Genomic DNA, 265,631 nt, shown 5'->3' with positions numbered 1-265,631 from the left:
AGTTTAGAATATGTATTCACCTGTGAAACTATCAGAACAATCAAGATACCGAACACATTAATCACCTCCAAAATGTCCTCATGCCTTCCAGCAATCCCTTCTTCCCAGGGAATCACGGACTTGGTTTCTGTCACTATAGATTAGTTGGCATTTTCTAGAATTTTATAAAAATTGGATCATAGTCTGGTTTCTTTCTTTCTTTTCTTTTGTTTTCTTTTTTTTTTTTTTTAAAGAGTCTTGTTCCATTGCCCAGGCTGGTATGCAGTGGCACAATGTTGGCTCACTGCAACCTCTGCCTCCCGGGTTCAAGCAATTCTCCTGCCTCAGCCTCCCGAGTAGCTAGGATTACAGGCACGTGCCACCACGCCTGGCTAATTTTTGTGTTTTTCGTAGAGACAGGGTTTTGCCATGTTGGCTAGGCTGGTCTCAAACCCTGACCTCAGGTGATTAGCCTGCCTCGGCTTCCCAAAGTGCTGGGATTACAGGCATGAGCCACCGCGCCTGGCCAGTCTGCCTTCATTGACTTGGAATAATTATTTTAAGACGTATCCATGTTGTTGCATGAATCAAAACTTTATTCCTTATTTGGTTTATTATATTTTTAGCATATAGTAAAAATAACATCCTTTGGTGAACAGTTCTACAAACGTTAACTCGTGTATAGATTTGTGTAACCACCACAATCGGGATACAGGGCCGTTGCATTAACCCAAAAAACTCTCTCATGCTATCCCTTTGTAGTCCTAGTTCCCTCTACCCAGTACCCCCACAACCACTGAACTGTTTTTCACGAATATAGTTTTGTTCTCTCAGGAATATCATATTAATGAGACTGGCTTTTTTACTCATCATAATGACTTCGGAAGTCTCCCAAATTGTGTGTTTGTTCCTTTTTTGCTGAGTAGTATTCCAATGCATGGATGTATTACAATTTGTTTATCCATTGGTTGAATGATGTTTGGGTTGCTTCCAGTATTTGACAATTAGGAATAGAGCTGCTATACACATTCGTGTACAGGTATTTGTGTTATCATGTATTTTTATTTCTGTAAAATAAATACCTGGAGTAGGATTGCTGGATCACATAGTAAGTGTATGTTTATAAGAAGCTGCCAAATTGTTGTCTAACGTGACTGCCAGCCTGGTGCGGTGGCTCACACCTGTAATCCCAGCATTTTGGGAGGCTGAGGCAGGTGGATCACCACTTTGAGCTCAAGAGTTCGAGACCAGCCTCGGCAACATGGCAAAACCCCGTCTCTACAAAAAAATACAAAAATTAGCCAGGCATGATGGTTCATGCCTGTGGTCCCAGCTACTCACGACACTAAGGCTGGAGGATCCTTTGAGCCTGGGAAGTGGCAGTTGCAGTGAGCCAAGATCAGCCTGGGTAAGTGACACTCTGTCTCAAAAAAAAAAAAAGTGACTGCCATTTTGCATTTCCATCTGTAACCCATGAGAGCTCCAGTTGCTCCATAGCCTTGGCCTTGCCAATATTTTTTATTTTAACCATTCTAATAGATGTGTAGTGGTATCTCATCATAGTTTTAGTTTGCATTTGCCTAACAGCTAGTAATGTTGAAACATTTGCATTTAATGTAATGGTTGATATATTATGGCTTCAGTCTGCCAGTTTATTTTTTGTTTTCTTTTGTTTTCTCATTTCTCATTGCTTTTTCCTGCCTTCCCACGAGTTACTTAAACATTGGTCATTCATATATCTTCTTTGGTAAAATGATGATTCAAATATTTTGTCCATTTAAAATGGGTTTATTTTTCTTATTATTGAATTGTAAGTGGGCTGGGTGCAGTGGCTTATGCCTGTAATCCTGGCACTTTGGGAGGCTGAGGAGGGCAGATCACCTGAGGTCAGGAGTTGGAGACCAGCCTAGCCAACACGGTGAAACCCCGTCTCTACTAAAAATACAAAAATTAGCCTGGAGCGATAACGTGTGACTGTAATCCCAGCTACTCCGGAGGCTGAGGCAGGAGAATTGCTTGAATCTAGGAGATGGCGGTTGCAGTGAGCCAAGATTGTGTCACTGCACTCCAGCCTGGGTGACAGAGTGAGACTCCATCTGAAAGAAGGAAGGAAGAAGGAAGGAAAGAAGGAAGGAAGGAAGGAAGGAAGGAAGAGAGAGAGAGAGAGAAAGGAAGGAAGGAAGGAAGGAAAAGAAAGAAAGAAAGAAAGAAGGAAGGAAGGAAAGAAGGAAGGAAGGAAGGAAGGAAGGAAAGAAAGAAAGAAAGAAAGAAAGAAAGAAAGGAAAGAAAGAAAGAAAGAAAGGCATTTTTTATATGAGTCCTTTATCCATTATAGGATTTGCAAATATTTTCTCCCAATCTCTGGCTTGACTTCTCATTTTCTTGATGTTGTGTTTTGATAAGAAAACATTTTAAATCTTGAAATCCAATTTGTCAGTTGTTCACATATGAATTATGATTTTGGTGCTGCAGCTAAAAAATCTGTGCTTAACCCAAGGTCACAAAAACATTCTTCTATGTTTTCTTCTAAATGTCTTATAATCTTATAGCATTTGCTCTTGCATTTTTGATTTATTTGGAATTAATTTTTGTGTATGATGTGAGGTAAGTGTATAAATTCTTTTCATATGCAGATATTCGATTGTCCCAGCACAATTTGTTGAAAATACAATTGAATTGCCTCAGCATCGTTATTGAAAATGAACTGACTATAAATGTGAAGGTTTATTTTGGTACTGTCAGTTCTGTTCCATATAAATATATCTTTATGTTACTGCCACACTGTTTTGATTATTATGGCTTTATAGTAGGCTTTTAAATAGGTTAGTGTGAGTCCTCCAGCTTTGCTCTTTTTAAATATTGTTTTCGCTATTTTGGATCTCTTTTACAGGAATTTTATGATCAGCTTGTCGACTTCCATAAAAAGCCTACTGGGATTTTCACAGGGATTGTGTTGAATATAGATTAATTTAGGAAGAATTGCCAGCTTAATAATATAGAGACTTTCAATTTTTAAACATGAAATGTCTCTCCACTTATTTATGTCTTCTTTAATTTCTCTCATCAACATTTTGTAGTTGAGTGTATAAATCTGGTATCTTTTTGTATTATTCCTAAGTAGTCTCTTTGATACTATTACGAATGGAATCACTGTCTTATTTTCATTTTTGACTTGCTAGCATATATATAAATATAATTGATTTTATATATTGATTCACTATTCTGAAAACTTGATAAACTTGTTTATGGTTGTAGTAAATTTTTATCATGTGTGAATGCCTTAGGATTTTCTATATACAGGATCCTGTTGTCTGCAACAGTTTTACCTCTTCCTTTCCAATCCATGAGGCTTTTATTTCTTTTTCTTGTCTTGATGCACTGGCTAGAACCCCCTGTACAATGCTGAATAAAAGTAGTGAGACATGACTTCCTTGCATTGTTCTGAAACATCCGGCAAATATGATGTTAACTATAGGCTTTTCATAAATGCCTTTTATCAGGTTGAGGAAATTCCCTTCTATTTCTGGCTTGTTGAAAGATTTCTTTTGTTTCATTTTTGTTTTTGCTAAATCATGAATGGGTATTATATTTGGTCAGATGCTTTTTCTGTACCTAGTAAGATGATTTTTTTTTTTTTTAAGACGGAGTTTCACTCTTGTTGCCTAGGCTGGAGTGCAATGGCGTGATCTCGGCTCACTGCAACCTCTGCCTCCTGGCTTCAAGAGATTCTCCTCCCTCAGCCTCCTGAGTAGCTGGGATTACAGGCATGTGCCACCATGCCCAGCTAATTTTGTATTTTTAGTAGAAATGGGGTTTCACCATGTTGGTCAGGCTGGTCTTGAACTCCTGACCTCAGGTGATCTGCCCGCCTCAGCCTCCCAAAGTGCTGAGATTACAAGTTTGAACCACTGCGCCCAGCCCAATCATATGGTTTTTGTCCTTTATTCTGTTCTATTAGTGTGGGGTATTAAATTTCCTTAAATTCCTGGGATAATCCCATTTGGTTATGGTGTATGCTCCTTTATATATGTTCCTGGATTTAATTTACTAATGTCTTATTGAGGATTTTGCATTTCTGTTCGATAAGGAATATATCTTAGTCTGTTTTGTGCTGCTATAACAGCATACCTGAGACTGAGTAATTTATAGTAAATGGAAATTTATTTTCCCATAGTTCTGGAGGCTGGGAAGTCCAAGATCAAGGTGCCAGTAAGGCACCTGCTACATCCTCATGTCGAAGAAGGTGGAAGGGAAAAGAGGCAAAAGGAGCCCAAACTTGCTCTTTTATAATGATGTAAATCTTATCTTTGATCAGGTTGTAGAGTTCCCTTCTATTTGTAGTTTATCGAGCATGTAAAAAGATTATACCCAATAACTGGATTTCTGCATTGATATCTGCATCAGTCAAAGGTAAAGAGATTTTTCCTCGTCATACATTTAGCATGGTGGATTACACAGATTAATTTTTGTATGTTTAATAACTCTTACGCTCCTGGGAGAAATCCCACTTTGTCATGGAATACAATCCTTTTAATATGCTGCTGTATTTGGTTTGCTAGTATTTTATTAAGGACTTTTTCATCTATGATCATAAAGTATATTGGTCTGTAGTTTTCTATTTTCTCTTGAGTCAGTTTTGGTAGTTTACGTGTTTCTAGGAATTTGTCAATGTTATCTAAGTTATCTAATTTTTTGGCATACATTGCTCATAGTATTCTCTTATAATCTTTTGTTGGTAAGGCCTGTAGTAGTGTCCCCACTTTCATTTTTTATTTTAGTAATTTGAGTCTTCTCTCTCTCTCTCTCCCTCTTTTGATCAGTCAAACTACAGGCTTGTCAGTTTTTAACTTTTCTATTGTTGTTCTATTCTCTATTTTGTTTATCTCTGCTCTAATTTTTATTATTTCCTCTCTTCTTCTTGCTTTAGGTTTAGTTTGCTCTTCTTTTTCTAGCACCTTAAAATGGAAGGTTAGGTTATTAATTTGAGATCTTTCTTTTTTTAAAATGTAGCTGTAAAAGTATAAATTTTCCTCTGAACACTGCTTTTGCTGTATTCTATCAATTTGGGTACATTGTATTTTCATTTTCATTCATCTTAAAATATTTTGTAATTTCCCTTTTGATTTCTTCTTTGCCCTATGGGTTCTTGAAAAGTACATTGCTTAATTTCCACATATTTGTGTATTTGCCAGATTTCTTTTTGTTGTTGCTTTCTAATTTCATTCCTTTTTGGTAGGAGAAGATATTTTATTTGATTTTTTTTTTTTTTTTTTTTTTTTTTGATGGAGTTTCGCTCTTGTTGCCCAGGCTGGAGTGCAATGGCGTGATCTCGGCTCAATGCAACCTCCACCTCCTGGGTTCAAGCAATTCTCCTGCCTCAGCCTCTCGAGTAGCTGGGGTTACAGGTATGCACCACTACGTCTGGCTAATTTTGTACTTTTAGTAGAGATGGGGTTTCACCATGTTGGTCAGGCTGGTCTCAAACTCCTGACCTCAGGTGATCTGCCTGTCTCCGCCTCCCAAAGTACTGGGATTCCAGGTGTGAGGCACCACACCTGGCCCTGTTTGTTTCAATCTTGTCTAATTTATTGAGACTTATTTTGTGGCCTAACACAATGTGTCTTCTATAGAATATTTCCATGTGCAGAGAAGAATATGTATTCTGCTGTCATTGAGTGAAATGTTCTGTAGATGTCTGTTAGGTTTGGTGGTTTTTATTGTAGTTCAAGTCTTCTATTTCTTTGTTTATCTTTTGTCTAGTTGTTCTAGCCATGATTGAACATGAGTATTAAGTCTCCAACTTTTTTTTTTTTTTTTTGAGATAGAATCTCATTCCATCATGTAGGCTGGAGTGCAGTGACATGACCTTGGCTCACTGCAACCTCTGCCTCCTGGGTTCAAGTGATTCTCGTGCCTCAGCTTCCTGAGTAGCTGGAATTACAGGTGTGCTTCACCATGCCTGGCTAATTTTTGTATTTTTAGTAGAGATGGTGTTTTGCCATTTTGGGCAGGCAGGTCTCAAACCCCTGACTTCAAGTGATCCGCCTGCCTTGGCCTCCGAGTATGCTGGGATTATAGGCGTGAGCCACTGCACCTTGCCTCTGACTATTTTTTAACTTTTCATTCAATTCTGTCAGTCTTTTGTCATAGGTTTTTGGTCTCTGTTGTCAAGTGCATATTTGTTTATAATTGCAGTATCTTCCTAATGCATTGAGCATTTTATCATATTAATGTCCTTCTTTGTTTTTTGTAACATTTTTGTGTCAATGTCCATTTTGTCTGATATAAGCATAGCCACTTCAGCTCATTTTTGGTTACTGTTTGCATGGTATGCTTTCCAGCTTTACACTTGGAACTTATTTGTGTCTTTGAATCTAAAATAAGTCTCTTATAGACAGCATATAGTTGGATCATGGTTCTTTTTAAAATCCATTCTGCCAATCTCTGCCTTTTCATTGAAGAGCTTAATTCATTTACATTTAATATAATTACTGATAACAGAGGACTTAATTCTGTCATTTTGCTGTTTGTCTTCTATTATGTCTTTTATCTTTTATGTTCCTCAGTTCCTCCATTACTGTCTTCTTTTGTGTAAGATAGATTTTTCTAGTACACTCTTTTCTCCTTTCTCATTTATTTTACTACATATTATATTCTTAGCATTTGTCCCGGGGATTACAATTAACATCTTAATTTATAACACTCTAATTTAAATTAATAACAACTTAGTTTCAATGATATACAAAAAACTTCACTGCTGTATAATTCCATCCCTAACTTTCGTTGTTAAGGTCACAGATTACATCTTTATGTAACGTGGCTGGGGTGGTAGCTCATGCCTTTAATCCCAGCACTTTAGGAGGCTGAGGCAGGCAGATCACTTAAGGCCAGGAGTTCAAGACCAGCCTGGCCAACATGATGAAACCCCATGTCTACTAAAAATACAAAAAATTAGCTGGGCGTGGTGGTAGGCGCCTGTAATTCCAGCTACTCAGGAGGCTGAGGCACAAGAATTGCTTCAACCTGGGAGGTGGAGGTTGCAGTGAGCCAAGATCGTGCCACTACACTCCAGCCTGGGTGACAGAGTGAGTCTCTGTCTCCAAAAAAAAAAAAAAAAAAAAAAACCCCAAGAAACAAAAAACAGAAACAAAAACACCAAACCATCTTTATGCAACCTATGCCCATCAACATAGTTTTAGGATCATTGTTTTATGAATGTATTTTAAATCATATAGAAAATAAAGAGTTTAAAACAAAAAATATATCATTAATACTAATGTTTATATTTACCTACATAGTTATCATAACTGGTGTTCTTTATTTTTCATGTGGATTTAAGTTACTGCATAATGTTGTATTAGTCAGGGTTCTCCAAAGAAACAGAACCAGCAAGCTATATATATATATTATATATATATATAATATATGTATATACACATACACACATATGTATGTGTGTGGAGAGAGAGAGAGGAGATTATAAAGAATTAATTCTCATGATTACAGAGACTGACAAGTACCAAAATTTCCAGGGTGACTTGGCAAGCTGGAGACCCAGGAGAGTTAATGACTTAGTTCTAGTCTGAAGGCCAGCAGGCTCCAGGCAAAGAAAGAACCAATGTTTCAGTTTGAGTGAAGGCAGGAAAAAGCCAGTGTCCCAGTTCAAAGATAGGCAGGCAGGAGAAACTCTCTTTTACTTGGGGAAGGGTCAGTCGTTTTGTTCTATTCAGGCCTTTAACTGATTGAATGAGGCCCACCCATATTAGGGAGGGTAATCTCCTTTACTCAGTATTCCAATTTAAATGTTAATTTCACCTGTAAACATCCTCACAGAAACATCTGGAATAATGTTTGACCAAACATCCAGGCACCCTGTGGCTCAGTCAAGTTGACACATAAAATTAATCATCACAAATGTTCTTTCATTTCAGCCTGAAGGACTCCCTTTAGCAACTTTTGTACAACAGGCATACTAGCAAAGAACTCTGTTAGTTTTTGTTTATCTGGGAATGTCTTAACTTCTCCTTCATGTTTGAAGAATAGTTTTGCCACATATGGAATTCTTGGTTGACAGTTTTTCTTTCAGCTCTTCGAATATGTCATCATATTGCCTTCTGGCCTCTGTGGTTTCTGATGGGAAATTAGCCATTAATCACATTAAGTATCCTTGTATATGACTCATCACTTCTCTCCAACTGCTTTCAGGATTCTCTCTTTGTATTTATCTTGACCATTTGATTATAATGTATCACAATATGAATATCTGAGTTTATCCTACTTGGGGTTTGTTGAGCTTCTTGCATGTGTAAATTCATGTCCTTTACTTTTACCAAATTTGAGAAGTTTTGAGCCATTATTTTTTCAAATATTCTTTCATCCCCTTTCTTTCTTTCCCCTCCCCCTGGGTCTCCTGGTATGCATATGTTGGTACCGTCAGTGGTATTCCACAGGCCACTTATGCTCTACTTGTTTTTCTTCATTCTTTTTTCTGTCCCTAAGACTGGGTAATCTCAATTGCCTTGTCTTCAAATTCACTGATTCATTCTTTGCCTACTCACATAGCTGTTGACCCCTTCTAGTGCATTGTTCATTTCACTTATTTTACTTCTTAACTCAAAATTTCTAAGTCCTTTTTTATAATTTCTATTCTTTTATTGATATCTGCTATTAGGAGAGACACTGTTTTCGTGCTTTCCTTTAGTTCTTTGCATATGGTTTCTTTTAGCTCTTTCAGTACATTTAAAAACACTTGATTTAAAATCTTTGTCTATTAAATTCAATTCCTGGGCTTCCTCAAGGACAGTTTCTATTAATTATTTTTGCTGTGTATGAACCATACTTTTTTCTGTCTTTTCATGGCACGTAATTTTTTTTGTTGAAAACTGGACATTTTTACTGTTATAATGTGACAACTCTGGAAATCACATTCTGCTCCCCTTTCAGGTTTGTTGTCATTGTTTGCTGGTTGTTTTTGTTTTTTGTTGTTGTTGTTTACTTAGTGACCTTTCTGAATTTTTTAAAGTCTGTATTCTTTGTCACGTATGGCCACTGAAGTGACTCTTCCATTAAACTTTTCCACTAGTGGTTGCCTAGTGATGACCGAAATTTCCTTTTTACCTAGAACAACATAAAAAAAAAATTCCCAATATCTTCAGATGAGCTCTGTATGTGTTTTGAGGTGTGGCTTTCACACTTAGCCAGGCTGTTTACAACTCTGCCTTAACCTTCCTTTTCTGCTTGCAGAGTCTGGAGGTCAGTCAGAGGTGAGAGTGTAGAGTCTTCTAGGATATTTTCTGAGCATATGTGTGACCTTCTTAGATATCCAGAAAGCTTTTTAAAGCCCTTATTTCTTAAAGTGTTTCCTTTTCCAGCCTTTTTTCTTAAGCTTTTTGTTTGTCTATTATTTCCCTGTTACCATTAATGAATGCATTTGTTTTTAACTCTGTGCATGTGCGTGTGGTTTGTTGGTTTTTCCAAATGCCCCAGGTAGCTGCTTCAGCCCTGGGAGAGTTCTAAATTAGGTGAAATTAAAGTAAATCTTTTGTGCTCATCCTTCAGGGCGCCAACAGACAGGTCAAAACAGGCAACCACAATCCTTTGAGAGTAAGTTCCATTCTGCTCCCTCTAACACTAAGAACCTATATCAAGAATGCAGGCTGTTGTCTCCAAGGCTGCCACCAAGCTAGGAAAGAGAAGAATGGAGCCCAGGTATGTTAAAACACCACAGTGTTTTCCCACTGAGATTTAGCCGTTTTTCTTCTTGATTAAAATTTATTGGCTGGACATTGTGGCTCATGCCTGTAATCCCAACACTTTGGTAGGCTGAGGTGGGTGGATCATTTGAAGTCAAGAGTTCAAGACCAGCCTGGCCAACATGGTGAAACCCTGCCTCTACTGAAAATACAAAAATTAGCCGGGCATGGTGGAGGGCACCTGTAGTCCCAGCTACTCAGGAGGCTGAGCAGGAGAATCGCTTGAACCCAGGAGGTGGAGGTTGCAGTGAGCTGAGATCACACCACTGCACTCCAGCCGGGGCAACAGGATGAGACTCTCTCTCAAAAAAAAGAAAAAAAAAAGAATTTATTTTATTTATTAAACCTTTTATTAGTCTCCAGAGTTCTAATAAAGTTGATTTTGCCAGTTTTTTTCACTATTTTTATGGAAAAAGGAGTTTTGGAGTTCTCTATTCCATTTTTGCTGATACCATTCCTAGATCATTTACATTTAATGGAATTACTGATATGGTTGGATTTGTGTCTACCATTTTAAGGAAATTTATTGTGTTCTTAACTTTAGCTGCTTGTATAGTTCTGTTTGTTTTTGTTTTTAGTGGTTGCTCCAGGGATATCAATATACATATTTACCTTTTCATGGTCTACTTAGAATCAATATTTTACCATTTTAAGCGTAATGTAAAACTTTAGTTTCTTTTATTCTACTCTCTTTATGTTGTAGTTGTCTTAACCATAAAACGTATTTTAAAAAACTCAAGAGCAGCACAGAATGTTGCATTACCTCAGATCTTTACCATTTCTGTTGGTCTTTTTTTCATTCCTGATATTCCATGTTAACTTCTGGTACCATTTCTCATCTGTCTGAAAAACTTCTTGTAGCAATTATTTTATGACAGGTCTGTTATCAAAGAACTCTCTTAGTTTTCCTTCATCTGAAAACGTCTTTATTTCACTCTCCCTCCTGAAGCATATTTTCATTAGGTATTCTTGAAATTGTGGAGAGAATGGTGGGTTGATGGTTCTTTTTCTTCATTTTAAAGATGTGATTCCACTTCCTGCTGGTCTCTACAATGAGATTTCCTTATCTCTGCATGAGAAAGCTGAAGTCATTTGAATTGTTCTCCTATGTGTGATGTGTCATTTTTCTCTAGCAGTGGTACATGTATGCTTATATGTATGTATGTATGTATGTGTATATATATATATATGTACATATATTCTTCAGTTTTATGTCCTTTTCCAAATTCAAGATGTTTTTAGTCAATATTTCTTCAAACATTTTTGTCTTCACTGCATTCTTTCTTCTTTCCTTCTGGGACTCTAATGACACAAATATTCGATCTTTGGTATTGTCTCACTAGTCTCTGAGGTTCTATTCATTTTTTAAAAATCTTTTTCTCACTGTTTTCCTGGTTGGATAATTTCTGTTGGTCTGTCTTCCACTTACTGGATTCCTCTTTCCTCTCATTTATATTCCGCTCTTGAGTTACCTAGTGAGCACTAAAATTTTGGCTCTTATATTTTATTTTATTTTATTTTATTTTATTTATTTATTTATTTATTTATTTATTTATTTATTTATTGAGACAGGGTCTTGCTTTGTCACTCAGGCTGTAGTGCAGTGGTGTGATCACGACTCACTGCAGCCTCAAACTCCCAGGTTTGAGCGATTCTCCCATCCCAGCCTCCCAAGTAGCTAGGACCACAGGTTCATGCCAACACACCTAACTTTTTTTTTTTTTTTTTTTTTTTTTAGAGATGGGGTCTCACTTTGTGGCCCAGGCTAGCTTCGCACTCTTGGGCTCAAGTTATCCTCCTGCCTTGGCCTCTCAAAGTGTTAGGATTATAGCATGAACTACTATGCCCGGCCCTTATATTTTTAAGTTCCAAAACTTTTACTTCCTTATTCTTTATATCTCCTGTTTCTTTGCTGAGACTGTCCATCTTCCATTCATTCCAAGAGGGTTTACTTGGAGCATTTTCATAGTACTACTTTAAAGTCTTTGTTACTTAATTCCAACATCTCATCATTGGTCTCTTTTGACTGTCTTTTCCCATGCAAAATGAGATTTTTCCTGTCATAGGCCAAGAAGATCATACTTTGGTTTTGTATCCTGGACATTTTAAATTTTATGAGACTCTGGGTATTATTTGAACATTGTGGAGAGTGTTGATGTTTATATTTTAGCAGGCAATCAATGCAGCTGGGTTTGGGCCACAAGTTCCAACCAGCCTTCTGTGGATTGTAGTTTCAATGTTTGTTCCATTTTCAAAGCCTTTATAATGCTGTTTAGATCTGTCCTGTATGTGCACCCTCCAGTGGTCAGTTTGAGAAAAGGGTGGTAGTTTATCCTTAGGCTCAGTTCTCAAGTCTTTGGTATGCTAGATCCATGCAAGCTCAGTTTGGAGTTGAGCCCAGGAATTCATAAACAACTTTGTGGGTTCAGTTTCCAGCATTCCTCCCTTTCTGTGATCTCCCTGGTACTTTCTGATTCCCTAGGTCTCCTCCTTTTGGTCCTCTGGCCAGAAATCTGGAGTTTTAGCTACCCTGCTCTGCTTTGTACTTCCTGTGACTATGCCCTCAGCTAGGGTCAACTGGCAAAAGGAGAGAGATATTGAGAGAGAGAGAGAGAGAAGGGGGGAAGGAGGGAGACCCTCTTGGGACTTGTCCAACAGACAGTTTTCTCTGCCTTAGAGTTTTAGGTGCCTTCAGTCCTCTCATGCCATTGCAACAAGAATGCCAGGGGTCTGAGGCATGAGAGAATGGAGAAAAGAAAAAAAGGTGGTGTAGGGGGTGGCTATTTTCTCACTCTTTCTGAGCATTAGGAGTTCCCTCCCCACTCCTCAAAGCAAAACTAGAGGGCTCTGGGATTCCCACTGTCTGTGCCTGCTGCTCACTTCCAGGTTTCAGGCTGTTTCGACTCTAGCCCAGGGAGTACTAGAGGGAAAAATGGGAAACTCCTCCAATTCTGTGGTACTCCAAATTCTGATTTTTCTTTCCTAATTCATCTGCTACTATTTACTCTTCAGAGTCCTTCATGCATTCTGTACAGGTTCTATTGCTTCACTTAGTGGAAGAGACAGGGTGGAGTGTGTTTATTCTATCTTACCTAAACCTGGAACCTGATGGTAATCCACTGCATAGATACCATAAGCTATTTATCCACTGTCTTGTGGATGGTCATTTTTGTTGTTTCCAGGTTTTGGCTATTATAAATTAAGCTGCTGTAAGCATTCATATCCAAATCTTTGTGTGAGCACACACTTTCCTTTATTGTGGATAAATAATTGGAATTGAATGGCTAGATTGTATGATAGGCATATATTTAGCTATTTAAAAAACTGCCAAATTGCTTTCCAATGTAATCATGTATTGCTTAGTAACAAGGATACAGTCTGAGAAGTGCTTCATTAGGTAATTTTGTCCTTGTGTGAATATCATAGAGTGTACTTGCACAAACCTAGATGGTATAACCTACCACACACCTAGGCTATATGGTACAGCCTATTGCTCCTAGGGTAGAAGCCTGTACAGCAAGTAACTCTGCTGAGCACTGTAGGCGACTGCCACACAAGGGTAAATATTTGTGTATCTAAGCATATCTAAACACAGAAAAGGCACAGTAAAGATATATAGTATTGTAATCTCATGAGATCATTGTCGTATATGCAGTCTGTCCTTGACCAAAAATCATTATGCAGCACGTGATTGTAATTGTATTATTTTACCTTCCCAGCTGGGCATGGTGGCTCACGCCCGTTATCCCAGCATTTTTGGAGGCCAAAGTGGGAGGATTACTTGAGCTCAGGCGTTCAAGACCAGCCTGGGGAACATAGTGAGACCTTGTCTCTATTAAAAAAGAATTAAAAAGTCAAGAAAAAAATAAATATTTTACATTCCCATCAGCAGCTTAGGAGCATCCCAGTCGTTCCACGTCATTGCCAACACTTGGCACAGTTGGTCTTTTTCATTTTAGCCATCCAGGTAGAAGTGTAGTAGCATTTCATCGTGGTCTTAACTTGCATGTCCCTAATGACTAACGATGTTGAGTATCTTTACATGTGTGTATTTACTATTTACATATCCTTTTTTGGCGAAAAATTCATTCAAATTTTCTGTCCATTAAAAAAGTTGGTTGTCAAGATGGGTGCAGTGGCTCACGCCTGTAATCCCAGCACTTTGGGAGGCTGAGGTGGGTGGATCACCTGAGCTCAGGAGTTTGAGACCACCATCCTGGGCAACACAGTGAAAACCCATCTCTGCTTAAAAGCCAAAAAATTAGCTGGGTGTGGTGACGCGCCTGTAGTCTCAGCTACTCAGGAGGCTGAGGCACAAGAATTGCTTGAGGCCCTGAGGCGAAGGTTGCAGTGAGCTGAGATCGTGCCACTGCACTCCAGCTTGGGCTACAGAGTGAGACTCTGTCTCAAAAAACAAAAACAAAAACAAACAAAAAAAAACTTGCATTGCCTCATTGAGTTGTAAGCATTCTTTACATATGCTAGATACACATCCTTTACTAGATATATGTTTTGCAAATATTTTCTCCTATTCGGAGCCACCACATTTTATTCATCTCTGTGTGTCCTCCCCTCCATACTCTGCCTGGGTTCATTCCCCATTCTCATCATTGCCACCACCACCACTCTAGTTCATCCCTGCTACTCCAATCTCCCCAGTGGTCTCCTTATTTCCACACTTGTCCCACTGCAGCCCAGTCTGCAAACAGCAGCCAGTGAGCTTTCTAAAATGCACACTGAGCCAGGCACGGTGATGAGCGCCTATAATCCCAACTACTCAGGAGGCTGAGGCAGGATAAATGCTTGAGCTCAGCAGTTCGAGACCAGCCTAGGCAACATTTTTCCATCTAAAAAAATGAAAAACAGAAAACTTAAAAGTTTAAAAATAAGTAAAATGCACACTGGCCCATTTCACCCAGTGCATAAGGCCCAAGCCCCTGACCAGAGGCCCCAAATGCCCACCTTATCTGACCCCTTCCTACCTTATGAGCTGCATGTTCTATCATTCATCTTCTATCATTCACCTCCTTGCCCACCATGCTGCAGCCACACCAATCTTTTCCTGCAAACAGACTGAGCTTGTTCTTTTCCCAAGGCCTTGGCACTAGCTATTCCCTCTGCCTGGAATGCGCTTCCCCTTGTTCTGCACATTTTCGCCCCTCCTGTCACTTAGAGAACTAAAATGTCACCTCCTCAGATAGACAGTCCTAGAGTGCCAAATCTAATGTGACCACCTCTGTACTCTGTATGATATCATGCTATTTTATTTCTCAGAACAGTTACCACGATGTGACACTTTCCTTGTTTATTTGTGTGTTGTCTGCCTCCAGCAGTATGTGAGTTTCATAGGAACAGGGGTGTTGCCTTATTCATTTCTGTAACTCTAGGGTCTGGAGCCACGTCTGGCACATAGTGTGGGCTCAATAAATTCTCATCAAATGCCTTTGCCCACAGCACCTACTTCTGTGCCTAGCATCTGGGCACAGAGTAAACGTGAATGTGTCAAGTAATCCACTCCCAATGGGCCACCAGTGGTCAATAAGCATTTCTGGGCTAGAAGAGGGAGGGAAAAGACATACATACAGGAAAATGACAAGAAAAAATGAGCAGAGAAGACTAAAAGAGAAGATCGATTCCTCCAGAAGTGTCTTGGGAGCTTTATGACACAACTACCACTTCTCTGGTCCTAGTGTTGGCTGCCACCCAAGGGAGGGTCAGGCTTCCCTTGGCTGCTGGGACTGTTAGGTCCGCACAGAACACACACAAGAATACAATACAGTTGGCAGTGCAGCTCAGAGGCCTTCCTGAGGCCTGCTTGTCCAAGGAAATTGGACCCTTTTGACCTCAACTGTTGTTTACTCTGCTCCTGTACTTCCTGGTGGCTGCAAGTTGATTTTCCCACCCCACCAGCCTCAGCATGGCAGCCCAGCCCTCCCATGCCTGATGACAGCTTGTTGCATCTATGGCTCCCACCTGCTCTCAGGCTGTGTGGCACTAGGGCTGCTAGCTGAGCATGGCATCTGGGGTGCGTGGGCAGTTTTGGCAGCCAAGCTGGTTTTTTCCCTTTGTGGACTCTCCGGGAGGCCTCATCTCTCCCTGAGAGCCCGGTAGGTGAGGGTCTGAGGGTGGCGTGTGGAGCTCACGTTGTCCTGGTGAATCAAGATGGCTGCTGAGCTCACATTCAGGGCATGGGAAGGAGCAGCTCTCATGAGCACCAGGCCCACATGAGTCATAGGGAGAACAGCAGCCATCTACACCATTGGCCTGGGAAAGAAGTTTCCCTGGGGTAGGGCAAGGCCCCAGTCTTCACTGTAATCAAGAGCCATGATGTAAGTAAACTCCTAGAAGCACTGGCTTCTTATCTGAGGTGAGGACTCCAGGTACCAGGGTCATGCAGGGCAGGGCTTGGCGGGGAAGGCCACTCTCTCTGTTTTGCAGCAGAAACTTTTCTGGGAAGTGGCTGCCCAGGGCATGGCCCTGCTTGTGGCTGTGTCTGCCTGGACTTCCTGGCTCACAGCTGAAGGGTCAAGGTGGCATACACTGGGTCCTCTCACTCCTCTGTCCACTGGGCACCTCATCCAGCACTCCGAGGTGGTTCTTGTGCCTGAGCCATGGGCCTAGAGCTCAGGAAAAGAGCGTGTCTAACCAGGTTTGCATCTGAAGAGCCAGGCAGCTGCTCAGGGACGCTCTGAGATTTTGTTCTGCAGATGTGTCCCTGCCTCTATTCCTAGCCTTGGATAGTTGCGGGAGGAATTTTAGGGACAACTCCTCTTTTTAGGGTGCCTGGGGCGCTACCCTGTCTCAGGCCTAGCTGTCAGCCCTCACTCCTAGGCCAAATCCTCTGTGGGGCCAGGGGACTTGCTCAGGGGGAATCTGATGGAGTTCCTGAGCCCACCTGAGAAGAACAGTGCTCAGCAGAGGATGCAGGCCTTCGTGGGCCATGATACTGTAGGAGAAGGCAGGGACTCCCATGAGAGCCAGCCTCGCTCAGCAGTTACCTTAGAAACCCCCATTTCTGCCTTTGCTTGTGTCCTGGCCTCTCTGGCATCTGTTCAAAGGCTACTGATCAGGAAATAGGTGCTCTGTTTACCAGGTGGCACCTGCTTATCTGCCGTAGCCAAAGTCCATCCTGAATTCCTGCCCCCACCCTTTCCCGCAGCATTGTGCCTGCACCCTTCTCTTTCTCCAAGACCCCTAAACTTCCACCTGCTAGAGGAGGGAAAGGGGCTGGTTTTCCATATTAGCCAGCAGGGGGTGCTGTTGCCATAGGGTCAGAGTTCTAGGGGTGTGGGCTGGGGAACCAAGCTGCTAATCCCCTGGGGAGCACCTACGGGTGGCCCCTGGTCTTGCTGGGCAGACAGCAGGGGGATGATGGACTGACAGACATGCCCCGTCCAGCAGTGGGGGCACGCTTATCACCTCCTTCCTGCTGTGCCCAAGCATCCAAAGGGCAAGTGTCCAAAGGGCAAGGCTGAGCAGTCTCAGGACATGGTTGTGAGTTCTAGCTGTGGTCTCCAGTGGCCTGGGCCTTCCTGGGGCAGCCTGTGGCTTTTTCACCTGCTGCCCTACTCTCTTTAGCTCGGTGTCCTTGGTTCCCTAGACTCATAACCTAGGACAGAAGCCAAGGCCTAAGATCTTGTTTTGGCCCTGGCTGTGGACATACAGACTTCTAGGCAGAATGGGGGATCTCCTACACTTCTCCCAGAATGGGGCACCCAGGGAGGGCCTGGGATGAGTCCTGCTCCAGCCAGTCTCATGTCCTGGCAAATCCTGTCATCTGATTCTGCTCTCAACTAGGCCTATCTCTCTCTATCCCCTATGGCCACAGCCCTAATATGCCTGGATCACTTGAGCTGCCTCTAGTCTACCTCCCAGCCTCCAGTGTGCAGAAGGGACCAGATAGGGTGGAGCAAGCAGGCAGGGCAGGTGCTTAGGGTGAAACCTTTAAGGAGACACTCATTGTCGGACTCACACAAGTATAGGGTTGGCCCCTGAGAGCGAGGACCTCCTTAAATGTTGTGCCCTTAGGATACTACCTCACCCTAGTCTTGCCCTGGTGTGCCACAGGCGTAATCCTCTGTAGCAGCCACAGAAAGTTTTCTAAAGCATAGGTCAGGCCACCAGTGGCCCTCACAAGACCTGCCCTAGCATTTAATTCAACAGACATCTGATGACAGATCCTGGTCTGGGCCTTGGCTCCGGAAAGGGAGGCAACATCAGTCCAGCCCTGAGCAGCCTCTGTCTACCAGGATAGAGTCCACTCTTGAGCACAGCATCCAGGCTCTTCAGAGTGGCCCCTACTGGCTGGTCCAGCCTCAGCTTCTGGGGCAGCTACTACAGGCCACACCAAAAGCGAGATCCGTTCTGCACTTCTGGGCTGCCAAGCCTTTCCTTGGGCTGTTTTCACATTCTGGAATGCCCTCCCCTACTAGTAGCCTATTAACCTTTGACTCATCCTTTGAGGCCTTGCTGAACTCTCCCCTCCTCAGAGTAGTCATCTGTGAACATGACTGAGATAACCTGCTCAGTCTCCATACTCCCAGCATCTCTGCCTCTTTGCCTCTTACTCGAGGTTTGACACACGTCTCGCACTGCAATCAGAGCACACTTACTAAGTGCCTACTGCCTGAGAGCAATGTGCTGGGTGCTAGAGTGGGGGTGTGGGGGTGGCTCCGAGCATCCTCTTCTCTTAGAGAGCTCACATGCAGGTGAGTAGTGGAGACCATAGTGCTTAGTTCTAAGTCCCCTCACAGGGCCAGCATAGGCCCAAGGCTGAGCAGCATTCTAGGACCATCAGCTGTCCCTAAATCTTTAGCCTTCTGGAGTCACCTCCTCCACTAAAAGCAAAGCATAACACACTCATGCCCAGCCCATAGGGCTGTGGGAAGCCCTCTCCAATATTCACGGGGATTCTCAAGGAAGAAATAACGGCTTTTGCTTCCTGGAGGTGACTAGTCACCAGAGGCCTCCTGGCTTAGAGCTCCCAGCATACCCTTGTCCATTTTGCTCCCAATTATGCACCCAGACCTTTAAACACTCCCAGTGCAGCAATTCATGCTGGCTATCTGATGTGATGACACATTCACTGTGGTTTGTCACCTGTCAAGGTGGAGGGCAGTCATGCTTTCTCCCACACCATCCAGGCAGGTGGGTCTCTGCTGACCCTTTGCTCCTCTTGCCAGTCTATCAGTCAGTTGGTCAACAGATGCTTTCCCAAGAACTTACTCATGCAGAGAAAAAAACTGGAATCTTTCACACCTGGCTGAGGTCCTGTCTAAATTTCTTTGTGGACCTACTTTCCAGGAGAGGAATGGAACAGCCAGCTAATGTTAACAGCTCTTTTCCCCCGTTCTGTGTCTGGGTGGCCCTTGCCACTAGGCTCCCAGTCTCTGCAGGACTTTGAGGGGCCACACATGTGAACAGGGCTATGGGAAAGGGAGCAGAGGTCCCCTTGGAGAGATGGAACCTGGCAGAATCAACCACAGCGCTGCTTGGAGAAGCCACATCCTTCCTTCCCTCCTTCTGGGGCACCCACCAGTTTCTGTGGAAATTGTCTTATTGCAAAGAGCATCTTGGGGAAAATGTGCATGCTGCTGAGGCCATCTGAATCCACCATCCATATTCCTATCTATCCATCTGTCTGTTCGTCCGTCCATCCAGCCATCCATCCAACCATGTCACACTGGTTCATGGGGCACTTGCTCTCTGCTCAGCTGAGGCTGGCTCCTAAGGCTACAGCAGTGAACAGGGCTGAGCACCTGCAGGGACACCTGTTCTCCTGCCTCTGCCCTGCTTTCCTTCCATAAATGTAACAATAACTCAGCATTTGCTGAGTCCAGACCACAAAGACACATTCCTGTGGGTATTTATTAGCTTGAGCTACATCTACCGTTTCTAAGATGTAACATCAAATGGAGCCCAACACAGACATTCCGAGGACCAGGTCCTCTCCCAGGTCAAATTTATGGGCTAGGATTAGAGTTGGGTTCCCTGGATCAAAAATACTATTTGGACTGGGCAGAGGACCAGCATCACTGTTTCTAAACCTGGGCCACAGGAGAAAGAAGGGACAACAACCTATTTTATCTGGGGCCTCACTAAAAGCTGCCATGGTTGCTGGGCCCCTCCATGGTACTCCTTCACTCTCCTGAGCCTCATTTCCAGGGCTGCCCCTGGAGCTGGGATTCCCAGGTTGAGTCACCAGGGTTGCCAGGAGCTCATGGCACAAGCTCCACTCTTGGAGTATTTGGACTTTCCCTGGCCCTCTCCCAGGCCAGCCACCCTGATCCTAAGCCTGGGCTGGTGAAAGTCAATGTTGGCCCATACAGGGATGCTAGGGAGGTCTTTCTGCCTCTCCTTCCACTGGCTAGCTGGCTGCTTCCAGAATAGCCACCACTGCTACCTGCCCCAGCCTCAGCTCTTCTGGGCTGAGGGAGCTCCACTTAGTCTGATTTATGTCTTTCCAAGAGCCATGGTCTCAGGGCCATAAGGAAAGAGACCCTTACCATAGACTTGTGGTCTCAAAGGCATGCATTTAGGAAACACGGGCTTGCCGGTGACACTGTCCACCTTGACCCCAGGTACTGCTGTGGGCTGCAGAGATCAGGGAGGGTACTGGACTCTCCCTCTGCAGCCCAAACTCCCAGCCTTCTTGTCTCAGATCCAGGGCTAACCCACCATAATCCCTGGCCTGAGCTCCAAGCCCTGGGGAGGGAAGGAAGTGGCTGACCCCACAGCCAGCATTCCTCTGTGATGACTACAGTCTGCCTTCTGCCCAGCCACCCCAGCTGGAAGGCAGTTCTCAGGGAACTACAAGGGAAGCCCCTCCCACAAAAGCCAAGGCCTCTCCTGCAGAGTGGGGCTTCCTTCAACTGGGGACATGGCAGGACCTGAGTGGGCTAGGGGTCCTGTGGGGGAGCAGGTCAGAAGACCCCAGAGATGCCTCGAACTCACCCTACTCCTTTTCTCACTTAGTAAACAGTCACAAGCCCCCCGTGGAGGCTGGCGTGTTCTACATCCAGGAGACTAGACCAGACAGTCAGGGCTCACTCTCAAGGGCTCCAAGTCATGTTCGGGGAAATCCTCCAACAAATAAGCAAAAGAGGACACTACGGAGGTGATCTCAGTAAGGAGACCTCATCATATAAGGACAATAAGATGGGATGTGACAGTGAGGGGACAGCTGGGGACCTCAGCCATTTGAGGGGATATCCCAATTCCTCAGATCCCACCTGCCTGCTCACAGTCCCCTCTTTCCCCGCGTGCACACCCTCAAACCCCTCAGCTTGTAGAACTCCTCCCTCATTCCCTAAAGGCCACCCTGCAGGCAGGTCCATCCTTCACACCCCCACCCTCAGCATGAACACTACCCGGAGAGGGCTGGGGGCAGGTGCATTCAGGTGGGGCTTTTCCGGGGCCGGTTTTCCCCGGCTCCCGCTGGAACTTCCAGCTGGCCACTGGCCGGTAACACTGGACGCCCGCCCGTCCCCCGGCCCCCGCCGCTGCGCAGACCTCAGCGCTCCCGGTGTGGTTCGGTTCCCGGAAACTCCTCGATTTCCCTCTTGCCGCCGCGTTTGCAAGAAACCGAAACCCAGGCTCCGCCCCTCCGGCGCGGCCCCGCGGAACCCGGAGATGGGGCTGACCCCTACTGGATGGCCGGACCCAAGCCCTCCCATACCCGGCCCCTGCGCCCCGCCCCACCGCCAGCTGCAAGGCTCAGGCGGAGGTGGGAGTCATCTGAGTGCCTGCGCGCCGACCCCCGGCGGGCAGCATCCGTCCAGCCGCTCAGCACCACTCACGCCTCCAATGGGAGAGCCGCAGGTCTAACCCAAGTCTCAGACTGCAACGGATGGCAGTGCCCCGGCAAGGGACGCAACGCGGCCTTCCCCTGCGGCAATTTACAAGCGGGCGCCTTTTCTGTGCATCGCCTATGTCCCTGCCAAACCGAGCAGAAGGGGAAGGTGGGGGGGAGCAGGGAAGAGGGAAGTGCAGAGGTGTTCGCGGAAAGCTCTGCACCCCGATTGTTGCTAGCTCCATCTCGCAGGGGGAGATAATGGGCACAGAGAAGTTTAGCAACTTGCCTGAGGTCACACAGCCTGTAGCTGCTGACCCGGCTGCAAACCCATGGCCTATAGCAAGAGGCTGGGCGGGGAAGGAGGAGGAAGTGCCTTGGTCGCGGGCAGGTGAGCCGCCTGGCGGGGGGGGGGGGGGGGAAGGTTGCCAGCTTGCTGGGGGTAAGGGTGGAAGTGGGGTGGGGAGGAATAGGTAGGGAGGAGGCGGGCAGCCACCAGGGCTGGGAGGATTTGCAGTTCTCCCGCTGGCCCTCCCTTTCCAGGAAGCCGGCCAGCTTGGAGCCGGCTGCTCACCCCGACTCACCCCCCGCCTGGGCGGAGCAGGAATGTGGAAGTTGGCCCGAAAGGACTGTGCCCCCTCCCCGTCAAACACCCCCCCGCGTCCCCCACCAAGTTCTGGCCGCGGCTGTGGAGCGTGGGTCACCTGGGGGCGAAGGACTCCACATCACGGTGAAGTGGAGGTGCTGCAGCCCCCACAAAGACCAAGAAGCCTGCCAGGGGCGCCCCGGGCGAACGGCAGTGGGCGTGGGCCGTTCTGCAGCACCCATTGGCGCGGGGGAGGAGAGTGCTGATCCCATCAAGCCCCGCTCCAGGTCGCGACCGCTGGGCCTGGCCCGGGAGCCTCCCCCGGCCTCGGGGCCCCATGGGACTGACAGGGGGCTGAGTTCTCTTTCCTCCCAACGGCGGTGTTTATAAGAAATGAAGCTCCGCAGCGGCCATCAGCGGCAGCCCACACTGTCACCCCGCCCCGCTCTCAGGGGGTTCCGGAACAGCCTTGAGCACTGGAGCAATTCCTTGGCTCAGTATTCTATCATGACCCCCTAGTGATTTCCCAGCCAGCTTCAGCCCCACATTCTGCATTTAGGAATTTTATAACAGTGCAACGTTTATTCTGCTGTGTCATACAGCATATTTTGCCAAATCTTTGAGAGGGGAGGGGCTGGTCTGGTGCCCCAGTGTATCTCCAGGACCAAACCTGGGGTTGACCAAAAAGCAGGCCTGCATGTGATTCATACGTGTTGAATGAATTAAGGGACTTTCTTTCTCTCCAATTAGGCTCCTTGCAGGCAGGGTGATGACCCTTGGATTCTGCCTTCAAGCTTTTGGATGCTTTTATTTCTGGCTTGTGTTCTGCAATTCACAGTTTAGGACTGCCTGCCTCCAGGTTTCTGTGAAAATAGAGATGAAGGCTTTCAGCATTTCAGAGAGCCCTACTACTTCTGGACCTGGAACCTGGAAGGCATGCTGGGGGGTTTATCTGCTTTGGGGACCGTGGCCCCCTCTCTGGGTAGCAGGCTCCACAGGTAGCAGGTCTCCCAGTCAAAAACCTAGTTCAGGTCGGGCACCGTGCCTCATGCCTGTAATCCCAGCACTTTGGGAGGCCAAGGTGGTGGATCACCTGAGGTCAGGAGTTCGAGAACAACCTGGCCAACATGGTGAAACCCCATCTCTACCAAAAATACAAAAATTAGTTGGGCGTGGTGGGGGGTGCCTGTAATCCCAGCTACTTGGGAGGCTGAGGTAGGAGAATTGCTGAACTCCTCGAGGTAGAGGTTGCAGTGAGCTGAGATCACATCACTCCATCCAGCCTGGGTGACAGAGTGAGACTCCGTCTCAAAAAAAACAAAACAAAAAAACACCTAGTTTAAACCTCACTGGCACCTGCACCTCAGCTCTCACAAACTCTCATTTCTGAGCACACACTCATCTCTATCAGCAGAGGATTTAACCACAGGTTGCCAAGAAATGTCTGTATCTGACAGAATTCATAATCTGAGATAGAAAGAACATTAAACTCCAGAGGAAGAGGGGTCATGCATCAACTTAACTAGGATTTACTGAGTGCCTACCATGGTAGCCACTCTTCCGGGGAGTGCAAGGATGGCAGTATCAGCTTAGTGTGGTCCGTGTGGCCCTGTGCATTGATGTGTGTGTGCATGGTGACATGTTGGGAGCCATGCTTCTGGGCTTCAGGACTAACTGCAGCCCACTCAGGGGGTGAACAGTGTTTTGAGAGCCTGAGGGAGGGGACTGGGGACAAGAATGGTCTCTCAGGGTAGAGGCTCCCACAGGGTGTGTGAATGTGTGTGTGAGATGATCTTGCCTTCAGCATCCTGATTGCAGAAGTCACTTCAAAGGAGGCCCTGCCAGCCAGTTAGCCTCCTCTTGCCAGCACAGAAAAATCCAGGCCCCAATACAGAGAGGCCACACAATGAATTCACACTCACAGAGTGAGGCTATGGATGAGAGGCATCTGTAAGGAAGACCTTGCACAGTGCAGGGTGCTGGCTACCCTCAGCTGACCCCTAGCTCGCTTCAGCTGCTGGGCATGAGTAGCCTGCTTAGATTTCTCACAGAAAACATGCAGAGTTCTTTTTCTCACAGAAAAAACGTAGAGTTTGTTCCCCAGAGTTTGTTCCCACCACGTAGAAAATGACCAGTGGTGAAAAGGCAACACACGAAAGTTAAGGACCAAAGGGTCCAAGGAGAGAAAAGAAAGGACTTCTGGTTGGTTGCTTTGTGGGCATTTTGAAGAGATCAGGCATATGCTCTGGGCCTTAAAAAAAGACACAGAGATTGAAGTGGTGGGGTGGGCAAGGGAGAGAGAGATTGAGAGAGGGCAAGTGTTGCCAAGTATCCTGAGGAGACAGGGATGAGGGGACAAACACAGTGTGTTCAGATAATGGAAATACAGTGAAAGGTTCATGCGTTCCTGTTCATACATTTCATTTGACTTATGTCTTACAGTTTGGAAATACTTTTGATAGTCTAATTTTACAATTAGAAGAGATGGAGAGAGATTATCTCTATTTTACAGATGAGAAAACTGAGCCCCAGAGAGGGACAGTAACTTGCTAAGATCACATAGCAAGTGGAAAAAGCACAATAAGAACCCAGGCTTTCAGACTCAAATCCTGTGTTCTCTTTTCATCCCCCTTTAGTTTCATCTTCCCTACTGCCAAGGGTAGGGAAGCTGTCAGGGACAGAAGGTTGGAATGGGACCCCAGGACCAGACTGAGCAGAGATTTGAATGTGGGGCTGAATGTAGGGGAGCTCAGAAGGCTCCTGGGTGGCCCCGAGTGTTAGGGAGATCATCCGAGTTAGTGGGATCATTCCAGTGCAGAGGAACCATCTTTCCCATCTACCTGGGCAGGACTAATAGGCAGGGAGGCCCAAGAGGAGGTTGGGGCAACAATAGTCTGGTCCTGGACTATGAAATCACAACCTGATACAGGGAAGGAAGACCCAGAAGACCAGGTGGGAAAGAAAAGGGCTGGCTCCGAATTACTAAGAGCCTACAGGAGCCTATGTGTTCTGCTGGGGATCACAGAATGTTCTACATCTTAGAGTGTGATTCATCAAAAGCCATTACAATAAAAATGTTGGGTACTTAAACATGGCTTAGCTTTATTTCACTGATTCGGACTATAGCACCCCTAGTCATAATAAGCATATTCTTACAGGCTTCAAAATAAAATAAGAATCCCTAGGTTAAAAAAAAAAAAAAGGTCAAAGATGTAAATGTAAATGACAGTTTCACTGGTAAATCCTAACTGGGGAATTTCTCCTAAGCAAAAAATTATTGATGTGCACAAAGATTTAGCTAATAGTGTTGTTTGTATTATGAAAAAATGGAAATAACCTAACTGTCCTACAATAGGGGATTAATTGGGTAAATTTTTATTTATCCTTATGAAAGAATAATATATGCCTATTACAAATGATATTGCATAAGTACATTTCATCACACGGAAAGATGCTCATTATGGCTAAATATACATATGCATATACAGGTATATTTATACCTGTATCTGTGAATTAAAATTAAGTTTTTGTTTTAAAGCACTTTTTATAGTGTCCTGTTGCCTTCACAGGGTCACTGTGGTCAACTTATCAGACCACAAGGATGCAAACTTCCTTTCCCTAATCTCATCCTGAATTTTCCAGTGGGTGTGTCAGGTTCTCAGGGGAAGGACAAGCATCTATTTGCTGTACCAAGAAAGGATCCCACAACTCAGGAATCACTTGTTTTCTCTTATTCTTGCTCAGAAGGTCTTCGTCCCTGTAGCAAGTCCCTACTTCCATTTGTCACTTAAAGTACCCCAAACCCCATCTTTCCATTCCAGAGTGTCATTGCCCTCCACTTTGCTTAACACTCAGTTAGGTTCCTTCCTTAGTTTCTCCTACCTCCTTTCCTCTCCTAGCTCCTGACCCACCTCTATCTGGTAGATAGTTTTGCCTATTCCTGCTGGTATCCTGGGAACCAGGTTTGGCATTGGTCACAGCACTCAATTTGCAATGTGCCAGAATGGGATTAACCCATGCATTTCCTCTATGGGAGGGAGGTAGTAGAGTGACTGGCAAGTCGAATGTTGCATGGGTGTGTCTATTTATAGCCTGCAAAATGGGGTGCTGCCCTGGAGGGAGAGCTGGGGTGAAGGAAATGACACCCCTGGGAGAGTAACTTACTTCTGAGTCAGGAGCTTTAGGGAGTTGAAGGAAGAAGCCTCCTGGGCCAGAGTTTTGGATGGAAAATGAACACCCAGTCAAGTCTCTAGGACTATAAGTGGGGCGGGGACTAGTTGTGAGGAGAGTTAAGTAGGGGCCCTTACCAAGGAGCATGGGACCTGGGCTCCCCAACCATTTGGCTAGGCCCATGGCGTTGATCAGCCCTGAGCTAATTCCTCCATGCTGCCCAGAACCTCTCTGGGCCAAGCCCTGGGGACTCAGAGATGACAGCAATGCTTCCATTGAGGAACTCCCATACGCGGGCCACAGAGAGGCTCTGGAGGCGGCCTGAGGCAAGAGTGCCAGGAGGGATCAGAGCTACCCCACCCCCACCCTCACTCAGCCGTCTGGGCTTCTCTGAACCCCTTCTCCTCCTCTGTTCCCTAAAGCCAGCCAGGGGGAGTCCCAGGGAGGCAGACCGAAAAGGGGTGGGGTGTCATCCTGGTCACTGTTAGATCCTGCAACGGCGACCTTGAAAACTACTCAGCGTCTGTTGCCCGAGTGGAGAGCATAGTGCTTTACAATCTCTTCCCATCACAGCAAACCATCAAGGTAGGGCTACTGTTATTTTATGGTTGAAAAACTGAGGTCCTGAGTCCCTTGGGGGCTGTGCCAGCAGCGGCCAAGTTGGGATTTCCCCTGGTCCAGCAGCCCCAGACAGCACACGGGGCAGGGTAGGCTTTCTGCCTCCTTCACTTCCCCAGGGCAGCTGAGTGACCTGGAGGGAGAGGGTCACCCCTAAAAACAGGGGTAGTTCTAGGACTGAAACCCTCCCTTCTTGATAGCCCACTGGCAAGCTTGAGGAGCCAGGCTGCCAGTCGGGAGATTCGGCCCGGTGTTCCCACTAGAGAGGGCGGCAAGTGCTCGGGCGATCCCCTCACCTGCGTTCGGGAGATATACCCCCGCCCCCGCCCCCGCCCCGCCAGGAGGGTGAAACGATGGCCCCAAGAGCCAGCCGGCGGGGAGAAGGCGGAGTGAGAAGAGAGGCTGGGGCCGGGGGCGCTGGGCTGTCCCGGGCAGCCCTCCTCCGGGCGAGCCGGAGCAGGGGTGGATTGGGAGCGCGCGGGGCGGGCCCGCGGTGGCCCCGGGGCGGTGGCGCCCGGCCGGAGAGGGTGGGGCGGAGCAGCCGCCCTGTACTTCCCCTTCGCCGCTAGCTCTACAACAGCCTGATTTCCCCGAAATGACGGCGCGCAGCCGGCCAATGGGCGCCCGCGCGGCTGTCCAGGGGCGGGGCCGGCCAGGGCTGGGGAATCCCGCTAAGTGTTTGGATTGCTCGGTGGCGCCGCTGCCCTGGCAGAGCTCGCCACTCCTTCGTCGAGGCAGGACGTGCGCCCGAGCCCTGCCGAACCGAGGCCACCCGGAGCCGTGCCCCGTACACGCCGGCCGTGCCCGGCGGCCTCAAGAACCCGGCAACCTCTGCCTTCTTCCCTCTTCCACGCGGAGTCGCGCTCCGTGCGCCCTCACGGCAGCCCCTGCGTCGCCGGGACCCTCGCGCGCAGCCACCGGACCGCTCCTGCAGCAGAGGTGAGTCCGCCTTTGAGGCGCGGGGGACCGGCGGTGTCGAATAAAAGGCGCGCGGGGCACCAGGAAGTGGGGGGTCGAAAGCTCCAGGCTGGAGACTCGCGGGCGCGCGGCGTTGCCCGGGCTTCCGCGCGGACTCCGGGGGGCGCCGGAGGAGCTACGAGCCGAGGCGCGGGGAGGGCGGGCCGCGGCGTGGACCGCCCACCCGGACGAGGCTGCCGGCGCCCGGCAGCTTTCGCAGATCTGCGTGCGCGCAGCCGCCAGGGGCCTGTAGGTGGCCCGCTACGTTCGTCTCGCGCATCCACACGCCGTGCCGGGGACCGAGTGTCAGCCCACGCGTGGTCGCCCAGTGCTCCCGGCTTTCGGCGGTCCCAGCTCCGCGCCCAGGCGCCAGGTTTTGGGCTCCCTGTGCTGGTGGCAAGGGCTGGCTTACTGCCCAGGTGGCTGGAGGGAATCGTGACCTACAGAGACTGCGGGAAAAGGCGCCACAGGTGTTCCGTGGGCCACTTCTCCAGAGGAGGGGAAACCGGGCCGGAAGGGTTAGCGTCCTTGTCTTAGCGTTGTGGGCGCTGTGGCTGTCAGGAAGGCGTAGAATGGATTCAGGGGGGCGGGAGGGGGCTGTTCAGGGTGACGGCTAGCCCTTTGCTAACTAGTGGTGACAACTCAAAGTCAAGGGAATTTATTCTTGGCATCAACCAAAAGAAGTCCCTCCCTTCCCAAAGGATTTGAATTTTGAGCGAAAAGTTCTGAAATTAGGATATCTGTGCATTTTGTCTCTTTTCCTGCACATGAATCCTGAAGCCATCACTTGCATGCCTGTCTCCTCCAGAGACTGGCTGGGAGGGGCTGAAGGAAGGGGCAAAAGCATTTTTGCCTAAGATGCTGAAAAAATTTGGAGAGCAGTTTTATTCCAGCGCAGCTCCCCTCTGCACTGAGTGTAGTACCTAGTAGCTGGCTGAGGGGAGGGGAGGGTAACTAAGTGACCTCGGGTGGGGCAGTTCAGTGCCCAGGTACTGTTCAACAGATTCCAGACTGGAGCCTCTGTCTTCTCTTTACAGCCAACATGCCCATCACTCGGATGCGCATGAGACCCTGGCTAGAGATGCAGATTAATTCCAACCAAATCCCGGGGCTCATCTGGATTAATAAAGTGAGTGTAACTCTTTGGGTTTTCCTGCCACTGTTTTAACCCATGTACTTCTGGAGGGACCAAAGCTTCAGATGCAGCTCAAAAAGGGAAGTGATAACGGGACAGGCAGATGTTTCTCCCAGTGGGTCCTGCATGCAGGGAGTGTGCACGGCCCAGCCTGGGCCTCACTTGCATGACTCCTGCCTTCTTCCCTTCTTGAGGTAGGGCACCCACCTGAAGGCACTTCCGGTTTCTAGCAGCAAGACTTTCCCAGTATCTGCAGAGCTGGAGTTCTGGTCTCCTCTAAGGGAGACCCTTACAAACATACACAGCACCCTGCAGGGCTCCAATCGAACAAATAGAAGACTGAGAAGTGGATGCTGCTGGGCGGAAAGGTGGCTGGCTTAGCAGAGGACAAACGAATTAATCTTGCACCAGTCACTCTGGCCCAAGAAGCCTATAGCTGGTGCACCTGGGGCAACATAGACCCTATAGACTTAGTAGCAGTGATAGTATTCATAATAATTGCTGATGTTTACTGAACACTCCCTGTGTGCCTGGCACCTGCTAAGTATGTTATTTACATCGTGTCATTTAATCCTCGCAGTAGTCCTGTGGGGTCGATCTTATTAATGTCATCGTTTTCAGATAAGTAAACAGAGGCACTGAGAGATAGATCATAAGATCACACAAAAAGTGATGAAGCCAAGATTTGAACTTGAACTGTCTGACTCAGAAATCTTTACTGTTAACCATCAGTGATATAATAACAGTAAGACCTTAGGCTTCATATTTGTCACTGTGTCCCTACACATCCTTTGGTTTTTAATCCTCAAAATTTTGTTGGATATGTTTTCTCATTTCTGAGAAGAGAAAACTGAGGGGCAAAGAGATACAGTGACAATGCCAGGGTTACACAGTGTTCACCATCCAAGTCTAGCCCAGAGCTCCCTCAGTGGTATGACCAGGACACCCTGTGTAAGAGCTCGTGCTCCCAGGTGTCTTGAGGAGTCCTTTCTAATGGAAGAAGTTCTTACTTCCATGTTGGTGCTTACAAGCCAGAGAGAAACATCCCAGAGCTTCAAAACCAGGGCTTCGGGGGAGGGTGCCCTGTGTGGGTCCTAGCACATGTGTAACAGGCAGAGGGAGGTCTTTGTAAGCTATTAATGCTGCAGCTCATCCAAACTAGGTGTCCCTCCTGAGAGATCCAGAGTGGTCTGTTTAAGCCAGCCTCAAGATGGGTCAGTCCAAGCCAGATGTCAGGGGGAAAAGGGGAAGTCAGCCTTTTTTCAGACCTGTCTGGGCAGGCCTGGGTCTCAGACTCAGCCCCAAAGTCTGTGGTCTCTGAGCTGACACAGCCTCATGTGTATGTGTGTGTTGTTCAGGAGGAGATGATCTTCCAGATCCCATGGAAGCATGCTGCCAAGCATGGCTGGGACATCAACAAGGATGCCTGTTTGTTCCGGAGCTGGGCCATTCACACAGGTGTGTGCCTGGGACTCAGGCCTAGGAAGCCCAGGGTAGAGACAAGAGGAGGCACTAACGTTAACACAGAGGCTCTTCACTGGGGTCCCTGAGCTCCCCGAGACAATATGCAGAATTACTGGGAAGAGGGGCTGGTGGCAGACTTGTGTTTCTGGAGAAGAGAGTCGATCATTTCAGCAAATTCTCAAAGGGATTTATAAAGCCAAGATCTTAGAAAGTGTGTGGCTTCAGGGAGTTTGTGGCTAGATGAACGTTCTCCCTGGCAAAAGCATCTGTGAAAAGCAGCTGTAAGCCAGGGCACTGAAAGAGACCCAGGTCTGCCTTTTTCTTTGTGTTGACCAAGGCCCTTGGTCCAAGGCTCATGTGGTTGGTGGCCTCCTTTATCCTTGAGAGATGGAGCTCTAGGCCCATCTCAGAACAGTCAGCCCACCCGTTCAGTAACTGTTCTCTGCTGCCCAGTCTGTGCCCACTCTACCCTCTGGCTGCTGATAGCCCAAGGAGGAAGACTGGGCATGGTCTGGGACACAGATAGTACACTTTGGGGATATGGGGACTCTAGTGCTTCTGGCTGGGCCCTTCACTGAGGCCTGCTAGATGTGTTTAAGCCAAGCCTGGGCATTTGAGAAGGTCCAGGGCCTAGGACCTGCAGAGTGTCACCGGGAGTACCTGCTGGTTTGACCACTGTGGCTCTCTGGTAGCATGAGAGTTCAGGGGTACCCTTGCCTTCCTCCTCTAGGCCAGGGGCAGCTGAGGATCCCTACCCATGGCCCTGACGATCCTCTTTTTTCTCCTGCCCTCTAGGCCGATACAAAGCAGGGGAAAAGGAGCCAGATCCCAAGACGTGGAAGGCCAACTTTCGCTGTGCCATGAACTCCCTGCCAGATATCGAGGAGGTGAAGGACCAGAGCAGGAACAAGGGCAGCTCAGCTGTGCGAGTGTACCGGATGCTTCCACCTCTCACCAAGAACCAGAGAAAAGGTATCCAAGGACTCTGGGTCCTTGGGAAGCCCTCAGGGAGGGAGGGTAGAAGAAGCTCAGCTGGGGCTGGAGAGCCTGCACCAAGGCTGACAGCCTGTCTGCCCCACAGAAAGAAAGTCGAAGTCCAGCCGAGATGCTAAGAGCAAGGCCAAGAGGAAGGTGAGTGTGGTCCTAAGCAGCCAGGCCTTTGGTCACCTGTGGGCCAGGGTGAGCAGTAGAAGAAGGGCTAAGGTGGTCCTGGGCCTAAGCTGCTTTCTTCCTCGACAGTCATGTGGGGATTCCAGCCCTGATACCTTCTCTGATGGACTCAGCAGCTCCACTCTGCCTGATGACCACAGCGGCTACACAGTTCCAGGCTACATGCAGGACTTGGAGGTGGAGCGGGCCCTGACTCCAGGTGAGCTGGTCCAGGTCTGGCAGGGGACCCTACAGATCAGTGGGATGACTCTTTCTCTTGGAGGCATGGTGCTGGCACATGGTGGCCCATTAGTGCAGGCTGCAGGGTTGGTGGGGGGCGCTTGATGTTTTGCAAACTAAGAAAGCACACAGCCTTGACCCGTGGCTTCTGCTGTCCCCCAGCACTGTCGCCGTGTGCTGTCAGCAGCACTCTCCCTGACTGGCACATCCCAGTGGAAGTTGTGCCGGACAGCACCAGTGATCTGTACAACTTCCAGGTGTCACCCATGCCCTCCACCTCTGAAGGTTGGTGCTCCTGGGGCCTGGCCTGCCTGCTTGACTGTCTGGGTCCTGTGAAGGGATTCCTGAGAGAGAAAAGATGCTCAGAACTCCACCTGGCACTGAGCTGATGGAGTTGGGCATTGCCCAGTCTTAGCCCCCATAGGGGGAGGCGAGCGACGGGGACACTAGGAAGGCAGTTCAGAGTGGGCTGCAGCACAGTGGGGGCTGGTGAGAGGAGGGAAGGGGGCCGGGGCTTTATTTTGGGGTGCTGGTTCTCCTTCCTCCTCTGCAGCCCAGCATCAGGGTGAGGAAGGAAGTGGGGTGGGGTTGGGAAGAGGTGTGGCTTCAGGGTTTGAGAGGCTGAGTCACCAGGCCAGTGTCCTGTTCTGGAATCTCCATGGCAGACAGGTCCACCGGGAGGGGTGTGTGTGTGTGTTTCTGTGTGTGTGTGTGTGTGTGTGTGTGTGTCAGAGAGAGAGAGAGAGACAGAAAGGGCAGGGGGATCTGGTGGGCTGGAACTGGAACTGCAGGGTGAGTGTGGCTGACTGCCAGCCAACCTCTCTGCTTTCCCCATCCACAGCTACAACAGATGAGGATGAGGAAGGGAAATTACCTGAGGACATCATGAAGGTAAAGCCCCTTCCTACCTGGGCACTCTTGAAGTGACTGTTTCTCAGTGAGGAGAGAGAACCAGTGAAGCTTCAAAATCAGAGGATGGGTAGCTGCTGTTGTCACCTGGCTGCTTGCATCATCCCACAAGTGCCACATTCATGTGGCTTGACTGGTGGGAAAGCCACCATGGGTAGGGAAGGCAGGTGGGAGGCCTGGCCTCCGACAGGCCATCCTGAAGCAAGCCTTGGGGCATCAGACAGCTCTGTGAGTCAGGCATTATGAGCGATGGGTCCCTGGCCTGCATCCTCCGCCCCAACATGCCCCAGCCCTGCTAGTTCGGAAAATGCACATCAGGTTTCAATAATCAGCCTTTAGGATCTGTTAATATGATGATGGCTTTATAGAAAAAGTTAGCAAATTACCCTCCAGGTTTTTTTTTCTGCTTCAGTTTTGAAAGTGAATATAAAGAAGTTTTTGCAGCCAGGGGCAGTGGCTCATGCCTGTAATCCCAGCACTTTGGAAGGCCAAGGTGGGTGGATCACCTGAGGTCAGGAGTTCGAGACCAGCCTGGCTAACATGGTGAAACCCATCTCTACCAAAAATACAAAAATTAGCTGGGCCTGGTGGCGCATGCCTGTAATCCCAGCTACTCTGAAGGCTGAGGCAGGAGAATCACTTGAACCTGAGAGGTGGAGGTTGCAGTGAGCCGAGATCGTGTCATTGCGCTCCAGCCTGGGCAACAAGAGCAAAACTCCATTTCAAAAAAAAGTTTTTGCAGTGGTTGTACCTCAGCTGTTCCATCAGCCCAAAAAATTGAGACATGGACGTAGTTCCTTATCTCTAGCTTTTCTAGTTATCTTTTCTTGATTTGTTATGCTAACCTTTGTTTTAAGCCACATTCCCTCTTACTGTGTCCTTACACAGTTGAGAGGGAAGTCGTGGAGATACTATACCAGAGTGGGTGTGAGAGGGGTGGGAAAATGAATTGAGGACCAGTGCCAACATGCATTTCTGCCTCCTCCCTCCCGGACCCTTGTCCTCACTGCAGTGCACTTCTGCATCCTATCTGAGATGAAAATGGCCAAGGGTGTGATCCTGGCTAAGAGGAGCTGGCGCATTGAGGGCAGGGCCACAGGGTGAGTCTGCACTGGAAGGGGGTTGATAGCCTCTTGCTCTTCTGTCCCCAGCTCTTGGAGCAGTCGGAGTGGCAGCCAACAAACGTGGATGGGAAGGGGTACCTACTCAATGAACCTGGAGTCCAGCCCACCTCTGTCTATGGAGACTTTAGCTGTAAGGAGGAGCCAGAAATTGACAGCCCAGGGGGTAAGAAGGCCCTGGATCCTTATGGCTTCTTAGAGGAGGGAGAACCACGTAGGGATGGAGAAAGCTTGGGGGGCCAGGGAGCAGGGCGGTAAAGCACCTGGGGTTCTGACACATTGTGAATTAGCTACTGCTGCCATGCCTTAAGGTTTGCCTGAAGCTGAGTGGATGTTTACTGCTGTGCTGGGAAGAGCAGAGGCCATGTCTATGGCCTTCAGGGGTAGGGGGAAGCACACCTTATGCCACTGTCCCCTACCCTCATACAACCTTCTTCACATCTTCTAGGGGATATTGGGCTGAGTCTACAGCGTGTCTTCACAGATCTGAAGAACATGGATGCCACCTGGCTGGACAGCCTGCTGACCCCAGTCCGGTTGCCCTCCATCCAGGCCATTCCCTGTGCACCGTAGCAGGGCCCCTGGGCCCCTCTTACTCCTCTAGGCAAGCAGGACCTGGCATCATGGTGGATATGGTGCAGAGAAGCTGGACTTCTGTGGGCCCCTCAAAAGCCAAGTGTGACCCCACTGCCAAGTGGGGCTGGGGCCTCCCTCCTTGGGTCATTGGCCTCTCAGGGCCTGGCAGGCCAGTGTCTGGGTTTTTCTTGTGGGGTAAAGCTGGGCCTGCCTCCTGGGAAGATGAGGTTCTGAGACCAGTGTGTGAGGTCAGGGACTTGGACAGGAGTCAGTGTCTGGCTTTTTCCTCTGAGCCCAGCTGCTTGGAGAGGGTCTTGCTGTCACTGGCTGGCCCCTAGGGGAACAGACCAGTGACCCCAGAAAAGCATAACACCAATCCCAGGGCTGGCTCTGCACTAAGAGAAAATTGCACTAAATGAATCTTGTTCCCAAAGAACTACCCCCTTTTCAGCTGAGCCCTGGGGACTGTTCCAAAGCCAGTGAAATGTGAAGGAAAGTGGGGTCCTTTGGGGCGATGCTCCCTCAGCCTCAGAGGAGCTCTGCCCTGCTCCCTGCTTTGGCTGAGGGGCTTGGGAAAAACACTTGGCACTTTTTCGTGTGGCTCTTGCCACATTTCTGATCAGAGGTGTACACTAACATTTCCCCCGAGCTCTTGGCCTTTGCATTTATTTATACAGTGCCTTGCTCGGCGCCCACCACCCCCTCAAGCCCCAGCAGCCCTCAGCAGGCCCAGGGAGGGAAGTGTGAGCGCCTTGGTATGACTTAAAATTGGAAATGTCATCTAACCATTAAGTCACGTGTGAACACATAAGGACGTGTGTAAATATGTACATTTGTCTTTTTATAAAAAGTAAATTGTTTATAAGGGGTGTGGCCTTTTTAGAGAGAAATTTAACTTGTAGATGATTTTACTTTTTATGGAAACACTGTGGACTCATTATTGGCATCCCGCCTGAACTTGACTTTGGGGTGAACAGGGACATGCATCTATTATAAAATCCTTTCGGCCAGGTGCGGTGGCTCACACCTGTAATCCCAGCACTGTGGGAGGCCTAGATGGGTGGATCACCCGAGGTCAGGAGTTCGAGACCAGTCTGGTGAAACTCCAGTTCTACCAAAAATGCAAAAATTAGCTGGGCGTGGTTGCGGGCGCCTGTAATTCCAGCTAGTCAGGAGGCTGAGGCAAGAGAATCGCTTGAACCTGGGAGGTGGAGGTTGCATTGAGCCAAGAACATGCCATTGCACTCCAGCCCGGGCACCAAAAAAAAAAAAAAAATCCTTTCATTTGGCCAGGCATGGTGGCTCATGCCTGTAATCCTAGCACTTTGGGAGGCCGAGGTGGGCAGATCAGGAGTTTGAGACCAGCCTGGCCAACATGGTGAAACCCCATCTCTACTAAAAATACAAAAATTAGGCCGGGCACGGTGGCTCACGCCTGTAACCCCAGCACTTTGGGAGGCCGAGGCGGGCAGATCACGAGGTCAGGAGATCGAGACCATCCTGGCTAACACGATGAAACCCCGTCTCTACTAAAAATACAAAAAATTAGCCAGGCTTAGTGGCAGGCACCTCTAGTCCCAGCTACTCGGGAGGCTGAGGCAGGAGAATGGCGTGAACCTAGGAGGCAGAGCTTGCAGTGAGCTGAGATTGCGCCACTGCATTCCAGCCTGGGCAACAGAGTGTGACTCCGTCTCAGAAAAAAAAAAAAAAAAATTAGCCGGGCCTGGTGGTGGGCACCTGTAATCCCAGCTACTCTGGAGGCTGAAGCACAAGAATCACTTGAACCCGGGAGACAGAGGTTGCAGTGAGCTGAGACTGTGCCACTGCACTCCAGCCTGGGTGACGAGCAAGACTTTGTCTCAAAAAAAAAAAAAAATCCTTTTGTTTATGTTCACATAGATGATGGCAGAAGGAGGGGACATTCCTGTCACAGGAACATGCTCATATAAACATAGTCACCTGTCCTTGACTATCACCATGGCTGTCAGTTGATTCTGGGCTCCTGGGGCCCAAGGAGTGTTAGGTTTTGAGGCATGTGCCATAGGTGATGTGTCCTGCTAACACGCAGATACTGCTCCAAAAAGTTAGTTGATGTGACACAGTCACAGACAGAACAGTCAGCAGCTCAAGAAAGGTCCTCACATCTGCTGTGCTAGGTAGCACTTGCCATCCAGTTTCTAGAGTGATAAAATGCTCTGTCTGTACCGTTCAATACAGTAGGCACTGGCACTAGCCACATGTGCCAACTAAGCACTTGAAATGTGGCCAGTGCAATGAGGAATTGAACTTTTAATTGCATTTAATAAACTGTATGTAAATAGTCACATGTGGTCAGTGGTTACCATATTGAGCAGCGCAGGTAGATACTGGACTGGGGGCAGATCTGAGGGAGAGGGGTTTGAGTAGCAGGAGGACACTGGGGATAGGGGCTTGGAGCTATTTATCTGCCATTTCGAGTAGTTTGCTATTTTAGCAGCCAACAATAACTATTGGTGGTGAATACCAGCCCTGCAGTGTAGCATGAGACAGGTCCATGCACACATGCGTTAGGAAAACTGACCTTACATGAAGCAGGATTCTGCCTGGGCTGATGCACACAACCTCTATGGAGGGTAAACAGTGTTTCTGAAGACGATAGTTTGGGAACCCCTGACATATGACAATGCCCCCTTCAGATAAGCCCAAGTTACAGGAATGTCTGAGGGCGGAAGGTCTGGATATGTGCTTTTCCTATCCCCCTCTTCAGTGTCTGGCCATGGGGCATAAACACTACCCAGCAGTAGGTAGGCTGGCCAAGAGAAGCCAGCTTGCATCACCAGCATCGTCTAGGGAATGGAATCATGGCAGTAATATGTTGCTTAGGAATCAAAGGCTCTATGGACACATCTTCCACATTCTCAGTCCCAGAAACCATATGGACTGTGACCCCGCTCACTAAGCCCAGCCCTCTGGAAGTGTGGGCCCTTGAAAAGGGAAGACTGAGTGAGAAAATGATGAGAAAACTACAAAATGGGCAGAGGTCAGTCTGACACATTGATTCTCTGTCAAGCTCGGGAAGTATTGGTCCCTGGTCTTGGAGATGCTGTGTGAGTGGCAGGTGGACTCCTGCTGGGTACATATTCTATATGTGGATGCCTGGACAGGCCCTGCTTGTCAGAAGCTCCCCTTGGGCCGAGCACGGTGGCTCACACTTGTAATCTTGGCACTTTGGGAGGCCGAGGCGGGTGGATTGCCTGAGTTCAGGAGTTTGAAACCAGGCTGGGCAACATGGTGAAACCCTATCTCTACTAAAAACCAAACAACTAACCAGGCATGGTGGTGCATGCCTATAATTCTAGCTACTAGGGAGGCTGAGGCAGGATAACCACTTGAACCCGGGAAGTGGAGGTTGCAGTGAGCTGAGATCATGCCACTGCACTCTAGCCTGGGCAACAGGGCGAGACTCTCAAAAAAAAAAGAAGTTCCACTTGGAAGCTCCACTTGGATTTCTCAGGAATAGCTTCACCTGGGAACAGAGGGATAGACAGGATGGAATTTTCCAGCTCCTTCAGGGACCAGCCCTTTTTAAGATTTGGACTGAGGTGGCTAGCCACCTGTGCTTCCATCTGGGGTCTCCTAGTGGGTGATGGCAGGTGGTGCGGAGCAAGGTAGAGTGGACTGATGGGAGGAAAGTGACACCACCCAGAACAAGCAGCAGCTCTGACTTCTCTTTCTCCTGCCCTTCAATCTAATCCCTGATGGAGGGTAGGCAGTGGGTATGTGAAGTCTTAGGCAGCTGTGGAAATCTCTCAAGTTCTAAAAGCAAAGTTAATTGCTTGTAAATTACCAAAAAGAGAGAGGAATTATGTCCATCAGCTTCCAATCTCCACAACCAAGATGGAGTCCTCAACTTCCCCATCCCCTCTGATCCTAGGAGTCCTGATTGGTAGCAACTGCTTGGAATCTCCAGGGAGGGACCTCAAAACTCTCCCCAGGCCCCCATCACAATGGAGCTGGGTCCTAGGGACCAAGCCTGGAGTAGTGTGGGATAGAGCCAGACCTTTCAGGATGGAGAGCTGTCCCATCACATCCTACCAAGACTTGAGCCTTTTCCTAGGAAAAGAAACTAAGGTCTGACAGCTCACCTAAAGGTGATGGCAGCTGACACTACCGAGTCATTAGCCAAACAATGCCTGAAACGGAGCAGTATTAGTAAGATCTGAACCAACTTTGTGCTTAATAATTAGATCATTCTAAGGACCTGACAGTGCGTCTGTGGGTCATTCTCAAGAGTTTCAGTATAAGCACTAATGGTGGAAGTTCTAGGTTGAGGGAGCTAGGAGGTTGTTGAAAGATCTGTTTTGTTGGGGTTGTGATGAGATCATTGTCATCAAGGACCACTTACCACTGGGGTAAACTGACAAAAGTGGTGCTCAGCCACACCAGCTAGATTTCTCATGTTGGGCCAAGTTTACAGACATTTGAGGGCATTTGTTGTTAGTCATGGGTTTCCTTGCCTTAACTCCAAAGGTGTCACTTTCATTGGGCTGGTTTATTCATTCAGCTCACTTGGCAATAGGAAGAAAGCTAGAAGCAAAGCACCCCTTCTTGGTGTGTCAGCTTTCAACATCTCTCAGTGCACTGTGTGCAGGGTGTTGTGACCATTACAACTCCAAAGGAAAGAGCTTTCTCTGATTTTTCTGGAAGTCTCCAGTGGGGCCTGCCAAAGTGGGAACTCAAATCCTGGGGTAGCCGTGGGAAGTGGAGTTTTTTTCTCTAGGATTGATGCCTCCTGATTGGTGGGGCTGGGAAACAGCCAGGTTATCGTTCTCTAGGACCACTTGGTCTTTCACACTGTGTACAGATCCAAAAATCTGCCCTTATACTTGGAGGGGAAAGGGGGTACAGATGTCCTCCAGGCAGTCCTGTTGGTGCACCCAGGGCTAATACAGTGACCCTATAGAAAGCTTTTGTCTCTGTCGGATGTAATGCTGTTCCTTAACTTGGGCACAACTAATCCTCCAATTCATCAGAACTCAGCACTAACCTTTCCCCAGTTCTGCTGGCTGTCACAGAGGAAGGAGGCCTGGGGTGGGAGAAGGGGAAGCTGGTGCCCTCCTTTTCCAGGGGTGAAAGTACTTGGCAGGGTGGAGCTTGGCTTTATCATCCCGAGCTCCCTTGTGGGGCCAAGTCTAAGGCCTCAGAAGGGTATAGCTGGCTGGCCACATAGTTTTCCTAGCTCAAGGCAGCTCTCAAGAGACCGATTTATGCTGGTTTTCTCAGGGTGAGGAGTTGCAGAAGTCCACCTCTGCTGGCTCAGTGGTAAGACACAGGCCTGCAGAGTCTGTGCTGAGTGAAACTTCAGCTGGGGAGATACTGGAGGCTATGGAGCAAGGACATGGGGACTCAATGAAAGAGGGGAGGCAGACGTCCAGCCCACCATTCCTCACCCAAGGAGATGATCCCACAAGCTCACAAATGAGCAGAACTGGAAAAGACCTCAAAGTCTGGCTGCATAATGGCAACACAGGCCTTGAGTGCTCACTTTGTGCTGGGTGCTGTGCCAAGCACCACGTATGCACCACGGCACTGGCACCCCACCATGGCCCTTGTTCACAGACCAGGAACCCAACTCTCACCACCTAATCAGTATGGAGCCTTGGTTCCAACCCACATCTATCTGTGCCCAGAATCCGGGTTGGTTCCGTATCAGGCTGCCTGAGAGAAGAACACGGAGGCCTGCACAAGAAGCTGGGGAGAGCTAGCAAGGGGCAGGGCCCGAGCGCCTTATGCCAAGCAAGCACTTGTGGATGCTGAGGGAAGGCGGCAAAAGCTGCAGCTGCTGTGCTGCCCTGCCTTCAGCTCTCCTCCCTTCCCCCAGCACACACACCTTCCAACACCCCTCGCAACATGGCTCTGCCGCTACAGGCTCCAGGGCCCCAACAGGGTAGGGTTGGCCCCACCTATGCCCTGGAGGCCACCTGCAGTTTCGAAGGGTGGGGCCCCAGGGGGCCGGGACACAGACAGGCTTGTAAATTGGCCTCAGTGCAGGGGGCAGCTTGGCCACACCAGGCCTGTTTGGAGCAAACAGGGGACTCTGGCCTGCTAGGCCTTAGCTCAGCTCCCAGGATCAAAGAGGACTTTTTAGTCATGTTTCTATCTCAGCAAGACAACCTAGTCTCCCGTTCTGCTTTAAACCAGACCCTCTGTTGGGTCCTGGAGTTCCTCAGAGATCTGCACCCTGGGTGGCTGATTGTGAGACTCAGGACCATGCGCAGATGCAACCTCATTCCCAGCCACCAGGCTCAGGTCAGACCCCATGGCTCTGGTGGGCCTAATTCCTGGTTTCTTGATCCCTGAGAACACCTGACACCTCTGGCAGCTGGCCAGTTGCTGCCCTACATCAGGCGGGCGCCGGGATTCACCTGCAGGCTTCCTTTAGGGAAGGCCCTCCCCTGCCCTCCTGTACCAGCCCAGAGGGGCAGCCCGGGTGAGGCCTTTGCATCCATTTTGGGCCAAATGCCTTGGATTGGCTGGGTCCCCGCCTGTTTCTGCCCTCCTTCTTTCCTTCAAAGCAACAAGGTTGTAGGGGTGTCCAGTTCTGCTACCACCTCTCCCTCACACTGTCAATCTAGAATTTGTCCAGAATTGGGGCCCAAGTAGTGAGTTCTTACACAGTGGTTAAAAAAAAAACAAAACAAAAAAACCCCACACAACTCAGCTACACCTTGGCTCAGAGAGGCCATGGGATATACCCAGGATCTCAGATCAGGAGGGAAGCCCCGGGAGAGGTGTGGCAGGGATCATGTGCTTCTCTGGTTTCACGGAGAAAGCTGACTTTGTGTAACAAGGGAGGCATATGAACATGGAGTTGGTTTTTGTGGATGTGGGAACCATTAGGCCAGAGTTACAAGAAGTCCTGTCATGTTGGCCACACCAGGGCAACAGTGGACTCGGGCGGGGGCTGATGACCTGATTGTGGAGGCAGTGGAGGGCTGTTTCTGCTGGGGACCCAGGGCTCCCCTCCAAGTGCTCCTGCTTGGCTTGTAGGGATGGGGAGAGGAGCTGGAGTTCGGATGGGTCACAGGAAAGGCTACAGCCTGGCATTCCCATATGGGGTAGGGGTGGGGTGGGGTGGGACAGGGAGGAGGACCTGAAGGGGTGTCCAACTTTCCGAGACTTGGAACAGCCTGGTGAGTGTTCGTCACCATTCTTCTGTCATAGGTGGCGAGCAGCCAGAGTTCTGGGTGCAGGAGACTATCTACCCCCAGGCTCATGGGGCCTGCCTCAGGTCACTGAAGAGGACCCCATTTTTGGTCTTTGGCCATCCTAAGACGTGTACAATGGAGCCCTGGGGCCCTCCCTTCTCTGACCGGTGACAGCCCTTACAGGCAAAGCCTCACTCTCTAGGGCCTGTCCCTTCCTGTCTGCCAGTCCCCACAGGGTCTGCAGGGTACCCAATCTCGCCAACCAGACTGGAAGCTCCCCAGGGGCAAGCAGCTCATCTCTTCCATATTCTCACCGTGTTTAGCAAGGATTGGCACTTTAGAGCATCTCCTGCTGCTCAGCAGAGATGTAGTTAGCATCTCTCTATAGTAGCACTTTCTGAGTCCCTTCCTGGGGGAACGAGTCTAGACTCTGGGGTCCAGAGGAGCAAGCAGGCTGAGAGGCAAAAAGGGCACAGAGGAATAACCAACCCTGCCCCTGCAGTAGAGCCCTGGGCAGAACAGGCCATGACCAACCAGGAGCCAAGGTCAAAGGCCCCAGAACAAGGGCCAGTGCGCACGACATGCAGCCTGACCACTTGTCTCTTTCGGCAGGACTGGAGATAGAAGGCTGAATCATTAACAACTTTCTTTTATTAAAAATGTACATAAGTAAAAGGAACATGGTGTAATTGTACAAAGAGTAAGAAATACAGATGAGCAAATAACACGTATTAAAGCCACCTGCAGTATACCACCCAGAAGTAACCAGGCTATTGAATTTTTAGAGTCTGGGGTGCAAACACATTTTTTCACTCCCTTGTGCATATATCTGGGAGCTCTGCCATATACAGACACAGACGCGGTATCCACAGGCGATGCCTCTGCTGGGAATGCTGCAAGCAGGAGTCTATCCTTTCCTGGTACTGGCTCGGGGCCCCTCAGCACCTGGGTCTCTCTAGCATCCAGGAGTCCAAAGGCCCAGCTGTGCAGGCTGCAGAGGTGATCTAGAGTAGATTAGGAGGTGCAAAAGGCTTGGAGATAGGCTGACCAACTGTTCCAGTTTGCTTAGGACTGAGAAGTTTCCCAGGATCTGGGACTTTCAGTGCTAAAACTGGGAAAGTCCCAGGCAAACCAGGGCCAGTTGGTCACCCTTCCTGAGGGCCAAATCTTTGTCCAGCCCCTCCTGCCCTGTGCTCTCCATCTGCCCTCCTGCTGGGGTTCTGGATCCCCCATGCCCACACCAAGCAGCCCAGGGACAGAGGCCTGGCTGGGGCCTTGCCTCCCGTGGAAGCTCCAGCAAGTTTTAGCCTGAGGCCTAGGGAGGGACAGGGGAAGGGGAATAAATGAAGGCAGACAGTCTGTCATCACCCAAGAAAAGGGCCAGGTGAACTATGGCTGTTAAGGGCAGCTAGGGATGTACAAGTAGAAGGGTTCCAATACTTGGCTGGCCACCCCTCCAGCCCTGGAGCTGAGTGTGTGGTCCCCAGAGGCCTCAGAGCTGGAGAAGTGCAGGGTGTCTGGATTGAAAAGCCTCAGCTCCCTGGGCTCCCAGAGCCCTGGTGCCTCAGGCCTTATCTTCCCCCTCCTCCATCTCCACACTCCCTGGCACTTCCTGCTCAGCTCTTCTCTACCTAAGACTGGGAGCAGAGGATGAAGGAAGAGGAATCCAGGACAGACCGAGCTGAAAGAGGAGCAGGCAGGTGGGAGGGGACTTGGGCAGAAAGGACCTCTCTGATAGTGGCGGGAACATCCTGACTGTGGTCTGGCCCAGCCCGCTGTCTATGCCTGAGGATGCCTGAGGATGGGGGGCCCTTGGAAAACTCAGAAGAGAGGCTAGGTGTGGAAGGCAGAGTATTGGTCCACAGTGGAATAAAGAGGTCCATGTCCTAATGCATGAGCCTATGAATATGTTGCTACATGGCAAAGAGGAATTAAAACTGCAGATGGAATTAAGGTTGCTAACCAGCTCATTTGCAAATAGAGAGATTACCCTGGATTATTGGTGTAGGCCCAGTGTAATCACAAGGGTTCTTAAATGAAGAAGAGAGAGGCAGAAGGGTCAGAACTAGAGAGATCGCATTGTGAAAGACCTGACCAGCCAGTTCTGGCTTTGAAAGTGGAGGAAGGGGCTGTAGGCCAAGGAATGCAGGCAGCCTCTAAAAGCTGGAAAGGGAAAGGAACGAAAGGGATTCTCCACTGGAGCCCCCAGGAAGAAATGCAGCTCTGTTGACACCTTGAGTTTAGCCCAGTGAGACCTGTTTTGGACTTCTAACTACAGAACTATAAGAAAAGAAACTGGGGCCAGGTGCAGTGGCTCACACCTGTAATCCTAGCACTTTGGGAGGCTGAGGCAGGCAGATTGCTTGTGCCCAGGAGTTTGAGACCAGCCAGGGCAACATAGTGAGACCGTGTCTCTATAAAGTATACAAAAAATTATCTGGGTGTGGTAGCACGTGCCTTTAGTCCTGGCTACTTGGGAGGCTGAGGTAGGAGGATGGCCTGAGCCCAGGAGGGAGAGGTTGCAGTGAGTCAACATTGAGCCACTGCACTCCAGCCTGAGTGACAGAGCAAGATCAAAAAAAAAAAAATTGTGTTGTTTTAAGCCCCTGTTTATGATAATTTGTTAGAGCAGCAATAGGAAACTGATCCACTGGGAAACCATTTGGGGGATGCAGCTGCCCAAAATCCCAGCGCGTGGGTTGGACTCAGCCTCACAATGCTCTACAGCCTGTCTGCGAAAGACTCCATTCCCTCTGGGAGAAGCTCAGACTCTAAAGCCCTGGGCAGGGAATGGGCCTCCATGGCATGGAGGGGGTCAAGAAGGATGCCCCCCAGGATGGTGCCTCTGCTGGACCTCTCTATAGGAAGCAGCTGCCTCTTTGAGCCCCCTCCCCAAACCTCAGTGAGCTGAGGTGCTGGCTCTGAGTGTTCCTGGAGGTCCTAGGTTCTTCCCTGAGGTCAGGCCACCTAGGAAAGTTAGTCAGAGGCCACAGGGCTTGGCTTAAGACTCCCAGGAAGGAGTTGCATGGCCCCTCCACACATCCATAATACTCATAACACTCTCAGTCCTTGGCCTTACTAAGGGGATACTAAGGGGACTCAGTTTAGCTCTGGAAAAGCTAGGACTACTGGAAAAAAAGTTTAGAGGAAAAAAATAGTTACTGGATGTCAGCCAGATCTGCATAAAGTCCCTGCTGTGCCACTTACTAGCTATGTGGCCTCAAATAAGCCACTAGACCTTTTGTAGCCTCAGTTTCTTCATCTGTAAAATGGGTATAACATCATTTGTCTTATCTGTCTCACAGGGTGTGTGAGTCTCAGGTGAGATAACACACGGGAAAACATCGTGCTGCACAACTTGATATGCAAACAGTAACAATCACAACCCCACATGCCTTTTGATAGGGTGAATGATCACAGCATCCTGTGTCAGGGAGGAAGGGGTGAGCGCAGACGCTTCAAAACTCTGTCTCACCCATAGGCAGGAGGGTGTAGCCTGGCCAGGGGAGAAAAGGACCCAGCCACTGCCACCGCCCTGCAGCTCACACCGGATGTGCGACAGAGCCACCATGTAGCCCCACAGGATATCCTCCAGCCACTGCAGACTGTAGGGCTTTTTTTTTTTTTTTTTTTTTTTTTTTTAAGAAAAAGGTTTTCTAGTTTCTTCTGCATTAAAAACAATCCCTCCTTCTCATAAAGCACAATTTTACAGAGGAAAAGGGGGACGTGAAACTATACACAATTCAAATCTAATTAATGTATAATTTTTTTGTGGAATACAGATGGAGGGAATACGTCACAATACTAAAGGTGATTATCTTTGGATGGTGGGATTACAGGTGATTATATATTTTTTATATTTCTATAGTTTAAAAATGTTCCATGATGACCTATAATTACTTTTACTTATTTATTTTTTGAGACAAAATCTCACTCTGTTGACCAGGCTGGAGCGCAGTGGTGCAATCTCAGCTTACTGTAGTCTCGACCTCACAAGCTCAAGTGATCCTCCCACCTCAGCCTCCGGAGAAGCTGGGACTACAGGTGCGTACCACCACGCCCAGCTAATTTTTTGTAGAGACAGGATTTCGCCATGTTGTCCATGCTGGTCTCAAACACCTGAGCTCATGTAATCCTCCTGCCTTGGCCTCCCAAAGTACTGGGATTATAGGTGTGAGCCACCTTGACTGGCCTATAATTACTTTTATAATCAGAAAAAAAATTATAAATAAATATGAAAAGTGCCAGGAACTTTCTTTTGTGGAACCACAAACTGGGCTCAAGGAATCATTTGAGCTCAGTTCTGCAGGGGTGGGAGTCTTGGCCCGGGCCCTGGTCCTTGTTGTGTGACCCTGGAGACTCACTACCTTCCCTCCCTGGCCTTTGTTTGCCTGGTAAGACAAGATGCTGCACAAGATGCTCCCTAGGGTCCTTTGCAGCTTAATAAGTAAAGTATTCGCCTTGGTCTCATTCATCCCAGCTCTTTGCCCAGCTTCCAGTGACTCCTCTGTGCCTGGAGAGAAGGGCAAGCGCCTTACTCATGCCTTGAGGTTGCTGACCACTTCCCTCACCAGCCTCGCTCCTTCCAGACCTGCCCTGGGAGTCCCTGCCTCCTGGCCTTCACCTGCATCACAGTCTGCACTTCTCAGAGCCCTGCCCTTCCTTGAAGAACAAAGCCTGGCCAAATTGTGTCAGCCTGCTGGCCTGCAGTGACCCCTGCTTACGTCGTACATAACAATAGCTATAACTTATTGACATTAACTTCAGGTCACATAGCAAAAGTGCTCTCATTTAAATCTTAGGCCACCAGAGGATCCATAGACTAAAATGTTAACAGCATCTCCTGGAGTTGTGGAGTATGGTGACCCTATGTGATCCTCCTGTGCCACTGAGAGATATATTATTAACCCAATTTCACTGATAAGATAACTGAGGCTCAGAGAGGTCAAGTAACTCACCCATGGTCACACAGTGGATCCATGGCAGAGCTGGGAGGTGATCCCTAGTCAGTTCCCTCCAAGTCCAGGATTTTCTCACTCCCACAACGGTGTCTCCCTTAATGACTCTCACATTCCAGCCTCTGAGGGCAGGAAGGGTATGTTCTGAGTTGAACACACAGAGAGCACTCAATGACATCTGGTGTTGAAGATGTTAATCATGAGTTCAATCAAGGTTTATTATTCAATCAACAAGTCTTCCTAGTGTGTCTGGGAGCTCTGGGGGCCAGGGACAGGTCTATTGTAGTTCAGCATTGTATTCTGGCCCCTGGTGGTTTCTGGCACATAGCCCATGCTCATTAAATGACATAAATGATTGTCCATTCAAATAATAAAACAATAAATAAATAATACTAGCTAACAGGTATGGAGTGCCTACAAGCCAGCCACCTCAGGGAGTTTCCAGGACAGTTGAGGAGAAACATAACACTGTTGACAAGAGCTACAACATAAGGTTTTACACCAAAACAGTGTCTATGTAAATAGTGTCTATCAAAGAGAGAAAAATGATGGGCAGACACCCTGATCCTTCCCACAGTGCTGGAGGCCATGCCAGCCACTGTCCCCATTACAACTTGCAGATACTGACTGCCGAAGCACACAAACTGAATTTTCCATCTGCATCCATGGTTCTTCTGTTCAGATCGCATCTGGATACTACTGTTGCCTCTCCCGACTGGATAACCAGTCTGCTGAGGGCCAGAAGATGGTGAGATGGAAACTAGTCATGTTTAGCTTGGAGAAGAGAAAGGAAGACCGTCTTTAACATCTGACAGGTTGCTCTTCCCAAGAGGGGCCAGTGGGCAACAGCCATGGTCAACAGCTCCAGGCACCCCTGAGGAAGCCTGCTCCAGCTGGCAGGGCTGTCTGGCAAGGGACCAGTCCCTCCTCTGGAGAAGGGGTGAGCCCAGTGGGCGGCCTCTCCAGCAAGATCCTATAGAGACCTTACTCTCTACAGTGCACACTCCACATGCTTGCTCACTTGACAAACACTTATAACTGTCACCCTGGGCCCATTCCAGGTTAGGGACATAAGGATGAATAAAACAAGGTCTGTACCAGTAGAGAATGTCAGTCCCCTAGGGGAGAAAGTCAGGAAAGCCTCATCCTGAGCCTTGGACTCCTTACTGTGCATCCTGTAGGCTCCTGTCTCAGCCTCTGCTGAAGGCTATTTTCTTCCTTATATTCTGCAGGGACCAGGCATATGGCAGCTAATCAACAAATACAGGCATCCCTGAAGAGGGTATCCTGGGATAAAAGCCCCAGTTGAATCAGTGCTATACAGGGGCCAAATGGGGCTGGGTCCCAGGCAGGGTCATTTGCAGGGGTCTCTCTGCCCCTTCAAGTCCTGCCAGACAGGCCTTGGTCATGGTTTCTTCCTGCCCCTGTTCCCCTGACCACAGTTGATCTTCCCTGGCTGTTATGAAATGTCAAAGAATGTCCTGCAATCGTCAATTCCATAATCATCTTTATCTTCTGTTCCCTCTGAGGCTCCTCAATCTGCAGTAACAGCTGTGGTTCAGCAAGCAGTGCAGCACTCTGGAGTGCTGTTCTGAAACAGGGCCGGTGTGGGGCAGAGCTCACCTGCTGCCCTGTCCATTCACTGTGCTATTCAGGGCTAGAGAAGATTCATGTGCATATATGCTTTTTAAAAATTGTGAAACAATAATTATGCAGACAAATACACAGAATATATGTTCAGTTTAACAAATAATCATAAAGCAAATCTCTACGAAACCACTGCTGCTCTGCAGTGACCCCTGCTTCCCCCTAAGTCGTGCATAACAATAGCTACAACTTACTGACCATGGACTTCAGGTCACACAGCAAAAGTGTTCTCATTTAATCTTTGGCCACCAGAGGCTGCATAGTCTACAATGTGAACAGCGTCCCCTGCAGTTGTGGAGTGTGGTGACCCTATTGGATCTTCTCACACTACTGAGGGATATACTGTTTTCTGTAGAGATGTCCAGCAGAGGCACTGTCCTGGGGGGCATCCTTCTTGATCACCCCCATGCCATGGAGGCCCATTCCCTGCCCAGGGCTCTAGAGTCTGAGCTTCTCCAAGAGGGAATGGAGTCTTTCGCAGAGGGGCTGTGGAGCCTTGTAAGGCTGAATCTAACCACGAGTAGGGATTCTGGGCAGCTGCATATCCCAGATGGTTTCCCAGTGGATCAGCTTCCTGGTGCTGCTCTAATAAATTAACATAAACGTAGGGGCTTGAAACAACACAAATTTCTTTTCTTATAGTTCCGTAGGTCAGAAGTCCAAAACAGGTCTCACTGGGCTAAACTGAAGGTGTCAGCAGGACTGCATTCCTTCCTTGGGGCTCTAGTAGAGAATCTCTTTCCTTTCTTCCACTTTCCAGCTTTTAGAGGCTGCCTGCATTCCTTGGCCTGTGGCCCCTTCCTCCACTTTCAAAGCCAGCACTGGCTGGCCAGGTCTTTCACATATTGAAATCTCTCTGCTTCTGCTTCTGACCCTTGTGCCTCTCTCTTCTCCATTTAAGAATGCTTGTGATTACATTGGGCCCACCTACCCCAGTTTCTACCCAATAATCCAGGGTAATCTCCCAAAGTTAAAGAGAGAAAACAATACTAGCACCCCCAAAGCACCTCCATGTTCCCTTACTAATCACAACTCCAACCCTCCCTTGTGCATGAGTAAATAGACATTTGTAATAATTCCGTGCTTTTTGTAGTTTGACCTCCTCTGCATGTATCCTTAACAATACAGTTCAGTTTTGCCAGCTGTTAGATTTTTGCTACAAAGAATTATACTGTATGCATTCTTTTGTAGGTTTTATTCATTGATGAGTCATTCGTTATTACAGTATTATTATCCAATATAACAATATTACAGTTATTGCAAGTCGCTGTAGTTCATTTCACTCCAGGAACACTGCACAATTTATTTGTACTCTCCACTGTTGATGGACATTTGGACATTTTCTGGTGCTGTGTGGATATTCTGGTGCACATGGGTAAGAGTGTGGTTAGAGAAGATTCTGAGGAGTGGGACTTTTGGTTTACAGGGTATATATATGTTTTCATCTTTTAAAAAATTTTATATTATTCATTTTTTTAAAGACTAGTCACTGGGCACGGTGGCTCACACCTGTAATCCCAGCACTTTGGGAGGCCAAGGCGGGCGGATCACGAGGTCGGGAGATTGAGACCATCCTGGCTAACACGATGAAACCCCGTCTCTACTAAAAATACAAAAAAAAATTAGCCGGGCTTGGTGACAGATGCCTGTAGTCCCAGCTACTCAGGAGGCTGAGGCAGGAGAATGGCGTTAACCCAGGAGGCGGAGCTTGCAGTGAGCCGAGATCGCGCCACTGCACTCCAGCCTGGGTGACAGAGCGAGACTCCATCTCAAAAAAACAAAAAACAAACAAACAACAACCAAAAAGACTAGTCAAGTGCAGTAGCGAGAAGGGGGAAAAGAGTAAAACAAAGAGTTCGATCTGTAACTGACTGTGAAGTCAATTGAGATAATTCACTACCTTCAGATCAGCCATGTTTTCATCTTTACCAGATCACTTATATGCTTTTTTTTCTTTACTTATATACTTTTTAATCCTGAAAGTGTTTCTCAGGGAAACAGTGGTATCACACCCAGTTGTTTAGGTAGAAGAAATGGGGTATGTCTGCCCTTACAGTGTGACCTTCCCACCTTCTGTCTTCAGAATCCTGTCCCCTCCATCCCAGATAGCCCTGTGCTCTCTGGAACCCACAGGCTGGCCCCTCAGTAGCCTCCCTACCTTGCAGTTGGGTGGGGGATGGGAGGAGGTCAAGAAAGAGGAAGTGAAAACCAAATACAAGGGCTACAGAGAAGTCCGGTCCACAAACCTCAATGTTTCAGCAGCACACGCTGTGAGAAAGGAACGTGCAAGCTGTTTGTGGAGCATGCCTTGGGGGTGCCAAGGCCACTGGTGCAAAGGTGTACTTCTGGACATAAGTCACTCCACACAATGCTCACCCCAACCCTGTGAGGTACCGTACTGTCATCCCCATGTCACAGAATGAAGACACTGAGCTGTGCGGACATTGAGTGTCTGTCAATACAGTGCAACGGTTAATAGCATGGGATCTAGGCCTGTTTAAATTGGGTTTAAATTCTGACTTCCCCACTTACTAGTGGTGCAGTCACCTGGGCCATTACTGACTTCCTTTGGCGCCAGTTTCTGCACCTGTAAAATGGGGCTAATTGGCTCACAGGGTTGTTGAAAGAGGTAAAAGATGTAATGTGTAGAAGGAGCTTAGTCAAGTGCCAAGCACAAGGGAGAACCCAGTGGAACTAAAATGAGCAGAGCTGTGAAATGATGACCATTATAGAGTCCAAGGTTGACAGGGTGGAATGGGGGGTTGTCCTAGCAAGCTGGGACCAGGCCACCAAGGTCCTGGTTTGGTGCTGTGTGAGAATGGAACGCTGGCCAGGTGGACTCTGAAACGTGGGCACCTGGGCAGTCCTCCCATCGACGTTGTCTACCTTTGTCCAGAGCTCTCTACCTATCTGTGGTTGCTTCCAAGGGCGGTGATTTCTGACAGAGGCAGCTGGACCTCGGCACATGCAGAAGTTTCAGCTCAGCATCAGTGCTGGCCTTCAGGAGGCCGCATTGGCAGGCGGCAGCAGTGGCAGCCAATGGGCAGCAAAGCTTGTTGCTAAGGTCACTGTGAGCCTTATTTGGCGACATGGGGCTGACCCTGCATTCACCTCGGAGAACCCTGGGAAACGCCAACCACAGATGTGAAATATGAACCTCTCAAAACCACAACTGCATTTCCTTTGAGAAAAGATTCGGCTGTCCTCCTCTCCAGCCTGCCTCCCTCCGCTGGATGCCTTTTGTACAGTGGCTCACTACTGCAAGAGGCAAGAGCCTAGGCTACAAGAAGAGTCTGCCACAAGCTAGTCCTGCACAGGCCTGGACAGGGAGAGGGCAGGGGCTGCCGTGCAGGCGGCCCCAGGACCTAGCAAGGACCTCTAAGGCTTCCGTTCACACCCAGCAGCTGCCAACTCCTGCCCAGGCCTCCCCCAACACAGCCGGAGGGCCTGTTCCTGGCCCCACTTCCTGCAGCCTTGGGAAGCCAGCTAGCTTGAGGAAGGCGCGTGGCACTCACGGAGGAAGTGGGCCTGCACTGGGGCTCTCACCATCTGCACCAGCCACACCACTTCGGTGCAGCCTGGAGCTCAAACGGTTGGCGGTTTCAGTTTTTCACCTCCCTTTGGTGCATCTTCCAGCTTAACATTAAATAAGTAAAACTGTTGCTCCACCCCAGACAAATGTGGGAGGGAAGTTGCGTCTTCAGTATTTCCCAAATAATACTTACTGCTCCCTCCCATTCATACAGCACCTTCGGGTCTGGGAGCTGTGCTCACATCTGCCATCTCATTAGATCCTCACAACCCTGGCAAAGGTAATGACTGAGCTCACGCCATGTGTCAGGGACATGAATGAATTCACAGAATTCACTGTAATTGTCCCCATTTTACAGAAGAGAAAATGAGACAAAGAGAAATTCAGTCATTGGCTCAAGGTCATCACATAACTGGGATTTTCTCCCAGATGGCTGAGTTCCAAAGTCTGCCTTATTCTCTTCTGCTACATTGCCTCCGTGGTACATACACAAGAACGAGTTCCATTTACTGATGAGAAAGTGAGGCTGAGGTGAAAGGGTGGTGTGGGGCCTGAGGTCAGCGTTGCTTCATAAGTGCACATCTCCTCCCAGAGGATGGTCCACCAACGTCCTTCATCTGCCCTCCCCCTTTAAAAACCACTGTCGGCCCGGCACGGTGGCTCGTGCCTGTAATCCCAGCACTTTGGGAGGCCGAGGCGGGCGGATCACCTGAGGCTGGGAGTTTGAGACTAGCCTGACCAACATGGAGAAACCCGGTCTCTACTAAAAACACAAAAATTGGCTGGGTGTGGTGGTGCACGCCTGCAATCCCAGCTACTCGGGAGGCTGAGGCAGGAGAATTACTTGAACCCAGGAGGCGGAGGTTGCGATGAGCTGAGATCGCGCCATTGCACTCCAGCCTGGGCACCAAGAGTGAAATTCCATCTCAAAAAACAAACAAACAAACAAAAACACTGTCATGCCCCCAGCGCCAGCTTATCTCCCTTTCTTTTTAGGTGTGGCCCATGGAGCTCAGTGCCCTGCCTATCTGGAAGAGGCTGTGAAGCCCATCTATATAGGTAAGGGGGGTAAAGCAAGGGCTAGGGAGAGTGTGCCATGTGGGACACCTCCCCCTATCACCTCCCCACTGCCTGCACACACTGGGGACAGTCAAAGCATTCCTCAGGCTGGGGGTAGGAGCTGTGGGCGGAAGTGCTGGGGCATCTGTCCACAGAATCCCCCCCTGAAGTTGCTCGGAGGGGCTGGGATGCAGTCCAGACACTGGGGAGCCTGATGCAGACCCCTCGCTGGAGCACTGTCCTCTTGGGCTCTTCAGGCCTGCCCTCACTCATGAACACATATTTTTTGTGTGTACTTCCTGCATGCCAGGCACTACCCAGGCACCGTGGATGCACAGTGAACAACACAGACCAGGTCCACGCGTCACAGACTTCACTTCCCTGAGGGAGGGGCAGACATTAGGCAAATAATCACACGGATCTCTGAAAAGCATAGCTCCTATGAGAGGGTGCAACTTCAGGGGTCTTAACCTACAAAGGAGTGTGTGGGATTAGGGGGTTAGGGCAGCTGTTCCCAAGGATGAGACATTTCAGGTGAGGAGAGGAATTGGGTGGAGTTGGCAGGGGGGCTGTTCTCGGTTCTCCCCGACTGCCCTCCTTCCCTGCGTTCCAGTCACTTCAGGAAATCTGCCGCTTCCATGAGAGCTTCTTTGGTGGTGTCTTCCAAGCTGCTACAAAGCGATGCCTTTGCCAGCTGTTGCTTTCAGCGTTTGTGCCTGAGTGAGCACAGCCGGTATGAAATGGCCCAGACTAACCGAGAGCCAGGGCCCCTCCTAAAGTACCTCTGAAAAGAGTTTTTCAGCATAAGCATGACATTAGCTTTTCCTAGAGAGGAAACCACCCCGGGGCTGACAGCAAGCGGGCCAGGCTTAGAGGAAGCAAGTGCAGCGCTGGGGCCCCTCCATGCCCCGCTGCAGAACGGACACCCTCATTGCCTTCCCCCAACATGCTCCCCCGCTCCCACTCCTGCTTCTTTCTCCCTGGGGGACTCTCCTTGTGGAAAAGAAACCCCAACACTAGGGGGTGCGAGTGAAACTGGAAAATGAAACTGTGATTTCCAGTTTCATTTTCCAGTTTCAATTTAGAAGCAGCTCTGCCAGCTTTCCACTGCCTGTGCCTCAGGGCATCACAGAGGAGCTGAGGGGCAAGAAAAAGTGTTCCAGCCAGCAAGCACCCTGCTCCCTGGGCGCCCTCAGAGGGCGGGTACTGGACTGGTAGAACCCACTGAGCGGGGAGTTGTTGCAATGCAGATTCCTGGCTCTCTAGGCTCTGAGGCCGTAGGTTTGGGCCCTTTGGTGATTCTGATGCAGCCTATGGACCTCACTATGGCAGTCGTGGCCTCAGAGACCATCAGAACAGCCAGAGCACACCTGAGGCATGGCTTCATCCTCTCCAAGTCACTTCCTGCCACGAACGCTCGGGAAGTGCTGTTTCTCTGTGCAGCATCTCCTGCCCTCCTCCATCTGGTATTGGAGGCATCTTAGATGTTCTCTGGGACCTGAGGTCTGTAGAAACCCAGGCTGTGGTCTTCACACAAGGGTCTCTCTTTCCCATACTCCAGATTTCCCTTTAAGCTGCTAATTTGTAACAGGCATTCATAGAAACAGAACAAGATAGAGAAATTCTATTAAAGATCCTTATGTGCTTTTGCTCTGTCTGTTGCTCCATTTATTTGCAATTTATGGCCTAATCCAAGAGGATTTAAGGACAATTAAATCTTTCTTTCCCCTCAGTGTGTGTGTGTGAGTGCACGTGTAAGAGTGTGTAGGGGTTGGGTCTTCCAATGTACCTTTGCCCTGGTTTGACCGTGGGTGGAGAGGGTGGGCAGGTCTCCAGGCCTGCCAGATGTAGACCTTTCCTAATGTCTACAGCAAATTTGTTCTTCAGTGTTTCTAGTATCAGTTTCTGATCAATCATTAATCAAAGTTGCAATAAAAAGACAATCTTCTCAGGACTGGGTTATAAAGGTCCTGGCTGCAACCTTAAAAAACCCTTCTGTGGAGGCCTCAGAGCCAAGAGAAAAGGGCCATGTGTCTGTGGCTGGATTTGGAGGTAAATGAACGCACTGTCCCTCTCTAATTGGTGTGCATGAAAATGAACTTCAGTCACTCGAGTGGCCATGGCCTCTTTCTTCACCTCTCCCTGCCAACGAAGCTGGTGGTGCCCTGGCTCCCAAGCCAGGTGGCAAAGCTGGGGAAGGAGGCTGTAGTTGGGCCCAAATATGGGGGTCTGGGGGCACCTCCACAGGTTGTGACTGCTGCAGCATGCTCTGGGGCCAGGCCTATGGCAGTGGAGGCAGGACAGCCCCCAGGACCACAGAGCCCCCATAGTGGAGGAAGCCGCTACTTGGGTGGCTCAGCTAATTCCTGCTGACTTGCTGCTGTACAGGGCAGAGGGGTGCCTGAGACAAAGAGGAGACACACTTCTCCCATGAGAAATAAAGCAAGCAGCTGTTCCTCTCTTGGGCCCAGCAGGGGTCAGTGGCTGTGGGACCTTCACTCCTTCCCTCTCAGTGTAGAGGGTAGATCTGCTCTTTGGGGCGTGAGGGCACAGCCTCCTGACAAGCTGGAGAAGCAGGATTTAAGAGCTAGAATCAACAGGGAGAATGTGAGGCCCAGCATCAGGTTCAAGAAGCAAGGGGATCAAGGTTGCAGGGAAGGCAGGGAGCCTGAGCCTAGCACAGCCCAGACCAACAGACTGAGGAGTCCAGAGAGCCAACATGCTCACTTGGCCATCGCTAAGATGTGTAGTGTGTGAGAAGGTGTGAGAGGCACTCGCTATTCTCTCCAACCCCTTCCAACGTATTATTGGATTGTGGGTGCCATGTTTTTAGACACATAAAAGAAATGAGTATTTTCAGAGAAGTGCAACCCTGGAGGTGCAGGGGAGTGAACTCAGTCATAAGAAATCATTCAAAGGATTGACCTGTGGAACAGGGATAGACTTGCTCTCCATGGCTCCAGCAGGGAAGCAGCAGAGAGGGGAACCTTTCCTGAAAGTCCAGTGTGACCTCTGAAGACACACACACACACACACACACACACGCACGTGCACTTTTTTGAGACAGAGAATGAGAATGAAAAGATACACACTGATCTTTCAACAGTCGCTGTCTCTACCTGGTGATTGCGAATGATTTTAATTTTTTTCCTCTTGTGCTTACAGTATTTTCTAAAATCTCTAAAATACACCCAAATTACTTTCTCGTTATGGCAAAATAGACATAAAATGTCTATGTCCATTTTAACCATTTTTAAGTGCAGAGTTCCACAGTATGAAGTACATTCTCACTGTTGTGCAGCCATCACCACCATCCATCTCCAGAACTTTTTCATCACCCTCAACATAAACTCTGCATCCACTAAGCAATATCTCCCTGTTCTTCCTCCTTCCAGCCCCTGGCAACCATCCTTCTACTTTCTGTCTCTATGAATTTCACTATTCTAGGTACCTAATATAAATGGGATCATCTGGTATTTTTCCTTCTGTGTCTGGCTTATTTCACTTAGCATAACATTTTTAAGGTTCATCTATGTTATAACATGTACCAGAATTTCATTCCTTTTTAAAACTGAATTATATTCCACTGTATGTATTCACCATATTTTGTTTATCCACTCATCTTGTCATGGACATCTGGGTTGTTTCCACCTTTTGGCTATTGTGAATAATACTGCTACAAACATTGGTGTACAAATATCACTTCGAGTCCCTGCTTTCAATTCTTTTGGGTATATTCCTAGAAGTGGAACTGCTGGATCATATGATAACTAAGTTTTTGAGGAACCACCACATTGTTTTCGACAAAGGCTGCATGATTTTATGTTCCCAATAGCAATGCACAAGGGTATCTATTTCTTCACATCCTTGCCAACACTTATTTTCAGGTTGTTTTTGTTGTTTTAAAATAGCCATCCTAAAAGATGTGAAGTGGTATCTTACTTATTATGGTTCTCATTTGCATTTCCCTAATCTAAATTACGTTTTAAAATCCAATCCTCTCTGAATCGAACCCTTTGTTCTTTATTTCTCAATAAAATGGACCTTGCCCCCTTTTTTCCCTTCTTTGTACCTATGCTCTGCATTTTAAAAAATTGTGGCAAAATACACATAACTTAAAACTTTACCATGTTAACCATTTTCAAATGTAGAGTTCAGTATTAAGTATATTCACATTGTTGTGCCCTAACCCAAATATAGTGTATAATGGCAAAAAGAAACAAAAGGCTGTCTAAATAAAAAGAAAGCTGTGAATTCTTGGACCCCAGAGATGTTCACAAACCGACTGGATCAATCTCAGCAGGAACTTTCATTCATCTTCCGAGCACCTCTGCTGGGCTGGGCTCTGTGCCAGGCAGGGGGCTCTGAGGCGAGTGTGGCCTGGACTCTGCCCTCGGGGTTCAGCGTCTGTGGGGAACAGTTATACCCAAGGGCTGCTGTGGGCACAGAGGGGCACCCTGTTGTGTGGGTGGGGCATTGGGAAGGGGCATAAGTGAGGTGGCACATGAGTTCAGGTGGGAAGGACGAGCAGACATGTACATGAGCAGAGAAGGGAACTGGCACGTGTGGCTGGGCTGTGGCAGCACACCTCACAACCGCCATTATAGGAGCGTCTATTAATCATTTATGTCTGTCTCCCTACTTGATTATAAGCTGCATGAAAGCAGGGCTGGTGGTTTTGTTCACTGCTGCATTGCCGCCATGCCCAGCACAGGCAAGTGTAAAAGAAACACTTGCTGAATAAATGAGTCGTTGATGATGAGGAAAAAGGAGACATTTCTTTCCAGAATCTTGGCTGTGAGAAGCAGACAGCATGGCTGTACTCCACGGGGAAGTCAGGATGACAGGAAGCATTATACAGGTGATGGAGACAGGAGCACAGCAGGAGCCAGTGGAGAAGAGTTTGAAGAGTCCCTGGTTGAGAGAATAGAAGGGCGTAATTGCTGGTGAGAGGCCCCTGAAGAAAGCAGAAAGGCTGGGATGCAGGCTCAGTGGAAGGAGAGGAGTCTCTTTATGAGACTCAGATGGCCAATGTGAAAAAGACAGAAGATACCAACTGCTGGTAAGAATGGGAAGCACACTGCATGGGGAACTCTCCTACACTGCCGGAGGCGCGTTCTTCGTGTTATTCTAGATTCAGACAGCACTCTGGTCGCTGGTTGGTGCAGGCCACCATTTGGGCCAATTAGGGGAACCCCAATATCTGCACTTGGACTATCAGAAATGAGTGCTCTATGCCCAGAGCAATTTCCAAGATGGGCCTGAATCCATGAGTCATGGCACTACACGGAGCCCAGGGTTGGCTCTGAGCCTAACAGCCTCCAAAATGTCAACTTTGCTCACGTGCCACCTTGTCCCTCATCTCATGCCATGCAGCTGGCAGGACTTCAGTTGACAGAAGGTAGACCCTGCTCTTTTCAAAAAGCACACAGGACAGGTGCTGATAGGCCAGCCTCTCCCACTGAGCTCTGGTTACTGCGGTGAACTTCACCAGGAGGTTCAGCGCCCACTGTGGCTCTGCCTGAGGGGCCTCTGTGCACACTCAGTCCAGGCACTAGCATCCCAGCCCTCAGCCAGTGGTCCAACTCCAGACTCACTGCACAGAGCCCCTTGCAACCGACGTGTGCCAACATGGAGCAGGGCAGCTCAGCATGACACCTGCACAGCTCAAGACTGAGGGAAGGAAATGCGTCTTCCTTCTCAAGTTGGAAGAGGCTGTACCGAATTACCAAATGGCATTATACTTGCCGGGGGGAGCACAGAGGAATGTCTGGCAGTCCCTGGGATGATGTCACAGTCCAGAGGTGGGGATGAGATGAGCCCAGATGATGCAATGGGGATGCAAGCAAGACACGATGTCATTAGAAGCCACAGTGTGTTCTCTCATGCCACATGTTTCCCAGCTTAGAGGAGTAAGGGGTCATGGAGGGGTGGGGTGGCCCCCTGGGACCCTGCTCTAGGACGCATGCATAGTGACCCACATGCAAACGCACAGAATTCAAGAGCTAGCCAGGCCTGGACCCATGTAGGAGAGCCCCACTGGCTGATTTCCAATCTGGGACAAAGGCCACAGACAGCAGGCCTCCCTTGGCCACACCCAGGTCCCCAGAACACATGCTCCACTGTCCCCAGTCTAACCACAACCCCATATGAGCTGTGTCCCATTCATGTTGGCCTAGAAACTGGGAAGTACCTGGCATGGGGCCCTCCGCTTCCTCCCCATGACTGCCTGGAGCTCTGGGGAGACCACCAAGGGGCCATTTTTGTGGTTAGGAAATGTCTGTGGCAGCTGTGGACACCACAGGCCCTCCCTGGACCCTTTTGAAGTGGAGGTCACATTCCTAAAGATTCTTAACTGCCAGCTCCAATCTCTTGCTTCTTCCTGACAGGCTCATCTTAGTAGGGAGTGAAGATAATCTTTTTCCAGTTCCACAAGGTCCTCTCAGATCCAAAATGCTCTAAGTTCAAGGGCAAAGCTTGAAGAAAGGGAGCCGCAGATACTAATTTGTGGTTTTAGTTCAGTGGTTTTCCACCTTGGCTACACAGTAGAGTTACCTAAGGAGCTTTTTAAAAATACTCATGTTCAAATATTCCAACAGGCACTTTGCAAAGAGAAGATCTAAATGGCTAACAAATATATGAAAGGTTGCTCAGCTGTATTAGTCATCAGGGAAATGCAAATTCAAACCACACTGTGATACCACTACATACCTGCCAGAATGGCTAACATGAAAAAGATAGAAAATAGCTATGGTTGGCAAAAATGTGAAGCAACCAGAACTCTCATACATTGCTGGAGGGAGTGTAAATGGGTACAGCCACCTGGGAACATTATTTGGCATAAGGTACTAAAGCTGAACATACTCATATCAATGCTTCCCCAGCAATGGATATAAATGTGCTCCAAAAATACACACTAGCATTTCATTGCAATAGTCATAATAGTTCCGAATTATAAATAACAATTCGAATATCCAAAAATGCATCACGGTAGAATGGATAAATCAAGGAATATCCATACAGTGGAATACTCTATAGCAAGAAGAGTGAATAAACTGCAGCTCTAAGTAACAATTTGGATGAATCATCTCACAAACATAATAAGAGGATATATACTGCATGATTCCATTTACATCATATAAAGTTTGAAAACAGGAGAAATGATGGCACACCATTAGAAGCCAGAATGGATATTAGCCTTTGGAGCCAGGTAGTAAGTGGAAGGGGTGCCAGGGGTTGCTGGTGATGTTCTGTTTCATGATTTGGATGCTGGCTACTCAGGGTAAGTTCATTTTGTGAAAATTCACTGAGCTTTACACTTATGGTTTGTGCTTTTTTTTTTTTTGCATATATGTCATCCTTTAACAAACACTTAAAAAATTTTTGAAACCCACATCAATTCAGTCAGACTCTTTTGGATGGGGGCAAGATCCAGGCATCAGTATTTTTTAATATCCCAGATGACGGTAACGTGCAGCCAGGATTGAAAGTCACTGGCTTAATATCTTGGGAAAAGCAGATCCACTCAAGACCTCAAAGGGTCCTGATAAAGGCCACTTCCAGCTCAGTGGAGTGAGACACTGGGGTGGAAAGATTTTTTGGATGTGGGTTGGTCTCTTGCACAGGCAGAGGTATTGCAGCATGCTGTTGTAATGTGTATCTTCCTTGGCAGTGTCTGTTGAAAGCTGGTTGCGTCAGTTTGTAATGGGGTGTAATGGCAACAAGGTGGGCCCAGCCCCACCCCAGGAAGTGGATCACTGAGCACAGCTTCTACAAGGCCATTTGTAGAGAGGTGGCAGCTGGGCTTCCCAGGGGCTGCCATCCAGGGCAGAGCCAGTGCTGAGGCTCTGACAACTTCGGCAGGGTGGGGAAAAGGCCTGACTCAGGGTGTTTATGTTTGTGGGTAATGACAGTCAGCTCTGGGCTCCAGATGATGCTTACTCCTTGGCCTCTGTGTTCAGATTAGGAACTTGCAACATCTTGCTGAGGACCATGTCAGGCTCAGCTCTAAGTACTGTGGCTGAGAATTTTCCTTCCTCTCTGTGTGGTTAGTGGCAGCCTCCCTAAGCAACGGCTGACCTTTAGCATACTCGGTCAAACTACAGGCAGCTGGGACAAGACAGGACATGGGGCTCACAGACAGGTATTCCACCCACCTGGGCCCTGTCAACCCTCCCAGAAATGCATGGGCCATGAACCTCCTGCTGTGGGAGGGGCAGTGCAGAGAGGTCTCAACAAGCTTCCCTTGGCCCTCTGGGATCTCCACCATCCACAGTGTGTGGGGCTGAGCTGCAGGCTGGGTGTTCAGGTGGTGTCCCTGCACATCTGCTTTGCAGCGTGGCGTCTATACAGCAAGAGTGAACAGGAAGGGGCCTCGGGCCTCCTGTAGCTCTGTTGGACAGGGACGCTGCGGGGCCTCAGCTGGGCTTGCTTGGCTAAAGGGCACAGAGTGGCGTAGGCTGCAAGAGGACAAGCTAAGCTGATGAAGGCTCTATCACTCAAGGGTAGCCATGTAAAAAAAATCCCTACAGGTAAAAGAAGCATGAATAAGACAGGCGGGGCATAACAGTGTCTCCCCACTGAAGCTGCAACTCTCTGCTTCACTGGCTTCAGCCTCCTCTCTGTGAAATGTGGGCAATGTTCCCTAGGCCTTTTCCTCTTGTCCAGTAGGCTGAGGGTCTACAGGCCAGAGCGAGGCCTGGGCCCTGAGGCCTGGGCCTGTGCAGCCCCTGGCTGGGACCTCAGCCCCCATGTGCCACGTCACCTCCCTTGTCTGTGAAATACCACAACAGCAGCTCTTGCCAGCCAGTGACACTACCCCTTCCTGTTGTCTTCTTTACAAAGCATTTATGAAATGTTTCCTTTTCATGCTTCAGGAAACGGGTGGCCAGGAGGAGTTCTTGATTTCATTTTTTTCCCTAGAGATATGTGTGCTTCAAAATACACAAATTAAACAAAAACGAGGGCTGACTGGGACCAGGAGAGTGAGTGATCCTGGCTTCCCTTCATTTACATGCTTATTTTCCTTCTCAAATCACTCCAGTAAGTACAGTGTCACTAATCTATTGCCCTCTATTATCTGCATTATAGTTAAAAACATTGACATGAACAAACAAAAGCCCTTGAGTAGCCTAGAGAAGTCACAAAACTCATACCCAGACTCTCGCCTAACAGAGTCTCTCAGGGCTCACTCAGGGACTATTTATTCTTTTTTTTTTAAATGTTGATACCCTCTCTGCTTGAGTATCCTTGTTTTAGATGCAAATCAGAAAAGGTTGCTGTACGGCCGGGCGCGGTGGCTCACGCTTGTAATCCCAGCACTTTGGGAGGCCGAGGCGGGCGGATCACGAGGTCAGGAGATCGAGACCACGGTGAAATCCCATCTCTACTAAAGATACAAAAAATTAGCTGGGCGTGGTGGCGTACGCCTGTAGTCCCAGCTACTTGGAGAGGCTGAGGCAGGAGAATGGCGTGAACTCGGGAGGCGGAGCTTGCAGTGAGCCGAGATTGTGCCACTGCACTCCAGCCTGGGCGACACAGCGAGACTCCGTCTCAAAAAAAAAAAAAAGAAAAGGTTGCTGTATTGATCACAGTCTCAGCAGGAAACAGATGCACACTCCACTGGTAACAGGACAGACTGAGGAAGGGACTGTTTCCAAGGGTGAGCAAGATGAAGAGAAACCCTCAAGGAAAGGTGAAGCATCCTGCAGCCAGCAACAGTGGGAGCTGTGACCACCAATCCCCAGGGAGGAGGTAGGAGGGCTCCTGGAACCCAGAGAGACTTGTAGGAGGGGACTGCCAGCAGGATCTGTGGTTTTAGGGTGAAAAACACAGGCACTATTGACCTGAGACCTGGCAAGGGAGGGAGCTGGGGGGATAAAGCACCTCCCATTTCCCCTCCCAGCCTCCAACCTCTGGTCAGGGGAGGGGTCTTCAATTGGCCAAACCCAACTGGAAGCATGGGGACCTGGAGCCTGGCTGATGGAATCCACAAAGGTCAGATCCTGGGAGGTGTGGGAAAGAGCAGAAAATCAACAGGAGCAGGGATGTGTTGAGGAGGTGGCAAACAAACAATGCCCGGCAGAGTCACCGGGGCTGGCCATTTGAAAAGAGTACATTAGAAGCTAACGTGCTGTAATGTGGCACTCTCACCACAAATACATAGGATGAGAGGCAGCCAGGGACAGAGGTGGCCACGAAGAAAGGTTTAAAGAATCCCAGCAAAATGACTGGGGTCCTCATTATGGAGGAACAAATAGCTCTACTTAATAATTCCAAGGTAATAGCTTAATAGCTTAATAATTCCAAGGTAAACAAGTATTTTCATAAAGAGGACTCTGAATGATCAACAGAAGGTTAAATGTCACTGCACTGCTTCACAGAGCTGCTACAGGGCAGGGAAGACTGTAACACAATGTAGAGATAGATCCATACAAGAGAGGTACAACAGGGTTTCCAGTTCAACACATCAGTTATTTACACTCCCAGTTTCCTTTCTCTCCTGAAGCACCACTAAAATGCTAGTCTAGAAATCAAATGCGGCTAGGTGCAGTGGCTCACGCCTATAATTCCAGCACTTTGGCAGGCCAAGGCAGGAGGATCATTTGAGTCCAGAAGTTCAAGACCAGCCTGGGCAACATAGCAAGACCCTGTCTTAAAAAAAAATTGGCTGGGTGTGGTGGTGTGTACCTGGAGTCTCAGCTACTCAGGAGGCTGAGGTGGGAGGATCACTTGACCCCAGGCGTTCAAGGCTGCAGTGAGCTATGGTCACACCACTGTAGTCCAGTCTGGGCGATGAAGTAATACCCTGTCTCTTAAAAAAATCAAATGGGGCCAGGCGCGGTGGCTCACGCCTGTAATCCCAGCACTTTAGGAGGACGAGGAGGGTGGATTACTTGAGATCGGAAGTTCGAGACCAGCTTGGCCAATATGGTGAAACCCCTACTCTACTAAAAATATGAAAAGTAGTCAGGCATGGTGGCACATGCCTGTAGTCCCAGGTACTCCGGAGGCTGAGATATGAGAATTGCTTGAACCCAGGAGGCAGAGGTTGCAATGAGCCAAGATCGTGCCACTGCACTCCAGCTTGGGTGACAAGGTGAGACTCTGTCTCAAGCAAGCAAACAAACAAACAAACAAATAGTATTAACTCTCAAAGGCAAAGAGAATGGTAAAGGAGACATGAGTGGCTGAAAGAGTTCCCCAAACTCCAGGAAGCTGGGAGGCAGGTGGAGGAATAATGACCGACGTGGAGGAAGCTAGGCTCTGAAGGGCTTGCAGAGGGGCACACTGACAGGAGGTAAGCCACTTCACCCCTGGAACCCTGCAGGAGGAGCTCAGACTTGGGGAGACCAGGTGTTGTGGATGGTGGGGCTGAGGTACAGCAGCCATTGGGGGTAATGAATGGAGGAAACTGGTTGAAATCCTCCCCAGGTCTCACCTCCACACTCTGCCCCACACAGCTGGAGACAAAGACACTGAACAGGAGAGAGACAGGCAGGAGGGAGGGCAGGTGAATACAAGGATGAAAATAGGGAGGTGAGGGAAAAGTCTAAAGAATGAAGTGTGGGACTCAACGTCCCACCCACTTAACTTGCCCCGCCTCACCCCAGGTATATATCACTCTGGATGAGGGTATGGTGAATTTAAAAGATGGTTGCAAATTCTTTGACATTTCTCCAATGGAGAGGTGGGTCTGTGTCTCCTTCCCTGAACCTGTATGGATTTCTGACTACAGTGGAAATGAGCTATGTGACTTCCAAGGCTGGGACACACACAGCCATGCAGCTTCTGTCTTGCTGGCCAGAACACTCACACCATAGATTGAGGCTTCAGGGTGGTGGTTCTCAACAGGGTGATTTTGTCCCCCAGGGGACATTTGGCAATGCTGACAGACATTTTGGTTATCACAACTCTGGGAAGGGGGTTACTACTGGCATTTAGTAGGCAGGAGTCACTGGTGCTGCTAAACATTCTACAGTGCATGAGACAGCCTCTGACAACAAGAAATTATTTGGCCCAACATGTCACTAGTACCAAGGTTGAGAAACCTAGCTCTAGAGAAAAGGTGCTCATTGGAGGCTTGTTAACTAAAAGACTGGCTTGCTTCGTGTAGTGAAACCTCAGTTGATAAATTCTCCCCAAGCAGAGTTTAGTTCAGCCTATTATTGCTCCATTAAAAAATACCAACAGATAGCTGAGATATTTGGCATTTAAGGAAAGCCTCCAACAAGGAGAGATGGAGAGACAGAGAGAGGGAGAAGAGGAAAGAAGAAGAAAGAAAAAGGAAGGAGGAAGAGGGAAGAAGAAGAACAACAAGAGGAATAGGAAGAAGAAGAAGAAGGATGACGACGACAAAAACAACAACAACAACAAGAAGCAGCCACCACCGCCGCTGCCACCTCCAGGTAGAAACAAAAACAAAATAGTGACTAGAAGACTATTGAGACAAATGGACAAATGAAAAATAAATAGTGCCTCAAGAAGGGTAAGATGAAGATAGTAGATGCATAAAAAAGAATGTGGTATTTTTGAAAAAGAACAGGAAGAACAAGAATGAGTACTAGGATATTAGAAAAAGAAAGCCAAAATTTAAAAAAAAAAAAATCAACAGAAGGGTTGGAGTATGAAGTCAATGAAGGTTTCCCAAGAAAGTAGACCAAAAAGGCAGAGATGAAAAGTAGGAGAGAAAATAGAAGGAAACTAAAACATTAATCCAGATGATCCAACAGATAAAATAGAGAGAAGAAAATTATTAAAGAAATAATATAAGAAAATCTTCCAGAACTCAAAGATGCTACATAACTCAGCAGTGACCAATATGTCCACGTTCACTATTGAGTTAACCACAGATTGTGTTATGTTCTTATTGGAAGGATGGAGGGAGGAAAAGTGGGGATGGTTCTGTAGGGAAGTTCAATCCTCATCTATCACAAAAAGTCAACAAATGCCTAAAATCGGTAGATCAAAAAATAGTATAAACAGAAATGGAAACTAGTAAATGGTTGAAAGAGGTAGCCTATAGAGAGAGGGACTGAGAAAGATGGGGAAGGGATTTTTATTATGGGCTTCTCAGTACAACTGATATTTAAACCATATGTATGCACTTTTTATTTTGTTTTTAATGGATACATAATAATTGTAGATATTTATGCAGTGCAGTGTGATGTTTCCAGACACACATATAGCGTGACATGATCAAATCAGGGTAATTAGCATGTCTATCACCTTAAACACTTGTCATTTCTTTGTGGTGACAACATTCAAAATCATCTCTTCCAGCTATTTTGAATTTGCACATTACTTTGATAAATTTCATAGACTAGAAATTAATTTAAAATGGGCACAATTTTAAAACTGCAATGTGATGGGATCAAATTTAATAATTTGGAAAATTCGCTTATGTAGAAGAGTCATGCCTGTCTAAGAATGCTCAATAAACCGGCATAGGTGGGCACAAGCACCATCAGCATGGAAGCATTCCTCCTGATGTCACTGGCCACTAAGGCAGTTGGTGGGGTGAGGGTGGGGATGAGAGCCAGGCATGGCAGCCCTTAGGTGGTCACCGTTTCCCTTTCCTGGCAGCCTGTATTTGCTTGGGAGACCTGTCTCTTGGGTATAGATCCTACTGGACTGCTAAAGAAGAGAGGTGCTAATCCTTTTAGGATGACTTCTGGGAATTCACTAGGATGCCCTTCCTCTCCTACTCAGGACATGGAAAAAAACACTGGTTTACCAAAGGTGGATGAGCCAGGCCCCGGACTAGAGCCACAGGGCCTCTCCCTGGATGTGCCATAGTCAGGCTGTCTCAGCAGCTAAAAGAGGCTACACACATTTATTGTCATCAGAAGCTGGGACAGATGAGCCTTGGGTTACAAGATCTCCTACCTGGAGCTCTCCCAGGAGGTGCCAATCATAGGGGATGGGAGGACACACACATGCTTGCTGGGGCTCCAGCGTTACCACCGAGGTGCATCTCCTTGGCCACTAGCCCTGGGGTCTGACCTCCCCTTCTCTTTTCCTTCACTGGTTGTTCTTCCTATTCCCTTTCTTTCCCACCTCTCTCTCAGTTCTCCAGAGTTCTGTGCAGGGACTGCTTTGCAAACTTACCTGCTGAAATGCATGGTTTTTTTTTTTAACCTTTTAAATTGTCACTTTTTTTTTTAACTATACCATCCTTAGATAAGCAGGAGATATTCCTTGTAGAAAAATAAGAAAATATTAACAATCACCCATGATTCTATCAGTCAGAAAACTCCACTGTTGGTGTATGAATTTCCAGAATGTTTCCAGGCTTATAAACAGGTAAAAATACTATCACAGTCCATGTCTCATCTAAGCAGCCAGCTACTGAGCAATCATCACCTACTGGGCTGTGCTGAGGCCTTAGATGTGTTAATCTCTTAATCCTTCCAACTTCACAAGCTAGGTGTTATTGTGCCCCATTTACAGGCAGGAAACAAGTTCAGGGAGATCACATTACTTGCCTGAGTTCCCAAGTTGGTTAAGAGACTGAGCTCGACTTCAACCCTTCAGGCTGAACCCAAAGCTACTTTCCTTGAATGGTTTGTAAGATTTTTCCACTTCTTTTTTTAAAAAATAGTATGTTCAAATATCTTTCTCATCAATAAATATATATCTTCATCATTCTGCCTAATGACATTCCCTTGTATGAATGTGCCAACGTGGAATAACCATTTCCTTCTTGTTGGGCTTTCAGATGTTTTCTTTTTGTAAATGATAAACAATGCAGTTATAACTATCTTTATATACAAACTTTGCACAAGTATGAGTATTTTCCTGGAATAAATACTGGAAAGTGAAATGGCGTGGTCAAAGGCCAGATACATTTTTAAAAGCTGCCTCTTTCCCAATCACACATTTCCCACATCCATTTATTTGCTGAGGATCTTCACAAAATTTGGACTCAGATTAAACACAGAATTAGAGAAGCCCTATGCTGGAAAGATCTTAGTATATACCTCTTGAACTAAACCAGTCTTGCTTTAGAAAAAAAAAAAAAAAAGGCCAGGCGCGGTGGCTCATACCTGTAATCCCAGCACTTTGGGAGGCCGAGGTGGGCAGATCATGATGTCAAGAGATTGAGACCATCCTGGCCAACATGGTGAAACCCCATCTGTATTACAAATACAAAAATTGGCTGGGCGTGGTGGCGTGTGCCTATAGTCCCAGCTACTTGGGAGGCTGAGGCAGGAGAATCGCTTGAACCCAGGAGGCAGAGGTTGCAGTGAGCCGAGATTGTGCCACTGCGCTTCAGTCTGGTGACAGAGTGAGACTCCATCTCAGAAAGAAAAAAAAAGCCCTAGACCCTCTGCAGCAGCCTGCTATGCCTTCAGTGGGGCAGGCAGCACTTCTGGGCAAGTGAGGAAGGGGAGACCTGGAGGGAGGTAGGGCAGGAGGGCCATGCTGTAGGCCCACAACCAACTGGCTTGGGGGAGGCTGCCACATTTTCCCAAGTGAAACACTGTCTTCCTGGGTCTAAAGACCTCACAGCCATCACTGACTATACTAAGCTGCCTCACTGTCCCCAGGACTCTCACTCTATCCAGGAAGTCAACATAAAGTCTCTTGGGTCTTCCCTTTATGCAGCTGCCAACACTTAGCACCCTGGCCTTCCTTGGACAGTTTCCAAGGCTAGGTTGGGAAGTCCCAAACAAGATGTGGTCTTATTGTTTTCTTACCTTGGTGTGTTTTCCTCCAATAGGCTACAAGCTCTGGCACCTGCAAAAAACAAGGAAAGTAAATGATTGAAGCAGGGCACTGAAGGTGGGCCTTTGAACAAAGCAAGCCTGGATGGAAGTTGAAAGATGAGAGCCCATCTGTGGTGAGTTCTTTGAAAGCCGCTGAGGTGTGAGTTGGCGGGATGCTGGCCCAGGGCAGACATGGGTACAAGCTTCCACCCAGCGGCATTCTCCACTCAGAGGGTTTCTTTCTCATTCGGCCTGTTAATGCTCCTATACTGGCAGAAACCTCAGTGCCCTTTCCACTTTGTCTCAAGGCCTTGTATAAAAAATAAGTTGTCCCTTCATTCATTTCCATGGATATATCCATTCATCAGCTATTTACTGAGCACCTACTATATGCCAGGCACTGTCCTAGGGCTCTGGGAATAGAGCATTGGACTAAAAAGGCTAACACCCTGCCCTCATGGAGCTTGCAGTCTACTGGGTGGGGGTGGTGGGGCGGTGGTGGTAGTGAAGAGACCAAAAACTAACAAAATACCTAAATTAAAAATATAGGAATCAGAAGTGGTAAATCCTAGGGAGGAAAAAATACGGCAGGAGAGAGGGGTAGGGAATATTGAGGCAGAAGGTGAGAAGGGGTGTCAAAATTCTAAAATGTGTGTCCAGAGAAGGCTAGACACCTGAGAAGGTAAATTATGAACAAAGTTACCTGAAAAAAGTGAGGACATGAGCCCTGAGAATTAACGGGGAAGAAGCTTCCCAGGTGGAGGGAATGGCAAGTACAATAGCCTGGCAGTGAGGGCCTGTCTGACATGTTAACAGATCAGTGAGGAGGGCTGTGCAGCCAGAGTAGAGAGAATAAGGGAGAAGCAGGAGAGGGATCAGAGAGGTAGCGAGAGGCTCCACAGTGTTCACAGCATTCAGGGGAGGTCCTTCTGTGAACTTGGGCTCTGATTCTGAGACAGGAGCCACTAGAGGGTTTTTTACAGAGAAGTGACATGATGTGACCCACATTTTAACAGGATCACTCTGGATGCTGTGTTGAGAACAAACTGAGAGAAAGAGTAGAACCAGTTAGGAGGCTATGGCAGAAATCTCGGCAAGAGACAATGGTGGCTTGGACCAGAGCAGTAGCATGGAGGATTTGCTGATGGATTGGAAGTGAGAGATTAAAAAGAATGGGATTAGAACCTGACTGGGGCAGGTTAAAAAGAAAGGAGCTGAAGCTGTGAACTAGGAGACAGAGTTGGCTGGGAGCAGCAGGAATATTCCCAGTTTTGGCCTGAGCAACTGGGAGGATGGAATTGCCATTTTCTGAATGGAAGCCTACAGATGGAGCATGTTTTGTGGGGAGATAAGGAATGCGGTTTTGGACGTAAGTGTGAGATGCCTTTTAGGCACTTAAGTGGAGAAGACTGTAGGCAGGTGGAACTGTGAATCTGGGGAGAGGTCCAGGCTGGAAATGAGTATTTGTGAGTGCTCAGCACATAGTTCTTTAAAGCTGTGACACAGGATGAGATCATCAAGAGGGTGGATGTCAATAGGGAAGCTGTTGGCTGGGTGTGGTGGTTCACGCCTGTAATCCCAGCACTTTGGGAGGCCAAGGTGGGTGGATCACCTGAGGTCAGGAGTTCAAGACCAGCCTGGCCAACCTGGTGAAACCCCGTCTCTACTAAAAATACAAAAATTAGCTGGGTGTGGTGGCGGGTTCCTGTAATCCCAGCTACTCGGGAGGATGAGGCAGGAGAATCACTTGAACCCAGGAAGCAGAGGTTGCAGTGAGTGGAGATTGTGCCATTGTACTCCAGCCTGGGTGACAGAGCAAGACTCTGTCTCAAAAAAAAAAAAAAAAAAAAAAAAAAAAAAAAAGAAAGAAAGAAAGAAAGAAAGAAAAAACGGGGAAGCTGTGCAAGGGCTGAGCCCCATTCAGCAGCTCAGCAAAAGAAACTGAAAAGGACTAGCAAGTACAGTAGGAGGGAAACCTGGAGAAAGACTTCTGAGGAGGATGGCGTAGTCCACTGTGATAGGTCAACTATTTAATAATATGAAGACAGAGATTTAGCATCTTGGAGTCACAGGTGTTCCTGGTCAGGGATGAGTCAGTGGAACAGTTGGAGTGAGAATCTGACTATAGCAGGTTCTAAAGAGAGGAGCTGAAGTTGGGAGCTGAGGGATGGAGTTGGCTGGTGGCAGCAGGAGGGCTGGAAGCAGAGGGAGAGGGATCTAACCTACATTGGTTCTACCTTAAGAGAAAACATAAAGCTGGTACTTCCTCAACACCTGTACATGGCCACTGTTGTTACTAACACTGAGCCAGGTCCTCCAGGTTGCTGAGCACCACCCAGGTCTGGTCCTATAAGCCAGCTCTCCACCAGTTTCTAGATTCCTATGAAGTTATTTCCTTTTTCTCACTGCCGTGTGTAGCCTTAGGATAAATGCCTATAGCTTGGGGCTGCTGAGCAAGTCCTCAGTTGCTTGTTGACCAAGATCTGGCTTGGGTCCTTTCTCCTGATGGGAAGTCAGAGTGAGCAAGACAGACAGGGATTCTGCTCTTGGAGAGCTTGCCTTCTGTGCAGGAGATAAATAATCACCAAGGAAATGGATATGCAGGCAGGTAACTCCAAATGCGGATGGGTGCTATGAAGACAGTAAGCTGGGGTGAAACGTAGAGAGTAAGTGTGGGAGCGACCTCCTTTGGCCAGGCTGTGTGGTCAAGTGCCTCTCCGGGAGGTGACATTTAGGATGACACCTGGACAGCGATGCCCAGCTTATTCTCCTCAAGCTGGCCTCTCCTCTGCTGCTCCCAGCCCTCCCCGTGGCTTCTACAATATCTGCACTCCCGGAACAAGGCCAAGGCCTTGGGCCATCTAAGTGCAAAGCCAAAAGGAAACAATCCTTCTCTTCTCTCGCCAGTACACACTGTGGGAACTTTTTCTCCATGATTACAAAATACATGCATTTTCACTGAAGGAAACTTGGAAATATTGAAAACAGGAGAAAACGTATCATTCTACTACCCAGAAATAACTACAATTAACTTTGGATGCATCCTTCTAGACATTCTTCTATGCATATATATAGGTATTTTTTTTCTTATTTCCTTGGGTTAAAAATGAGATCATGTACATTGTGTTTTATGATCTGAATTTTGACTAAATCTGTTATAAAGCACTCTTCTCATGAAATTAATTTTCTTCTACATAATGAGTTTTAATGGCTGCATTAAAAGTATTTCATTATATGTAGATTTTTACCATATTTTATTTAATTCCTAAACATTGGCCATTTACATTGTTTCCTATGATTGTTACTATGAGCAAATGCTGTAATGAACAATCCTGTATTTTTTTCCTTGGAGAAGGGGGTTTGCCAATGTCTTATTTCCTTGGGTTAAAACAAAATGTCACTGCCCAGTGGCAATGCCATGGGTCTCATGGCAGCCTGAGGCTGAGGGCATGAGAGGGCAGGAATGAGCCCCAAGCCTAAGAAGCCACTCAGATGCCAGAGGCTGATTTAGTCCTGTGACGTGCCAGGTCTTGAGTTTTCCTCCCCTGAGGGCCTGATCAGTAGGAAAACAATAGGCTTCTCCCATAAACCCAGAGAAACCCAAGGGGATTCCCCACCTCAGCAGGAAGAGCGTGTCACTCTCTGACCCCAGAACAGAGACCACCTCCATCCTCCCTTGAAATCCCCTGGGGAAGCTTCTCCTGCCCTCCCTCCCCGGGGAAAACATTGGCACGGTCAGGCCTTCAATCTCTCTTTGGGGAGGGGCTGCCAGGGAATGTTCAGGAAACAGAAGGTTCCACAGGAATAGTAGGACCTCTCCTATCCCTGACCCAGCCTTGCCCCTAAATCCTCAAATTCCCCACAGGGGCTGGCAGGGACAGTCTATGCTCCCCGTAAGAGGATGTCCTGAGGGCTGGTGAGTTCTAGGGTAAGGTGGGAGGCCACCAGATGAGGGTTTGAATCCTGGCTCTGACATTCCAGCCTCATCTTGGGCAAGTGACTTCACCTGTGGAATGTGAGCTACGAGGAAGGAACTTAGATTTGCTCCCCTTAGCATTCAACAGGGGCTCTATAAATACCTGGCCAAGCCAATGCATGATCCTTTCTGAGCCTCAGCTGCTGATATGTGAAATGGATGACACCTATCCCACAGGTTTTTTGTGGGGACTAAATACAACTTAATACAGTTAACACTCTACTGTTTTAGTAACATTAGAGTCCAAAGCCCTGGAGGGCTACTTCCACCACGCCCCATGCTTTGCAGTCTCCTCTTTTTGGGCAGAACTAGTTTACCTCCACACTGCTACTACCACACCCCAGACATACCTCTGGTGTAGTATGCAACACATTGTGTGTGTACTTGTCCAACTCCTCCATAAAGCTTCAGGGCAGTTAAAGACAAGAATTTCGCCTCTCTATCATCTGTGCCTCTGAATTACACTATGAAGTAAGCAAGGACATTATTTCCATTCTACAAATGAGAAAACTGAGGCTTAGAAAGATTGGATGCCTTGCCCAAGTCACACAGTGGAGAGTAGGAGAGCAAGACCTAAACCACGTTCTCATTTCTGGGCCTGTGCTCCGTAAACCAAAAAGAAAATTCCAAGGCATCCCCAACCGTCTGAATAGACCCCTCCTCTTGGCCAAGGGCATTCCAAAGTTAACCTGAAAAACTAGTTCAGGCCATGATGGGAAGGGGGAGCCAGACATGCCTCATTATACTCTCTTCCTTTTTGGAATTACTGACTCTTTAAGACTGATAAGAGATATTTACAATCCATTCTCTCTGAAGCCTGCTACCTGGAGGCCTCATCTGCATAATAAAACCTTGGTCCCCATAGCCCCTTATCGTAACCCAGACATTCCTTTCTGTTGCTTTCTATTGATAATAACTCTTTCAACCAACTGTCAATCAGAAAAATCTTTGAATCCATCTATGACTTGAAACCACCCCCACCCCCCAACCTAGTTGTCCTGCCTTTTTGGACAGAACCAATGTACATCTTATATGCACTGATTGATGGCTATGTCTCCCTAAAATGTATAAAACCAAATTGTGGCCTGACCACTTTGGGCACATGTTCTCAGGATCTCCTGAGGGCTGTCTCACAGGCCATTGGTTACTTATATTTGGCTCAGAATAAATGTCTTCAAAAATTTTACAGTTTGACCGACAAAGTCTATTCTAGATGATTCTCTTGCAAAAGGGAGTTGGAGGTGAGAAGGAAGTGAGCCAATTCCCATGTCCCTGAGAAAAAGGCAGGCAGAGCTTCGAGAGGAATGAGGTGCTTGGGGAAGCAGCAGTGCACTGCACTTGCCTCAGCCCCATCCTGTCTCCCCGTGGATCATCGTGCATGCAGCATCTGTGACCCCCAGAGACCTCTAGTTTGGCATAGGCTGAGGCAAAGGGGGCCCCCAGGTTCCCTCTACTGGTGTGGAGCCCAGCCAGCAAGGGGACTGGGGATCTGCAGCCCAGAGTTTATTGTTGTGGCCCCAGCAGCAAGATGATGGCTGTAGAGCACCTGCTTAGGAGCTGGCCTATCTCCAGCTATGGGGCAGGAAGGCTCCCCACCAGACCACATACATCTTGATGTACTCACCCCTGTGAGCCCAGGACCCCTGCGATACCTGCTGAGGTTTAGGCTGAATGAGTGAGAGGTCCCAGCCTCCAGCATCAGGGCATTAGGGAGAAGCAGCAGCTAGACTCAAGCCAGGGATGCAGAGGGAGGGAGCAGGCACCAGGTAGGAGGGTTTTAATGTCATCCACCTGTTATTATGTTGTATGTTTCTGGAGGGTGGGTCCATGGCTGATCCCTTCTTGTGTCTCTACTACAACCAGTAGATTACTTTACAGAGAGTTGTTACTCAGTAAGTACAGCTTATTGAAGGTGTAACCAAAAGCCAGTAGGCAGGATGACAAGATGGCATCCGCCTTGCATGTCTGGGTCATCAGGGAAAGGGCCAATGTCCAGTGTGTCCTGACCAGGATGGTTCTAACAAGGACATCCATAGCATCCACAGAGGGTGCTCCCTCCCCAGGCAACGAACTCTCCCTCCCTCCCTCCTTTCTTTCTTCCTTCCTTTTTTTTTTTTTTTTTTGAGATGGAGTCTCACTTATTGCCCAGGCTGGAGTGCAGTGGCACGATCTCGGCTCATTGTAACCTTCGCCTCCTGGGTTCACTTGATTCTCTGGCCTCAGCCTCCCGAGTAACTGGGATTACAGGCATGTACCACCATACCTGGCTAATTTTTGTATTTTTAGTAGAGATAGGGTTTTACCATGTTGGCCAGGCTGGTCTCAAACTCGTGACCTCAGTTGATCCGCCTGCCTGGGCCTCCCAGATTGCTGGGATTACAGGCGCGAGCCACTGCTCCCAGCACACTCTCCCTTTCTCAGCCAAAGAGACACCACTTGGAGGAAACTACGTGGATCTAGGTGCTTCCCTAGTGACAAAAATGGACTGGGGATGTGGTATAAATCTTTGCCCCTGGGAATCTGGGAGGGACCTAGAATATGAGAAACAACAAACAAACAAACAGAACAATTATCTCTTTATTGAGACCAAAACTGCTGCTTTTGCCTGAATGGTCAGATTGACTGATTCCTCTTCCACTTGCCATCTCCACTGCATGCACGGCTACAAATAATCCTGATGTTGCACATTTAAAATAGTGCCTTGCTTCAACTGCTTCAGTCTATCGGTGTAGACTGTGTCTCCCCTGGCAGGTATGTTGTGGAGGACAGTGCAGGGCTCGTCTCTGTAGGACCGAACTCAGTATGAACTTATCACCTGCTTGTGTGTACAGCTTTAAGCTTCAGGTAGAGGATATTATAAACCCTGGAGTGGGACATCCCTAGAGAACAGGTCATTACACCATGTCCATCTATTGAGGCCCTAAATTAAGTCTACAGAATTAGGCCTAAACTCCCCAGACAGTAGCCAAAGGTCTCAGGCTCTGGCCCACTCCACCTGTCCATACCTCCCTCTCATCTTGTCCTTCACTCACTTAACACAGTGCCCAAAGGGAGATGCAGTTGCCTGGATAGGCTGGCTTTGGCTTAAGCTAGGGGTTCTTAAGTCCCCAGACCAGCAGCATCAGCATCACCTGGGACTTGTTAGACCTCCTGAATTGGAACCTGTGGGATGAGACCCAGCAAACTGTTTTAATGAGTCTTCTAGGTGATTTTGGTTGCACTAAATTTTGAGAACCACTGGGTGAGCCATTCCCTGAGCCCAGGTTGCCTTTCTCAGCCATTTTCTGCCTATTGTAATCTCAACCACCTTTCAAAGTTCAGCTCAATACCATCTCTTTCGGGAAGCCCCCGTAGTCCCCCAAGTACTTGTGAAGACCTCTTCCTCGAACCGACAGCTCCTTTGTCAACCCATCCCCCATTCTAGTGAAAGGCCTTCATTTCTGCTTCTCTTTGCAGCATGTATTTTCTGCTTTGTTTTATAGTAAACTTTGAGCAGTTGTTAACTGCCTTCCCACACTGATTCCCCTCTAACACACAAATGTTACTCTGTAAAGGCCATGTCTTACTTCACTCATTTTTTTATTTTTTATTTTTGAAACAAGGTCTGGCTCTGTCACCTAGGCTGAAGTGAGGTGGCATGATGTTGGTTCACTGCAACCTTTGACTTCTGGGCTCATGTCATCCTCCCACCTCAGCCTCCCAAGTAGCTGGGATTACAGGCCTGTGCCACTGTGCCCGGCTAATTTTTGTATTTTTAGTAGAGACAGGGTTTCCCCATGTTGGCCAGGCTGGTCTCGGTCTGGCCTCAAGTGATCCGCCCACCTTAACCTCCCAAAGTACTGGGATTACAGGAGTGAGCCACTGCACCTGGTGCAATTTGTTCATTCTTTGAATAAATGTCCACTGAGGATCTGCTCTACATGGCAGGGGCTGTGCTGGGCACTGGGGTTCAGACAAAGGTGCACTCTTAATCCTTATCATCCAGGAGCCAGTGGGGTGAATGGCAAGGTGGCTGGCAATTGCAATACTTTGAGTAGCACTGAGACAGAATGCTTCTGACCACAGGTGGCCCCTTCATGCCCCTCCCTGTTGGGACCCACCCAAAAAGTAACTTCTGTTCTAACTTCCATCACCAGAGATTAATTTTACCTGTTTTTGCCTTTTGTTTGAGACAGGGTCTTGCTGTGTCGCCCAGGATGGAGTGCAGTGGTGTGATCATAGCCCAGTGCAGCCTCAAACGCCTAGACTCAAGCAATCCTCCCGCCCCAGCCTCTTGAGCAGCTAAGACTACAGGCATGTGCCACCATGCCCAGCTATTTTTTTTTTTTTAAAGAGACAGAGTCTTGCTATGTTGCCCAGGCTGGTCTCAAACTCCTGGTCTCAAGCATTCCTCCTGTCTTGACCTCCCAAAGTGCTGGGATTACAGGTATAAGCCACTGCACCTGGCCAATTTTATTTGTTTTTAAACTTCATATAAATAGAATCATACAATGTACCTTTCGGGTGTCTGGCTTCTTCCCGCTCAACATTATCTATGTGATCCATGTATGCTGTTATGTATAGACACAGTTTGTTCTTTTTTAAGATTGCTGTTTTGTATCCCATTGTGTAGACATGACACAATGTAACCATTCTACTGTTGATGGCCATTTGTGTTGTTTCTAGTTTGGGGCTCTTATGAAGAAAGATACTATTAGACATAAGACAAAAACATTTTGGTTTATGTCCGCTGGTAGACATTCTGGAAATTTACACTCATTCCTCTTGAGTATGTACCTAGAGGTGGAACTGATGGTTTACGGAATGGGTATAGTCTTAGCTTTAGTAGATACTATCAAATAGTTTTCCAAAGTGATTGTACCAATGTACACTCCTACCACCATATAAAAGAGTTTGCCAACATTTGGTGTTATAAGTCTTCAATTTTAGTCCTTTCTGTGGGTATAGAGTGGTATCTTATACGTTTTAATTTGCTTATTGGCTATTTATATATCCACTTTTAAGGTGCTCCTGTTTAAGACTTTTGCCTATTTGCTTTTTTCTTATTGACTTGCAGTTCTTCGGACCTTCTAGATACAAGCCCCAGTCGTCTGTCGGATATGTTACAGAGAATATCCTCTCCTCTCCCAGTCTCTGCCTCGCCTTTCCACTCGGTGTTTTTTGTTTTTTTTTTTTTCTGAGATGGAGTTTCGCTCTGTCACTCAGGCTGGAGTGCATGGCATGATCTCGGCTCACTACAACCTCCACCTCCTGAGTTCAAGCGATTCTCCTGCCTCACCCTCCCGGGTAGCTGAGACTACCAGTGCCCACCACCATGCCCGGCTAATCTTTGTATTTTTAGTAGAGATGGGATTTCACCATATTGGCCAGGCTGGTCTCGAACTCCTGACCCTGCGATCCGCCCGCCTCAGCCTCGCAAAGTGCTGGGATTACAGGTGTGAGCCACCGCACCCGGACGCCTTTCCACTCTTTGATGGTATTTTTGATGAACAAAAGTTCATAAATGTTCAATTTACCTATCTTTTCATCTATGGCTAGTGTATCCTGCTTAAGTAATCTTAATTCCAAGAAGTCCAGTTAACAGAAATAACAAAAATTACTAATATTAAAAAAGACAAAGAAGTGAAGGAAAAAATTGGATGGTGGGTGTAGGAGAAGAACTGCATCAGATCGTGAGTGTGCTCACTTGACTGTGCTGTGCAAAGCCCGGGCCTTGTCCGGTGTTGTGGTATGGATGGGAGCTGAACCCCCAGGCAGTGCAACAAACATGCGCCCTGTTTGGATCAGATGCTGTGCCAGGTGGTGGAAAGGGCTCTGTGGGGTGTAGGGGGACCCTGGCTCACTGGCTTAAGAGAAAGATCACTCCTTTTCATGTGTGTTAAGCTGGGTCTGACCCACAAACCCTGGAGATTCCCTTTAGTCCAGGCCCTGCTCCTCTGTGCCAGAGCCTGCAAAGACAGCAGTGCTGACACTTGTCCAGCTGGCTCACAAAGGGGAAATTCTCCCCTCCTTGAGTCACCACATAGACAGGAGGAGCTTCAAATAACAAGCGCTGGACTCCAAACGATCCCTATGCTCATTTCACGATGGTGCATCACTTTCAAAATCCCCTGTGATGCTCGTGGATGAAGTCTAGATCCAGAAACTTTCCCCATGTTTTCCCCAGTTTGAGTAGAACAATACCCTGGGAGTCACAAGCTACATCATACAATTGACTTCCCTAAAAAAAAAAAAAAAAGAGAGATATTGGACTCAAGGTTATGAGTTTGCAGTGTCCTTTGCAGGGTCTTTTAAATCCCCTAGTGGCATATGAAACTCTGGATGTTTGTGAATTTTCCTGGGGAAAGGGTCTATGTGTGCCATGAGATTCTGGAAGGAGTGTGTGACCTCAAAAAAAGGTAAGACCCACTGGACTGAGTCCTCTTTACGGACAGTTTGCAGTCCTCTTCTGCTAGGAGGTGATGGTCGTAGGCTTGCCAAGAGGACCTCAGTCTACCAGATGGATGCAAGCTGCCATCCACCTCCCCAGCATAAAGCCAGCTCCAGTATCGCTGGGGCAGTTTTCTTCCCATCCAGGGTCAAGCTCTTGGCAGCTTAGAGATGGAATGTGCCAGTCCCAACACCATGGCTGTGTGTCACTGCAGATGAAGGCATACTTTTTTTCCAGGACGTGCAGTGACCCCACTTGGCAGCAGACACTCATTTCTGATATTTTTGTATGCCAAGTCTTGGGTAAAACGACTAAGTGATCTCTTAAGGACCCAGGTTCCTTTTTGGTCCCTGTTCCTTGCCCCCCTCACCACCACTTTTTCCATGTGCCACCCTCTCATAAGAACTCAGAAGCCCAGGGTGGAGTCAAAGTGGTCTTTTAAATCCCCTAGTGGCATATGAAATTCTGGATGTTTGTGAATTTTCCTGGGGAAAGGGTCTATGTGTGCCATTAGATTCTGGAAGGGGTGTGTGACCTCAAAAAAAGGTTAAGATCCACTGGACCGAGTCCTCTTTAAATGGAAGTGCATGGATCAGTTTGATAAAATTAATTTACAGTAATGAGCCATGTATCTTTAGCTAACTGCACTTCTAAAAAGACATCTGGGAAGGGAGAATGCTTAACTAAAATTATTATTATTATTATAATTATTATTTTTTTGAGATGGAGTATTGCTCTTGTTGCTCCCAGGCTGGAGTGCAGTGGTACGATTTCAGCTCACTGCAACCTCTGCCTCCCGGGTTCATGGGATTCTTGTGCCTCAGCCTCCTGAGTAGCTGGAACTAGAGGTGCCCACCACCATGCCCAGCTAATTTTTTTTTATTTTTTTTTTGAGATGGAGTCTCATTCTGTCGCCCAGACTGGAGTGCAGTAGCGCGATCTCCGCTCACTGCAAGCTCTGCCTCCTGGGTTCACGCCATTCTCCTGCCTCAGCCTCCTGAGTAGCTGGGACTACAGGCGCCCGCTACCGCACCTGGCTAATTTTTTGTATTTTTAGTAGAGACAGGGTTTCACCGTGTTAGCCAGGATGGTCTCGATCTCCTGACCTCGTGATCCGCCCGCCTCGGCCTCCCAAAGTGCTGGGATTACAGGCGTGAGCCACCGTGCCCGGCCATGCCCAGCTAATTTTTGTATTTTTAGTGGAGACAGGGTTTCACCATGTTGCCCAGGCTGGTCCTTAACTCCCGACCTCAAGTAATCTGCCCACCTCAGCCTCCCAAAGTGCTGGGATTATAGGCATGAGCCATTGCACCTGACCTAAAATTATATTTCTAATGACAACACTGAGGTACAGCTCATACCTAAATAGGGGAGAATGACATTAAGCCACTCCCACCACTACACAAGACCAACTTTTCTGGTCTAGATGGCTTTTTGGAGGCTCCTGGAGCGGGAACAAGGGGTTAGTGACTACGATGTGTCAAAAGAGACATAGGCATTTCTCAGATAAACCTCAGCTCTTCCGGCTTGAGAGAAGGAAACACTCCCGACATGACTTAGGGGCCCAGGGACCCTGTTTCCACCATCATATCAGATTGTCAAATGGGAAGGGTGTGCCTAGAGCACACACTCCTTCCTGAAAGGGCTGAGTCCCCAGAAGACCTATGTCTGCTCCATCCTAGGTCTCTGCTCTCTCCTGGTGACAAGATACAGCTGCCTGTATGAGTAGTAGTCTGGGGCCTCCTCCTCCCTCCCTCTGCACCACCCCACTCCCCGCTGCCCGCCCCCATACACACCGGGTTCTTCCTCCCCTGCTCTCTCTCAAGAAGCCAGGCCCCTGCCCCCACTCACAGTCAGAAGGAAGTGATTCTGCAAGGCCTCCCAGGGACTCCCAGGATTGGCTCAAGGCACCAGACTGTTAAATAAGTGGGATTTTTTCAGTGTTTGTAGAAACTGTTGTTTAAAAAGATATAACCATCCAAACTGTTTATGTAACCCTTGGGAAGTCTCAACAAACATGGTTCCCTATTTATAACTGTGGCCGGTACTTAAAAAATACAAGTGGAGGGGGACTGTCAAAATCGGAGAGGTTGTCACGTTACAGTTGTATGCTTGCATAACTGAGTTCAGTACTTTGCTCTAATTTGAGAAGTTTCTCCTTGTCTGGTTTTCTCTTCCTTTGTTGTCCACTGCTGTGCACCATACACTCCTGACATTTTCTGAGAACGTCAGAACTATTTCTTTGAAGTGGAGGTTCAAAATAGGGGTTTTTAGAATGACCAAATAATAATGAACACTAAAATTCATTTCAAAGCCTAGGACTATTCTATTCATACTGATATTCCTAGTCTACGAGGGTAAACATAGCTGTCTTCTCCCCGCCAGCCCCTACACCTGCAGGGGCCTGCTCTGTCTCTGGGTTGTCCGCTCTGGAGGTAGGTGTCAGACCACCCGGTCTCACTTTCCTAGGTCCAATCTCTGGATCCATGGCAACAGAATCCACAGGTCCCTATTCCCATACAGGGGGAATGCAAAGTTGCTGGGGGACAATCACAGTGCAAAGCTGAGATCTGGGCTTCTTTCTAGAGCCATTCTGAGGTCTTCATCACTCACACTAACAATCCAACTAAAACCTGGCTCTTGTAGGAACACATCCTCTTCTTTATTAGGGAGGCTGTTCTCTGAGTTAACATAGTAGCAGTTTCGTTCACAGATCTTTCTGGCAAAAAAGAATCTGATGAGAGCTATGCCTCCATCAAAGGCACATTTTGATAACACTTTGGGGAAGGATGGTTCCTAACTCCTGAAGAAGAGTCTGTGATAAGAACCTCTGGCCCACAGGCTTCTGCACACTACACAACCTCCAAAAATCCCTAACCACTGCTAATAGCTAGAAGGAGGATAGTGACTGTTCCCAACACAAAGAGATGACAAACATTTGAGATGGTGGATATGCCAATTACCCTGTGATCACTATACATAATATGTATTGAAACATCACTATGTACCTTGTAAGTATGTATAATCATTATAACACACAATAATTACGAGGTCCCAGACAATGATAATACATAATAATTACATATATTTAAGGGATACATAGTGATGTTTCAATATGTATAAATTGAAGTGGTTTCAATTATGTATAAATTTTAACTACATTAAAAATTAAAGAAAAATAAATTTTAAAAAACAAACAAACAAAAATTCTTAACTGCTGTCAAGCTAGCACTGACAACGAAAGCCTCAGCCCAGAACCTCCCTGCTTCCACTTGTGCCGACCACCCTAAGAGAGAAGGCAGAGGCACACAGCCCTTACACCTTGGTGGGGAAACCCTAGGGTTTCCTCTGAGGGCCTGACAGATTGAAGGGGTTGAGAATGAGTGGAGGCTGTGGCCACCTCAGCTCTAGCCTCCTTCTGCTGAGAGACAGTGGCCAAGGAACATCCTCGTAGATCCAAAGGAAGGTGGAGAGTCCCTCTCTGTCCTCTCCAGCCACCTCATCCCCACCAAGCCCTGATGTCACTCCCCGCTGTGCCCACCCCGGAAACCCTTGGCCACTTCCCACAGGTCCACTCCCAGGGAAGTTCTTTAATTGGTGGGTGTGGGAAAGAGGAAGAGGAAAAATATCATTTCTACCCTCCCAACTCCCTGTATCCCATCAGCCTCCAGTCTGAAAATGATTACCCATCTGACCTGAAGCTCTCATCCTAGGTATCATAATGGCTCTTCTTATACCCATAAGGAGAATGGGTAATGAAGAAATGCAAAATCCCAACTCATGAAAATGTGGTTGAAAAAGGGAAGACCCATAAAAGTTCTCATTTGTTAACCAGAGACAATAAAATTATTACTTAAAAAAAAACCTACCTCTGGGGTCTTTCCAAATCATGGAGGAAAATAAAAACAGGGGAAGACATGCTCTAGTCTTAAAACTCCAATGTGGCCCCAGACTGGTGAGCCCCAACGACAGTAAATACCCACCCTCAGCAGCCTTCTGCCCATCTCACCCCACCAATACGAGGTCCCAAAGAAGTCAACAAACACTTATTGACCATGTACTATGTGCTTCCAACCATTCCAGGAGTTGGAATTCTGCAACCTCAAGGTGCTTTGTGAGGAGCAGGGAAACAACTCAGTCAACATTTACTGTGTGCTGACGTTTTGCTAGGTTTAGAGGAGACAAAAATCTGAAAACAAACAAACAAACAAACAAAAAACAACAACAACAACAACAACAAAACAGCTAAGAATACTCCAATCTGGGAAGTACTAATCTACACATAGCACCATAGGAGCAAGGAACAATTAATTCTACATGGTGAGGTCAACCAGAGAAGATGATTTTTAAGTTGGGCCTTGAAAGCACATTAGGATTTTGCTGGGTATAACGGGGAAGGAGTGGCATTCCAGGCAGAAAGAAATGAGTGAGCAAAGGTCAGGGTTGGGGGTGGTATGGGCAGTTGGTGGTGTGTGATACGGTGTGTAGCAAGGCCAGTGTTGCCAGAACATGGGGTCAGAGAGCAAGAACAAAGGAGGTCAGGCTAAAAGGCAGGCTGCAGTTTATGGCAGCCATGAACACATGCCATTCAAAGGACCTGTTGCATGGAGTGCAGACAGCACACAGGCTGCAGCCTCGGATCCACCACACCATTCAAGTCAGACCATGTTGCCTCCTGGGTGGCCCCCAGCCAATGGCAGAACATGGCAGGGTTGCTCGGGCCTGTCCATTTCTGCCCAAAGTGGGACTCTTCCCCTGGGCAATCTTTGGCTGGAACTCCCCGCTGGGCTGGTTGAGACACTCTTACAGCCGCATCACAGTCTGATGCACTTTCAACAGAATTATCCTTCCCTCTCTTGCGTCCCAGGAGTTAGATCTGGACTGCAGTCTGAAAGCTGTCTTCTCTCTCCGTACTTCTGCTCCTTTCTCCTTTATCTTTCATAGGCATTAGCTCTTCTTACCCCCAATAAATCTTCTGCACTTTTCATTCTGTTTTGGTGTCTGCTTCCCAGAGGACTCTAACTGGGAAGGAGCTTAGATGAATGTTTGGGTTTTGCTGGCAATGAGGAGCCATTGAGGTATTTTAAACAGGGCAAGCCATGGTCAGATCTGAGTTTCATAAAAGCAATTCTAGCACTAGGGTGAAGAGCCGGGGGGTGGGGAGACAGGGAAGCAACGGGCAATGAAAAGACCATTTAAAAGGACACTGCACTGATTGGTACAAGGTTTCAACAAGGGGCAACTGGAAGTATATACAACTTACTATGTATATACCCTTTAACTTAACAGTCTCAATTTTAGAAATCTATTTTATAGAAACACTAGCACAAATGCATAAAAGTATAAAAATGAGGATGTAGTGGCCTATAAATATTATCAGGACATTGGAAAACTTCATGGTCATCTGTAGGGGAGGAGATGAACTAGCAGTACATCTACGTGGTGGAATACATACCAAGCAGCCTTTAAAAAGAAGACAGCAGGTCTCTATGTACTGTCATACAGAAATATACACAATAGACTGCTATTTGTAAAAAGCCAGTTGCTAGCTGGGAGCGGTGGCTCACGCCTGTAATCCCAGCACTTTGGGAGACTGAGGCGGGTGGATCACCTGAGGTCAGGAGTTCAAGACCAGCCTGGCCAACATGATGCAACCTCATCTCTACTAAAAATACAAAAATTCGTTGGGCATGGTGGCGGGTGCCTGTAATTCCAGCTACTTGGGAAGCTGTGGCCAGAGAATCCCTTGAACCCGGGAGGTGGAGGTTGCAGTGAGCCAAGATTGTGTCACTGCACTCCAGCCTGGGCAACAGAGTGAGACTCTGTCTCAAAAAAAAAAAAGCCAGTTGCTGTACAAAGTATATAGATAGCATGCTCCCATTTTCATGAACAAAGCTGTGCATATGTATATTTATAAAGATCCACATTTATTTGTATAAATAAGTCTGGAAAGCGATATATCAACTGTTGACAGAGGTCACCTCTTGAAGGTGTTGGGCTTTCACTTTTTACTTTCTATGTTGTTTTTATTTTGTTCGGTGCTTTTCTATAATATATTTTCTACTTCTTAAAATGATGAAGATGGTTCATTTCTCTTATCAGAACACAAAATTTTAATTTAAAAAGCTTCATATCTACTTGGAAAACCATATAAAAATTCTTTATATTGTATTTCCAGAGAAGAAACAACAAAAAGCTCCTAGAATCGTTGAGAGGGCTGTCAGCGGCCTGGTCTAGGTAAACAGAAATTAGAGATGAGTTGGAATAGAGCCGAACACAGGGTGGTGAAGACAGAAGTTCCAGAAGAAGCCAAGAGTGCTATCTTGAGTAGTGGGCAGGTGACCCACAGAAGGGCGGTAGGTGGGAAGTAGGAGTGAGAGGGGTCTGTGCTGAATGTGCCAGCCTTCAGGAGGCTCAGGCCAGGACAGGGTGTATAAACAAGAGGTGATGCTGGCTCCTGCTTTAGAACTCAGGAGAGTATTTAGGCCTAAACACTCATGACCTACAAAAGATTAAAAACTTACCAACAGTACTCACCAATGGACTAAAATGCTAATTGTAAACAGTGAAGTCATTGAAAAACTAGTAAAATATTGGTGAATACTTATTTAAGGGAAGAAGAATTTTGGATAAAAGAGCAAACAGCATTTTAAAGGACTAGAAGTTTTAGCCATATTAAAAACAAACACCAAGACTTTAAAAACAGAACTCATAAACAAAATCAAAAGGCAAGCAAAAACAAGAGATTATATTTACAGCAACACTGACAGAAAGGACATGTCCTTCATACATAAAAAACATATGGTTGGGTGTGGCTCATGCCTGTGATCTCAGCACTTTGAGAGGCCAACATGGGCAGATCACTTGAGGTCAGGAGTTTGAGACCAGCTTGGGCAACATGATGAAACCCTGTCTCTACTAAAATACAAAAATTCAGCTGGGCATGGAGGCTTGCGCCTGTAATGCCAGCTACTCAGGAGGTTGAGGAAGGAGAATCGCTGGAATTGAGGAGGCAGAGAGTGCAATGAGCTGAGATTGCACCACTGCACTCCAGCCAAGGAGACAGAGTGAGACTTCATATTAAAAACAAAAAAAAAGCAAAAAACAAAACAACAACAACAACAAAACCCAGAAAACACAGATGAGTTTGTAATCAGTAATAAAAATACACGCTCCAAAGAAAAACAGCACTGGAGCTGGGCATGGTGGTATGTGCCTGTAATCCCAGCTACTCAGGGGGCCAAAGCGGGAGGATTGCTTGAGCCCAGGAGTTCAAGACCAGCTTGAGTAACACAGCAAGATCCCATCTCTATAAACAATAAGTTAGCCAGGTATGGTGGTGCACACTTGTAGTTCCAGCTACCCTGGAGGCTGAGGTAAAAGGATTGCTTGAGCCCAGGAGTTCAAGGCTGCAGTGAGCTATGACTGTGCCACTGCACTCCAGTCTGGTTGACAAAGCAAGGCCCTGTCTCTTAAAAAAAGAAAGAAAAAGAAAACCAGCATTGATTACGGTATTTTGTATTATAAACATTATTTTGTATTGGTTAGAATTTTGTTCAGTTACATAAAACAGAAAACAATAGTGGTTTAAGCAAGATGGGAGTTTATTTCTTTCTCTCACTGAAAAAAAAAAAAGGTCTAGAAATGGTCAGTTCAGGGCTGGTTTGGTGGCTCCAGGTGTCACCAGGGACCTACGCTGCTTCTGGCTCATCCTGCCCCTATTCCTAAAGTGCAGCTCTCATTCTCACGTCTCGTGGTGGTTGCTAGAGTGATAGTCACCACATCCTCATTTAAGAAAGTAGGATGGAGAAAGGAGGGTGAATAAAGGGCACACCCCCTCCTGTTAAGGAGCTGGCTTCGAAGTCCCATATGACACCCACTTGCATCCATTGTCCAGAACCCAGCCACATGATCACACATAGCTGCAAAATTGCCAAGGGAACATAGTTTTTAGCTGGGTGGAAAGGGATCAGCAAAAAATTGGTTTTGTTACTAAGAAAGAGGGAAGGGATACTGTAGAGCAATGAGCAGTTTCTAACATACATGTGAACAAAATTATCAAAAGAAATACAAATGTAAAAGATTTCAGGGTCACCCTTACCAACAGTCAAATATAAGTAAAGCAGGCGGCCTTTTATGTTCTTGCCTGGTTAAGGTATTGAAGAGCTGGCCAGATAAGTCATGAAAACAGTCAAGAGCTGACTGTCTTCATAAGAACCTTGGGACGTGCACATGAACAGAACAGAGTTTCAGGGTAAAAATCGCCCTTTCTCCCCAACTAGGTGGCTCAAGGACCCAAGGGCCACTTCCTGGCTGTTCCCCCAAAGTCTCCCTCCAACTCCCAAGTGACATCAGATTCTGTAAATGCTGGGAAGTAGAGAAAATTCTGTACCCAGGGATTCTCTAACTAAACTATGGCTAAAATTAAATTTTAGGTGTTTTTGAAAGTTCCTTAAAAAAAGTAGTATCCTCATGCAAACTGAATCAGCAGTTTCAGAACTCAAAAAAAAAGAACCTCTGTCGTATTCTTGGGATGTCACAAATTAAACATGGAAACCAACCTCTCAAATAAGGACCAGTGTTTGGATACTACATGGGGGTGATGTTAGGCAACCTCAAGTTATGTCTTTTGGCAAATTCAGGACTTTACGTGAGCTCCCACAGATGGTGATGTCAATGCCACCACCCTTCAGAGGGCACAGAGAAGGAAGGTGCAGAGGACACGGCAAGTGTGGACTCCACAGGCTTCTGAAGTTCATAGGCCTATTTTGAATAGTTATTGTGCCTTTCTCCATCCAGACCACCACCAGTTACCTCTCACGATTTACTTGAAGGCATTTACTTCTAGTGTTTGCTCTTTTTAAATGGTTGTTGATTGGGAAAAATACCAGAGTAAACTGATGTTTCATGAAATCTGGGGGAGACGATCTTTAGGGCATGGGAAGCAATATGATATAATGATGAAAAACGCCCAGGCTTTGGAATCAGAAACACCTGGATTTGAGACCCAGCTCTGTGGTTTACCAGCTGTGTGTTCTGGGACAAGTTATTAAACTTCTCTGGGGCTCAGGTTCCTTGTCTTAAGATGGGCTAATGCAGTGATTACCTCATTGTATCATCAAGTTGGGTAGGAAACAGATGGTGAACTTGAACTGGGACTGTTTACAAAGGTGTGGGGAGGGCTTAGGGAAATCAAGATGAGACAGTGAAGCATATGGGGGCTAGCAACAATGGGGAGCTGTTACCACTCGTAACCTGAAGGTATGAAGGAAGGGAATAAATGGGTAAGGGGACCCAAAGGAGGCAGCTATTGGAACGGTGTCTGGCAGGAGCTGTGGGCTCCAGTGGAGGATGCAGTTGGCCTAAAGTGACTTGATGGGGACCCGGGGTAATAACTTAACCACTTGCCCTCCTCGGGGAACTCCTGACCTCATCTTCCTGTGTCTTTCCATCTCTTGCTAATGCTCCCCATGGACCAAATCTAACCAGAATCCAGAGGCAAGATAGATGAGTGATGTGGCCCATTCAGGTCAGCCTCCCAGCCCAGAGCAGGTAGAGAGGACGGAGAGTGGATCTGCAGGAGCAAATAGAAGATTAATCAAAATAGAGACTGTGATAAGGTTAGCATAATGCCTGGAACACGGTAAGTCCACAAGTCCTCAACAAATGTTAATTTATTTTGGACTTTGGACTCTGTCTGCCTGTTTTGCTTATTGCTTACTTCCTGGTTTCCATCAGCTCATGTATAGTTGAGATAACTTCCAAATAATCAAGTATTGTTATCTATATTGGAGTGTTTTGAAGGAGTAATGAGTGTATAAAAAAGATAACCGGATACTCTGCGTCGTTAGAGATGACAGAGGGAAACAGAAGAAGTGGAGTAAGTAAGAGAAAAGGATGGAGAAATCTGTATGTTCCCTATGAGGCTGGAATGAACGCAAGATTATCTTACTTTAAAATCAAATCATGCACTTACTGGGATGTGATAACAGTGCGTTTGCAATTTTACAGCCCAGTGAGACTTGCCAGAAAGGGATTTTGCAAGGAAAGTCTTCCTGCCCTAAAAGCAAAACCTAGTGTTTACTTCTAGATTAATAGGTCTTAACCCATCATGCCTGCTCCCCCAAAACTAAGTAGTCAAATGTGTTAACCTGGATGTTTAAATACCTGCATGTTCCTGCCTGGGTGCCTGGGTCAGGTGAATGTTCTGATTTGGGAAATGGCTAGAGTGTGTTGGTCCTCACGTGGGATAGCTCCCAGGTAGGAAGGGAGCCCCAGAGAGTGGTCTGAACAGTGGCTCATAAACTCAGTGTCCTTTCCTCCAGCCTTTACCAGCTGCTGACTTGGCCCCTTAGGAATCTGTCTTCATTCCACAAGCTATTCTCCAGTGTCTGGTTCAGGCTCCAGAGCAGAGCATTCCAGGCTTTCTGTGATTGGTCCTGGCCACCTGTTCCATCTCCAAGACCCTCCAGCATCCTTCTCTCATTTGCTTACCCTACCGTCCAGGCCTTTGCACAGGCCACTCTCTGTGCCTGGGAAATATACTCTCCTCCTGGCTAACCTTCCTCAGCCTCCGGGACCTCTCAGGTGTCCTCTCCTCTGAGAGCCTTGCTGGACTGCCCACGGGGAGTTGGGAAGCCCTTCTGCATGCTCCTGTTAGCCCTCTTTGATTCTCTCACTTACAGCACTTCCACACTGTCTTGCTTTCCTGGCTCATCTCTCCCAACACACTGGACACCCCTTGAGAAGAGACTTGACATATTCATCTTGATTTTAGTGCCATCCGGCAAAATTCCTGGCACTCAGAGGGCATGCAATAAAACTTTACTGAATGAACGTTTAGCGCATAATTCAGAAAATAAGCAAAAAGTGTCACAAACACCAAAGCAAGTTAACCAAGCTATATGTTCTAGAACGTTCTTCCTCTCCTCCTGTCACTCTGGCTCTCCTGCGCCTACAGCAGACAGGACAGAGTCTGCTCTTTCACCTGCTCTTTTCTAGTCTTTTCTTTCAGGTATCCCCTGAAATGCCACTTCCTCAGAGGCTATCCTTGACTACCCAATCCAAAGCAGTCACTCAGTCACTTGATTACACTTCAGTCTATTTTAATTTGTTAGAGAGCACCTACTGCTAGCACCAATGTTTTATTTCTGTGTTTTCTTTCTATCTCCACCATTACGCTGTAGCTCCATTTGAGCAGGGACCTTGTCTGTTCACTATTGTATGCCCAGCGTCTAGCACAGTGTGTGGCAGAGTCAAGTGTTCATTAAATACTTGTTAAATGAATGCATGCCACTGTTACTGCATGCTGAGTTAATTTGATGTATGGCTTCTATCACCGCTATCAGATTAGGTGCTCTAGAGAAACTCAGAAAGGGCTGAGTCTCCTTATGACATTGCAGGGTGGGAGAGGGACCTCAGTTCCCTTCCTAGGCCAAAGTGGGATATGCTGCCTGCTTGCAGCTTCCTTGTGGCCTGGACTTCCCCACGGAGGCCAGATGCTGAGCAACCCCAGCCCATGTGTCTGCAGGCTCTGACTACTGAAATGTTCCTCTAGCTTTCTGTGAGAGCAGCTGGAGCTGCCCATTGCCTACACTGATAGAGGAATGTGCCCAGGGCTCCTGGCTGGCCTGGCACCCAGCAGGAGGCAGGCACAGTGGCCAGCACAGTGAGGACACATCACACTTCTTCCTTTTCCCATATCCCTATGCGGAGAGTGCATGCAGCTGCCTGGCTGGGAGCAGAAACTGGCCTCACTTCCTGGGGCCTGCTGGGCAGACAATGCGGCTCTCTAGCTGTGCCACAGAACAGGGAAAATCTTTACTAGCTGTGGCCTCACTCCCTGCTCCTCCCATTCCTGCAGAAATTGCTCTACCAGCTCAGCAGAGGGCTAGGTCTGGAATCTCTCACCTGTCCCTGGCCGTTCCTTTAAGCCCTCTGGTTTACTGGAAATCATAAACTGTGAGACACAGCCTTTATCACACCCTGAACAGTTCACTCTTAATGTTTAATGCTGAAGTCTAAAGCAACCAGAGACACTGGAGGCCTCCTGCTTACTCTCAGGGACTGATGTTTGCACCTGGTAATTGAGGTCAGGTTGCTTCTCTTAAGTCACATGATTTGCGTCAAAGCAGGAAGGTGTCGGGGCCACTTGTTGCAAAGAGACCAGGAGGCGATCACAGAAATGCTGCAAACCAGCTTTGGCAGCAAAGGCTGTGCTTTCATGGGAGCCAGCCCTAGGAGTGTGGAGCTGGGCTGGCAGCTGGTAAATGACCCTCTCGGGGCCTAAATAAACCCTAGCTTTTCACTCACAGCAAGCTCAGGATGCCTTCCTCCCTCTAAAACACCTGCTGAATTGAGTCACTTTCAATCCTTTCTGGAGTAGGATGGGGCATTAGTTAATTAACAAATTAAGCAAGCTAAATAGTCACCCAGAAGATACTGGTCACTTAAGGGTCTCCAAATCACAGTATAGGTCCCACCCTACCCAGACACTTAATCTTGTTCCAGGGTTTGCTTGACCTCTGGCATTTATCTCCTGGTTGTCATGGAATCTGCTCAGAGAAACAGTAGCACACCAACCGGGCCCCTCCGCCAGCCTCAGATCCTTCTAAGAGCAGTGGAGCTCCCTGGTGGCCACCAGCCACCCGGGCTCCAGGCAGCCCAACACACACTCCCATGCTGAGGTCTCTCACATGACCGCTCTAGGCACATAGTAGGTGCTCAGTAAATGCTTGTGGCATGAAGGAACCTCCTGGAGTGTGTGAGTTCTCAGGTTTCAAGGCCCCTAGATAAGCAGATTTCTCTCCCTATCACCATAGTCACCCCAGGGACTGCAGGGCAGGCCGAAATCAGCCAGTGACTCAGCTCCTTGGGCGATTCAGCTGGCCCACAGACCATTTCCTCTGCTCCCCAGCGCCGGATGGATGCAGATCTGTGAGGAAGGAGCCAGCCGCAGGCAAGCAGCTCGAGGGCAGGCGGGCATGCTGTCTGGCTACCACTTGCACTGGATGCCACACACACAGCCAGGGTGGCAGAAGGCCCCACCTGCCATGTGCCAGTGGGACACCACCCTCACGGTCTGCGTTTCCAGGTTTCCAACTGAGGACTGAGCACACTCTTAACGTGGACCTCCTAACTGCTCTCGAGGATGGACAGCTGGCCTCAAGGGGACACTGCAAAGTGGCTCTAGGAAGAAGCCACTGTCCCTCCAGACCATAAAAATGGCTACCAAGGTCAGAGCCAGCAGCTTTCGCTGTAAAGTTTCTCAAGAAAATCACAGATATTCCCCTCTGTGATGTTCAGCTCAGCCTGGAAAGGAGGTAAGAAAGACCAGACTACCTGATTTCTCAAGGTCACCAAATTCAACCACTGTCCTGTTTAAAGGCGGGTAGTACAGAGGCCAGCGTGGGCTCTGGAATGGGACATGTGAAGCCCGGGTCCGCTGCACCGTAGCACTGTAGTCTTAGGCATTATTGAAACTCTGTTTCTAAATCTGCTTATGTGAATGAAAGGGGCTAATTTAGGTAACACTTTTAGTATACTAAGCCCTCAATATAGTTTAGCTACTTAACTGTTGTCTTCTTTGAAGGACGCTGAACTAAACAGAAGAGAAACAGGGAAATAAACAGCGTGGCAACCTACATCAACAGAAACTTAATTATTCACCCTGAATAACTGAGTGTGTGAGTGTGACTGCAAATAACAATATAGCAAAGAGAAGTTTGAGATCTTTGGCTCAGTCATTCCAGAATCCTGAGTCACAGCAAATGCACAGTCTCCAGGAGGCTGAGCCACACATGAAAGCTGCTTCCACCCACAGACTGGTAGAGGCCACTGACATGCTTAACAATGATGATGACGATGATAAAAATAGCCACCACAGGCTACCACGTGCACACACATGTTAAGCAGTTCAAACAGGTTATTTTGTTTAATTCATACCACAAATCTTTGAGGTAAGTATTCTTGTTCCCATTTTATAGAGGTAGAAACTGAGAGTTGAAGAGGCTGAATAATTTCTCAAGCACATTCCCAACTCGCCCACCCACAAGCAAAAAGGCAGAGCCGGGATTCAAACACAGGTGTGACTGTGTGTGGACATCTCCCCTGTGCTATGCTGCCTGAAGCAAAATTCTAAGCGGTGTTGTTTCTGGGAGAAATCCACCTGTGTGGTCTTTAAACCTACTCTGACAGGAGTAAGGGCCACCACTCTGTATCTAAGACCAGTGGGAACAGTCTTCAGGCAACAAGGTGACCAGGGCAGCTGCAGAGGGTATCTATGCCCCTACCCCCTAGCGCAAAAGTCTGTTTCTCTTTCCAAATGGCCTTCAGGGAGCAACTATTTGGAGAGACCATACCTCCTCCCACACTCAGTTCCTAGGCCTGAGCCACAGAGTCCCGCCACAGGAGGGAGGACCTACCTGTCCTGCTCGCTCCCCACTCCAGGTTCCTGGAGGCCTCTGTGATGATTCCCCAGGAAGGACTGCAGGATCTGGCAGGCAGCAGGTGGCGGTGGGGGGAGGAGAGTCCTGGGAGCACAGCACTCCTAACCCCTTCTGCCTCTCACAGAACAAAGAGGGAGTCATGCCATGTCCCCTGCTCCCACGGATGCCCCTCCCAGAGGGGCTAATGCCTAGGATTGAGGGTCTTGTGTGCTAAGGAAGTCCTGTCCCCCAATCCCCTACAAAAGCCAGAACCAGCTACTAAGGGGTTAGACACAAACAGATCTGTCTATATTAACATTTCCTCCTAAAAAACAACAGGAATCCTGGGGAGAGACCACTGGCCTGGGACTCCGTGAGTCCTGGCTTCTATCTCTGGCTTTATCAGGTGACCACAGGCAAGTCACCTAACCTCCATGGTCTAGGCTTTCCTGCCTGTTGGGTGGGAATCATTACATATCACAATCATTACAGCTGACCTTCAGGGAGGCTGTACTCTGGGCCAGGCATTGTGATGGGTGCATTATCATATTTATTCTCACGGCACCCTTTGCAGTAGCTACTATTTTCATACCCATTCTCAGATGAGGAAACTGTGGAACAGGCTGGTTAGGGGACATGCCCAAAGTGACAAACTTAGCAAAGGTGGACCTGGCACTCAGTACCACATCTGTTTTTCCATGCTCTTAACCACTATAACATACAGAGCCCTTTTACAGAGATCAAGGACAGAGGTAAAAGTGTTTTGAAAGCAAAAAAAAAAAAAGCAGGGAGGGTGCATAAAATAAATATAAATCACCCCCCGCCCCACCCAGACATAACTCAGGGAACAGTCCTAACCCCCAAGAACCTTCTGTGGAACTTAATGGCAACATCAGAGACCTCCAACATAGAAATGACCCTCAATAAGTCATTTCTTTCTTCCTCTTTCCCTTCAGGCAGGAATAATATAACTAACTGAATTATACAGGTGAGACCAGGAAGGTCAAGGAAGGGTGACCAGCTTAGGCCCCTGGCTGGCAGGTAAGGAGGAGACCGACCCCAGCCTCCTGGCTCCTAGGGGAGGAAACAGTGATGACAAAGGCCCCTTTCCATGGCCAAGGTGGAGCCCTTTCTACCAAAGTTGAAACGTTTTAGTGTAATATCCAAGTGCATCTTTTCCAACCTTAAAAACATATTTAATTTCCCTATAAAGCTGGTTGGCACTCTCCTCCTCCTCCAAAGCTCTGTATTAGGCAGGGTTCATAGTTGTAGACAACAGAATGAACAGTGGTTAGTTCAGCCAGAAAAGGGATGATACAGGAGGATACTGGGTTGATCAAAGGCTCTCTGGGAGGGCTGCAGATTTAGAGCCAGCCAGCCAGGAACGATGCCTGAAACATCCTTAGAGCTGGGGAAAGGACAAAACCCTACCTTTCTTCAACAGCTGGCAAGGTGGCAAGGTCTGGCCCCATGCAGCCTGGGCTCTTCCCACTCTCCTCTCTCCCTAATGCGTTGCCCTACTCGCTGCTTCCCAAGCAATCCCACCTCAGGTCTATGAACTTGCCATTCCCTCTGCCTGCAACCTAGACATTCACACTGCTAGCTCCCTGGCTAGCTCAAATGCCAGGTTTCTGCACAAATGCTCCTCCTTAGAGAGGCCTTCCTGGACCAATAGGTCTCTGGCCCTAGTACTCTATCCCCTCTCCCTGCTTTCCTCTTCTACTTCACTGCTCCTTAACATTGTGTTATACATTGTCTGTCTCCCCGACTGGAATGTAAGCGGCACCAGGGCAGGGACTTGGGTTGTTTTGTTCCTTGCTGTAAGCCCAGGGCCCAGGGCCAGACCTGGAACAACTAGGTGCTTAGTTATTTGCTGAATATTCTATGAAGGAATGACAAAGGAATGCATGGAGAACTTCAAAGTTCAACTCCTCGAACTTCAAACTTCAAAGCCCCAACTCCTCCTGCCTATGCTGGAGGATTAGGGCACTAACCGGAGTCGACTTGTGCTGTGCTGTCACCTTGCCTGGATCCACATCAGCCCTGCAGCTCCCACTTTGGAGGAGACTTGCCCAGGGACCTACAGCTCTGAAGCTTCTCTGACAGCCTCTGCAGCTCTTGGAACTTATCTGGGCTGCTGCTGTGCAGACCATGGAGGCCTAGCTGAGTTCCTGGCCCTGCTTTCCTAGAGCCTCAGAAAGACAGGGAAGTGACTTAGCCAAAGTCCCCTTTCACCCTATAAACAGTTCAGCCCAGGGAGTGAGGCTGACACGCAAATGCAGCTATGTATAGACTCAGAGTCATCCAAGGTCAGGGCTGGGTGGAGCCTTGGTCACATGCAGGCCAACCTGTGTCTGGAGATAATGCAAGCCAGTGCAGGGGTTAGCGTGTACATGGACTCTGGAGTCTGGCAGATCCAAGCCCCACCCACCAACTGTGTGACCTTGGAGAATTATTTGAAAATACATTATTTGAAAAGCAGATGTAAAATGGAAATAAAAGTTCCTATTTAAAACAGTCAGTTGTGCCCCATTCAGAAGCCTATTACAGTTGTCCTTCAGCATCTTCAAGGGATTGGTTCCAGGACAGTTCCTCAGATACCAAAAGACACGATGCTCAAATTCCTTATAAAAATGGTGTAGGGCCGGGTACAATGGCTCATGCCTGTAATCCCAGTACTTTGGGAGACTGAGGTGGGCGGATCACTTGAGGTCAGGAGTTCGAGACCAGCCTTGCCAACATGGCAAAACCCCGTCTCCTCTAAAAATACAAAAAATAGTCGGGCTTGGTGGCATGCACTTGTAGTCCCAGCTACTCGGGAGGCTGAGGCATGAGAATTGCATGGACCCAGGAGGCGGAGGTTGCAACGAGCCAAGATCGCACCACTGTACTCCAGCCTGGGTGACAGAGTGAGACTTCATCTCAAAAACAAAAAACAAACAAAAAATGTGTAGCACAGTCAGCCCTCTGTATCCACAGGTCCACACACAGAACCTGCTGGTATGGAGGGCCAACTGTGCTTCCTATTCTTTTTTTTTTTTTTTTAATTTGAGATGGAGTCTCACTCTGTCACCCAGGCTGGAGTGCAGTGGCGCGATCTCGGCTCACTGCAAGCTCTGCCTCCCGGGTTCACGCCATTCTCCTGCCTCAGCCTCCTGAGTAGCTGGGACTACAGGCGCCCGCCACCATGCCTGGCTAATTTTTTGTATTTTTAGTAGAGAAGGGGTTTCACCATGTTAGCCAGGATGGTCTCCATCTCCTGACCTCATGATCTGCCCGCCTCGGCCTCCCAAAGTGCTGGGATTACAGGCGTGAGCCACCACGCCCAGCCACTTCCTATTCTTTATGGTATCAAATTCAAACTCCTTGGCTTGCTAGTCAAACTCCCACCACCACTGAAATCTGGTTAACCAACCTGTCCAATATAATCTCTCTGCACTCCTCCAAATAATGTTCAAGTTGCACCTACGTGCTCCCTGGTCCTTCTCACACCTGTGTGCCTGGAAACACCACCCACCTTCTTTTCTCTCATCTGAATCTACTAGAGCCCCAGGGGCAGGTCTCATAGTCTTCCCTGACTTGGGTTTTTTTGGCACTGACTACTGGGCATTCATGATGGGACCTGCCCCTGGGGCTCTAGTATTTGGTGTTACAGGGAGGAACACAGTTTTGATTCCCCAAACAGAACAAAGGATCCTTGAGGGCAACTGTCTGTTGTCTTTTCATGTCTCCCCCAACCAGGCATTAAAACATGCATAAAAATTCCTGCTGACGGGCTCATGTGAAGTTACAAGCTACAATTTGGTGAAAATGCCCCCAAATATTTCCTCTATTTCCCAAGGAAAGGAAAAGAAAGATATAGAAATTAAATTAAAGACAAACTTAAATCATTTCCATTTCTGCATGCTTGGTCTGTGTGGGAAAAAAAAAATCATTTCATCTCTGTCTCCAATGCAGACTTGACAAGTTGAGAAACTCCCTAAAAACAATGCATACAAAAAAAAAAAATCATACCAATTAGTCTCACTTAAAGGTTTCAGGAAGGAAAACACAGTTAAACTGAAAACGGTTAACTGGTGTTTAAAAAAAAGAAACCAGCCCGGAAATGTTTTTAGGACTGCGTCTATCGAAGTCCCTTAGGGACTGATTTGTCCTTCAATACATTCTTCATAGCACCTGCTTTCACCAAAACCCAGCAGCCCAACGCTAGAGCTTTGTGAGTGAGATGCAGAGTGGAACTGGACATGGAGCTACACAGCTCTGAATCATGTTCCCCAACAGCAAACAACAGCCACATGAAGGATTCCTGGCAGTGCCCTGTGGCCACTACGGTGGGCCATGGAAAGCCATACAAACAGCAGATGGCATCTTGCAGCCCCAGCTTCTCCTTCTGCCTCGTTCCTCTCTCTGTCCATGCCTCTGCTTCCCCACTGGCCCACTGGCCAAATACACTCAGAAAAAAGTCCTTGCACAAGCCTCCACCCAAATTAATTCCACATTCTTTCAAGAGAGGCCTTGAAAGGTACTGAAATTCAGGGAAGCTCTTCACTAGACCCCTCACTGGAATGCCAAGAAGTGATGTAGTGGCCCTTGACATAAGGGCTTATTCCCATTAATGAAACTGAGATTATTTTATTCTAAGCACAAAGCTAACAAATGTGATCAAAATAGAAAATAAACAATCCTTATTCAAGTGCTCAGAATGCAGCACAAATAGGATCTTGGGATAAATAAGATAGAGCTGTAAAATTAATAGGGGTGAGAAGAGGGGAGGGTCAGCGGGAGAAGTCCACCAACGGGCTGCAAGGCCTGCGCAGGTGGACAGAAGCCCTGGGTTCTGAGGGGCCAGACATGGCAGTGCAGAATAGTCCACCCTAGGAGGGACTGGAAGAAGGACTGCGGGGTCCCCGCAAAGAACCTCACACTCCCAGCTTGCCACGCACTTGTTGAACTATTCTGGGTGGACACTTCCTACCTCGATGGCAAAGGGGACAGGCCCAAGATGCAGAAGGGAAGGGAAGTCACACTTACAATGCAGAGGATGCGCCCTTGTCCCTCATACTCTCTGAAACATTCCAGGAATAATTCTGGTTTCACTGCAATTGTTTGTTGTTTTTGTAAATAAACCGCAAAAATCAGCAAATGGCCTCAAAATCGAACACATGTGATTTACACCAATTCATATACCAAAACACAAATAATGCAGAAAAAATAAGAGAAAAACTCCGGTCAGGCTCTCCACTCACCCATGGCTGGTGGCTGGCATTCAACTCTCCAGCAGCCAGGGAGTCCATTTTCTTGTTTCGCTGCTGGCCATCCTCAGGACTGCCGTGGGGGTTGGGGGCGGCCAGGGTGTGCTGCCACCTGCAGGCCAAACAAGGAAAAAACATAAGCAACGGCCCCAATCATCCGCCTGAAGCCCCTCCTGTATCCTCAGGCAGCTGGAAGACCTGGATCCCCGTCGTGGGACAAGAGCCAGGAGCACTCACCCAGTGCCAACACCTGCTGTGCCACAAACAGTTTCTGCTTGGGATCCCAACACAGGCAGCAGAGTCAGCAAAAACTCTAAGATATCAAGAAGTCAAGCATTTCTTAACTCAGCAGCAAACTCTTACACAGGGCTGTGGTTACCAGACACTGCTCTAAATAGCTTACACGTGTTTACTTATTTCATCCTCACAACAACGGGTGAATATTTTAGGTCTCTGCCAATTTGCCTGATTACCGAATTAGGTTGAATCATTAAAATGAATAACTTGATAATACCCAATTTCAAAGAGGGGTCACATATGAAAACTCTGTGAGAGATTCTCAGCATCTTGCAGACATTCATTCCCTAAATATTCATTGAGTGTTTGTTATGGACAAGACACTGCTCTAGGACCTGGGAAGAGAGGAGCGAACACACAAGACAAAGTCCCTGCTCTCACGAAGCTTCTGTTCCAGTGCAGGGAGGCAGCAATAGAAAAGGGGACAAATGCCATGCAGAAGAAAAAGCAGGGAAAAAGAGATAGAGCATGATGACAATGCTGTTAATACCCATTCATTTATTCACTTATTTCCAAGGACTTACTAACCATGTCATTTCTTGCCCACAGCTGCATGCCAGGCCCTATGCCAAGGATGAAATTGTGGGTAAGAAATAGACATGGTCTCTGCCTGTATGGAGTACTTACATAAGAGGAACATTTATTATTAGTCAAATAATCACCTAAATAAATGCAAAGATGTTAATCTGTGATAGATGTGATAGCAGAATTGCATGTAGTCCTTCTGAGAGCATCTCAAGGAGGCCTGACCTTGTCTAAGGGGAGGCCTGAGATGGAGTGTGGGGAGGAGCAATGTGTTAGTCCTTTTTGCATTGCTGTAAAGGAATATCTGAGGCTGGGTAATTTATAAAGAAAAGAGGTTTAAGGTGGGGTGCAGTGGCTCACACCTGTAATCCCAGCACTTTGGGAGGCTGAGGCTTGTGGATCACCTGAGGTCAGGAGTTCGGGACCAACTTGGGCAACATGGTGAAACCTTGTCTCTACTAAAAACACAAAAGTTAGCTGGGTGTGGTGGTGCATGCCTGTAATCCCACCTAGTTGGGAGGCTGAGGCAGGAGAATTGCTTGAACTGGGGAGACAGAGGTTGCAGTGAGCCAAGATCGCACTCCAGCCTGGGTGACAGAGCGAGACTCCGTCTCAAAAAAAGAAAAAGAAAAGAAAAGAGGTTTGGCTCACAGTTCTGCAGACTGTACAAGCATGGCACCAGCATCTGCTTGGCTTCTGGTCAGGCCTCAGGATGCTTACAATCATGGTGAAAGGTAAAGGGGGAGCTGGCATGTCACATGGCACAAGAAGGAGCAAGAAAGGGGAGGAGGTGCCAAGCCTCCTTTAAACAACCAGCTCTTGCCTGAACACAGAAAGAACTCACTCATTACCTGGGGGAGGGCACCAAACCATTCATAGTGATCCAGCCCCATGACGCAAACACCTCCCATCAGGCCCCACCTCCAATGCTGGTGATCACATTTCAACATGAGATTTGGAAGAGACATCCATCCAAACCATATCAAGCAGTGTCCCTGTCAAAAGCACACCCTGTGCATAGGCTGGATCGTGGGTAGTTGGCAGGGACAGGAGGCAGGGTGAAGCTGGAGACGCAGTATAGGCAACCCTTGCATGACACTCCCAGCCACAAGAGGAGTTCAAGCCTTAACCCTGGAGAACCGGAGCACCACACAAGGGTCTTAGGCAGAGGAGTAATGCATTTAGATGTGTGCTTTTACAAGATTATCTATGTAGGCTGAGTAATGGCCCTGCCAAAGATGTCTATGTGTGAATCCCTGGAGGCTGTGCATATGTTCCCCTATATGGCAAAAGGGACATTGTAGATGTGATTGAGTTAAGGGTCCTGAGAACTGGAGATTATCCAGGTGAGCCCAACGTAATCACAAGTGTCCTTATAAGAGGGAGGCAGGGGGAGATCTGACTTCAGATGAGGAACCTCAGAATGATGTGGCACGAGAAAGACTTGGCTTCGAAGAGGAGGAAGAGGCCCTGAGCCAGGGAATGCAGTGGCCTCTAGAAGCTAGAAAAAGCAACAAAATGATTCTCCTCTAGAGCCTCCAGAAGGAACGCAGCCCTGCTAAAGCCTTAATTTCTGGACTTCTAAAATAGTGAATTTGTGTTGTTTTAAGGCACTGATTTTCTGGTAATTTGTTACAGCAGCAATAGGAGAATAGGACATATCAGCTGCTGTGAAAAACCAGACTGGACGTAAGGGCAAGGGGAGGCAGGGACCAGCTAGAGGCCACTGCTGTGGTCCAGGCTAGAGGTGTGAGAGCTTGCACGACAGTGGTGGCAGTGGGGATGGAGAGGAGTGGTGGAGTTGAAGGACCCCAGCAGGGGAAGAGCTGGCCAGTCAAAAGTCTTGCTGCAATCTGGCAGATGTTACTGGAATGCCACAGCAGGCCTCTTTCAGGCTCAGGCCCTGGCTGGCTCGCCCTGGCTAGAGCCCAGCACCTTTACAGAAAGAGGAAGCTCACACCAGGGCTGTAGACCACTCCCAGGCAGACGCACCATTTACTCACTTAACCTGCCAACCCCATTCCCACAAAAAAGTTCAAGAGTCTCCAGGAACAAGCCCTAAGAAAGAACATGTGGGGAATTTTTACTAGGCAAAAGGTAGCAATTATTTCTGCCAAGCATTAAGCCTTGCAGCGAACCTTTTTTTTTTTTTTTCCGTGAACAGAGATTTTGTAATTCTGGAAGAGAGGTGTCCAGATTTAAATATACACACGTCCAACACAGGTGATGCAGAACCATGATTAAATCCAACATCTAAAAACTTTATGGTCAGTAGAAAATGCAGAAATTAAAGAAAGACTAAACAAGAAACTAGGAGACTCAGCGTCTACTCTATTCTTGCTTAATAATCCAAACCTACTTAAAAAATGGGATCTTAATTTGGTCCTGTTTAATGGAGCTGTCAAGAAGAAAAAGCAATAAAAATTATTTGAGAGAATTTTAGAAACATTCTCCTATTCTACTCCAAAAATATAAATATGCACACTCCAAAACCAAGTACCTTGGATTGTACTGAGAGACGACAATGACGTCTTAACGGTACTATTTCCCCATGATGTTGCAGCAGGCCACAGGGACCTAACTGAATTGTAAGAATGTGAAAGGACCCAAGAATGCCTGCAGATGACAAAATACCAGGTAGTCCTGGCAGTGTAGGAGCATGTTAATTTAAAAATATATATATATTTTTTTCTGGTGACAAAAGTGACATATGTCTATTATTGGAAAACACAAACAACTCCTGTAGTCCAGTGATCCAGAGATAACCCATTTGGAAATATTTTCTTCCAGTCTTTTTTCCCCATTGATTTCAGCACAGGCGCACACACACATACATACACACATACACACACACACACTCCCATACTTCATTTTTAACAAAATTACAATACTGTATATACTTTTATAATCAGTTTTATGTAACAGTATATAATCCTCCGTGTATTAAATATAGTTTTTCATAATGCCAGTATTCCATCATATGAAAGTACAAAAATCACTTAATCAATCCCTAATTGCTGAACAACTGAGTAGTTTCTAACTTTATGGTAACATAAGTCATTGGGAGGAACCTCCTCATCTATGGGAATATCCCTAGATATAAATCTGTGTCTATATCTCTGATTATTTCCTTAGAGTCCTATTTCCTACATCCATGCATTGCCATTACTATTTTGCTATAATTAATTACCATCTGTAATATACTTAACATTTTTCTTTAAATCAACTCATTTCTGTCCTTAAACAAATGTATTTTAAAAGCAAACCTGACTGGGTGTGGTGGCTCACACCTGTAATCCTAGCACTTTGGGAGACCAAGGCAGGCGGATTGCCTGAGCTCAGGAGTTCAAGACCAGCCTGGGCAACATGGCGAAACCCCGTCTGTACTAAAAATACAAAAAATCAGCCAGGTATGGTGGTGCGTGCCTGTAGTCCCAGCTACTCAGGAGGCTGAGGCACGAGAATCGCTTGAACCTATGAAGCAGAAGTTGCAGTGAGCCAAGATCGTGCCACTGCACTCTAGCCTGGACAACAGGACAAGACTCTGTCTCCAAAAAAAAAAAAAAAAAAAAAAAAAAAAGCAAACCTTATTTAAGTGGAAAACCAACATCATATGCCCTAAATGAAGGCAATCATAATGTTTTATTGGAATAAAAAAACACGGTGGTTAAAATATAGTCAAAATACTGCTACCCCTTTGCTCATTCTTTTATATAAAATGAGAGATTAGAGAGGCTTACTTAGAGAGGTGTTAAAGGTATGCTAGCACCAAGCTAAAGTTTTTTTCCTTCCCTTGATCAGAAGACTGAAAAGGAATTGAGCATGGGAATAACTTTCTCACTGTGAGTCAGTGTTAGACAATGTGGCAAATGTGTCCCAACTAGAATTACCCTGCGCCACCTGAAATAACCTCATATGAAAACACGCCTTAGGACATATTCTTGGAAGTAGAACTGGGATAAAAGGTATGGACACTTTAAGCAGCTTCTGATAACCAGAGCCCAAACACCATCCAAGTTAGTTTTACCACAGTTTCACTATGAGAGTGTCCATTTTACTTCATGTTCACAAATACTAAGTACTATAAACAAAATATTAAAATAGTTTAAAAGTTTCAGCTTTTTGGTGTAAAATATCCAGCAGCTGAATCTTCAAAGGCTATTTTCATGCTCCTCTAGCTAGTCCCCGACCCTAGGGCAGGGCTATTTTATGAACCTTTAGTTAGTGGTAAGCTTACAACAAACTGATACTGCACTTGGTTTCACCAAGCTGAAGTAAACTCTGTAAAAGATGCGGAAGTGACTTTAGCATTTGCAAATATTTCAGAATGCCTTTGTGCCAGCAAAGGTCAAACAAGGATCAGAATTGCCTGGATTCCAAAGTATACTTTTGGGAAATAAGAGACCCAGAGAAGCATTACTCAAGATACAATTCACTACGAATTTTCAGCAATTCAATGAAAAGTCTAAAAGAAATACATGTTTAAACTTTCTTATCCTGGTATAATATGCAATTGCACAAATAGGTTAGATTGTCGATTAATGCAATTGTTAATATTTCTAACGTAGAAAAAGGAAATTGTATTTTGAAGCGAGAAGAATTAACAATTGAAATTGTTCAGGTTATTTTAATAATTCCCGGGCAGATACCTATGTGTATATGTGCCTGTGAGGAAAAGGTGAGGAAAAAGAGACGTGAAAAAACATCCTTATGTAATCCCAGCACTTTGGGAGGCTGAGGCGGGTGGATCACTAGGTCAAGAGATTGAGACCATCCTGACCAACACGGTGAAACCCCATCTCTGCTAAAAATACAAAAATTAGCTGGGCGTGGTGGTGCACATCTGTAGTCCCAGCTACTCGGGAGGCTGAGACAGGTGAAGTGCTTGAACCCGGGAGGTGGAGGTTGCAAAGAGCCGAGATTGTACCACTGCACTCCAGCCTGGGTGACAGAGTGAGACTCTGTCTCAAAAACAAAAACAAAAACAAAAACAAAAAAAAAGATTTATTATGTTTGGAAGGAGGTTATAGGTTCTGATTAATTTTTGCCAGAGACGAAAATACAAGTTTATCTAAGCTTAAGAACTAAATGATGGCCTATTGTAAGATATAGAACTTCCAACTCACTGAATAAAAAGAAGGAAAGAAGAAACACGGGACAAATACACTTTGATGAATCCATAGGGTCACAAGGAAAAAAAAAAACACATGATAAATACATAGCAAAACAAGATGGCAAAAATAAGACCATATTTATCAGTGATCAAAATAAATATGAATGAATTAAATTCCATTATTAAAAGACCAAGACTTTCACCCTAAATGCCCATGAATGGAAAATGGATAAATTATGGTACGTATTCCATTTTAATGGATGTGTATGTGTGTGTGTGTGTATGTGTATGTGTGTGTATACACCACAGAAAGAGGCCCATGAGTTTCAGTTTAGAAAGTTGTAGAAAAATATTTGTATAAGCATAGGAAAGGGTCCAGAAAAACACACCAATATGATATCTGTGGTTGCCTAGAGAGGCTGAAGTGGACCTTCCTGTCTCACTTTACAAATGTCTGTACTGTTTGAATCTATTACAAAAGCATATGACCAAAGAAACATGAAAAAATGGAATAATAAACATAAGGGCAGAATCAGTGAAACAGAGGACATAGAGGACCAAAAAAAGGTGGTTAACAAAACCTGAAGTATTTATTTGAAAGTAGACAAACCTCTAGTGAGACTGATCAAGAATAACTGACAGATTTTTAAAAAATGAGATTACAGAAAAAGGAAGAAATGACAAATAAAACAGACATTTCAAAACGTATAAAGGAATAAACACATGATAATACATTTGAAAATACAGACGAATACATTTCTAGAAAATAAAGATTGCCAAATTTGGCACAAAAATGTGAATAACCACTTAAGAGACTCAGATAATTTTGAAACCTCTTCCCCATAGAGTTTCAGACCCAGAAGATTTTGCAAGTGCCTTCTACTAACTTCCATGGAGCAGAAAATCTCTATCTTAATGGAGTTACTTAGAAAATAGAAAAGAAGAGAAAACATTGCCCAACTTAAGGTTACTTAATTTTGAAATGTTAAATATGGACTGTACAAATAAAAATACAGGATAGTTTCCCTTATAAACATGGATGTTAAACTCCTAAATGAAATATTATCTAATCAAATGCAAAAGTGTATTACAAATACATCATGATAAACTAATTCACTACATTAGTCGATTGTGGAAGAGGTTACTAGTGCTCACCAGTCTCTCGTTCTCTTCCTCCTGGGAACACCACCAGGCTACATTTCCCAGCCACCTTACAATTAGGTGAGACCCATGAGACTAGTCCATGCCAATGGAATGTGAACGGAAGTGCATCTAATTTTCTGGCTCATGAAAACAGCAGCATTTTCTTTCTTTTCTTTCTTTTTTTTTAGATGAAGTTTAGCTCTTGTCGCCCAGGCTGGAGTGCAGTGGCGCGATCTTGGCTCACTGCAACCTCCACCTCCCAGGTTCAAGCAATTTTCCTGCCTCAGCCTCCCAAGTAGCTGGGATTACAGGCATGTGCCACAATGCCCGGCTAATTTTGTATTTTTAGTAGAGATGGGGTTTCTCCATGTTGGTCAGGCAGATCTCAAACTCCCGACTTCAGGTAATCAGCCCGCCTCGGCCTCCTGAAGTGCTGGGATTACAGGCGTGAGCCACCGTGCCCGGCAACAGCAGCATTTTCTAAAAGCAATCAGTACTCAACACCATCCTGCTGGGGTAGGGCAGCGGGGGACCCCATGTTTTAAAACTTAGGAACTTAGACCATCTTTTGTCAAATTCAGATGGTTTTTTCAAAGTTAAGATCATTCAAGTTTTGTTTCAGTAATGGGCCTTATGATCAGATCTGTGTGATTAGGCTGAATTCATTATTATTGAGACAAAAATTGAGTTAAAGGGGATTCTTGGTATTGGCCTGTAAAACCTGTCAAAACTTAAATGTAAGTTAAGTGCCTGATGATTTAGTCACTTTACTCTCAGCTCTTAGCTCTTTCACTCATCTGTCCTTGTTCTACACAACCTGCCTTATGGGTAACTTGAATACATATTTTCTCTCCTCAGGGGATGGGAACGCTCTAAGGGCAGGGGCTGTTTCCACAGCCCTGGGGTGGAACCCCCTTCCTGCATACCAAGAATGAGTTGGCTATACTTGACGAAGGGCAAAGACAAGGTGGCACGCATCTTTCATGCTTCTGCTGGCAGATGCAGTGGACTGGTAATTTCCTGGTCTGGGAAGGACTCCGTCTGTGAGTGCACCTATCCCTGACCATCTATGCTAGCCCCGGGATGGGGGCCTCAGCAGAGTGAGGCCCTGACTTCACATGGACAGGGCCAGGGCAAGGAGGCCACATCCTGACCTAGTTGCTCTCCATGCCCTTGATCAAGGGAGATGAGCTGCCAGCTTGCTCGGTCAGGGAACACTTGGAAGGCACTCCAAGTGCCCCCAGGTGCATCAGATCTAGGAAACTTACGCAAACTACATGAGGTATGGGGTGGGGCCCAGTGGGAAAAATGAGTCTGACAGGTCAGAGGGAGTAGATTGTGAGCTCAGGTTAGGCATTCTGCTCGGCATTTTACGTACACCCTCCCACTTTTGATTTTTACCAACACCCAGGGAGGTCGGTGCTCTACAAAAGGGAAAGGCGTGCTCAGGAGGCCCGACTTGCCACGGTCCCAGCTCGACCCCGGGCTGCTAGCCCCTTGGCACGCTTGTCTGAGGCCTCCCAGGTCTTCCAGCCCGGCCTGGAGGCCCAAAGCCACGAAACCCAAGGGTGCCACGTCTCAGGCCCTCCCCGCCCCCACGGCAGAACCCCCGACCCTGCCCGGGTCAAACGCCTGGCGTCGGGCCCGCCGGGTCCGCAAGGAGGAGCCCGCGAGGCGGCTGCGAAGGGGCTGCGCTTACCTCGCCCGGCGCGGGCCGCGGCCCCAGGGCCCGCGCTCCAGGCTGGCCGCCGCTGCATTCTGCGCCCCTCGCCTGAAACGGCAGCTGCGCCAGTCCTGGCCACGACCGCTTTCATTTTCCTCAACGACATCGGCAGGAAAGCGAAAGCGAAAACCTCCGGGAGGCGGGACCGGGGCCGAGCGCGCAACGAACGCGGGGCGCGCGGCGGGCGCGGGCCGGCAGCCAGAGGCGGGGGCCCCGGGCTCGGGTCTGCGCGTGGCCTGGCCCGGTGGTGCTCTGGGTGGAGCTGCGCCCGCGGAGTGCCCGAGAGCGAGTCCGCCACGCACACCTGCCTCGGCGGGACCCGGGTCCCGGCTGGGCGGGAGGCTGGGCAGGCCCGCCGCAAGTGTCCGCGGCGCCTCTGCCGACCGGGACAGGTTCCTCCATCTGCCCTTCATTCAGCGTTTACTTGGGCCTGTGGCTGGCAGCCGGCCCGGGACCTGATCGCTGGCGGCGCCTCGGGCTCTGGCCTGAGGAGACAGATGCCAGCCTGAGCAGCTGGGACCAAGCCTCTGAGGAGTCCCCATTGGAGAGGACTTGACCATGAGGTACCAGGCATCTCATCTGGGGTCAGCGGAGAACCCAAATGTCAATGACGTCGGTGATATGGGGGTCCCTTCATCCGATAGGAGAAACTGAACAGCAAGCCTATGGTTTGGACTCCCTGGTCTAAGCGGTGCCCATCAATATCTAAACATTTAGAGATTCCAGGGTTCACTGTCTGGCTGTCTCTTATTGTCAGTGATTTGGGGCAAAATATTCAAGTAGTTAGACTTAGTTACTTCCCCTGTGGGATGGGAATAATAATCATACCTACTGCCGGAATTTTAGGAATGAACAATAGAAGGAAGAAAATACTTAAAATTTTCTGTCAGCCTCTAAGTGGGTTCCTTGAGGGCAGCAACCAAGTCATTATTTACCTGGATGCTTGATAGACATTCTCTAATGGCCAGTCCATCAACTTGGAGCTATCTCCATGATAACAGGTTAGTTGTCAAAGTTTGGACAATATTATCTGGAGTTTAAAGACTGAGGAAGCCCTGCAATTTTTTTTTTGGAAGGTGTCTCAAACTTAGCCTGACAATTAGCCCCTACAATTATGCCACGGAACCAGGTTTTTGTTAGAGCGGAGCATGGCCACAACCTTTGATGGACATTCCTACAGCGGTATTCAGCGCTGGCCACTGAGGTCTGAAAATACTTTTGCAAGCATTTCTATTCACTTGCTTTTAGAAAACATTGGCAAGACACCATACTCCAAACACAATTTGCCCTGTCTGTACGTTTGTTGCATAGCAAACATAAAAGTTTTTGCCATAGAGCAGTCTGTTATAACTGGAACAAGAAACCAAAATGAGCTGTTAAATCTGCCCAGAGTCTCTTTGGTTTACCTGTTTGTAATTTGGGCACATTCCCTGCAAGATGGAGGCCCTGGTCCGTGACTGATGTAAGGGCTTGTATGTGTCATTGCAATAGTTCCCTCAAGAGCAGGTGGGAAAGTGGGGCAGCCCAAATGATGACCTTAGAAAAGCAACAGCCTGTTTCTCTGTCAAGAAGATGCTACTTTTAGTCTGTAGTATGAAGGAAAAAGAAAAACAAAACAAAAAAGGCAAGCCTTGGAGCCTCTTCCTCCTTATAGGACAATTCTTGACTCCAAGATAGCAAAGTAAAGTTAAATCTGCTTCTGCATAAAAACTATGTTTGGGAAGATGAAGATCAGGAAAAGACAGGAAGAGATGTAAGCAGATAAGCCAAATCCTGGTTACCTTTTATAGACATCACACAGGTGAACAGAGCATCAGGGGATGAAGGCCGTCCTGAAGTCTTTCATCTTGGCGACTTCCCAAGGTCCAGGTTTGGTCCTTAACTTTGTGGGACCAAAAATCTCATCTGACTTCCAGTGTTCCAGAGTCGATTGGCACTGTTGCATAAAGTCAGAATGCCAACTTGCTGATTTCATTCACTATTTGCTAGAGAAGTGCTATGCTAAATGCATTACATGCATTACCTCATTTACTTCTCCCTACTATCATGTGGTATATTATAATCTACTTATTTTTCATTTGGGAGAAAAAAAGATGAAGGAAATCCCAAGGTCACGTAGTTACTATGTATGTTAGTGGCAGGGTTTGAATCAAGGCCATCTGACCCCAAAACCTGCAGCTTATCCATTCCTGTTAGAAGCAAGACTGTCAGGAACACTGGACTCGAGGCCACCTGATGAGTACATTCTCTTCTTTGGAGCCCAGTAGTCAGAAGGTGGCTTAGTGAGCCTAAAATCAGAATCAGAAGAGTGAATTGTCTGACTTAAATGTTTAATGATATCAGGCTTGGGCAATGTGGGATGTCTTTTTCCACAACACAGGTGAAAACCTGCAGGGAGGACTGTTCACTCATCCGTGCTGGCCTGGCCAGCACTTCTCCCTAGATGGGGCCTGGTGGACACCATCTGTTTGTGTCGATGAGGCCTCTCTTTATTATGGTACCCAGGCCACCTCTCCTCAGATGGATACGTTTTTAAATAGAGCAAGGCATTACTGAGTAACATTACTCAGTAAGGTCTTGCAGCCCTTGTTTTTCTTTATAGAGACATTTTGTATCTTTGCTCTGATAGGCTTGATTTATAATTTAACTTCTAGAGGACAGCTTTCTATCCCACCTTTTGGAGACAGCTCTGTTTTCCTTACTACCTTCCTGATCTAACCCTGGAACAAAAGTTTGTGCAGTAGCAAGTTCTGCAACAAGCACTTTATCCAGGCCTGCACTGATAGTCAATGAAGACACAAAAGAAGCAAAAGTCCAAGTCCAAGGCCAGTCCCAAAAGACTTTACTACAGAAGCGGGTGATGGAGGGTTGGAGGGCGGGGCACAGCTGACGATCACGCAACACAGCTGAAGAATGATATAAATGGAACGAAAGCATGGTGCAAGGAGCATCTAACTTAGGAGTCACTGATTAGGAAAAAAAATACCTGATGTGTGATTCAGATAAAAATGAAAAAATAACCCTTTTAGATATTTCATTCAACAAATATTCTGTGGCAACTACAAAATGCAGCCACCCTGCTAATGCTGGGGATTCAGTGATGACCAAAAATAAATGTGGTCTCTGCCCTCGGGAAACACGCTTGAGTGAGGTAATAAAACAATCAAATAATTGGTCAAATATAGAATTCCATCCTAAATGCTACAAGATGCATTTGACGCTATAAGAGGGAATGCCAGAGGCGAAACTCCTCTAATAGGCCACCTGTACTCTGGGGCTTCCTGTCAGCCTGGCCAGCACTTTCTCAGAATGGCTCTGCAGTCTGAGGCTCTTCCTATCTACTCCTCCCTCCTTCCCTCTTCTCTTTCACAGGGGTCAGACCTGCATTACAGTGTGGGGCTCTCTCTGCTTACTCTTGCTTCTGCTCCTCTTTGTTCTTCATAGGCATTTTCCCCAATAAACTCTTCCAGGTTTAATTCCATCTTGGTGTCTGCTCTAGGAGGACCCAAGCTGACACAATGATGCCCTTCATTGACTTGGAGAACCTTGGAAGAGGCCCAAGTTTTGGAGGGCTCCAATTCTGCACATGTTGGCTTAGGTGTCAGGTGGGCAAGGAAGCTCCATATCTGCTTTCCCACTCAGAAGATAATGCTTGTGCTTTGGTACTAAGCTATCAATCATGTCCTCTGTGGGAGCTAGGGTCTGGTCTTGTTTTTAAAATGCTTGTTCCATGGATAATCAGCAATACTCAGTTTAGATCTCAATACTAGAACTATTTCCCTCTAGAAAAGCACAACCTACCAATAGCAAAAACCATCCCTTAACTTCCTTGAGGAGGAGTTAAAAGTCAAAAAATCAAAAGGAGATGAGCAATTGTTCCTGAACAGCCAAAGGGAAATAATTTTGCTGTAGGGGGCCCTTAGTTTTCTGGGAAAAGGAAGTCTTTTTTTTTTTTTTTTTTTTTTTTTTTGAGATGGAGTTTCGCTCTTGTTCCCCAGGCTGGAGTGTGATGGTGTGGTCTTGGCTCACTGCAATCTCTGCCTCCCAGGTTCAAGTGATTCTCCTACGTCAGCCTCCCAAGTAGCTGGGATTACAGGCACCCGCCACCACACCTGGCTAATTTTTGTATTTTTAGTAGAGACGGGGTTTCATGTTGGCCACACTGGTTGAGAACTCCAGACCTCAGGTGATCCACCTACCTCGGCCTCCCAAAGTGCTGGGATTACAAGTGTAAGTCACTGCGTCCGACCTGGAAGTCATCTTTTATAAGTGTTCCTTAAGGAAAGAACTTACCTGTTTGGCAGCACAGATGGAAATCTGTCATTGTTCGTAGAAAGAAGCTAGCACTCCAAAAGGCACTTTCGCTCTGAACTTAGCCTCCCTGAGCAAGGTGCCCTTGGAGAGCTGGGTGGCAAAGAATGACCCTGTCACTGAAGTTCAGTCACTAGCAACCTGTTCTAAGTGAATCATCTGTTTGAAGGCAGAGTTCTTCAGGTCCACTGCTGGTTCTTCCCATGGAAGGAGGCTTGAACACAAATCATGAGTACTACATGAATATTTGAACATGGCACTCAATCATAGTCAAGTATAGCATTTCCTTCACCAACTGCACACCCCAAGCAGCCCATCTCCATCTCATGGTGGTGTGGAGGCTGACAGTAGATGAGTTTACATCCTTTGTTCCCAAGCTGTCAGGAAGCCCAGATACTATTAGTCTGCTTGGTCTAAAAAGAGAAAGAAGTAGGTGTGGGCTTCATGAAGGATGTTTTCCTGAGGGCTCTGTCTCTCATTCAAGGATGAATAAGTAAAAGTATTTGTTAAATTTTTTTTTTATTATTATTATACTTTAGGTTTTAGGGTACATGTGCACAATGTGCAGGTTTGTTACATATGTATCCATGTGCCATGTTGATTTCCTGCACCCATTAACTCATCATTTAGCATTAGGTATATCTCCTAATGCTGTCCCTCCCCTCTCCCCCAACCCCACAACAGTCCCCGGAGTGTGATGTTCCCCTTCCTGTGTCCATGAGTTCTCATTGTTCAATTCCCACCTATGAGTGAGAACATGCGGTGTTTGGTTTTTTGTCCTTGCGATAGTTTACTGAGAATGTTGTTTTCCAGTTTCATCCATGTCCCTACAAAGGACATGAACTCATCATTTTTTATGGCTGCATAGTATTCCATGGTGTATATGTGCCACATTTTCTTAATCCAGTCTATCGTTGTTGGACATTGGGGTTGGTTCCAACTCTTTGCTATTGTGAATAGTGCCGCGATAAACATACGTGTGCATGTGTCTTTATAGCAGCATGATTTATAGTCCTTTGGGTATATACCCAGTAATGGGATGGCTGGGTCAAATGGTATTTCTAGTTCTACATCCCTGAGGAATCGCCACACTGACTTCCACAATGGTTGAACTAGTTTACAGTCCCACCAACAATGTAAAAGTGTTCCTATTTCTCCACATCCTCTCCAGCACCTGTTGTTTCCTGATTTTTTAATGATGGCCATTCTAACTGGTGTGAGATGGTATCTCACTGCGGTTTTGATTTGCATTTCTCTGATGGCCAGTGATGATGAGCATTTCTTCATGTGTTTTTTGGCTGCATAAATGTCTTCTTTTGAGAAGTGTCTGTTCATGTCCTTTGCCCACTTTTTGATGGGGTTGTTTGTTTTTTTCTTGTAAATTTGTTTGAGTTCATTGTAGATTCTGGATATTAGCCCTTTGTCAGATGAGTAGGTTGCAAAAATTTTCTCCCATTCTGTAGGTTGCCTGTTCACTCTGATGGTAGTTTCTTTTGCTGTGCAGAAGCTCTTTAGTTTAATTAGATCCCATTTGTCAATGTTGGCTTTTGTTGCCATTGCTTTTGGTGTTTTAGACATGAAGTCCTTGCCCACGCCTATGTCCTGAATGGTATTGCCTAGGTTTTCTTGTAGGATTTTAATGGTTTTAGGTCTAACATTTAAGTCTTTAATCCATCTTGAATTAATTTTTGTATAAGGTGTAAGGAAGGGATCCAGTTTCAGCTTTCTACATATGGCTAGCCAGTTTTCCCAGCACCATTTATTAAATAGGGATTCCTTTCCCCATTTCTTGTTTTTGTCAGGTCTGTCAAAGATCAAATGGTTGCAGATGTGTGGTGTTATTTCTGAGGGCTCTGTTCTGTTCCATTGGTCTATATATCTGTTTTGGTACCAGTACCATGCTGTTTTGGTTACTGTAGCCTTGTAGTATAGCTTGAAGTCAGACAGCGTGATGCCTCCAGCTTTGTTCTTTTTGCTTAGGATTGTGTTGGCTATGTGGGCACTTTTTTGGTTCCATATAAACTTTAAATTAGTTTTTTCCAGTTCTGTGAAGAAAGTCATTGGTAGCTTGATGGGGGTGGCATTGAATTTGTACATTACTTTGGGCAGTATGGCCATTTTCATGATATTGAGTCTTCCTATCCATGAGCATGGAATGTTCTTTCAATTGTTTGTGTCCTCTTTTATTTCACTGAGCAGTGGTTTGTAGTTCTCCTTGAAGAGGTCCTTCACATCCCTTGTAAGTTGGATTCCTAGGTATTTTGTTCTCTTTGTAGCAATTGTGAATGGGAGTTCACTCATGATTTGGCTCTCTGTTTATCTGTTATTGGTGTACAGGAATGCTTGTGATTTTCGCACATTGATTTTCTATCCTGAGACTTTGCTGGAGTTGTTTATCAACTTAAGGAGGTTTTGGGCTGAGATGATGGGGTTTTCTAAATATACAATCATGTCATCTGCAGACAGGGACAATTTGACTTCCTCTTTTCCTAATTGAATACCTTTATTTCTTTCCCTTGCCTGATTGCCCTGCCCAGAACTTCCAACACTATGTTGAATGGCAGTGGTGAGAGAGGGCATCCTTGTCTTGTGCTGGTTTTCAAAGGGAATGCTTCCAGTTTTTGCCCATTCATTATGATACTGGCTGTGGGTTTGTCATAAATAGCTCTTATTATTTTGAGATACATTCCATCAATACCTAGTTTATTGAGAGTTTTTAGCATGAAGGGCTGTCGAATTTTGTCAAAGGCCTTTTCTGTATCTATTGAGATAATCGTGTTTTTTGTCATTGGTTCTGTTTATATGATGGATTACATTTATCGATTTGTGTATGTTGAACCAGCCTTGCATCCCAGGGATAAAGCCAACTCGATCATGGTGGATAAGCTTTTTGATGTGCTGCTGGATTTGGTTTGCCAGTATTTTACTGAGGATTTTCACATCGATGTTCATCAGGGATATTGGTGTAAAATTCTCGTTTTTTGTTGTGTCTCTGCCAGGCTTTGGTATCAGGATGATGCTGGCCTCATAAAATGAGTTAGGGAAGATTCCCTCTTTTTCTATTGATTGGAATAGTTTCAGAAGAAGTGGTACCACCTCTTCTTTGTACCTCTGGTACAATTTGGCTATGAATCTGTCTGGTCCTGGCCTTTTTTTGGTTGATAGGCTATTAATTATTGCCTCAATTTCAGAGCCTGTTATTATTCTATGCAGAGATTCAACTTTTTCCTTGTTTAGTCTAGGGAAGGTGTGTGTGTCCAGGAATTTATCCATTTCTTCTAAATTTTCTAGTTTATTTGCGTAGAGGTGTTTGAAGTATTCTCTGATGGTAGTTTTTGTTTCTGTGGGATTGGTGGTGATATCCCCTTTATCATTTTTTATTGTGTCTATTTGATTCTTCCCTCCTTTCTTCTTTATTAGTCTTGCTGGCAGTCTATCAATTTTGTTGATCTTTTCAAAAAACCAGCTCCTGGATTCATTGATTTTTTTGAAGGGTTTTTTATGTCTCTGTCTCCTTCAGTTCTGCTCTGATCTTAGTTATTTCTTGCCTTCTGCTAGCTTTTGAATTTGTTTGCTCTTGCTTCTCTAGTTCTTTTAATTGTGATGTTAGGGTGTCAATTTTAGATCTTTCCTGCTTTCTCTTGTGGGCATTTAGTGCTATAAATTTCCCTCTACACACTGTTTTAAATGTGTCCCAGAGATTCTGGTGCATTGTATCTTTGTTCTCATTGTTTTCAAAGAACATCTTTATTTCTCCCTTCATTTCTTTATTTACCTGGTAGTCATTCAGGAGCAGGTTGTTCAGTTTCCATGTAGTTGTGCGGTTTTGAGTGAGTTCCTTAATCCTGAGTTCTAGTTTGATTGCACTGTGGTCTGAGAGACAGTTTGTTGTGATTTCTGTTCTTTTACATTTGCTGAGGAGTGTTTTACTTCCAATTATGTGTTCAATTTTAGAATAAGTGTGATGTGCTGCTGAGCAGAATGTATATTCTGTTGATTTGGGGTGGAGAGTTCTGTAGATGTCTATTAGGTCCACTTGGTGCAGAGCTGAGTTCTAGTCCTGGGTATCCTTATTAACTTTCTGTCTCATTGATCTGTCTAATATTGACAGTGGGGTATTAAAGTCTCCCATTATTATTGTGTGGGAGTCTAAGTCCCTTTGTAGGTCTCTAAGGACTTGTTTTATGAATCTGGATGCTCCTGTATTGGGTGCATATATATTTAGGATAGATCTTCTTGTTGAATTGATCCCTTTACCATTATGTAATGCCCGTCTTTGTTTCTTTTGATCTTTGTTGGTTTAAAGTCTGTTTTTATCAGAAACTAGGATTGCAACCCCTGCTTTTTTTTGCTTTCCATTTGCTTGGTAGATCTTCCTCCATCCCTTCATTTTGAGCCTATGTGTGTCTTTGCTCATGAGATAGGTCTTCTGAATATAGCACACTGATGGGTCTTGACTCTTTATCCAATTTGCCAGTCTGTGTTTTTTAATTGGGGCATTTAGCCCATTTACATTTAAGGTTAATATTGTTATGTGTGAATTTGATCCTGTCATTATGATGTTAGCTGGTTATTTTGCTCGTTAGTTGATGCAATTTCTTCCTAGCATTGATGGTCTTTACAATTTGGCATGTTTTTGCAGTGGCTGGTACCGGTTCTTCCTTTCCATGTTTAGTGCTTCCTTCAGGAGCTCTTGTAAGGCAGGCCTGGTGGTGACAAAATCTCTCAGCACTTGCTTGTCTGGAAAGGATTTTATTTCTCCTTCACTTATGAAGCTTAGTTTGGCTTGATATGGAATTCTGGGTTGAAAATTCTTTTCTTTAAGAATGTTGAAGGCCAGGTACGGTGGCTCACGCTTGTAATCCCAGCACTTTGGGAGGCCGATGTGGGCGGATCACGAGGTCAGGAGATCGAGACCACGGTGAAACCCTGTCTCTACTAAAAATACAAAAAATTAGCTGGGTGTGGTGGCGGGCGCCTGTAGTCCCAGCTACTCGGAGAGACTGAGGCAGGAGAATGGCATGAACCCGGGAGGCAGAGCTTGCGGTGAGCCAAGATTGCGCCACTGCACTCCAGCCTGGGCGACAGAGCGAGACTCCTTCTCAAGAAAAAAAAAAAAAAAAGAATGTTGAATATTGGCCCCCACTCTCTTCTGGCTTGCAGAGTTTCTGCCGAGAGATCTTCTGTTAGTCTGATGGGCTTCCCTTTGTGGGTAACCCGACCTTTCACTCTGGCTGCCCTTAACATTTTTTCCTTCATTTCAACCTTGGTGAATCTGCCAATTATGTGTCTTGGGGTTGCTCTTCTCGAAGAGTATCTTTGTGGTGTTCTCTGTATTTCCTGAATTTGAATGTTGGCCTGCCTTGCTAGGTTGGGGAAGTCCTCTTGGATAATATCTTGAAGAGTGTTTTCCAACTTGGTTCCATTCTCCCCGTCACTTTCAGGTACACCAATCAAATGTAGGTCTGGTCTTTTCACATGGTCCCATGTTTCTTGGAGGCTTTATTCGTTCCTTTTCATTCTTTTTTCTCTAATCTTGTCTTCACGCTTTATTTCATTAAGTTGATCATCAATCTCTGATATCCTTTCTCCCGCTAGATTGATTCGGCTATTGATAGTTGTGTATGCTTCACAAAGTTCTTGTGTGTGTTTTTCAGCTCCATCAGGTCATTTATGTTCTTCTCTAACCTGGTTATTCTAGTTAGTAATTCTTCTAACCTTTTTTCAAGGGTCTTAGCTTCCTTGCACTGGGATAGAACATGCTCCTTTAGCTCAGAGGAGTTTGTTATTACCCACCTTCTGAAGCCTACTTCTGTCATTTCGTCAAACTCATTCTCCATCTAGTTTTGTTCCCTTGCTGCCGAGGAGTTGTGGTCCTTTGGAGGAGAAGAGGCGTTCTGGTTTTTGGAATTGTCAGCCTTTTTGCGCTGGTTTTTCCTCATCTTAGTGCATTCATCTGTCTTTGGTCTTTGATGTTGGTGACCTTTGGATGGGGTTTTTGTGTGGACATCCTTTTTCTTGATGTTGATGTTGATGCTGCTCCTTTCTGTTTGCTAGTTTTCCTTCTAATGGTTGGGCCCCTCTGCTGCGGGACTGCTAGAGTTTGCTGGAGGTCCACTTCAGACCCTGTTTGCCTGAGTATCACCAGCAGAGGCTGCAGAACAGCAAAAATTGCTGCCTGTTCCTGCTTCGTCCCAGAGGGGCACCTGCCAGATGCCAGCCAGAGCTCTCCTGAATGAGGTGTCTGTCGACCCCTGTTGGGAGGTGTCTCCCAGTTAGGAGGCTCAGGGGTCAGGGACCCACTTGAGGAAGCAGTCTGTCCCTTAGCAGAGCTCAAGCGCTGTGCTGGGAGATCCGCTGCTCTCTTCAGCACTGGCAGGCACAACATTTAAGTCTGCTGAAGCTGCACCCACTGCTGCCCCTTCTGCCAGGTGCTCTGTCCCAAGGAGATGGGAATTTTATCTATAAGCCCCTGACAGGGGCTGCTGCCTTTCTTTCAGAGATGCCGTGCTCAGAGAGGAGGAATCTGGAGAGGCAGTCTGGCTACAGCGGCTTTGCCAGACTGCAGTCCCTGGGGGCTTTGTTTACACTGTGAGGGGAAAACCGCCTACTCAAGCCTCAGTAATGGCGGACGCCCCTCCCCCCACCAAGCTCGAGAGTCCCAGGTCGACTTCAGACAGCTGTGCTGGCAGCAAGAATTTCAAGCCAGTGGATCTTAGCTTGCTGGGCTCTGTGGGGTGGGATCTGCTGAGCAAGACCACCTGGCTCCCTGGCTTCAGCCCCCTTTCCGGGGGTGTGAATGGTTCTGTCTCACTGGTGTTCCAGGCACCTCTGGGGTGTGAAAAAAAACTCCTGCTGCTAGCTCGGTGTCTACCCGAATGGCCGCCCTGTTTTGTGCTTGAAACCCAGGGTCTGGAGGTGTAGGCATCCAAGGGAATCTCCTGGTCTGCGGGTTGCGAAGACTGTGGCAAAAGCATAGTATCTGGGCCGGAGTGCACTGTTTCTCATGGCACAGTCCCTCATGGCTTCCTTTGGCTATAGGGGAGGGAATTCCCCGACCCCTTGCACTTCCTGGGTGAGGCGATGCCCCACCCTACTTCGGCTTGCCCTCCGTGGGCTGCACCCACTGTCTAACTAGTCCCAACGAGATGAGCCGGGTACCTCAGTTGGATATGCAGAAATCACCCACCTTCTGTGCTGATCTCGCTGGGAGCTCCAGACCAGAGCTGTTCCTGGGGCTTTTATGTTTTCAGTGCTCATTTGTTTGGCATGGGGCGGGGGGAAGGCAATTCTATGAGGACGTTTAGAATTTTCAGAACTATTTTGCTCATAATCATGGGTTGCATGAGCATTAGGTTTCAAATCTCTTCAGTAGACAAGCGATGCGAAATACCAATATCACTGTGTATTAGTATTTAGCTGTCTTATCCTTGATGTGGAGTGTATCCTCACACTTCCTCTATGAGAAGTCTTTTGTGAGACTTATTCCCAGGTAAAGAGCCAGTCAGGGGCCTGGCTGCTGCCCTCTGGCTGGCGCAACAGAGAGATGATGTCCCAGTGTCTCTGGCAGCTTCTTACAGAACCCTGTCCCTGAGGTTATGGCCCTTCCTCATGAGGTGACACCTTCAGGGGTGGGTCTGCCTGAGAGCTCCAAAACATGATTTCTGCTGAGAAACCTGTGTCTGTCATCGGTGCATCCTCTGTCAATCTCACGAGATTTTATTTTCCAAAGTGCTTTTAAAGCAATGGCATATAACGTAAGGTGTTGCCAATGCATTGCATCAAGCCTCTATCAGCCTAAAAGCCCTTTAGGAAAAGAATTAAAAGACAAACACCCAGAAGAAAGTTCTATTGTGCTATTTACTACCTGGCAGGGAATAGGGTCTTGTGCCCACCTCATTGACCATCACTTACACCAGGTATTAAGCAGAATAATTCTCTTTGACAAACAACAGCCTTCTGGAATCCATGAGAATGTTCAGGGAACCCTGACAGAGATAAGAACTAGTTTCCAAGAATAGGAAAAGATGATATGGCAAATCTTTGCCCTTACTTTGATCTGCAGCAGGAAACTGGATTTAAGAAAATCTGGGCTGTTCCTCCACCTCCTTTTCTTTGTCTTTCATATTTCTGTGGGTATGCTGGTTTCTAACTGTTATACACATTAACTGAACACCTCATCACTCACCAACTCTGCCCCTCTGGCTACAGTTTGTGTCTGCCTCTCTCCTGGAGCGGAGGAGATCCTTGGTCTGATAACACTCAGTCTTCCCAAAGTCATGGCTCTAAAGGAAACAAGCCACACACGATTCCAACAGGCTTAGACAGAGGACTTGGATTTGCACATGCTTGGTTCAACCCTGGAAGTGACTTGGGCTATTGCCCCACCACGTGAAGAGCTCTAAGCATTCAGGTAATTATGGTTTTTGCCCTCAGAAGGCCACAAATCACTGGAATCAGTGGCATGGAGAATAAGAGACAAAATGCAGAAACTGTTCACTCCTGCTACAGGATAATGGGTAGACAGAACTGCAATTCAGATTCTAGAGCCCCTGGGAAGACAGTTAATCAGTAATCCAGCACAGAATCATGTTTGAGGAGAGTGGAGAAGCCAACAGTGTTCCAGAAGACGTGCTGCCTTCCTTCTCCCCCAAGTTTGATGCTGCTTGTTTTGTTATGCAACATGCCCTTGAATTTCTATCCAACACCGGAGCTTTTTACCCAGGTCCATCCACACCTTCTAGCCCAAAGTGCCCTGTGCAAATTGTATATAGATTAAGACACCTCTTGTGTACCACACTCAACCCCCAATCCTCTCAGCCCACCACTTACTCCAGCCACTGTTGCAGTGACCAGTTCTCAAGGGCTCTGGCAACTCCTACTTCAGCCCTGCAATGTATTCTCTCTTGCTTTCTACCCATGGGACAGAACTTATTTGGGATTCACGCACGTGCAGCCTGGAAACGTACAGAGCTGACACCTGTGGGCTGCCTTTACAAATGGATGCCAACAGAGAAATGCTTCCCCCTTTTACTCATGGTACAGATGGTGCTGAGATGCATTTCATAAGCTTCTTCTGAAGTCCTTGCTGGATGGAGCATCCCTGCCTTTGGTGCTAGTCAACCTGAAAATGCATCCTTGTATTCAGCCTCTCTCCTTCCCTGTTCTCCTCCTCTTGTCCTTTATTCCTGCTGCCTGGAACCTTGTCCCCAAAGCATAAACTGCTTAACTGCACAGAAGCACTTGTCTCAGGCTCTACTTTCAAGGGAACCCAAGATACAACATTTGTGCAAGAAGGCTGGCTCAGCCCATAGTCAATTAAGAAAGTGAAGAATTCTAGTGCACAAGAATCAAATCTTAGTCTTACAGATTAATCCCAACCATTGCTAGAATTAGCCCAAGCTGATACAGAGAGAAGGCAGGTGACAGTGTGGCACAGGCTCACTAAATTCTAGAAATAAAGATACTAGGCAGTTGCTGTTATTTAAAAAATCATTTTACTTATTAAAACTTTCTCATTTCCCAAGGCACTTCAGTAGCTTTCAAAAAAACATGTTTGTTCTTTTTTAACCAGGTGAAGCATATGCTTTAGGAGTACCATGGTAACATAATCAGCAAAGAGAAGACAATTACACTGAACACAAAATATCTCCCAATAAAGTTACAGGAATAAAGTGAGCTACTCTGAAAGACTATGAACACAATTTAAATTTCTTTTTTGTAATATCCTCCCATGACTAAGTATCAAAAAAGGAACACACACAATGACACTGTTTTTGGCACTTAGAGAAGTGCTAGAGGCTAGGGCTGGTAAGGCCTTGCACCAGTGGCAGCTGCAGACAATTGCCGGAGTGATTCTGTGTTTAAAAAAAAAAAAAAGACACAAACCAGGAGGCTAAGGAACCAGCCTTTCCCAAGTGCATTCTGAAGGGCAAATAACTTAAGGAGAAAAGGATACAACAACAAATAAACAATAAAACAAAACCCACGTTACAGCTTTGAGAGAAAAGACAAGGTTGCTCATCTCTCTCACCTGATAAACTTCCTTTAAACCATACATAAGACGCTATAGTAGCAAGGAGGTTTCCACAGCAGTGGAAAACAACAATAGTAGATTCAATGGTGCATTTATTATGAGCCTGGACAAGCCCAGTGCTTTGATCAGATGTAAACAAGTCTACTCAGTTGTCATGCTGAGTGGTCTTAAGAGCTCACACATCAATGCACTTGCTGGTGATCTGCATCTGCTCATTCTGCTCCATCTTCATTACCTTTCGCTTTCCCTAGCTCTGCGCCCTCCTGCCCTGGGGAAGCAATGATCCAGTTAATGTCCTCTGTAACTGAGAAAAGGTGAGAATCAAACTCCTTGTACAATTACTTCCTTTTCCTCTAAGGTTCACCACTAGAGGGGAGTGGGGAAAGGGGTGGGGGACTTAGACCTCTAGCCTTATTAGGGGCCTTTTCAAGTAGTCTAAAATTAAAATGTAAATTTAGCATATGCTTCTCACATTCCTCCAGATCTCACTGGTTCTAGCGAAAAATTAACTTCTTTGGAGGTGCTGAGTCCATCATTGTAATAGTTAGGACTTAGATGAAGTTGTCTGTAGGTAGCTACAGTGTCCCTAGAGGAAGGTGGTGCTCTAGGGCCATATGTAGCCTCTGAGTGTGGGTGCCCATCCAGGAGCAAGTCAGACACAGGTCAAGAGGATAAACAGCAAAGGCCTTTGTCACTGAAGGACTCGGAGTCTGCACAAGCTGGCCATTTCTGGCAAGACGGTCTTTCCTCTTCAGTTTCTCCCTTACTGGAAGCGATGTTAGAAGGCTGTGCTTTTAAGGATTGTGGGCCTTTCTTGACCATCTTTTAACATCCTTGTGTGACTTGGAGATTTTCTGTGTTTCATTCTATAAAAACAAGCAAAAATATGTCAGTAACACATTTTAAAAAGATGCCTCCCAGTCTCCAAACAAACAAGAACTGAGGATATCTTCCCTGGGAAGAGAATCCTGCAGCAGATTCTGAAAGGTTTCTTCTAGCCTCTGCGCTATCCAGTGCGGCTACTGCCATGGAGATGTGTATAGTGACATGACCACACAGGAAGAGACCAGAGAGGATGGGCTATAAGTAAGCACTTTGCCATTTACAACCCTTTAATGGCTACACTAGTCCATGGTGTCTGTGAGAGGGAGTTTGCGAGTAGCTCTATTGTGAGGGCTTCCTGAGACCTGGCCAGACCCAGATCCAGTGCATCAACACTGACGGAGGAGGTCTTCTTACCCTTTGACTCTTAGCATCTGGTCAATGGTGTCCGGGAGTGTGGTACCGAAGCTCTCTGGGAGAAACAAGGTGAGGATGGCTGTCAGGATGGTCAGACTTCCCATGAGAATGTAGGGCAGGAAGCGGTCATAGGCACCTATGGCAAAGCAGACAGAGCCTCAGGCCCAGGGCTGCAGTTAGACTTGGTCTCTCTCTACCCCTTTATGCTCTCAGGACTCTGGAAGGGGATCACTCTTCTTCTTGGTCTCACATCTCCCACAGTCTGAGCAGTCAGATTAGAATCTGGCACCTAGACAGGTTTCAGAACCCAGAGCTGGCACAGGCATGCCCAGAGCCCAGCGGTGTTCCATCATGCAGGGGAGGAGTACAAAGGGGCGGTTGCAGGAGAAGAGCTAGGCCATGCTGATTATTCCTATTTCTGGGCCATGCCAATTATTCTTATTTCCCAAGGTTGGGTTTCCAAGGAACCCGAGGTACTTGTCCAGGGATGGAAATAACTTCCACCTCTGCAGATGTGTCCCAGCCCATGTGATCTGCCTTCAGATTAGGCAGGGTGCTTTTGCTTGCTTTGAGATCTACATAGCATGTTCACAAAGCACTCTGAGTACTCTCAGGTGGGTGCCACCCTCCCTAAAGAGGTACTGGCTAGGGATTTGCAGTGAAACCGCAGGTGCTATGAAGACATAATTCTGAGAAGAGAAAACTGGAGACCTGCTACATAAAATGGCATGGGGTGGATCTTCACACAACATAAAATCACTCTATAGTGCTCCAGGTTATGATGATTTTCAGTTCATCAGACCTCTTGCATGGACATCTTTCCCCTCATGTTCCTTTTAAACTCTGATTCCAAGAAATTTCTCCAACTAAGCACACTGGCTCCCTAAACCACACTGTAGGTTCCTAGGATAAAGGAATTGTTGTCTCTGATGGAAGGCCTGGGATGGCTAAAACAGAAGCAAACCCTCTAATATTCTCATCAATTTCTAGGTAATCTATAGGTTGTTTTCCATTTGAAAGTGAGGGCCAGTACACTGGGACAAGAACCCTCCCCGGCCAAAGATCCAGTACTGGATGGAGCCTGTGTGCTGTATGAACTTGTTTTCCTGTTAACATGCAACCTGCAGCTCACATTCAAGCCAGGTAGTACTTCCATCCCGTTGCTCTAGTGTGCCCTTGGCTCATGGGACTTACCAAGGTAAACAAAGTAGGGAGACAGGATGCTGCCCAGGCGGGATGCTGTGGAGCTGACTCCCACACCCATGTTTCTCACCACTGTGGGATACAGCTCGGCTGTGTACACGTAGACCATGGAAAAGGCAGCCGTGACTCCAAACTTGCCCACCATCACCAGGACTGTAGCCAAATAATACAAGTCTGGAGAAGCAAAGGAAAGAGGATAGGAGCAGGTACCAACCCATGGCATGCAGCTATTGGGAGCAAAACAAACATACTTTCTTCCCAGATTTTTTGGGGAGTCAGTTTCTATCACTTCCTATTGTGGGGGAAGGGGATATAGCCAAGACTTCCCTCCAAATTGACTGCTGAAAGGAGGCTGGGGACCTGCAGCTATAAGGACATGCACTTTCCTCAGCCTGGAGACTACCAGAGTAAGCTCCTCAATAGTCCAATCAACCTGCTTCCCAGTCCATAAGTCACTAAAGACATGTCTGTCAGGGATTAGCTGTCACCCCAGAACCTCACACTGCAGGCAATATGGAATTAACTCATGATGTTTAGATGAATGGAGAATTCAGTTCTAACTCATTTCATGCTTTCCTCCCACTCAGACCTCAAAAAATCATAGGCCATCAGAATCTGGAGTTGATCTTCTAATCTCTCTGTGCTGTGCTGATGGGAGAGCTATGTGTGACCTGAAGGTCACTCTGAGCTCAGCTGTGAGCCTCTACGTTGGTTCTGGGCTCCTCCTGCCACATCCCATGGGGAGCTGTTCCCGTGGAGTGTTCCCAGCCTGATGGGCCCAAAAGTGACCATCAGAGGCTCCCAAATCTACAGGTACACTGAAGATTCTGGGCACAGTGATGGAGAGGGAGAGATGAGGGCCCATGAGTGGTTCTATAAATTATTGGAAATGGCTACCTCCCACCCATCTGTGGGATACCAAGATAGTTTCAGAAATAAAATCCTGCTAAGGGTCCGTGAGGCCCTCTCAGTGGTCTGGCCCCTCCCCTTCTCCCTCCTCCTCAAACCTGCCAGGCTCATCCCCTGCTCAGGGTCACTGCCTTTGCCATTTCTTCATCCTAAAATGTTCTCCTAGACTTTTTCAGGGCTTTCTGTCACTTTATGTACATTTCTGCTGAACTGCCCCCTGTTCAGGGACACTATCTGTGACTATGTAAACTAACTCGGCATTGTCCTTCATTTGTATTCCTAGAAGGTAACACGGTCTGAACTATATGAAGCATTTCATTTACTTGTTTGTTGTCTGTCTTCTCAACTAGGATGTACGTTCCATGAGGGCCTGGGGTTCTGCCTGGCTTGTTTTCTTGTGTATCGTTATCACCGAGCACAGTGCCCAGCCCATAGTAGGTATGCCATAGCTATTTGTTGAATAAATAATAAATAAAGAAGACAGGGCCAGGAAAAAAAGGAATGGGATAGCTATTTCTTCCCTCTTCTTCTGGAGTGGAAAACAGTATGAGCACATTAACTTGGGTACAGAGTAAAATTAACCAACAGCCCCAATGGCTGCTTTTTCCCACTCCCTCAAAGCCCAGGCCATAAGTGTTCTAGTCTCAGAAGACACTTTCTATTGATTTTTAGGCCAAGAATGTATATATGCAAGGGAGCTGTGATGGGGTTGATTTTATTCTCTTTATTAACTGAGACAGCCTGGTAGAGAGTAAGAGACTCAGTGAAGACCCCAAACCATAGATGCATGTGGTCCCTACCTGGGGGTACCAGCTGCACGAAGAGAAGGACACTGCCACCCAGGAAGAGGGCAGTGGCCATGGAATAGCGCCGGGGCAAATATTGCAGCAGCAGCCAGGCCAACACATATGCTGGGACTTCAACCATCGCTGAAAGGAAGCAGTTCACATAGATGTCCCCATGCAAGTTAGGAGTATCAAGCGAAAGCCCGAAATAGCCCACTGATATGGTCATCCTGAAACAGAGTGCAGAAGAAAGATGGAAAAGCAGTATCCACATCTTTCCCAACCTGTACAACTTTTACAATGCAATTATTTCAATAAATTCCAAACCATCTTTAAGCAGAGACTAGTAAGGCAGCAGTAACTGTAACCCTGCGTCTTACTTCCTAGATCAAAAGATAATTTTCCCCAGCCCAAGTGGTACAGTGTAAACCCTGCGCCAGTGCACTCTCAGAGCCTTCCATATAGACAGTGTCCCAGCAAAAAAGCTTGTATAATTCAGATAGATTTACTTCATTGAAAAGAAAAATTCCAATCTGCCTTTCAGCTTTAAAAATCCTAAGCTGAACCTCCTCAAATCCAGCAACTGCAGAAGGAGCTAGAGAATGAGTCAGGAGGCAGACATCAAGTGAGGTGTGATAGGATTGGGGGGATAAGATAACAAAAGGAACAACATTAGGTCAAACACTTGTAGAGAGACCCTCACACACTACCTGTGGTGACCAGTCAGGAAGAGGCTGGTCGGAGACAGCTGACACTAGCCCCGCGGTACTTATGGAGCAGAGAGGTGGCTCCCAATGGAGGGGCCACACTGCCTTTCATCAGGATGCCCTGCGGTGCCCCTGACTTTGGCATCCCCAGTAGGCATTCTCTCTGTTGATGACCCACACTCTTTGACAAACCAGACCTTTATGGATTAGACTGTTTTGACTCATCTGCAGGTGGAACACACAGCTGGTACAATAAACAGAGTATGTGCATGAGTCCCCAGGAAATCCAGAGCAGGGAGGAGAGCCTGGGTGAACACAAAAGTGGGTGACTCATCACAGGCTGGCATGTCTGTGGTGCAGGCTACATGCTGCTCCTGTCTTGAGGCCAACTCAGGGAATGGTGAACTGCCTGGAGGGATCCTGGGCCATTCCTTGGAAGCGGTGACTCATAGCACCCCCTCAGTAGGCACAGTGGCTGACTGCCTCAAAGCTGGATGAGACTAGTAATAAGGACTCTGAGATGAAGTCCGCCCTCCTCGCCCATCTTCTCACCGCTCACCCACCAGGCTCCAGAAGTCGCCTAGAATCCCAGGGTTCGGCCGCTGAGCAAAAGCTAGCGAGGTACACTTGGACATGTTTCCTCTCCCTGGTAATTCACAAATCCCTTTCTGACACACTTTGTGAAATGCCTCATTAGTGGGAACCTGGTGAGGACATCTAGGCTATAGCCCTGACTCCAGGACCATTTATGGACATCCCAGGAGGAGCACATTCCACTTCCACATTTCCAGAAAGTAACTGGCAGCCTCTGCAGCCTACAGGACATGGTGTCTTCACTCAGATCCTTCTTAAAAGCCCTACCTGGCCTCCTCAGCCACTGTCGGTGACTGGGTAGGAGACAGGAACTAAATGACCCAAATTGGGCAAGGATTCATCTTAAGATCTGGAGAGATTCCTCACAAGAGTCCATTTTTCCCAAAACAGCCTCCACAGTTGTTTTCATTCTCCTTTTCTGAGGTTCCATCCCATTAAGAATTGTGACATGCCCATTTTTTCCATCTAACACAAGACATATCCTTTTCACTCTCTGATGACACAGGCTTTGAATTTTGGTCCGAGGCATGTCTGTAAACAAGAGGCCCAATGGCCACTTCAAGAAGCTTTGTCTGGAAGCCTCAGGCAGGTCTCTTTTACATACCACAGCATTATGGACATGATGGTGACCATCCGGATATTCCAGGTTCGAAGCAGATCCAGAATGTTGTGGGACTGCTGCTTCTTGGAACTTAGGTCTTGTAACTGCAGGAACAACATGATAAGTGTATGGGAAGAAGAGGTGGTCAGAGACTCAGAGCACACAATAACATACTTGAATCCCTGGCGTCTTAGCTGTCTGCATCTCAGAGTTGAGGAGTGTTATGTTTCTAGGAACAGTAAGTATACTGACTGTGTTTTAGGCTGTGAAAACTTCCCTAGGCCTTGTCAGTAACAAATCAGAGTGAATGAAAATGAGGAAAAGTAAGTGACCAGTCCCTCAAGGGTACAGGAAGACAGAGGCCCAGGCTGACAGCTTCCTCACTGCACCCTCACATCTTCCTGTCAGTGGCCACATTCCAAGGAGGCCTCTAAGTATTCCTCCCCAAGGCTGGCTCCCTGCCCTCTGGGTCAGAGAGAGAACCTGGCTGTGTGGTTTATTGGTCTGATATTTTTTAAAAGTTAATGTTTTGAGTCCTTATACCATGTAGTTACTGGTGTGTTTCCAGGGAAAAAGAATTCAAATAGAAAAACAGGAAAATTGACCTGAGCTTCACCCAGAGTGACTTCCTACGAAATTCAGCACAGCCAAGGCCATTAATAAACCACACGTCTAAACACACTAATGTTGCTTTCTTAAGCAAACCCAGGTTTGGATCTTGTTTTTCCAGAGTTAGAAGTTCATCAAAAGGTCAACTTTGGACTGAAAGGATCCCCTGAAATAGCCTCATTTCCTCAAAGATGCCAGTGGGGCTTCTGCATTCACCCAGATTGACTCCTCACTTAAAAGCCCCCAAAACCACCTAACTTAAAAGCCCTCTACCACACTCCTCCCTGACCTTTGCACACAGGACCCCTTTCTGGTACATGCTGACAGTGGCTGCTGGGCCACCACTCACTGGGAAGTCTGCAGGGTGGGCAGTGGCCATTGGCCTCTGCTGTCTACAATAACTGTTCCCTCTTTCCCAAGCCCAACCATGCCTGCCTCTCACACTTCAGCATGGCTGCTTGTGGCTGTTCCCAGAGCCAACCCCTCATCTTCCAGTCAGACCACAGACACATTCCAGAACCACACCAGGCAGCATTCACAGCTTCTAACCTCTCATAGTCACGAGACCGAGGAAAACTGCCTGCTACAGAGATGGTAGGAGAGGGAATGGGAAGGAAAAGCAAGAACCAGGAACTAGGTAGAGCCAAGAAATGAGTCATGGTGTGTGAGAACAGGGTTGACGGGAGGGGTGGGGTAGGGGGAAGAGGTGGACATCAAAAAGGACCTGACTCCAAGATGATATGCAATAATTAACCATTGGAGGGCAGAAAGAGACTAAACACTTTTTTTTTCTTTTTAATGAATAATTGCTAATACTCAAGAGATGAAATCCTTCTACAAATCTATTTGTGCTTTATATTTTATGTTTGGGGTTAGCTTTGTAAGATGACAAGCCACCTTAGGTATAAGAAACAATGATTTCCCCAAATGCTGACTTTATGAAAGGCCTATTACTCAAAAAGAGTGTTTATTGTTAGAAGTAATGGTTAAAATACATGATTGCCTAGAAAGGAAGTAAAAAATGAAAATCTGAAACCCGTGGTGAAAAGAGTGAGGCAGCTGTAACCTATTTCTCAACTCCTGAGTGTTAACAGGGCCCGTGTGGGGGTGGGGAGTGGGGGAGTGGAGGAGTGGGGAGGTGGGGGGGTGGGGGGAGTGGGCAGTTGGGGCTTGGGCAGAGAGAGGGCTGGGCTGCTGTGAGCAGGGAGGACTTCAGGGGTGGGTGCTGCTGCCCTCAAATGACGGTCAGTCTGTCCCTCTCACCCACACCCACGTGGTACTTACCTCACTCGGGTCAAAGATAGTGGAAGGCACAACAATCCCATTGGCTTTGGCAGCCTTGCGGATGATCACCTCTGCCTCTTCAAATCGTCCCTGAGAGATGAGCCATCGGGGGGACTCAGGGATGAACCTGGCAGTACAAGGTCCGATCTCAGTGAGGCCTCCCTGCCAACAGTGGACCCACAGACCAGGCAGAGCACAGCCATAGGCGGGAATGAGGTTGCAGAACCAGAGCTTGTGGAATGTTTGGTGTTCACAAGCCAGAAGCAAAGAGCTGATCCACACGCAGCAATAACCTGGGGTGGATGAGCTTTTGTGTACACCACACCGCACAAAAATGGGAGAGCCCTGCACCCGCTGACGGCATCCCCATGCTGGCTGGCCACCTCCATTTCTGAAGAGCAGTGGTGCCATCTGCTGGGCTGAGGAGATAGGTGCAAGATGGGCTCCAGAAGCCTGGCTTCTGTGCATGCATAGGTCAGCCCAGGCCCTGCTACACTCTCCTCCCTGTCCCTGACACCAACAGAAGCTTCTGCACTGGCCTCTTAGCTTCTCTTCTCTCCTCACCCTACCCCTGATTTATCCAACAGATTAGTCAGATACTCTACCTAAAATAGCATGTTTGGCCAGGTGCAGTGGTTCACTCCTATAATCCCAGCACTTTAGGAGGCCGAGGCAGGTGGATCATTTGAGGCTAGGAGTTCGAGATCAGCCTGGCCAACATAGTGAAACCCGTCTCTACAAAAAAATACAAAAAAATTAGCCAGGTGTGGTGGCAGGCACCTGTAGTCCCAGCTACTTGGTAGGCTGAGACATGAGAATCGCTTGAACTGGGGAGGCGGAGGTTGCAGTAAGTGGGAATCACGCCACTGCACTACAGCCTGGGCAACAGAGACTTTGTCTGGAAAAAGAAAAAGGAAAAAAGGAAAAGAAGGAAAAAAATTAGCATGTTTATCAAGGCACTTGAGTGCTCTATGGATATTATTTTCCACCTTGCTGGGAGCAGGTAGCCGCCCCCCACCCTCAGTCATGACTGGGCCCCATGATGTGCAGCTTACTCTCCCACTATGCCCTGAAATGCTCTCTGCTCCACTTGGACTGGTGATCTCACCTTCTCCACCTGCAAGGGGTGATTCCCACCTTAGCTCCTCTGCCGTGTTCCCCTCTTGGTCTGGAATGGCCTCTTCTCTGCCTGTTCAACTCCTCTACCTTGGTGGTGCAGAAGGAGCCTAGCTTCCTCCACGTGACTACCCTGAGGACTCTTGCTTTTGGTGCCAGTGCCTGTGGCATGAGGCTTCAGCAGCACACGGCCAGAACTAGGGCCTACACTATCCTGCCCTGAGGCTTGGGAACTTCCTACAGGGCATGCTGGACCCCATCTTCTCACAGCTACTGCTACTTCTCCCCGCACTTGGGGCAACCCAGCACAGGGCTGAGAGCAAGTCTGTTGCTGTCATGGGATTCTGTTTTGTTTTGGCTCTTTTGAGTGTGGACAAAACATTCTGAAATAATTTATAAATAATCTATGTTTCCTGTCTCTGGGAGACAAAATAGGGATTCATGGGTTGTTGCTGCCCTCTAGTGAAGGCCAGACAGAAATCATCCTGCCAGTGGGCACACGGGGCACAGGGTCACACTCACCACCAGAGTGCCACGCACAGCACCCCCGGCATCGTCAGCGCCACCAGCAGCATCCGCCAGTCTCGGATGAAGTAAGCAAACAGTGGCAGCACCATGTAGCCAAATGCATAAAATATGCACACTCCTAACGTAGAGAATATTATACGAACTGACTTGCCAAGAATTTCTGTCCCTGTTCAAAACAAGGGAGGTCGAGTTAGCAGTTTAATTTGGGTTCCTTCCTTATTAATTTTTTATGGTATCTTTGTGAATACACAGACAAGAAAACAGCCAGAACTCTCTCTAAGTTCCTGGTGCTAGGGAGTGGATGGCGTTCTGAACCCCTCCCGTCCGCCCGTCTCCTGGGGGTGCATCCCTGTGGCCTCTCAGGCCCCCAAGCAGCAGTTCTCTCTTGAAAATTTCACCATGTTCTGAAGCCACATGCTAAAGATGCCACGGTAGGCCCCCTTTAATCCTCACATGAGGAAGAATTTATTAAAAGTGAAGTCATTACTAAGTCAGCACATGCTGACTTAAGCCTCAAGGAAAGAACATTAAATATATAAAGAAAAAACAACCCTTTCAACAATACAACCCAAGGAACTCAAAGGCCTTATCAGCTAGAGTCAGGTTCCTCCAAATACAGGCCGGCCTGGCGGCTTCTCAGTGACAACAGGCTGGCACATTTGAGACAAAGCCCTGCAGTGTGCACTCTGAATTAAAACCCTGAAGGTGACGAAAGCCCCTTCCTATCAATTTATTCTTGTCCGTAGATATCACCAGCCACAGTGCTCTGCAGACAAGGGGTTCTCTACCTTAGCAAGCTTGCCAGTCACGGCCCCTCCTCCTCCAACCGTGCCGCCCTCTTTCTGGGGCTGGCTCAGCCCTGTGCAGTGGCAGGTCCTTTTTGTAAATGGAGGATCTGTGGCGAGTACTAGTAAATTGACCATCAAGTACTAAAACCAAGGAGCCACAGCCCAGAGGCCAGAAAAGAACTGGAAATCAGAAGTCAGGCCATTGTGCTGCTGGGGACCCCAGGCTGGTCTCATGTCTGGCTCAGTTTCCCTGCCTGTAAGTAGAGCTCACCAGGATGCTCTGGCTGGTTTTGTTAGAAACCCCGTCCCCCTTGAGGGACATCACAGCTGTCTCCAGAAAGGTAGGTGATGGGATGATGGTGAAATACAGGATCAAGTACTCAACTCCAACCTGATGGCCATACCCAGGACAAATGCTGCCACATAGTTGGAGATCTGGCCCATGCCTACAAGGACAAACAGCATGACAAACATCTCAAAATTCTTCGAGAAGATCTGCAGGAAGCTGAAGCCTGTCTGCATGCCCATGGTCACGAACAACACATTCTTCCGGCCGAACCTGGGAAGAAAAGGAGAGTGACAGATAACCAGCTGGAAAAGGGCAGCAGGAATGGGCTCCACCAAGTAGGGCTTTCCCAAGATCCATCCAGTGAGCGGGTGTGAACAGCGCTGCCAGGATACCGGCTGCCAGGGACAGTCTCGGTCTCACAGTGCCCATGCTGTTTCTCCCCCTCCCCACTCCCCATGACAAATGTACAGCCTGGGTACCAGGGTTGCCTAAGAAGCAATGCTACAATTATGATAATAATTGCAAGAGACTGAAACACATCAATTATTTAATCCATACATTCATAATGACATTTTTTTTTAAAAAAAGAACCTGCCAAATTTGGAGAATAACAGAGAAACAATTCATTATAAATGAAAACTGGCAAATAAAGAGAAAGAAGCATTTGTCCTGATTTTCCTTTGTAAACTATGTGAACAGCAACCAATAACAGATAAGAGGTAGTATCATGTATAAAAGTATTCTAACTTTTAAAGGAAAAGGTAATAAAATTAGAATAATGCCATTTATAGCCCCCAATGGATTAATAGATATATGCATTATATATTAATGACTGTTAACATCATAAAGAGACAGTCAGGCATTGCATGCTTCCTATGGTCTTGCCAAAAGGACTGAACCTGAATCAGAACCTGAATCTCAAGTCTCTGGATCCAACTGCCAATTTTGAGGAAATGCAGAGCATAGAGGAATGTGCTGAACTGCATCATGAGTGTGCAATCAACAAATCCAGACTGGGAAATTCTATAGGTGGAACAGCTCAGGTTCTTCATAGATAATCAGTAAGGCATAGAAGGGGATGGAAGGATAATCCATAGGTTAAGTAGACTAAAAGACATCAAATATGTTAAGTGGGCAACACTAAACTTGTGTCAAGGATGCATATTTCGATAACAAAACTAAAAAAACTCACAAGGAAGTGATTATTACAGGAGTCAGGCTAGCGGTTACTTAATGGGGAGAGAGAGAGAGAATGCTGTAATTGGGATGGGGCACATGGACAGGGCTTCTTAGTGGACAGCAAAGTTCTACTGCTTGACTTGGTGGTGGTCATAAGGTTATTTCTCTGAAAAAATTCATTAAGCTACACATTTGTTCTGTGTGGTTTTCTGTATCTGTGCTCATTTTAAAAAGTTTTTAAAGTTGGGTTTATTTTGGTTTGTTTTAAAGAGAGTGCCAAAAACAGGAGGAAAAAGTCAAGCTAGTGGGAAGCAGTGGGTTCAGTTTGAGTCTGGCCAGTACTGGCTGACACCCACTTTCATTCAATGTTTATTGAGCATCTATTATAGAGGGCACTTGGATATCAATAAATTTAAAAAGATACTGTTTCTGCCCTTAAGGAGTGTCATAGTATAACTGGTGAAACACATATTAACCACATTTTAATCTAACAACACCCTACTGAATATACAATTACACACTGAGTCAAGTGCACTGAAGGATCGGCATGCAGGTTCATGAGAGGCACAAGGAAGGAAGCTACCCTGGACTGGGGGTAAGGGTTGGGGAACCGGACATTCAGGGAGGGTCTCCTTGATCAGGGGACACTGAGATGGCAAAAAGTAGTTGACAATGGGGGATTTAAGGTGTAGGGACCAAGCTCTCAATGATAGTCACAGTATAGTAGGGAAGACCAACATTAATCTTATAATAACACTTTTTTTCCCCCAATTTCTGGTAGAGGTTATAAAGGAAAGTCATAAGGAACTAGGGATCCTGAATTAGCCAGAATGGTTAAAGAAGGCTACAGGGGGTGGGTTGGGGTGGGTGGGGAATGCTTCAGACTCTGAGAAGACCACACACCCCCGTGGCTGGAGGGGGCATGGTGAACATGAGGAACCAGTGTGGTTGGCATCAGGCGTGCAATTCAAGAGTACAGTGGTGGCTAGGAGGCAAATTGCACAAGGCCTTGCAACTATGTGGAAGAGTTTGGTGTTTTTCCTCAATATAAGAGGTTTTTTTTCTGTTTGTTTTTTTTTCCCATCACTTGGGGTACACTGGCATCTAATGAGTAGAGGTGAGATATGTTGTTAAATATTCTAAAATACCCAGGAAAATGCCCTAGAACAAAATTATTTGGCTCAAAATGTTAATAGGGTCAAGGTTGAGAAACTCTCACCTGGTAGTAGACTCCACTTTCCCCTGCATTGTTTTTTTTAACAAGAGTGTTCTATATGCCAACCAAGGGGTGGTTCCTAACCACAAGGCAGGCTGGTATAATCTCTATGCCCTTTCCCTTCCTAAGAGCTCCCTGGGATGGTAGGGAAGAGACAGATCCAGAGAACCTTTTACATAGCACCAGTCCTTGGCAGTTCAGGGTTGGGGCCAGAAATGTTTGCTTTTAAAGTCTGGCAACAAAGTGGCAAACACACACATACCTGGAAACAGGACACAGCAGTCTACTTCTTCCCAGAGTTGTGCATCTCTTACAAGTCAGGCGCATAAAGATAACTCAATAGTGTCACATAAAGGGCTTTGACAACCCAGGAGTACTTTAATTGCTCTTGAATTTCAGACGTATTCATATGCCAGAAAGAAGGTGAAACCTTTATACTATATAAAAAGTTATGTTGATGTGCTAGACAAGTTAGGGCATGAATTGATTGCTTTCAGGTGATCTATTTAGCTTAGGTTTTAGAACTGGTTTACTCAGAAGTAATGCACTCAGAAGCTGTCCATCCCACAGGGCCCTGGGCCTTCCAAGGGGGCACAGACAGGGTTGAGGCAGGGCATTGGGAGTTGAAGGCAGGGGCTGCAGGCAGAACAGCCATACTTTCAGCCACTTAGGGTGTATTTCATTTACTAAACTTAAATGATCCTACTTTAATGAAAGTTCTGCGGCCAAAATGTTTAGAAAGGTTTGAAAAACACTATATTAGCCCTTCTGTAGACTAAAGTGGTCCTAAACATACTCACAAATTTTGTTTCCAGTTTCCCTGGGAATAGACCTTTTGGAACTTTAATGCTTTCCTCAGGTAATCATTGTGTCACATGGTAAGAAGGTTCTTAAGCTGACCCATGACACAGCTGACCCAGAAAAATACACTGCATTTCTACTCTGAACTTGAGGTATCTCCTTTTTCACATCAAGGGCATTCCTCTGAGCCTCAGCTGTCACTTAGCTCTGTGAGAAGGAATCTCCCATGTCCACTCGGGAGGCCTCTAAGCATAGCACAATCCTCCCTCAGTTCCCCCCTACCCTCCCCACTCCCCTCTCCCCAGGCAACCTCATCCCCATCTGGGGCTCTGCTCATGGTTCTACATGCTGACAATTCCTACATGTGTTTCTCCAGCCAAAACCTCCCATGCAGTACCATATCCATACAGCCAACTTCACACTCTACTTCTCCACTTAGGGGTCTCAGTCACCCCAAATTTAGTACACACAAATTGAACTCAACATCCATGAACGTGGTTCTTTTCCAGCATTCTCTGTCTTAGAGAAGTGTACCTTCATTCACCCAGTTACCCAGGCCAGAAAGCTTTCTTCCCTCAATTCCGACATCCAGCCCATCAGCAAGTCTTGTTGATTTTACCTCTTACCACTTCCCTCCATTTCTACCACCATCATGCTAGGCCATGCCACCATCATCTCTGGCATGAACTACTGTGACAACCTTTTAATTGGTCTGTCTACAACACCTTTTGTTTCCCTTCAATTCTTTCTCTACAAGGTTGTCAAAGCATCTTTTTAAAAAAAAAAAAAGGACAAATCTGATTGTCACACTATTGCTTTAAAAAATCTCAGTAGCCCACCACTGCTCTGTGGCTGAAGCCCAAAGTCCTAACTGTGATTCACTAAGCCCTGGTTGCTCGTCTGCCCAGGGCTCTGCCTGCCTCTCCCCTTCATCTTAACACCACTCTCCGCACCTCTACCGCACGGACTTTGTCCTGCTCCCATGGCTCTTCATGAGCCCCGGCTTTAGCACTTGCTGTTCTCCCTGCCTGGATGTTCTTTCTCTTCTCTACCCCTCAGCTGGCTACTTTCAACTCATCTTCCCACTCTCAGCTCACGCTTCACCTTCTCAGGGATGCCGCCCCGACCTCTTCTGTTAGACACTCCTGTGGCACCCTGCACTTCTCTGTATCTCTTACCATGGCCAAGGACAACAACGACTTCCTCACTTGGTTGTTTAATACATTCCACCTTGCTAGAAAGCAAGTTCTAGGACAGCAGGGACCTAGAACAGTAGTCCATACACAATAGAGGAGCAAGACTACCTGGGTCCAAATCCTAACTCTGCCACTTGCCAGCTGTGAAACCTTGGGCAAGTTATTTAATCCCTCTGTTTCACTTTCTCCATCTGTCCATCTGTAAACTAGGAATAATAAACAAGTTGACCTGTTTTTTTAAAAAAAATCTGGCTGGGCAGGTGCAGTGGCTCACGCCTGTAATCCCAGCACTTTGGGAGGCCGAGGTGGGTGGATCACCTGAGGTCGGGAGTTCGAGACCAGCCTGACCACATGGAGAAACCTCGTCTCTATTAAAAATACAAAATTTGCTGGGCATGGTGGTGCATGCCTGTAATCCCAGCAACTCGGGAGGCTGAGAGGGGAGAATCTCTTGAACCTGGGAGGCAGAGGTTGCGGTGAGCTGAGATCATGCCATTGCACTCCAGCCTGGGCAACAAGAGTGAAACTCTGTTTCAAAACAACAACAACAACAACAAATACCTGGCCGGGCATGGTGTCTCACGCCTGTAATCCCAGCACTTTGGGAGGTTATGGAGGGAGGATTGCTTGAGGCCAGGAATTAAAAACCAGGGAAGATGCTGGGACTCCTTTCCACCGGGTAATCCACCGATTTGTGGGGTGTTCTCACATGTGCCATGTGGCCAAGGACTTGCTGAAGGCTGCTACTCTCTTCACAGTCTTCTCTGACAGACCCTGAAGCTCCAGGGAAACAAGACACAACATAATGGACCCCTCTAAGAACTTCATGAAAGCTAGGGACCTCTCTCCAAAAAAATGCTCACATGTAGTCTCTAACATTGTGCATATAATTTCAAGGGGTTTGGGATTCTCTACGCCATTAATGTTTCCTTGAGTTAAAAGCTTTAGAATTACACAAATAACCTGCTTATGAGAAATGGATCAAAACAGTATTCCCCCTCCTATCATAAAGTAAATGCCAAAACCACAGGCCACTTAGCTAAGGGGCATCAGCCTTGTGGACACGAGTTCTGCTTGTCATACCACTAGTGGCTGGTGAGAGCTCCTCTCACTTTTCAGAGAGAATGCTGGTCTTCTTGGGACTACAGAGGCAGACACTGTGGCACCACTACAGATCTACAATCCAGCACATGTGCGTGTGTGCATGAAGTCAACCTCTCCCATGCTCAGGGGCATGATAGAGTCACAGGACCCAGGGGAGGCAAGCCAGGCTACTGCAGAAGTGAATCATGGCTTATTACCTAGTCAACCGGATCACAGATACGCTCGGCTTAGATAACTCAGGCTTCTTTACTTAGCAAGAATTAGGGAGTCAGATTTGTTGGCTCTTTTTACTAGGCATGGAGTCTATACCACAGACATAGCTTCCTCTTCTTTAGAATACAGGGCCCTGGGCTGGAGGAATATACTACCAACCGAAATCAGGGGCCAGGCACATGCTTCTCGCTCAGTGCTGAGGTCCCCTGCTGCTGCAGGAGACACACCTTACCTGTCTGACAGCTGCCCTGAAATGAAGGAGCCCAACAGCACACCCACGAAGAACAAGGAGATTGTGAGTGGGGCCTTCCAGTCGTCCTCACACACCAAGTTCCACTGCAAGATGAGCAAAGGGGTGTATCATTCACTTCTTTTTAAAAGGTTTTAAAGCAAAGGCATCCTGGAAAATGAAGTCAGAACATCCTGCCATCCCCGCACGCTCTGAGTGTGAACTCACTTAGTCAGGTGATGGCCCACCTGGGCAGGAAGGTAGAGAGCGGGCTTCCTTCCCTTCCTGTTTTTCATAGCATTGTGGGCCCCACTGTCTTGCTTCCATTTTGAGGAGGAGAGACAGGCAGAGAGTAAGTATTCTGTACACATGCTGACCCTGGAGAAAGCAAGGCGTCTTACGCTTGCTCCTAAAAATCTGAGCAGAGCCCAGGGCTGTGGAAGAGGCAGGGCACCCTCGCTCAGTGGGGTTCAGGCCATTGGCATGAACGTTACTGGAGCGGTTCTTGAAGCAGGGCTCTGGGGCTCTATGGGCCAAAGCATCCAGCAAGAAACTAAGGCCAGGGCACAGAGTGCACCATCTGGACCTGTTCTGCTCAGGTTCCCACCCTGGGCCAATGACCCCCGGGTCCTTCTTGTGACCTTTAGAGCTGGAATCCCTGATGCTGCACACCAACTATACTAGGCTCAATTACAGCTGAAAGCTCTGAGCTTGGAGGTAAGAAACTGGGTTTTAGCTCCCACTCTACTATTAACTCTTCCAACCTCAGATAAGCATCACCCCATGCTGTGCTTTGATTTCCCCATTTGTAAAACAGGGATTGGGGTAAGGAACAGGCTGCACCGCTTGAGTTTCCAGCTTCCAATGTGTGGTTCCATTTATAGTTACCATGAACAGAAGAAGAGGTCTGAAGACACGGAGAAGCAGCCAGACGCTCGGATCAGGCTGCGCCTGCCTAACCAGGAGCCAAAAGCAGGAAGAAAGCCCAAACAGGAAACTTGGTGGTTCACAGAAAAAAGAAAAATGTTTTTCAGACAGAGAGATGGTGCTCAGTAGTAACCTTTGCAGACTTCTCACATGAGCAGCCACCCTCCTAGGAACTCAGACCCTTGCCTCCCTGGCGCCAGGCTGCTGGCCTGCCCTCCACGGAGCCTGTTGGCTCCTCACCAACAACGCAGGCAAGGGGACTTGCGGCTCCCTAGAACAAAGCATCTCTTCCAGGCCAGTGACAGGGAAAAACAAGCCTGCTTCTCCGTGCTGCTGGGCAGTGTGGGCGCACAGCCTCTGGGCACCTCTCAGAGGGGTTGGCAGGCAACCCTCAGGCCGGACACGGAGAAGCCCCGCAGCAGGCATGCTGCTGGCCCTCTGCTTTGGAATAAGCATGGACCTGGATGGGCTGGGAGTAGGGTGGCAATCCCCAACCCAGGGAAGAACTGGAGCATCCAACTCCTAATCAGGAGGCAGCCCAGACTAGCAGGAGTCAAGAACATGGGAGGACCACAGCCTGAGTGCCCAGGCTGCCACAGCCTCCAACCTCCACAGCCTCAGAAGGGCCAGCACCCACAGGCCATCTCTCTGGTAGGTGGGTGAGTATCCCTGCAGTGGCCCCCACCCACACATGGCTGCTAAATCTAGGACTGGGAGTGGACGGGGAGACAAAGCTGAGGGAATTGATGACAGGGTGCCGGCCTCTGTGTGTGAGGCCAAGCTTCAGGGGCCAGGACCTGGCTCCTGCCACTCTTGAGTATGATGGGCTCTATTTCCCAGCTAGCGTCTTTTATAGTGGAAAAGATGAAAACATGAACAAAGGGTCAGCAGCGGTTTCTCACAAGACTATCATGAGGTGAGGGTTGGGGACCCACATGGCTGAGCTAGAGTAGCAATCCACGTGGGCTTCTGCAGTGAGTTCTGGGGTTGTAGACCCCAGGACAGGTCTCCCAATATCAGGCTTCTAAGGACTCCTTGGCTGGCAAGGTTGGGTGTGACCTAAAACCAGGTCAGACAATCTCTGCAGGGGACAGGGTGACTGTAGTGCTCATTTTGAGATAGGCCCCAGAGCATCTCTCAGGCTCCCTTAGCACCACCCTCTCTACTTGGTCCAGCCTGTCCTTAGTCTAGGCAGGTGTGTAACTCCTTGGTTAACTGCCATCCACCCACCACTGACCACCCTTGACAACTCTCTGGGCCTGGCTTTGGGCCCTCCAAAAGCAAATATGCATTAACACTTCTTTCCTGCTGGCCACAGGGCGTCTGTGAGCAGGATCAGGAAAGGTGCTAGGTCTCAAAACTGAACACAAGGGCAAACAGATTGGGTCCCAGCCTGCCAATCCGTCCACATATCTGTCAACCACCAGATGGACTGCAGTAGGCTCCAGGACTTGGCCAGAATCCCCCTGAGAAGAGGTGGATGAGAAGCACATAGAGTCTAGGCTAAGTACCCCCTGCTTAAAGTGTTTACAAAGGAGTCTAGCATTCCTTAGCTCCTGGCTCCCCAGCTGTGATTAAAGCTGCTATAGACCAGCTTATTGACGCCTCCGCCTGGCACATGGGATGGGCTGTACTGGCTGATGATCACAGGTATCAATGTTAAAATGGAATGTGTGGGTTTAAGATTTGAGTCATGAGTCTAATGCTGTCACCCTTCAGCTGGCTGAGCTGTGAAAGCAGGCCCAACCTGAAAACAATCTGGGAGCAACTCTAGCAAAGGGCCTAGACTTGCCCCTCTTCCTGGGGAGAAACGCACCTTTCTAGTGGTGATGGTTTCAAGGGTGTAGAGATACATGTGTGCCAAATTGCATGCTTTAGCTACATGCAGTTTTTATGTCATTTACACCTTAATAAAGCTGTTAAACGTTTTTAAAATGAGGGAGAATTGTGTCTCCTATACCTCATACATAATTGGCACTGCTTTTTCAATTATGAGAAGTAGAGAGACGACATAGTTCCCTGGGACTAAATGTTCTTACCTGTGAATTGGCAGGAAGGGAAAAAAGATAGGGCGTGTGCCCCTAAGGCAGAAGTTCTTCCCTGAGGGGATGTACCTAGCCTGACCGTATCAACAGTCAGACATGCTGCTAGGTACCACATGTTACTGATTGCCATGTATTCCTATATTCCCACACACATTTTGTCCTGCCTCCTGCTGCAATTAATGATGAATCCTTGCCCCAGCGTTCTCAGAGCAAAGAGAAAAGGTATTTGCTATCTTTGCTATCACATCCTCTACAACTCCTGGCAGTGCCCCCTATATAGAGGAGAGGCTCAAGAGCTCTTTGGTACATAGGTGAGTGAATGAATAGATAAATAAAAAGGTATCAACCTTCAACATCTTGGTATGCTTTCTTGCTTGGCTCCCAAAGTCGAGATGAACCCTGAACTCCTGAACTTCAATCTCCAGAATACTCTTTTTTTTTCTTTTGAAACAGAGTCTTGCTCTGTCGCCCAGGCTGGAGTGCAGTGGCACAATCTCGGCTCACTGCAACCTCCACCTCCCGGTTCAAGAGATTCTCATGCCTCAGCCTCCTGAGTGGCTGGGACTACAGGGATGCACCACCAGCCTGGCTAATTTTTGTATTTTTAGTAGAGACGGGGTTTTGCCATGTTGACCAGGCTGGTCTTGAACTCTGACCTCAGGTTATCTGCCCACCTCGGCCTCCCAAAGCCCTGGGATTATAGGTAAGAGCCACCACACACCTGGCACTTTCTTTTTTTTTGGCTCCCTGACCCCCTCCTTTGTGTCAACTGTCAGAACTTTGATCCAGGATGACAGGTCTCAGCTAGCTAGAGAGTGGCTCAATCTGACCACTCATGGCCAGATGTGTTCACTATGTGCATGCATAGTGGGCCACGGGACCCTGCAAGTGGCTTCTCTGCCTTGCCATATAGCTGCAAAAGCCTGGATGAGGGTCTGTGTGTCCTCTGAGTGAGAGAAATCAGCAAAGGCGTAGCAGTGAGGTTCAAGCTCCAGGCCTCTCGGGTCTCTGCTGCCCAGAGTCAGCCCTGGCCCCAGCTCCCAGGTTGCTCTGGCTTTTCCTCCAGGCAGCTTTGGGGATAACAGTGAGGGCTCTCCCATCTTCTAAGACTATCTGTCTCTACACAAGATAAGGCTGATAGAAAAGCTAGTCCAGGACAATGGGGAGGGAGTGGGAGTCCCACCCAGGACTGTGCCGAGGGCTTCTCAGAAGCAGACAGGCACAGAGCAAGGCGATGCAGAGCAGCTTGGAAGTTTCTTTTCTTTTTCTTTCTTTCTTTTTTTTTTGAGACGGAGTCTTGCTCTTGTCACCCAGGCTGGCATGCAATGGTGCGATCTTGGCTACTGCAACCTCCACTTCCCAGGTTCAAGCAATTCTCCTGCCTCAGCCTCCTTCCCGAGTAGCTGGGATTACCGGCACAGGCCACCACGCAGGGCTAATTTTTGTATTTTTAGTAGAGACGAGGTTTCACCATGTTGGCCAGGCTGGTCTCGAACTCCTGACCTTGTGATCCGCCTGCCTCAGCCTCCCAAAGTGCTGGGTTTACAGGCGTGAGCCACCACACCCAGCCGGAAGTTTCTCAAGGAACCTGTCTGTCCATAGGCTGGACAGAGCTATGGTGAAACCAAAGAGCAGCCAGCCCAGGCAACCTCAGAAACCACCCAGGTTTCCAGCAGATGGGGCAGTCCATGGCCAAGAAGCACTGCATGATGGGTTGGCTAATTCCCCAGTACCCCAGGGATGACTGAGGGGCCAGAGGAGAGGCCAGCCGACAACCAGGTGGACCACCAAACTATTCCTGAAACATGGGGGCATAGAACTCTTTCACCTCATAAATCATTTTTATTTATTAATATTATTATTATTCTTTTGAGATGGAGTCTCGCTTTGTCGCCCAGGCTAGAGTGCAGTGGCTCGATCTAGGTTCACTGCAAAGTCCGCCTCCTGGGTTCAAGTGATTCTCCTGCTTCAGTCTCCCAAGTAGCTGGGAATACAGGCGCGTGCCACTACACCCAGCTAATTTTTGTATTTTTAGTAGAGATGGAGTTTCACCATGTTGGCCAGGCTGGTCTTGAACTCCTGACCTCAAGTGACCTGCTGCCTTGGCTTCCCAAAGTGCTGGGATTACAGGCGTGAGCCACAATGCCCTGCCAATATTTATTTATTTATTAAATGCTAGCAGATTCCCTCTGCCAATCCCAACACCTCATTCCACATCCATGTGGCGTCAAAGCCCCAGTCAGTGGGCAGGGGGAGTCACATTTCCTTTAAAAAATTCCAGTCAATCCTTTTCAGCCACCCTCAAGTTTCCCTTCTAAGAACTGAACTATTTTTCTTTAGTTCTCAAACTTTAGAGATGATTTCTTAAATTACTCATTAACTCATTCAATAAAAATTTTCCTGAGAACCTCCCTCTGCATCCAGAACTGTGTCAGAAATTAAGAAAGATGCAAAGATCTAAATCCACCACAAAGTTTGGTACTACATGTATGTACTTTAACTTGAACAAATTAAAACAAATCCAAACAGGACACCTGAGGTTCCAGTCTTCAGTGGAAAAAATATGACTAGTAATTCAATACCAGTGTACTTACAAACACCTTTATGTATGATTTGGGGCAGAGGGCAGGCTTAGAGACATTTAGCAGGCACGGGACTAGATGCAGTGGTCAGCAGGCCAGGTTTGGGTTGAAAGACAACAGGCCATAGAAAAAGCCATTAGAATGTTGATGCAGCAACTTCCAGCAGTAGCTGTTCACCTGGGAACGAGCAGCTCTGAACTTCAAGTCAAGCATTCCAGTAGCCCAAAACAAAGATCTAAGCATTAATCTGGCCTCCCTGCAAAGACTGACAACATATAAGTAGGTGAAAGGGCACATAACTCCTTTGAAACTGCTAAGACAGCTAAATAAATAGTCTAAATATTAAAAAACAAAAGGCTGACATTGGCAGCAAGATAAGGGCAGACCCCGTGGCACATTTGGCCTTTGGGAGCTCATCAATGCCACCACCACTCAGCCCAATGTGGGATGGAGGCAGCAAAGCAGGAACAAGTGACTAGAGTAAGCTGGGGAACCTTCAGGGGTCAATGTAAAACCCCAAGAGATGCCATGAGCTTCTTCTCGCTTTACTACTTCCCTCTTCTTTAGGCAGCCCCAAGCAGAATTTGTAGGGATTCCTGTGTCATGTTCCCCTCTGTGGCCTCTGCCTGCAACCTCAGGGACAGCCTCTGCTTTCATAGTACTCACTGGCTTCCAGGAAGGTAACAGACCCACCTGTGAGGCTAGGACCCAGGATTTGTGGCAACTGAAGGTTCCAATTCCCTGTGGATTCATAGGCCAGAAAGCACATTTGGCTACCTCCAGGGAGTGCCTCTTTTGTCAAGTCATGATGCCTCTGGACACTGAAGCTATGTCACTAGCTAAGAAATCCCAGTGGGGCTCCGGTCACACTCCCACTACATATATGTGGAGAAAGCAGGTCCAGATGCTGGGGACATCAAATTTCCAAACATAGAAAAAACACACACATGCACACACACTTGAATCTCCCAGGGTAGCTCTCAGACTCCCTTGAAGAGTGATGACGCCAAGAAGCAACACAGTTGGGATCTCCAGAGCCCCTGTAAGCCCCTCTGAGGCTCCAGGAGGGGAGGCTCAGCACCAACATCCAGCAGGGCTTGAAGCTGTGCCAGGGCCTGTGGCGCTCTCCCTTTCTATGAAGTCTCCCCTCTCTGTGAACTCCGCCCTCCTGCTGGGTGGTTTCTTGCTGTTGCATTGGGGCCTTCAGCTCACTATTATGCTGAGCTGAACACCCTAGGCTCACTGAGAGGCCTCCTCCTCTGGGAAGCCTTCTCTAACCTGCGAATTCGTCATCTGCACATTTAGTGTGCCTGTCTATCAATGAGGGCTATTCACTGGCTACTTACTCAATGCTGCTGAAACTTCAGGGAGCTAGAGTGCCAGTGTCTGAAAAAGACACAAAACACATACATCATTAACATCATGTTCCTACATCCAGCTCCAACAATTGCTCCAACAGGTTCGGAGGGGACAGACAAAACCACCCAGAGGGAAAATCCAAGGGGATGAGAAATGAGAAAGGCTCCCCCACACCCCATGACCTAAGGTTGTATGCTTTAACTAAATCTAGCCAACAGCCTTGCCTCATAATACGTTAGAAAACATTCCAGGTCAACAAGTCACCCTGAACAGATCTTCAGATGAATGGATCTTAAAGACTGACAACTGACTCCCTGGCGCGGTGGCTCAAGGTTGTAATCCCAGCACTTTGGGAGGCAGAAGCAGGCTGATCACGAGGTCAAGAGATCGAGACCATCCTGGCCAACATGGAGAAACCCCGTCTCTACTAAAAACAAAAATTAGCTGGGCATCGTGGCTCACAGCTACTCGGAGGCTGAGGCAGGAGAATCACTTGAGCTCGGAAGGCGAAAGTTGCAGTGAGCCAAGAACACACGACTGCGCTCCAGCCTGGCAACAGAGGGAGACTCTGTCTCAAAAAAAAAAAAAAAAAAAAAAAAGACTGACAACTGACCATGGGAAAAGGCAAACAATTACTTACAGGGCATGACCAGATTGTCATTTTGGGTTGTGGACGGTAGGGGAAGGAGTAACTAGGGGAAAAAGGGAAGAGGCAGTTGTATACACATGCTTTATTTAACTTTTAAAAGTTCAGGAAAGAGAAGTATTTCTTCTCTTCTAAAAAGAAACCAATAGACTAGAGGAAAAACGGGATAGCCCCTGGCCCAAGCCCTGGCTCTGCTACTCACCACCCCCAACCCCAACTAGAGTAAGTCCTGGACACACAGGGCCATAGAGCATCGCCCAGGGACCGCCAGGACCTTCCTGGTACCCTCTTCAAAGTGGCCATCAGGATGGGAGGCCAGACTGACCACCTGTTCAGGGAGGAGCACACTGTGGCTGGAGGTCACCTCGCGAAGCGTTCCCAAGCCACCTGGCTGGAGGGTCTCCATCGCTAGGGTGTTGACTGTTGGGGGACGGGGAGTGGCAGCGTCCAGCGCGCATCTGGGAGAGAGGAGCTCGGGTTCAAGGACCGCGACAGGTCCTCGCGCCCCGGTCTCAGCCCCAGCAGGGGCCGGCACCCACCTCGGTCACAATGGTGGACAGGTAGATGTCCTGACTGAACTCCCAGCCATCCAGGCAGCTCTCCTGCTCCAGCTGCCCCAGGTCCACGTCGCGCCCCGGCTCCAGCCCGAGCGCCGAAAAGTTGGCGATGGTGGCGAGCCGGTAGCGGCGGCAGCTGTGGGGCACCTCGCGGCCGTCCCGCAGCCGCAGTGGGACACTGTGGTTGCGCCAGGCGCTGCTCAGGTTCGCGGCGTCCGGCACCCGGCAGCGGTGCTCCGGGGTCGCTATCAGGAACACGGAGGACAGGCCGGTGAAGCCATTGGGGATGATGCTGGCGCTGAGCAGGAAGAAGATGAGGCGCTGGAAGGGCCCCCACTCGCCCAGGAAGGCGGTCACCTCGTCGTAGTCCCGCATGCCGCCCTCAGAGGCCCACTGAGCGCGGCCTGCGGTCGGGGAACGCGGCGGGCTTTGCGCGTGCGCGCGAGGCTCCCGCCGCCAACCGGGCAAGCCAGGCAGCAGGCGACCCAAGACCGTCCGCGGAGGGTAGGCTCGCGAGCTGACACCGCCGCCTTGGTCCCGCCGCGGCCGGCCTTACATAGGGCGCGCCAGGCAGGGTTCCGGGCCTGGGCCGCAAAGCGCTCCCCGCCGGCAGGCAGAGCGGCGCCGGCGAAGGCGAAGGCGGAGCTGGGACTGGACGCGAGGGCGCGGGGCTGGCCGGGAGTGCACCTGAGGCCCGGGCGGGGCCTGTCCGCTGGGGACTACCGAGGTAGCCCGGGCTCGGCTTAGGAAGGCAGCGGGACTCGCGGCCTTGGGGTCAGAGTCCGAACTCGTTCCTCTAGCGCGGGGCCGGGAGCGAGTGGGAGAGCGGCCGCGAAGCTCCAATGTTGAAAACGCACCCCTCCCAGCTTTTTGCAAGGCCTACTTGGGGGCGGGAGTAAGGAGAAAGTCACTGGCCCAGGGCCTCACAGATAGTTGCTCTTGACACCGCCTATCCTTATAAGAGGGACAGGGATTATTTTGAACCTGGGACTGTTAACTACCCTAGGCGAGAGGTTGGGAGCTATGACTTTTCATTCTAGTCCAGATGCCCTTTCCACATTTTCGTCTGTAACAAGCCATTTTGTTCATGCAGATGTAAAAATTTAACTTCACGATTACCGTTCCTAGCCTAGAATTAAATATTCCCCACAGATTAGTTATTTCCGTGCAGAGTTTATTCAGTAGCTAACTGGAAAAAAAAAAAAAAAGCAGCAAGGTGATTCTAAAGCAGCAATGTTCAATAGGGTAAGGAGCTACATTTGTTATGTTAACTTTTCTAGTAGCCATATTAATAAAATTGCCAGATTTAGCAAATAAAAATATAGGACGCCTAGTTAAATTTGAATTTCAGATATAGAATGAATAATTTTTAAATATTATGTCCCAAGCAGGAATACATAAAATAAAAATGTAACTGGTTGTCCTGTATTTTATCTGGCAATGCTGCATATTTAAAAAGAAAAATAAAAGATGAAATTAACTTTAGTAGTATATTTAATCAAGTATATCGAGAACATGATCATTTCATCATAAAATCAATGTAGAAATTATTGATCTTTTACATTGTTATATATAAATCATTGATCTTTTTTTCTCTCCTCATACTAAATCTTAAGAATTCAGTGTGTTTCACAGGTTCTCGGGATTTGAAAAAAAAAAGGAATCCAGTGTGTATTTTACTGCACATTTCAATTTGGACTAGCCACACTTTTTATTTTTTAATATTTATTTATTCATTTATTTATTGGAGACACAGTCCCACTCTGTCGCCCAGGCTAGAGTGCAGTGGCACAATCATAGCTCGCCCTGAACTCCTAAGCTTAAGTGGGCCTCCTGCCTCAGCCTGCTGAGTAGCTAGGACTACAGGCACATGCCACCATGCCCAGCTAATTTTTTTATTTTTTTTTACTTTACAGAGACAAGGCATCCCTGTGTTGTCCAGCCTGGTCTCAGACTCCTGGGTTTAAGCAATCCTCCCACCTCAGCCTCCCAAAATGCTGAATTACAGACGTGACCCACTATGCCTGGCCAGACTCATTTTTTAAGTGCTCATAGCCACGTGTAGCTATTGGTTGTCTTATTGGACAGCACCATTCTTATGGCCTTTAAGAATTTGGGCTGCTAAACTTAACAATGCAAGATATTCCTTTTTAAAATAGTAGTGGCTTAGTGATAGAAACAGAACTAAGTGTATATTTTTACAATATAATGTGTTGGGTAAAGAATATTTAATAGTCACTATATTGTGAGTTGAAAATAAAGCTACAGAAAGGGAACCTAAACTTGCCACAGATTTTTAACAAGGAAATCTAAACATTTGCATAAAGCATAATAGACTTAAAAAAATTATGATAAAGATGTTATCACAGGACTTGTTTGTTTCTTTATACTTACTATTCACTATTCTTGCTTCCAGAAGATGGATGGTTATACCTTCAGCAATGTACTTAAATCCTTCTAACATCTTATGTGAAGTTATAGTTCTTATCTAGAACTAATTGAAAAAGAAAGCAAAGCTTCTTGAAAATAAACTCCTTTTTTGAGCGCTAAAATATTGTTTTAATACTTCAAAAGAAATGAAAACTTCTATGAGAAGAATGTTGCCCTGTGTCCAGACAAAACACGGTGAAGAAGTCTTATTTTAACATTTGAAAAATATCAGTTGGGCATCAGATAACATTCCTGAAAGGGACTGAAAACAATGCAGTAGACTATAAAAGAAACTGCACGTCCTTAGGAAGAAAAGAAACCATTTGTCATAGATGGCTTGTCCACATGCGCAAAGCAGAGAGCAACCTGAGATGGTGCCGTCTGGTTCCAGGTGCACTGTGATTACTATCTGAATGCCATTTCTATTTAAATTGCATTTTTTTTTTTTTTTTTTGAGACAGGGTCTCCTTCTCACCCAGGCTGGAGTGCAGTGGGGCGGTCTTGGCTCACTGCAGCCTCGACCTCCTGGGTCAGCAATCCTCTCACCTCAGCCTTCCAAGTGGCTGGGACTACAGCCACGCGCTGCTACACCCAGCTAATTTTTTTGTATTTTTGGTAGAGACAGGATTTTGCCATTTTGGCCAAGCTGGTCTCAAACTCCTGACCTCAAGTGATCCCCCCGCCTTGGCCTCCCAAAGTACTGGGATTATAGGTATGAGCCACCATGCCCAGCATTGTCCTGGCTCATTATGGGTATGAGCCACCATGCCCAAAATTTAAATTTTGTTTTTTAAAAGAGAAAGAGAGCTTAGAATCTGAATCAGTTACCTGAGGCCCTTTATCCTGCAATATTCTGAATTAGGATGTTCCTATTTTACACATTAAAAAATGTAAAACTGATTTACATGGTAGATAACCCTACAGTTCAGAGCTAGAACTTTAGATTAAATGCATTCATACCCTGGCAGATGTGGTAGCTTTTGCCTCCAAGATGGCACCCAATGAATGATCCCTGTACCAGGATTGGTCTATGTGACCAAAAGCATACAGCATTAGTGATGATACTTATATCACTTGGGTAATTACATTATAAAAGATGTCCATCGTGGGTATTCTCTTTCTCTTGCTCAGAGATAAGCAAGCTGTCAGGTTATAAGCAGCCCTTTGAGGGGTCCATGTGATGTCAAGGAATGAAGTCTCTAGCCAACATTTAATGAGGAACTGAGGCCCACCAACAATCTTCAGTGAGCTTGGAAGTAGCTCCTTCAGCATCAGTTGGGTGTTGAGATGACTACTGACAGCTTGACTGCAACTTCATGAGAGTCTTCTGAACAAGAACCACTCAGTTAAGTGGCTCCCAGATTCCTGATCCTCAGAAACTCTGAGAAATAATGAATGTTTGTTGTTTTAAAATGCTAAATTTTGAGGTATTACGTTATGTGGCGATAGATAACTAATATATAAATTATTTGAATCAAACAATAGGTTAAATTAAAGCTCAGAAGAATAAACATCTGTAATTCCTTAATTTGTTTTCCCTTCCATTCTACAGAATAGAATTTTACAGACGAACCTTGTAATTACTTGTGCAATAGGAGACAGTGTGTTGTATTGGTTAAGTGCATAGCCTCTGGATGTACAGTAGAAGAAAGACCAATATTCAATTGCTTTCTTCTTCAATTCCAAGCTTGTGAGCTTGAGCAAATTTTAAAAGTGTTTTAAGCCTCAGTTTCCTGGGATGGTAGTGCTTAGCTCCTAGCATATATTAACTACAAACTAAATATTAGCTATAATTATCAGTTTTACTTTGATTATTGACTCTAAATAAATACCTTAAGAACTTTATGTTCTCCACAGATTTGGATATGACGTTATGTAGGCTGGAGTAGTCAGCAATTACTTGCCTGAGGAAGGGAAGACCACCTCCTTTAAGAAAAGAATAGGCTGGGTGCGGTGGCTCATACTTGTAATTCCAGCATTTTGGGAGGTTGAGGAGGGCGGATCACCTGAGGTCAGGAGTTTGAGACTAGCCTAAGCAACATGGTGAAACCCTGTCTCTACTAAAAATACAAAAATTAGCCAAGTGTGGTGGCATGCTCCTGTAGTCCCAGCTACTTGGGAGGCTGAGGTGAGAGGATTGCCTGAGCCTGGGAGGTGGAGGTTGCAGTGAGCTGAGATCGCGCCACTGCACTCCAGCCCGGGCAACAGAGCAAAAGTCCATCTCAAAAAAAAAAAAAAAAAAAAAGAAGGAAAAGAGTAGAAGGCCCAAGGTTAGTCCAATATTATAGCTTCAGCATCAGAGTAGAGAATGATTCAGAGGGTCTGTCCAGTGTCTGCTGTAGATCCTGCAAATCCGTGTTTGGATGCTTCTGGTAAGGAGTGTATGGCAGATGCACCCAACAGATGCACTTGGCAGTGATAACTTATGCATACCTGAAGAATGACCCTATGCTCTAAGAAGAATGTGTGTTCAGAGCTCTGAGCTAAGGAATCTGAGAGTGGCCAACCCAGAGATTTCATTTCTTATCTATGATGAACTTCTGAACTGCTCCCACCCCAGCCCATCCTGTAGAATGCAGGCCCTACTAGGCGATCAAAGCCCTTCGTTTTAGGTTAAATGAAGGTTGCCTGGTGGAGGTTGCTAGAGGAAAGGTGTTAAGTAAAAATGTTATATAAAGTGCATGGTTTTGTTTGTTTGTTTTTGGTTTTTTGAGACAGAGTTTTTGCTCTTGTTGCCCAGGCTGGAGTGCAATGATGCAATCTTGGCTCACTGCAACCTCCGCCTCCTGGGTTCAAGTGATTCTCCTGTCTCAGTCTCCCAAGTGTCTGGGATTACAGGTGCCCAACACCAGGCCCGGCTAATTTTTTGTATTTAGTAGAGTCAGGGTTTCACCATGTTGGTCAGGCTGGTCTCAAACTCCTGACCTCAGGGGATCCACCCGGCTCAGCCTCCCAAAGTGCTGGGATTACAGGTATGAGCCACCATGCCTGGCCAACTGCATGCTTTTTACAAGGAGTTTTGGTTCTCCTGCCCAGCCCACTGCCACTGGACTGCCCTGTATTGTAAGTCCCCTCAATAAACCTTACCTCTCAGTTTCTGCTTCTAGGTCCCTTGTTCAGCCTCTTGAACATGGTGCCATCCCTACTGAAGTCAGTGGGGTCTGACATGACAATGGGAACTTGAACAAAATCTGAAATAGCTATTTTTTTTTCCTGCCAAAATCCTTGTAAGACATTATTTGCCTCAGCCCCAGAACATTGAATTATGACCCAAGAGTGGAGAAACAGAGAAGTCTGTCTATGTCATCAGACAACATCCCAAGTGGGATGTCATCACCCCAATGCATATTGGCATTTGGGCAGAGTAGAGCAGCGGCAGCCTAGCAAGACTTGGCACAATTCTGTTGAGTTGCACAATAGAATGAGAAATCACATTTCTGCTGTTATGCGATTCTGCATTTTAACTCCAGTTTGTTTGGCCTGGACAGATAGGTAACTAGCCGTGAAGACAATGGACCTTGAAACATTCTGCAGACTAGGAAAAGTATGTAATAAAATACTTTGAACAACTGTTTAAGGACTTAAATGTCCAGACTGTTTCTTTAGATGAGTGTAATTTCCAATGTGAAACCCCACAATTTGGCTTCAAGCGGTACAGGACAGTTTTTGAATTCCGCAGAAAAAATTTTGCGTTGCAACAAACTTGACCATCCTATTTGCGGTAGTAGAAGTGTAAATTCATTCCCTTCAGAGATACCTGCAAAAATGAAATGTGAAATATTCTGCGTGCATTTTAAAGACTGGTTATTGCATTCTAGAATAGATGGAAAAGACATTAGTGAGGGCCAATATAGAAATATGAGTTTTCCCAAAAGACTTTTATGTATATATGACATGGCAGGAAAATTGGGTCACTAGTGGTTTTTACTTCTTCATTCATTTGGCAAACATATGAATAGACTGATGTGTGCCAACCACTGTTCCGAGTTCTGGGAACTGAGGAAGGAAACAAGCTATCTATTCTCATGGAGCTCATATTTTACTTGGAGGATGGAGAGGCTGGCAATAAACTTGTACAAATAAATACAAATTTCAAGTAGTGGTAATTGCCAAGGTGAAAGAAAAGAGAGTAATGGTATAGAATGACAGTCATTGGGTAGCTGCTTTAGATGAATGGTAAGTGAACGTATTTCTGAGAAAGTGGTATCTGAGCTGAGAGGCAAAGGACGAGAAGGAATCTGTCATGTGAAGATCTGGGAAGCAGGTGTACTAAGCAGAAGAGCAGCAAGTACAAAGACTGTGAGGTAAGGGATGTGCTCGGGGTGCCTAAGTAACAGAGAGAAGACCAGCGTGACTAGAACATAGTGATCAAAGTGAGTAATGTTGGAACATAAGTCAGAGACATTGGCAGGAGGCCAGTTTTTATGGAAGCCAGATTGTCTAGTGCCTTGTAGGTAGTGGCAAGGAGTTTGGATTTTATTCTAGATGCAACACTACCAGAATATTTTTTTTCTTTTTTTTTTTTTTTATTTTGAGACAGGGTCTCACTGTCACCCAGGCTGGAGTGCAGTGGCATGATCTTGACTCTCTGCAACTTCTGCCTCCTGGGCTCAAGCGATCCTCACACTTTAGCCTCCCCAGAAGCCAGGACTACATGCACCACACCTGGCTAATTTTTGTATTTTTTGTAGAAATGGGATTTTGCCATGTTGCCCAGGCTGGTCTTGAACTCTGCCCACTTTGGCCTCCCAAAGTGCTAGGATTATAGGCGTGGGCCACCGTGCCTGGCCTATCAGAGTATTTTCAGGAAGGGAAAAGCATCAGGTCTTACTTCTAGCACAAAAGGAACATTCTGGCTGCTATATAGAGAAGGGACTGTGGAGGACAAGTATGAAAGCAGATTGACTGATTAGAAAGCATTGTAGCACTATAGGCAAGAGCTTATGATGGCCTGAATTAGAGTGGTAACTGTGGAAGAGATAAATGGATGAATTCAAAATAGTTTTGGAAGAAAAATGTGATATGATTTACTATTGGATGTGGGCATGAGGGAAGGAAATTAAGGATGACTCTTGGATTTTTAGCCTGAGCAACTTTATAGCTTTTCATGTTTGTTTTTGAAATGGGGAGATTTGGTGGGGTGGGGGTTTGGGAAATTAAGAGTTTTTTATTTTTATTTTTTGCTTTTTAAGAATTGTGGTAAAATACACATAACATAAAATTTACCATTTTATCCCCTCTTAAGGGCATTAAGTACATTCACATTGTGCAACCATCACCATCATCCATCTGTAGAGAACTCTTTTCATCTTGCAAAATTGAAACTCTGTACCTATTAAACAATAACTCCCCACTCCCCTCCTTACCCTAGCCCCTGAAAACCATTCTATAATACAGAAGTCTCTATGAATTTGACCACTCTCATAAAAGTGGAATCACATAGTATTTGTCCTTTTGTGACTCGCTTTTATTGTCACTTAGCATAATGTCTTCAAGGTTCATCCATGTTGTAGCATATGTCAGAATTTCCTTCTATTTTAAGACTGAATAATATGCCATTATATGTGTATACTACATTTTGTTTACCCATTCACCCACTGATGGACACTTGGGTTGCTTCCATCTTTTGCCTATTGTGACTAATGCTGCTGTGAACATGTATGTACAAGTATCTATTTGAGTACTTGCTTTTAATTCTTTGGGTATATACCCGGAAGTGGAATTGCTGGATCATGTGGTAATTCTATGTTTAATTTTTTTAAGGAAATCGCCATACTGTTTTCCCTGGCAGCTGTACCATTTTATATTCCCACCAACAGTGCACAAGAGTTCCTGTTTTTCCACGTCCTCGCCAATACTTGTTATTTTCTGTGGTTCTGTTGTTGTTTTGTTTGTTTGTTTTTGTTTTTTTAAGAAGCTATCCTAAAGGGTATAAAGTGGTATTTCATTGTGGTTTTATTTGCATTTCCCTAATGATTAATTATGTTGAGCATCTTTTCATGTGCTTATTGGCAATTTATGTATTTTCTTTGGAGAAATGTCTACTCAACTCTTTTGCCCATTTTAAAATCAGGGTTTTTGTTGTTGTTGTTGAATTGTAGGAGTTCTTTATATATTTGGGATATGAACCACTTATCAGATACATGATTTGCAAATATTTTCTCCCATTCCATGCCTTTTCACTATTGATTATATCCTTTTATGCACAGAAGTTTTACATTTTTGATGTAGCCCAATTTTTCTATTTTTTCTTTTGTTGCCTATGCAAGAGTTTTATTTTAAATGCAATTTTGGGATGTCTATTAGACATCCAAGTCAAAATGTCAAATAGACAGCTGGATATATGAGTCTGAAGGTCGTAAAAGACATCAGAATGAGATATAAATTAGGGAATCATCCACATATAGATGGTATTTAAGGCCGTGGGTCTGGACAGAATCACCCCGGAGAGAAGTCACATAGGAACACATAGGTTTCCCTAATACAGTCATCTTACAGTAAAATTCCATCGAAGGAGATCAGGAGGTCTTGGCTGAGTTAAATTTGGATAATATAAGTTATTAACTATGTTAATGTGTTCTTCTAAGCTAGATGCCAGGTTAAGGCGGAAATTAGGAGGTCCTGGGCAAGTTGGGCAAGTATCAATTTGCTTTGCTGTTGTATTATTACAAGAATAATACTAACAATAGCACATGACGTCATTTCATCCTCACAATAGCTCTATGCGATTGATATTCTTGTCTTCACTTTACAGACAAAGAAACAAAAGAGAAGTAAAGTAATTTACCCAGTTGCTATAGTTAGCATGTGGTAGGTCCATATTAGAGGCCTGGTCTGTCCGCATGATGGTTAATTTTATGAGATAGCAAGTAAAACATTATTTGTGTCTGTGTCTGTGAGGATGTGTCCAGAGAGGTTCACAAGCATTTGAATCAGTAGATGGAGCAAATAAGGTCCACCCTCACCAATGTGGGCAGGCATCATCCAATCCACTGAGGGCTCCTGCTCACATAGAACAAAAAGGCAGAGGGTGTGCCTATAGTTCCAGCTTCTTGGAAGGCGGTGGCAGGAAGATGGTTGAGCCCAAGAGTTTGAGGCCAGCCAGGGCAACATAGCAAGACCTTTCTCTTTAAAAAAAATTTTTTTTGGCCGGGCGTGGTGGCTCATGCCTGTAATCCCAGCACTTTGGGAGGCCAAGGCAGGCGGATCACGAGGTCAGGAGATCGAGACCATCCTAGCTAACATGGTGAAACCCCGTTTCTATCAGAAATACAAAAAATTAGATGGGCGTTGTGGCGGGTACCTGTAGTCCCTGCTACTCGGGAGGCTGAGGCAGGAGAATGGAGTGAACCCAGGAGGCGGAGATTGCAGTGAGTGGAGATCGCACCACTGCACTCCAGCCTGGGCAACAGATCGAGACTCCGTCTCAAAAAAAAAAAATTTTTTTTTAAGGCATAGGAAGGGCAAATTCTCTCATTCTCTCTCTTCTTGAGCTGGGACATCCATTTTCTCCTGCCTTCAGGAAATCAGAGCTCCTTGTTCTTGGATCTTCCGACTCTGGGACTTATACCTTACCCTTTTCCCCTCAGTCTCTCAGACTTGGACTGAATTACACCATCACGTTTCCTGGTTCTCCAGCTTGCAGATAGCATGACATGGGACTTCTTAGCTTCTGTAATCATATGAGCCAGTTCACATAGTAAATCTCCTCCTATTGATCTATACCTATATCTGTAATCCTATTAGTTGGGTTTCTTTGGAAAACCCTAATACCCCCTTATCCACAGTTTTGTTTTCTGCAGTTTTGGTTATCTACGGCCAACTGGGTAAACCAAATAGGTGAGTACAGTACAATAAAATATTTTGAGAGAGAGATGCACATTTGCATGGCTTCCATTACAGCATATTGTTATAATCATTCTATTTTATTATTAGCTATTGTTATTCTCTTATTCTGCATAATTTATAAATTAAATTTTATCTTAAGTACGTATGTATGTATGTATAGGAAAAAAGCTAGTATATATAGTGTTCAGTACTATCTGAGGTTTCAGGAATCCCCTGGGGTTGTTGGATTGTAGCCCCCTGCCTTCAAGCCTGCACTCTCAATTACTGATGCTACATCTTATTACCCTGGAAGATGAAATCTAGCCCTGAGCCCTTACCAACTGGCTGCATTAGATCATTGTAGATCTCCATGTCACTGCAGTCACATTTGTGTGTAGTGAGTGGTCCAGGAGAGATGGTGCTATTCCTGCCACCTTTGTTAGCCTGGCTTGCATTCTCTTCTGAACACTATGGGTCTTGTTAACACTGTGCCAGGTTCTCATACACCCCAAATAAAGAAAAAGAAAATAGATGGATACAGTATACATACTAGGCCCAACAGAAGTTATGCTTTTACTCCCTTTCCTCTTCAATTTAGATACTACTATGGTCCTTAGCTTCAGTCTATCTCAGTTCCTTCGTTGTCTTGTCATTCCGTTCACCTCTACTGCAAGGCCCTAAATCCAACCATTTGGTCACTGTACTCCTACCCTGGGTCACTGGAGGAAATCACACAACCATGTGAGTTGGTGTCTTGACACAATTACATTTCCAATCACAACTGGACCCTCAGCCCACTTGTTACTCTCTCAACCCATGTTTCCTTGCACCCGTCAACAGCCCCCTTCTCTCTTGTATCTTAAGTCAGCATCCTGGATTGAGAGTGAAGAGTGAAATGGTTTGACTTATTGTGAGCTTAGACTTTGCAAGACTAGTAAACAAAAGGACTGGGGTAGTGGCAAGAGTGTGAACGGGCTGGAGGGATCACAAGGTATAAACTGAAAGGGAAAGGAAATGATACCAGGTGAGAGCTGAAGGGTTGGGAGGAAAACAAAGGTCCTAGAGTGAGATGGAGCTGTTGTGACTGATGAGAGGCCCAGGGTGTGTCCTCAGCAGCAAGAGTGTGAAGTATAGGTGAAGGTCAATTACTGCAAGGCTAAGGTGTAGCACTATTCATCTTCCTGAGCACAAAAGTCACTAGCACCTTGGGCTGGGTGTCAGAGAGCTCACAGAATGTGGATAACCAACCAGGCAGATGTTGGTAACAGCAACCAGGAAGGCACAGCACAAACCTGAGCAGGTCTTTTATGTATGTGAAGGTGAAGGAGTTATGATTTAGAAATGGCAGTGGGAAGCAAGGAGAATGCTAAGAGCCTGCTCAGCTCTTGGCTTTCAAGATCTTGGGTAGTGCAAAATGAGTAGCCTTCATTTGAGAGACAGAGCCATGAGGCAAGTGGAGTACTCAGAAGGAAGCCAGATCTCTATCAAGGAAAGGAGATGGAGAGAACAACCAGGGATGTACTTGAAAGCGGAGAGTTGCTTGTCTACAATGGAATATGTGTTGCAGAGGACTCAGTCACAGGGAAGACAACTGCAGGAGGGTGAGCTGGAGGGCTCTGCAGGGGCAGGAGCACAGTGGGGCATTAGAATGGGAGTTTTAGATGAGAAGGATTACATTTGCAGTGCTGGAGGAAGATCATCTCAAGGTTCACAAAATCAAGCTTTAGAATTGTCTATGTCAACAGATGGAGGCATTGGGTGATAGTTCAAATCCCCATAATTTTTTATGATCCTTTCAGAAGTCTGTTAAATATAACCTTGGTGATAAGCTAAGTTACCTCAGCATAGCAAGCTTGGCTTGGTCTAAATCAGGGTAGAGGTGATTGCTGCTCAAAGGAAGTGAGAGAGACACCCAGCTCTGGATTGGAGAACATGCCTTTGACCTGGGTTTCAGCCTCCACAGGGCTTAGCCCCAGGGGAGCACTGGGCAAGTTGCTGAGGCCACAATCAGGAGTTTATAACCAGGCTAGACTAAGCCCACTGATGCAAGATTTTTTTTTTTTTTTTTTTTTTTTTTGAGACAGAGTCTCACTCTGTCACCTGGGCTAGAATGCAGTGGTGTGATCTTGGCTCACTGCAACCTCCGCCTCCCTGGTTCAAGTGATTCTCCTGCCTCAGTCTCTCAAGTAGCTGGGATTACAGGAACCTGCTACCATGCTCGGCTAAATTTTGTATTTTTTTAGTAGAGACAGGGTTTCACCGTGTTGGCCAGGCTGGCCTTGAGCTCCTGACCTCAAGTGATCCACCTGCCTCAGCCTCCCAAAGGGCTGGGATTACTGGCTTGAGCCACCATGCCCAGCCTGATGCATGAATTTGCATTCTTCATGCTCTTCATCTATGCTTCTGAAGACCTGGCACTTAGTCGACACTCAGCAAGTTTTTATTTTTTAACTTCTTTATGATTATAAAAGTAATATATGAAGCATTTGTAAAGTATGGAAATCTGGAAAAAATAAAACAGAAGTCATCTATAATCTGACCATCCAAACATACCTACTGTTAATACCTTAGCCTACTTTCTTTCTTTTTTTTTCTTTTTTTGAGACAGAGTCTTGCTCTGTTGCCTGGGCTGGAGTACAATGGCATGATCTCGGCTCACTGCAACCTCTGCCTCCCAGGTTCAAGCAGTTCTCCTGCCTCAGCCTCCCAAGTAGCTGGGCTTACAGGCATCCACCACCATGCCCTGCTAATTTTTGTATTTTTAGTAGAGATGGGGTTTCACCGTGTTGACCAGGCTGGTCTCAAACTCCTGATCTCATGTGATCTGCCCGCCTCAGCCTTCCAAAGTGCTAGGATTACAGGTGTGAGCCAATGCTTCTGGCCTTTTTTTTTTTTTTTTTTTTTTTTTTTGAGACAGTTTTGCTCTTTTTGCCCAGGCTGTAGTGCAGTAGTGTGATCTTGGCTCACTGCAACCAGGTTCAAGTGATTTTCCTGCCTCAGCTTTCTGAGTAGCTGGGACTACAGACAGGCGCCACCATGCCCAGCTAATTTTTTTTGTATTTTTAGTAGAGATGGGGGTTTCACCATATTGGCCAGGTTGGTCTCCAACTCCTGACTTTGGGTGATCTGCCCACATCGGCCTCCCGAAGTGTTGGGATTACAGGCATGAACCACTGTGCCCAGCTGAGCCTACTTTCTTCTGGTCTTTTTCTCATGCCTCCCCCCAACCACCCCAGCCCCCCACCATTACATACGTATATATGTTCATTTTTTTTTAAAGAGATGAAGTCTTGCTCTGTTGCCTAGGCTGGTAGGCTGATCTCAAACTCCTGGCTTCAGGTAATCCTCCTGTATTGGCCTCCCAAAGTGCTGTTGTTACAGGCATCACACCTGGCTATTTTTCACGCTTTTAAAACTCAGTTTATTCATTCATTTATTCACTCATTCTTTGGTTAATACTCATATACTGGTTTTATTTTATTATTTTATTATGTTATATTTTTAGCTATGGGGTCTCAGTCTGTGCCCGAGGCTGGAGTGCAGTGGCATGATCATGACTCTGCAACCCCGAACTCCTGGGCTCAAGGAATCCTCAACTCAGCCTCCCAAGAAGTTAGGATTACAGGCACATGCTACCACACCCTGCTAATTTTTTTAAATTAATTTTTTTCTTTATTTCTTTTTTTTTTGGTAGAACCAGTGTGTGTTAGGCCATTCTTGCATTACTATAAAGAAATACCTGAGACTGGGTAATTTATTAAGAAAAGAGGTTTAATTGACTCATGATTTCACAGGCCGTATAGGAAGTGTGGCACTAGGCATCTGCTCAGCTTCTAGGAAGGCCTCAGGGAGCTTTTACTCATGGTGGAAGGTGAAGGGGGAGCAGTTGTGTCACATGGTAAAGAGAGGAGCAAGGTGGGGGAAGGTGCCACACTCTTAAACAACCAGATTTCTCAAGAACTCACTTGTTATGGTGGGGACAGCTCCAAGCCATGAGGGATCTGCCCCCATGAGCAAAACACCTCCCAGCAGGCCCCACCTCCAACATTAGAGATTACATTTCCACATGCAATTTGGACAGAGATAAATATCCAGACTATATCATTTTGCCCCAGGCCCTCCTAAATCTCATGTCCTTCTCAAGTTGCAAAATACAATCATGCCTTCCCAAGAGTTCCCCAAAGTCTTAATTCATTCCAATGTTAACTCAAAAGCCCAAAATTCAAAGTCTCATCTGAGACAAGGCAAGTCTCTTCCATCTATGAGCCTATAAAATCAAAAACAAGCTATGTACTTCCAAGTTACAATGGGTGTATAGGCATTGGCTAAACATGCCTATTCCAAAAGAGAAATTGGCCAAAAGAAAGGGGCTACAAGCTCCATGCAAATTCAAAACCCAGCAGGGCAATTATTAAATTGTAAAGCTCCAAAGTAATCTTTGAATCCATGTCCCATATCCAGGGCTCACTGGTGCAAGAAGTGGGCTCCCAAGGCCTTGGGAAGCTCCGCCCCTGTAGTTTGCATAGTATAGCCTCCACAGCTGCTCTTATGGACTGGAGTTGAGTGCCTGTGGCTTTTCCAGGCACAGGGTGCAAGCTGCCAGTGGATCTACCATTCTCAGGTCTGGAGGGTGGTGACCCCCTTCTCACAGCTCTACCAGGCAGTTCCCCAGTGGAGACTGTGTGGGGCCTCCAAACCCACATTTCCCCTCCAAACTGCCCTAGTAGAAGTTCTCTGTGAGGGTTCCACCCCTGCAGCAGGCTTCTGCCTGGGCACCCTGGCTTTCTTGTACATCCTCTGAAATCTAGGTAGAGGCTGCCAAGCCTCCTTCACTCTTACAGTCTGCATGCCTGCATGCTTAACACCACACAGAAGCTGCTAAAGCATATGGCTTGTGCCCTTTGGAGCAGCAGCCTGAGCTGTACCTGAGGCCCCTTGAGCCACAGCTGGAGCTGGAACAGCCTGGATGCAGGGAGCACTGTCCCAAGGAGGCTGTGCAGAGCCATGGGGCCCTAAGCCTGGCCCACGAAAAGATTCTTCCTCCTAGATCTCTGGGCGTGTGCCTGTGATGGCAAGGGCTGCCCCTTAGATCTCTGAAATGCCTTCAAGGCCTTTTTCCCATTGTCTTAGCTATTAGTACCTGGCTCTTTTTTAGTTATTCAAATTTCTCTAGCAAGTGGTTGCTCCACAGCCTGCTTGAATTCCTCTATTGAAAATGCTTCTGCTTTCTCTATCACATGGCCAGGCTGCAAATTTTCCGAAGTTTTACACTCTGCTTCCCCTTTAAATGTAACTTCTAACTTTAAGTCATTTTTTTGCTCTCACATCTGAGTTAGGCTGTTAGATGCAGCCATGTCACTTCTTGAACACTTTGCTGCTTAGAAATTTCCTCTGCCAGATACCCTAGGTTTGAACTCTGAAGTTCAAACTTCCACAGTTCCCTACAGCATGAACAAAGTGCAGCCAAGTTCTTTGCTAGGCCATAATGAGGGTGGCCTTTGCTCCATTTCTAGGTTCCTCATTTCCATCTGAGACCTCGTCAGCCACACCTTCACTTTCCATATCACCATCAGCATTCTGGTTACAACCATTTGACCAGCCAAGTACTGTTCTAACTTCTGGGAATACAGAAGTGCTCCTCATGGAACTTACAGTCTAGTGGAGGAAGAAGGACAATAAATGCAACAAAGAAGTACATTAGTCAGGATATCAGAGAGTGATAAGTCCCATGGAGAAAAATGAAGCAGGGATGCATAAAGTTAGTTCAGAGAGAGAACAGGATACAATTTTAAATAATGTGGTCAGATAAGGGTTTATTAAGAAGGTGGCATTTGGGCCAAGACATGAAGGAAGTAAGAGAGCAAGCTATGTAGATAGCTGGGAAGAGCATTCCTAGGAAGAGGGAACAAGTATCTAATAGAGAGGCATGTCTAGTATGTTCAAAGAACAGCAAAGCCTTGGTAGCCTTAATGAAGAAAGCAATGCAGAGAGTAATAAGAGATGATGTCAGTGAGCTAAAGGAGGGCATGAAGATTAGAGTAGGGCCCTATAAACTGGGTGACCACTGTCAAATGAAATTAAGGCTGTTGAGGCAGAAATGATTTGATAAAAGTTTATTGGAAGCCAAATGTGAGGATGAACCCAGGAAAACACACCAACAAAGTTGAGAGTGTTCTGGAGTCTATTACAAGTTGGAAAGTTGGAAGAAAGGAGGGGGACTCTTCATACAGGAGTTGTCCTTTTTCACTGGAGGGTACAATACAAAGGTTACAATAATTGGCTACAGATTGCAACATGCAGACTAAAATGTCTACGTGCGAGACAATCAGTAAAATGTTATGACTCAGAAATAAATCAGTGTCCTTTTCAGTGTCAGTAGGTAGTGCATTGATCAGTACATCAACAATTTGAGGAAATTCTAAGATTCCTTACTCAGGACAAGGTATTGCCATGAATCACAAGACCTTCCCAAGATGGGTTAATTTGGAAGCTGTTTACTTTTAAAGTAAACTGTCAAATGTGACCTGTAGGTTATTGCCATATATAATTTGTCATCCAAACTGGGAGACTTCTAGAATGAAAGGTGGAGGTGAGGGTTATTAATAATTAACACTAGGGCTGGGTGTGGTGGCTCATGCTTGTAATCCCAGTACTTTGGGAGGCCGAGGCAGGCAGATCACGAGGTCAGGGGATTCAGACCATCCTGGCCAACATGGTGAAACCCCTTCTCTACTAAAAAATACACACACACACAAAAATTTAGCTGGGTGTGGTGGCACATGCCTGTAATCCCAGCTACTCAGGAGGCTGAGGCAGGAGAATCGCTTGAACTGGGGAGTCAGAGGTTGCAGTGAGCTGAGATTGCGCCACTGCACCCCAGCCTGGCAACAGAGCGAGACTCCGTCTCAAAAAAAAAAAAAAAAAAAAATAACACTAGTTCAATGCAGAGAAGCCAGGACTGTCCTGGACAAACTGACGTGTAATCATCCTACTTATAGACCATTGTAAGGAATTGGGCTTTTAAAAAATCTGACTGAGATGGGAAGCGATTGGAAGGTTTTGAGCAGAAAAATAACATGATGTAATTCAGATAGCCCTGACTACTATGCTGAGAGTAGATTGAAGGGGTGTAGGAGCAGCCTTAATGAGGAAGGATTGGCTGGGGGCTAACAGAATACAGGTAAGAAACTAGATTCTACATATGTTGAAATTATGGCAAAAGACTTTATTGACAGATTGGATGTGGAGTACGAGAGGAAGAGCAGCCGGGAAAATAAAGTTTCCATTTACTGAGTTGGGGAGGACTTCAGGAAGAGCAGATTTGGGATGAAATTAGGAGCACAGGTTAAATTTGACATGTTATGTTTGAGACACCTATTATGTATCCAAGTGAGGATATCGAGTGGGCAGTTATTATGTGAGCCTGGAGTTCACTTCTGTCTATGTATTGGTGGTCATCAATGCAGAGATGATATTTAAACCATGAGACTGGATTTTTTAAAAAGGAAGAGGACTGAAGACTAAGTTCTGGGCACTCCAATTTTGGGCAGTAGCGGAGATGAAGAAAACCCAGCACACTAGATGGTAAAGGAGCAGCCAACAAGCTAAGAGGAAAACCAAGCAAGTGTCATTTTTGTTGATTGTTTTGATACAGAGTCTCACTCTGTCACCCAGGCTGGAGTGCAATGACACAATCTCGGCTCACTATAACCTCTGCCTTCTGGGTTCAAGTGTTTTTCTTGCCTCAGCTTCCTAAGTAGCTGGGACTACAGGTGTGTGCCACCACGCCTGGCGCAAATGTCATGTTGTAGAAAGCAGTTCAAGGATGAAAGAGAAATGAGTTTGTCAAATGCCTTGAGAGGTCAGGTAAGATGATGACTGTGAATTGACTATTGAATTCAGAAACATGTAGGTCACTGCGAACCTTAATAGAGGTGCTCTGGTGAAAGGTGAGGGCTAAAGCTTAATTGTAGTGGGGCCAAGTGAAAATTGGAAGAACAAAGTTGAAAGTAGAAAGTAGATACAGCAATCTTCCAAGCAGTTTCGCTGCTAAGGGACAGGGAGAAATGGGGCAGGAGCTGGCAGCAGAAACTGGGTCAAGAGAGAGCTTTTACAGCCTGTTTGCATACTGAATGGGAAAGATCCAGTAGAGAGGGAAAAGATTTATGATGGGGGAGTCAGGAGAATTGCTAGAGCAACATGTGCTCCTAATATCATCCCAAATCCGCTCTTCCTGAAGTCCTCCCCAACTCAGTAAATGGAAACTTTATTTTCCTGGCTGCTCTTCCTCTCATACTCCACATCCAATCTGTCAATAAAGTCTTTTGCCATAATTTCAACATTATGTAGAATCCGGTTTCTTGCCTGTATTCTGTTAGCCCCCAGTCAATCCTTCCTCATTAAGGCTGCTCCTACGCCCCTTCAATCTCAGCATAGTAGTCAGGGCTATCTCAATTACATCATGTTACTTTTCTGCTGTTGGTAAGGGGGTAGGGGGTGGGGCGGGTAAGAAGTATATAAGGCTGGGGCTGGGCATGGTGGCTCACACCTATAATCCCAGCACTTTGGGAGGCTGAGGCAGGCCAATCACTTGAGCCCAGGAGTTCAATACTAGCCTGGCCAACATGGCAAAACCCTGTCTGTACTAAAAATACAAAAATTAGCTGGGTATGGTGGTGCATGCCTGTAATCCTAGCTACTTGGGAGGCTGAGGCATGAGAATCATTTGAACCTGGGAGGCAGAGGTTGCAGTGAGCCACTGCACTCCAGCAGGGAGGAGAGACCATTCAGGAGAAACAGGAGAAAAGACAGAGGGTGTGGGTACAGATGGAGTTAGGCTGGTGGATTATGGTGCTTGTAGAGGTTCTCTCCATTGCTTCTATTTTCTAGGTGAAATAGGAAGCCAAGGCACAGCTGAGGGTGAGCATGGGGGAGAAGGTGATGGAGTTCTGAAGAGAAAGAAGGTCCTCCAGGATAGAGAATGAACCAGGGCAGTTAGGATCCTCTTGAAGTCACGGATGGTCAGTTTAAAGTGAAACCAGTCAGATGGAATATATTTTCCATCTACATTTGGCTATGCAGGTGCTAGCAAGAAGTAGGAGGGAGGTTAGATTTAACCAGTTTTATAGTTTCCCCCAAAAGCAAGGCAGATAAGAAAGAGGCAAGGAAGATGATTGTGATGATTAAGCATGGAATTTAAGCTGGCCAAGAAGGGGTGTGAGGACATGAGTAAGATGAGAGATAGCAAAAACGTGGACATCTTTGCCAGGTATGGAGCCAAACACAGTATGCATTGTCTCACGTAATCCCCACCCAAATGGAATTGTTATCATCCCTCTTTACAGATGAAGAAGCTGAGTTTTAGGGAAGACTATAACTTGCTCAAAATCACACAGCTGATAGAGAAGTGACACACCCAGCATCAGGTCCTGGAACACTTGTCTCCAAAGGCTGTGTACTTAGCCCTATTTGCTTTAACTGGAGTATTAGTGGGCATTAAAAAAATTGACGCATATGTACAAAGGATGGTAATTTTGTCCAATATGTTTTTGTTAATATTTTTCCAACTTGTGTTAATTTTAAGATTTTCTGTTGTACAGAATTCTTTAAAAGTTTATAGTAAAATCTATTTATCTTAACTTCAATTTCCTATTCATCTTAAAATTAAATATCACCTATATTTTCTTCTAGCTTTTGATTTATTTAGTGTTGGCTCTATTTTATTTACATTTATTACATTTGGCTCTTTAATTGATCAGGAATTAATTTGGTATGTGATTTATCATGGGATACTATTTATTCCCCCCGTTTTTCCATTTTTTACCAGTTTTTCAGCTTGTCAATTGTCCCAGCACCAGTCTTCAACAATGTATCATTTTCTTGATAATTTATAATTCACCTTTATCATATGTTACAATTTTTTCAACACTTGGGTCTGTTTCTGCAATACCTCTTCTATTTCGTTGATTGATTTATCTTTCATGTGTGTGTGTCTTGTGTGTGTGTGTGTGTGTGTGTTTTCCAGGAAACCCAGAGTAGTCATTTTGTGTTTTTATATATGTAAGAGAACATTTCCCCTTATCACTGATCTTTTTCAAAAATTTCTTAAACATATTACATATTTGCTTTTTCAGATGCTGTTTACAATTATTTTTTAACTTCTTAAAATATCTCATTGAGAATTCCGTTCCAAGACGGCCCAATAGGAACAGCTCTGGTCTGCGGCTCCCAGTGTGATCGATGCAGAAGACGGATGATTTCTGCATTTCCAACTGAGGTACTTGGTTCATCTTACTAGGACTGGTTGGACTGTGGTTGCAGCCCACGGAGGGTGAGCCGAAGCAGGGCAGGGCATCGCCTCACCTGGGAAGTGCAAGGAGTCAGGGGATTTCCTTTTCCTAGCCAAGGGAAGCCGTGACAGATGGTACCTGGAAAAACGGGACACTCCCACCCAAATACTGTGCTTTTCCAAAGTCTTAGCAAATGGCACACCAGGAGATTATATCCTGTGCCTGGCTTGGCAGATCCTATGCCCATGGAGCCTTGCTCACTGCTAGTGCAACAGTCTGAGATTGACCTGCAAGGCAGCAACCTGGCACGGGGAGGGGCATCCGCCATTGCTGAGGCTTGAGTAGGTAAACAAAATGGCTGTGGAAGCTGGAACTGGGTGGAGCCCACCACAGCTCAGCAAGGCTGACTGCCTCTGTAGTTTCCACCTCTGGGGCAGGGCATAGCTGAACAAAAGGCAGCAGAAACTTCTGCAGACTTAAACATCCCTGTTTGACAGCTCTGAAGAGAGCAGTGGTTCTCCCAGCATGGTGTTTTAGCTTGGAGAACAGACAGACTGCCTCCTCAAGTGGGTCCCTGACCCCCGTGTAGCCTAACTGGGAGACACCTCCCAGTAGCCAACTGACACCTCATACAGGAAGGTGCCCCTCTGGGATGAAGCTTCCAGAGGAAGGATCAGTCAGCAATATTTGCTGTTCTGCAATATTTGCTGTTCTGCAGCCTCTGCTGGTGATACCTAGGCAAACAGGGTCTGGAGTAGACCTCCAGCAAACTCCAACAGACCTGCAGCTGAGGGACCTCACTGTTAGGAGGAAAACTAACAAACAGAAAGGAACAGCATCAGCCTCAACAAAAAGGACATCCACACCAAAACCCTATCTGTAAGTTACCAACATCAAAGACCAAAGGTAGATAAAACCACAAAGATGGGGAGAAACCAGAGCAGAAAAGCCGAAAATTCTAAAAACCAGAGCGCCTCTTCTCCTCCAAAGGATCGCAACTCCTTGCCAGCAACGGAACAAAGCTGGGTGGAGAATGACTTTGATGAGCTGACAGACGTAGTCTTCAGAAGGTCAGTAATAACAAACTTCTCCGACCTAAAGGAGGATGTTCTAACCCATCGCAAGGAAGCTAAAAACCTTGAAAAAAGATTAGACGAATGGCTAACTAGAATAAACAATGTAGAGAAGACCTTAAATGACCTGATGGAGCTGAAAACCATGGCACGAGAACTTCGTGACACATGCACAAGCTTCAATAGCCGATTCGATCAAGTGGAAGAAAGGGTATCAGTGATTGAAGATCAAATTAATGAAATAAAGCAAGAAGATTAGAGAAAAAAGAGTAAAAGGAAATGAACAAATCCTCCACAAAATATGGGACTATGTGAAAAGACCAAATCTACATTTGATTGGTGTACCTGAAAATGACAGGGAGAATGGAACCAAGTTGGAAAACACTCTTCAGGATATTATCCAGGAGAACTTCCCCAACTTAGCAAGGCAGGCCAACATTCAAATTCAGGATATACAGAGAATGCCACAAAGATACTCCTCGGGAAGAGCAACCCCAAGACACATAATTGGCAGATTCACCAAGGTTGAAATGAAGGAAAAAATGTTAAGGGCAGCCAGAGAGAAAGGTCAGGTTACCCACAAAGGGAAGCCCATCAGACTAACAGCGGATCTCTCAGCAGAAACCCTACAAGCCAGAAGAGAGTGGGGGCCAATATTCAACATTCTTAAAGAAAAGAATTTCAACCCAGAATTTCATATCAAGTCAAACTAAGCTTCATAAGTGAAGAATAAAATCCTTTCCAGACAAGCAAATGCTGAGAGATTTTGTCACCACCAGGCCTCCCTTACAAGAGCTCCTGAGGGAAGCACTAAACATGGAAAGGAACAACCGGTACCAGCCACTGCAAAAACATGCCAAATTGTAAAGACCATCGATGCTATGAAGAAACTGCATCAACTAACAAGCAAAATAACCAACTAACATCATAATGACAGGATCAAATTCACACATAACAATATTAACCTTAAATGTAAATGGGCTAAATGCCCCAATTAAAAGACACAGACTGGCAAATTGGATAAAGAGTCAAGACCCATCAGTGTGCTGTATTCAGGAGACCCATCTCACGTGCAGAGACACACATAGGCTCAAAATAAAGGGATGGAGGAAGATCTACTAAGCAAATGGAAAGCAAAAAAAAGCAGGGGTTGCAATCCTAGTCTCTGATAAAACAGACTTTAAACCAACAAAGATCAAAAGGGACAAAGAAGGGCATTACATAATGGTAAAGGGATCAATTCAACAAGAGCTAACTATCCTAAATATATATGCACCCAGTACAGGAACACCCAGATTCATAAAACAAGTACTTAGAGACCTACAAAGAAACTTAGACTCCCACACAATAATAATGGGAGACTTTAACACCCCACTGTCAATATTAGAAAGATCAATGAGACAGAAGGTTAACAAGGATATCCAGGACTTGAACTCAGATCTGCACCGAGCAAACCTAATAGACATCTACAGACCCCTCCACCCCAAATCAACAGAATATGCATTCTTCTCAGCACCACATCACACTTATTCCAAAATTGACCACATAGTTGGAAGTAAAGCCCTCCTTAGCACATGTAAAAGAACAGAAATCACAACAAACTGTCTCTCAGACCTCAGTGCAATCAAATTAGAACTCAGGATTAAGAAACTCACTCAAAACTGCACAACTGCATGGAAACTGAACAACTTGCTCCAGAATGAGTACTGGATAAATAACGAAATGAAGGCAGAAATAAAGACGTTCTTTGAAAACAATGAGAGCAAAGACACAACGTACCACAATCTCTGGAACACACTTAAAGCAGTGTATATAGGGAAATTTATAGCACTAAATGCCCACAAGAGAAAGCAGGAAAGATCAAAATCAACACCCTAACATCACAATTAAAAGAACTAGAGAAGCAAGAGCAAACAAATTCAAAAGGTAGCAGAAGGCAAGAAATAACTAAGATCAGAGCAAAACTGAAAGAGACAGAGACACAAAAACTCTTCAAAAAAATCAATGAATCCAGGAGCTGGTTTTTTGAAAAGATCAACAAAATTGATAGACCGTTAGCAAGACTAATAAAGAAGAAAAGAGAGAAGAATCAAATAGATGGTATAAAAAATGATAAAGGGGATATCACCACCAATTCCACAGAAATACAAACTACCATCAGAGAATACTGTAAACAACTCTACACAAATAAACTAGAAAATCTAGCAGAAATGGATAAATTCCTGGACACATACACCCTCCCAAGACTAAACCAAGAAGAAGCTGAATCTCTGATTAGACCAATAACAGGCTCTGAAATTGAGGCAATAATTAATAGCCCAAAAAAAGTCCAGGACCAGAAAGATTCACAGCTGAATTCTACCAGAGGTACAAAGAGGAGCTGGTACCATTCCTTCTGAAACTATTCCTAGCAATAGAAAAGAGGGAATCCTCCCTAACTCATTTTATGAGGCCAGCATCATCCTGATACCAAAGCCTGACAAAGACACAACAACAACAAAAAGAGAATTTTAGACCAATATCCCTGATGAACATTGATGCAAAAATCCTCAATAAAATACTGGCAAACCGAATCCAGCAGCACATCAAAAAGCTTATCCACCATGATCAAGTGGGCTTCATCCCTGGGATGCAAAGCTGTTTCAACATATGCAAATCAATTAACATAATCCATCACAGAAACAGAACCAATGACAAAAACCACTTGATTATCTCAATAGACGCAGAAAAGGCCTTCAACAAAATTCAAAAGCCCTTCATGCTAAAAACTCTCAATAAACTAGGTATTGATAGAACGTATCTCAAAATAATAAGAGCTATTTATGACAAACCCACAGCCAATATTCATGCGGAATGGGCTAAAGCTGTTGACCTCATAGATATGGGTTCAAGAGGACACAGCTGAATACTGTGCTTAGGAAAAGAACAGTTTCAAAGGCTTTGCAGATTGTCAGATTTGATGATATCCTCCTTGGTGCACACCTCTCTTGGCTATGGGGCACAACATAAACCACCTCTAACAATCTAACTGGTTTGTGCAGTTTTTCTGATTATGTATTTACCAGCAAAATATATCTTAAGCCATTTTTAGGAAATAGGAGGTTTAGTCACGTGCTCAACAAAAGCACAACAAATGGGGACCATTTAATGGTGTAAGGGCTGTGAGGTGTAGCTGCTGAAACTGTAACTAGGAGCTGCCTTGCTGCCTTCTTGCAGGCAGATTGGCCAGATGAGCCAGGCTAAAATACAATTAATATCAACCATTGTGGTTTAATATGAAATATGGATACCTGGTCTTTGTCTCAGCTCTTGTCATAGAGTTCCCCAAACCTCTAGAACTTCCTGAGTGGTAGGAGTATCTCATTAGTCATAATGAGCCCCTTTGATTTGATAACTCCTGAGTTTATGCTAATGAGGTTACTTAATGTGGGGCCCTAGATATTCTTATGATGGGGCTAGTCCCCGGAAAGACCAGGTCATTTGAGGATTAGAGGGTTGGAACTTTCAGCTCTACTCACTGACCTCTGGGCGGGGAAGGTGCTGGAGATCAAGCTCTCTAAAAACTCTTGAACAACAAGATTTGAGGAGCTTCCAGTAAATGCATCCACAAGCTGGGAGGGCACTGCATCCCAGCTTCACTGGGACAGAAGCTCTTGCACTTGGAATCTTTCCAGGCCTAGCCCTACATGCTGCTTCATCTGGCTGTTCAATCTGTATCCTTTATAATAAATTGTTAAATGTAAAGGTTTAGCTGAATTTGGTGAGCCTTTCTAGCAAATTAATTGAACCCAAGAAGGGGGCTTTGGAAACCCTGGTTTGTAGCTGGTAGGTCAGAGGTGCATGTGGCTTGGATGTTCAAATGGCATCTGAAGAGGGACAGCACACAACCTGTGGGATCTGACACTATCTCCCCGCAGATAGGGTCAGAGCTTAATTCTATTAGAGAACACCCTGTTGGTATCTGCTGGAGAATTGTTTGGTGTGTGAGAAGCCCCCCACCACATCTGGTCACAGAGTATTGTGGGTCGAGTGTGACAGTAGAGGGTAAAAAATGGTTTGTTTTTTCCTCTAACAGCGATCACTCCCTCTCAAAGGAGTGTGGAAGGTTTTCTGGATAGGAATACTGCATATAATCATTTGGTTCACTTTAGAAACTACTATAATTTTGAATGTGCTGGTTCACTTCCACATGTACACACACACACACACATTGTTGTCACCTAATATTTGTGTTAATACAATGATGTTATTTTTATTTGGATAGTATTTGTATGATTGGAAATGAGTGTTAATCTTTATACGTATTTTACCAGTCCTTGACTAACATGTTTTCAAGACATCTTACCAATCCATTTCATTGAATTAATGAGTAAGGAGACTCTCTATAAGTGGTTGGTTTGTAAAGCAAGGACATTATCTGGAAGAATCATCCAGAGTTTACTGTATCACGAGCATTTCTTGATAGCAAGGTTCATTTTAGCATCAATCTTTACAGTCAGTCCATTTCAGTGGGAACAATGGATTTCTCCACAGGGTCTTATTTATCTGTTTTTCACTTCACCAAGTGCGGTAGATATTTTTTCAGAATGCAGTCATTAGAACCTTGGGATTTTCTTCTGTCTCCGTTGAGTCTCTTGTTTTTTTCCCAGATCTGAACCTGAAAATAAAATAGATGCTAAGGAAAATTAAATATTCAAGACTTTCCTCTGCAAAATGCTCCAAACTGACATTGAAAAATATTTCTCCAATCAATGAACGAGTAACTCTTTGAACTCTAATGAGAAACTCATAGTGTAGATCTAATATTTTATGCTTTTAAACATCTGAGGCCACTTTCTTAATTAAGCATAGAAGCCAGAATTTAAACTCTTTCACAGTTTTCCCAAGCAAAGGATAGAGAGGGAGGCATGAAATTCTTGGCAATTAAAGTTGATGCTGAAGTAGTTCTATCATCAGAAGAAAACAACTTGTCAAAAATGGGCACTTTTTGCTGTAAATGTTCTGTGAGGGATCAGAATTAATTCACATGCAGAGTTAACCTTTATCAAGGCCAGGCACTGAGAACACTTTATCTTTTATAACCTCAAAATAGCCATATGAAATATCCCATATAGCAGATGGGAATACTGAGGCTTAGTGAATATTAAGTGATATGCCCAAATTTTTGCAGTAGATTTGGGATTTAAAGCCAGGCAGTGTTACTCGAAACTCTAAACTTCTCCTAAATATCGCTAATCTTTTAAATGTTTGCTGTGGTGTCATAAAAAGATACCGGTCTTTGTCCCTGGCTGCTGACACGGAGATCCTAAATCTCTTATAATTTCTGGAGTGATGGGGGTGATAAAAGCTTCTTTTGTTCTAATGAGACAACCCTTGGCAAGGCCCTTAGATAGCTTCAGGGTGGGGGCTGGTCACCAGAAGACCAAGCCTCGATTAGAAACCTGGAACCTCTGGGGAGAGGAGAGAGGCTGGGGATAGACTTAATAATCCATCATGCCAACATGACTAAACCTCCATGAAAACCTCTAAATGATGGGGTTTGGAGAGCTTCCGAGTTGGTGACCACATCCACGTGCCAGGAGGGCAGTGCACCTTAAATCCACAGGGGCAGAACCTCTGCACTCAGGACCTTTCCAGACCTCTCCATATGTACCGCTTCATCTGGCTGTTCATTTGTATCTTTTGTAATAAACCGCTAGTGGCCAGTGTTCTGAGTGCTGTGAGTCATTCTAGCAAATAAACCCGAGGAGGGGATTTGTTGGAACCCCAGACTTGGTAGTAAAGTCAGAGAGAAATGTGGGTAACCGGGGGACCTGACATTTGTGAGTGGCGAGCGAAGCAAGGCAGTATTGTGGGACTGAGTCTTTACACCTGTGGAGTCTGATGCTAACTTTAGGTATTGTCAAAATTGAACTGAATTATAGGACACTCAATAGGTGTCAGAATTGGTTTGCGTCAAGAAGAAAAACCCTTGCATAATCTCATAAGCCAAAAAAATGATGTTGAATTGTTTTATTTTGCATTTCCTTATTAATGTGGACAAATAACTTGTTTCATGTATATATTGGACACTGAAGTGACTTCTTCTGTAAACTGTCTGTTCTTGTCCTTTGCTGGTTTTCCTACTGAATCGTTTGTCTTTTTCTCACTGGTTACTATGAGCTTTTTGTATATTAAGTATATTAGCCTTATGTCTAGGTTTTGTGTAGCAAATATTTTCTCCTGGCTTATTGACTTTTGTCTTTGTGGGTGGTTTCTTTTTGCCTTGCCAATAATTTTAAAAATGTACAATCAGATATATCAAACTGTTCCTTTATGGTTCTTTGATTTTATGTTATGCTCAGTAAGATCTTCTCTAAGGTTATAAAAATGTTTGTTTCCTCCTGGTACATTTATGATTTTACATTTTTAGGCCTATATTTTTTAACTGCCTAGATTTTATCTTGATGCGTTTTTTTTTTGGAGACGGAGTCTCGCTCTGTCACCCATACTGGAGTGTAGTGGCGTGATCTCGGCTCACTGCAACATCCACCACCCTGGTTCAAGCGATTCTCCTGCCTCAGCCTCCCAAGTAGCTGGGATTACAGGGGTGCACCACCATGCCTGGCTAATTTTTGTATTTTTAGTAGAGGTGGGGTTTCACCATGTTGGACAGGCTGTTCTCGAACTCCTGACCTCAAGCAATCCGCCTGCCTCAATCTCCCTAAATGCTGGGATTACAGGTGTGAGCCACCGTGCCCAGCCAATGCATTTTTTAAAGAGCCAACTTTTTAATTTATTCAAAATGTCTAGCTGAATGTTCTAATACCTTTTACTGAATAACTATTCTCCCTTGACTTTGCTACTTTTTATTACATACTGAATTTTTATATTTTCTTGGGTTTTATCCTGAACTCTATCCTATTCCATTGGTTTCTATTCCTATACCATTATCACATTGTTTTAATTACTATTGCTCAACAATATGCATTATTACTATTATTATTATTATTTTTGAGACAGAGTCTAGCTCTGTTGCCCAGTCTGGAGTGCAGTGGCATGATCTTGGCTCACTGCAACCTCCGCCTCCTGGGTTCAAGTGATTCTCCTACCTCAGCCTCCTGAGTAGCTGGGACTACAGGCGTGTGCCACCACGCCCAGCTAATTTTTGTATTTTTAGTAGAGACAGGGTTTCACCATGTTGGCCAGGATGGTCTTGATCTCTTGACCTTGTGATCCACCTGCCTCAGCCTCCCAAAGTGTTGGGATTACAGGCATGTGCCACCACACCTAGCCTATTATTTTTTTTTTTTTTTTGAGACGGAGTTTTGCTCTTGTTGCCCAGGCTGGAGTGCAGTGGTGTGATCTCAGTTCACTGCAACCTCTGCCTCCTCGGTTCAAGCAGTTCTCCTGCCTCAGCCTCCTGAGTAGCTGGGATTACATGTGACTGCCACCACACCTGGCTAATTTTTTGTATTTTTAGTAAAGATGGGGTTTCACTATGTTGGCCAGGCTGGACTCAAACTCCTGACCTCAGGTGATCCACCTGCCTCAGCCTCCCAAAGTGCTGGGATTACACGCATGAGCCGCTGTGCCCAGCCAACAATATGCTTTATTATCTGACAGAGCTAGTCTCTACTTACTACTCTTCTCTTTCAGAACCTTCCTAGCTATTCTTCCATGCTTATTCTCCCTAAGGCATTTTGGTATCATTTTGTTAAAAGTTCTACTTACCATTTCACTTTCTGCATCTGCTCTAAGGTTTCTGGAAGAGTCATTCCCAAACTTTCAGGGAAAAAAAGGGTGAGGATTCCAATCAGGACAGTCAGACTACCCATGACGATGTAGGGCAGCATTCTGTTGTAAGCACCTATAAAGCCCGGGACATAAGAACATCAATCAGACACGAGGACTCTCTGGGCACTCTTGAGCATCATTTTGTGAACTTGGTGAACAGTATAAGAGAATGGATTTAAATCTGAATATTTTTGGAGAAGAAAAAGTAAGCAAAATATCAGTTTCTTTTTGGCAGATGACATTGTGCATGTCTATAATCCTTTTGCATTATCATAAGGCTTTTCATTCTTTCCTGTCAACTGGTATCCTCTAAGCTACTACTCAGTCATGTGTGACAGATGTTCCTTTGGTAGAGTTCTTTGCCTACCAGAGTTCTCCTCTTAAGGTGGAGGTAATTGGAAATGGGGGATGGGAGGACATCAAGGAGAAGGAGGTTAACCAGGATGTTTCAGGGATAGGTTTTGGCCATGATAAGTCTGGCATGACCTCTGCTTTTGCCCAAACTAGTAGGCTGCAGTGGAAAGTTAGGTCCACAGAGCTATGAGACTCAAAAAGAAAAAAAAAAAACAACTAAGTATTATGTTCACTCCAGATTAAATCAGTAAATTATAAGTATCAGGCACGTTCTGTAAAGGCACTGTGTGCCTGGATTTGGCTTCTTTTTGCAGCACTTACATGTCTTGGGTTAATATGTAATCTCTTTGTGAAGCTTTACTCACACAGGAGAACAACAGATCCTCATCTTGCTTTGCCCCTGTATACATACAGAGCTTACAGAGGAACAGCACACCCATGGATTTCATTTGACCCAAAACATAAGGAAAATATTGTTATTGCAGCTTCTCTGAGGCCTCTGTGTCACTAACAGGAGTAGCTGTGTGGAGTAGAAGACTCTTGGACTCCCTATCTTATGTACTAGTGTCTGACCACTGGACCGTCTGAGCATAGTTTGAAAGTACAGGGAAGGACAAAGGGAAAAATAACACCAGTCTGTATAATCTGCTATCTCAGGTGTGGCACAGGGCAACTGTGCAGAATATGTTTGTTAGGAAAATGTTTCTCTTTCTCTGTAAGGATTTGGATTATACCTTTCCTGAGAATTCATACATGTTTTCAGGTGTGTGTATGTGTGTATGTGTGCATGTGTACCAGTAGGTAACCAATTGCCCAATTGATGAGGTGTGTCTGCATTTCTCACCAGTAGAGTTCTTAATGAGGACCAGGCATGGGGTGTCAGATCCTACATCAGATTGAACATGCTACTGAAACACCTCTGTAGTGTCATTTCAGATTGACACCTTTGAGTATATAAAAACTAAAATTGTCTTAATTACAAAGATATCATAAAGTGAAAATACAAATGGTAAACTAGAAAAAATATTTACAACATATATACAAAGGGCTAATTTCTTCCATTGCAAAGAGTTTGCACAAGTCAAAAAGAAAAAGATGAATACACCTGTTGCGGGAAGTCAGGGACCCCGAACAGAGGGACCAGCTGAAGCCATGGCAGAAGAACGTGGATTGTGAAGATTTCATGGACATTTATTAGTTCCCCACATTAATACTTTTATAATTTCTTACACCTGTCTTTACTGCAATCTCTGAACATAAATTGTGAAGATTTCATGGACACTTATCACTTCCCCAATCAATACCCTTGTGATTTCCTATGCCTGTCTTTACTTTAATCTCTTAATCCCATCATCTTCGTAAGCTGAGGAGGATGTATGTTGCCTCAGGACCCTGTGATGATTGCATTAACTGCACAAATTGTTTGTAGAGCTTTTGCGTTTGAACAATATGAAATCTGGGCAACTTGAAAAAAGAATAGGATAACAGCAATGTTCAGGGAACAAGAGAGATAATCTTAAACTCTGACCGCTGGTGAGCCGGGCAGAACAGAGCCTTATTTCTCTTCTTTCAAAAGCAAATGGGAGAAATATCACTGAATTCTTTTTCTCAGCAAGGAACATCCCTGAGAAAGAGAATTCATCCCTGAGGGTAGGCCTTTAAAATGGCCGCTTTGGGGGCACCTGTCTTTTACGGTTGTAGCTGTAGGGATGAAATAGGCCCCAGTCTCCTGTAGCACTCCCAGGCTTGTTAGGACGAGGAAATTCCCACCTAATAAATTTTGGTCAGACCGCTTGTCTGCTCTCAAACCCTGTTTCCTGATAAGATGTTATCAATGACAATGCGTGCCTGAAACTTCATTAGCAATTTTAATTTTGCCCCGGTCCTGTGGTCCTGTGATCTCGCCCTGCCTCCATTTGCCTTGTGATATTCTATTACCTTGTGAAGCACGTGATCTCTGTGACCCACACCCTATTCGTACACTCCCTCCCCTTTTGAAATCACTAATAAAAACTTGCTGGTTTTACGGCTCAGGGGGCATCACGGAACCTGCCGATATGTGATGTCTCCCCCGGACACCCAGCTTTAAAATTTCTCTCTTTTGTACTCTGTCCGTTTATTTCTCAGACCAGCTGACACTTAAGGAAAATAGAAAAGAACCTACATGAAATATTGGGGCTGAATTTCACCCGATATAAACCATTAAAGAATGGGCAAAGAAGGCCAGGCACAGTGGCTCATGTCTGTAATCCCAGCACTTTGGGAGGCCAAGGCAAGTGGATCACCTGAGGTCAGGGGTTCGAGACCAGCCTGACCAATATGATGAAACCCCATCTCTACTAAAAATACAAAAAAAAAAAAATTAGCCGGACATGGTGGCATGCGCCTGTAGTCCCAGCTACTCAGGAGGTTGAGGCAGGAGAGTTGTTTGAACCCAGGCGGCGGAGGTTGCAGTGAGCTGAGATTGTGCCACTGCACTCCAGCCTGGGTGACAGAGTGAGACTCCATCTCCAAAAAAAAAAAAAAAAAAAAAAGGGCAAAGAACATGATCAGTCAGTTCACTGAAAAATAAATAAAATGGCCAAAAAATACACAAAAACATGCTCAACCTCATTCATAATTAATAAATAGGAATAAAAGTAACAATGATATCCATTTTTCACATAACAGATAACCAATGATTAAAAAATTAGGTCGGCCAGGCGCTGTGGCTCAAGCCTGTAATCCCAGCACTTTGGGAGGTTGAGGCGGGTGGATCTCTTGAGCCCAGGAGTTCGAAACCAACCTGGGCAAACTGGCAAAATCCCATCTCTACCAGAAAAAAAAAAATTAGCTGGGCTTGATGGTGTGCATGCCTATAGTTCCAGCTAGTTGGGAGTCTGAGGTGGGAGGATCTCTTGAGCCTGGGAGATTGAGGCTGCAGTGAGCTGGGAATCTAGGATCGCACCACTACACTCCAGAGTGAGACACTGTCTCAAAAAAAAAAAAAAAAAAAGAATTAGGCAATCTTTATTGTTGGTGAGATTATTGAAACAAACACTCTTACCTATTAATAATTAGATTATAATTGGCACAATATGTAGAGTTCAATTTGGGAATATCTATGAAATTTTTTAACAGCACTCTTTGCTCCAGGAATTTTACTTCTATGAATCTACCTGTAAATCCAAATATACATAAGTAAATTCACAAAGGGTGTAGGAGCATAGGAGAATGTTCGTTGTAATGTTATTTGTAATAGCAAAAACCTGGAAATGACCTACATGTCCTCCATTCATTGGAGCCTGGTTAAATGAATTATGTGTTTCAGTATAAAAGTAAGATTTTCATTGTGAAAACTTCAAATAGCATAGAATGTACTGGAAAAAAGTAAAAGTTCACCTCTCCTCTCCCAGGAGGAGCCCTAGAAAACCAACATGAACTGTTTGGTGAGTAGCCCTACAGACATTTTATTTTGCACAACATCATGTACACACACATATATATATAATTTTTTAACGGCACTCTTCGCTCCAGGAATTTTACTTCTATGAATCGATCTGTAGATTATACTTATGTATACTTATTTTAAAATGTACTTATATACATTTTTAAAAGGAGGTACCTATGTAAAAAGAAGGTAAAGGAGCAATATGTAACTATTTGGAATGATATTCTGATACAATGTTAAGTTTAAAAAGTTTCAACATATATAATGTTATTTGTGTGTTTATTCTTTTTATTTTTTATTATTTTTATTTATTTTTGAGACAGAATTTTGCTCTTGTTGCCCAGGTTGGAGTGCAATGGTGCAATGTTGGCTCACTGCAGCCTCTGCCTCCTGGGTTCAAGCAATTCTCCTGGCTCAGCCTCCAGAGTAGCTGGGATTACAGGCACTTGCCACCACACCTGGCTAATTTTTGTATTTTTAGTAGAGACGGGGTTTCGCCATGCTGGCCAGGCTGGTCTTGAACTCCTGGCCTCAGGTGATCCACCCACCTTGGCCTCTCAAAGTGCTGGGATTACATGCATGAGCCACCACGCCTGGCCTGCTTGTATGTTTAAAAAATTATATACATACATGTGTACATGATGTGCAAAACAAAATGTCTGTAGCGCTACTCACCAGTTTGTGGTTGGCTTTCTAGAGCTCCTCCTGGGAGAGGAGAGGTGAACTTGTACTTTTTTCCAGTACATTCTATGCTATTTGATGTTTTCACAATGAAAATCTTACTTTTATATTGAAAACTAATTTAAAGGAAGAACAAATGCAAAAGATGCAGCTCACCGAGGTAAACAAAGTAGGGGGCAATGATGCTACCCACTCTGGAGGCCATGGATGTGACCCCCACAGCCATGTTCCTGACCAGGGTTGGGTAGAGCTCAGCAGTGAAGACATACAGCATGGAGAAAGCAGAGGTGATCCCAAATTTTCCCAGCATCACCAGACCAATGGATAAGAAGTAATAATCTGGAAAAGAGACCCGGTATAAACAAGGGTGCTTTTAGAAGTGATGCTTTCTTATATCAGTTGTTTTTATTGTCCTTTTTGCTTCAGTGGGAGTACTTTTATTAACATAAATATATTCCCAAAATAACATTTTCTCTTCAAATGTCCTAATATTGGGCATGGACAAGGATGGAACTCACGTGAGGGGTGGCTTTGTACTTTGTTCTACTGTTATTCTAGGTCATTAATGCATTCAGTGACCTTTGTCCACTTGTCTTTTGTTTGTTACAACAGTTTCATAGGTAAGCTATTAGCATGTTAATATAGTTAAGGTTTATCTTCAAAGAGGAGGACCAATCCTTTCTATCCTGTTTCTTATTATTAAGAAATATGTATTTCTATTACTATCAATAATTTATTGACATTTTAATATTATGAGAACGTCAGACACAAGGGTAAAAGGGAAGCATATATCCTTTTGTGTGCTATTTAACTACTTAAAGATTCAGACCAGAAAACCACTGAATGTATCCTGGAACCGACATGTCCTACTCACTGTACTACTTGAATATACACCCAGGGAAAAGGTTTGAGAGTAGCCAGAAATTAGGAATCATGACTATGAGTTAAAGGGAGATGTTAGGTGAGTCTTTGTGTGAAGGGGATGACTGGGAGAGTTACTCTTCCTCTTTGGTGCTTTCTGCTTCTCCGAGGCTGTCTCTTCTGTTTGGGGTAGTTGTTTTGAACACAGGGAACAACATACATAGTGAGCAATCACCTGTCTAATTGTCTTATGAATGGCTTATGGTGTAAGGGCTGAATAAACATGGAGCAGTGACTCAGAAGCAGCCTAGTCAATATGTGGGTCTTTTCTGGTAAGCTGTTCATCTTGGTTAACTTCTTACCCACAGGTACCAGTTGAATGAAGAGAAGCACACCTCCTCCCCAGAACAGTACTGCAGCTATGATATAACGCCTGGGCAGGGTTCGCAATAGCAGCCAGGCTGTAATGTAAGCTGGAATTTCAATCAAGGCAGAGAGGAAACAGTTCAGGTAGGCATCTCCATGTAAATTAGGAGTATCCAGAGACAGAGCAAAATAACCCACTGAGGTCAGCATCCTGAAAGAAAAAGGTAAAAATGTCAAAGGGATGGTGTGAATCGCTCTAAAATTTTATGATGGTCAAGAAATTCTCTATATCTTGCTGTCCTATAAGTAGCCACTACCCTCATTGGCTACTTAAATTTAAATAAATTAAAATTAAATAAAATTACAAATTCAGTTCCTTAGTTACACTAGCCACACTTCAAGTGCTCAATAGCCACGTGTAGCTAGTGGCTACTATACTGAACAACATAGATATGAAACATTTCCGTCACTGCAGAAAGTTCTATTGGACTGTGCTAGTCTGGATATACCAATATTCAACAATAACTTTTCTCAGCTAGTTGATTTCAAGTTTTCCTATTTCCTGAATAGTTTGTACCTCCTCAATCTCTTAGAGCTATTATTTGAAGAAAAAATATTAATCACATCAGTGAACATAAAATCCAGATTTCATTCGTTAACAAAAAAAGAGATACAAGGGTCATACTGTGGGATTCACTTAGAATAAATTCTGATTCTCTTTAGGGAAAAGAGTGAATGTCCCCTAATGCTTCAAAGTATCACAGACTGCAGCCTGTATATTCTGTCATTACAGGTGTATAGTATATATACACCACACATGTATATTATGTTATGAGTGGTGGCTCATGCCTGAAATCCCAGCACTTTGGGAGACCAAGGCAGGCGAATCACCTGAGGTCAGGAGTTTGAGACCACCCTGGCCAACATGGTGAAACCCCATCTCTACTTAAAAGACAAAAATTAGCCAGGCATGATGGTGGCATGTGCCTATAATCCCAGCTACTTGGGAGGCTGAGACAGGAGAATTGCTTGAACCCAGGAGGCAAAGGTTGCAGTGAGCTGAGATCGCACCATTGCACTCCAGCCTGGATGACAGATTGAAACTCCATCTCAAAAAAAATAAGAACAAAAATAAAATAAAAAAATAAGCTTCTCTGTGGAAAAAATAACTATGTAACTGAGTACCCCCATTTTTCTAAGAGATAGTTTATTTTCTCTCTCTCTTCTTTTCTCTTTCCTCCTTTTCTGCACTTTCTACTTAGCTCTTTGGAAGTGCAGTGATAGCATTTTAACCTCTTCTTCACTGGACACTCCCTGCAGGGCAAATTTATCTAACTATGTGCTTAGAAGCTCCAGAGTGGAACTCTCACCCCCCAGATTTCCTCAAGCGATATCAGTCAATTTCCAACCCAACGTATGCCTGCTAGAGTTTTTGGCCACCTATACCACCTGTTTCTGCCCATGAAGGTGCCAACTCAACTGCCCAGTAGATAAGGCAGCAAGCTAGCCCTCTGATCCCTCACCTGCTCGCGTCCTCCCCTGCCTTTTAGAAGTGCCTGCTTTCCGCTTCAAAAAGAGGAGCAGTACCCTTCAGGCAGGAAGCTGATACCTTTCTCCCTAAGCTAGCTTTGGAATAAAAAGTCACTTTCCTTACCTCAGACCTTGCTCTTGTTAATTGGACGTTGCAAGCTGTGAGTGACTCAACCTGAGTTTTTGTTAAAACTGCACTATGCAGCACCCCTGTGTAGAAATTTGCTTATTATTAACATGACTGAGAAGCAGAGGATATCTGAAAAATGATTTCAGGAACACTGGTGATCTTTTTACACATACTAGACCCAAATTAGATAATACAAGGACTAATTCATAAACAAAACAAATAATTATGCTCAAGGGATCTTAGTGATTTTCCCATTTAGTAATAGGAGCAGCTTAGATAGAACTAGTGACTAATTTTTTATTAGCTTAGTAGCACCACTGCCCAAGAACATTTGTACCAGGGATATATGCTGAAATGTAAGAACTAAGAAGGCCATGTACCTAGGACACACTTGCTTAATTCAGAGGCATAAGCTCTGTCATTGTTCTCTTCTAATTGCCAAGTAGGATGGCCCTTAAAAATAAACTTAGATTAGCTGCAGCCTAAATCTACCAGTTCTGACGATCATCGCGTGTGTGTGTGTGTGTGTGTGTGCTGCCATCATAGAGTAGGAATTTTCTTTTTTCCTTTTCCTTTTTTCTTGGCAGATAAATTATTAAATCTAATCTATAAAGCCAACTCAGTATTTCTGTGCCTGAAAGCCACTTGTTAGTTTGCTATTGGCACGTGTAGAAAGGTGATCAAGGCTCCAATCCGGGTAATGGGGATCTAGGTTATTCTAGCCTCAGTGTTCAATTGCCAGGTCAGCTTCAGGAAGCAGGAGTTGAATTAGCATTTCTGCCTCAGGCACCACGGACATCATTAGTCTTAATCTCATAATTTTTGGTGGGGAGGGAACTGTTACCCAGGGACATCAATGATTTCAATCCCATAACTTTAGGAGGGGGAAGGGAATGCTTTCCCTTTGGGTCTCAGTACTGCAGACTTAAATACTGTACCCTGTGACTTTTTTTTTTTTAGATGGAGTCTTGCTCTGCTGCCCAGACTGGAGTGCAGTAGTGCGATCTAGGCTCGCTGCAACCTCCACCTCCTGGGTTCAAGTGATTCTCCTGCCTCAGCCTCCCAAGTAGCTGGGATTACAGGTATATGCCACCATGCCCAGGTAATTTTTGTATTTTTAGTAGAGATGGGATTTCACCATGTTAGCTAGATTCATCTCGAACTCCTGACCTCAGCTGATCTGCCCACCTTGGCCTCCCAAAGTGCTGGGATTACAGGTGTGAGCCACTGCGCCCAGTGACATTTTTCAATATCTAGTCCCATGAACTGAATAGAGGCATTTCAAAATAATTTAGAATTTTATAATCTTAATTTTTCCTCAGGAAAACCCAAGCATTGCCATAATGTTCCTCTGAGTTAAAGAAAATCAGTTGCATACTTATGTGCTGGATGTCTACATTTCCAGGTCACTTATTACTTACCATAGCAGCAAAGACATAATGGTCATTATAGCAATATTCCGAGTCCTGAACAGGTCCAGAATGAAAGCTTTCTGCTGCTTTAGGGGATTTAGCTCCTGTAACCAAAATAATGCAAATAACCATGAGATAAAGAGGTAGTAAGGAAGTATCTTTGGCTGTGATGCATGGGGAAAACTTATGCATGCAACTCTCAGTTCACCTTGACTATGCTTAGAAGTCTGGGGATTGGAGGCAATAGGGCATCTACATATATGACACTTATTCTGACACTTTAAAATGTTTGTAGCCCATTCTACACAGAAGCCTTTTAAATATATAACACCCCCTTTCCTGTCTCGTTATACAAAGCCTGTTGGCTAACATAGCCTTTCACTGACTGACAGTCAGAGAATGGATGTCATTTACCACACTGATCTGTGATCCTCAGGACTGCCTATTGAAGGGTAGGGCCATGTAGTCCCTTCCTTGAGGCCACGTCTGCTTTTTACACTCTCTGTTTATTTGTTTTTTTTAGATGGAGTCTCACTCTGTGGCCCAGGCTGGAGTGCAGTGGTGTGATCTCAGCTCACTTCAACCTCCACCTCCCAGGTTCAAGTGATTCTCCTGCCTCTCAGCCTCCTGAGTAGCTGGGATTACAGGTGAGCATCACCACATCTGGCTAATTTTTGTATTTTTTGTAGAGACGGGGTTTCACTATGTTGGCCAGGTTGGTCTCAAACTCCTGGCCTCAAGCAATCTGCCCACTTTGGCCTCCCAAAGTGCTGGGATTACCAAGCCTTGCTTTTTACACTTCTCTTGTTGTAGTCTTTTAGCATCAGAACGGACTTCAGTTTACTGGCGGGCCTTGGGCAAGTAACGATCCTCTCTGAACTTTAGCTTACTGCTCTATAAAATGGGTATATTAATTGGGAGTTGAGAGATTAAATGAGATCATATATATATAGCTTAGCACAGTGCTTGAACCATGGTAAATGTCCAATAAATTTAAACTATTATTATTATTACTGTATCATTGAGGAAAAGAGGCTAGCCATCAGCGGTCAGTGACAAATCTTTACTGCCATTAATGGGCTTATACTCTTTCACTTTGATTTATATTTATTTACTTGTTTGTTTTTTGAGAGGAAGTTTCACTCTTGTCGCCCAGGCTGGAGTACAGTGGCGCAATCTCAGCTCACTGCAACCTCCGCCTCCCAGGTTCAAGCAATTCTCCTGCCTCAGCCTCCTGAGTAGCTGGGATTACAGGCACCTGCCACCACACCCGGCTAATTTTTGTATTTTAGTAGAGATGGGGTTTTGCCGTATTGGGCAGACTGGTCTCAAACTCCTGACTTCAGGTGATCCATCTACTTCAGCTTCCCAAAGTGCTGGGATTACAGGTGTGAGCCACCGCGCCCGGCCTATTCTTTTGCTTTTAATTTGCTGATATTAACTTGCCATGAATTATGAATCAAGGTAACTAAGCTGATTAGAATTGAAACTAACATAAAAGTTATTAGGCTATGAGATGGAGAATCTCTCAGGGATGAAGTACCAAGACTTTGTGACTTTGTGGCCCTACAGTGCATGCACAGTAAGAGACTGATGGAGGAGTTTCTATTATGAAGAAGTGGGAGTGCCAGGCCTGCCTTCACAGCAGGTGCTCTCCAAATGTGAGTGTCCTTCTTTCTAGGAATCATCAGACACTTACACAGCTCACAGCCACACTGCCTTTTCTCTCCCGCACTATTTGGATTGTAGAGCCCCAGAATATGCCCCCAGCAGAACAACCCTGGTATTATAACAAAGCAAAGCCACTGCATAAACTAGTGGGAACCAGACATCCTCTTGGAGGGTTCTGCGGTGGTGCACACAGACAGGACCTGTGGACCAGTCCTGTGCTAACACTTGGTGGTTCCACAGGGCCCTTCTCAAATGCAGGTTGCCAGGTTCCTCCCTGGGCTTGCCTACTTCTACTCTTTTGAACAGAGGCCTGAGAATCTGTATTCTTAAAGCACTTGTGTGATTGTGATGAGCAGCCAGGATTGGAAACCTCAAAACAAGAATATCCTTGTATCCAGTGGTTGTCCCTGGCCTGGGTGGAGGCACCAAAATGTCTTCGGATCAGGTACCAGGAGCAGGTTGAAGGTGCTTCTTCTGAAGCCAAGGATGCTTGAGATTGCTTTCTGAGACAATACTCTATATCTTTTCCTGTCCAAGTTAATGCTACTGCCTCTAACATGAAGTGAAAAATCATAGTTATTAAGAGCATGTACTCTGGTGCCTGGGAGAACTAGGTCACAAATCCCAGTTTAACATCTGTGTGATCCTGGGCAAGTTATTTAACTTCACTGTGCCTTAGTGTCTTTTTTTGAAAAAAAAAAATGCATGAGCAGAACACAGTGCCTGGCATTTGGTAGGCTCTTCAATATCATTCTAAATAGGGTGCATTTGCTGGTGCAGGGCTCTGCAGATCCTCCTAAAGAGGATCCTACGGGAGGTGAGCATGGGAGATGACCAGGCCTCAGGAAAGCGCAAGCCCCCTTTCCCTTAATGGGTTTGTCTAGCTCAGGCTAGATGTGCATCATGACAGGAAGAAAGAAGGCACTGTCATGCTGAGAATGGTGGCTCACATCTGTAATCCTAGCCCTTTGGGAGGCTGAGGCAGGAGGATTGCTTGAGCCCAGGAGTTTGAGACCAGCCTGGGCAACATAGTGAAACCTTGTCTCTACAAAAAAAATACAAAAAGTTAGCTGGGTTTGGTGGCAAATGCCTGTAGTCCCAGCTTGGGAGGTTGAGGTGGGAGGATTGCTTGAGCCCAGAAGGTCGAGGCTACATTGACCTATAATTGCACCACTGCACTCCAGCCTGAGCAACACAGTGAGACTCAATTTTTTTTAAAGTGTGTATATATATATATATACACACACATACACATATATAAATGTGTGTATATATGTGTGTGTGTGTATATATATATATAAAATATATAAAGGCACTGCTAGAACCATGTGTTTTAACACTGAACTATATTCTTATTTGTGCATAACTATATATCTCATATCTATTTTATGATTGCTTTCATCCATGTAGGTAGATCCCTACAACTAGACTGTAAGTTTCGCAGATAGGAACCAGGCCACCTAGCTGATAAATACCAATAAACACCGAGCACAGCCCCGAAGGGCAGAAGTGTTAGACATTCCCAGTGTTGTTGTTGTTGTTGTTGTTTTATCCATTTAAATGGACTGAGACTTGAAATGGACTTCTTGATTTGAAGGGCAAAGGATTAAGGGATGTTTTGTCCTGGCAGCCCTCTGAGAGCTTGAGGTCATGGCCACTCTAAGCCTCTAGCCATAGCCAGAGTATCTGCTTCTGGAAAAGGTCCTGAAGGCCAGAGATCGGGGAAGCTGTTGGGGTGAGCAGTGGCATGCCCACTGTCCTCTACAGAGTTCTGTTTTCCGCACTACATGCTTTGGTGCAGGGCATGTATAATGTTACTGAAGCCACCACAGTCTTTTTTACGTGTCCTGAGCAGACTCCTACCTATCTCCTAGACAGGAATGCCCTGCCCCATCCTCTCCACTCATTTAAGTGAGTCCTTTTGTCCTCCCTGGCTTGGACCTGCCTCCAGCCGTGGGCCACCCTGCTCTCTTTCTCTGTATTGCTGGCACACAGTGTCTCTACTTGGATACTTACCATTTCCTCCCTTATGCCATGCTTTATCTTTTTATCTAATCCTCTTGCCCATCTTAGTTACATTCTATGTTCCTTTAGAATTGGGGCTGTGTCTTATTTTCTTATTTCCTCTAGGAGCCAGCACGGTGTGTGGCACACTGCATATCCTTACAAACTGTCAGGAGGTGTGGCTGCTTCCACAGAATATCAGCTTTTCCTTGTGGCCACCAGCTTTCAAGGGTGAATCCTCAAGCCTGTGCTTTCAGGCCTTAAGGTTCTAGACATGATACAGAGCGAGACTAAAGACATGCATAGCTTCCTCAGCAGTCTGTGGTAAGATTCAGGGTACAGTGGAGAACCCAGCGTGGACTAGCCCTGAAACATATTTTCCCACTTAATCTGGACATTTAAAAACCATCAGTTCATAGCTGTGTCAGTGGTTTGGAGCAATGCCAATAGAAAGTTGATGATAAACTTGCAGAATAAGGGGAACTAATATTTAATGAATGCTTGCTATTTGCTAAGCAGTTTACATATATTATTGCATTTAATTCTTATAAACAGCCCTTTAAGGTGGATTTTATCTTAGAATTTAATCATGATTGTGTTCCTAAGGCCTAGTGCAATGCCTGGTACATAGTGGGCACTTAACAAATATTGAATTAAGTTAAATTCCATAAAATCAAGAATGCATAGCTGATCTCAAGAGGAAACATCTGCAAATGCTTACCTCCACAGAATCAAATATCACTGCTGGTACAGCTATGTTGTTCATTTTTGCAGCTTTTTGGATGATATCTTCAGCCTCTCTAAATCTTCCCTGGGATATCAGCCATCGGGGAGATTCAGGAATGAACCTATAATTTATTTTTAATATTTAATAATTTTTCACAACAGCAGGGTTCCCCCAAATAGTTTTAATTTTGTAAAATTCTAGTTTGTCTTTTTAAAGGGAGTCCACATAAGATTTCTATTGGAGCATAGGAATAAATAAAAGCACCTTCAAGTTTCAAACTTCTGATCAAATTATAAGACTAATCATCAGTTGTGCTTGAGACCAGGACCAGACCATAAGGGGTGACATTAACTATGGGCATGTTTGAGCCAGGGCTCTGGAGAAGTTCATCCAAAACTTATAGGTAGTGTGGCTCATAAAAGAAACATAGCTACTAGACTATAAGTTCCCCTAGAGAAGAGACTGTCTTTGCAGTGGGTTCATCCTAAGGAGAATTGCTGGTGTCCCAGCTGGTGATGTTCACAGTTTATTGGGAAAAGGATGGCCAGGGCACCTGTGTTCTTGATCTTTTCCTTTAGTCAAAAGAGAAGGTGAGGGCACTGACACCCCCCTGTGTGGGGTCCCCATGGCTTTCAACAGATTCTCAGATCAGTGAGTGCCCAAACCAGTTTTTGGGAGATGAGCCCCAATGTTGTCTTTTTGTTAATGTCTAAAAGCTTATTGTTTTAAATTACATAGTATATTCCCATTTATAGCTGATGCTCAAACACAGTTGCAAATAATAGGACTTTTGTTCTTTCTAAATTTTTATTTCTCAAAATCTTTTAGCCATTCCCCTGTCAGCTCTCATTTTCCTTACCTATTGTCAGTACAGATGGTCCCTAACTTATGATGGTTCTACTATAGGAGAAAAATGATATGCATTAAGTAGAAACCTTACTTTGAGTACTCATACATACAGCCATTCTGTTGTTCACTTTCAGTACAGTATTTAATAAATTACATGAAATATTCAACACTTAATTATAAAATCGATTTTGTGTTAGAAAATTTTGCCCAATTGTAGACTAACGTAAGTGTTCTGAGCATGTTTAAGATAGGTCAGGCTGAGCTATGATATTTGGTAGGGATGTAGGGCAGGCAAGCTCCAGAGTGGGGTTTGGCCCATGAGGGTTCTTGGCTTTGCCCAGGAAAGAATTCAAGGGCCAACTGGAAGTGGAAGAAAACAGCTTTATTGAAGAGGCAATGTTACAGCTCCGTGACTGCTCCTGCAGAGCAGGGCTGCCCCACAGGCAGAGAGTAGCAGCTCAGGACAGTTTTGCACTCATATTTATAACTACTTTTAATTACATATAGATGAAAGGTCAGTTTATGCAGAAATTTCTAGGGAAAGCGTAGTAATTTTTGGGTCATTGCCATGGAAAGGGGCGATAAAGCCTGAGTGTTGTCATGGCAACAGTAAACTGACATGGCACACGGGTGGGCGTGTCTTACGGAAAGCGTCTTCTGCCCTGGCTCTGTTTTAGCTGGTCCTCAATTTGGTCCGGTGTCCAAGCCCTGCCTCTGGAGTCGTGTCTGGCCTCCTACCTCAGTAGGTTAGGTGTATTGACCTAGAATATTCTCAATTTACAATGGGCTTATTGGGATGTAACTCCCTTATAAGTCGAAGAGCATTTGTACTTAGCCTAGAAAACAAATTGTAAGTAGAAGACACAGAGTCCTCTATAGTTAATTGGCCCCAAATCCACGCTAGGAATTAGCTCAGAGCAAAACAAATGACCAACCAGCAGGTCCCCTCTCCAGCTTACTAGCACATGAGTTGAAAAATGAGCCTAGTTTGCATTTTTCAGAATATGCCTTTAGTTAGTCCCTGTAGGAACTACAATAATGTTAGGTCACTGACTCTCAGTAATTAGAACTGTGATGTCCAATAGAAACTTCTGAAATGTTCTGTATCTGTGCTAAGACAGCATCCACTAACCACATGTAGCTATTGAGCTAGTGTGATTGAAGAAATGAAAATTTAATTTTATTTACTTTTAATTAATTTTAACTTAAATAGCTGCATGTGGCTGGTGGCTACTATATTAGCGCAGAATTAGAGATCTTACCACACAGCCACGATATACCTCATGGATGGATGCTTCTACTTTGGGCCAGTATCTTTCTCCAACCAGATTATGCTTAGAAACATCCTACCTTTTTTTCTACAGACCACTGGCCTCAGATTCTTAATGTTTAATCAGCTAGAAATTGCATAGCTTTCCTCATGTTGCATCTATGGCCTGCTTCCCTACCCTATCCCCACCCACTATACACATACTCCATTCACACCTGTGGCCACTTACTGCCAAGCCTTTTAAAGGAAACGTGGGACATAAAAAGTCCCCCAAACCACCAGCAGTGCCTCTATGTAGGTTTACCTCCCATTTCTAGCCCACTGTACTCAGGGCCACTGGTATCTCCAGTTTTGAATTGCTTTGATTTTTTTTTTGGTGCACATAATGTCAAATCTAGCTGATCATTTCAAAAGTCAATGGAGTGCCAAATGAGGTTGCACACTATAATCTCTCTGTAGATTTAATTCAGACTAAACAGGAGTGAGGTGTTGCTGGAGAGCTCGTCTCATACTGAGCAGGCGGCAGGGTCCATGTCAGCTCTAAGCATCCCTCCATACCCCAACCACTAGACGGATGAGTATCCTTTTGGGAAGCCCCACCTGCAAGGATGGGATGTTCAGAAGAAAGTTATTTTCTTTTACAGGAAAATGGTAAGACCACTGGTAAATGTTCAGGTGGAGCACTCAGCTTGTCAGTGCTGGTCCCGTGCTGGCCTCTGTCTGGGGCAAGTCCCTGGTACAGTATGCCCACAGCCAGGAGCATTCATGGACCAGCTCCTGGGGAACAGAAGAAAGAGCTCTCCTTAGGGCAGAGAGAGCAGGCTCCCTGTGGGATGGACCTTCTCTGCTGGAAACTGGAGGCTGACTCTGGAGGGCTAATGGATTAGAGCTGTTCATTCCTCGCTGTGACATATGGTCCCGAGGCAAAGATCCCATCCCTACTAATCTCTGTACAGCCCATCGGAGGCTTTATATTGTTATTCTCTCTCTCTCTTTCTCTCTGATAGAATCATACATTAATAAGATTGACTATAACTTTTTTTCTGAGACAGCATCTCATTCTATCCAGTCTGGAGTGCAGTGGCATGATCACATAGCTCACTGTAATCTCGAACTCCCGGGCTCAAGGGACCCTCCCACCTCCGCCTCCTAAGTAGCTGGGACTACAGGCGCTTACCACTGCACCCAGCTAATTTTTTATTTTTAGTACAGACAGGGTTTTGCCATGTTGCCCAGGCTGGTTTCAAACTGCTGGGCTAAAGTGATCCTCCCACCTTGGCCCCCCAAAGTGCTGGGATTACAGGTGTGAACCACCATACCTGGCTAATTATAACATTTTGAAAGTACTGTTCTCTTAGGTCAAAATGACAACTAGAGCCAGAGAACATAGTTTATTAAAATTATTCAGCTGAAGAGGCAGAAAAGAACCTTTGAATAATCTTGTCTTGTGTCTTGAGAGAACCTCTAGTCACTAACATCTTTTCCAGTAAATTCAGCTAGCAAGGGAGTTGTGGCGAGAAGGGCAAATGATGATGATGATAATCACTCTCATTCAGAAAATTGCTCTGCTCTTGTAAATCTGGGATGCTTTCCTTGGAGGCACAGCTATGTAGATCATGGCCAGCCCTTATTCACTGCTCCTCAGGCCAGGCTTCCTGGTCCCCAGACAGGGTTCCAGAGGAATGTTGCAAATCAGAATAATACCTAACCTTTAACATACTGTCAACTCCCCCTGCACACTTCATGCCAATAATTTACACTGGTAAATCACAGCACTCTTACAGGTCATGAGAATACAGGGGCTTAGAGTGAGCCCACCTGACCTGCGCTGTCTAGTCAGACAGGTGGCCTGCCTGTCAACCTCTATGATTGCCTAACAGCTACAGTAAGATAAAGGCCTAGACAGCTTCCCAGTCAGGAGATGTCCAAAGGACAGGGCAACCATGAGGTCTAGTCTAAATTGTGAGTTCCAAAAAATGGTCAAAGAAGCTTGTGTGATGTGTAAGCAGGTAGAAGTTATGCAGTTCGGTGAAAACAGTCAGTGCTGGAAGATTTGACTTTGATATAATGAAATCAAACCAAGAATGAATGAGAGAGGAAGAGAATGAGAGAGAGATAGAGCCAGACCCACCAATGGAAGGAATCCCCTTTTCTCTTGCTTAAATATGAAAAAGCAAAGAAACAGGAAATCTCCAAAAAGAGGGTATGGGTATGTCTGACACCTTGTTCCATGATTTTTAATTTATTCTTTCACCTGAAATCCCCCAGATAGTCATATTGGGTAAGACTGAGGCCAGAATCTTCAAACTTTGTTATTCCTATAACTGTTGTGTTAAAACTGAGTTGGGAGGTTGTGGGAGGAAAGAAGAGAACATTTCTCTAATAATTTATTAAATAAAAAGTAATTTTCTCACTCTTCAAGACATAGCAAATAAATAGGCACACTATCATAGTGCTAATAAATAGGCTTCCCTTTCATAGATGCTAATCATTATATGATAGGGAAGCTTGAAGAATTACATTAGTTGGATAGAGTGAGATTTTTCTAGAGAGAGAAAAGCGATGAAAGAGCAGGGGGCAGAGTTAAAAACAACAAAATCCAACACCACCAGCTCCACAAATAACAAGTAGCAACAGAAAGAGTGGTTGGTGTCAAGGAAGAGATTGGAATCCTGAGAATGTGCTTTTTAGGACAATGGAGACTCAAAATCCAGCACACAGGCCCACCCACAATGAGGCAAAACCTCTCCCGGCTTGGAAGCTGGCCTCCACGAGTTCCGTGGAGCTCATGCAAGCCCAGGCTAGGTCAGCACCAGGCTCCAGGTGTGTTCCAGGTGTGCTGACCCGCAGCAGAGGGCCTGTCTGGGGACGAGTCACACTCACCACCACAGCGGGACACACAGCACTCCCGGCACCGTCAGCGCCAGCAGCAGCATCCGCCAGTCTCTGATGAAGTAAGCAAACAGTGGCAGCAGCATATAGCCAACTGCAAAAAATGTGCACACTCCTAATGTAGAGAATATAATACGAACTGACTTGCCAAGAATTTCTGTTCCTGTTCAAAACAAGGGAGGAGTATTAGCATATTAACTCACTTCAATATTTGCTTTTTATATCATTATGTGGCAGTTAGAGTTCAAACTATCACCACTTAGAAAAGGGGAAAGGCATTTGCCTCATGGCCCAGAGCAGGCATGGTCAGGGTAGAGGAAGGTGGGACGTGATCCAAGACTTGGCAACTTATAGAAGGTTGAATTTCTATGAGATTTTAATAGAGTCATAGATTTATTTATTTATTTTTAATTAATTTATTATTATTATTATTATTATTTTTGAGACAACGTCTCCCTCTGTTGCCCGGGCTGCAGTGCAGTGGCATGATCTCAGCTCACTGCAACCTCCGCCTCCCAAGCTCAAGTGACCTTCCCACTTCAGCCTTCCAAATAGCTTGGACTACAGGCATGCACCACCATGCCTGGCTAATTTGTATATTTTTAGTAGAGACAGAGTTTCGCCATGTTGGCCAGGCTGGTCTTGAACTCGTGACCTCAAGTGATCCACCTGCCTTGGCCTCCCAAAATGTTGGGATTACAGGCGTGAGCCACCGCACCTGGCCAACTTATTTTAAGGCCATTCCATGTCATAAAAATATCATGCCCAGCCCCAAGAGCTAATCCCTTCTGAGAATGCCAAATTTCCAAAATAAGAGCCCCAACATGAGAAGCAGAGAGAGCATTTCAGGAGACAAGCAGTGGCTCTTCTGAGGGGCCATGTGGGGTCACGGTGTGTGTAGCCTTTCCAACAGTTCTGAACTGTAAATAAATAGACATTGGCCCATCAGGAAGCAGTGGAGAGTTCACCGTTTCCAAGACCTCAGGGCACACTTACCCATGCCTGAGCCCTGAGAAATCAGTTGGAGGGAGCTGGCTCTGAAGGTGCACAGACAGGCCTTCAGCACCCAGGACTGAATTCCCTGCAGGCATGCTGTGCCCAGAGATCAGCCCACACAGACACAGTCCATTTGGACCAAGGAAAGAAAAGCAGGCGCTGTTCTGCTGCCCCTACAGGCAGCAGCCCTAGACCTGGCCACACACCCATTGAACTCCACAGAGCTTTCCCTGAATAGCAGAAAGGCCCATGACTGCTTGGTGCGGGCACTGCTTTTTGGGAAAGGACATGCAGGCGACTATTGGCCCCTGCTCTGCTCACTGCCACATTGGATCACTCAGCACCAGATGGGAGTCCAAGAATAAAGCTCCTTCTCTTGTCACGGAGCTCCAGGCCCTTTCCACAGAGTCTGCCCTTGGTTCTCTACACCTGGGGCGGAGACTTGACCAATGGCAATGGCTCTACCTTTTGTTGGGGATCTGCCCCCGCTACAGAGAAGTGGCCTGGAAGATACAAAACAGATAATTCAAGGTCATTCATGCTTGCCTTTTAAGAGAGATTTTCTCGGTCACGTTTATCTGCTCTAGGCACAGGCTAAGGGATTAAGAGTTAATTCCAGAGAAGCAGCAAAATTACTCTGTTGGCTGGTTTCTCATTTTACCACCTACCTGTTCCCATCCCACCCCACTCATTCTCCTTCACTGTTCATAACTGAGAGATCTGCCTCAGTGGGTCCCTCTCGAGAGGCCATTTAAAAATCCAGACTGATAGAAACAGCCAGTACTTTATGCCTCCTGCATCCCATGTTGGAGACAATTGCCCTCACCACCCAGAGCATTGCTCAGCCTATAAACCCATTTCCAAGGATAGGGCCTGACTTCTTTGAGGATCATGAGTACGATTTCCAGGTCTTTTCTGACCTCATTAATGACCTTCCTGCTATGCACTGGTTTCTAAACCCTTTGGCTGTGATTATGATGTGGAAATAAATAGAAGGTGCTTTATTCCTAAGCAGAGATTCGGCGGCAGAGGGTTTGATTTTGGAAAAGAGAAAGTGCGCAAGATCAAGTGAGAATCTTGTAGAATTGTGAGGCCAGAGGAGCTTTCTCCTACCTTCATGACCTTGTTAAGAAAGGAAAAGTTACACTACTGGGTTCCTGGATAATCTCCCTCTCTAAGCGTGGGTCTCAGACCAGAACAGTTATATAACTTTGCAGAATGCATGTTCGGGACAGAGACTTTGTAGGTCTCTCTCTTTGCCTTCCTATGGACAGCAGGGACGGTACAAAATGAAATAATTCCTTTTTAGCCCTACTTTCTGCTCTCTTTTAGGCAGTAACCCTTCCTTAAACAGGATCACCATCTTCACAGCTAGCATTTTTTTGAGTAGGTACTTTGAGACAGGTTCCAGGCTAAGTGTTTACATATATTATCTCTTTGACCCTTCACACCAGTTATATAAAAACTAATATTCCAGGCCAGGCATGGTGGCTTATGCCTGTAATCCCAGCACTTGGGAGGCTGAGACAGGCAGATCACCTGAGGTCAGGAGTTTGAGACCAGCCTGACCAATGTGATGAAACCTGTCTCTACTAAGAATACAAAAATTAGCCAGGCATGGTGGCATGCACCTGTAATCCCAGCTACCTGGGAGGCTGAGACAGGATAATCGCTTGAACCCAGGAGGCAGAGGTTGCAGTGAGCCAAGATCATGCGACTGCACTCCAGACTGGGCAACAAGAGTGAAACTCCATCTCAAACGAAAACTAAAACTAAAACAAAAACTAATATTCCTCTTACTTTACACATAATTAGCTGAGACTTCAGAGTGAAAGCCAATTGCCTAAATTCATGCATATAATAAGCGGTGCACCAGGATTTAAGCCTTATTTGCTCTATGGATACTGGTCTACCTTCCAAGAAAAAAATTACTGGGGGCATGACTTGGCCTTATAAAGCAGTTCTTCAGCTGAGATTCCAGTAGAGACATGAGGGGAGATGGGTGAAGCCATATCCTGCTATCATTTTTACAGTTTTCTTTTTTTTTCCTTTCTTTTTTTTTTTTTTAGAGACAGACTTGTGCTCTGTTGCTTAGGCCAGGGTGCAGTGGTGCAATCTCAGCTCACTGTAACCTCTGCCTCCTGGGTTCAAGTGATTTTCCTGCCTCAGCCTCCTAAGTAGCTGGGACTACAGGCGCTTGCCACCATGCCCGGCTAATTTTTGTATTTTTAGAAGAGATGGGGTTTTACCATGTTGGGCAGGCTGGTCTTGAACTTCTGACCTCAGGTGATCCACCCACCTTATCCCCCTTTCAGAAGTGGATTTGCATTTTCCCTTCCTTGGCTTATCACTGGAAGCCAGCCAGCCCCCTCTGAGTAATGCTAGGAGAAAAGCCTGATTACACAGGTCTTTTATGGCCTGCAGCTGCCATGACCTTTCCATGTGGCAGTGGCAGTGAAACAGATGACAGTGGTGACACCTGCTGTGCTGACTGGGGATCCCTGTCCTGGCCCCTATGCTCTATCTGCCTCTTCTGCCTGCTTCGCTTCTAGGGCAAAGCCTGGTTGGTCTTGGTCTGGCTGGGCCTCTGAGTTTCTCCTGGGAGTGAAACTTTGACATCTAAGCCAAAGGGACATGACCTGGCTAGGATGAGGGCCAGCATAGCCCTAGGAGTATTGCCCACCACCTGTCACACCCATCTGAATCTGAGCACTCTCTCCAAGAGGGAGTGACTCAGAGAGGGCCAGGCTGCCTTCCATGTAGAGCAGTACCTGCCCCAGGAACCGCTGGGCCCATTCCACACAGAGGCAGGACATGCACCTTCATAAATGACCAACATAGGCTCTCAGTAGACCCAAGCTCAAGAAACGAGACTGTAGTGCAGCTGCCAGGATATGAGGTGAGACCCAGGAACCATGGGCTAGGAATGTCCTCCATCTGGCATGGGGACAGCCTGGGTTCCTTGATGCTGAGTTGCTACTAGAGTGACTGTGATAAACCCTCCTTCATGGAGATATTATTATGAAGACTGAGATCATGTATGTAAAGTAACTAGGAGGGTGTCTGGCATGTGGCAGGTGCGCAGTAATAGTTATTCTTTATCCTGATCAAGCAGTTGAAATGTGCTGCATGTCAGGGGAATGATGGAAAGTACAATGCCTTTGATCCAAAAAGTCCCAGTGGAAGACAGCAGAACCCCTCTTCAGGGCTTAACAGATGTTCCCCTGCTCAGGGCTTCCCCTCTCTCTGCACCGATCACTCCACTCAAAAGTAACATTTCCTATCTCTGTGTATACCCAGCAATATGTGCCCCACTCCCTTGACCCATGTCCCCCTGTCCACAGTGACAGCTGCATTGGCTGCAGAGGCTCAATCAGGGAGTGAGCTCCTCGTGAATAGACAGGAGTGCGTTCTTGCTCTTCCCTGGGTCCCCCCAGTTCTTCCCTCTCATGGTGCAATGCAAATAAGGTATGCCAGCAAATTTCTGCATCATGTTTATGTATTTATATGCCAGCTCATCCCTTGGAGATTTTGAGGCAACTTCAAATTTAAATACAATAAAATAATGGTAACATTAAAGTAAGATATAAAGAAAAGTAGAAAGTTGTGCCTTGGTGAAAAGAACAAAAATATGCAGCTATTTTGAAAACAGTTTGGCAGTTCCTCAAAAGGTTAAATATAGAATCACCATAGGACCCAGCAGAGGTCCTACCTTATACCCAAGAGAATTAAAAACATATATCCACAAAAATACTTATTCTCCAATGTTCATAGCATTATTCATAACAGCCCCAAAGTAGAAACACCCAGATGTTCAATGACTGATGAATGGATGACCGAAATGTGTTGTCTTCATCCAGTGCAATACTAATTCATGTTACAACATGGATCAACCTTGAAAACAAGTGAAGTCGTCACAAAGGCCTCATAATATATGATTCTGTTTATATCAAATGTGCAGAATAGGGAACTCCATTAAAGGCAGAAAGTAAATTAGTGGTTGCCAGGGGCGAGGGGAAGAGGGAAATGACTGCTAATTCATATAGGGTTTCTTTTCAGGGTGATGAGGAGTTAGCTAGTGTCGATGGCTGTACAACTTTGTGAATATACTAAAAGCCACTGAATTAGACACTTTAGAAGTGTGAATATCACAGTATGCAAATCTGTCATGGACTGAATGTGTCCCTCTATTATTCATACATTGATCCCCTGACCTGATAGGATATAGGATTAGTGCCCTTACAAGAAGAGACACCAGAGAGTGAGCTCTCTATGGCTCACTCTGTCTTTCTTGCTTTCCCTCTCTCTGAGCACTTGAGCAGAGGAAAGACCACGTGAGGACTTAGGGAGAAGCCAGCCATCTGCAACCCAACGGGAGAAACCTCACCAGACACCAACCCTGCTGGCACTTTGATCTTGGACTTCTGCCCTCCACAACAGGGAAAAATAAATTTTGGTTGTTTAAACCACCCAGCCTACAGGATTTTGTTATGGCATCCCAAACAGGCGAAGACAAAATTATATTTCAACTTTTCAATTTAAAAACAGTAAAATATATATATATATATATATATATGGCTGGTAAAAGCTGCGTCATTGATGTAGTTAAATTTCAAATTTGCCCGAGCTTCCTGGTAGCCAGAGTTGTAAAGGAAGATGCCATCACTTATACAACTATCAAAAGGAGGAACCACTAGACATCAGAGGAAGCAAAGCTTTAAATGGTTCAGCATGCCCAAAGAAATGTCACATGGGAGGTTGATGTTAGAAGTACTGAAAAATACTGAATTAATGAATCAGTCAAGAGTTTTTTTGTGTTTAAGTTTGTGTTTAAGCGGCTAGTTTTGGGGGATAAGAGAGGATACTGATGGCATTCTACCCAGAAGGCTGTTGACAGGTGGAGGGCATTATTTCTGAGCAACAGTAGGAGATTGTGAGGGGAGCTGGAGCATGGGTAGGGTTAGTGTCCTTGGTCCCGAGTGGTCATTTCCTCCTAAACCAGCGTCATTCCGGCAACACCATCACTTCCAGGCATGTGTGCTTAATGTTGCGTTGGGTAGCACTGTTCTTTCTTTCTCTTGTCTAGTCTGCTATGACTCTGGCAGCCTTCATCATTTTTAAAAAGCAGCACAAAACAAGGACTCATTTCTGCACTGCTTTGACAGTGGGAGTAATTTGGCTTCCCAAATTAATGTGAAATTATCATGCAGAGCTTTGCCAACCCTTCCTTAGGGCCAGGGGTTGGAAGGCGCCTACCAAACTCCTCAACCCAGACCACACCCTTTGGTTTATTTTAGTTGAATACAACCTGGAATTCAGCTATTTTATCCCAGAAACACCAGAGAGCGCTGCTGCACTGTAGGGAAGCTAGCAGCCACCTTGCCTTTGTACTGTGTCCCCCAACCCCAGGTGCCGACTGGGGCGTCCAGCCATTCCAGAGCAGGCTGGTTTTCAGGGACACTTAAACTTTCAGACCTGAGAACCCAACACAACAAGTCTCCTACCAGGACACAAAAGCCAGCAATTTCCTGCAGAGCACAATGGAGTAAAACTACCACAGACAGGCTCCCAGAGCACCCTATAACAGGCCTGGCCACAGGCTGATAGCAAGCCCTGAGAGGCCTGGATCCCGGCTGATAGCGAGGCTGCTGCACCCAGGGTCTTACCTACTGGCTGCTGGCTTGACTGATCTTCCATGGCCTTACTTTCCCCTTGGCCCTGTTACCCTTCTTCACCCTGCATGTGGGACCACACACTGCACGGGGAGCTGGGAGGAGAGTAGATGACAGTGTCAGAGCCGCGGGGGCAGCCCTTTCCTGTAGGAAGCCTGGGGTATGCTCTTCCTGCCTCAGCCGCTCACACAGGGGAGGCCTGGAGGCCCCAGAATCACCCTGTGCCACTGAAAAGGCAGATCTCAATGCTGCCCATTCTATAGAACTGGGGATGCCACCACCTGGCACAAGTCCCACCTTGTTCCCATTCCCACGGAGAGAGCTTCTCTGGCTTCACCGTGACTCTCTGCCCTTCTGTTCCAGATGGCCCTTCAGGTCCTCCTGGATATGGGCCTGCTGGTCAGAGTCCTCTGTTTTGGGGAGGCCTGTTTGGCTTTTGGTATGTGTCTGGCCCAAGCAGAGCCACATGTTGGGTTTTTCAGGCTTAGGGAGGATCATCACACGGAAGATGGATTCTAGGGCCTTTGAACATGAAGACAATAGGCTTTGCCTTGTGTTCTTGGAGCCACTGGGGACTAGGAGGTTGCAATTTCTATCGTAAGATCCTCCAATCTCCAGTTTCCAATAACACTGGCCTGAAGCTCCCTGTGCCCTCTACACAAATGATCTTCAAGAAAATCTTGCCCCGCTCCTTCCCCCCACGGGAAGGGGAGCAGCCTCCTCCCGCTGGGGCCTGCTGAAGAGTGTGCTATCTGCTGGGACCATGTGGCTCCAGCATGTTCTTCCCACCTTCTCTCCTCCCTCCTCCCCTCTGCAGACACTGAGGCTGAGCCCATGGCACGGGGCTCTTCGCAAATAATTAAAGGAGTAGGGTTGGAATATTTCCATCCTGGCAACTTGACAGAAGGTGTACACACCATCAATTAAGACAGTGCAGCATCTCCAAAGCCAGCGAGTCCTTCAGACTCTTAAAAAGCAATCAGAGTCACCTAACCAGATTCGGACTTTTGAGGCAAGAAGAATCGTTAGACTTCTATTAAAGGAGTATTATTAATGATGACACTGTGACAATAGGGACAAATTGGGATGGTATTGAGCCACCTAGAATATATTATCACCCTAGAGAGGATGGGAACTAGTGTCTACTGTCCCAGAGATACCCCTCATCTCTGCTTCTCTCATTTGCCCATTCCCTGGGCTCAAGAACACACTCTCTCACTCCTGTAGATGACCCTCATCAACTTGCCTGGAGCTCACCTAACTCCCTCCCAGGAAAAGCTGCTGAGGGCCCCAGGGACCTCCTCATGACCTTGTAGCTGATGAGTCTTCCTCATGCAGCCTAACAGGAGATGGGGCTACTATCAGTGCAGGGAGGCTTGTCCTGTGCTTAGCTGATAGGCCCTGGGGTGGGCTCTGACTCAGGGTGACGCCAGATAGGCCCAGTGATGGCGGGCTGGCACGGAACTCCCCCTGTCTGGCATGAGCCTCCCCACCTGTGTACTGGCCACAGTGACTACCCTAAGTCTCTTCAATGGCAACCAGGAAGAAGTCTCAAGCCTACACAACTCAGATCAAAGACATCCTCAGGCTGCCCTTCCCCTAAACTGTCCTCCTCTGTGCCTCTCTTAAGCCCTGTGCTCCTAAGAATGTGTCTCAGCTGTTATGCAGCTGGTTCTTAATGGCTCCTGTTCTTCTTCTCCACCATATTTCAGGGCTCAGCACAGAGGTGGCTCCCTGTGAGTGCCTGCCCTGCCCCTGACTTGCTCCAAGAGCTGTGGCTACAGCTCCCTCCCAACACACGTATATCCAAAGGCTTTGGAAGCACAGCCCAATGGCCCGATGAATTCCTCTTTCTGGACCTTTCAGAGGGTTAGAGGGAAGTACCCCATGTCCCAGAAGTCATTCCTACCTAGTATGAAGGCTACCACATAGTTGGAGATCTGGCCCATGCCCACGATGACAAATAACACAGTGAACATCTCCCAGCTGATGGAGAAAATCTGCAGGAAGCTGAAGCCAGTCTGTACAGCCATGGTTGCGAAGAGAACGTTCTTCCTGCCAAACCTAGAGAATGCAGTATAACACAAAACATGAGATGTGTAGGTTGCCAAGGTGTGTTGCAAGCCTGAGTCAGGCATCAATGCAGACTTAGTGTTTTTTCAGGGCTCTGGCATACTTTTTTCCCTGTCACATCCTCCCATCTTCCTCCTTGGTGAGGTCTCAGGTATCTGTCCGCTCAGGAGATAGCTTTTGAGATTCTCAGCTTCTTGTGGAGACATCATGTCTCAAAAGCACGGAGCAGCGTACACAAGGACCACGTGGAAATATGCTCTTTAGAAGGAGCCACAGATAGATGCTACCAGCACATTTCTGGAAAGTGGGTACAGCACAGATTGCAGATATTTCTTGAATCAGCAACATGAAAATTCTGTAAATCCAGAACTAACAGTCACTCCGCAAGTGGTTTTTAACCTTGGCTGCACTTGGAATCACCTGGAGAGCTTGGAAAAAATACTGATGCCAGCATCCCACCTCCCAAGATTTTGGGATACAGTTTGGGTATTAGGATTTTGGAAAGTTTCCCAGATGAGTAGCATGCAACCAAAATTGCAAACCACTGCTCTGTGGGAAGGTGTAGCTTTCAGCAATGTCTGTTGGTGACACTGAAGTTGGTTTAAGTGTTACCTTCATATTCTGGTAGTGACCAGTGGATAGAATGGAGCACAGGTGTGAGCAGAGCAGCCTTTCCCGCCCCATTTTCCAAACTCAGGTCTCTGGCTGTTGGCTTGGGCTGGGAAGCTTTCCCCAGCACTGCCATTTAGCACCCCCACCTTCCTGCACTGGTCGCCACAGCACATACAGGGGCCTGTGGAATACTGTCTCCCGGTGCTGTGATGCTGCCTCCTCAGGCCTGTAAGCTCTATGAGGCCCAGAGCCAGCGTCAGCTCTGTGGCCCCAGTGTCCAGCCCAGGGTCCAAGCCACAGCAGCAGTGTGTGCACAGTTGCGGCTCACTGTCTGGCTGCTGGCTGTTTGCAGACAGATCCTGTGCCATCCACCCCTACCCCTGAGGTAATGGTGGAGCAGGGAGGGCAGTGGTGATGGTAGCGTCATGTTTTGTCAAGGAGTCTGTGGTATGAGGACCCCACTTTCCAGTGGGGTCAGTGGCCCCTCCCCACCACTGGCCAAAGCCCTGGGAGTATGAGGCTGGGAGAATGGAACAAAAGTGTGTCCAGGTGAAGGGGACTGAGGGCAGGGTGAATAGGAGACATCAGGGCTCCTCCTATCACTGAATCAGCGGCCTGAGGGTCCTCCCTTTCTCTGGGTAGAAATACCCTGAATTCAGTCCAGCCCCAAGATAGGCAGTGATTGACAAGGGGCACCATCCCACCTTCCTCCCCTCCCATGTCCTTACCTGTCTGACAGCTGCCCGGACATGAAGGAGCCAAGGAGCACGCCTACGAAGAACAGGGAGGTGGTGAGGGGCACCTTCCAGTTGTCCTCACACACCAGATTCCACTGCCAAGGAAGACAGCATGAAGCATAAGCCCAACCCCGAGGCAGACCTCAACCCTAGCCCAGCTCCGAGGGAATATTAGCATGGCTGGCGGGCAGACTCTCCTCCCCTGTGCCAGGATATTGCCTTTGTGCAAAGGGCATAGGCCTTGCAGCCCTGGGTTTGACTGGCCTGTGCCAGGACTGGGGCGAGTAACCTGGGGCAAGTCACTGCCCTCCCTGAAACTCAGGATCCTCTTCGGAAAGGGAGGGTGATGCTCCTACTCTGCTCGCATTACATAGCAAGAAGCCAGCCGAGGCCATGGCTGTGACTGGTGACCCCTCAGCTGTGAGGCAGTCCAAAGTAAAGGTGGAACTGCATCTTCAGAAGCCAGCCTAGTGTGGAGGGGAGGTGTTTGAAAAGCCCAAAGGGCAGGGCAGAGGGCATGGCCACTTGGTCCAGGGGTAAAATTTCTTTTCCCTTGTTAAAAAGTGCAGGTGGTTCCAGGAGCTCTGTGACTTTATTTTCTGAGCAGACCCCTCTGAAAAATTTTGTGGTCCCTGGTCCACTCACGCCTAGGCCAAGCTTGTGGCCTGATTCAGGGCCCCATCGTTCTGGGGCCTACTTAACTCCTCTCCAGGGCTCCCTAGCTCCCCTCCTACATCCCTACACCCTCCTTCCCATCCAGTCTTCCCAGAAGTGTGGTCCCTCCCATTCCCTAGGGCCTGCGGGATGCTGCTGCCCTAACAAGTCCCTGCCAGTGCATCTACAAAATGAGTTTCGGCCAGAGTTTCAGTTTGACTTAAGTCAAATAAGCAACATCTCAAGGGAGGTGACAAAAATTTCAAAGTGTGTTTAGTGACCTTTCATTTATTAAAAACAAATAAATAAATAAACAGATGCCAATGAGCACTTTGGGCTTGGGTTTTGGCGGCTGCTGTCTGTGGCGAGATGATCCAGTCTGGAGGAAAGACCCCTGCCTCCCACCCAGCCCTCACTCCATCTTGGGTGGGGCTGCTTTTACTGCATTCGCCAAACAATTCCTTCTGAATCCTCACAACTCCCTTGAAAGTGTGGTGGATTTAAGCACAAACTCACATATTTATATCACACCTCATTCTGCAGCAGACAGAGGTGTTTATAAAACACATACAAGAGAAAAATGTAAAACGAAAAGCTAAGGGAATTGGGGCAAATGGAAAATAAAGAGGAGGGAAGCTGCAAAAACCAAGCCTGGGGTAAGACTGACCCTAGACTATCCTGTCCACGGGCCTGCCTGCTTGCCAGACGGGGCTCCAAAACTGGCTCTGCATATGCCAGCAGCTCAGCTCTCAGAAGGGTTACAGTATCCGAAGTAGTCCGCTTATTCGCAGAAGCACAGTTGTTCTGAATACTGAGATCCGAAAGAAGTGTCTCCTATGTCCTTCTTCCACAAAGGAGCCACTCTGTGATGCTGAGAATAATGTCCTCGAGAATAGCCCTGTCCTGGAGACCATAGCAAGATTCATGAGGTCGCCTGTCACAGTGCTCACAATGCTGGCCACAGGCAACGCCCAACACAGCTCTGCAGAAGAAAAACAACTGGGGCCAGGAACTCAGCGCTCTCTGCTCAGGCACAATCCGAGGATAAATCTCAGACTGTACCCAGAGCAGCATTGCCTCACCTGGGGCTCCTGCATGGGCTTCAGGAGAAAGGGAAATGAATCCTCTAAAACTGTATGGCCAGATTAATGTGTTCTGCCAGTCCATAGACCGGAAGCGGTAAACAGGACGTGTGCCTGCATTCATGGCCATCTACCTCCAAAAATAACTGTCCAAAGCTTCAGATAAAAGCTTGGGATCTGCTTCTGACTTAGAGAGATGAGCAGTTGAGGCCCCAAAGCCTCATGATGTGGTGTGACCCATTTTGCAGAAGATTAAACTGAGACTGTGAGAATGGGATTTGTCTGAAGTCATAGCAAGTAAATGAGCATGATAGATACCTACTTGGGCCTCAGAACCCAATCTTGTACCAGTGTCCTGCTTTGGACCTATACTCCCTAAGGCAGGACAAAATGAGCTTATTAAATATGATGCCCTACACTTCTTCAAGGAATGTGATACCAGGAGACAATTACCCAGGACTAGGAGTATAAGGCCTCCATCACAGCCTTTAGCCTCAAACAGAGCCAAGAAGAACTCAAGATTGGTAGAGGCGTTAACATGCCAACCATCATCATTCCATCTGCAGTTGAGCAGAAAAGCTCTTTCAAATATAATGTGCTCTCCTTTGTAGTCTGTCAAATATTTTTCTGTCTGGACTTTGCCTTAGGGCAGGATAGATAGGATTTAGAGATAGAAAGGAAAGGAAGGTTGTTAGATGTGGAGCCAGGCATTGCATGAGCAAAGGGTAGGACTGGGAACTGGCTACTTAATTTGCAAGGTCCAGGGCAAACTGAAAATACAGAACTCCTTGGTCAAAAATTATTAAGAATTTCAATACAGCAATGGCAACGCATTGAAACCAAGTGTGGCGCTCTGTGTGACTGAACAGTTGCATGCCCATGAAGCTGGCCCTGGTAGGGGGTCAAACCTGGTCTCCAGGAAATGAAGCAGATGCAGGAGTTCTGAATGGGGACACTGGGAAGGGGGGTAAGGTGAGGGTCAACTCCCATCATTCTCCTTCCTGTAGGCTCTGCATCAATGGCTTTCGGTCCCATTCCCTCCCTGAAGAGGGGCCCAAGAAGCCCTGTCAGCATCAAGCAGCACAGGAAGAGCCATGCACACGCATTGGCCGTTTGCCCCAAGCCCATGAGGGGTGCTAACTGCCTTTGGAGACCCTGCTTACAACCAGCAGTGGAAGGCAGCTAGACTGCATGGCTGCCCACGGTTGACTCTAAGGCTGGGCTCTCCTTTGGGGAGTTATGGTGCCGAAAGTGTCTTTTTGGAAAGCTATGAGGGGCCTGGTATTAGGACACAGGATTGGCAAATGAAGTTCTACCTGGAGCGAAGGGCTACAGTCCAGTAAATCAGCTGCCAGTCCTAAGAGGGGCCCTTTAGAAAGGGCTTTTCTTAGGAAACCAGGCCCTGCCTGCCCCTGGGCCCTTCAGGTTTGAGGGATATGTCTTAGGTCTCCTCTGGCCAGGGCCACAAAACCTCCCTGTGGTTAACAGTGACATGGCGGGCCCAGTGGGAGACAGTGTTTTCCTTGATGGGACAGACCTGTCCCTGTGGGTCCCTGCACATGTTTGTACATACATGCACACACACATACATACACATGACCAGCTCAGAGGCTAATGGCAGATGTCCTGGTGAGGAGCTGGCTGGCATTGCTATGGGGCTGTGCTTTCAAGTCAAACCCTAACATTTCTGAAACATAGCTTACCTCCCCCTCCCTGTCCCTCTGATGGGGCCTCCCGGGGTTACTATGTCTGTCCCATCAGCAGGGTCCCAGACCAAGGTTCTCACAACAGAGCAGAGTGAGCTCCATTTAGCTGGGCCACATGGCCTTCAGCTCTAATTTAAGAAACAAAAATCCAGGTGACAAGGTAATAGGGGATGGGAGGTCACTCTTGGCATAGAAGCATGTGCCACCTCCCATGCCTCCCTATAGTAAAGGGAGTAATGGGAAAGACAGTAACAGTGTGGAGTGCTCACTGAGTGCCATGTATTATCTCAGGGGATCTCAGGGTTGCCATGTGAGATGGGTACTCTTTTTATCCTCGTTTTATAAATGAGGAAGTGAAGGCACAGAGCAATAAAGCAACCAGCCCAAGTTCTCCTAGCGAACGGGTAAAAAAAAAAAAAAAAAAATTGCTTAATCACTGATTCAACTGACATTGAGCACCTACCTGCTCCAGGCCAGGCTCTGTGTGGGGCACAAGAAAGACATGGTCCCTGCCCTCACAAAGCTCAAGGTCAAGCATACTTTACAGGCCAGATGTGCACATGTGCATGCATGACGCCAGCAGCCCTGGGTGGGGTGGGCCCTCTTCTGGGCCACTTCACGCTTGCTCTTTGGCTAAAGAGGAAAGAGGCACCCCCTCCTCACCATCCTCCAGCAGAAGGACAGAGTTCTAAAACCTGAATAATCCGTATGATCATATTTTAGATGACTAGTGTTTGCACAGTGCTAGGCACACAGTGGGTGCTTAACAAATTGTTGAATGAATATTGAACAATTAATTAGGAGTTACAGAAAATCACCCTGGAAAATGTGGTTCTTGGGCTGAGGAGTATCACACATAGCACTTGGAAAATCACCCTCAGCCTTGAACTAACTCTCCAAGTAGCCAAAGTCTGGCAGTTTTAGTTTTTACCAGAGCCATAAAGGACCATAAAGATAAGTGAACCCCGTCTGACCTGCACGGAACTGAGAACGCTGGAAGGTAGCCTGGTGTTCAGCAAAGAACACAGGCTCTCTCGGGGTGTGTGATGTTGCGCAATCCACTCACCTCTATTAGCCTGCTTCTTCACCTTCAAAACGATGACAGTAATACCTGCTCCCGGGTTTGTTGTGTGCATTGCATGGGAAATGTCAGTGGTGACACATTACAGGCCTCATTAAATGGTAGTTCCCTTTCTACCAGGCTCATACTAGTAGAGCATTTTATTTGTCCTGAGCAAAATCATGACTTGGAACACATGGATGAATAAGCAAAGCAGGTTACACTTAAATCTGACTAAGAGAAAGAAATTCTGAGAAATAAAAATTATTCCAGCCCATTACTAAAAGCTAGAAAAGCTCTTATAAAAGGGATTTGATAAATGGAATTCAATCCCAGAGATGACTGTGAGTGAAAAATTAGCAATGGTCCTTTTAAGAATAAAAGATTGATTTCTATAGTATCCTCTCATAGTTATCCTTTATTGGAGAGAAAAGTAAGAAGTAGTAGTTAATAATGGACTATACATCCACCCCAGTTCTATCTTTGTCACTTGATTGTGACTTAAAGCTGGGAATTCCTTGACCATCTGAAGAAACAAACAAAGAAAAACAAAAACAAACCTGGCTAGTTAATTACTTTTTTGTAACAATTTTACTGAGATATGATTTATACACCATAACATTTACTCTTTTAAAGTATACAATTCAGTCATTTTTAGTATATTCACAGACTTGGGCAACCATCAGCAATGATCTGATTTTAGAATTTTCATCACCCTTGAAAGAAAACCCATACCTGTTAGCAGTCACTCCTCATTCTCTACTTCCTCTAGCCCCTGGAAACCACAAATCTACTTTCTGTCTCTATGAATTTGCCTATTCTGGACATTTCATATAAATGGAATCATACAATATATAGTCTTTTGTGACTGGCTTCTTATACTTAGCTCCTTTTCTAAGTCCATCCATGTCATTGTGCAGTGTATCAGCACTTCATTAGTTTTTATGGTTTAATAATATTCCATGGTTTGGGCTGGGTGCGGTGGGTCACACCTGTAATCCCAGCACTTTGGGAGGCTGAGGCGGGTGGGTCACCTGAGGTCAGGAGTTCAAGACCAGCCTGGGTAACATGGTGAAACCCTGTCTCTACTAAAAATGCAAAAATTAGCTGGCCACGGTGGCATGTGCCTATAATCCCAGCTACTTGGGAGGCTGAGACAGGAGAGTTGCTTGAGCCCGGGAGGTGGAGGTTGCAGTGAGCTGAGATCGCACCACTGCACTCCAGCCTGGGCAAAAAAGTGAGACTCCATCTCAACAACAACAACAACAACAACTATATATATATATATATTTATTTATTTATTTCACGGTTTAGGTCTACCACATTTTTAATGATCTGTTCATCAGTTGATAAGTATTTGGGTTGTTTCCACTTTTTGGCTACTATGAATAATGCTGCTGTGAACATTCATGTACAACATTTTGTGTGTACATGTTTTCATTTCTTTGGGGTATATACATAGTAGTGAAATTGTTGGGTCATACACATAGTAGTGAAATTGTTGGGTCATATGTAAGTATATACTTAACCTTTTGCAGAACTCCTTAATCTGCTTTCCAAAGTGGCTACACCATTTTACAATCCCAACAGCAATGAATGAGGGTTTCAATTTCTCCACATTCCTACCAGTACTTGTTATTGTGTGTCTTTAATTTTAGTCATTGTAGTGGGTGTAAAGAGGTGTCTCATTGTGGTTTTGATTGCATTTCTCTAATAACTAATGTTGAACATCTTTTGCATCGAATCTATTGATCAATTTGGAGAGCACTGCCATAATAACAATAAGTCTTCTGCTCCATGAACAGAACATGGGAAGCTTTTCCACTTTTTAAGGGCTTCTGGAATTTCTTTCAATGACATTTTATAGTTTTTAAAGTATATATTTTGCAAATTTTTGGTTAAATTTATTTCTGAAGTGCCTCCTTTAATATTTCTTGTAAGACATCACTGCTAGAAACAATTCTCTCAAGTTTTGTGTGTTTTTGAATTTCTTTATCTCATTTTTGAAAGACAGTTTTGTTGGATGCATGATTCTTGGTTGACAGTTTCTTTTTCCTTGAGCACTTAGAATATGCCACTCCACTGCCTTCTGTCCTTTATGGTTTCTGATGAGAAGTCAAACGTTGATCTTATTGGAGTTCTCTTGTATGTACCTAGTCATATATTTGCTGCTTTCAAAATTTTCCCTTGGTTTTTGTCTTTTTTTTTTGTTTAAGCAGTTTTACCATGATGAATCAGGGTATAGATCTCTTTGTGATTATTCTATTTGCAGTTTGTTGAGCTTCTGAAATGTGTAGATTAATGTTTTCCACCAAATTTGGGAAGTTTTCAGTCATTATTTCTTTGAGCATTTTTTCTGCCCTTTTCTCTCTTTCTCCTCTCCTAGTATTTCCATTATGCATATATTGCTATGTTTAATGGTGTTCCCCATTTCTCTGAGACTCTATACATTTTCTTTATTCCCTTTTTCCTCTCTGTTCTTTGGATTGCATAATTTCCAATCCTCTATCTTCAAGTTTGCTGATCCTTTCTTTTGCCTATTCAAATCTTCTGTTAAGGCCCTTGAGTTACTTTTAAATTTCAATTATTGTATATTTTTACTCTAGAATTTCTATTCAGTTGTTTTGTTTGTTTGTTTAAGAGACAAGGTCTCTTTCTGTTGCCCAGGCTGGGGTTGAACTCCTGGGCTTAAGCAATCCTCCTACCTCAGCCTCCTGAGTAACTGGGACTATAGGCACATGCCACCATGTCTGGCTCAGCTTTTAAAAATATAAATGTAATTTTTCTCTCTTTATTGCTATTCTCTATTTGAAGCAATATTGTCATCATACTTTTAAGAGCATGACTTCCTTTCATTCTTTGAACATATTTATAATGGCTGCTTTAAAGTCTGTTAAAATCTGACATGTGGGTCCTCTCAGGCAGTTACTGTTGCCCACATTTTCCCCCCATGTATAGGTCATATTTTTCTGTTTCTCTGCATATCTCGTAATTTTTTGTTAAAAACTGGACATTTTTAGATAATATATTGTAGAAATTAGGTACCGTCACATTCTTCCACCCCCATTTCCCTGATCTTTCTTCTTCTTCTTTTTTTCTGAGATGAAGTCTCACTCTGTTGCCCAAGCTAGAGTACAGTGGCATGATCTCAGTTCACTGCAACCTCCGCCTCCTGGGTTCCAGCAATTCTCCTGCCTCGGCCTCCTGAGTAGCTGGGATTACAGGGACCTGCCACCACGCCCAGCTAATTTTTGTATTTTTAGTAGAGATGGGGTTTCCCCACATTAGCCAGGCTGGTCTCGAACTCCCGGCCTCAGGTGATCCACCCGCCTTGGCCTCCCAAAGTGCTAGGATAACAGGCACCAGCCACCACGCCAGCCTGATCTTTCTATTAAGCTGTCTGTCTCTGCTGGTATCACACCCTGCTGTTAGCCTCACTAATTGCTAGCTTATTCATTTCAATAATGCCCTGGGGGCATATATTGTCCCACAGTCTAATCCAATTGACATCAAGCCCCTTTGCAGTGGTAGTTTTTGAGGCAAATCTGTAAGGTTTGTTTTGACTCCAGAAGGGCTGCTCTTAGCTGTCTCTTTCTTGTTTTGTTTGTTTTCTGTTTTTTCCTGGTAAACTAGCTGCATTATGGGTTCATTTGTTGCTCTAATGGAGTTACCAGAATCCTTTTAGTTGCTTACCACTAAATTCTCCATTGTTCTTGAGAGCAATCTTAGGCTGTCCTTTCACACACTCTATTTCAAATAAAGTTCGTTCCTGTGGGGACAGCTTTAGAACTCAGTTCTTTTGGATTATCTCTCCCCCCTGGACAAAATATCTGAGCTCCTGTTGTAGAGAGGTAGGTAGGGAAAGTGGCCCATTTATCTCAGAATGACACCCCTACTTTATGAGTCAGACCCTGAGTGGAAGTGGGAGCTTGGTGTGGAACCTCTGCCGTATGAATGAGCTGGGATAAGGGCAATCAAGGCTCTAATATTCTCAACTTGTGGCACCTGGAGTAGAGTCTCTACTATATGAAAGGCGGTGGGTGGAGGATGGGAACCTATGATCCCCTGGTTGCACTCACGAGGATTTTAACTTCTGTGGTTTGGAGCTAAGAGAATACAGGGATGGGTGGGGGATGGGCATTGGTTGTCCCTCTTGGTGGGCTGCTGTAGCCCTTCCTTGGAAGCTGAGGAGAGAGAGAACTCTATTTTCTTGGCCATACCCACCTAGAGTGGAACTTCTATTTTTCTTGTGCTGGGAGGAAGGGGAAAGGGAGGGCTGGAGGAGTTATGACTCAAATATCATAGACTTCCACTGTTCTTGCCAAGATATAGTCGACTTTCTTGAATAAATATATGCTCTTAGGACAACTTCCAGAGACTCTAAGTGTGTGTGTGTGTGTGTGTGTGTGGTGTGTGTATTTTCACCAGTTACGGCTGTTTCACTGAGGAGCTGGTCTATGGCGCTGGCGCTCCTCACACTGCTATTTTCGAAGTCTGAGAATCTTTTCATGTGCTAATCGATTTGTATTTCTTTGGCAAAACGTCTATTCTCCAAAATGGGCAAATGATTTTATCCATTTTTAAATCAGGTTGTCTTCTTATTGCTGAGTTGTAAGAGTTCTTTTTATATTCTAGATACAAATCCTTTATCAGATATATGATTTGCCAATATTTTCTCCCATTTTGTGGGTTATCTTTTTGTCTGTTTAATTCTTCTACTCATATTTTCATTTACAAATAACTAAGCCAGAAGGCTGCTAAACCTTAAAATGTTCTCAGTATCTTTCTTTCTTTATATTAGAAAAGCTACCACAGATGGAAAAGCCTCACTGACGAGTTCTGTGATCACTGGGGGCTAAACCAAAGCAGAAAACCCAGTGAGTGTGAGTGGGAAGATAGGGATGGGAGTGGAGGGGCTGTGGGAAGCAGAAGGGTCACTCAGGGACCTGGCTGTGCCCCTTGCATCCTGACAATGGATCCACCACAGCTCTGTGGTGGATACCAGTCTGTATTAGGGGAACATGAGCAAATGGCATTGTGTCTGTGGCAGTCACCAAGCACTGAGGGGAAGCTCTGGAAGTTGCTGCCTGAACCTGCCCTCCAGTCTTGCAAACGCTGAGCAGGAGCCACCAGGCTTGGACTGTCTGTGCTTCTTGCTAGAGCATGTGGGTCATTCCAGCCTTTCCCCAGAACGTCCATTCTCTCCACACCTTCTTCATTCCAAATGGGGATCCTTGCCTTTCTTTTGGACTCCAGAGACATGCATAAAACCACAACACAGCTTTAGAAAACAAGGCAGACCTGTATTAGCCTTACACCTAAATTGAATGCAGCCTGCCATAAGGGAGGAATTACAGTCCTTCTAGAGGCCCAAGGTACCTGCAGCTCCCCCTGACCAGTCCTGTCAGTCTTGTTTTTGTCAAAATGCCACCTTGGACTCTGTCTGAGAGTTCTGCTGCCCACCAAGAGGGATGGACAAAGTCTGTTTATCCAGAAACTTGGCAGGAGGTGCAGGTGAAGCAGCCTCTGAACAAAAGCATATTCTGAGATCCTGGTGGCTGTTGTCAGAGGAACACAGCAGAGAGGCAAACAGTTTGGGGTGAGGCAGCTGATAAACACGGAAGCACATTCAGGCCAGAGCAAGGGGAAGCCCCTGAGTCTCCCCTGTCTGCTCTCTGGCAAGATCTACTTTCTGAAGCATTGACTGGAAATAGAAGTCTCGCCAGGCTGGCTGGAGCCAGAGGCCCCCACACCTTATCCCCTTTGGAATCTGCCAGAGGGCAGGTCCGAGTATGGAGTTGGATGATCAACTTGGTTAATATTCAGGCTATCTTGACAGTCTCCACACCCGTGAGCAATGTCCCAGGGCAGCCTGCAGGCCTGATAGAAAGAAACTTCACAAACCTGCCTATCACGGAAGGTTTTCCCCTTTTGTCGAGGCCTACCCAGACCCCAGGGGAGGTGCATCCTTGAGAGCCGCTATGTGAAGTCCCACATAGTGGCAGCCGCACGTGAGGGTTAGTCTGTTTCATTATTCCCTTGCTTGCTGCTCTCAATGCCTCCCAGAAGTTCCCTGTTAGCAGAGGAAGAGGCCCTATCCTTCGCCACATAACCTGGCTCGCCTCTGGGCTATGGGTGGGGAATCAGTAAGTCCTACTGCTGTTCAGGCCCTGACCCCAGTTCCCAGGAAAGCACAAGGCTAGTGCCACCAGAGGTCCAGGCCCTTTGCTGGAGGCTCCATCAGCTCCACTACCAGTGGGCTACCAGCATCTCCACTCATGGGTTCCTAGAGGAGGCAGCCCAGCTGCAGAAGAGGACAGGAGGATCTACGGTGTGGCAGCAGCCCTGTCTTAGATCACGGGTGGCCTGCAAAGAAGGCTGGTCCTTAATACACAAGGTTCCCCCAGGGCCTCTGGAGCACAAGACCTGGCAGAAGTGGTATCCAGCTTAGAGGTGACTGCCTCAGTTTTCCCAGCCCATGGACTGATGGGAAGGTCAAGACCCTAATGATGCTCCATGGGAGAAGAGGACATGCTTGAGGCAAAGGCCGGCCCATGCTTAGCCCCTGGCCACGAGCCAGGATTGCCTCTGCTGCTTGCCCTGTGGCCCTGCAGATGAACTTAGGCCCTCTCCAGAGCAGGGCATTTGTTGCCCTTCCTGCTCCTTTAGCCTCAGGGCAGGAGGCTGCTGGGTTTCCTCACACGCAGGGCCTCTTCTCTCTGAGGTCTTGGCCCTGAGGGCTATATATGAAGGGCCATGCCCATGGAGACTGAGATCTGACCCCTGCAGTAGGTCTCAGGGATGAGGACCCCAGCATCAGACACTCTGGGTTGCTTGGGGCGCTTCCTTCCCCAACAGAAGCTTCAGTCCCAGCCCAGGTCCCACCAGTCCCTGCTCGCATTCCTGCTCAACTGCTGCCTGATGGAAAACTTAGCAACGAGCTGTGACTGGCACTCCTCCCGCAGGGGTAAACACAGACTTCTCTAGCCCTGACTGCAGAGACAGATAAAGGCCCTGGATATCTACATTCTCTATCCTTAAAGTGAAAAATAACTTGGTTTGAGCTAGAATAACTGGGGCAACAAAATAAAGATGGATAGCGTTAGTTTATAACTGATGAAATAAAATAAGTATGTATGAACCTGTACTGGTATAAGTTAACAATTGCATACATTAATAAATAGATGTGGAGGGGAAGCTCTTCTCAGAAGAATTCCAATTAATGAATGTTGAAGGAATCAGAAAATGCAAAATCATCACTAGGCAAACTGCAGTAATAGTTGTTTCAGTCAAGGCCTAGTGATGAATGCTAAAATCAGTGGATAGAAATTTGAGGAGACACAGGATTTTGTATAATCTCGGAGAATCTCCCTTAAGATATTTATTAGTGACAGAGGAAAAAATACTACCTTTACAGCAGAGAAATTCTGCAGACACCAACTTGACAAATGATCAAGGTTAACATCACCAGTAATAAGACACATCAGCACCATGTACCCACTGGTATGATGCCCAGAGAATGCATCACTTCTATGGTATCATTACCAAAAAGTGCATAACGCAATCTAATTGTGAGAAAAATCATGCCAACCCAAACTGAGGAGCATTCATCAAAATACTCATAAAAATGTCAAGATCATGAAAGATAAGGAAAGACTAAGGAACAGTCACAGATTGGAGACTGAGACATGACAACTAAATACAACATGGGATTTTGGATGGTATCCTACAATAGAAAAAGGGCAGTAGTAGAAAAACTGGTGAAATTCAAACAAAGTCTGTAGTTCAGTTATTAGTATTGTAACCAATGTTAATTTCCTGGTTTGGATAAATGCAAAATGCGTATTTAAATTGTTAACATCGGAGAAAGCTAGATGAAGGGTATATGTGAAATCTCTGTACTATTTTCAAACTTCTCTCTAAATCAAAAGTTATTTCAAAATAAAGTTAAAAAATAATGGCCAGGCACGGTGGCTCATGCCTGTAATCCCAACACTTTGGGAGGTCGAGGCGGGTGGATCACCTTAGGTCAGGAGTTGGAGACCAGCCTGGCCAACATGGTGAAACCCTGTCTCTACTAAAAATATAAAAAACAAACAAACAAACAAACAAAAAACTAGCCGGGCGTGGTAGCAGGCCCCTGTAATCCCAGCTACTCGGGAGGCTGAAGCAGGAGGATCGCTTGAATCCGGGAGGCAGAGGTTGCAGTGAGCCGAGATGGCGCCATTGCGCTCCTCCACCCTGGGCAACAAGAATAAAGAATGAAACTCCATCTCAAAAAAAAAAAAAAAAAAAAAACGAAAAATAATTTGACTCTTAGTAACTGCATAGGATGAAAAACTTGTACCTCACAATCAACCCCTGAAGAAGGAAACTACCTTATATACATGTACACACACAGACGAATGCACTCATGCGAACCCCAACTCAGACACCTTATTGCTACCTCCTGGCATACTATGAAAGGCATTTCTACAGCACAGCATGCCATCCTTGGTTCCTGGCTAACCCTGTCCTCCTGTGAAGAGGTGTTGGGGGGCAGTTCAGGCAGACTTGTCTGTCCCCAAGGATATGCCCATTGGGAAATCCTGGCACGGCAGTGTAAGGCAAAGACACAATCTGAGGACAGTCCCACTACCTGTGTTGTGTCAACTGGGATGCAGAGAACCTGCTCAGGGGCCCTGGGCTTGGCCCTGTCCACTGGCACTGGCCAAGTCAGTATGGGTTTGGACTTGTGTTCTATTCTCTGAGCCTTGGAACTGCCACTGTGGGGAGAGGGGCTCAGCCTCCAGCAAGTCCCATCACTTATTACACAGGCCACAACCTGGACTTTAGAACAGCTCCCACCATGCCCACTGTGCCCAGCCAGTGGAGAAGGCAAAGAAGGTGCTGAGGTCCTGCTTTTACCACTCCTCACCACCCACCTAGGAAGCCCATTTGCTGGTGCCACACTCTTTGCTGGTGCCACACTCTGTGCTGGCCACCACCAGATGGGGCATGGGGCATTATCTCACTGAGTCCTCCCAACAACTCAGATAAGGTGGCTTCCCTTATTATCCCCATTTTGAAAACTGAGATAAAGTACACATAATATACAGTTTACCATCTTAGCCATTTTTAAGTGTACAGTTCAGAAGCGTTCACACTGTTGTGCAATCAATCTCCAACACTATTTTCATCTTACAAAACGGAAACTCTATACCCCTGAAACAACGACTCCCTACTCCTTCCTTCTTCCAGTCCCTGGCAACCACCATTTACTTTCTGTTTCTGTGAGTGTGACTACTCCTGAAGTGAAATCAGACAATAATTTGTCTTGTGACTGGCTTATTTCACTAAGCATAGTCTCCTCAAGGTTCATCCACGTTGTAGCATGTGTCAAAATTTCCTTCCTTTTTAAAGCTGAATAATTGTCCATTGTACGCATATACCACATTATGTTTATCCATTTGTCTGTGGAAGGACACTTGGGTTGCTTTCACCTTTTGACTATTGTGAATAATGCTACCATAGACATGGTGTACAAATATCTCTTTGAAACCCTGTTTCAATTATTTTGGACATATATTCAGAATTGGTATTGCTGGATCATATGGCAATTCTATTTTTAATTTTTTTAGGGACCACCATATTATTTTCCGTAGTGGCTGCACCATTTTACACTCCCACTAGGAATGAACAAGGGTTCCAATTTCTCTACATCCTCACTAACACTTGTTATTTTCTGTGTTTAAAAAAAACAACAACACTTTTTAAGAGGTGGGGTCTTGCCCTGTCACCCAGTCTGGAGTGCAGAGATATGGTCATAGCTCACTGCAACCTCAAACTCTTGGGCTCAAGTGATCCTCCTGCCCCAGCTTCCTGAGAAGCTGGAACTACAGTCACATGCCCTCATGCCTGGCTAATTTTTTATTTTTTTTGTAGAGGTGGGGTCTTACTATGTTTCCCAGTGCTGTCTTGAACTCCTGGCCTCAAGCAATCCTCCTGCCTCGGCCTCCCAAAGTGGATTTCTGGGTGTTTTTTGTTTTTTGTTTTTTTTTTTGTAGTAGCTATTTTTAAGGGTACAAAGTGGTACCTCCTTATGCTTTTCATTTGCATTTCCCTGGCGATTAGTGATGTTGAGCCTCTTTTCATCTGCTTGTATCCCGATTTATAGACAAGGAAACTGAGGTTTTCATCAGTGATGTAACCTGCCTGGAGTCAGCCAGGTGGTTGGCAGTGGAGTCAAAACTGGCCCTCTACTGAGTCTGACTCCAGAACTCTGTGTGCCGCTGCTCCTCTGGGGAGATCCATCCATCCATCCTGCTCGCCCTGGTACTTGCTCCCTTCCCTCCTCCTCCCAACCACCAGAGCCCAGGTTTTTTGTTTGTTTGTTTGTTTGTTTTTTGAGACAGAGTCTGGCTCTGTCACCCAGGCTGGAGTGCTGTGGTGCGATCTCAGCTCACTGCAACCTCTGCCTCCCAGGTTCAAGTGATTCTCCTGCCTCAGCCTCCCGAGTAGCTGGGACTACACGGGTGCACCATCACTCCCAGCTAATTTTTGTATTTTTAGTAGAGATGGGGTTTCACTATGTTGGCCAGGCTGGTCTCAAACTCCTGACCTCAAGTAATCTGCCCACCTCAGCCTCCCAAAGTACTGGGATTACAGGTGTGAGCCACTGCGCCCAGCCCCTAGTTGCTTTTTATTTTACTCCCACCACTCAAAAAGGAAGCCAGGAAGGGAAAAGCTGCCAAAAAAAGCAAATCCTGGTGCATGTGTGTGAATGTGTGATGATGTACATCCTTAGAGGTCCCTGTGAACAGCGCACAACATGAGTAGCTATGGACTTGGAGGCCAGCAGCTACCCACCCCTCACACCCTACAGTGAACAAAACCAGTGAGCAATGGAAAAGCAGACAGGTCAGCCCAGCTGCCAGGGAAGGCTGCCGCTCGTGGGTCCGGCCTCCACAACAGGCACTGATAACGCTTCCAGGAATCGACGTGGGATGAGCTGGCCCCCCGTCTTAGCTGCTCCCAGGCCATGCTGTGGGCAGGGAGTGGGCAAGCACTAGAGCCCCTGCTAGGGAAGCAAAGCCAGAGAAGCGTGGCCACCTTAGGGCCCAGGGTAGGTATGGTGCCAATGCTGGGGGATCCAAAGGCAGTCCCTGGGCTGAGCCCACTTCCCACAGGTGCCACAGATTCCACAGCCACCATGCCTGGCTGGCCACCATTCTCTTGCAGAGAAGAGTTTCAAAACTTCCTCACTGGTCTTCTTGTTTATCATAGCAGCTAGAGTGAGCTCTTTCCAAAAGCACGAACCTGGCCTTAGAATGCTTACATTTTCTCACTGTCCTCCGAATAAAGTCAGCTCCTCAGTATACATAGAAGGCCACTATGAACTAGCCCTTGTGGCCATTTCTAGTCTCATTTGTCATATCTGTCATCCCTTGAGTTCCAGCCATTCTGATATATGAGAACTCCATTCCCTGAATTTCCCATATTCTTGCCTAGACAGGTCTTGCTTACATTTTCAGATTCAGCTAAAATCATATCACCCCTTCTTGGAGTATTTCCTCCACTTATCGTCCCACAGAGAGGGCGATTTATTTATCCCAGGTCACATAGCAAGCAAGGCAGGACTTGAATTTGGGTTCCAGAAGCCTATTGCTAACCAGGGTTAATGTTAGCCTTCTCAGTAACACAGCCAGTGTGCCCCATGGGCATCTGAGGGCAGGCTCCGCACCCCAGATATCCACACCTCAGCACAAGGCCAGACACAATGTCTGATGACTGCTATACTGTGCTGAGGGAAAGAGATAAGGGACTAGCAGAGGCCACTCAGGTTTTTCTTGGGAGGAGCACAAGGCAGAGGCGGGACTAGCAGCAGGGAAATCCTACCTGCCTGACCAATAGCAGGCAACGGCTCCATGAGGGTGCTCTCCTCAGAAGAAAGGTGTATCCTGACCCAGGTCCTTACCAGACGTGAAGCAGCAAAAACGGGAGAAGTGTGTGTGCATCCTCATTCCTGGAACTTAGAAAACCTGCCGCTAACCACGCAGGGTGCTGAGGGGCTACAGCCCCTGACTGCCAACTGACCCTGTGCTCAGAGAGGTCCCTGAGGGCCAGGGCTTCCAGCTGGGCTTTCGCCTTCTGTGCTTCCCTGCACCCAATGAGCCTCAGGAGGCCATCTGCTGTCTTAGAGAAACTGGGGCCTCAGGAAAGGACCCCAAACCTCACAAGTATGTGGTACAGCAGTACACCTCCTGATGCCTCCAGAAGTCTGTGGCCAGGGAACAGACAAGATTTGGCCTCGCCCTGCCCAGTAACAAGGTCCCTCACACCCCTCCTCCCATGCCTGGCAGGAAGGTGACTCAGGCAGTGCGTCTGGGTAGCCTGGGGCTGCGCTTCCCCCAAAGCTGAACATCTAGGTTCTTAGGAAACTTCATTTGTTGTGAAAATCGGAAATGAAAAGACAGTTGGTGACAAACTCCCTTCTCCATCACCTCCTTATTGGACAGAAACGACCCAGGAATGTGCCTCAAGTGACTTCTATTCTTTCTTGGGGTGCACACCCGTTGCTGGAAGTATGAACAGCAGGTTTGAGGGGGAGGGGAGCGCTGACCCGGGCAGTGCGCAGGGAGTCTCAAGGGGTGCTGACGCAGAGGGAGGGTCAGGCACTCCCGGGTCCCCGGTCTCCGCCTGGTACCCACCTCGGTCACGACGGTGGACAGGTAGACGTCCTGGCTGAACTCCCAGCCATCCAGGCAGCTCTCCTGCTCCAGCTGCTCCAGGTCCACGTCGCGCCCCGGCTCCAGCCCGAGCGCCGAGAAGTTGGCGATGGTGGCGAGCCGGTAGCGGCGGCAGCTGTGGGGCACCTCGCGGCCGTCCCGCAGCCGCAGCGGGACACTGTTGTTGCGCCAGGCGCTGCTCAGGTTCGCGGCGTCCGGCACCCGGCAGCGGTGCTCCGGGGTCCCCGCCAGGAACACGACTGACATACCATTGAAGCCATTGGGGATGATGCTGGCGCTGAGCAGGAAGAAGATGAGGCGCTGGAAGGGCCCCCACTCGCCCAGGAAGGCGATCACCTCGTCGTAGTCCCGCATGCTTCCCACTGCCGCTCCGAAACTTGCAACTACGGGTGATGACAGCGTTCTCGGGACAGTGTCGTGTAGCTGGGGCGCTCCCCAAGGATGTCAGAACGTTCCCGGGGGACAGGCAGGCTGTTGGAAATTGGGGCGCGCAGCCGGGGGCCGGTCCTGGGAAACAGGCTGAGGGCGTTGGAGCGTTCCTGGGAGCTCCGCGCCGAGCTTGATGCCACTGTACACTTGGGACCACACACCCATCCCTGGCCCGGGGCGGGTAACGGGAGAGCGGCCCAGCCCGGGGGGCTGGGCTCCTGGCTGTCTCCGCCCTGTGCTTCGCGCGCCAGCCCGCCCCCAAGGACCTGACGGGGGCTTCCAGGCTGGGCTCAGCCATTCCGCCCGCGTGCCAGGGAAGAAGCTCGTTCTCGGTTGTCCCCAGCCACCCCCGAGCGCTGATTCCCAGACCTGGGCCCCACGTGGGAGGGCGGGCGCAAGGGAGGAGCCGAGGCGGGAGAGCAAGTCTCGGAGGGGTCGGCCCTCGACCTGCTCGGGCCGCGTCGCCCCGGGCCCAGACCCCAGCAGGGTTCCCTCCGCGGTCTCCTCCAATCTGGAGGCTGAGCTTAGGCGGCCACGCGTGGGGCGCGGAGGGGCGAGTCAGTGGAGTCGGTTTCCGAGAAACTTCTGGGGGCGGCAAAGCGACAGGAGCGCGCCGTCTCCCGTGGCGCCTCGCTCAGGCGGCTGGCGCACGCCGACCGGGAGCTCATTTCCCACCAATCCTAGCAGAGCTGAATTCGGTCACCCATGGCGGCGCCCGGACAGCGTCCTCAGGACAGCCAGGACCCTCATCTTGCACAGGGAAAACAGGCCCACAGCCTGGAAGGGATGAGCAAGGTCACACTACGTCAGAGATGGGCCCGGATCGGAGGGAGGGGCGGGGGGAGGAGACAACCGAGTGCCGGGAGGCGAGTTTCCTCCCTCTCACGCCGGCGGAATGGCTGAGCCCAGCCTGGAAGCCCCCGCCGGGTCCATGGGCGGGCGGGCGCCAGGACGTGGAGCCTGCGCGTTACGGGAGCACAGTCATGGAGGCACTGTTGTCACGCTGGGTTCTGATTTTGAGCCCCTTGCTCTCCTCACGCCCCCAGGGCCCTTTATCGCGGCAGGCTGCCAGAGCTTTCTCCGACTGGAAGGCTTTCTGTTTGCTGAAGGGCCTGCCCCCAGTCCAGGAACAGAGGGAGGGAGGGAGAGAGGAGGAGGAGATCCGATTTGGCGCTCAGTCCCGGCAGGGTAAGCAAAGCAGGGACCACAGACTCCCTTTTTTTGGCTCAGTGCCCCGACCTAAGGACCCTCTGCTGTTGTGTGAGCTAGCCCGGGCCTGGAGCCTGAGCCCTGGGGTTCACGAGGCAGATAAAATTGACAGGGTGAAGAGCTCACCTCTGGAGATTTTGCACAAGTGTGTTTGTTTTCCCAGGCCCCGATTAAGAGGCGGAGGGACATTTCTGCCTCTTTTTGTGTAGCTTCCAGTCAGACCCCTCCTCTTAGGAGGACTTCCCACCCCCTTGGAACCTCAGTTTCCTACCTGTAATAAGACTATACATCCTGATGTGCTAGGACAGCTCTGATTTATGCCTATTAATCCAGTGAAATTATTAATAGAGCCTCCCTTTCACAAGTATCCTTCTTCGAATGATATATTATGGTCATTATCTTACTTAGCTTGGGTTTCATCTCCCTACTCCACCCCACATAATAGAGCAAAGTTGGAGACAAGAACATACATAAGGTCGTTTCTTCTGAGTAGTGATACCATAAAACAGAAGTGAAGGACTAGGGAGGAGAGTGAACAGAGAGGGAGGGAAAGCCAACATAGACTGTGAAATTGAGATGGTTATTGGCGATGACCAAGATCAGTAACAGTGTTGTGTAGAGCCCTAGTCGAGCCTAAGAATAAAGGGAAAATTAGCAATACTGAGCCTGTCTTTATTTAAAATTTTGATACTGTGTTCATCATGGGTATTTGCATTAATTTCTATTTTTAAAAATATTGCATTAAAATATAATTAATCTTGGTTACTGAATTTCTTGGTGCCTCCTTAAATTTGCACCAGAGACAAGTGCCTTGCTCTTTCTCCTCGCCTCAGCCTTGTCTCAATCCCCATTGCTATGGGTTACTGAGGTTTAATCCCACTGGGGGCTTCTAAAGAGCCATATAGAATGAGGAGGTATTTGTTTCCTAGTTCTGTCTCCATTGGTCAACTGCTTGCACTTCCAGATTGCACATAAGTGAGGGCTGAACAGGTACCACTCGACTATTTGCCATTGCTCACAAGTGTATGTAAACCTCTATCTGGAATTGTTTTGTCCTCCATACAAAATGAATGAACAAGTATACTGCTTACAGCTTAGCCCACTGGGGGAATTTCCCCTCAAAGTTGTTTAGGGCTACCCCCTAAATGGAGCTATGTTACAGGAACTATATATATATATATATATATATATATATATATATATATTTTAAAGTAAAGCTAATCCATCTGTGAGTCAGGGCTATTTTCCCCTCCATCAGTTGGTTGCAGAGAACTACCCACTAAGGCTGTAGGTCTGAGCTAAAACAGAAGGGTTGGTATAGCCGATAGCTGAGGTAGGTGTCATAGGAGTCTGAGCCACCTTTTGTTGACTTACATGCACCCTATTGACCTGCTTAGTCCTGATCCTGAATTTACCATTGCTGTTCTATTATTATATGATGGGTTGCTGATAAGTCTGCCTTGTTTTGTTTTTTTTTTTGAGACAGAGTCTCACTCTGTCACCCAGGCTGGAGTGCAGTGGCACAGTCACAGCTCATTGCAGCCTCAACCTCCCTAGGCTCAAGCAATCCTTCTACTTCAGCCTCCCAGGTTGCTGGGACTACAGGCAAACACCACCACACCCAGTTAATTTTTTTTCTGTATTTTTTAGAGATGGGGTTTTGCCATGTTGCCTCCTGGGCTCAAGTAATTCTCTGGCCTCAGCTTCCTCCCAAAGTGCCGGGATTACAGGTGTGAGACACCATGCCTGGCTTAAACCTACCTAATCTTATGACTTGGTAGACTCTGACAATACCCGGCTTACAATGGGTATCTCTGGTTGCATAGACCCTTGATGTCCCATTGCTAGGCTCTCGGTTTTTATTGGGGCCAAACGGCTGCTTTTCAAAAGTCGAATCTCTCTCTGCTGCATGGCCTTGCTCCAGAACTTTAGAGATCTGTGCTGAAACTCTTTCATTAGGGCATGTCAGAGACTCTGCCCTGCAGCCTTATTCATCATGTATGCCTCTAGCCCCATTGTATCTGCTGGATTATATGAAGCAAATGGTAGAGAAGCTTGTACTCTAGTTGGACACACTGTACAGCTCTCTCCTGCTCTGGGTTTCACCCGAAACTGAAAGCCTTCAGGGGCACCCAATAGATGGGTCAGAGGAATACTCCACCAAGCGCTATGCCTTAGTGCTGGAGGATAGAGAGCTCAACAACTTGTCTTTACTTTACAGGGGATAACCTGGCATGACTACTGATCCCTGATAACTTTACCCATTTGTTTCAAAATAATATGGGATAGAAGAAGTTGGCGGGGATATAGATGAAATAATATGGGCTGTGAATAGTGGTTCTAGGGATTCATTTTACTAGTTTGTCTACTTTTACATCCATTCAACTTATTCTAGAACAAAAAGGTAAGAAAAAAGTTGAACAATATGAATGCCCTGAATCTTCATATTTTTATCTGCTATCCTTTGGCATGCATGTGTCTTTACTAGGACATCTGGAGTTCTTGCTTCTTCTTGCTTACTAGGTCAAATTAGCATTAGGTCGTCAATACAGTGGACTACCATGATGTTCAATGGAATATTGAGACAATCAAAGTCGCTAGATACTGTGTTGTGCAGAGGGGAGAACTAACATAGCCCAGAGGCAAGAGAGTGAATATGTACTGCTATTATTCCCACATAAAAGCAAACAGTTTTTCATCCTCCTGACTGAAGGATATTGAGAAGAAAATGTTTGATGTTGAAATTAATCTCTGCAATACCACCCGGGATGTGGTTTTACTTCTCATTTAATAAATCAGTAAGAAAGGTGAGGGTAAGTGTCAGGGGCTTTCATTTGGCCCTTCCTACCTTAATGGCTCTTAATAAAATAGGGAGTAAATGTTAGGGTACTGCCAGTTGCTGGAACATCTGTCCTAGTTATTTACTTAGGGATAAGGAAATTAGTACAGTGTGGATCTTCTGACTTCTGGATGTGTTTGCAAGAGTACTCCATTTACCTGACTTTCATGAGCCTCTGTCATGGGGGGACCATGATAGTGTTTCCCCCCAGCATTGATGCCAGCTCATACTCTGTACCCAATAGCCTTTGAAAGCCTGGTTCTTTTTCTTCCCCCTGACCAGAGTTACTATGATAAAAGGCCACAGATCCCTCATGTGGAAAGATTGGGGAAATAATTATCTTGTATAGCTTTGGCAGCATTGGAGGGCTCTTCTATAAAAAGTCTTGGCCTTTCCTTAAATCAGTAGACTCTGAGCCTGAGAACTGGCCTAGATCAAGGAAATTTATGAGGAAATACTATTTTCCATTATGGCAGCTGTCATCTGCCTTCTGCTCATAAGCTCTTGATTTTGGGGATTGCTGTTGTTACAATCAAGTAATACTCAGTCATCTGCCAATTTAGTTAACTCCTAGGGACACTATGGTCTATTAGCCATTGCCATAGATAGACCCTATGGGTCAAAGCACTTAGCTGCCACTTTGGTTTTGTGGTAATTATTATTATTATTATTATTTTAGACGGAGTCTCGCTCTGTTGCCCAGTTTGGAGTGCAGTGGTGCAATCTCGGCTCACTGCAAGCTCCGCCTCCCGGGTTCACACCATTCTCCTGCCTCAGCCTCCCAAGTAGCTGGGACTACAGGCACCTGCCACCACGTCCGGCTAATTTTTTGTATTTTTAGTAGAGACGGGGTTTCACCATGTTAGCCAGGATGGTCTCGATCTCCTGACCTCGTGATCTGACCGCTTTGCCCTCCCAAAGTGCTGGGATTACAGGCGTGAGCCACTGTGCCCGGCCGTTTTGTGGTAATTTTTATATCTACCCTGCCTCTGTTGATTGTTACGCATCTGGTCTCTGCAATTCCAGAGTCCTACCATCCCCCCTGACACTAAGAATTCCTCACCTTTACATGTTGTGTTGCCTCGGTGAAAAGAGTGGCCTCTGGACTTCCCATGGGAATGTAGTCTTCTAGTATGTTCTCTGGTCTTGCATAATAACTACAATCTAACATACTAATCCCTCTGAGCCTTCTGACTCCTTCAGTATTCTGCCAAGGAAGTTCTGGCGTCTTTACTTCATTTCCAAAGGTCGTAATTGTGTCCAAGTTTGAAAGAAGCATCTCAGAAGCATATGAAAATGGTTTTATGTATCCTTGATTGGACGTTAATCCCTGAATAATGAGAGTGCCCCCAGATTGATACATTCTTACAACCGTCTCCTCACACCCCTATTATCCCTGTTCCTGCCACAACATACGTCCTGTAATTTTTTCAGTGTGTATGCTATTTGCTTATAATACTGTATTTCTCCACACTTAGGCTGTGCTGAGACCTAACCCTAGTTACTGGTCTGCAGGCAATGAAGGGAGGTAGGGGATATCGAGGAGAATAAGCATCATCTTTGGGGCCACTTGCCTTAGGAGGAGTCTTGGCAGGATTCCAGGCAAGGAGAGGCTTGTCTCATATAGCAGGAGAAAGATAGCTGCTTCTGCTGGCCATGAAGGTTTAGGAGAATCCAAGAATTCAAAATTCTCGCATTAATCTACTCAAATGTTCCCATTCTTTGTTCCAGGGTTCCATATGTTTCCTATCAGGGCCATGACTCCATTGTAGAAAGTAGAGCCATCACGGCTGTGAATCCCTTCCTTGCAGGTCTGCCTTCTAGGACCACTCTTATGTCGACTGTCTTAGCCCAGGTTTCCTCCTGAAAGCAAAGCCTGAGTCAAGAGTTTGTGTGTAGGTGATTTATTTGGGAATGGATCCAAAGGAACAGGAATAAGTGACTGGGAAGAGTAAAACAGGAAAGAAGGGAAGCCAATATAAGAGTGCAGAGGCTGGATGTGGTGGCTCACGCCTGTAACCCTAGCACTTTGGTAGGCCGAGGTGGGTGGATCATGAAGTGAGGAGTTCAAGACCAGCCTGGCCAAGATGGTGAAACCCCGTCTCTACTAAAAATACAAAAATTAGCCAGGTGTGGTGGCATACGCTTGTAATCCCAGCTACTTGGGAGGCTGAGGCAGAGAATTGCTTAAACCTGGGGGGCAGAGGTTGCAATGAGCCAAGATTGCGCCACTGCACTCCAGCCTGGGAGACAGAGTGAGACTCTGTCTCAAAAAAAAAAAAAAAAAAAAAAGTGCAGAGTCTCAGACCAGCCCGAAGAGCTGCAGCCGCCTTTTGCGCCCTCCCTGCCTTCGCCATCCTCCCTGCCGACATCATGCTCCAGTTCCTGCTTGAATTTACTTTGGCAATGTGATTGGAATGTATCTGGCTCAGAACTATGCCACACGAAACCTGGATAAAACGCTTGACGAAATGAAAAAGGGCAATGCCGAGAAAAATCCCCCTAGTTCATGAGGCCGACTCCAGCACTGCCTTCTGGATACACTGATTCCACCACTCTTGAGGGCCTCCTTTACCATCTCAACCAAAGGCTTTTGTTTTCATCTCCAACCTCAGTGATTTTCGTCTTGGCTAGACCCAGTGCTGCCTTAGGGCAAAAATGGGGCCACAAGTTAAAAACTACCTATGTAGTGTGACAGATCCCCTGCCAGGTTATTTAAGGATCCATACTGGATCCATTTTATAGTGCTGGAGGACACCATGAAGACTGACTGAGGGGAAATGGTCCCAGCCGTGCTCCTTGATGGAGATCCAAGATACTGACGTTATCAACATGCAGCAACACCAACACCTGCTAGATGCGTTGTAATGTGGATAGCAAAGGCAAGGCCAGAAATTTACCAATTGGCTTTATGCCCACCCCTGTGGAAGGAAACCCTATATAGTACTGTAAGCCAGGCTCGAGGCCCAGGGCAGCTGCCCTAATAGGGCCAATGGGAAAAAAGATTATGTTAGTAATAATTAAGTTACAAGGAATAGATACACCTATCAGGGTTTCTACTAAACGCCTGTGTTTATGCCCAAAGGCTACAGCTTCTGCTACCCATGGTAGCTAGTAATGTCTTCCTGGACTGGGCTGCAGTTGCAGCAACAGTCAACAACCAGCCCTGTTACTGGGTGTAGGGATACCTCCCCCTGTCAAATGATAATGGTATGCCTTGGAATATTCTGCCTTTCTCCCAACAGAACTGGAATGATTGGTTCAACAGCATCAATAGGCAATCAGTCTCACTGGGGACTGCCTCTACCTGGAGGCGAAATTGCCAACATGACAGAGACCCAACAACATACATGCTTATAGGCACTACCTGTTATTTCTCTGATAAAGATATTACAGATGGTTTAAATCATTTGTTGACTCAGATCCATGATATAGCTCAGTTAGGTTACTTTGACTCATTTTTAAATTAGGTACACACCTTACCTATTGCTGGAATTATGTTTTGCTAATAGGCATCATAATTATAGTTAGCTTCTGCTTTTTATGCTCTTATGTATACCATGGAAGTGGCCTGTATCCACAAACTGTGGCTATACATTATAGACCTCTATAGGTCTTCTCCTCGTTTCCTGCTCAGGGACTCTCGAGCAAGGTTGATGGAAAGAATATAAGAGCTGGGGAATGGGATAAATTGAAGTATGACAGGTTCCTCGACCAGGTGACTCAAAACGGTGTATGTCCGCTGCCTGAACTCTGAAGACCAGGTGATGACCCAAGGCCATGGTACCCAGCCAAGGAGCAAATGACCCTGAGGACCCAAACATCCCAGAGAATGGCTGAGAACCTACCAAGGGAAACAGTCCCATCACACACACAGAAGAAGCAAAGAGCCAGAAAATTAGCTTAAAAGCAGCTTAGGGATGGGAGGCGGCACAGATCTCTAAAGCTGTCCCGCTGCCATCCAGGAATGCCTCGTGTGTAAGTTCTCATAAACTCATTTGCTTACCAAGCTGGACTTGTGTGAGGCACTCTTTGGTCTCTTGGCTCCCTCTCAATTTGGGAGAAGGTATTTTTTTTCAAATACAATTTTGGGTTTTTCTTGTTACGTTACCCTTATATTTCCGACATCCTTATCTCTTTCCATATCTTCCTTTCAGCCACTTGGGAGGTTCTAAGACAGGACTTACGGTGCTAGATTAGTGAACATGACCTTTAATGAGTAGTCTTTCCCTTATTCTTTGGGATTTTGACTACCTTTTGTCAGATGAAAAATTGGTGAGTTTTATGTAGCTGATTGGATGCAAATAATGCTGATTTCACATTTTAGCAAAGATGCTTGTTAAACATTTGGTACGAAATTGTGTTGTTTCTAAGTAATTAAAATCAATATTTAGAAGCCGAAGAGGAAGAGGAAGAGGAAGCGGAAGCGGAAGCAGAAGCGGAAGAAGAAGAAGAAGAAGAAGAAGAAGAAGAGGAATGCATCAGTAGGTTGTTTACAGATGTAAGAAATTGGGGTATGGGTCTCAGAAATGTCTGTCTTTAAGGTTCGGAAGTAGGGAATATTTAGGTCTGGGCTGGAGACACCTATTTGGGAGTGGTCATAACTGCAGAGTTCCTGAGGCCCTTGCTGTGACAGCAGAGCCAGTCAGGGTTCCTGGTTGCAAGCATGCTCACGGAACTGATGGGAAAGCTGACGTCCTGCTGAGATAAGCAGAAATCAGCTGTTGAAGATGGCACCCGCCTGGGAAGTAGACAGACCAGAGTGGAGCCCTAACAGGGCAGCTTGCTTCAGACTGAGCCTGAAGGGGAGGAGTGGCTCCTTGACTGGGCCAGGTGGCCTCTGATCACTGTCCTTCCAGAACAAGTCCGGTGTGGCTGGGGTAAGAGCACAAAAGGAGGGTAGGGACAGTTTAGAAGGGATGTGGTTATTAGACAGCACAAACAGCACAAACCACCCTAGACAATGAGCATCTGGGGAGGAATGGAGGAGCTAGGACAGGGCCTTGAGGGGTGGTGCCTCAGGGGCAGGCAAGAGAGTGGACAGGAACACTGGCTGGGAAGGCACAGGGTGACAGGACTGAGGAGTAAGAGACTGCTTCCACCCAGAAATCTCTTTCTGGGTGATGAGACAGTCTCCAGCAATTGGAGAGAGAGCCCTGGGGACTGGGAAGGGGCCAGTCCAGGCTGTCTCTCAGCAAGTTCCTGGAACCACGGAGGGTCAGTGAGTGGTGGAGATGACCCATTTAGCCGGGATCATGACCAAAGGAGTGAGTCAAGCAGGCATGGTGGTAGGTTCATGCATATCAGGGTTGGTGATCAGGTGCTGTGGCACCAGCCTAGTCCACACTCAGATCCAAAGCTTCAGGGCTCACCTTTACTTTGCCCAGCTTCCACCATTCCATGCCCCATGCAAAAAGTTGGTAAGGCTGACCCTGCACTGTGGGCTGTTCTGGGGACCTTGCCAAGTGGAAACAGATCAGCACCCTTCAGAAATGGCTTGGTCAGGGTCACTAAACCATTGGTAGGCAGGCAACACTCTCCATGGAAGACTGGTATGTGCCGTTGCTTTGGTTGCCCTTGCCATGGAGATTTGCTAGAGTATGTGTGACCTTGGCAAGTTTTTTAACCTTTCTGAGCTCATCCATAAAATGGGGATAATAACCATACTTCCTTTCTGGTTGGTATAAGGATTAAAAACAATCATATCGTTCACTAAGGGCTTGGAGATGAAGGCCTGGAACACATTAGCTCCCATAATAGTTATTACCCAACTCCCTTCCCTTCTTCTGAGACTGCGGGTGTGCTCCAGCTTCCCATGAAAATGCAATTACAGACCAAGAACACCCCGGACGGCAGCTGAGGGTTCTTGCACTGCAGCCATTGTCAGTGAAGCTGGTGTGTGTGTGTGTGCGCACGTTGTGTGTTGGGGGTGGTGCATCAGCCTCTGAGCTTGGCTCACCGGGTCTGATAGACCCACTTAAGGGCTGGTTAATGGGGTTTCTGAGCCCACATGGCTGAGACTGACCCCAGACCCTGCAGGACCCAGTGAGGTCTCTAGCAGCCTCTCCTGGGATTGCTAGCCTCTGCATTCCAGCCGCAAATGGATCTATGTCAGACACTAGCAAAGTTGAGGTTTGGTTTCTGCGGGGACCCAGATAGTTTCCCACTTGTGGTAGAAGGGACACAGGAAGACAGTGCTTGCTTACTAGAGATACCTCTTCACTACCCTTAAACCTTTTTAGAGGTTCCACCTCCATTCAGAGGTGCTGTGGGGATGCTGTTAGAAAGACAGATTATTCTGTGAGAAAATGATAAACCAGGAAGTTACGTGAAAAGCAAGTCAGGGGTCGGCCTGGGGTGCAAGACACGAAGTTGGGTAAGAATGAGTTGTCCAGGATAGCACTGGAGTGCACATAGCTGGGCAGGGGCACCCAGAGGTGGAGGAGAGGTGGGGCACTCCCCAGGTGGGGCAGAGGGACTCAGGGCCCACAGCCCAGGCTTCTGGGCATCATGGTGCGGTGCAAGTCACAACACTGCCCCCACCCATCCAACTCGGCGGTTCAAGGGCTGTGAGCCCAGGGCCAAGCTAGCGCACCCCCTAGAGGGGCTGAGTCCTTGGCTATGATGGGAGGGCTGGCTTGAAGCTGCATCTGGGCTCCGCCTACCTTCACCCCTTTCTTTGGTTCTCTAGGAGAAAAGTGTCAAATAACAAACTTGTCACTTAGAGAACCAGAAAGGACTCCATTTGTGTTTCAACCTCCTTGGAGGGTCAAGGAAGCCCGCAAGAGCCTTGAGGAGAGTTTGGTGGGGCTGATCTTACAGATAAGCACCATGAGAGTTACAGAGGCACAAGTTGTCCAGAGGCCAGCAGGGGCTGGGTACCTCATGCGGCCCTGTGAGCTGGGATTTGGAATTTAGACTCTGTCCTAAGAGCAGTGAGGAGCCATGGAAACTGTAATAGACAAGATTGACAGGGAACTGCACTTGAAAAACCTCCTTTAGCTGTTATGTAGAGAAAGGATTGAGGGAGGGGCCAGGCAGGAGACAGGGAGACAAGGCAGAGGCCATTACACTGTTCAGCATGAGACAGTGGCGTCTGGACTGGGGAGAGTGGGCTAGTTTGGAATTAATTAGGGATGAACGCAGTCATGCTTGCTAACTGGTTTCACCGCATCTACCTTTGCCCCTTAAGGCCTATTCTCCATACAGCAGACAATGTGATCCTAGTTAAAACATAATTCCAGGTCATGCCGCTCCTCTGGCTTCCCATCTCAGAGTAAAAGTCAAAGTCCTTACCATGGCTGTAGGAGAACAGCCTGTTGCGTGGCAAGAATGATGCTTTTTTTTTTTTTTATTTTTTTAACAGGGTCTCACTCTGTTGCCTAGGCTCGAGTGCAGTGGCAAGACCATAGCTCACTGCAGCCTCGAACTCCTGGGCTCAAGGGGTCCTCCCACCTCAGCCTTCTGAGTAGTTTGGACTACAGGTGCATGCCACCACATCTGGCTAATTTATTTTTCATTTTTATTTTTTGTAGAGAGGGGGTCTTGCTATGTTGCCCAGGCTAGTCTCGAACTTCTGGCCTCAAAAGATCTTCCCGCATTGGCCTCCCAGAATGCTGGGATTACAGGTGTGGGCCACTGTTCTAGGCCACTTGATCCAAAATGACCAATATTTGACCCCTAGATGCCAAGATATTCATCAGCAAGTTCTTTAAACAATGCCTATAGAATAGAAAACTCTTCATAAAGATGCTTATCTAACCTCTCCAGTGGTCACGAGTCTTGGCAAGAAAGTCTGAAGACGGGACCAGCTGCACGTTTTACGTGCTTGCTACATAAAGGATACTTTCTGGGAGACTGGTGTGAGGATTCAGTCTTGCAGCCACCTGAGACATCACTTCTCTTCGTAAGTCCCCCTTATATATTTCTCTCTGAGAAAATGGATTTGTCAACCTCTGTCTTTGGCTTCTCAGCTCCCTCGGTGTTTGGTTTTGCACAGTCCTGCTATCCGTGGAACAATGGCTCACAAGGGCCAACACAGCCTTCTCTCCTTCACATCTCTCTGATGACCTCATCTACTACTTCCAGCTACCTCACTTATACCACTTCAGTCACTGCTTGCCTAGGGCCTTAGGATTTCCTGTGCCCTCTGCCTGGAATGTAATCCCCCCAGATACCTGCACTGATGATATCTTACCACATCAGTTCCCTGCCTAAATGTTACCTCATCTGTGAGGCCTTTCCAGATTCCATATATGAAGAGAATCCCTTATGCTCTACTGTAATGCCTTCTTTATTTCCTTGATAGCACTGCTATAGCCTGTAGTTATTTTACATGTTTGTTCAAAATGTTTTCCTAGTGTGCAACACAATGCCTGGCATATAGAAGGTTCTTAATAGGTATTTTTGTTTTTTGAGACAGAGTCTTGCTCTGTCACCCAGGCTGGAGTGCAGTGGCATGATCTTGGCTCACTGCAACCTCCACCTCCTGGATTCAAGCAAGTCTCCTGCCTCAGCCTCCTGAGCAGCTGGGACTACAGGTGATTGCCACCACACCGGGATAATTTTTGTATTTTTAGTAGAGATGGGGTTTTGCCATGTTGGCCAGGCTGGTCTTGAACTTCTGGCCTCAAGTGATCCCCCCAACCTTGGCCTCCCAAAGTGCTGGGATTACAGGCGTGAGCCACTGTGCATGACCTTTTAATAAATATTTAGTTGACTGAGTGAGTTGAGGTTGAGGATGCAGGAGGGAGCAGGTGCCCTCCAGGACAGCAGTCCCCAACCTTTTTGGCACCAGGGACTGGTTTTGTGGAAGACAACTTTTCCATGGATGGAGGGCAGGGATGGTTTCAGGATGATTCAAGCACATTACACTTATTGTGCACTTTATTGCTATTATTATTACATTGTAATAGATAATGAAATAATTATACGACTCACCATAATGTATGGTGAAGGAAGCCCTGAGCTTGTTTTCCTGCAACTAGATGGTCCCATCTGGGGTTGATGGGAGACAGTGACAGATCATTAGACATTAGATTCTCATAAGGAATGTACAGCCTAGATCCCTTGCTTGCACAGCTCACAATAGGGTTCATACTCCTGGAATCCTAGAATCCTAGAATTAGAGAATCTAATGCCACTGTTGATCTGACAGGAGGTGGAGCTCAGGCAGTAATACAAGCAATAGTGAGCGGCTGTAAATACAGATGAAGCTTCACTCACTTGCAAGCCACTCACCTCCTGCTGTGCAACCCAATTTCTAGCAGGCCATGGTCTGTGGCCTGGGGATTGAAGACCCCTGCTCCAAGACTTACCTCCCACCGAGAACTTAGGCAGGATGCTTGCAGAAACCTGATGTGGGAGGTGAGGTGAAAGGTAGTGGGAGGAAAGGAAGCCCAGTGTATGTGTGAGTGGGTGTGTGTGCTTGTGTGCCTGAGTGAGGGTGGGTGCTTCTCCAGGACCCCTGTACCTCCCAGTTCCTGGCCTGGGTGGAGTCTGGGCAGGACAGAGGTAAATCTGAGCCAGGGTCTGACCAAGGAGATAACAGGTTGTGCCAGAGGCACCAGGCAAAACTGGAAGGGATGGGATGGAGGGCATGTGGATGGGAACTATTAACTCTCCCTGGGGATGGGAGGGCCAAGGCTTTGCTCTAGGGGAGGGGGTAGTAGAGTTGGGCCTTGAAGAGTGAGTAGGAGTTTGCTGAGCCATGACAAAAGAAGAAAGGCATTTTGAGCTTCAGAGGTCTGAGGGCTATGAAAAGGTGGACTAGCTCAGAGGATGCTGGACTGGACTGTCTGCTGTAGCAGAGGAGGTGAGACAAAGTAGTCGGCAGCCTGAGGTCACAGAGACTTTAAATGCTAGGGGGAGGACCAGGGACTCCATCGTGAGGGCCCTGGAAGAGTTGAAGCAAGGGAATGAGAGATTCCTTCAGCTGCGCTGAAACGGGTCTAAAAATGCTTGGAAGGCAAAATCCTAGACACAGTGCTGGGTAGGATGTCATGGCTGGCATGCGGGTGTAGAGGATGATATCCATGTCTTTGGTCTGAAAGCCCCTGAGGTAAGGAACTAGGCCCTGGGGTTCGAGGGATGTAGCAGATTTGGGGACAGCAATGAAAGTTGGTTCCAGCCAGGTAGGCTGGAGCCTGGAGCACTGTGAATTGGGGATCCTGGATCTGGTTCTCCCTCCTGGAGAGAGACTCTGATGTCCCCTGTCTCAGTACTGGGACCCTGGGCCATACAAACCTTGTCCTATGAGGACCCTGTCCCAAGCTTTTCATGGTCTACTACACTCAGGGCTCCTGGGCAGACGAGGTGGGCTGGGGGACTGGGTAGATGCTGGGCCTTGAAGCTGGGGAAAGGACAAATCAGGCTGTCAGCTTTGAATGCCACTCCCCTTAGCTGCCCTCCAAGCCACCCCCAACCGGGATGCCCAGGCAGGGGCTGCTGTAATTGCTGCAACCCTGCAGGGGTGGAGCTGTTGATCTCGGGGTAGCCTACGGTGGCAGGGAGCCTCTTGGGTGGTAGTTCCTGCGGGGGGAAGGAGTTATTGCATGTCATGGGATTAAGGTAAGTACCAGCGGCTAGTGGATCTGTGGTGGCCAGTGGGAGAGTCGAGTTTCTGCAGGTGAGTGGGAGCGAGAGGTGGCGGCCAGGGCCCATGGCTCCCGGTATTTTTCCACCCACTCCTGTGCTTAATAATGCTTCCCTGCTTTCCTGGGTGCCGGTCATCCTCTCCTCTCCCACCTATGACCGGGTGGGGCTGGGACCAAGTCAGCGGAGGCAGGGTGAGGAGGCAAGGGCAGACTCCTCCACAGCCCCACCCTATTTGGGTGTGGCTGCAGGGAGCGTGTGTGCACTGTGTGTGCGCGCACACCTGCACAGTGCTATGGTGGGGCGCCCTCGGGGCCTCAGCGCACACAGTCTGACCCCTTGGGAAGCAAAAGGAGACACGGGCCAGACATGATCTGGGGTCACCTGCAGGACCAGGACCCCACCTTGCCTCACTGCTCCATCAGCACCTGCCCATTGCCCTGAACTGTGCTCCTTCAGGGAAGTGAGGAGGCAAAAGGAGCCTTAAGAGGGAATCTCTAGCACAAATTTAACCATGAACAGAAGATCTATGAGAAGAAAGGAAAATACATACTTAAGTAAAGACAGACACAACATCTGAATAAATGCACAGTAAGTGCAGATCACAGTCCTCTCTGGAGGAAAAGACTAATGCCAGTTCTTCCCAAGTGAGTCTCTAGATTTAGGGCAACCTGGTCACAGTTCAAAGAGGTTTGCTTTTCCAGAGCCTGAAGCATGCAGTCTCAACTTCTGACAACTGGAAATGTAGAGGAATAGCTTTGACATGTTTGTAAATGACCAACAAGGAGGAGAGATTGGCTATTAAACTCCAACACAGTAGTAATTATACATTAACACGGAAATAGATCAGATGACCAGAATCCAGTAACAAAGATTCATACAAAATTAGGAAAAATTCCTACCAATCATTAAGAAGAAGTTAAATAAGCCTCGGAAAAAAAACCATGAAGGGCTTGGGGTAACTTTCACAAGAACTGCTCTTTTGAGAGTGAGGACCACTCTGTTCCCTTAGTGCTAAGCACCCAGCAAACACACCATAAATGCTCAAAGACTAAATGTTCATCACTGGTAATCAGAGAAATGCAAATTAAAACAACTGCATATGACATTTTACTTAACAGACTGGCAAAAATGAAAAAAAAACATAATATCCTCAGCTGGCAGGAGCACAAGGAAATGGGTACTGTCTCGTGCTGATGATGAATGTGAATTGGTAACAGTTTTTTTGTGGTTTGCGATAGCACAAAATTGAAAACAGCACAAACGTACATTACTCTGGGCTCGCTAAATAGGCACTAAATAAAACGAGTCAGTTTCTTGTCCCGAGCAAGTAAACTAGAGGGTAGATCCACGCGACCCGGAGTCTAGGACACATCCTCGGGAGTGAACAGCCACAACTCACAGACGATGTGTGCAGTCGGGGCATGAAAGGCCCAAGGCAAACCCACCACGCGGTAAACGCCGGGACTCTGAGGAGGGGTGGAATTGACTTAGAGACAGGAGGGAGCCTCTCGGAGGGCAAAGCTGCCCTGGGCAATTGTTCTTTTCTTTCTAAACCTTCCTTCTGGTCTCTGTCTGGAAATTTAAGCGCGCCCCCTGGTGGGGGGAGAAAGGAAGGGGAGGAAAAGGGGGTCTCAGAGGAGAATAAAGTGCTCGTGGATGGAAGAAACCTGGAAGAGAAAATGCCAGGAAGTGCAGACGGCCCGCGGCGGCCCCGGTGATCTCCACACTCAATCACCCTCTCCAGCGGAGCGATCGCTCCTGAGGCTGCCAGCACCCCGCCACCCCCCCCAACCCGCTAGTGCCGATGACGGCGTCGCCCCCTGCTCACCTTTGCACACAGTTCCCCCGTGTAGAGTTCGTGCCTCCCTCATCTCTTAGTTCTCAGCTAACACCTTCCCTGACCCCACCCAGGTCATACCTCCCGTCGCGCGCCGCACGCAGCATCCCAGACCTCACCTTCGTATTACTAGAGCTGCCCCGTTGTGATTCAGGTCGGCCTTCCACCCAGGCTGTGGCCCCCTTCAGGGCAGCATGGTGCCCATCCTGCTCACCACTGCATCCAGAGCCTAGGACATGCCTGGCACCTGAGCAGATGCTACTGTACTCGGGAGCCATGCATGGCCTGCGCAGGAGGGTGGCAGGCCAGGTGACAGGTTCAAGGTGGAGCAGAGGAACTTTATTAGAGGGACAGGGCGAAACATATTTACACCGGCCGAGCAGGGACCTTAAGAAGCAGGGGTGCGAGCAGGGTCCCAGCTCAGACGAGTTCCACCTTGGCATTGGGGTACACCGCCACCACGTCGTAGCCCTCGGGCGGCTTCACGCGCGCCTTGGCGTGGCTCTCACAGTAGAGCCGCTCGTCCAGAAAGAAGTAACCACGCTGCTTGAGGTTCAGGCCGCAGTCGCTGCACATGAAGCACTCGGGATGGTAGAGCTTGTCCCGCGCCTTGACGATGGTGCCCCTGATGGGGGGAACGAGAGAGGACAGCATCGAGTGACTGATGGATTCACGACTGCGCCCGCATCCAGGGCCCTAGAGGGCTGGGGTCCCGGAGGGGCAGTGGGGGCGGGTACTCACACGATGCCGTGGCCGCAGCGCGTGCACTCGGGCAGCCCCTGCAGGCCGCTCAGCGGAGCGCCCAGCTTGCTGGCCGTGGGCTTGAGGTTCCGGGGGCCGCCAGGCCCGGGCCAATCCCCTGAAACCCGGAGCGTAGGTGGCATGAACGGGGTGAGGAGGTCAGAACTCCATTTCTGCGGGGTGTTTGGTTGGGCGCCAGACAGGTCATCGGCACCCGAGACTGGGGAACGGGTTTGGCGGGCGTGGGGTGAGGGGCAGCGACAGGGGGTGGAGTGGGAATCAGGAAGCCAGGGCGTAGCAAGGGTGTAGCAAGGGCGTGGGACCGGGCCGCAGGGACCGAGGAGGGCAGGTGACTGCGAGGCGGGACGTGGGGTCGCTAGGGGGCAACCTGGGCACTGCAGGGAGTGGGAAGGCAGGTGGGGACAGGTGGCAGGCGTCTTACCGCCCTCGCCGGCCTCTAGCATGCCCTGCAAGTAGCGGAAGGAGCCTGACTGCTTGGGCTCCGCGGCCACGGGCTCGGCAGGCTCCCGCAGCATCCTGTACACCTCGGAGCCCAGGTCGACTCTGCAGTCCCGGCTCCGCGGGAGGCCTCTGGCTGGGTCAGCGCTGGGAGGGAGAACGAAATAGAGGAGGAAGGGATGCAGTTCCAGCCTTCACCCTCTGGACTCGGGGTCAGGTAAGGCTTATGAGTTAGAATGCAACCAGCTGAGACCCAAGGATCAAGTGTCAGGGGTCAGAGTGGGACTGGGTAAGATTTGAGGAATCAAGGGTTAAGATGGGTTCTGGGCACGGCACCGAAGGCATCTCTGCGCTACCTGGGGGGTGGAGACACATGCAGGGTGCTCATCTGGGCTGGCAGGGTGGCCTCGCTGCTGCCATTGTGAGGGACTGGAAAGCGAGGGGGTTGTCCATATGGAGATCCCAGGCTTGGTCTGCTATCTTCTGGCCCAGTCCCAGTGCCTGAGGGCCGCCTGCTGGTTATTGGACTGCCATCCTATGAGAGAGAGGCCTAAAGCACTGGGAGACCCTCTGGCCTCCAGCCATTCCTTGTTCACCCCACCTCCACCCTGCTGTGCTGTGCCAGGTGGTGGATGTCAGTTGGCTACCTCTGCTTCGGCATCTCTGGCCTGTGGTGCTCAGCCAGGGAAGGGATTTCTGAGGAAGGGCTGGGCCTGGGGACTGGTTATGCCCCTGCAGAAATGAGAAACGTCCTTGGAAAGTCAGACACAAAAACCTGGGCAGCTGAGACTCAGCCTGGGCTTGTGAGCCCTGCAGTGGTTCTGCCCACCACCACTCATGAAGGGATAGTACTGGGACAGGCCTATCCCAAGAAGCCTAAGGTCAGTGTGGCTACAGCAGGGTATGTGGCCTCCTGGCAGAGGTGGCCCTGGTGCCAAGCCTTCTCACCTGCCTGAACCGTGGTGGGTACTGGGTGGGCCCATGGCTGAGAACTCAAAAAAGGTAACTCCTGTCCTACAGCCAGGAAGGGTCCTTGACTGTCAAGTGTCCAAGGCCCTTTGGGCAGGCTGAGGCTCAAGAGTGCCACTGAGATCAGCTCCTTCTGGGCCTGCACCTGTCCCCCATTTCCTGCTTTCCAGGCCACAATGAGTAGCCTTCTGCAGGCACAGCAGATGAGGGGCAGAGACCAGGCTAGGGCTCAAGGCTCTCTGCCCCACTACCCCACAGCCAGCCTGGTGCCCATAGCTGAAACATTTTGGGTGGGGGTGTCCTGAACCTGCCCCCTCAGCCATGAGGAGAGGGCAGTATCTCTGTGTGTGTGCGCGTCTGAGTGGGGACTGGGGATCTTTGTCCCTGCAGAGTCCAGAGCTGTGCTGTTCCCAGCTTGCAAGTGAACACAAGCACCCCACAGCAATGTAAACAGGAGCATGCACACTCTCGCAAGTGTGTTTTAAAGACACACACACACGCATAAGGACAACACATACACACCTATCAATCTCCCTACATACAACTAACCACATGCACATGGTTACAGAGACTTGGAGCCAGCACTGGTCACCCTGGGAATGGCCATAGTGGCCTCCACGGCTGAGACTGGGCTAGCAGCCAGAGCAGCCTGATTTTCGGATGAAGCCTGAGTCCAGGCCATGGGGTAGGTCTTAGCCTCAGCCTGGGAGTGACATGTAAACCTCCTCTGCTCTACAGTGTTGACAGAGAGCCCAGTGTGGACAGGAAAGGATGCCGATCGTAGCGGGAAGAGCCCTGGTTTGGACTTAGGCAGCTCTGAGGCATAGTTGAGCCTGTGGGGTTCTGCCCTGACTGTCCCCTGCTTTTTGCAGGGCGGGAACCTGGGGAACAGGCAGACCAGCAGTTGGGTGGGCCCCCCTCCATTTCCCCCACCCCAACAGACAAACAGGAGGGTCTTCCTGCCCAGGTGGCCCCCATCAATGCAGCAGCAACAGGAAAACCCCTATCCACATCAGGCCCAGCAAAAGCCCCTGAGAAACCTGAGCGCTCTCACACGTGTGTGTGTCGGGCAGGCACGCAGGCAGGGCTGGCCTCTAATGGGGACCAGATGGGCTGTGGCCAGTGGGGGTGGGGCTGGGCCTCCAGGCGGAGGCTTCGGTGGGAGGGAGGAGTTGGAGGGACTGGGACTGGGAGGAAGGAGGCCCTCACTCACCCCTACCCAGCAGGGTACAGGGGTCCACTGCAGGGCCATCAGAGCCATTGCCCCTCCCACGGCCACCCATGCAGCTGCCTCTCTAGGCCTGAACTCTGTGGCTAGGACACACACGGCTACCTCAGTTTTAGTTTGAATTCCCGGGTTATCCCCTAACTGGGCAAGTCTCTTCACCTCTCTGAACCTGTTTCTTTATCTATGAGCTGGGGAATGTGATGCTTTCCACATCAGGTTCCTTGTGGAGATGAAATAAGACAATTGCACAGTGCCTGGCACAAAGCACATACTCGTTGGATGAATGGCTGTCAGGGGAATTCCTGGGCCCCCAGGCCTGGATTTTCCCCCTCTGTGGGTGGTACATCTCGTACCATATGCTCCTCTGCTCTGAGAACCAGCCTGCTGCCCACTTGGTTGTTGAAGCCTCAGTGGATTTTTCAGCAGGATGGGGGTAACTACCTGCTTTGGGACACTCAACTTGGATGGAGGCAGGCGCTGAGTCCAGATGAGCAGGTGCCATCTCCTAGAGGCTCAGTTCTAGCTCTCTGCTGGTCTGGGGAGGACAGGCTGAGTGTGCAAGGACTGCCTGCTCCACCTGACTTGCTTCTCCCCATCACCTGGTTCTGAGCATAATTGCCACTCCTTCCAGAAAACCCTGCCTTATTACTATCCTTCCTCCACCCTGGGCTAGGCCAAGTGCCTCCTGTATTCCCACAAGAGGCCTGAGAAAAGGAGGTTCTTCTATCGCCCCACAGGGAAGGTGGGCCTGAAGTTCCAGCTGGCCCTGTCCCATCCCACTCGGGGATGTGTGCCAGGGCACCTTGTGCTGGTCCTAGGGCCAACTGTGGTTTCCTCCTCCTCGATGGCTCCAGCTAGCTCCACCCGCTCCCCAACACCCCCACTCAGGCAGAGGGTGGGAGCAGCATGGGGACAATGGGCCCTGTGTCTGTGTTAGCAAGGACTCAGCCCTGCAGGGGTGGGGTGGGGGTGTTTTTGTCGCCACCCATGGAGCCCATGACCTTTTAAGTACAAAAGTGGGGCAGCAGCTGAGGGGCTGCCCTGGTGCTTGTGGAAACTCCCTCCCTCTCTAGTCTGAGCCACCGGCAGCCTGGTCTTCAAGGCAGTTGATGAGAATAAGTGTGGGGGCAGGGGGAGCTGCTCTACAGTCGCCAGCCTCCCAGGCCCACCGGCCCTGAGCCTCTCCTGGAAGACTGAACCCCTCCCCACCCCGTCATGTCCATCCTGGCACTGCTACCTCTGAGGGAGGCTGGGCCTCATGCACGAGCTTGGGGCCCACACCATGCTGCTCCCCTCTGCCTGGCCTGTGGCAAACCTGGCTCATTTGTCTATGCCAACATGTACCCCTGCCTCTAAGGCCTGGGGTCCATGGGGTCATCAGAGCAAGTTTCTGAGACACAGAAGTGGCCATGAATTCCTGTAAGAACAGCTGAGGTCCAGGATAGAGAAGCCCAAGAGCCTTTCTGTGGCCTTGCCCCACCACCTCATCTCTCGCCTCTGTCCTCTCACTCCTCCCATCTTGTCCTCCCTTCCCCTGGACCTTTCTTTTCTCTGAACTTGTGGTGCAAGACCTCACTTCTGGGCCACACTTCCTCTCCCTATACCCCTTTGCCTGCCTTACCATTCCTAGGCCTTCAGGTCTTGGCTTCAATACCCCTTCCTTCAGGAAGCCCTCCTTGACGCCTTGTCTGAGTCACGTGACTACTCTGGGCTCCTTTGGCCCCTGGCTTCCCCTAGCCCAGAACTTCTAAGTGCCTTTCCCCTGCCAGAATGGGCACTGCCTGGAAGGTGGTAAGCATCTGGCTTCAGGGATGCCAGCCAGGCAGGGTAGGGAATAGAGCAAGATGGGATTGGGGTAGATGGTGAGGGAGAAGCTGGGGCACATCCTTCCCTCTGGTTCAGTGAAGCCTCTCCCTGCCTTGGCCCCTTTTCTTCCATGTTGAGAGGGTGGACAAAGGCAGGCCCAGGAGGCAATGGTCCCACATGCTGGGTCCCATGGTTCTGGCTCCATCTCAGACCATCCCAGTCTCCTTGCCCTACTCTGTGGCCCAGAGATGGCTCTGGATACCTCAGTCATCCCCACTTGGCTACTCCTTATGCCATGGCAAAACAAGGCCCTAGAACAGACTGACCCCCTCACTCTTCTTGAGGACAGGACCAGAGATATGACTCCTATCACACACAGAAAGGTGACTGGGCAGACAGGCCTGCAGCCTGAGTTCTGCTAGAAGCACCACAGGATGGCCAGGAGAGAAATTCAGCCTTGGATAGGGCACTCAGAGGAGTGTCCCATAGCCTGAGGTCACTCCACAGCCTGAGACTGCCACCAACCTCCCCTGCTGCAAGCACAGTGACTTCTTCCTGGTCTGGCATCACTGGGCACCAGAGTGAACTCCAGCTGGCTGTGTGGCAACCGCAAGCCAAGGCCTAGCCCAGCTCCTGGACATCATAGGCACCTCGGTCCAGAATCCAGGATTGCCCGGAGGAGAGACAGAGCCCACGGCAGGTGCTCATCATCTGAGGAACATGGGATGCGGTATGGACATGGTCCAGAGAAAACTTCTGTTTCAGTCTCTGTCTTGGGTATCTGAGAGCCCCAGTGAGGAGACTCAGTGCAGGTGAACCTGCATGCTGGCCCCTCTGCCCTGGGCTCACTCTGAGCCAGGCCAGGCCAGGCAGTGTCTGTACATACCTGGATCTCAGGGTCAATGTGGATCCTGTGTGCCTGAGCCTTGCTGTCATCAGGGGCACTGGACCAGCTCCTGCCCTCAGGCCTGTGGCAGAAATTGTGACGGTCAGATATGTCTCCTACCATGCCCACCATGCCTGGGAGCCAGGATCAAGAGGGGCTGGGCTCTGGGCTGTGCCCTGCAGGTAGAAGAACACCACTCCAGTGCTTTCCTCTGTACCACAATGGTGACTGTTGTGGCAACGAGCCACAACTCTAGCTGCCATCCTTCTGGGGCAGGGCTATATGCTTCCGTCCCCATCAGCTGCCCAATCCCTCTCTGGTCTGGTTGCTGGAGAGGTTGCAGGAGAAGCCCTGTGGCTTCCCTAATCTTCCACCCTCTTCGTGGCCTACAGAAGCTCAGCTCAAAGAGGCCCAGCTTATAGCACTGCAAGCCAGGCCTCACACATTGACCAGCTAGAAGCCTCTCCACTCATCCTCTGGACATCTACAGCCTCTGGTGGGGTGTGGGGTCAGGCGTCCGTTGGCTCTGGGGTAGGTGTAATGGAGGCTCTGAGGGTGTGTCTTTCCTCCTGCTGCTGCTGCTGGCAGAGTCATCACTGAGTCTGCCCAGCGCAGATGGGAAACAGGCCATTAGGAAATTCCTGCTTCGCCATAGAAACCAAAACCCAAACACCGCTCAGGAGGGAGAAAAACATCGTAAACCTGCCATAAGCAAGGCAGGCAGGCCGAGAGGCTACGTGCCTAAGGCCCAGCCCTGTCACTCCGTAGCCCTGTAAGAAGGCAGGCCAGGAAGGGGCATGGACCCTGGACTGGCAGGTGGGTATGAGGTGAGGCTGGTTAGACCAAAGGGGAATAATGTCCTCCAACTCACCCCACGAAGCCTCCTGAGGCTTCTCGAGGTCTCACTACTGACCTAGCAGCTTACCCCTGCCTCTTCTGCCCCCTTCAGTTGAGGGTTTTAATAATCTGTCTATGCCTATGGCCCATACTCACTCTGCACTTCCTCGCCTCTGCCCATTCCTTAGTCCCTTACAGGCTACCTCTCTACTCAGGCCTTTGGTATTAGAGCTCTGCTGCCCCAGGGCAACATCAGCCCCATAGTCCCTGTCTCTAGCCCCCTCAACCAGGCTCCCAAGTGGGTACCCTAACTCACAGCTCTAACCGTGGCCTCTACCTACTCAGAACTCCCGTGGGATAAAGCTGGGACATCTTGTGTGGCTATTTGGCCTTCAACTTCCCTGAAGTTCTGCCCAGAAGAGCAGTACAAGCCTGACGTCTAAGGGTCAAGGGGCATAAAGTACCCAGAGCCATTAATTTGGCCCAATGCATCAGATCAGAATGAAGGGCTTAATCATGTGTCAACCCCCATCCCAGGCTGGGCTCTTTAAACAAAATGACAGGCAAAGGGTAGGCTGTGCAAAGGTACCTTGGGCCACATGTGATGGACAACAGGGACTCTATCAGTGGCCTCGGTGTTGGAGTTGATGTCAGAAAGGTCCTGGACCTACAGAACATGCCCAGGAGGTGTGATTTTGCTTGGATTGTTGGATGCCTGGCTTTGGGCTCAAAGCAAAAGAAGCCCAGTGGGGAAGCTGGGCCTTTGATACACTTTTCATTCTGTGGGGGAGTCAGTGGGGGTATTAGAGCTCTCTGTACACAAGAGGGCAGATAGGGAAGCTGGTCTGGGGTAGAACCCCGGGAGTGAGAGCACAGAGTAGCTCACTCCAGCCAGCTCAACAGGCTGATTCTCCGCAGAGCCCCTGCTGTGTGGGTGTGTGTTGTGGGGGTGGGGAGGAGCGTCATTGGGGGCCAGGCATAGGTCCTGGCATAGCAGGCAAGATAGGGAGCAGAGTCAGAAAGCTTGCAGGTGGGCAAGTGTCCAGGAGAAGAAATGTTGGCTCAGAAGGTCAAGGTGGCCCTCATGTCTTGATCCCCCAGGGTCTGCATGTGTGAGGGTTGGAGATGGGGGCTGCAGGGCAGGACTCAGGTTTTCACTCTGACTGAACGGGCGTGGTACATCATCACTCAATGTCCAGAGCGCAAGATGGTCCGTATTTTTGGTTGAGGAAGTTATGGACTCAAGAGATTAAATCACTTTCTGGAGCACAGCGTAGTTCTCTCTCCCTCTCTCTCTTTTATGGGTAAAATTATGAGCATAATTCTGAACCCAGCTCTGTAATAGTAGAGAATGTGCTCTCATGTGCTCCATGGCCAGTGACATTTTGGGGCTGAAATGCTCAGAGTGGAACAGGTCAGTGGACCTCTGGCTCCATCCATGCCTGGTTTGGAACAAAGGACCGGGGAAGGAAGGAAGGAAGGAAGGAAGGAAGGAAGGAAGGAAGGAAGGAAGGAAGGAAGGAAGGAAGGAAGGAAGGAAAGAAGGAGGGGGACCTCCACCCCACCACCCTCTGCTGACATCATACACTCTGAGAAGCTCCTGACTCAGGCCCCCTCTGAGGCACTCCTCCCCACTACTCCACTACCACTAGGGCTGCCCTTGTTCAGCCACACAGAGTCGAGGCTGGAGGTGAGTCAGGCGCCAGGATCCCATTCAAGCGGGGAGGCTTCAGAGGTCAATCATGGGCAGAGCAATGCTGACATTTCCCCCATCCAGCCTGTATCTCAGTCTGGAGGAGGGTGATGAATGTGATCCATTAATGGGAAAGGAAACCTGGGCTCATAGAGGTCATCTGGGCACATAAGGCTCCAGAGGCTGGATGAGGACCAGCTTTGCTGAACTCCAAAGATGGAGCATCCTCATCGTGTGCCAGGGCCAAGCACAAACAGGGCTGATTTCACAGGCCTTTCCACTGTGTTTAATGGCTCCAAGCCAATGGCTTACCTCCCACCCTGCCAGCTCAGAGGCATGGTTAGCTGTGTTGTGGTTTGCGGAGGCTTTGCCCACACACTTCCACAGGGGGTCATGGAAGTCCCCTCAGCAGTGAGCATGGCAGAGCTGATAAGTTATGCACGACTTCTGTGGATCGAGGTGGGCAGAGGAGTGGGGAGATGCCACTCAGCCAGACTTAGGCCAACTGCTTCTCAGAGCTGAGTAAAGACCCAGGACCTGAGCAAGGCTGGGTCCCCCCACCCCCACCCCCAGTGGACCTTCCATCCCAGGACCATTTATGGGGCACAGATGGGCTTGGTAACCCCCTGTCCTCCCCTTCTTGATCAGCTGCACAGCATTACACAGTCCTTAGCAGGAACTTTTCCCAAATCCAGATTTAACCAGGGTAGAGGTGTGGGCCACGGTGGGGACAGCTGTGGCAGGGCAGCTGAGGGGCTGGTAGGAGTAGTCAGCAGCCAAGTAAAGGGTCTGTAGTCTTAGGAGAGAGCCCCAAGGTCAAATTTTGCTACCCCACTCCCTCTCTGTGTGACTTTAAGCACCTTCTAACCTTTCTGAGCCTCACTTGTCTCATCTGTGAAGTGGGGACTATACTAGGTTTTACCTTTTTTAAGTTGGTAAGTGAGGGTTAAATGAGGTGTTGCACAAGAAACTACTTTGAAATGGTCATCAAGCTGGTCACTCAGGGGAGGGGAAAGAACTGAAACAAATGCCCCAGAGGCTATTCAAGGTCTTATTTCAGTTGCCTGCAACACATGCCGTAAGTGCCCAAACACACTTCTAGTCTAAGTTAAAAGGGGATTTCTTCCCTTCTTAAGCTACAACTCTAAACAGTATCTGCCAGGCCCCCATGAAAGTGCTACTCCTTGGGACTGTTCCTGGATGGGGCACCCAGGAGCTGAGGCAGAGAGGCTGTGTGAAGCTGGGCTCACCCAAAATGCCAGCTGCCCATAACTGCCCACCTCGTCCTTCCATCCTCCCAGCCCAGCCCACCTGTGCATACCTGCTCACAGACAGTGTGAGGTGATCATGGCAGCCCTTGATGCGGTTCTGTGCCTCCAGGTGTGTCATGAGCTCTGTGCTCTTGCCATTGATGGCCTGGATCAGGTCTCCTGGGCACAGGGCAGCCAATGCAGCCTTGCTGCCAGCATGGACCTGCGAGCAGACAAGCCAGATGGCTGGGCACAGTTATGATGTGGCCTTGCTGCAAGCTCTGCTCTAGGCCTCCTCCAACCTCAGAACCTAGCCAGTGTGGCCTGCTACCAGCATGGCGTGTGGATGGGCAAGCCGAGAGGCTGATTGACGTCCCCACGTAGCCTGGCTGCAGCCTTGCTGGAAACACCTCCAACTCCAGCACCTGGAGGCCTGGCAGGGCATGAGGATATACGAGAACGGCTTCCTCTGGGCTGGGACAAGTGGATGTTGTTCTTGCAGCCTGCATATGTGCCCAAGGACATGCAGAGGACACAGAGACACATGGAGACATAGGTGCTCACAGATACATACACAGCATGGACATGTCACAGACACCCTACACAGACAAGGCCCCAGACAGATTACACACCTTGACCTAATATTCAAACCCTTAGTGACCTTGCCTTCCTACTTGCTTGATTTCAACTCTCATCCCCACCTCCATACCCACACTGTGTCCAGACCATGTGAATGTCTATGGGGTGCTCACAGGCACCATATGTCACTCATCTCTACACTTCTGCAAAAGCTGCTCCCTCCACCTGGAACATTCCTTTGACTCCCATATCCTCATCCTTCAGATCTCAGCACAGAGGCCGCTTCCTCTGGGAGCCTCTCTGGGATCTCACTACCCTGTGTGCTCCCACGACCACCTTTCCCCCCTACACTGTTCATGTTAATACTTCATTATAATTAAAATGGGAAGGTCTGAACATCACCTCCCTGAGCAAGTCCAGGGCCATCCAGTTCCAGCTGCCAGCCTGCATTTGGGGGTCAGAATTCTACCTCTACTTCCCCTGCAGGACAGGAACTCAGGCTACCTCAGTGCCACTATTGACCCCTCGGGGTCAAGCAGTGTTCACACCCGGAAGCTCTTACAATGCTGGTCAACTGAAGAAGGCTAGAATAGGGGGTGGAGTTAGACTCACAGAGATATCTAAGTAAGCAACTCAGGGGAATCCAGGCCATGGAGCACCCCTCACCCTGCCTTGGCCCCAACATAGCCTTTAGAAATAGATTTCTTACCCAGCCTCTCCAGCCAGTGCCCAGCTGGTTCAAAAGCTGCCAGTGACCCCATTCTTTTGGGTGGGAGCTCCCACTGGTGGGAACTCCTGGAAGCCCAGCTAGGCTCATTTCAGCCAGGTCTCAGTAGTAAGTGGACAAAGCTGAGGTGCTGGCAGCTCCTTGGCTGGAGGCCTGGTGTTGGCACTTCCCAAGCTGAACTGCCCTGAAGTAGGCTGCCTCAAGGAAACGTTCTTCTGAAGCATGACACCCTCAGCCAACCAGCCCATCATTAATGTTCACTTGTAGGGCCTGGGCACCTGTGCAAGCCTGTCATCCTGGGGGAGACACCCACTTGGCCCCATCCCACCCTCCCCTCAAGGCCCTCCTCTGCCTCCTCCCCTTCATGGATACCTGCCTTGTACCAGGGCCTGGGCTCTATGCTTTACCCATAACTAGTTCACAGCAACCCCTCAACCACCTGGTGAGGCAGAGGCTGTTCTCATCCCTATTTTACAGATGAAGAGAAAGAAGCTTGGGGGAGGGATGCCATGCCCCAGTCCCCACACTGGAGAGGAGTCTTTCTTCAGGGGGCGGCTAACTGCGGCAGGATGACTCAGCCAGCACAAGGGGTGCATTCAGGCTTCTGTGGGCGGAGGAAGTTTCTTGAAAGCAGGGGTGGCTGGGATGCTGCCAGCTCTATTGAGCTAGGGGAGTTCTGGTCAGAGAGGGCGTGAGGCCAAGAAATTGTGACTCTCCCAGTCACCTTTACATGCATTATCTCATTAATCCTGAAGGCAAGCCCATTTCCTAGATCAGGAAACGGAGGTCCAGAGAAGTACAGAAGGATAGTTAATTGATAAAAGACTGAATCAAGATTTCAGTCCAAGCCACCTGGTTCCAAATTTAAAACTATGCTCTTAACACCTGTATTTTTCTTCCAAAAGGGGTAAGGGAAAAGAGAGTATCTGAGGGAGAGATAGTGTTCCAGGCAGGACCAGCATGTATAATGGCATATGTCGAGAGAAAGAAGAAGGAAGGTTGTATGGCCCGAGCATCATGAGTGAGGGGAGAGTGGAAGAGATGAAGTCAGAGAAGAGAGGCAGGGACCAGATATTGCAGAGTCTTGTACACCCGGGTGGGCAGCTGGCATTTCTCCTGGGTGGCTGGGAACCATGGAGGGCTCTAAGCAGGGAAGTCACAGGACAGAGTGGAATTCAGGCCGATCCCTCTAGCTCCTAAGCACAGGATAAACAGAAAGAAGGAACAGAGACAGGAACAGTGAAGTGAGGTGGGCGGTGAGGGCATGAATCAGCCCCTCACCGGTAGTGGCTGCATTCCCAGCCCCCGCTCCACCCAGCCTAGATGTTGTGGTGGGCTGGGAGCCCAAGTCAGAACCAGGTGCCACATTGTCCCACACAGTCACAGCAAACTCCCGACTGCCTGGATTCCTCCTGTCTCTACTCTGCTTCTCTGGGTCGATTACATTAGCCTCTGTGTGCCTGGGTCTCCATCTGTGTAAGGCCAGAGGGAGTCCTTACTTCTAAAGGCTGTTGTAAGGACTACTTGAGAAAAACAGGGCATGTAAAGCCCCCACAGGAGGCTGGGCATAAGGTGGTGCTCACTCCAGGGACTGGAGGGAGCTGTCACCAACACCCATTAGGGTAGGGCCTGGCACACCCTGGATGCTTGGCCAAGGCCAGCCATCATTACAGCTTGTGGGGAAGGAGCCCTGGATGATGTTCTTGGGACTCCTGGAGGCTTCATGGGCTGAGATTGCAAGCCCCCAGCCCTGCCGGGCCGATAGCCTCCTCCCTGTCTGTGTGAGGCTGTCCCTCCCTACCAGGTCCCACGTAGGGGAGGTCCTGGAAGCAAGGGAGGGGCTGGATCTTGAGCGCCCTTGGTGAAGACACTCCCACATATCTTCAGTCCCTGTAGACCTGCCCCAGACGTACCTGCTAGGCAAGCTGTGGCCTGTGCCTCCGCAGCGCTGTAAATCTCCCCAGATCCCACCCAAACCCAACCTCAGCCATCCTGGCTCCTTGGGCCTGAGCTGCTTCCGCGTGACTTTGGGGGACAAGGGAGGCTCTTCCTGGCAAATCTTCTCCCAGACTGCCTGCCCGGGGCCTGCATCCCCAGTCAGCTCCAAACAAGGCCGTTGCTGCTGCTGCTGCTGCCGCAGCCGCAGCTGTGACGTGTGGAGGCCTTTCCTCGGAGGGCAGGCAGCCGCGTGGGCAACAGATGTCTCAGCTCCCTGCTGCCTGCAGCCGTCAGCCGCCGCCACTGAGCCTGTCAGCGGCCTCACGCCCAGGGTGCCTGGCCAGCCCGCTTAGTGTCCCCACCAGCCCCCTCAGCAGACACACAGCATGACACACACAAGCAGACACAGGCTTGCGCGCGCGCGCACACACACACACACACACACACACACACACACACACACACACACAGCAGGAATCCCATAGGAAAGAGGAGATGAAAGGCTCCGAGATGTGTTGAAGGCCCACCTCACTCGGCCCCAGGGACCTCGCAGTGAGGGCAGATGTGGGAAGCCTCCTAGGACAGCTGGGCCTGCCTGTCACCCTGGCCCCCAGAAACGGGATTCTATGATTCCGCGCTCCACCTGGTGCCTACCCCCTCCCAAGAACTGGAGAGAAGTCTCTGAAAGCCCAGCCGGCTTGGCCCAGCCCCCATGGCAAGAGGTGGCAGTAGGGTGGGGGAAGGTGCTTCTCTGTGCCTCTGACGCAGGCCTCCAAAGACAAGATCAGCCTGTGTGGGAGCAAGGGATGGCCGTCAGATGGTTTCAAGTCATCTCCTCTGCTCCTTCCAGACTGAGAGCCGCCAAGGGCAGGGCCTGGGTTCTCTCCTCTTCTGTCCCTTAGGCTGGGAACCCCCAAGGGCAGGGTCTGAGTCCTCTCTTTTGGCCCTCCAGACACAAGGACGTCAAGGCTGGGCCAGGATCCTGTCTCCCCTAGACAGGCACCCCCTCGAACGGGCCTGAGTCACCTCCTCCACTACTCTATCCTCAGACTAGCCACGCTCCAGGGCTGTGCCCGCTCCTTTTCCTTCTCCGTGGGCAAGGCAGGGCCCTGGGAAACTTGAGGAACGGGCCTGAGGCTGTCCTGGCCCCCGGCTTTGTGTCGTCTTGTGGGGAGGGGTCTCACAACCTCGCAGTTAAGTCTCCCTTTCCCCTGGAAGCCAAAATTCCTCCTGGTCACTTCCCCTTAGGGTGACTGAGGTCATGAATGAGAGACTGACTCACGCCCAAAGTGGGAAGTGGATGGACCTTTGTCTTCTCAGATTCAGCGAGAACCCCAGACCTCCCTGGGTCACCCAGCTCTGCCGGCAGGGACCCCTGATAGGGGAAGGGGGGGCTCTAAATCATTTTGCCCCAGATCTTCAGGCAGGGGGTGAGTCTGAAAAGTTTCTGGGCCTCTGTAGAGCTGCCTAGACCCCTGGCCCATTTCCGCGGGTCCTTCCCGGGTCCACAGTGGCTCCCCCAGATGAGGCCAGCGGGGATGCGGGTGCGTGAACTCTTGGGAGATTCTCCGCAGGATCCGGCAGACAGGCCCAGCGTGGGAGGAGGGCGGCTGGGGCTGCCTGCTCTGCCTGGAAGCCGCCTCTACAGCATGCGGGGCACCCAGCCCAAGCCTCCGCCTTCAAGCCTCGGATACATCGGGGATCTGGGTCCCGGGCGGACCGCGAGGACCGAGTCTCAGACCCGGGACCGCCCTGCCGCCACGCAGCCGCCAGACTCACCCGCGAGATGGTGAGGGGCGCGCTGAAGTCCCGGCCGCCCACCAGGCGGAAGCCCCAGGGCGAAGGCCCGCGCAGGGTCACGGAATGGGGCATCGCGGGCTGGAGCCGCAGCCGGAGCCTGAGCCGGACTCTCGAGGAGCCGCCGCCGCCGCAGCCGCCGCCGCCGCCTGGACGCCGCGCCCCGCCCCCGGCCCGCCCGCCCCGTCCCCCTCGGCCCAGCCCCCGCCCCTGCTCCCTGTGCGCCCGGATTGGCCCCGCGGCCGGCCCGACCCTCCCACTTCGGGGGGCTCTGAGGACCCGCCCTCAGCCCCGGCTGCCTGCAACCCGGCACCCCCACCCAGCTCTCAGAGACCCCCGGGTTCGGACGGCCCCGACGGCCTGGATCCTGCTCGGGCCTTGGATCTGCAGGCCGCTGACCCAAACCCGGCTGTAGACCGGCCCTTTGAAGTCGCTTTTAGGGGCGGTGCTCCAGCCCGAAAGAGGGATGGAGGGCCCACTTGGGGGATGGGGCTGCGCCCAGCTCAGATACCTCCTCATGGGCCCGACTGGCAAAACTGCGGCCCATCCTGCCGTGTGAGGAGCCCTCTGAACCAAGAACCCTATGAACCAGGGGCCTGCGCAGCCCTGGGCCGGGGACGCAGACCCAAGACGACAGCAGGCAGCGCCGAGCATGGGAGTGGACACAGAAAGGTCCTCAGACTAGTTTGTGGAGGCCAGTAAGGCTTCCTGGAAGAGGTGGTCCCTGACTTGTATCTGGAAGCAAGGTGTCCCTGCTTCCGCAGAACACTCAGGCCTTCTCTTGCTGCTTGCACGCTCCTCGCAGGCCACCTCCCTGTCTGCACAGCCCCCTCCCCTCGTTCTTTGCCAGAAGCTTTGTTTCCCCAGGTCTCCTGAGAAAGGAGCAGCTGGAGCGGCTGGGGTCGTGGCTGTGCAGTGTGAAGGGAAGAAATATATGCAGCTCTTCACTTTGGGCCCTTCTCTCTCCAAGGTCTTCTCTCCATTCCCAACCATTATCCTCCCGGGATGTACTTGAACAGCCAATGCAGATGCCATGGCACCACCGACCTCCCTCTGCTTCTCCGGGCACTTCTATCTGACTACATCAGGGAGACACCATTTACTTTTCCAGACTCTGTGGAGGCCTCTCATTTAGCCCAAATCCTTAACTTTATGTGTCCTTTTTCAGTCAAGCTGTGATAAGGACCCTGCTCTTGGGCTCCTCACAGGTGGTGGGATGAAATGTGTCCCCTGGGTCTCTGACAACCCGCAAAGAGGAGAACTGCTTGAGAGGCACAAACCTAGGGCAGTCCAAGGAAGGGAGGGGCCCTTCAGAGTAGAATGTGGGTGCCTCTGTGGGAGGCAAGATGCTGCTATCTGTTCAGCTGGGAGAGAAACAAGTGGTGTGTGGTAGTGGTGTTCATATGGGAGTATATTTGGAGTGTGTGTGTGGGGGGGCAGTGTCTGAATCCATTAGAGCATCAGCCATCGGGCTGTTCTCCATCACTTTGTGGTGGAGGAAGTTTCTGTTCAGCCCCATGCAGACTTGGATCCCAAGTGAAGAAAGGTAGAAGGGCCAGCAGGAGAGCTGGTCACTACATGGTCTCTCTGAGGTCTGTAGGCCAGAAGCTCCCCAAGACTTAGACCCTACTAAATGGGGTAGAGAGTAAGGGGCAACCATCACTTATCACTGGCTGTCCTGAGGGTTTGGTGTACCACACGGCTTGTGGTCAGAGGCCTGTCAGCTGGGCTCCAAGGGTCCTAGTGAATGTACACAGTGCAGACCTTTGCTGGGGGGAAGGGATCCTCAAGGGTCTGTGGAAGCTTCCACCCAATGTATCCCAAAGTGAATTCCTGAAACTCCTCTTCATACATTGCTTGTTTCCCCCAGTTTCACATCCCAAAGACTGCCTACACTCCTTGCCTCCATCCTGCAATTCCCTCATTACCCGTTTACTTCTGTCCGGGGGAATGTGAAGTGGTCCTCCCGAATATGACCTTCCTGGCCCCTGAGTCTCTGGGCAGGGTAATCCATCTCCAAAGGCTTCTGTCACAAGGTTGGAGGTGGAGGTGTGGTGGGGACTCTGAATGAATTTTTTAGAATCTGGTCCATAAACTTCCCCATTTCACTGGGCAGCATCTAGACAGATTGGAATGATGCAGGATCCGGGTCCAGGCCAGTCATTCCCTCACATGAGCTCATGTTAACATCCTTGACTTAAGAGAACATCAGAGGCTTACTTCTGACTGTGCCTTCCCACAGGGGAGATGCCAGGTCAGGTTGGGTACCTGGAGTTTGGGGGTGGCCCTTCTTAGGGGCCATGCTATGAACTCACTCGTAAGGTACCCTTAGTTCTAGGCAGCAGGTCAGACAAGCTGCAGATTCTATGGCTTCTCCAACTCTCCCGAAAGTTCTTTAAGGAAGCCCTCAGATTTCCTTTTCCCCTGTAATGGCCTTGGTCCTGGGAGATTGCTGTATTGCTGAGACCCTATCATGCTGGAATAACAAGTCATAAGGCAGTCACAGGGTCTGGAAGCCCTCTTCAGGGTGGGGATGTGTGGTGGCCAGGTCACACATCACCCCTGCCCTGGTGGCCTTCACGTATTTACTGCACACCCATCAGGTGTCTGTGCTGCTGGGAATAATCGGACTGCTTATTTCATGCATTCTTCTTCTCTGCATAAGTACGTATTGAGTACTCAGGGCTGGGTCCAGGCATCATCCGTAAGGGCAGAGGCTGTGTCTGTCTTATTTATTTGTGTCTCTCCAGTACCCCGCAGAGAACTTGGCACACAGAAGGCATTAAAAAACATTTGCTGTTAACAACACCACAGTTACAGGAATTATTATCTTAGCTTACCCTTTGGACATGACCCAGAGGGAGGCAGGGAGGGCATGAGGGGGCTGAGGAAGGTGAAGAATTCTGCTTCGGCTGCCTTCGAGGCCACACCCAGTGGCTCAGGGCATGATGCCCAGGCCTTCTGTATGCGGCCAGGTCCTTTCAAGGTCAGGAGAAGTCACGGTGCTCTTTCCTCAATGGGCAGGCAGGGCTGGCAGGCTCCAGCAGGAGCAGACACCCTTGGGAATGCTGTTGGGCCTGAGCCTAGAATAAGAGGGAAGGATTGGGACAAGAACAACCTCAGGCTAAGGGTGAGGTCAACCTGGAGGACAATCCAGGAGTGTGCCCAGTATTGACGTAGCCCTGAGTGGGGAGGTGGGGTGGAGCTGATGGGGCAGCCCATATTTGAGGATACCTTCCCGTGAGGCCGTGGGGGCTAGCCAGAGAGCTCAGCTGCTGACCTGCTCCTCCCTGGCCTAGTGGCCTCAGGTATCTAGGTAGAGTCTGCTCCATTCCGGCTCAGCTCCTTGAGGCCAAGACATCTGTCGTTCAAGGCCCAGCCCCCTCTCCCCAGCGAAGAGCCTGGATTCCAAGGGGATCTAAAGCCTTGTTTGGGAGTTCCGTCTTCCTGGAATGCCCAGTCCACAGTACTGACCACTCCAGGGCCTCAGCAAACAGCCAGAGAGAACTTTAGATGCCCCCATTTCAGTGTGACCTGTCTGGCCAAGCTCCACCCAGATGTCTGCTCTCTTAGAAGCCTGCTGGTCAAGGCCAGGAACTCAAATGGTGGAGAGGAAGCAGTCTGTGGGGGGCAGAGCTGGATAGAGGGGGCAGTGTGGGTCTCCTGCAGGGTTAGAACTGTGCCTTAGAGTGACAGGGAGTTAAGGCAGGCCCACCGTAGGCAGGGGTCAAGGGCTTTGCAAGGGGTAGAGGCAGCCAGGGGCATGGGCACCAGGCAACATCCAAAAGGAAGGTCTAGACAGTACAGCCTGTGAGGTGGGCTGGGGGCTGATGCCCAGCATATCCTGGAAGGACAGGATTCTGTCAGGAGGCAACAAAACTGGTCTTGGAGCTGTGGCTGGTTCAGCAGAACACACAGGGGAGGGCGTGCCTGTGGCAAAGGGTGTTTCCCAGCTCTAGTTTTGTGCCATTCAATCCCTTAACAAACACTTATTGAGTGCCTGCTATATGTCCAGCCCAGACCTGGTCAACTAACCTGGGAGTGTAATGGGGATTCTCCAAGCTGCCACGCCTCTCTAGGGGCTGAGATGCTGGAGGCTCCAGAGGGGTCAGTCTCCGAGGATCCAAACAGGGACAAAGCTGACTCTGCCAACTGGGACCCAGTTACTGGCCCTGAGCCAGATTCCAGGGCGGACACAAGAGCAGAACCAACTCTCTTCAGGAAACTGAGCCTGGGGTGGGTGTGTGACCACCACACGCTCACACAGTTTCAAGTGGTAGGTCTGGGGTTTTAGACCCTGTGTTGGTGCCCTTGTGCCATGTGCCTTGCCCCAGGGACAGATGTGTCTCAGCCGGACTTGCAGTCCCCATCAGCACCCCTGTCAGACCTGCTCTGTCTCTGTTTTCATAGAGAAAACCAGTCTGCTCTGGGACACAACAAAGGGGCTGCCAGGCAGCAGGGCAGGGACAGGTTTACCTAGCTAGGCCCAGAGAGGCCCTGGCCCTGAGGCCTGGGTGTAGAAAGGTGTTGGGAGGAGTGGCATCTCACACAGGGGGGTTGCGGGGGGGAGGCAGCTGACAGGTGGGAGACACAGAGGTGGCTCAGCCCACCCCCAGCAGGGAAGTGACAGAACGGGCTGTTTGTGGTGGCAGCAAGGCCCATGTGATGGGGCCTTGTGCAACTGGGGCCTCAGGAAGGCAGCTTGCAAAAGCATCACAGCCTCACCCCTGCCTCAAGGAGACCCCCATGCTTTCACCCCTCCCACTTCTCATTCAGGCCAGAGGATTCGGGCAGCCTGCCGGCCATCCCTTAGTCTCCCGCAGCATCAGATGTCCCAAGTCTACCTGTAGTCCATAAATAGAGGCCCAACCCAGGTGTCTTCAGGTTTCCAGTTTCTCCTGACAGCTGGAGCCTTCCCTTAGTCTTGCCTCTTGGTGTCTGTGAGGAGAAGGTGCCTTCATTTACAAATCAGATCCTCCAGGCAGAGCAGCAGAGGGATTGCAGAGCAACTGCACCATGTGCTCGTTCTACCCCCTGGACCTAGAATGTCTTGGCCATGGCCTGACCATCACTGTGCCTGGACAAAAGCAGGGGTGTAAAAGCCTTTCCTTCTCAGCCCGAGAGAGACACTGCTATGAGGTACAGGTAAGGCTCGAGCAAAAGTTCAGGGATGACAAGAAGGAGACGGACATACATACAGCCCAGAAATTCAGTTACTGGGGCTCTCCAGACATACTCTGTCACTCATCTGTCAGCTGGGACCTGGACTCATGGCCCAGCTTTAGCCCTGCCCCAGCGCACACATCCACAGACACTCAAATTTAGCAGTGGCCTGGCCAGGACAGTCTGGTCTCTGGCCTGAGGCCCCTCCTACTCTTTTTGACCACTAGAACTGACATCCAGGGCTACTCAGAAGGCAGGAGAGGCCCATACTTCTTCCATATTTCTTCCTCCCATCGTTCTTTTTTTTCCTTTTTTTTAAATAGCAGCTAGAATGAGCTTGGAGCACTTTCATATTTCTACGTTCCCAGTAAAATAAAAAAGGAAGAAATGTGAAAATAGTGTTTCAAGAATTATGGCATTTGTTACTTCTGCTTTGTTTATTTATTCATCAGATATTTTTGAGAGCCTCCTATGTGTCAGGCACTCTTTTAGGCCTGAGTGTTAAACTATTAAGTTTTATTTATTTATTTATTTATTTACTTATTTATTTATTGTTATTATCTTTTAAAAAGAGACAGGGTCTCACTATGTTGCCCAGGCTGATCTCGAACTCCTGGGCTCAAGCAATCCAACCATCTCGGCCTCCCAAAATGCTGGGATTACAGGTGTGAGCCACTGTGCCAGGCGTTAAGTCTTTATAATACATATTTAAAATGGATAGCCTCATTTGGAAATAACTTCAAAGATTTAAATTCCAGTCTTCCTGGTTCTTCGTCTCAGGAGGGACCCCCATAACTCCTGATGCCCATGATTTTCTCACTGGTATAGATTAGGCCTCTGTCTCTTGATCCTGATGGGCCCTGGGGGCTGTGATTCAGATTGGCAGAGGTGGTGAAGCTCTCCTCAGGAGTCTGGCTAGCATAGGCCTGTCTCTAGCCTATCCTCCCTGCCCCATCCTTTCTGTCTCTTACTATTGGCCCTCTCCCCTGCACTTCCAGCTCCTTTAGTCACTGATTGGTCTTGGTGAAGTGCCCTGCCCCATGGTGCCCAGCACTGCCCAGTGGTGACTGAGTCACAGGCTGGCGGGGTCTGTTCAGGCTGACCTCACCTCCGGGCCTGGCCATAGGACGCCAGCTGCGGCCACCTGATATGAGCCTGGCCGCCTGTGTTGCTGGGAGAGTCAGGCAGAGCCATGTCGCCGAGTCCAGTAGCTGCCAGCTGGCCGAGAGGTCTGGGAATCCAGGTGCAGGGGGCCATAGGGATTAAAGTCGGAAGAGCCAGATCCAGGCCTGCGAGGGTGAAGCTGGGCTGAGGTTGCTGGAGGCTCTTGAGAGAATGGATTGGAGCAGGGCCCATGAGTCAGCCTCATGTCCTGGGTGGCTATTTTCTTGGCTTCTAAGAAAATCAAAATTCTTTCTCACTTCCCCTCCCAAGGCTAGGTCCATAGCTGTGTGGATTCAGGATCAGCAGTGTGGAGGCAGAGCTTTCAGTGGGAGTGGGACTGATATCCTCACACCCTGCATCTCTCATACCCACCCACAATGGTAAGAGCATTCACAGGACTTCAGCTTCCACCAAGAGGATGCCTGATCAAATTGTTTGCCCCCTGTGAAATCACCATATTAATGGGAAGATAGGCTTGCCTAGGAACAACGGAATCTGTGCCTCTCCTGCAGGAGAAACCAGGAGCTCTAAGAGAATGCATAATGAGAACTTCTATGTGTGGAGAGTTAAACAAGAAGCTGTCTCATCCCAGGGAAGACGAAGAGAAAATGGCGGATCTGGGCTTGAAGTGCACACAGTGTTGGAAAAGGCCCCACCTAACACTTTAGGACCAGCAGTCCCTGAGAAGTAGCTGTGTGTAGGATTAAGACAAGCTGACCGCGGAGAGCTGTGACATTGGGCATTCAAGCATGAAGCATTGTTGGCCCAGAGAAGGTGCACAAGCATTCTCCCTCAGAGAACCATGGTGTTCCAGAGCCAGAGAGAGATGGAGAGCTTCCACAATCCTTGTGAAGATCTGTTATCCTAACACCAATATATCCCCTTTAAGAAAATGGTGGCCCCCCTCTAAATTGTCAATATAGCAAATTGGCTCCCATAGTATATTGAAACACTATTACCACCTTGGGGACTCTTTTTCAAATTACAAGCTTGATTTAATATAAAATCTAATGATTAATACATTAGATTAAAATGAAGAAAGGAATCTTGTAATTATCTCAAAAGGCATTGACAAAATTCATCAGCCATTCACACGAAAAAAGTTAGAAAACCATGAAGAGAGGAAATGTTAACAATTGAAAGAACAGATATAAAAAACCAAAAGCCAGCATTAGGTTTAACAGTCTAGAAAGTTCTATTAATGGGAGAATCCAATGTCCTCTTCATTACTGTTGTTCAGTGTTGCTCTGGAAGTCTTAACCAGGACAATAGGGTGAAAAGAAGAAATAAGGGAGAAGTAAAGGAAGTAAGTAATAGAGTCAAAATGATCATTATTTGCAGATACTATGATTTTCCCTTCATAATATCCAAGAGAATCAATTGAAAAATGATTATGACCAGTAGGAGAATCCAGTAGGATGGAGCAGAGTAGAATAAATTAATATATGTATATAGATTTTAATAGCTTTTAAGAGTGCTAAGTCACAACTGATTGGAAAATGTGATGAAAACAATTTAGCATTCACGATAATGGTGAAACATTAAAAATATCTAGAAATGAATTTTGAGTACATCAAAAGCTTATAAACTTTTTTCTTTTTTATTTTCTGTTTCTTATCCTAGGGGTGGTGAGGACAAAGGGCCTATGAACTTTGGTCTAGGATAGATTTAAAAGAAGACAAAAGGTATGCAGGCATATGTCATGCTTCTAGAAAAATCAATATTTTAATTTATTAGTAAATTCAATGCAATTCCAAACAAAATTCATTTGGGTGGGAGGAATTGACAAGATGATTCTAAGGATCAACTGAGAAGTAAGTATGAAAAAACCTTGCAAATATTGGACGAAGAGATTAATAAAGTAAGATTTGCCCTGTAAGTATCAAAGTATGCAATAGAGCTAAAATAATTAAGAGTGTGATAGCAGCATAGGAAAAGACAAATATATTAGTGGAACAAAAGAGAGTCCATAGCATGAGATAAAGAAAACATTTTAATTCAGGGAATAAAAGGTAGTTTACTCAATAACTCATGTTGGGGCCATTTACTATTATGCATAAAAAATAAGGCTATAATTCTATATGCTATATAATTTCCCACATTATAAAGTAAATCCCAAATGGATTAATGATCTATATATTTTAATTTTCCCAATGTGAATGCTTTTATAAACTACTCATATGCTTAAACTAAAGAAAGGACTGGTAAAAAAATATACAGATTAGTATTTTTATAATCATGGTGCTATGGTTTGAATGTGTCCCCCAAAGTTCATGTGTTGGAAAGTTCATCTACAATGCACCAGTGTTGAGAGGTGGGCTCTTACGAGGTGACAAGGTCATGAGGGCTTTGCCCTCAATGGATTAATGCCAACAGAGGTGGGTTTGTTATTGTGGGAATGTGTCCTTGTGAAGGAGGAGCTCGGTCCCCCTTTGTCTCTCTCACCCTCTAGCCTTCTGCCATGGAATAATGCAGCAAGAAGGCCCTTGAAAGATGCTGGCACCTTGATATTGCACTTCTCAGCTTCCAGAATTTTGAGAAATAAATTTCTTTTCTTTATAAATTACTCACCTATTGGTATTCTGTTATAGTAACTTAAAGCAGACTAAGACACTTGAGGTGAGAAACATCTCTTTCGTGAAGATAAATACTTGAAATATGTTTTCCTGTTACATATAGGTTTCAAAAATCAGAGAGATACGCTGCAAACTGTTGGTAGTTTTTATTTCTGGGGATGGTATTTTGGGACATTTACTTTTTCTGAGTTATATATTTGTACAGTGTTTTAATTTCATATAAATAAATTTTACTGAGTTTGTAATTAGAAAAATGAAGATAATAAAAGGGAAAATAAAGACAACAGAAGGACAAATACTGCTTCTTATGTAAGAACCTTACAATAATACACTTCCGTTTTCTTCTCCCTTCTTTTTTGCTAATGTTGTTTTGCGTTTACCTCTGTATTTGCTATAAACTCCATAACAATCATTATTTTTGCTTTAAACAGTCAACTGTCTTTTAAGTAATTTAAAAAACAAGAAAACCTATTTTCTATTTACTTGTTAGGTTTACTGGTAGCACTTGTTCTTTTGTTTAGGGCTGAATTTCCAATAGGTATCAATGAGCCATCTCAGCAGAGAAAAGGCTTATTTCCCTTCAGCCTTAAGAACTTCCTTTAGGCCAGGTGTGGTGGCTCACGCCTGTAATCCTAGCACTTTGGGAAGCCGAGACAGGTGGATTGCCTGAGCTCAGGAGTTCAAGACCAGCCTGGGCAACAACAGTGAAACCCTGTCTCTACTAAAATACAAAAAATTAGCCAGGCATGGTGGCGTGCACCTGTAGTCCCAGCTACTCAAGAGGCTGAGGCAGGAGAATCGCTTGAACCCAGGAGGCAGAGGTTGCAGTGAGCTGAGATTGCACCACTGCACTCCAGCCTAGGAAACAGAGTGAGACTGTCTCCGGAAAAAAAAAAAAAAAAAAAAGAACTTCCTTTAACATTTCCGGTAGTGCAGACGGACTGGTGATGAATTCTGTCAGCATTTTTTTAAGATCCTGAAGTATCTTTATTTTTCATTCCCTACCCGTCCCCCTCTTTTTTTTTTTTTTTAGAGACAGAGCCTTGCTTTATCCCCCAGGCTGGAGTGCAGTGGCACGATCTTGGCTCACTGAAACCTCCGACTCCCGAGTTCAAGCAATTTTCATGCCTCAGCCTCCCTAGTAGCTGGGATTACAGACACCTGCCACCACACCCCGCTAATTTTTGTATTTTTAGTAGAGACGGGGTTTTGCCATGTTGGCCAGACTTGTCTGGAACTCCTGACCTCAGCTGTTCCACCCGCCTCAGGCTCCCAAAGTGCTGAGGTTACAGGTGTGAGACACCGTGCCCAGCCTCTCATTCTCCTTTTAAAGATAACTTCTCTGGATATAGAATACTAGGTTGCTTTTTTTCTCATAGATTTAATATATAATTCGTATAATTTTGTTGTTTTCTGTCTTGCATTACTCCTGGTAAGAAATAAATGGTGATTCTTATCGTTGTTTCCCTTATGTAATGTGCCTACATTCTTTTATCACTTCTAAGATGTTCTATTTGGTTTTAAGATTTTGACTATGATGTTCCTAGATATAGTTTCCTTGTTTTTATCTTCTTTGGAGTCTTAAAACCCCAGCTTCTTGGGATGGTGTATCAATAATTTTTTAAATCAAATATATAATTTCATTTACCATTTAAAAGAATTTTTTTTGCCCCAATCTCTTTCTCCCCTTTCCCTCTGGGACTCCAAGTTTATGTATATATTAGATTACATGATACTGTTTCAAGGTCACTTCGTTGAGGCTGTGTTTGTATTTTTCAGTCCTTTTACTTTTAGATGGTTTCCGTTGTCTTGACTTCAAGTACATTGATCTTTTCATTTGTAGCATCCAGTCTACTCATAAGTTTATCTAGTAAATTTTCCATTTTGTATGTTGTATTTTTCAATTCTAGAATTTTCATTTAGCTCCTTTTTTATAGTTTTCACTTCTCTGCTGAGATAGTTCATCTGTTCACTTATTATGTCTATCTTGTAATTTAAACTTCTTTAACATATTTATAATAGCTGTTTAAAGTCCTCATCTGCTAGTTCCAATATCTGTGTTACCTCTGGATCTATTTCTGTTGATTATTTTTTGTCCTGGTTATGAATCATATTTTCCTGCTTCTTCATATGTTTAGTAATGTTTGACAGTATGTTGGGAATTGTGAATACTTCATTGCTAAGGGTTTGCATCATGTTTAAAGAGTGTTGAATTTGTTTTATTAGATAGTAAATTCACTAGAGGCCCAATTTGAGACTATGAGGCTTGGTTTTAGGCTTTATTAGGGCAGGTCTATAATAATGCGTGTTACAGGCATAGAGTAGCCCTATTCTTAAAGTGTGGACTTTCTTGGGTTTTCATTGAGTGCTCAGCGTGTTCAACAAAGTCTTTTCACTCTGGTTGATCAGAACAGATTTCAGAATCATGAGCCCTCTAGAATCCCCACTTAGTTCTTAGACCCAGAGAGGTTTTTTTTGTGTGTGTTTTCTGTTTGTTTGTTTGTTTGTTGTTTTTAATCCACTAGGCCTTATGGAATCTTGCTTTGCATGTGAGTCTTAGACAAAGGCTCAGGGGCACCTCTGTGTAGCTTTCCAGAGCTCCTTCTTCGTGTAGCTCCTTCTTCTTTGATACCCTGTCCCACAAATTTCAGCTACCTCAGCACCTGCTATCTATGATCTTTGTCTCCTTCACTTGATGAGACCATTGTTCTCTCTCTCTCTCTTTCTTTGGAGACAGGGTCTCACTCTATTGCCCAGGCTGGAATGCAGTGGCGCGATTATGGCTCACTGCAGCCTCAACCTCCTGGCCTCAAGTGATCCTTCTGCCTAAGCCTCTGGAGTAGCTGGTACTACAAGTGTGCACCACAATGCCTGGCTAATTTTTTAACTTTTGTAGAGACAGAGTATTGCTATGTTGCCCAAGCTGGTCTCAAACTCCTGGCCTCAAGGGATCCTCCCACCTCAGCCTCCCGAAGTGCTAGGATTACAGACGTGAGCCACTGTGCCTGGTGCCATTGCTTTCTGGGCACCACTTCCCTGTGCCATGGTTTGGAAAGTATCCCAGGCAAAGCACTTTGGTTCACCCTGTGTGTTTCTCTTCTCTCAAGGACAAAGGCTATTCAATGTTCAATGCCTATAATCACTGGCTATAAATGTTTCATCTAGTTTTATGATTGTTTACAGTGGGGAGGGAAGTTTATTACCAATTTATCAGTTATGGTTGGAACCTAAGGAAAGTTTGAAAACTAAAAGAAGAAAGAAAAGGAAAAGAAAATAGGGAGCCCTAATTCAAGATGTGGATCTGATGTCATAAAAGTCTAAGAGTCTGAGCTTCATCTCAAAGCAGCTGGGCCAGTTGAGCATACCCTGCTGTAGTTCTTTCTAACTTGGCATCAGAATTGGACTGAATAAAATGTACAGTTCTGGCCACTATAGCAGATTGTGTCAGACTTATCCTCCTGCTGAAAACAACTATAAAAGTTGGACAAAATGTATAAAACAACTATTTGAAGGCATTTGAGAACAACCAATACAGCTA

General features: G+C 47.1%; 5 protein-coding genes and 1 long non-coding RNA gene across 13 annotated transcripts; 2 read left to right on the top strand and 4 right to left on the bottom strand.

Annotated features, from left to right (window-relative positions):
- The first annotated feature begins 27,582 nt into the window (after positions 1-27,582).
- IRF1 (interferon regulatory factor 1) lies at positions 27,583-35,342 on the top strand. 2 transcript variants are annotated; one of them, XM_030818541.1, is made up of 10 exons: positions 27,583-27,835; positions 28,891-28,982; positions 30,347-30,446; positions 31,248-31,424; positions 31,534-31,583; positions 31,692-31,821; positions 32,004-32,126; positions 32,683-32,732; positions 33,902-34,037; positions 34,320-35,342. In XM_030818541.1, the coding sequence occupies exons 2-10, from the start codon at positions 28,896-28,898 to the stop codon at positions 34,442-34,444; spliced, it is 978 nt and encodes a 325-aa protein (XP_030674401.1). In that variant the 5' UTR covers positions 27,583-27,835; positions 28,891-28,895; the 3' UTR covers positions 34,445-35,342. The 2 variants fall into 2 exon arrangements, with proteins under 2 accessions (XP_030674401.1, XP_030674406.1); XM_030818546.1 differs by lacking the exons at positions 28,891-28,982; positions 30,347-30,446 and having other exon boundaries at positions 34,320-35,337.
- Positions 35,343-42,263: 6,921 nt separating this feature from the next.
- On the bottom strand, positions 42,264-108,000 carry LOC105739397 (translation initiation factor IF-2). 3 transcript variants are annotated; one of them, XM_030818515.1, is made up of 4 exons: positions 107,402-108,000; positions 98,619-98,736; positions 68,532-68,571; positions 42,264-42,638 (listed from the first exon to the last, which is right to left on the bottom strand). In XM_030818515.1, the coding sequence occupies exons 1-4, from the start codon at positions 107,836-107,838 to the stop codon at positions 42,271-42,273; spliced, it is 963 nt and encodes a 320-aa protein (XP_030674375.1). In that variant the 5' UTR covers positions 107,839-108,000; the 3' UTR covers positions 42,264-42,270. The 3 variants fall into 3 exon arrangements, with proteins under 3 accessions (XP_030674375.1, XP_030674381.1, XP_030674390.1); XM_030818521.1 differs by lacking the exon at positions 42,264-42,638 and adding an exon at positions 52,688-53,546; XM_030818530.1 differs by lacking the exon at positions 42,264-42,638 and adding an exon at positions 53,458-53,614.
- Positions 108,001-121,214: 13,214 nt separating this feature from the next.
- SLC22A5 (solute carrier family 22 member 5) lies at positions 121,215-147,353 on the bottom strand. The gene is made up of 10 exons (XM_030818503.1): positions 146,461-147,353; positions 138,366-138,469; positions 132,540-132,694; positions 131,342-131,513; positions 129,704-129,830; positions 127,814-127,914; positions 125,924-126,138; positions 124,206-124,388; positions 123,012-123,147; positions 121,215-122,638 (listed from the first exon to the last, which is right to left on the bottom strand). Exons 1-10 carry the CDS (start codon positions 146,851-146,853, stop codon positions 122,551-122,553), a joined length of 1,674 nt encoding a protein of 557 aa, XP_030674363.1. The 5' UTR covers positions 146,854-147,353; the 3' UTR covers positions 121,215-122,550.
- Positions 146,910-205,112, top strand: LOC105739444. Its single transcript, XR_001115365.1, has 8 exons — positions 146,910-146,982; positions 150,040-150,253; positions 151,788-151,880; positions 156,711-156,747; positions 166,869-167,011; positions 181,568-181,709; positions 184,186-184,307; positions 204,143-205,112. It is a non-coding gene; the product is annotated as an uncharacterized LOC105739444 (long non-coding RNA).
- SLC22A4 (solute carrier family 22 member 4) lies at positions 172,308-222,563 on the bottom strand. Of its 3 annotated transcripts, none has more exons than XM_030818491.1 (10): positions 221,332-222,563; positions 204,132-204,174; positions 202,628-202,782; positions 194,042-194,213; positions 189,034-189,160; positions 184,647-184,741; positions 181,562-181,776; positions 180,495-180,677; positions 175,811-175,946; positions 172,308-172,754 (listed from the first exon to the last, which is right to left on the bottom strand). In XM_030818491.1, the coding sequence occupies exons 1-10, from the start codon at positions 222,095-222,097 to the stop codon at positions 172,679-172,681; spliced, it is 1,968 nt and encodes a 655-aa protein (XP_030674351.1). In that variant the 5' UTR covers positions 222,098-222,563; the 3' UTR covers positions 172,308-172,678. The 3 variants fall into 3 exon arrangements, with proteins under 3 accessions (XP_030674351.1, XP_003259984.1, XP_030674354.1); XM_003259936.4 differs by having other exon boundaries at positions 204,132-204,235; positions 221,332-222,124; XM_030818494.1 differs by lacking the exon at positions 180,495-180,677 and having other exon boundaries at positions 172,329-172,754.
- Positions 222,564-238,597: 16,034 nt separating this feature from the next.
- PDLIM4 (PDZ and LIM domain 4) lies at positions 238,598-253,348 on the bottom strand. 3 transcript variants are annotated; one of them, XM_003259938.4, is made up of 7 exons: positions 253,173-253,348; positions 248,221-248,372; positions 244,370-244,451; positions 239,837-240,015; positions 239,464-239,627; positions 239,022-239,139; positions 238,598-238,905 (listed from the first exon to the last, which is right to left on the bottom strand). In XM_003259938.4, the coding sequence occupies exons 1-7, from the start codon at positions 253,263-253,265 to the stop codon at positions 238,701-238,703; spliced, it is 993 nt and encodes a 330-aa protein (XP_003259986.2). In that variant the 5' UTR covers positions 253,266-253,348; the 3' UTR covers positions 238,598-238,700. The 3 variants fall into 3 exon arrangements, with proteins under 3 accessions (XP_003259986.2, XP_030674344.1, XP_003259987.2); XM_030818484.1 differs by having other exon boundaries at positions 239,022-239,627; XM_003259939.4 differs by lacking the exon at positions 239,022-239,139.
- Positions 253,349-265,631: the final 12,283 nt, after the last annotated feature.

Source organism: Nomascus leucogenys, chromosome 2, assembly GCF_006542625.1.
Source record: "Nomascus leucogenys isolate Asia chromosome 2, Asia_NLE_v1, whole genome shotgun sequence".
In the NCBI taxonomy this organism is placed as follows: Eukaryota; Metazoa; Chordata; class Mammalia; order Primates; family Hylobatidae; genus Nomascus; species Nomascus leucogenys.
The sequence above is the reverse complement of the archived record's forward strand: the minus strand, read 5'-3'. Positions and strand labels throughout refer to the sequence as shown.

Excerpts from the sequence above, each read along its gene's own strand:
- IRF1 (XM_030818541.1), top strand. The coding sequence starts at position 28,896 with ATGCCCATCACTCGGATGCGCATGAGACCCTGGCTAGAGATGCAGATT. Across the intron at positions 31,425-31,533 it reads CACCAAGAACCAGAGAAAAG|AAAGAAAGTCGAAGTCCAGC; the intron begins GTATCCAAGGAC and ends TCTGCCCCACAG. Across the intron at positions 32,733-33,901 it reads TACCTGAGGACATCATGAAG|CTCTTGGAGCAGTCGGAGTG; the intron begins GTAAAGCCCCTT and ends TTCTGTCCCCAG.
- LOC105739397 (XM_030818515.1), bottom strand. The coding sequence starts at position 107,838 with ATGAAGGGCAGATGGAGGAACCTGTCCCGGTCGGCAGAGGCGCCGCGG. Across the intron at positions 98,737-107,401 it reads CGCGGCCCGCGCCGGGCGAG|GTGGCAGCACACCCTGGCCG; the intron begins GTAAGCGCAGCC and ends TTTGGCCTGCAG. Across the intron at positions 42,639-68,531 it reads TTGGAGGAAAACACACCAAG|ATCACCTCTGCAGCCTGCAC; the intron begins GTAAGAAAACAA and ends AATCTACTCTAG.
- SLC22A4 (XM_030818491.1), bottom strand. The coding sequence starts at position 222,097 with ATGGCTGAGCCCAGCCTGGAAGCCCCCGTCAGGTCCTTGGGGGCGGGC. Across the intron at positions 184,742-189,033 it reads TGATATTTGATTCTGTGGAG|GAGCTAAATCCCCTAAAGCA; the intron begins GTAAGCATTTGC and ends TTTTGGTTACAG. Across the intron at positions 180,678-181,561 it reads CATTCAACTGGTACCTGTGG|ATTATTACTTCTTATCCATT; the intron begins GTAAGAAGTTAA and ends TCTCTTTTCCAG.
- PDLIM4 (XM_030818484.1), bottom strand. The coding sequence starts at position 253,265 with ATGCCCCATTCCGTGACCCTGCGCGGGCCTTCGCCCTGGGGCTTCCGC. Across the intron at positions 244,452-248,220 it reads CTCACACTGTCTGTGAGCAG|GCCTGAGGGCAGGAGCTGGT; the intron begins GTATGCACAGGT and ends TTTCTGCCACAG. Across the intron at positions 240,016-244,369 it reads ACATTGACCCTGAGATCCAG|GATGGCAGTCCAATAACCAG; the intron begins GTATGTACAGAC and ends TCTCTCTCATAG.
- SLC22A5 (XM_030818503.1), bottom strand. The coding sequence starts at position 146,853 with ATGCGGGACTACGACGAGGTGACCGCCTTCCTGGGCGAGTGGGGGCCC. Across the intron at positions 132,695-138,365 it reads TCAGGGCAGCTGTCAGACAG|GTTCGGCCGGAAGAATGTGT; the intron begins GTAAGGTGTGTC and ends TTTTCTTCCCAG. Across the intron at positions 127,915-129,703 it reads CTATCTTTGACCCGAGTGAG|TTACAAGACCTAAGTTCCAA; the intron begins GTAAGTACCACG and ends TTGTTCCTGCAG.